Genomic DNA, 256,322 nt, shown 5'->3' on the forward strand with positions numbered 1-256,322 from the left:
AAAGGATTTTAATTCATATCGCACGAATGATATTATGCAAAGGGCTGCTTATAAAATGTATCATTAATTGGAACTTCTGGATATGCCGTCAGCAACAAGCAATAAGTATTTAATACATTTATCCTATGATGAACACATATATGCACGTGAAACTTTCATCACACAAGATGTAGCCTGACAAAGGTAACCTAATAAAGATGACCTTATAAAAACTAAATCATTTGAGCAATATGACACAAGAGATTTGTACAAGATTAACTAATTGATAAATTGTCTTGAAGAGCTTTTGATTTCGGATACTCGGACTTAAAATAAGATCTTTATTAAATCCTGTTAAACCCCTTGATTCAACTTTGATTACTTTCCGATGAGACCCTTTCAATATTTGTCAAAATGAGATAAATTTGAAAGAAGGTCCACAATCTGGTTGGGAATGTAGCAAATGGACATTGTAAAATTGACAATATAAAATGAAGGTTTTCTTCATTTTCTTACTTTTGCATGTCAAAAACTTACAGGTAAGATCAAGCAACGATGTAATTTTTACTTCTTTTATTTAATAAAGTCCAACATATAATTAAAGCATCGTTTTACTGGTTTAGTTTCATTTAGTTCATGTATTTATTTCCAATTTGCTATTTTCACTTGTTTGTGATTTCATTTGGCAACGGTAATCACATTTACCTAAAAAAAAATTGTTCAATAAAAAAAGAAATAATTAAATGTGTAAACTATCTTCTGTTCAAAAAAGGGGAAATGTTCCTTCGAAATTAATGGACACACATTTGAAAACGACAGTGGTTTGAAATTACATGTGTACCAGCTTTGGATATTTTGCACTCTTTCAGATACAGATATGCGAGGTAAGTTAGCACCAAAACAATATTTCAGTTCTAAATAATATTTTAATCTCCCCACTTTTCATAAAATTTTCTTCGATCATATGAAGAACAACTCAAGAAGAACGGGAAGTAAACAATGACAAGAATAAAATTGTTGCCTAAAGTTGTAATGTATAGTAATAGTCCAGTCAATCTAGTGTCAAAAATGCAAATAATGGAAAAAATTTGCACAGAAATGGTTTTTGTGTTTTCATATTCTACAACATGTCTACAACATGTGCCGAGTCTAAAGTGAAAAATCTACCAAAATCTAAGCATGCAAAATATGATTTTTGGGCAAAAAAGCTGGAAACTGTATCTAAAACCGCGATTTTCTGGAATATTGATAATACGCCTATATCTATGTGTAAATTGGAATTTTGAAGCTTAAAAATGTTGAAACTTATCTTGTACATTGTTTTCGATGACTTCTTAACATTGCATGTATAAAAAGATACAGAAATACCTTTGATACAATTGTATAGTGCATTTTAAAGTTCTTTAACTGTGTTGCAAATATTTTTGTTTTTTAATTTGTGGATCAGATTTGGAAGAAAAGTGTTGGACCCCTATTAATTTCTTTAACTTACTGAATAACTATAAATGTCTTTCAAAGTCAAATGCAGGACCGTAGGAAGCATTTTCAGATTGGAGGGATGGGCGAACACATGAAAATCAGCTCAAATTGACTCGCTCTCAAAATATTTGCTGAGATAATTTTCATAATCAGTCAAATCATTGGGGGGACCCCACCCCGACTGTTCCTAAAGCCCTGATATACACATTTAGGCAAGTATGCATGCGGATATGAATGCATACTTTTATTTGATTTCCATGTCTAACTCTGTCTCTCAGCAAAACAGATATTTCTGAATTAGTCTACCGACCTACTCACCAGAGATATTCTACAAATATGTTACCCTTTATTTCTTCAGAAATAATCAAACTGTCAAACTATCAAATATATAGATTATATTTGTTTGTGTCTGTGTAAGATATCATTGCGTGAAAGCAGACACAACCCTAATCAGTGTAGCAAAAATCAAGCACGCGACTCTTTTAATTTTCAAATTTCTCAGTATATTCTGAAGTTTTGAAAAATCAAGCTTTAAATTTTGATCCGAACGTGAAGAACTACCTTAAGCGTCTAAAATAGCCCTTTTTCATATTAAGAACAAATGACAATAAATATGTCAGTATGGAAAAATAAAACTTCTGGACTTACTTCCATTGTAATATTTTGAAAAATCATATATGAGGAATATGTCAGGGAAAACATTTGGACAGGGCCAGTCTAGTTTCCAATGAAACAGATGGAAGTCATCAGACAGGAGGAGAACTAACAGTTAATTTTTATTCCTAAACTTAAGTGTCATTTGTTATTTTCAGTTCATATATAGACATAGACCTACAGACATTACTAACACAATATATGATCTTTATTAAACATCACATTATCATACACCTATAATTTTATGAATGTTCTTTCACAAACTGACGAAATATATATATATAAATGTGACAAAACGGAAGAAAATTAGGACCTATTTATCTGACTGTATCTGACCGATTAACTGAAATATTCCTATAGAACTGATGAACCATTTTGAAATATAAATTGGCATGCCATATTGGTATTAATAGTTTTGTCATTTCTATTTCAGTGGTTTATTAATATATAACGACGGATTATATTGTGACGTTCCACTGTCTTAAACTGTAAAGTTTTTACTGGTTCGAACACTTGAACGCGAAAGATGTGGAAATTATTTCAAATTCTAACACTTTTAAGATGATTTTCTTTTATATAAACTACCGTGTATTGTCTTGTCGATTAAAACACGTTTCGCAAATTGGCCTACTTTTGGCTATTCCACCTAAAAAAGTATCTCTAACGTGTTAGAATGGAAATAGACTTTACTTTTGTAGGCAAGCGAAACACGTTTTTTTTTTCGTTCAGATGCGTCGTTATTAATCACTCAGGCATTCGGCCTTCATGATTAGATTACTACGCATCTGAACTCAAAACCGTGTTTTATTTGCCAACAAAGAACGCAAAACTACAATCTATTTCCCAATTATTTATTACCAGGTTGTACTAAAATTAACCCGTACTAGAACTCACCGTTTTGCGTTTGTGTCTACTGTCATGTTTCTGATAAGGAGAAGTCAATCAACTCTCACATTTTAGGCGATTTTCTCTCTCTCTCAAAAACCGTTTGAAAAAGGGACTTTGTGGTTACTGGTAGTATAAACTTACTAACATAATACTTTTGCAAGATAATCAAATAAATAACCAAAAGTATTGACAGGAAGAAGTAAAACCTTGCTATGTTTTTGAAATAACGGAGGAAATCAAAATTCTTCTTGCCTTTTTACCATTATTTCATTATCCAAAATCAAAAACCAAGAGAAAATGTGCAATATTCTCAATTTTAATTCAATATACTATATATTTGAATAAACATTAATATAGTTAAAATAAAGTATTCAAAAAGCATGTGTAGCTTATTCTTATATATTGGGATATTGTGTCCACTCGAGGTTTAACCGGGTAACCAGCTAAACAATCAATCCGGCCAGGTAACCAGCCAAATTGTAGGGAATAAATCAGCTGACCAAAAGAAGACCAGGCGTGTTCTCTAAGTTCTAACCGGTGACCAGCTGAATTTAATTATTTACAGAAAAACAACTTGTAATGTGGCACAACTTCCATCAATGCTACGGTTCACCATGACGGACAAAATGACAGACGAGTGGTATCTTCCATTACTCTACGGATAACCATAGTAATAATGGAAAATATTAAACGTGTCACTAAACCAGACACAGCACTGCAGTGACTAGCATCAGCAGATATGACTCCTTCATTATCCTACGGATATCCATAGTAACAATGAAAATCTAGCCGGGTAACCAGCTAGAGTCGCAACGCAACGCAACGCAAAATACTGTAATGATTAGCACCAGCCAGGCTATGTATCACTTGAGCAAGGCTATATAGAGCTAGACAAGGTTCTAACGCAACGCTATAAAGATATTACCAGAGTACTAGGGCAATACCTTTTGTACACCACTACTTAATGCCACACAAGTTGACTATAAAACTAAACGAACCAAAAGTAAATTGCAATGCTCTGACCCTAGACCCACGATTCACGCTGGTAACTCGCGTGAGCCGGAACCCAGGTCCAGAGTTAAATACAGTTTGAACATAGTACACACTTGACAGTTAATGAAACTGAAACTAATATAAAATTGCTAAAGTATGCTACGCCCAGTTAACTTCTGATCGGCTGAATTTTCTCCCGCCACAATAAATTTCATTGAAATTTATTAATCCCCGAACATTCTGAAGAGAAACGATTTTAAATACATGTTGCATTCAAGAAAACAGCAAGGACAGACAGCTCTTTAATAATTTGTAAATCTCGTAACTAATTATTAATATGTGTTTCTCATAATAGCGTCTTTAATGAAGTCTAATGAAGTAAAATGCTAAAGTATGCTACGCCCAGTTAACTTCTGATCGGCAAACTTTTCTCCCGCCACAAATTGAAATTTATCCCCGAAAATTCTGAAAAGAAACGATTCTAAATACATGTTGCATTCAAGAAAACAGCAAGGACAGACAATAATTTGTAAATCGTGTAACTAATTATTAATATGTGTTTCTCATAACAGCGTCTTTAATGGAGTCTAAATAGAACTCTATGCCAACTAACTTTAAATGAACTCCGTCGGGACGATAAAAGGCCGTTTCTGAATCAATATCTGTTGTAATTATGTCTGAATTTCCTGACTCTGATACGATTTTGCGACCGATTCTATTCAGACGTTTCCGTTTAGCATCAATAGGAGCATTTCCCCCTCTCAAACCTGACCAGACCTGTCTTGGTAAAATATCTAGCCATATAATTATCGTGTATGGAAAGGCGTCTCTAAGGTAAATTATCTCTTGCCTTATAATATTTCCAATGTCCGGGGTTTTAATTGTAAGTAAGTCGTTACCACCTAAATTGATGATGATAATTCTTGGCGGTGTGCACAGAAGAACATAAGTCTCTAGGTGCTGTCTAAGTCCTCTCCAACCCAAACCTCTCTTACCCCATCATGCAATTGAGAATCCTCCAATGTATAGGTTAGGCTTTCCAGCGGCTATAGCATGTGTCAGCCGCCAAATACGGGATTGAATCGCCAAAAAATCCAAACATCTAAATATAAAAGTAACAGTATTGACATTTTTTCTATACCCGATTGCTTATAAATATACCCTTACGTAAGAAATCAACGTATATATGTTTTATAGCAGTCTGAAGACCAATGGCCCAGTTACGGTCCAGAATTGTAACGTGTTTTAAATATAGCCAATGATAACACGCTAGAAAATTGAGATCTAGTCACAATAGCACCGTTTTTATGGCAAAAAGGAGAGTTTGCTGTTTAGGACGTATTTTCAAAAACTCCGTAAGTTTCAAAACCGGACAAATACCATTATTTTGCCTAGTAATTTAATAACGGCTGGTTTTCCTTTTTGGCTTGTTTTATAATGACGAAGACGAATTACCACATACTGATTATTTTGATAAAAACAAATATCGTTAATGAGTATTGCGTGATTTAGCCTGTTCCCCTATATTCTCGCGGTATTAGTGACAAGGAATGCAGTAAGCAAGCGAATAAAAATATAACAGTTATTTCGTTTAATAAACAATCTAAAATAACTCAGTATGTATCAAAACGTATAAGTTTTGACACAAAATATAATTAAAATACTCCCGACAATCACATGTCAACATGTACACTTTCTACCATTTTGATTTTGTTTGTTGTAGTTGTAGAATTATTGTTAGGTTACATACCACTATATTTGTTTATTTTCGGTACACATAGTAATACTCTGTCTGTTTGTAAAACTAACAGTTTAATTATAACAATATTGGTAAAATTATTTGAAATTTTCCACACCCAGTACTTGACAATTTACTCCATTTTGACAGTGTAAACTTGAAAGAGCTGTCCCTTCCCAGAACCCTGACGTAATTTGGCGGTATGTGACTACTAAATCCAGTCTGTTTCTGGAATTAAAGGGAATCGGGGCATTGTGGGATCGTCGTTCCATCGGGTCTATCTATAACAGACGACATAAACAAAACATTAGCGAAAACGATGTTAACAAGTGAAAATACAGGATTTTGGTTTTATTGGATAGAAATTAAAGTATTTCAACTATTTTGAAAGTATATACACCAAAATTCTATGCATTCTGGATCAATTGATTAAAATTTGAACTGAAAATGAAAGTAGGTTGTTTGTAAACAGTGTCCAGATGGCGCTGCAGTGCTAAACGGAAATAACGCGAAATTACCAATGACGCGAGAATACCGCGGACGACTATAATTGGAAAGAGCGTGTTGCTGTCAACTCATTGATCCGAAAAAGGCCAAAATAAGCTAAAGCAAATAGAGCTGAGAAAAGTAGGGTTTCATACGAATCATAACAAACGGTTGGTAGTTTATTGCAGATTTCTACCAAAATCTTCTTAGTTATCGGCTCCCGTTTATCATAGGTTGACCTACTTCTGTGACAACTTTCTAAAAATTTTCTTAGTAGGAAATTGTCATTTAGACTATAATAACCATTAATTCTATGGAAATAATTTATTCCCATCAAATATGTTGTAATAGACCTTGGTGATAGTCCCTTTTCGAAACAGAAGGATAAAAACAGAATAATATGTACTAATGGAATCGGCCATAAAATGGGGAGGTTGTAATTATTTCATAAATTTCTCAAACATTTTTAATGCGGTATTGTAAGCTAGCGATGAGTCTGTTGCTTAAGACGAATAGACGAGACATTGAAGACGTTCCACAGGAAAGAGGGTTCCATGCTGGGTTCGAGGTCCGCTTCTGGGGCGAGTTCCCTGAATCGTGTCAACTGTGAACGAGATAAGCAGTCACAAATAGTATTCTCATGACCTGGGACATGGACTGCTTTAATCAAAATATTCAGCTTAAGACAACGTAACGTTATCAACCTTATAAAACACATAACCCTATCGGCTTTTGATGATAATTTCTTTAAGATGTGAACGACTGCAATGTTGTCACAGTTAAATTTAATCTTTTTGTTGGCTAGCTGAGGACCCTAGACAAATAATGATACTATTATTGGAAACAATTCGAGAACCGTAATGTCCGAAGTAATACCTAGCCTGTGCCATTCAGTCGGCCATTTTGCATGACACCAGTGACCTTGGAAATAAATTCCAAACCCTAAATTTTCACCGCCTGCACTATTGGTGAACAGTTGTACGTCAGCATTTGAAACCCAATATATGTCGTGAAACAGTGATAAAATCTGAAAAGTAGATCCCTCGGAAGCATCGAGAACAAGGCAAACAGTGAAAATTGCAGACTCGGTTTGATTGAGTCTGTTCATGGGCAGTAATGGAAAATGCAACACTGCCCACGCCCCCTAGCACCGGCTTAAGCAGTATTCAATCTTCAAATCTAAATGAGTTGAAATCAATGATCCCGAAGGACCAGAAAATATAACAACACTGGGATGAAGTCATTAAAATCCTTTAGAAGCCATTAAAATCCTTTAGAAATGTCAGCCACATGTCCAAGTCCAATATAATTCCCTTTTTAAGACGAAGATGGTGAAAGGGTTTTGAAAGACCGCAGATTGAATCTATTAAACGGCGAGAAAATGGACTACCCATCGGTATAGCACGACAGCAAAAGTTAAGAGAGCCTATGAGTAATTGCATCTTTTTAAAGTAGTTTTTTTTTTTTTGAGATAGCATCTCATTGATTTTCTGAATTACCTCTTGAATTTTGGTTAAAGGTATTCTCACAGTCATATTTTTAGAGTCGAGTTCTAAACCTAAAAATATCAAAATTTCCGTAGGGCCCTCCGTTTTCTCTTCCGCTAAAGGGACGCCAAATTAGACATAATTTCACCAAAAAAAATTAAAGCTTGGGTACACGCTTCTGTATTTTTACCAGCACCCAGAAAATCATCCAAAAAGTGTGTTAATCCGCCCGCCTTCAATTTTCTTTTAACACAAAACTCTAAAAATCTAGAAAATCTTTCAAAAAATATATAACTTACAGAAGCACCGAATGACAAGGCTTTGGTAAAAAAGAATGTATCCTCAAAACAAAAACCGAATAGTTCAAAATCTGCTAGTTTTATAGGTATTAATCTATAAGCGTTGCGACTGTCCGAAACTTGTGTATTGAACCGAACATAATGCGGGGTCAATAAAGTTATTCACTGATTCGCCTGGCGGATAGGATAAATGATGAATCATCCTAAATTCAACTGGTGTTTTCTTTGGGACAAGGCCGATTGGTGACAATTAAATTTGGGAACGGACGTTGTGTAAATGGACCAGCTACCCTACTAGCAGTGATTTCTGTACTTATTTTGGATTTTATTGTCAGGATTAAGAACAGTGGATTTTGAAGATTTAGAGTGTCCGAGTGCACATGGCCCTGTGTATTGAATAGGAAATCCGTGCATGAAACCATCAAGTAAAAATTCGGACTCCTGTTTGTCATAAAATTGTCATATTTTTTCAATGGTAAAATCTTAATTGGCGACTTTGCTGAATTGTGTATATCTAAATTTGATTGATTTTCTTGGCTAGGTGTTTCCCTTTTAGTTTCTTCTTGGGATCCTAAAGGTGCCCCGCCTATTGCATGAACGGTCTCCCACAAAAAGTTTACTATATGTAGACTGAGATTGGGTTTGCGTTGAGGCAGGCGCGCCCGATCTTGTGCACTTAAAGTCTGGGTGGGGACCTTGACATTAAGAACATGTATGACTGAATCTGCAATTAGGCCAAGTGCAGTTGCCAGCATTAAAATCGTTGCATGCGTGCCTATGTGAATTTGTTGGGGTTCTCGAAACTGGCCTCAATCGCATACAACGCCACCATTTGACCAGGATGACGGTGAGACAGCTTGACGTAAGCGAAATTGCTCGTCATACTCCCGCCAGCTCAAAGACCCTTGTCTCATCGCGGCTTCCCTAATATTGTACATGTAAAGTAATAATTCGTACACTTTTTCCGCGTGATTTGAAAGTTAAACTTATGAATAAATTAAAAATGCATTCGTCCATTTCCCTATGTCATTAATTTTTTCCTTAGATTCTTTTTGAGAAGTTTGAATCTGCATATCTGAATTTAACCTAAAAAACTGAACCATTACAAAATTCAGACAACTCTACTGCTCCTTTGAGCATTAAAGCTAGATTGACATACGAGCCATTGCAAATTTGTTGTTTTAACGAGGTTGGTAAATGCACTGCAATATCGTCGTCGGCTGTCCGTAATGACGGTAAGCAAACGTTGTCAAAATTATTATTGGAGCTTGCGTTGTTGAAAAGTGGAGTACATTTACGCCACTGTTCGAAACATCCCTAAAATAATTATGCCCTGATGCACTTGCGTTTCTGTCAGACATAGCATAAACTGACATAGGTTGGCAACACCCAAAATCGTCATGATTACTTAAATTATTATCAACAGGTCTATTAGGTAGAACTTGAGTCTCTCTCATGAGGTGTTCAAAATCTATGAAATTACACCTACCGGCATTATCTTGAAGCATTCGGTCCTCTACCTAGCCTTCCAACTCATCTGCCGTTCGCTTCCGGTCCCTGCCACCATTTCTCTGGTCGACGGGTTCACCTCTCGCTTCCGCCTTGTGTCTCACATTTTCGACAGGATCTTGCCTGACTTCCGCGGCGGGTCCCCGTCTGTCATTTCTAGCAGATTGTCTTACGTTGCCTACGGGTTCCTGTCTTGCGTTTCTAGCATGTTGGCGCCTAACATTGCCGGCGGGCTCATGTCTTGCAACTTCTGCAGGCGCGTGTCTGGCTTTCTGGCGAGTTGGCGCCTAACATTGCCGATGGGTTCCTGTCTTCCGGCGGGCTCCTGTCTAGCCCTTCTTCTCCCTCTGCCGCGTGGCATCTTAGTATGATATGCGGCTATCTGATGACACTAAACTAACCGGCGTTGCTTCCAAAATCTAACAAGTGTTGTTTCGTAAGTTGTGTAAGTTTACTGACTGAGAATATTGCACGAGTTTCTGTGTTATATATGTTCGTATTCTGCGTTTGGTTCCCGAACCTATCTGGTTTATTAATATGTAACGCTTGTAATCAACCTTACAGAAAACATACATGATCATACATGTATAGGTATAGAAACACGATGACAAACTGACATAAGTATAGATAGGCGATGACAAATCCACGATTTCGTAAAAAATAAAAGCAGTTATTTCAAAAATAAAACAATTGATAAATATGTCACATTTATTTTAAGATCATCCTATCGGGTTCGATAACACATCAATCCTTTGGCTTTTGCAGAACTTAATACAAAAAACGTGTATTATCCGTGTAAAGAAAAAGAAGAAATATCCATGTTCCATCAGGAAGAACTAACAAGAGATAAACAAACTTACATTTGTGACGTTCTACATGAAAGAATAAAATTACAATTTTACAATTTCATATAATTTCATAATTTCCTTCCTCGGATCTAAGCATGTATTAATAGGAGAAAAATCGTGTATTAACAAGGCAATTGACGTGCTGTTTATCTATTTTGATGCTTTGTCAGGGCCGAATATTCATTCTTGCGCCGCTTATTTCCCAGTTAAAGGCACCGACCTCCAGATTTGGCTAAAAAAATTCTTTCAAATTGAAGTTTGGTCTTGTTATGAACATTAGAATATGAATTTTTGTTTCTAAAATATTTTAAAAATTCCAAATCAAGAAAAAAAGATGACCGCGTCAGAATTGAAACCCAGACCGCCGCGGAAATAAAGAAATTTTCCCTTCGTCGTAACCAATAGCACTATAACTGCAGTAAGGAATAATGACTTCAAAATATAGATATTTATAATCGAGACAGCTTACCTGGAGTAAAAGCGTTACAAACGCTTTTCGATTTTCATCGTAAAAAGTAGTAAAAACAGCAAATTCTCATGTTTCCGTAACATAAAGTTTGTCAGCAATTAAGTTTTAAAGCCTTTTTAAGAAATATAGCATTTATTCAAGATATCAAAAATATATATTATTATTATTTGTTGTCGTCGAACGATCTGGAGGCCAGTCGCTTTAATAACTCTCCTTTGAATTGGGCGGTTAGGACAATGCTCTTCGATAAAATCGGCTGTAGTTTATTCGATTGTTTATTACTAGGAATCATATCGAGGAGTTTGGGAAGTATCAGTCGGCATGTTTTCATTTAATATTTCAAAGAATTCATATAAATCTTAGAAACAAGTCAACACGTTGAAAATAGTTCACAAACAGAATAAATCGTACGTACAGTTATTATTATTGAAATGGTGTTCCCTCAGTTTACCGAAATTTTAAATTATATGAAAAAAGATAAATGTCTACTTTTGGTAGAGTTGTAGATTTATACGCCCCTGTAATGATATTTAAAACTTGTCGACGTTTCCAAGAACAATAGAATGTACCGGAATCGCGATGTCATCATCTATGAAAACAATAAATTTAGTCTTCCTGTCAGGTTCTATGCAAGAATAGAAATAATGCACGTATATTTTGTGTATTAACGTCAGCAGAAGCCCGCTGGAGTGTTGTTGACTTTGACCGAAGTTTCAATATATTTGTATTATAGTAGCTCTTAACCATTGAAATATATAATACAGGCGCTACGTAACAACGTAGCCACCAAGAATATCACGCAATGTGGATCCATGACATGTTTGCATTATGCAATGTGTACAGACGATGGAATGGCTTGCCAGTGCCACCGGGGATATAAAGTAAGTTACTCATTACCATCAAATATTTACTATTACATCAACTGTGTTTGGTACAGGAAGGAGAAAACTGTTTGTTTTACCACGTGGAAATACCAAAGAAGTGTTAAAACATTTTTTTACCCAATTCTAGATGTTAGGTGAAAAACTTAGCATAGTTCAATCTATGACTTTGAGACTTTTTAGACAAAACGTATTTATCAAGTGCTTATTCGAATATTTACTTTTGTGTTGTAAACACTGCTGCAGAATTAAACTTTAATAACCTTTATTCAATGTATTCACATCAACCTAATTTATAGGGAGATAGCTGTCAAGACGATTTAAACGAATGTGACATGGGAGACCCTTGCTACCATCGAGGAAAATGTGAAAATACATTTGGAAAGTGGCGGTAATGTATTTGTTATTAGCCATATATATACTTATTCTTTTATCGTTCTAGAAGATAAGAGCGGAACTGCGCCGGAACATCGGAAATTGTTACTCAGTTATAAGTCGGAATCCAATTAAAATAGTTTTTTTTTTCAATACAGGTTTATCAAATATTCGAGAGTTCAAGGTCAAATTTCTTCTCGTATTTAAAATGTTTCATTTGATCGCTTTATCTATTATGATGCCATTCGTCATAAGTTTTCTAGGTTGTAGTACTAGTAAGTGATATTAATTATCAGCAAGGTAGTTGCAATATTCCATAAATATAACTATTAAAATGTTACGTTTAATGCAGGAAAGCTACTTAAAATTAAATTTGTAAAATCTAACGAAACAAATGTTGAAAGTGGATACAATATGTAAACAAAATAAATCAATAAATAAATAAAATGAAATAAAACAAAATTGAAAAACACAGTTTGACCTTGTACAGTTAGTCGTTAGGCTCTCCTACTTGATGGTGTTACGACTTCTCACGTGGCTCTTTTCTCCTAAATCCTACGCATACGGACGCATGGAGTGGAGACGTTTTGGTGGTTTTCAAAGGCAGTGCCCCTATTTTCAACTTGCTTATTGTCCGTTTGTTTTCATATGTTAGATATGGTGTCTTGTATGCTGGTTGTGTTATTTTTGCCACGGAAAATTGGTTTTAAATTTTCAAAATAGAAAACTTAGTCTGTTAATTTTTGTCAAATAAAGAAACAATACTGTGACTATGAGCTTTTCCTTTGCTTAGATCTTAGCTAGATTACGGTTATATTGTGTATGGCTCGGCAAGAAAATTTTATTTACAGATTTTAGAATACCATCCATAATCAAGGTCTTTTTTCTGGTCTTAGTGCATTTAAGACATCGCAAGTGTGAAGCAAACGAATGCCTAGAGAGAAAAGAAACGCTCTCATTGCAATATGATTTGAGGGTAGCTGCAAATACTTCTAATACTGTTCATAAAATCATTTTTTAAACAAAGTACTTTTATTTTTACAAAAGGAACGGACAATATTTTCATGTTTGCAGCTGATATTGTAACACTAATTATATATGTTTTTACACAAATGCTTTTAGACTTTTTTTAATAATTTCTTGGTGATATATGGCCTTTTTGTCAATTCGATGTAAGATCATACTCACTCACTCCCTCCCTCACTCATTCACTCACTTCTTACTCACTCACTCACCCACTATTTCATGTCCCGTCCACTTGTTACCTACTCTTTCCGCTCCCCCTTTTTAACATATTCTCATTTTTGATATCTTTCATATAATCAAAATGAACTTGTTGATAGGTATCTTAAGCAAACCATCTGCTATATATTTGTGGCTATGTTTACCATGCTCATTGCTTCAAGGGAAACTACTCTTATCCTTCATTTTAACTCCGCTGTTAGATTACACACCGTTCATATTATGAGTGAGAAACTCGTATGTGTTTCTCCTAATCTATCAGTTAAAGCCATAGCTATGTCGATACAATTCGATGTACAGATAATCAAATTGCAGTGTAGGGAAATTTATCAGTTTATTAATATTTCATATCAGGTCAAATCAACTGTTTTGTTGATAACTGGTACCTGTCGGAACTTGGTAACCGTGGATTATAATTTGTCAAATATTGACGGAATTCCGATAGGTCATGTGTTGATCTGAAACGCGATGCTCGATAGTGCGATGACAAAAACACAAAATCACAAAACTACGATAACGAAAACGCGATACTACGACGATAATAACGCGATATTACGATAATGAAAACGCGCTCATACGACAGTACGATGATGATAACACGATATACTATCGTATTTTCACAATAGTACTGTCGTTTTTTCACCATCGTGATATGGCGTTTTTCGTTATTGTAGTATCGTAATTTCGCAATTATATCACCGTACTATCGCGTATTATCATCATTATTATTATTTGTATTATAATTATTATTTACCAGATTTTATAGCGTTCTTTTCAGCTCTAAAATAAACGTTCAAAAGCGCTGTACAAACTACATAATAACAAAATGATATGGACACATAATACAACACAAAAAATACATTTAAAAATCAGCATTAAAATTACCACAGGCAGTTAGCTAGAATAAGGTTTGACTCTACATATTGATATTACTAGATATTTAAAGAACAATAAACAAAAGTAAATAACTCCTTTCGCATAGTCATACAACAGCTTGCTTTCAAGTACAAGGTTTCCGAAGAACTTGAAGTAAAAATGTGTTTTTAATGATCCTTTGAAAATATCCATATTTTTATGTTTTGAGTCTCTAATGGTAGCCGGAAGAGTATTCTATAACTTCGGTGCAGCTGATGAAAAACTACGATCATCATACTTAGTTGTTTTGAGTTGTTCTTGGATCTCAAATGTCTTACTGACTGATAGAATTCTAGCAAGTCTTTAATTTAGATCGTTGATTGGTCATCTTAATGTCCACTCTGTGAGTAACTGCATTCTTTAAGACCGGTGTAATGTGATCGCCATATTCTCGTTATGAATCGAGCTGCAGTTTTCTGAAGATTTTGAGGTCGATTCAATAAGGACTTCGGAACACCATACAAGAGCGCATTGCAATAATCAAGGCTTGAGGTGACGAGAGAATTTACTAGTGATTAAGTAGCATCTGTATTTAGATATTTCCTGATGTGGCCTATTTGACGTAACTGACCTGTCCTGATATATATTGATATGTTTTTTCCATGCACATCATCGTAGTGTCGCGTTATCACCATCGTTCATGTTTGTGTATATGTTTTGTCCAACCTGTATCATTTATTAATACGTTCAGAACTTCGTTTAAAATTTCTTTCCAGGTGCAACTGTTTGCAAGGCTGGAAAAATGGTGGAGGCGAACACTGCGAGATTAAAATTAACCCGAAATGGAAATGCACACAGGGATGGATGGGGGACAAGTGCCAAGACCAATGTCTCAATGAGTAGGTATTCTGTGCTAAGGTATTGGTCGTATTATCGGAATGCAGGACAAAAATATTGTTTTAAGTATTTTATCATGTAATAAGCTTCCATATAAGAACAAATGTAAATGTACAGTACGTAAACTTATTAATATACCCTCGCAATATTTCGAAATAAATTGCACTCCAAGACCACTCATCTCAACATGAGTTGAGACAAGTTCACGATATAGTCAACAAAGGTAAAATTCTCCATATAACGTTTAGTTACTTTTATGGAGCCTAAACTGTGGTATCATTTTGCGTTAATTTTATAACTTAACACCTCAATAATCTGTAGGATAATGCGCATTTTGAACAGAGACAGACATGAATTTCTCGATGTGTTTTGAATGAAAGTAATATGTTATTTCATTAATCACGTCCATATTCATGAAATCAGTTATGAGTGAAATGATATGGACTAATTAATAACTATTGTTTTCATTTATGTAGGTCTATCAACTTACATTCATGCAAAGTTAAATTAACGTTTTATAAAATTTAAGTATGTTTTATCAGTTCCATGTGTGGACAGAACCAGTTATGCAAAAAGCGAGGAAGAGGATTGCGATGTTTATGTAAAAATGGATGGGAGGGGGATAAGTGTACCGCCGACGTAGACGAATGCAAGAAAACCCCATGCAAAAGTTTTGAAACGTGCATAAACACAATTGGCTCTTTCGCATGCACGTGTCCTGCCGGGTGGCAAGGTTCTAGCTGCGCTAATGATGTAAATGAATGTTCACGAAACCCATGTAATAATTCTGGAACATGCACAAATACAGGCGGTTCCTACTTTTGTAACTGCACTGATGGATGGAAGGGTATCAGTTGTGACGAAGATGTGGATGAATGTGCTTATCAGCCTTGCAATGATACCTTGGTTTGTCACAATTCACATGGTTCCTTTTCTTGTGAAGTACCACCTGCTCTCGATAAAGGTAAATGTACTGAATACATATTCCATGAATTTAACCGCTTTCCACATTAGACAGGACCTTATCAATATCATCCGAATTCACAATAAATACTCCAACTGTACATTTTATCTCGGTTTAAAAATAGTTTTCGGTGAGCTTAATTTTCCTCTTTAAGCATAGATAAGTTACACTTCTACAAAATGTAGCATTTTTTCTCAAACTCATAATTATTCAACTGAGGGTTGTCTTTGGAGAGACTGGTTATGATGTAATACGTTACAGATATAATTTACATTTAGTTACACACCCAACGCTATGGAAAGGTATTTTTTCCTGCAATGACTGAGAAAGTTTTGACGGTTTTATCTATTGTTTTTTATACGTGTACACAGTTGACTTGGGAGGACTGAACACTGGTGTTATTCTTGTTGCCAGCCTGGGCGGACTATTGCTTCTGGTGTTCGGTATTTTCATTCTGATTATGGTAAAAAATAAATGGTAAGTATAATGCTACTCATAAGTGGACTTTTGGAAAGATATAGAGAGCAAAGCGATTCAAATCACAAAAGATGATAGGTATGCATAACAGTTTAAATGTATGGTATTCATAAGTTTATGATATATCAAATGGCAAATATTATAATAATAATAACTTTATTTTAAGAAGGTGACATATTAAGAGTACATAGTATACATACAACTTATTTCCAATATCGCCTTCTACAAAGATGTTAAGCACAATGTTATCATATGTCAAACACTTTTTAAAAATGCCTATGTTGAACATAAACTTCTAAACAAACAATTTTTGCAATGTATCAATAGGGGTGAATGAAAAACTGTTCTTAATAATTACTTACCTGTATGCACTTAGAACACTTTGTCTCTGACCCCTCATAATTGCTTTAAAGCAATCTAACGTACGTTATTTTAAGAATGTATTGTCAAGCAGAAAAACCATTATTGACCATTGATTACACCCTCATGTCGTGTAATAAGTCAGATGGTATTCTTCATAAGTATTTAAGTCTGAATTACTCAGGACTAGAGTAGTTTTCACCCATATGTAATTTCTTTTACAGTAAAAAGAATCGTGAAAAACGTATAGGGAAAGCAGTTGTCCTACCAGAAAAGCAAGCATTTCCTGCACGAGGTTTCGCTGCGCCTCAAACTATACGTCAGGGATTTGTGTACCAACAAGACAAGCAGACCGTGAAGCAACAAGGTCTTGAGTTTTGACTGTTGACTGTTGTGGGCTAGATAAAGGTTTTCATTCTACAGAAAAAAGAAGTGCTTTGACTAAAGATATAAAAGGGATTTTATGTTGCTTTTGTGTGTTTTGTGCTTACTGCGTTTTAGTAAGAAGCTACTTTTTCAATATGTTCAAATGAGTGTTTGCTTATGAGACAAATATTGAAGTTGTTAAATAAACCGTGCAAATGTTTGATGAGTTATTAGTCCTTAGCATGGTTGCTATTTTATTTGTTAGTAAAGGGCGAATAGTAATCTCGCATTAAAATAATAAAGAAATAGTACTAGATTTTTACTTTGCCAGTATAAAGTATCTCTGCTTGAGATGCCTGCTAATATATAAGAGAAAAGATATCCATTGACAAAAGCACTTTTATGCAAACACAATGCCTAGAAATTAACGAAAACACCAAAAGTTGTCCCAAATTCTTGTTTCACATGATTCTGCACACGTATTTTCAGTATACTGGCATACTTCAGGTGTATTAATCAAAACTAATTTCATATGGTGTATAAACACAATTCAAGAAAATAAGCATCCCTACCTTAAACTGGCCATGACATGTGTTATTATATTTGTGACATACCAAAATATAATAAAAATGTATGAGATGCATGATAACCTTACCCTATTAATATTTTACATGCATATATCACTGATGATAACAATATGCAAATACATAAATCTAGATGCGAGGCAATCAAAATGTTTAAAGCATGATTAAGAATTCAGACTTTGTTTATCAGTGTGAGAGACTTTCTATCTTTTTATATCATTTATATTATATATCTATATTAACAGTAGTCTTTAGCGACCAAGCGGTGGCCGTAACTTCTCAACATACTTTGTCTCATTTTTGTTATAATTTCTAGTTAGCAATATACGTAATGGTTTTGTTGCAACTATTGAAGTATGATCAGTTTTCCTCATATAACTGTTTGAACATGTGACAGGCGTAAACCTTACCAAAGGACCAGACTTTAACATTGTTGGAAGAGAAACACAAGCAAGCACTACGTGTGAAATACAATGTAATTTAGCTGAAATCTTTGTATTTTCCTGATGAACCTCCATGAAAGACGCTAGCCCGTCTGGTCCACCGAGACTTGGATTGAACAAACTGTTGTTATTGTTATCAGCGAATGGTTTCGACGATGGATAAAAATCTCTTCAAGCTGCAGAAAATGTCTGATTACTCTCGTAAGACTGCCGAGTGTGGTAGGAGTTTTTTGGTGTTATTTCTAGAGAACGCTCGCTAGCTTGCAATCACCCTGTCTTCCGTTATCATTTTCAGGTAAACCTGGGTTTTTGACGTTTCATTCCTGGTCTTTATTGTACCCCCTGAACAACGAGGTTGTAAGTGTGTATACTGGTTTCAGGTTGTCTGTCTGTCCGTCCGTCTGTTTGCCCGTAGACACAATCTTATGCGCACCAGCTCTCCATATCCTCTTGACATAATTTAATGGCTTAATTAACTTCACACAATTGATCACATGATAGCTCTAGTTTTACATATGGTGTTATTTTCTTTAAGACAGAGTTCTGGAGGCTTATGATTGGATTTCAGACTCCTGTGAATATACTACCTATATGCCATCTTTTCTTTGATAAGAAGAATGTTAAAGTGTTCCATATATAATTCTATGTTTTATGCTGATCTCTAAGCGGCCAAATGTTTGAGCATAACAGGGCCTAGTACAGAACCTGCAAAACACCTTCACAAGAAACAACAACAACAAAGAAAAACATACTGGTAAGGGTTCAAATTTTTAGTAGTAGTATTAGCTTGAACGTAATACTGTCAGTAATAGTTAAACAAGTACTGCAATCCCCATTCATCTTTTAGTACATCCTTGTGTGAATAACTAATTGAACGGGCTTGGCTGTGGACTTGTCTAACCTAATATAAATCGGAGCGATTTTAAATCGTTTCTAATCCAGGGCGATGGAATGGTAATGTTTATAATTCTATTCGTAATAAATAAATTCTTTATTAGAAAAAAATATACGAAAAGCTCAACACCAGCACGATATAACAATAATTTTACAGTTCCTTTCACTGACGTTTCGGAACTATCCATTTTCAAGATAAGCAAGTCAAACGGAAGCTAAGTAAGATAGATATCTTTAAGATAGATATCTTTTATTCCCCCAATAATGGAGGGTACAACATAATTATATACAAGTATATGTACAATAATACAAAATGTCAGTAATTAATACAGCACTTACAAATACAGTTACAAACTAGCATAACATTAAATGTAATTACTTAGCTCTAACAAAAACACACATATAGTTGGACTTATATTTAGATAACATATATCTCGAAAGTATCGAAAGGCATAAATCCAGTATTCTATATATACACATGTAAATGTTAAAGCCATACCAGGACAGAAATATAGCAAATACTTTCACATCAAAATATCGACAGCCTAGTCAATGAAACCGAAAATACTAAACAAGTTTTTTCCATAGAAAATATTCAAAAATAGACAATAGGAATTAACAACATTTGGAGTTGAAACCACTTGGTTGCAATGTTTTAACAGTTTGACTGTAACGTTGAAATGTACATTTGATATTTTATTGGGAACTTTATGCAGGAAATTTAAGTCACTAATGACATATCTCCCTTATCCATCGATTTTCGCCTATAAAACTGGGCTCTGATGTAAAACACATGTATCATATACTTCAATGGTGTGTCATATTGACAGTATTTTATCTGTTTATATGAACATCTTTTGAAAATTTCATATGACAATAACAAGGTTTTCGTAATAAAGTATGCAACAGAACAATGGTCTAAAAAGTACATTCAAACCCAAAACATACATCCTTACAGTCTAGGTTAAATGGCGTAATAGTGAGATTAGTTATCCGGCTGGTCAATAAGAATAAACAACAACAACAACTCGACAATTACATGTTTTTGGCTAATGAAAAGTAAAAATATGATACTTATGGCTTGTACAACAAGCGTTAAATAATGTCAAACCAAATACCCGATTTAGTACGCCCCTGAGTTCACGTACATTTAAAATAGTTTTGCTTGCCAATATATTCAGCATTTGTGATAAATATTTTCTCTTTATATTTTCAAATAGATATTTTTTCTGGTTTATCATGTAATATAAATCGTGTTTTCTGTATATTGCATGTAAATTAAGATAAACATTTAGTTGACCTTTTGTTCCTTTATTTAGCTGAAAGTGTCTTGCATAAATCGACGGATCAAAATAGAAACAAAACAATATAAGGCCTTTTCGAAAAGCCATGAAAAATAATTTCCATTGAGAACAGCGAGACTTATATCAAGACAGTCATGTTTTGTCTGAATGCTCTTATCCATATAACAGTTAATTGTGTCATTTTAAAGTAATCTACAAGTGAACATGTTATATGTTTTCTATTATATTCTGCTTTTTCATTCTGTTACTGATGCATGCTGTTTAACGTGATTATTACCATTTCTGAATAATTGATTAGGTGCAAAATAACTACTAAAGTGTCTTTTTAAAAAAAATCATCTTTTCTTTTTGCTTAATTGAGAAATGTTCCGAAATCGAGGCAAGCTTCTTACTCTTTTTACAGCTATCATATACAAACATGGATTATATTAATCATTTGGGTTTTATAGCACAACAAAGTTAAACTTGCGTGCTATCAGCAATAACAATGAGAGATCATTTTCTACTTATACTGGTTTTCTACTGTTTACTCAGTTATAAACAAAATTTAATAAAATCTGAAGCTTTTAATAACTCTCCATTTTCTAGCGAAGACTATTACAAAAGAGGATACATTTAGGAAATCCTGCTGATAAAGATGTCATTGTAACTTGAATTATTGAGAAGAAACGTATAGCAAATGCATGAAATTATCTATCATTTAAAATCCCATAATGCACCTTCCATAAGTGTCAAAGAAGCAGAATGTTAAATTGCCCATGTTGATGCCTATATGAAATATTCAAAACCACTATCAGTTTTGAAATTTTATATTTAATGGACAGCATTTTAATTATCTAAAATGCTATTTTTGATTATCTTATTACCTCTACATATAAATGTATATGAGGTGAGTTTTAAAGACTTTCTCTGTTATTTTCATAAATTCTTTTGATCGATTCCTTACAAAGTTTACAATATGTCGTTTTTGTTTATCATTTTATAATTAGCTATCACAAAGGACTGAATAACAGTGCATGTTTAAGTTTGTGAAACATCTGATAAAAGTTTGTTTGTTTGTTTATAAGTTTATTAATAGTCGGTAACACCTATGGGTGACTCCTCCAGAAGATTGTTAGTAATTTTAGTAGGAGGATAGTGCAAGATACAGAAGACGCTCCAATTCCAGAAGCTTTCCTGGTTCTTCAGCGTGCCAGGTGTAAAGCACCCATACACGGGATTCTTATCCCAGTGTTAGTAATTTTTTGTTGGAGGGGGGGGGGGGGGCGGGGACCCGAACTCACGACCCATGGTTTCGTAGTCAGACAGTGTTACCGCTGGACCACTGCGTCCGCTGTCTGATAAAAGTATGTCGCACTTGTTCTTAAATACAGGCGGTGGTTGTCAACGTAAGCACCACAAATGTCACGCAATGTGGAGACCAGGAATGCCTGCATTATGCACTGTGTACAAATGATGGAAAGGCTTGTCGGTGCCGACATGGCTATCAAGTAAGTGAATTTACAAGTTACTTAAAATTTAACATGAAAACTATGCAGATTAAGAAGAAAAATGTGCTTCTATAATTAGATTCAGAGAGCATTGATCTACAATTTATAATTACAAGACACTAAAAAAATCTTACAGTCACCATTTTTGTGAAACGTGGCATTCAGAGTAAGATGCTTCTGTTCAGTTGGCGAAATATGACAATACATCTACATCCGGTTTTAACGCCTACCTTTGACATGTCACGGGAATTAAATAACGCCTTTTTTCCATAAAGGTAATGACAACAGGCTAGAAGACAGACAAAGATGCTCAGTCACAATTGGTAGAAAACTGTATTTCATGGAGTATTCCACACTATTAAAAAGAAAAGCGCAGCTTCCAGCACACCATAAACGAAATGTGTTTCGAAATTTTCGAGTCGTTATATCTTCTTTCAAATAGCGTTTAGTCTGCTAGTGTCTTGCTTTGTTACGAGGATCTTTCTTTTTATTTTATTAACTAAATAGTACTGGACAGAAAAATGTAGCATCTAACGCTCAAAATGATGCCAGTCTAACTAGCTCTGTATATAAAGGTATATCATGGAGACAAAGCATCATACTGTATAACAGAGACCGGAAGTGTCCGCCGCTCATCCGGAAGACTGCAGAATGAACGCCCCTGAAAAATGCGTAATACATACGTTTTTTTTTTACCAATAAGATCCCGCTTTCGTCACAGTCGAACTAAACGTAAATATTAACTAAAAAGTATACAGTTTAAACTACCATAATAAGAATACGAAAAACGTACAAATCATTACATATATAATATAAACAGTCAGGTAATAACAGAAGGTGCTCAGGCATATCGCGAAAAAATGGGCAAAATGTGGCATTTGTCGGACTAATCTGCCTATATATCGACATCTACGGTTTTCAATATCATCAATGGTTTTTGTAAATCTCTTTTTTTCTGCTTTTTATCTAATTGATAGTACATGGAACTGAAATAGATTTGGTGTTATTTATCTATGTACTCTTTACCGGAAGGGCGATAGGTGTCAAAATGATGTTAACGAATGTGAAATGGGAGCCCCTTGTTACCACAGAGGATATTGTGAGAACACATTTGGAAACTGGAGGTAAGGTGTTTGCATTTTTTAAAAAGCTTTTATCGCAGCCTACTGCTCCATTTTTTATGAAATATTTATTAGTACGTTAAGTGTGTTGAAACATCAGCGAACAACCGTTTTAACTAAGTGAAATATGTATAATTGATAATAATAATACTATTCATGATACACGTGTAAGGTCATCTCGAGCATAAGGGTCGTGTGTGTGTGTGGGGGGGGGGGGGGGGGGGAGAGAGTCTGAAATAGCCTGTGATGACAACGTGAAGACTAGTATTTGTGAGAGATGCCGAGAGGAGAGAAGAAACAAAGAGGTGCTGAAGAAAAGATGAAAAAATGATTGATCTATAATTATATATGTTGTTTATTTCTGTATTTGATATAAGAAGGTCCTTTGGAAGCTTAGAATGCAGCCAAGCAAAGTAATAGCAGACTCGGTTCATTGAAGAGTCGCGCCTTCGGTCAGCAAGAGATGTGAATAAATTTACAATTTGACTGTCGGTTAATTGCCGCCACAGTTAGCGAGGTAATGAGATAGTTTTGTATTCGTTTCAGTTGTGATTGTTTAGAAGGTTGGAAAAATGGTGTTGATGTTCATTGTGAGGTTAAAACTAACCAAGATATACGCTTCCGGAAGTGTGTGCCGGAATGGATGGGAGACATGTGTCAGGACCAATGCCTCAATGAGTAAGTATTTCTGGATCAAGTATAATACATACATATACCTTATCACGATTCTTTTACATGTATTCTCTCTTAATTCTAAAAAAAGCATTTTTCGTAAACAAGATTTCTTTATTAAAGTACGCGAATGTAAAAGGGGTTTAGGAGATGAACGCAATTGTAATGCGAATGCACGCGACTGAATGTTTTGTATCCTATATAATTCTTAGGCAGCTTTCGAACATACCGAGTGTTAAGATAAAAAGACATACCTCACATCAACCCTCACTTCACCGGACATGCACATTAGAATAACCTGAAAAATAATACTCGTACACAAATGATTATTCTTTGCGGATACTGAAACGTACTGTAGCTTAATAACATTAACTGAATATTTTATATAAAGAGGATACCTGTTAAAGATATCCAACGGGTATCTTTAACTAAAACATTTTATATTTAGATATTTACTTCTTACCTCTAGATGTATATCTATGACTGAAGTTGTTCCAGGTCTTCAATAAAATTACATCAGTTCTACACAGTGCAAGTCTGTAAAACTTTCAAAAATGTCTTTTGAAAACATTTAAACTTTAAAACTCTGTAAGTTTCTGTAAGAAATTTGATTTTTATCACAATAATAAAAGGTATGAACAAGAAACGGTTGTTTTGGTGCTTGTTTCGGTCACATGACCAAAAAGTTCAAGGTCAAAATTGAACTTGATTATTTGAGGTCAAAATGTAGGTCACTAGATCAAGTTATGGAAAAATCTCGTTAACGCTCTAGAAGCCACATCAGTCCTCACAGTGCTTTGATTTAATGGTAGTACACATTTATACTGTGTTCAGCCATACATGTATACAGCGTGTACTATTTTTAAGCTAATTATAAACGTGTTATTTTTCTGTTTACATATGTAGTATTTGTTCAGGTTTTCAAATATAATAATAATAACTTGGGTCTTGTATACCTTTCAGCAGAATAAGTATGTCTACTTGTGCATTGTATATTTAATCCCTACCGGTGGAACAACGGAGGGGCCTATAGAAATGCCCTCCTTCCGTCCGTTCCTTCGCAAATCTGGATCTTGCTGTAACTCAAAAAGTATTCAAGCCATGTTAATAAAACTTGGTATGTGTATAGTGCGCGCACATGACTTATGCTTAGTCAAAGGTCAAGGTCACTGCTGACGGTCAAGTGAAAATTGTTTCTGCTCCATAACTTTTATATGTATTGATAAAGTATCTTAGTGTTACACACAAGCGTTCCCCATGATGAGACGATGTGTCAACGCATGATCTATGCTTGTCGGTTAAAGGTCAAGTTCACTGTTCAAGGTCAAGAAAAAATTTGTTTCTGCTATATATTACTAATTGCATTGAAGGATTTTTTGGCACTACACAGAAATGTTCCCCATGATTAGAAAATGTGTCACGCACATGACCTATGTCAAAGGTCAAGGTCACTAAGGTCAAGGCCAAGTAAAATTGTTTTGCACCGGTAGGGTACTTCTGTATTGCCTCTGCAATACTCCTTCGCTTGTTTTATTAGTTCTATGTGTGGACAGAACCAAATATGCAGGAAGCGAGGAAGAGGATTGCGATGTTTATGCAAAAATGGATGGGAGGGGGATAAGTGTACCGTCGACGAAGACGAATGCAAGAAAAGCCCATGCAAAAGTTTTGAAGTTTGTATAAACACTGTGGGTTCTTTCACATGTACGTGTCAAGCTGGACGGCAAGGTTCTAGATGTACCGATGATATAAATGAATGTTTGGGAAATCCGTGCAACAATGCTGGAACATGCACAAATACGGACGGATCCTACTTCTGTTACTGCACAGATGGATGGAACGGTATAAACTGTGACAAAGATGTTGATGAATGTATTAACCAACCTTGCAATGATACCTTGGTTTGTTACAACACGCCTGGTTCCTTTTCTTGTGATGTATCACCTAATCTGGAAAAAGGTAAACGCACTTACTGAATAGATATAACTTAAATTGAACCGTCTTCTACTACAAACAGAGCTTACGTTATACATTGTATATATAAAGTTTAATTAAATTAGAAATAATACATAAAATTGTGAACATATTTGTAAACTCTGTATGCCATATCATGTCTTTCTTAAACGATTTTTGTTTTCAAAAATTGTACCTTTTTGAAATTTCAAAATTAACTTCTGGTATTTGAATCGATCTTTTTTTCTTATAAGAGGTTGTTTCGATTCTGCCGGTAAATAAAAAAAACACTTTAAACCAGTTAAATTTAAGAGTTATGGCGATGAGACATTTTGCTTTTTTGCTATTCCTAATTCTTTATTGACATGAGTGCAGTTGACATTGCAGGATTAAAAAGTACGACTGTAATTGTTGTTGCAAGTCTGGGTGCGCTTCTGCTTTTCATCACTTTCATATTGATCACTGCAAAGAGTAAATGGTATGTATTAGCCTTTGATAATTAAATGATATTACGGACATACAATCAAATTGTCGCTAGATAGGCCCTTTGTTTCCTGACACATGACCAAACATGCTAAATGTATACAGCTTGCCAGATTGGGATTGAAAATGCTGATCATTTCTTTTCAAATTGCAGTTGTTTCCGAGACTAAAGACATAGGTTGTATATAGCCACACGTCCCTTTCATAAATTTAGTTCTTCAATGGTTCATACTGATTTACAAGAAAATCGTTAAGTAAATTTCTAAACAAGTTATATACGATAGTGCTTAACGGAAGTTCAATTATTTAGTGTTTCTTACATTAAGTCATGTTAAGTTGAACATCAGCCTTATTCTCTTGATCATAGTCTCTGCATTTCCAACCTCCTTTCCCCCTGCAATCCACTATTTCCAGTGCTGACAAAATTTCTCTGTTTTAGACGCTCTGTGAGCAGACCTAATATTTCATTGTATCATTTATAAAACAAGGTCAGCTTTGTGTAAAACCTAGTCAAAGGTCCGTTAATTATACCGATGCTCAACATAACTGAAACTGAAATATCTGAGAAGTACCACGACCAGTTAAGCAAAAAAAAGAAACAGCCTTCACTTAGAAAGAACCTCCTTGGGTTTATTTATTGCAACAACTAGTTCTCATCTTGCAAATGCATTTGCGACAGCTCGTTCAGAAAGCAACGTAAAATGCCTGTGTGATTGGAATGTTTTGGACTTTTTCGGTATTTTTAAAGAAAAAAAGCCTGTCGTAATACCGTCCCGTCGATACGGATCGAAACAATATAAGACTACTTTACAACATTCATGTCATAGCATCGAAAAGGTGTACCTGTTCTTTAGACTGACGTGCACATTGTTTGAATACTTTCAGTGCTTTGTAGTACAAATATACTGAATGTCCGTAATAATTATATAGAGGAAGTGGCGATTCGCAAAGAACGAAATGGCATGTTATATATACAGGTGACCCTTATCTCTGGAATCAAATACACGTCATTCGATTTTTTCTTCGAAAATTGGACTCGTTAGAACAGTATTGTCTTTCGTATTAGGTGCATTGATATTTTTTAGGTTATATGCTGTGTAGAATATATAATCCATTGCACGTTTTTTGTTTTTACAAACATGCTTTTTACAGTCGAGGAAATCATGCACAACGCAGAGGAAGAACGGCTGTGCAACCAGAAGATCACACAACTCCCGAACAGAAGTCCAATGTTTCTGTAGCACAACAAAGCAAACCAGATGCAAAAAGAAAAGTTCTTGACTTCTGAAAGTTATATGAGTTTCAAATATTGTTGTAACCTTAAAGACGTTTTCCTTTGGAAGTACAGATTTGAATCATAGCCACATTTACGGTAGTTTGCTAAAAATCTATACAAAACATGTTAGAAAGGTGAACGGTTAGAAAAATATCAATTTTGCCTTTGACGCATAATTTTACTGCCAATTATAGTATTCTGTAGGGAATACATTTTTTTTAACATTTCACAAAGTTGGTTTCAGTATGTGTGTGATACATTAATCTAGATACCCCGAGTAGCGAATGTATCTTCAGAATTTTCTCCTTCAATTTAGTAAACCAATAGTTCTCCAAATTTCAGTGGAGGTAACCAAGAAGGTCTCATGAACCTAAAGTACATTGTATAGCGTGCTATTTTAATTACGTTTAACAAAAGATCAAAGGCGACGGTTGAAACAAAATTGTATGACATGTACAATTTGAAACAATAAAGAGACACTAAATGTTAATATATATAGAGGCTTAATTTTTTTACCTTATTACGTTTCATCCTGACCGTCCTTGACATATTTTTACATGTATTAGTACAAATACTGTAACGCCGTATTATGCCTGATATCTTTTTTATATAAGCCGTGGGACCGAAGAGTAAATGAAAAGAGTGATGTTATTATGAGACATAGCTTCTTTAAAGGTTGTGAAAGAAAGCAGCAGCTAAAGTAACTTTACCGGTTCTCGCTCTCGAGATTGCCATTCTACAGATGCGGTACAGACTTTCTTGACCAATGATCTACAGAGCCGCTCTGCAAATCCGGTACCGACTTTCTAGACCACTGTTCTTCAGAGCCATTCTACAAAGTCTGTACCGACTTTCTAGACCACCGTTCGAGCCGTTCTACAAATATGGTTCCGACTTTCTGGACCACCGTTCTAAACAGTCATTCTACAAATCCTTTACTGACTTTCTAGACCAGCTTCTACAGAGCCGTTCTACAAAATGGGTACCGACTTTCTAGACAGCCGTTCTACAAATCCGGTCCAGCGTTCTACAAATCCGGTAGCGACTTTCTGGACCACCATACTAAAGAGCCATTCTACAAATCCTGTACTGACTTTCTAGCCCAGCGTTCTACAATTTGACGAGGGCTATATTCATTAATTTTGCAATCTTTCCTCATAGAAGGTATAGATTCCTCACCAATAGATTTATGAAAGAGTGTTCCTTTGAACGTGTTTTAAGTATGGTGGGCTTTATGGGAAATGGTACAAACTGACGTGAGGGCATTCATTTCCATAATAATTGTAAGTTTAGGATGTGTATGTAATAAAAAGATTATTAGATTTGCAAAGAGAAATACGCACTCGTTCTTTCGCATAATTACACTGCTATAGACAGCAGGTATTAGAACAGAGCTGACAAACTACAACAACTGCAGAAGGAACTTTATAAAATCTTTATTCAACGTTAAACTGTTTATAAAACTGACTGTATGTATTATCAAGCACAAGTACAAATTGCATCTAATATAACCATCACAAATTATAAGAGTATTAATGTCATAAAACTTGATAAATAATAGACAGTTAATAATATCTCGGTCATCACGTAAATCATGAGCAACTCAATGACTGATAATTTCTTTGTAATCAAGAAAATCATGTACAACTCAATGACAGAAGATAATTCATCGGTAATCAAGTAAATCATGTACAACTCAACGAAGATAAACTGGTCACCAAGTAAATCATGTACAACTCGACGAAGATAAAAAACTGGTCACCAAGTAAATCATGAGCAACTCAAAGACAGAAGATAACATTTTGTAATCACGTAAATCATGTACAACACGGTGACAGTGGGTAATATATCGGTCATCACGTACAATTCAACGAAATAAAATATCGATCACCATGTAAATCATGTACAACTAACCCAGTGAAGACAATATATCGGTCATCACGTAAATCATGTACAACTCATGACAGTTTTATTTTAGGTATAGCGCTGTTTTTAACAATATTTCAGAGTAACGGCAGGCTCAAAGACAGAAGATAATATATTGGTCATCATATAAATCATGTTACTTTAGAACTTCAAAATCTACATGTGGCTATTAACAAATGATATAACAGGGATGCCACTTAGTTGTGACAAGAGCACCGCAATGTGGAGCAATATATGCAGGAAGGTATGACCTTTGACCCCAACGTGTGCAATGCGGAGCACTATACGCACGAAGGTATGACCTTTGACCCCAACGTGTGACCTTGACCTTGAAGCGAGCCATCCGAAACATGCGCTCTGCACGTCGTCTCGATGTGGTGAACATGTGTGCCAAGTTTCTTTAAAACCCTTCAAGCAGTTCAAGAGTTACAGAACGGACACGAAACAGTCATATGACCTTTGACCCCTAAGTGTGTCCTTGACCTTGAAGCAAGGCATCCAAAACATTCGCTCTGCACGTCGTCTCGATGTGGTGAACATTTGTGCCAAGTTTCTTTAAAATTCTTCCAGCAGTTAAAGAGTTACAGAACGGACATGAAACAAAGTCATATGACCTTTGACCCCTGTGTCCTTGACCTTGAAGCGAGCCATCCAAAACATGCGTTCTGCACGTCGTCTCAATGTGGTGAACATTTGTATCAAGTTTCTTTAAAATTCTACAAGGGGTTAAAGAGTTACAGAGCGGACATGAAATTGCTAACGGTCAGGCAGATGGACACTGGCGTCATAACATAATACGTCCCTTCAGGCGTATAAAAGTGAAATTCCCTGACTTTTTCCTGACTTAACCATACTTCCCTCTGACCAATACCACCATATTTTTTCCGCCGCCTACTCCCCTACAGCCGTCCAATCAACCCTTTTATATTTATGCTCTGAAAGCAAGGATTGCAAAGCCTTTCAGTCTTCAAAATTCCAAAGTTAACACAAAAACGAAATTGATTTAAACACGTGTTTATACACATTTACACCAAAATGTGTTTGGAAATACTTATAAATACTCCTTGAGGACTGCCATAGTCAATGAACATTCCAAACGTTGACCCAGAATTTCATTTTTCCCTGACTTTTCTAAAACTTCATTTTTCACTGACTATTATCAAGATTTCCCTGACAATTCACTGACCTTGAAAAAAAATTTTTCCCCCCTGACTTTTCAAGGTAAGTGGCAACCCTGTATAATGTATTCATATTCTCCGAACAATAACTTTAATTATCCTTCAGCTTCAAACACCTGGGGCGGGGTCAATTTTGACCCCGGGGTTCAGGATTTGAACAAATTTTGTAGAGGTCCACTAGGCAATGCTATATGTGAAATATCTAAGCTCTAGGCCTTTTGGTTTATTTTTAGAAAAATTTTGAAGATTTTCCTATGTCAAATCAAGTGACCCCTGGGCCGGGGTAAATTTTGACCCCGGGGTCATGATTTGAACAACTTTAGTTGAGGTCCACTAGGCAATGCTACATGTCAAATATCTTAGCTCTAGGGCTTCTGGATTATTTTTTAAAATTTTTTGAAGATTTTCCTATAGAAATTTATGTAAAATCAAGTGACCTCTGGGGCGGGGTCTATTTTGACCCCGGGGTCATGATCTGAGCAACTTTAGTTGAGGTCCACTAGGCAATGCTACATGTCAAATATCTAAGCTCTAGGGCTTCTGGTTTTTGAGAAGAAGATTTTTTAAATTTTCCTATGTAAAATCAAGTGACCCCTGGGGTCATGATTTGAACAAATTTGGTAGAGGTCCACTAGGCAATGCTTCACACCAAATATCTAAGCTCTAGGCTTCTGGTTTTTGAGAAGAAGATTTTTAAAGTTTTTCGGTTGCCATGGCAACCAGAGTTCTGCATGGAATTCAATTCTTTGAACAATTTTTGTAGAGCTTCACCCAAGAAACATTCCTGTGAAGTTTGGATGAAATTGGCCTAGCGGTTTATGAGGAGATGCCGTTTAAAATAAAAGTTTATGGCCGGACGCCGGACGGTGAACGATCAGAATAGCTCACACTGAGCCTTTGGCTCTGGTGAGCTAACAATCTGCAACAAAATATGGAAAAGTGGATAAAAATGAGTTGCACCAAATTGCATTTAGTGTATTATATAAGACATATTAACAAAATATATATTCTTACATTAACAAGTGCTGTTAAAATATATACAAAATATGTTTTGTTGATAATATATATACTCACTTAAGTAAATACAAGCAACTTTACACATCTAGTGATTACACATGGTGACTGACTTAATTGCATTTAAGGGACATATAAAATACAGAATATATAACAACAAGCATATTTCTAGACAAGCCTTTGCACGTCACCAAATTATTTAACATATAACTTTAACATGATTATGGAATGGTTCAACTATAAAAATTTAATGGTACATTAACTGTAGAATCTATGAAAACCAGAGCTTCTTTTGAAAAAAGCGCATGTCTCCCACAAAAGCCTAATCATCTAGATTGGCACTTCTTCTCCATTATGTGTATCTGAGTCAACCATGCACCAAGACCTGTATCACTGGCATCAGTATTTTCGGTAATGCAAGGGTCATAATTCCGAAGTGCCTAGGCCTAATTGGCTAGTTATCGAACTTGGCAGAGGACTTATTGGCAAACACAAGTTTTGTGAAGATCGGATGAGAACTGTTCGACTTAGAGCACATACAAGATTTGTGACAGACAGACACACGTACACACACACACAGACAGGAGTAAATCAATGTCTCCCACCACAGTGGTGTGGGAGACATAATAAGCTAACAAGTAACCTATCAAACTTCAATTACATTAAGTTATGAAAAATATTTCAAAGTCTTAAGCATTTCCAAAACATACCTCATTACTCCTGTCTTATAGATAGTATTGTCAAAAACTCACTTTGCTATGTCTTTGTATCAAATAGCTTTTTTCTCTCAAGAAATGTCTGAATAGATAAAACATTTCATGAAATTCTTACATTTTGTTACACAACTGAAGTATTTACTGGGTATTTTAAAGTATTTACATCGTTTTTGATAGCCTATGAATGCCCATCAGTTTTTAATGTATTTACATCACAAAATATTATAATCCAGTGTGAATACTGAAACATGTCAAACTGGCCGATTTACAAATGCAGTGTTCAGTATCATTTTAATGCTATTTTTCGATATCATTTTAACATTACACTGTTCAATTTGCTCACATGTGCATGCAAACAGCAAGTTTCAGCACTGAAAGTGGAGGATGAACTAAATGTTGTATTTTAATCAGAGAATAATAAAAACTATGTACAAATTTTGGTCGTGGTCAGTATTCAGTCTTATCAATGAAGACAGACGTACAAATACGCTTGGGTGGCTGTACAGTATGTGCACATTTAAAAAGATATTGCTTCATAACCACTCATAAACAAATGAAACCAAGTCTGATATTATTTTGTTTGGTCACTTTTGTCACTTCTTGTAGATTTAATTTCAATCTTTACACAGCTGTAACTTGAGACATTTAATCATTACCATATTCATACTACAAAACATTATAATAGAATGTTACTATGTACAGCATCATGCTATACTGCCCTATTCTAAGGTACGTCCGACTATCACTTTGATTTTTGCTAATGACCTGTTTCGGCAAATCTATAGTACATTGTATATTCCAGAATCCAAAGTTCTTAACCTGACTTAGGCAATTCAGAAGAGCTGCTGGACGACAGCAATGCTCTGTTTTTCAAAAACCTTTTCAATAAAAAAGTTACAATAATTAAACCATAGACATACACAAGAAGAATGGGTCAAAGAACTTTCCACTCTTAAAATGCTGAAAGAGATAACAGAGTGTGTGTGTCTGTTCGGGCTTAAAGTCTTTTTCAACAATTTTTCAGTCGAAAGAGATAACAGATACCAAGTAGAAAACGGGGGCATAACTTCGTGAAACAGTTACGAGACCTGTACATTGCAAGCAATATCATCTCAATGAACAAGTCTGTGAAGTTTCAATCCATTCCTACCAGTGGTTACCGAAATGCAAGTCTAAAAATGGGCATAACTTTGTAGAAAGACGACTAGATGAGTTGAAAGGGCAATTTACATCAATACCTAATATATTTATTGCTATGGATGGTTTAAAGTAAGACTATCTAGTGCATCATACAACAAATATGCTGCCAATGATGGTTAGTCAGAGGTAACTGTGAATGTAATTTGATTTAAATTTAAAGGTCACTGTTACCTCGAACTTGACCTACTGATCTCAAAAACTTAGGCGGCCATTAACTTATCACACAAAATCACTCTTTGAAGTTTGAAGGTTGTCAATCTTAGCTTTCTTCTTCTTCAGTTTATACTTGATTGAAAACCATTTTCAGTATTGAGACCATGGTGGTCTTGGCCTTTGTTGTACTGGCCCCAACAAATTATCTACTCAAAGCACCATCTTATGAAGTCTGGCTGCTGTAATCGCAAGCATTCTTCGGAAATAGATTTTCAGCCTCAAGGTCACTGTGAATTTGACCAGCAGCTATCAATTCTCAAAACAACAAAGGACAAATTCAACCTACGAAGTTTGGTTGCTGTAGGCAATATTGATCAGAAACGAATTTACCATCTTACAGACTAGACTTGTAACCTACGAATATCCGTGAGCCAATATTCACTACCTTCTTCAAAGTGGGTATAAAAATATCATTTCTATAACAGATGCTGTCAGATGACAAAACAAGTGCCAGGCATTCTCATTAATATGTGCCAAAATGTACACAACACTTTTTCATGTCTTTAATATTTTATATTCTGTTAAATCCATAAATATCTGCTTTCTGTACCTTTCTACCATTTCAAAAACCAAGAATAACCTTATATTAAACAGCTCCATAAGTTGGCACCCTTTCATACAATCCAAGAGTCTTTTCTTGCTGGTGTTTCCTTGCATAACATCCAAACCCGACTGATAATAATATAAATATTGCAAACAAGACAGTCAGAGATGAGAAAGCTGTAGTTGTGATAAAATGTTCCGGGCCTACAACTGGAATTACATTACTGGAGTTCAACATGTACCCAAGTGTCCAGCCAATGTCAGTATTATTTATCTGAAAATTTAAAATATGCATTCATATAGCAAATGATTTATTTAAACTTATTAAAAATACTACACAATTAAATCAAACAAGAGTGCCAAACTGTCACAATATACACCCTTCACAGTAAATTACATTTAAAAATTTTTTCTACTTACCAAGCAGACTAAACTTTAGTTCAAAATTTTCTCAATTTTGACTTATTCAAGGCTTATAACTCCAGAGCAACGACGACTATCTAGCTGATTACTGAACTTGGCCAAGATAATATATTCATTTGGTGAACTCCAGATAAGAACTGCTTAAGTTATTAAGCTGACACTGTTAATTTCAGAATTAAGTAATTCAAAGGCTATACCTCAAGACTGACAGGGAGCATCTGGCTGCTTATGGAATTTATTTCAGATATAATGCCCATAAACACTGTAACTTATTTTGGTGACTTCTGAAGTAAAAGCGCGGGCAATGTCAATTTTGCAATTTTAGTAATTTAAGGGCCATAACTCTGAGTTACTGGAAAATCCAGATTGTTATTAAACTTGGCCAAGATAGTTTGGCTCATAAACATTGTGACCAAGATTGGTGAACAATGGATACGAAGTACTCAAGAAGTATAAAAAGGACACTGACAATTTTAGCAATTTTTATTAATTCAAGAGTCATAACTCCAGAACCACATAGATAAATCAGCTGGTTATTGGAGCTGGATAAGATATTATGACCATAAACACTGCCATAAGTTCTGTTGAACATTTGGAGAACTGTACTTTAAAGAGCAGCAGATGCTGCCTGTTCGCTCACTGTTACAGGTGTTCACATAATATGTCCCTTTTCCTTTTCACATCCATATAATAAAACTACAGTTTCATGATTATTTTATTTAAATGACGTTTTTTTTTCTACTTCTGTACCTTTATTTAAACAATACTGCTCTAAAAATTATTTGAGTTGTTTATCTGGAGTTGGCTTTGATTCAATCAATTTAACAGTTTCAATCAAAATTTTGTCAATATCTATCTATCTATCTATCTACCTAAAGAAGTACATGGAATTTTGACCCAAACTGTACAACAATAAAAATTCCAAATAAGGGCAGAAAATATTTACAGGATATTAAAATGCGTCATTAACTGTCCATAAAATGATAAAATCTTAACATGCAGAGTCTTGTTATGTAGAATTACCCCTAGTATGGCTATGTCGGCCATATTCACTGAAAATCAGTCTATGTAAAGTTTAACAATGAAGAATTAAGAGCCCTTCTGTCTCATTCACCCCTCACAATAAACAGATAAAATATTTTTATACTTTATCCTGGACAGGAAGGTCCAAAATATGTTATGCCATTTTGGCCAAAATAAATTAATTATAAACGTTTTCACTTATATTTATAAATAGAGGATTTTATATGAGTGCCTAGCATTTTATCAATTTTATTCCAGTTTAATAAATTCAATGCGGAAAGTCACAAATGTAATATTCTTTTTATCATATGTTAGCTTTTCCTGTCAAAACATAAAAAATTCAACGTCAAACATGTAAAAAAGCAATATAATTATGTTACAAAATATACAATCGTGCCATGTTGCTGTGAGCTTGCATGTAATAACTTTGTATGATATAAAAATACGTCAATATCAATGAACTGAATTTTTACTGAACTATGTATTCAACAAGTGATTTATTTGGCTGATAACAACTGACAGTCACCAATGACAGAGTGGTTTTCAACTAATACTAGTTTAATTTTCCTCAAAAATTTGAAATAAATAAAAAATATCACTTTACCTTTTTCACAAAATTTATATTCTCCCAGGTAATGTTGTCAAATTTGTATGCATCAACAAGTAATGTTCTTATAAAATGTCCTTCAAAACAGTACCAACCCAACATGCTGCCGTTGTTACCTGCTGGCATATGGGATACCTACAATGGTAAACAGAACATAAAAAGTTACAGTATGCCTACCATTATACAGTTAACTGCAAGATTCTTTGAGAGGAACAGTCAAAATTATTTTTCAGATGTAGCATGGATGACATTATTTCCAGGGTCTCAGACTAATAAACAAAGAGCAACCATTCTAAATTAGGTGGGCTGGTGGTCTAGTGGTAACACGCTTGATTGTCAATCCAGAGGTCCGGGGTTCGAATCTCGGTCCAGGCACTGGAAATTTCTGAGATGCTCTTGACTGTCTCCCACCTAGCTAGAGGCCTGAACTGGTTCTTCCCAGGAAAGACGACTTCGCGTGTATCAGTGCTATACACCGGGCACGTTAAAGAACCAGACTGTCTATTCGCAAAGAGCTAGGCTAAGTTAGCCGGACATGTCTGTATCTAAAAACGTTCTCTCTGTCTGTTCTTGGGGCTTTATCTCACTCTGTCCCTCTTGTCAGATCGCTCTGTGTCTGTACTAGTAGAGGATGAATTTCGCACCCTTTGTGGCTGCGTCTGCTATATGTAAAGCGCCTTTGAACGTGTTTATCATGAAAAGGGCGCTATATAAATCTGGTATAATAATCACGGGGGAGGAAGTGTCACACGAAGGATGGAGTTCTTCTGATAACCTGTCATGTTTTCTTCTGATAACTGTTACGGAGTTCCTGGAAAACGTTACAGAGTTCGTCTGATTTCTGAATGACGTGCCAAGGAATCGTAGGAAAAAATGGTAATTATTTATCTTTAAATATAGAGAATGTGGTGTAAAACTAAAGTTTGATGATCAAGGTTGCCTGATGTCTTGTGCTATGCGTCAGAAAAAACTGTTAAGTCTAATAATCAGCGCCACTACTTTGAAAAGAAGACATTTTGAGTAAAATATCGAAATCGTTTGCTCATTCATACATATTATTCTTCTTATTCACGTTCTTCATCCGCAGCACATGCAATAGAATAATTTTAGTGCAAAGTTGCAAACATATACCACTTTCTAACAATTTTATGCCCGATTTTTCAAATGTTACGGAATTCCGGTGATAACTCTGAAGATGTCACAGAGTTCTTATGATAACTTTTATTACTGCAAGGGTGTTTCTTGAGCTATGTTAAGATACGTTTTAGCTAATTTTATTATTTAAAAAGGGTGTTAACGATGTTCTAACGTAATATATTTATCCAAGGCACAGTATTGTGGTTATATAATGTACGGTATGTGTGTTTTTTGAGTTCCAATGATAAGTTTTTAGTGTTATATTTGTTATTCTGACTAGATGTTACTTTTAAAGGGACTGTGTACGCTCATAATGATGACCTGGCTAACTATGGTTAATTTTCTAAATACAAATTGCACATAAATGATGTACAGTGTTAAACAGTTACAGAAATATACTCTTATTTTCATTTAATTGGCTTGGAAATTACCTTGTGGATTCTACTGTAAGAAAGTGCAGAATCCTCTTACTTTATAATATTTCCAGCTAAACTCTAAAATACCATTCTATTTAGATAGCACTTTAAAATTCACATTATTCACTCATTATGATATTCTATATGACAAATAGTATATGCACGTATGAGGATGACAACCCCCTATTTGGTACGCAGTATTCAGCGCATCGAAAATTATAGGCATTCTGTAAGATGTAATGACAATACTGCAGTATTAACGCCTGTCACATTACGAACATGTCGGTTATCTGCCTCGAATCTGTGGTAAATATGCTATAGCATCATATGACTCATGTCAATTGATTACACATGAAGCGGTAGCTCGCTCTCTGTGTTGTGTAGTGTCGCATTGTGACTGTACTTTTTCAATGTCAGCTATATGAAGGATTAAAAAAATTATGATGGTAAAGTTATAATTATCATGGTAAATCATACTATATAGCATTATTTTTTATCATTATTACATTCTTTATAAAAATTCTTTTGATATGAATACAACTGTATGCGAAGGCGTTCGGATTAAAGTTAAATGCTTTTATGAAAATAGTCATGCGATTAACATTAGCAAAGTCGCAAACACAATTATCCTTGATAAATTTTATGTATATTGTACATTTGGGGCTACAATATTGGTGTGTTTTAAAATAATTTCTTGTCGCCGTTTAAGTATTAATTAGTTATTGTACGATTTTTGTTGATTATGGAGTATAATCTACTGTCGTGTGGCAAATTATGGTCCCTAGTCAACAAATATCATACAATAACGATTTTAATTTAGAGTTATTTCCATATTCTCATAGTATGGTCATGCTCTAGTCAAATCACACATGCTACAGTATTATGTTGATGGTTGAGATTGCATGTGGTACTGAACTTTTACTATAGAGAACCATATTTCGTAGTTTAACCATTAACAATTTGAAAAACATAGCTCAAGAAACACCCTGGCAGTAATAAAAGTTATCATAAGAACTCTGTGACATCATCAGAGTTATCACCGGAATTCCGTAACATTTGAAAAATCGTGCATAAAATTGTTAGAAAGTGGTACATGTCTGCAACTTTGCACTAAAATTATTCTATTGCTTCTGCTGCGGATGAAGAACGTGAATAAGAAGAATAATATCATCGTATGAATGAGCAAACGATTTCGATATTTTACTCAAAACGTCTTCTTTTCAAAGTAGTGGCGCTGATTATTAGACTAAACAGTTTTTCTGACACACAGCACAAGACATCAGGCAACCTTGATCATCAAACTTTAGTTTTACACCACATTCTCTCTATTTAAAGATAAATAATTACCATTTTTTCCTACGATTCCTTGGCACGTCATTCAGAAATCAGACGAACTCTGTAACATTTTCCAGGAACTCCGTAACAGTTATCAGAAGAAAACATGACAGGTTATCAGAAGAACTCCATCCTTCGTGTGACACTTCCTCCCCCGTGATAATAATAATATAAAATAATAATAATGCAACCTCCAATACTGAAGGACACTAGTTTTGGCTGTTGCTAAGATCTTTTATGAAATAACTGTTTTTCTTGCATGCCAGACAGGATTTTCCCATGTTTTTGCCTGTGCTAGAAAAACTCGTCTTAAACCCTGGAGTGTAAGATGACTGACATGCTGTAATTTAATGAATGAATGTGTAAATTCATATGCTATTATAATAAAATACTGCTTAAAATAAAGTATTCATTTTCCTTTATTTTCTCTACCAGTATTTATTGAAGAATACGGGATGCAAGAAAAAGAATCTTCCACTAACTGAAGGTGCAGATGGAAATATCTGGCTCTCAGGGAAACTGTTTTATGGTAACTCTGAAAAGCCTCGTTACCATCTAAACAGTTCCCCTCTAGTCAGATATTTTCATTGGTACCTTCATTAGGTGGAAGATTCCTATAAACTGCCAAATCAATAATTATGAACACAGATTTAGTTCTTAAAGCAACTAATTTGTATACCAACAGTCGATAAAATCAAACAGTGCTTTGAAATAACTGTGCACAAACTTTTAAACACACAATGAGATGCAGGCAATGGGAGAAGTTTTGTGCATCTTTGCTGCTCAAAAACCAATGCTTCCCAAAAAGCAACTAATTTACAGATAAAGCAATATTAGTACTTGTTTTGAGAACAATAACAGCATGGCCATAGTGGCTCCAAGTCACTCACTTTTAATTGACTTTTGACCTTAAAAACATAAAACACACACTAAATCATGAATGGTAACAACTGTATAAAAACAAAACATAGGCCACTAGACCCCCATTTGAACAAACCGGATCATGAATGCTGGACCATCCAGCTGAAAATGACATATTATTATCAAAAGCTTTAAATAAGCATCAACAGACAATTTAAACTGCACTATTTCAGCACAATGACTGTTACTGTTAACCTCTTCTAACCTACATCTGCAACTACAGGGAAATAAGACTTTAATGGTTTCTACATTCTGTGTTACATGTCCTCTGTATACATGTCTTACCTCTTTCCATAAAGAATTACATAGATTGATAAATCTGCAGCAAATGTCCAACCTTTTCCCATGAAGTGTTACATAGCTTCGATAATTCTGTGGTAAATGTCTTATTTTTTCCCACAAAATGTTACATAGGTTTGATAAAGAGGTGGTAAATGACTTACCTCTTCCAATGATGAGTTACATAGCTTTAATAACCTTACCTCTTTCCATAAAGTGTTAAATAGCTTTGATAACTAAACAATAAAGTTCTTAACTCTTCCCATGATGCATTACATAGGTTTGAATATTCTGTCGTAAATGTTTTACCTTTACCCACAAAGTGTTACATAGCCATGATAACTCTGAGGTAAATGTCTTACTTCTTCCCATGAAGCATAACATAGCTTGTACAACTCTGCAGTATATGTCTTACCTCTTCCCATGAAGCATTACACAGCTTGTATAACTCTGCAGTATATGTCTTGCCTCTTCCCATGAAGTGTTACACAGCTTGTGTAACTCTGCAGTATATGTCTTGCCTCTTCCCATGAAGCATTACAGAGCTTGTGTAACTCTGAAGTATATGTCTTGCCTCTTCCCATGAAGCGTTACACAGCTTGTGTAACTCTGCAGTAAATGTCTTACCTCTTCCCATGAAGCGTTACATAGCTTGTGTAACTCTGCAGTATATGTCTTACCTCTTCCCATGAAGCGTTACATAGCTTGTGTAACTCTGCAGTATATGTCTTACCTCTTCCCATGAAGCGTTACATAGCTTGTGTAACTCTGCAGTATATGTCTTACCTCTTCCCATGAAGCGTTACAGAGCTTGTATAACTCTGCAGTAAATGTCTTACCTCTTCCCATGAAGCATTACATAGCTTGTATAACTCTGCAGTATATGTCTTACCTCTTCCCATGAAGCATTACATAGCTTGTGTAACTCTGCAGTAAATGTATTACCTCTACCCATGAAGCATTACATAGCTTGTGTAACTCTGCAGTATATGTCTTACCTCTTCCCATGAAGCATTACATAGCTTGTATAACTCTGCAGTAAATGTATTACCTCTACCCATGAAGCATTACATAGCTTGTGTGTAACTCTGCAGTATATGTCTTACCTCTTCCCATGAAGCATTACATAGCTTGTATAACTCTGCAGTAAATGTATTACCTCTACCCATGAAGCATTACATAGCTTGTATAACTCTGCAGTAAATGTCTTACCTCTTCCCATGAAGTGTTACATAGCTTTGTATAACTCTGCAGTAAATGTCTTACCTCTTCCCATGAAGTGTTACATAGCTTTGATAACTCTGTGGTAAATGTCTTCAATGATGCTTTTTTCCTTGTTAAATTAAGAAAATCCATTTCATAGAAGAAACTTGAGAAAGCCTGAAAAAAAAAGTAAATAAAAGTTTTCAAAACATAAATCTTGAGCAGGATACCCCTTTTAAAGGTATTACATGAAGCATTACATAGCTTGTATAACTATTCATATCCTAATGAAAGCACAGAAATGATGTTATATCCTAATAAAAGCATAAAAATGATGTCATATCCTAGTAAAAGCACAACAAGAGGACCATCATGGTCCTGAATCGCTCACCCCTTCCCACATGATCCAGTTTTGAGTATGACATCGTTTTTTTCTATTATTTGACATAGTGACCTAGTTTTTGAGCTCATGTGACCCAGTTTTGAACTTGACCTAGATATTATCAAGATAAAAATTCTGACCAATTTTCATGAAGATCCATTGAAAAATATGGTCTCTAGAGAGGTCACAAGGTTTTTCTATTATTTAACCTATTGACCTAGTTTTTTAAGGCACGTGACCCAGTTTAAAACTTGACCTAGATATCATCAAGGTGAACATTCTGACCAATTTTCATGAAGATCCGTTCAAGGGTATGGCCTCTAGAGAGGTCACAAGGTTTTTCTTTTTCAAGACCTACTGACCTAGCTTTTGATCGCAGTTGACCCAGTTTCAAACATGACCTAGATATCAAGATAAATATTCAGACCAACTTTCATACAGATCCCATGAAAAATATGGCCTCTAGAGAGGTCACAAAGTTTTTTCATTATTTGACCTACTGACCTACTTTTTGATGGCACGTGACCCACTTTCGAACTTGACCTAGATATCATCAAGATCAGGGATTTTTTTCAGCCGTTTTTATAGCCGTTATTGAGCTATATTCCCAATGCCAAAAAGTATGTTTTTTTCCCAAAATGAGTGCAAAAATTCCCAATCTACATTCTGAAAAAAAAAATCATCAAAACTGCAAAAACATTGACTAAATTATGGACAATTTTGTAATGGCAGTATGTTCAAGAGGTTGTACAATGTGAAACAAGTGTATGAGAAAGTGCTTAAACACATCCTTACTATATCCTATGGGACTAAATATTTCCCAATCTGGAACATTTACGCGTTAAAATTCCCAATTTTGGGGGTATAGGCTATGTTCCCAAAACAGCAAGAAAAAACCCTGAAGATGAACATTCTGACCAATTTTTATGGAGATCCATTCACAAGTATGGCCTCTAGAGAGGTCACAAGGTTTTACTATTTTAAGACCTACTGACCTAGTTTTTGACCGCACATGACCCTGTTTCGAACTTGACCTAGATATCATCATGATGAACATTCAGACCAACTTTCATGAAGATCCATTGAGAAATATGGCCTTTAGAGAGGTCACAAGGTTTTTCTATTATTTGACCTACTGACCTAGTTTTTGATGGCACTTGACCCACTTTCATACTTGATCTAGATATCATCAAGATGAACATTCAGACCAACTTTCATACAGATCCCATGGAAAATATGGCCTCTAGAGGGGTCACAAAGTTTTTCTATTATTTGACCTACTGACCTAGTTTTTGAAGGCACATGACCCACTTTCGAACTCAATTTAGACATCATCAAGGTGAACATTCTGACCAATTTTCATGAAGATTTCATGAAATATATGGCCTCTAGAGAGGTCACAAGGTTTTTCTATTTTTAGACCTACTGACCTAGTTTTTGACCGCACTTGATCCAGTTTCGAACTTGACCTAGATATCATCAAGATGAACATTCAAACCAACTTTCATACAGATCCCATGAAAAATATGGCCTTTAGAGAGGTCACAAGGTTTTTCTATTATTTGACCTACTGACCTAGTTTTTGATGGCACGTGACCCAGTTTCGAACTTGACCTAGATATCATCAAGGTGAACGTTCTGACCAACTTTCATGAAGATCTTATGAAATATATGGCCTCTAGAAAGGTCACAAGGTTTTTCTATTTTTAGACCTACTGACCTAGTTTTTGCCCACACGTGACCCAGTTTCGAACTTGAACTAGATATCATCAAGGTGAAGATTCTGACCAATTTTCATGAAGATCCATTGAAAATTATGGCCTCTAGAGAGGTCACAAGGTTTTTCTATTTTTAGACCTACTGACCTAGTTTTTAAAGGCACGTGACCCAGTTTCAAACTTGACCTAGAATTTACCAATATGAACATTCTGACCCATTTTCATAAAGATCCCATGAAAAATGTGACCTCTACAGATGTCACAAGGAAAAGTTTACGCACAGACGGACGGACGACGGACACTGCGCGATCACAAAAGCTCACCTTGTCGCTTCGTGACAGGTGAGCTAAAAATGATGTCATATCCAAACAAGAGGGCCATGATGGCCCTATATCGTTCACCTGTTATCATTGCACTTGAGGACAAGAAGGTCCTCAGAAAAAATATCTAAGCCCAAAGGACAGGAACAACAAAGGGAAGAAATTTAACCAAAAAGAAAAAAAAAATCTTATCAGGTATAGATATGTTAAAATACGCCTAAAAATTGGAGGTACCATCCATGTTGTACCACAGAAAACTGGTCTCGTGTTTTCCCTATGGCCAATAATAAACAAGAGGACCATGATGGTCCTGAATCGCTCACCTCTTCCCACATGACCCAGTTTTGAGTATGACGTCGTTTTTTCTATTATTTGACATAGTGACCTAGTTTTTGAGCTCATGTGACCCAGTTTTGAACTTGACCTAGATATTATCAAGATAAAAATTCTGACCAATTTTCATGAAGATCCATTGAAAAATATGGTCTCTAGAGAGGTCACAAAGATTTTCTATTATTTGACCTATTGACCTAGTTTTCGCAGGTACGTGACCCTGTTTTGAATTTTGCCTAGATATCATCAAGGTGAACATTCTCACTAATTTTCATGAAGATCTCATGAAAAATATGGCCTCTAGAGAGGTCACAAGGTTTTTCTATTTTTATACCTACTGGCCTAGTTTTTGACCGCACATGATCCAGTTTCGAAACTGATCTAGATATCATCAAGGTGAACATTTAGATCAATTTTCATGAAGATCCATTGAAAAATATGGCCTCTAACAGAGGTCAGAAGATTTTAATAATTTTAAACCTACTGACCTAGTTTTTGACCGCAGTTGATCCAGTTTCAAACTTGATCTAGATATCATCAAGATGAATATTCAGACCAACTTTCATACAGATCCCATGAAAAGTATGGCCTCTAGAGAGGTCACAAGGTTTTTTTATTATTTGACCTACTGACCTAATTTTTTAAGGCATGTGACCCAGTTTCAAACTTCATCTAGATATCATCAAGGTGAACATTCTGGCCAATTTTCATGAAGATCCATTCAAGGGTATGGCCTCTAGAGAGGTCACAAGGTTTTTCTATTTCAAGACCTACTGACCTAGTTTTTGATCGCAGTTGACCCAGTTTCAAACATGACCTATATATCATCAAGATAAACATTCAGACATCTTTCATACAGATCCCATGAAAAATATGGCCTCTAGAGAGGTCAAAACGTTTTTTCATTATTTGACCTACTGACCTACCTTTGATGGCACGTGAACCACTTTCGAACTTGACCTAGATATCATCAAGATGAACATTCTGACCAATTTTATGGAGATCCATTCAAAAGTATGGCCTCTAGCGAGGTCACAAGGTTTTTCTATTTTTAGACCTACTGACCTAGTTTTTGACTGCACATGACCCTGTTTCGAATTTTCATTAGATATCATCAAGATGAACATTCAGACCAACTTTCATACAGATACCTTGAAAAATATGGCCTTTAGAGAGGTCACAAGGTTTTTCTATTATTTTACCTACTGACCTAGTTTTTGAAGGCACGTGACCCACTTTCAAACTTGACCGAGACATCATCAAGGTGAACATTCTGACCAACTTTCATAAAGATCCCATGAAAAATATGGCCTCTAGAGAGGTCACAAGGTTTTTCTATTTTTAGACCTACTGACCTAGTTTTTGGCCGAACGTGACCCAGTTTCGAAATTAACCTAGATATCATCTAGGTGAACATTCTGACCAACTTTCATGAAGATCCATTGAAAATTATGGCCTCTAGAGTGGTCACAGGTTTTTTCTATTTTTAGACCTACTGACCTAGTAATTGGTCGCACGTGACCCAGTTTCGAACTTGACCTAGAAATCATTAAGTGAACATTCTGACCAATTTTCATAAAGATCCCATGAAAACTGTGACCTCTAGAGATGTCACAAGGAAAAGTTTTTCTATTTTTAGACCTACTGACCTAGTTATTGGCCGCAGGTGACCCAGTTTCGAACCTGACCTAGAAATCATCAAGGTGAACATCCTGACCAATTTTCATGAAGGTCCATTGAAAATTATGGCGTCTAGAGTGGTCACATGGTTTTTCTATTTTTAGACCTACTGACCTACTTTTTGGCCACACGTGACCCAGTTTCGAATTTGACCTAGAATTTACCAAGATGAACATTCTGACCCATTTTCATAAAGATCCCATGAAAACTGTGACCTCTACAGATGTCACAAGGAAAAGTTTACGGATGGACGCACCGACGATGCGCGATCACAAAAGCTCACCTTGTCACTTTGTGACAAGTGAGCTAAAAAGTTACTAAAAATAAGCTATTTATAGTAAGGTAAAAGGGAAGTAATTAAAAAACAATATTGTAAGTGGACAAAAGAAGGATCTGCCAAATAAATCTGTTAACATAAATGAAATTTCAGATCAGTATCTTCAGTAGTTATGGAGATATAACAATTTTAATTTGAAATAAAGGGAGGTAATTTGACATAAAATCAGTCCATAGTTATCTACCCTGATTGTCTCAGTCCAACTAATAACAATAATGAAATTTCAAATAAGTCCTGTAAGTACTTACTGATATAAATCCATTTTGATTCCAATCAGAGGAGGTAATCAGATATAAAATAACTCTGGAACCTACAATTGGATCTGATTTGTCATGGAATCCAAGATTTATTGTTGTTGAAGATATTTTGGAAGTTTGTATCAAATAAAACCACAAATGAAGTCTCTATATGACTGCAAAAGCCAAAATAGCCAATTTTGGACCTTTAAGGGGCCATAACTCTGGAACCCATGATGGAATCTGGCCAGTTGAAGAAAGGAAGCAAGATCTTGTGGTGATACAAGTTGTGTGCAAGTTTGGTTAAAATCAAATCATAAATGAAGCTGCTATTGTGCAGACAAGGTCAAAATAGCTAATTTTGGCCCTTTCAGGGGCCATAACACTGGAACCCATTATGGGATCTGGCCGGTTCAATAAAGGAACCGAGATCTTATGGTGACACAAGTTTTGTGCAAGTCTGATTAAATTCAAATCATAAATGAAGCTGCTATTGTGCAGACAAGGTCAAAATAGCTAATTCTGGCCCTTTCAGGGGCCATCACTCTGGTACCCATAATGGAATCTTGCCAGTTCAAGAAAGGAACCGAGATCTTATGGTGATACAAGTTGTGTGCCAGTTTGGTTAAAATAAAATCATAAATGAAGCTGCTATTGTGCAGACAAGGTCAAAATAGCCAATTTTGGCCCTTTCAGGGGCCATAACTCTGGAACCCATTAAGGAATCTGGCCAGTTCAAGAAAGGAACCAAGATCTTATGGTGATACAAGTTGTGTGCCAGTTTGGTAAAAATCAAATCATAAATAAAGCTGCTATTGTGCAGACAAGGTCAAAATAGCTAATTTTGGCCCTTTCAGGGGCCATAACTCTGGAACCCATAATGGGATCTGGCCAGTTCAAGAAAGGAATCGTGATCTTATGGTGATACAAGTTGTGTGCAAGTTTGGTTAAAATAAAATCATAAATGAAACCACTATCGTGCAGACAAGGAATTGTTGACGGACGGACGCACAGACGTTCCTACATATGGATACTTATGTGGCTACTCTTTTGTTCTCTCTATTGTTCTTTTAGCCACGTAAGAGAAAAATAGCCACATAAAAGCCTTAAGGATTGAATGACATCAAAGAAAAAGTACAGTTACCTATTGTTCCTACAGCAACCTAAGTACGCAAATGTGAGCTCGGACGGACGCAGGAACGGACATACGACGGACGAAGGGTGATCACAAAAGCTCACCTTGTCACTATGTGACAGGTGAGCTAATAAAAACACAAATGCCATTTAAACAGCTTCACATTTTCATCAAATTAATGAGGTGTACTGGAGACTTCCTTTTCGTTATATGATTATCAATTTCTTTAAAGTCCTATGTTTCACACATTTTGAAAAAAATGAAATAGAGAGACCAAACTCACCATAAAGTAATTGTGATTATATAGGTAAAGTAAATGTCATTTAATGAATTACACTTAAATGCAGGTGTAATCATATAATTGCTGAAATTTGAAAAGCAAAGTAATTTAGTTGATTACTAGTACATTGTCATATAATACAGACATCCCAACTCTCCCGATCCGATCGGGTTTCTCCCGATTCTGGTTGTAAAACCTGATCACCCCGATCAGAAGTCTCAATCTCCCGATTAAAAAAAAAAACAGCAAAACAACATAAACATACAAAAATTATGAAATAATCCTCTTCTTTGCGCCTATCTGATACTGTATCACTACTGACGAGTCTGTAAACAACAGCTTTCGGATATTTTCGCACCTTATTCTACCCGTGCTGATTATTGTTTATTACACGATTTAACAAAGCCAGGTGTTGATTAATGTGTCACAATTGAAATTAAAATCCAGACATTAGATATCTAATTAAATTCAATCAAATTTAGATTAGAAATTATACTGGCTTTACCTTTTTCTAAGTAGATGGTCGCCGAGTCAACCTGCTAGGTTTTAAAAAACATTTCTCTTGAAATCATTTTGATAAGAGGAAATGTCATGGTAAATTTTTATATCACTTACTATCAAATGCTGTTAAACTGTCTTTGCATCATAACAATTTGTCAAACACATCCTTTTAACTGGAGATTTAGGCAAATCTACGAAAGTGTAACAATACCCGGACATTCAATTTTGGATAACAGGATTTTGATCAATAAAAGTATTTGAGCCAGGGGTTTTAAATACTGGTTGACAGGGATGAGAATCAAACAGTAAATTTTCTATTGCTTGAACTTTTATTCTTTTAGCTATATACATTTTGTTTTTACAGTTCTAACAGCTGTACTGTTTGTCATGTAAAATTCACCTGGGGAGTCTTCTTTCCAACAAAAGAAATAAAAGTGCAGGTTTAATTATCAGTGGTGTTTTGAATTTAGACATAGTGCTTAAAGTGCCATAACTATTTAATTTTGCACAGAAGGCTTCATGTATTATTGTTCCACAACATTAAAAATGCATGAATAATAAGATATAGACAAGTGAATGTTTTTAAGACCAGTGATTTTATAAGGGCAAATAAGTTTATATTATCATTAGATTTGTTAAAAGCTTCGTTATCATGAACATTATTACCATGGTATAAAATCTCCCACTTGAACACCTCAATCTCCCACTTTGGAAAGCAAAAACTCCCACTTGGCATTCAGAAAAAGTTGGGATGTCTGCATATAGGTCTGATATAGCACAACAACAAGATACAATTTTAAATCACTTCTATCAGTTCAAACTTTTAACAAATCTTACATAAAAATTTCCCTGTACAGGTGGCTGATAAGTCCCATTAACTGTGCATGGTTCTTGTGGACATGTAGCATTAAAATTGTACAACATCTTAACTGTAGATTTACACTCCTCCTCATCCCCTGTACCTATAAACGTGTAGTTAGTTGCCTGAAATACAACAAGCACGTAAAACAGTGTATTTACATAATGAATTTAAGCAGTTTTCATTTAGGTATGAAATACACAGGGATGTCTATACCATCATTTATACAGAACATCTGAGACAAAATTCAAGTGCTTTTCCAAGTTTTTATTTATTTAAAAAGATAAAAAAGTGGAAAACCACAGGTCGCCCAACATGACATAAACGAAAATGTTGCAGGCTCGGTTTGATTGAGTCTATTTGTGGACGGTAGTGAAAGTGCAAGCTACCGTCCACGCCCTCTAGCCCCGGGTAGTGCAGAACTCAACATTTACACATGTTAAAAGTACCAGAATGTAATTTAGAGACATTCGCAGATGTATTCATGTGGCGGTGCACATGGAACCTTCAATTATGTACACAGTGCAATTCCATGAAACGTGGCGTTTGGTCCCCAGATGAAATAATGGCTGTGTCAATGGTCATTTTCAAGGAGCTATCAAGTAAGTCATTTTCAAGGAGCTATAAAGTAAGTCATTTTCACGGAGCTATCAAGGACAAGCACCAAATTCAAGGACAAGACAAGTATTTTCATATCCGATATGCAAGAACTGACAAATGAAAATCACTGCCACTGAGGTCTATATAATAAATCAGAACTAGAAATGTGTCCATGAGACACAGATGCCCCCACTACATGACAAAGAACACAGATTTTTTCCTAGGTCAGGGGCCATAACTCCTACAATACTGAATGAATCCAGACGCGAAACCCCAGGTGCACAACCGCAAATGCTGACCAACATTCCTTTAAACTTTGGTGACTCTAGGTCAAATACTTTTGGAGCTACGTGCGACACAACTGCACAGATGTGCAGGCTGATCAAGATCTACACTGGTCACAAAGGCAGAATCAGTCATGTCCAGCATGATAAGGGTTAAGACCTGATGTATTATAGTTGCTATAGCATTGTTAAGTAACAGTGACCAGTATTAAAGTAACCAAGCTGTCCTAAACATAATTAAATTTTTGGAGGAGTTACAACAAAACACAACACTACTAGGTCATTGAACACTGTTCTGTACAATGCAGTGATACATTTTGTTTTTCATACCAATTCGAAAATTATATTTGACAAGCCCATAAGCAAGCCAATTATGTTTTTGGATGGGTGTCAGTCTAAATACAGGATTATATCGAATAATGTTACAGTTTCTTTATGGCTACCAATCACTGAATTTACATGAGAATTCATACTGAAAAACTACAGGCCAATCTAAAATATATCCAATGTATGGTTGCAAACTGCAAATTGGAGGAGAAAAGCAGGTAAAGAATAATAAAGGGTGATTTACTATTCAATGGTTAACACAATATGGGTACTTACGTTAAATGTATCTCTAAGCTGATGTATTTGTAAAAACTGATTGGTGTATCTGTACACACAAGGAGCCTCGAATATATCCCTGGACATTATTTCTGTGATGTATCCTTTCGGCCCACATGGATTTGTTATATTTGTCTCATTATAGCCTTGATTCTGTAATAAAAACAGTGCGAAGAGCATCAGAATAGCATAAAACATACACATTTACTCAATCTAATAAAGAAACATATTGAAAGCATTCTGAGGAATTGTGGTAAAGTATCAAAATTACAAAAGGAACATAACTAAGGAATTAGGATAACTTAAGAAACAAGAGCTGTCGGAGGACAGCAAAGCTTGACTATTCAATAGCCTTGTAATTGAATGAATTATTAAAGTCGAAAAAGGGGCATAATTTTGTAAAATTGCAAATTCATGACAATGGACAATTGTGTAAAGTTTCAATCCAATCCCATTAGTGGGTACTGAGATACCAGCTTACATAAAAAACTTAACCAAATCAGGACGCCGATGCATGGGTGAGTCCAATAGTTCTACCTATTCTTTGAATAGTTGAGCTAAAAACACCTCCTAATAACAAATATTCATACATCTGCAGAACTGACCTGTGAAATATTATAATGGCACAATCAACAAACAGTATGATTTGTATATAATTATGTACATACATACTATGCTGAACATAAATCTATAGGGGGTGGGAGAACAACAAAATGACACTGATGAAACCCTAACAGGCAAAAATAAGATAATTGCCAAAACAAAGACAGAAACAGTCTTACAACTACAGCATTTTATTGGTCAAAACATTTAAGGTCAACTAAATTTAGATTTTTTTTATCTTTTAAAACTGGCTATATTTCATAACTCTTTCCCAAAAACATTTTTTAGATTCATCTGTTTTTTGAAGTTATAAACAACTAAAATATTTAAGTATTGCTTGTACATGCTTGTTGACTACTTCAATATTTGCAGACTGTTGTCAAACCAAATCTTTATCTCTCATTTGCTGCTGATCTTATATCCTGAATGTCTTTCACTGACTCTGCTGCAGATGAGTTGCCAGGGGAGACAGCTTGCTTGGCTATTTCCATGATTGATAGAGAAATAGGGCATATGTGGGGATATTAGATTTTTTGTATGTTTTGGGTTTTGTGCCATTTTTCAATAGTATTTCAGTTAACCGGTGTACCAGTACACACCTGTTCCTCACAAGTAACTGCTTACTTCCCCACATGAATCAGCATTGGAGGACAAAAGTCTTCAGACACAATGTCTTTCATCAAATCATCACAGAGAATATTCGCCTTGCCCAGGGATCAAACTCCGACCCTGCCATCCATAGATCTGCAGCTCACACTACTGAGCTAAGCAGCGGGCCTGAGGATATCAGAAATATCAGCGTATATACTAATACCATCAAAGTGGATGCTGATGTGGGACAAGTCTGAGTCAAATCCATTTCACAATATCAGAGATATGGTGTTTGAGAACATTTATCAGAATTTTTAACAAGAGGATCATGATGACCCTGGATCACTCACCTGAGTAATATGAGTTACATGTTTCAAATGTCAAACTGATGATTTTTAGAAATTTTTTGGAAGATTTATCGGATGTACAATCAAGTAACCCCTGGGGTGGGGCCAATTTTACCCCGGGGGTCATGATTTGAACAAAGTTTGTAGAAGTCTACTAGGCAATGCTACATATCAAATATCTAAGATCTAGGCCTTCTGGTTTATTTTTAGCAAATTTATGAAGATTTCCCTATGTATAATCAAGTAACCCCATGGGGTGGCGTCAATTTGACCCCGGGGGTCATGATTTGAACAAATTTTGTAGAGGTCCACTAGGCAATGCTACATGTGAAATATCTAAGCTCTAGGCTTTCTGGTTTATTTTTAGAAATTTTTGAAGATTTTCCTATGTAAAATCAAGTGACCCCTGGGGCCGGGTCAATTTTGACCCCGGGGGCCATAATTTAAAAAAATTTGGTAGAGGTCCACTAGGCAATGCTTCACACCAAATATCTAAGCTCTAGGGCTTCTGGTTTTAGAGAAGAAGATTTTTAAAGTTTTTCCTTTCGGTTGCCATGGCAACCAGAGTTCTGCATGGAATTCAATTCTTTGAATAATTTTGAAAGGGGGCCACCCAAGGATCATTCCTGTGAAGTTTGGTCAGTGGTTTTCAAGAAGATTTTTTTAGAAATTGTTGACAGACGACTGACGACGCACCACTGACGACGGACATGAAGCGGTCACAATAGCTCACCTTGTCACTTTGTGACAGGTGAGCTAAAAATTAAATGGACATAATTCATTGAGCACTTCCATCAGATAAATGCACTTGGCATCATACTATGCAGAAGAAAATGCTGAACAACTATTCAAAGTTCCAATGAGATATAAGAGTGAGGTAAGTAAACAAGAGGACCATGATGGTCCTGAATTGCTCACCTCTTCCCACATGACCCAGTTTTGAGTATGTCGGCGTTTTTTCTATCATTTGACACAGTGACCTAGTTTTTGAGCTCATGTGACCCAGTTTTGAACTTGACCTAGATATTATCAAGATAAAAATTCTGACCAATTTTCATGAAGATCCATTGAAAAATATGGTCTCTAGAGAGGTCACAAGGTTTTACTATTATTTGACCTATTGACCTAGTTTTCGAAGGTATGTGACCCTGTTTTGAAATTTACCTAGATATCATCAAGGTGAACATTCTCACTAATTTTCATGAAGATCTCATGAAAAATATGGCCTCTAGAGAGGTCACAAGGTTTTTCTATTTTTATAACTACTGGCCTAGTTTTTGACCGCACATGACCCAGTTTCGAAACTGATTTAGACATCATCAAGGTGAACATTCAGATCAATTTTCATACAGATCCCATGAAAAATATGGCCTTTAGAGAGGTCACAAGGTTTTTCTATTATTTGACCTACTGACCTAGTTTTTGAAGGCACGTGACCCACTTTCGAACTTGATCTAGATATCATCAAGATGAACAGTCAGACCAACTTTCATACAGATCCCATGAAAAATATGGCCTCTAGAGAGGTGACAACGTTTTTCTATTATTTGACCTACTGACCTAGTTTTTGATGACACGTGACCCACTTTCGAACTTGACCTAGATATCATCAAGTTGAACATTCTGACCAATTTTCATGAAGATCTCATGACATATATGGCCTTTAGAGAGGTCACAGGGTTTTTCTATTTTTAGACCTACTGACCTGATTTTTGACCGCACGTGACCCAGTATGGAACTTGACCTAGATATCATCAAGATGAACATTCAGACCAACTTTCATACAGATCCCATGAAAAATATGGCCTTTAGAGAGGTCACAAGGTTTTTCTATTATTTGACCTACTGACCTAGTTTTTGAAAGCACGCGACCCAGTTTCAAACCTGACCTAGATATCATCAAGGTGAACGTTCTGACCAATTTTCATGAAGATCTTATGAAATATATGGCCTCTAGAGAGGTCACAAGGTTTTTCTATTTTTAGACCTACTGACCTAGTTTTTGAAGGCACGTGACCCAGTTTTGAACTTGACCTAGATATCATCAAGGTGAACATTCTGACCAATTTTCATGAAGATCCCATGAAATATATGGCCTCTAGGGAGGTCACAAGGTTTTTCTATTTTTAGACCTACTGACCTAGTTTTTGAAGGCACGTGACCCAGTTTCGAACTTGACCTAGATATCATCAAGATGAACATTCTGACCAATTTTCATAAAGATCCCATGAAAAATGTGACCTCTAGAGTGGTCACAAGCAAAAGTTTACGGACGCACGCACGCACGCACGGACGGACGACGGACACCGCGCGATCACAAAAGCTCACCTTGTCACTTTGTGACAGGTGAGCTAAAAAAAATGGATGTGGGAAGGCTGGGTGTGTAATGAATGGGTAGAGTGTAGAAGTGGAGGCAGAGGTTAAAAGTGGAGTTAAGAGGGATACCAGTACTAAGAAACATTGTGAGATATAAGTTTAAAAAGATACAGTGAAACTAAAAAGCATTCCTTACAGCACTCTTTTACAAAACCTGACCCCAATGACTATAATCTTTGAGGTACCTGATATTAATGTAAATGATATAAATATGCCCCTTACTACGATCAATCCTTATGTAAAGTTTGATAATGATAGGAGCAGTAGTTAAGAAGATGTAGTAAAACTGAAAAAGTTTCCCATAATACTAAAACCAGACAGCAACTTGAATGGTGACAATGGTTCTGGGCCGAGTACAAAATCTCTCATTCTTAAAAATCATCTGATAATGTAGCCATGTTACTCAGAAGCAAACAATCAGATACTGCAGTTTTGAGACTGGTACCCAGCTTTGTATACTGGGACCCAGTACTATAAATACCTTAACAAGTTGCGCCTGGTACCGCCTGACAGCTTCATTAATGCCATAACACAAATAACTGTGTGTATAAACAGAGTAGTTTTTCCCATATAGTTCAAGATCCTCCTTATACTGTGGTAATATCTCTTCGTGTTTTCCACTATAGAAAGTGATCTGGGTGGAAGCCCCGCCCATGTCCAGGGCTCCTATGGTAGCCTCAGGTGATGATGGCTCAGCATATACAGAAAGCTTTGGAACCTAAATACAACAAACACCTCAGATTAAGAACATAGAAATAAAGTTTAAAAATCAAAATATACAGCAAAATTAATGTAGACATGTGTATAAAATACAAAGAACATTTTCAAGACTTCTTTTACCAACAAAGCCGATGTTTCTTTTATTTTCCAAGCTCACAGCTAATTTAGGAGAGAAATAGGAGTGGGGGAGATATAGGGATAAAAAAAGTAGCCACTGATTTAGGGATAAAAAAGTAGCCACTGATTGCATAAAACAGGTGGTTGTTTAATGCAGTAATTAAGTGTATGAAACAAAAGGGCCGTGATGGCCCTATATCGCTCACAAGAGTTGATCTAGCCTTATGACCTAATTTTTGAGCCTATATGACCCAGTTTCAAACTTAACCTAGATATCATCAAGACAAACATTCTGACCAAGTTTCATAAAGTTTGGGTCAGAACTGGGCCTCCAGAGTGTTAACAAGTTTTTCCTTTGTTTTGACCGGGTGACCTTGTTTTTGACCCCACAGGACCCAGATTGGAACTTGACCTAGAGGTCATTAAGACAAACATTCTGACCAATTCTCATGAGTTTCAAACTTAAACCATGGACTCTTGAGTGTTAATAAGACCTCCTTTGATCTTGCCTACTGACCTAGTTTTTGACCCCACATGATTCGGTTTCAAACTTGACTTAGAGATCATCAAGAAAAACATTCTGACCAGGTTTCATAAAGGTGTCCTCTAGAGTGTTAACAAGCTTTTCCTTTGATTTGACAAGGTGACCTAGTTTTTGACCCTACATGACCTAGATTTGAACTAGACATAGAGGTCATCAAGACAAACATTCTGACCAACTCTCATGAGTTTCAAACTTAAACTGTGGACTCTTAGAGTGTTAACAAGATTTTCCTTTGATCTAGCCTACTGACCTAGTTTTGACCCCACATTACACAGTTTTAAACTTGTCCTAGAGATCATCAAGACAAACATTCTGACCAAGTTTCATAAAGGTTGGGTCATAAATGTGGCCTCTACAGTGATAACAAGGCAAATGTTGCTGGACGCCGGACAATGACCAATTACAACAGATCACCTTGAGCACTTTGTGCACAAGTAAAAATGTAATCATCCTTATTTAAACTGATATTTTGTGAGAATATTACAAAGTTTAATTCCACCTGTTTAGATAATTTATCATGTGGCTAGCACAGTAGAGCTTTTCCACATATTTTACAGAAACCAGTATAAATAGATAATAGACCTCACAAAATCATTCTGCTTTCACACCTTCTTCACAATTAACAACAGGCTTTCCTTTTACTAAGAAGGGAAGGGGCCCAGACCTGTAATTTTTGTAAGCCAGGTATTTGAGCAAAGAAGGGAAAGAAACAATTTAAAGTTAAGTTTGGGGGAAGACTGCATAATGTGAAAGAAGTTTTCTGCGAGGAAGAGGCCTACAAACAGCCTCTACTATACACAAAAAAAGCACTGACTTACAAATTAAGAAATATCTAAATTACAAAATTTGGCTAATCTCAGTTTGTAGAAAACTGAAAATAAATTGACAGTATAAATTATACAAGAGGACCATGATGGTCCTGAATCGCTCACCTCTTCCCGCACGATCCAGTTTTGAGTAGGACGTCGTTTTTTTCTATTATTTGACATAGTGACCTAGTTTTTGAACTCATGTGACCCAGTTTTGAACTTGACCTAGATATTATCAAGATAAAAATTCTGACCAATTTTCATGAAGATCCATTGAAAAATATGGTCTCTAGAGAGGTCGCAAGGTTTTTCTATTTTTAGATCTACTGACCTAGTTTTTGACGGCACGTGACCCAGTTTCGAACTTGATCTAGATATCATCAAGGTGAATGTTCTGACCAATTTTCATGAAGTTCTTATGTAATATATGGCCTCTAGAGAGGTCACAAGGTTTTTCTATTTTTAGACCTATTGACCTAGTTTTTGATGGCACGTGACCCGTTTCGAACTTGACCTAGATATCATCAAGATGAACATTCTGACCAATTTCCATACAGATCCCATGAAAAATATGGCCTCTAGAGAGGTCACAAGGTTTTTCTATTATTTGACCTACTGACCTAGTTTTTGACGGCATGTGACCCACTTTCAAACCTGACCTTAATATCAGCAAGGTGAACATTCTGACCAATTTTCATAAAGATCCCACAAAAAATGTGACCTCTAGAGTGGTCACAAGCAAAAGTTTACGGACGGACGGACGGACGACGGACGCTGTGTGATCACAAAATCTCACCTTGTCACTATGTGACAGGTGAGCTAAAAACAGTGTAAAAGTAAATTTCGAATTTTAAAATACCATTATTACACAATGAAATCAATATAACTGTTTTGGTCTCTTTATTTTACAGGTTTGCAAATCCAGACACATTTGTTGTAGTGTTTTATGGGTATGTCTCTAAATTCATTGAGTGTTGTATTTGTTGTAATTATTTCTGTCTAGAGAAATAACATGTTTCTCTGTGACATTTACATCATTATATGAGCCATGCCATGGGAAAACCAACATAGTGGGTGTGCGACCAGCATGGATCCAGACCAGCCTGCGCATCCGCGCAGTCTGGTCAGGATCCTTGCTGTTCGCTAACAGTTTCTCCAATTCCAATAGGCTTTAAAAGCGAACAGCATGGAGCCTGACCAGACTGCGCGGATGCGCAGGCTTGTCTGGATCCATGCTGGTTGCACACCCACTATGTTGGTTTTCCCATGGCACGGCTCATATACAGTTATAGACACAGAACCAGTCATCTTCCTATGCAAGTATTCTCTATCTTTTTTCACACCACATTTTATGGAACATTTACCATAAACAATTTCAAAGAACAGACTCACATCAATTGTTGTCTAAAAGTGATATTTTACTTTTTCCTCTCATTTCCCTATTTCTGACTAATATTTTACCTTTTATCATGTTTAATTTTTGTTACTGTGAAATTCAAAATTTTCATGGGGGACTAATTTTCCTGGTTGCATCAATCAGTGAAATATCATCCATATTGTAGTACAGTCAAACTTTGTTTGCTCGAACTCGGATCATACTAGCACCGCCCTTCATCCGAACTCTTCGTCAGGTCCCGGCAAATCCCCTGTATAATGTATGTTGTTTGATCGCTCGAACTACTGATAACTCCAACAAATTTTTCCGGTCCCGTCGAGTTCGAGCGAACAAAGTTTGACTGAACAAATAGTTACTATTCATTTTATCTTCAGAGGCTGAAATCCAACAAAGTTTTTTATCCCATTGAAATAGATATCTTAACTTTGACCTTCAACTTTGAATTAGGGGTTCTGATCTTGCATGTGATATAATGTCTTGTTAAGATGGTCATTTATACCAAGTTATGTTAAAATCTTACAAGCATTACAAACTTCTAGGCCAGACATGATATGCACGAAGCACACTTGACCGGCTGAATCAAGCACATGCACGGACAGGGGTAGCATTATATGCCCCCCTCTCCTATTTTCTATGAAACAGCCTCAGTAGCCTAGTGGTAGAGCGTTCGCGTCATGGGTTCGATCCCTGGCCGCGTCATACCAAAGACGTAAAAAATAGTACTAGCAGCTTCCTCGCTTGGCGCTCAGCATTAAGGGGATAGTGCTAGGACTGGTCAGCCCGGTGTCAGTATAATGTGACTGGGTGGGGTATCATGCCACGTGTCTACGGCGTGATATTCCAGTGAGGCAGTACTATAAAGTTGGGCATTGTGCTCACTGCTACAAGTAGAGACCGTCGTTTATATGACTGAAAAATTGTTGAAAAAGACGTTAAACCCGAACACACACACACACACACACACACACCTATTTTCTATGGCAAGGCCTCAAAAACTCTCATTATATATATATATAACTTTACTATACCGTAGAAGTGGGCAGATATACGTTTGATCATTAGATTCAATCCGTAAAGGACCGTAGAAGTGGGCAGATGTACCCGTAAAAGTGGGCAGACTAACGGTACTGGAATTGAAAAGAATCTGCCCAGATTTACGGGCTTGGTGATTTATATATATATATATATATATATATATATATATATATATATATATATATATATATATATATATATATATATATATATATATATAATAATTATGAATTCTTCCTTTTACATCAGTATAACATGTTTTATACTGGTGTAAAAGAAAGAATTCATAAATTTTTCCTTTTGAAAATTATTGATATGACTTTCAAATGACTTTACCACTCCAAGTTTTCCAGATATATAATTAGCTGTAATCCAACCGAATGTCCCTTCTTCCTTGCCTGAGATGATTCGAGCCTGTGTCGATGGAGTTTTAAAACTAAATGGAAACTTCTTTATTGTGTCCTGGACTTTGTTCAGTATTTCGTTACTTGTTACAGGATCTGTCTCACTGAAATATATAAATACACAAGGAGTGTTCAAAAAATACCAAGAAAAGGGCTGTAATTTCTTCATGTATCATCAAAAATCAATGAAACTGTTCTATAACACAGATTAGGGAATACTTAGCTGATATGTCAAAATCATATTTTCTTTGAACCAATAATAAGTAAATATTAATCCCCATGGCTAAATCATGTGATGTCATCCAGCCCAATTTTGTTCTTATCCACCATATTTTCAAATTTTAGCAAAATAGGACCTGAAATAAAGATATTAGAGCACTTTTCTGGGTATTTTTGAACACCCCTTCTAGAATTATTTACATTACAGATGTAGTCGAGTGTTTATAAGGAGCTTACTTATCTGCCTGTATAAGAGATGGTTTTCCAAACCTGTGGGACAACAGATTATCTGAAAACCAAGCCATAGAATGGTTGCCACAAAGTCCATCATAGGCAGACATTATTTTTTCTGCCCAATTTTATTGCCAATGCACCATTTTGCAGAGATGTCATGATAAAAATAAAACAAGAGGGCCATGATGGCCCTATATCGCTCATCTGTTATCATTGCACTTGAGGACAAGAAGGTCCTCAGAAAAAATATCTAAGTCCACAAAGGACAGGAACAACAAAGAGAAGAAATTTAACCAAAAAGAAAAAAATTCTTACAACGTACAGATATGTCAAAATACACCTAAAAATTGGAGGTACCATCCATGTTGTACCACAGAAAAGTGGTCTCGGTTTTTCCCTACGGCCAATAATAAAAAAAGTTACTAAAAATAAGCTATTTATAGTAACGTAAAAGGGAAGTAATTAAAAAAAAAAATTATTGTAAGTGAACAAAAGAAGGATCTGCCAAATAAATCTGTTGACATAAATGAAATTTCAGATCAGTATCTTCATTAGTTAAGGAGATATACCCATATTAATTTGAAATAAAGGGAGGTAATTTGACATAAAATCAGTCCATAGTTATCTACCCTGATTGGCTCTGTCCAACTAATAACAATAATGAAATTTCAAATAAGTCCTATAAGTACTTACTGATATAAATCCATTTTGATTACAATCAGGGGAGGTAATCAGATATAAAATAACTCTGGAACCTACAATTGGATCTGATTTGTCATGGAATCCAAGATTTATTGTTGTTGAAGATATTTTGGAAGTTTGTATCAAATAAAACCATAAATGAAGTATCTATATGGCTGCAAAAGCCAAAATAGCCAATTTTGGACCTTTAATGGAACATAACTCTAGAACCCATGATGGAATCTGGCCAGTTCAAGAAAGGAACCAAGATCTTGTGGTGATACAAGTTGTGTGCAAGATTGGTTAAAATCAAATCATAAATGAAGCTGCTATTGTGCAGACAAGGTCAAAATAGCCAATTTTGGCCCTTTCAGGGGCCATAACTCTGCAACCCATTAAGGGATCTGGCCGGTTTAAAAAAGGAACCGAGATCTTATGGTGACACAAGTTTTGTGCAAGTTTGATTAAATTCAAATCATAAATGAAGTTGCTATTGTGCAGACAAGGTCAAAATAGCTAATACTGGCCCTTTCAGGGGCCATAACTCTAGAACCCATAATGGAATTTCGCCAGTTCAAGAAAGTAACCAAGATCTTATAGTGATACAAGTTGTGTGCAAGTTTGGTTAAAATAAAATCATAAATGAAGCTGCTATTGTGCAGACAAGGTTAAAATGACTAATTCTGGCCCTTTCAGGGGCCATAACTCTGGAACGTATATTGGAATCTGGCCAGTTCAAGAAAGGAACCGAGATCTTATGATGATACAAGTTGTGTCCCAGTTTGGTAAAAATCATGTTATAAATAAAGCTGCTATTGTGCAGACAAGGTCAAAATAGCTATTTTTGGCCCTTTCAGGTGCCATAACTCTGGAACCCATAACGGGATCTGGCCAGTTCAAGAAAAGAACCGAGATCTTATGGTGATACAAGTTGTGTGCAAGTTTGGTTAAAATAAAATCATAAATGAAACCACTATCGTGCAGACAAGAAATTGTTGACGCACGCAAGAACGGACGGATGCAAGGACGGACTGACGACCGACGACTGACGAAGGGTGATCACAAAAGCTCACCTTGTCACTATGTGACAGGTGAGCTAAAAAGTTCCTAAAAATAAGCTATTTATATTAACATAAAAGGGAAGTAATTAAAAAGAAAATTATTGTAAGTGAACAAAAGAAGGATCTGCCAAATAAATCTGTTGACATAAATGAAATTTCAGATCAGTATCTTCATTAGTTACGGAGATATACCCATTTTAATTTGAAATAAAGGGAGGTAATTTTACATAAAATCGGCCCATAGTTATCTACCCTGACTGTCTCAGTCCAACTAATGACAATAATGAAATTTCAAATAAGTCCTATAAGTACTTACTGATATAAATCCATTTTGACTACAATCAAGGAAGGTAATCAGATATAAAATAACTCTGGAATCTATGATTAGATCTGATTTGTCATGGAATCCAAGGTTTATTGTTGTTGAAGATATTTTGGAAGTTTGTATCAAATAAAACCACAAATGAAGTCTCTATATGGCTGCAAAAGCCAAAATAGCCAATTTTGGACCTTTAAGGGGCCACAACTCCGGAACCCATGATGGAATCTGGCCAGTTCAAGAAAGGAACCAAGATCTTGTGGTGATACAAGTTGTGTGCAAGTTTGGTAAAAATCAAATCATAAATGAAGTTGCTATTGTGCAGACAAGGTCAAAATAGCTAATTTTGGCCCTTTCAGGGGCCATAACTCTGGAACCCATTATGGGATCTGGCCGGTTCAACAAAGGAATTGAGATCTTATGGCAATACAAGTTTTGTGCAAGTTTGATTAAATTCAAATCAAAAATGAAGCTGCTATTGTGCAGACAAGATCAAAATAGCTAATTCTGGCCCTTTCAGGGGCCATAACTCTTAAACCCATAATGGAATCTGGCCAGTTCAAAAAAGGAACCAAGATCTTATAGTGATACAAGTTGTGTGCAAGTTTGGTTAAAATCAAGTCATAAATGAAGCTGCTATTGTGCAGACAAGGTCAAAACAGCTAATTCTGGCCCTTTCAGGAGCCATAACTCTGCAACCCATAACGGGATCTGGCCAGTTCAAGAAAGGAACCAAGATCTTATGGTGATACAAGTTGTGTGCCAGTTTGGTAAAAATCAAATCATAAATAAAGCTGCTATTGTACAGACACAGTCAAAATAGCTGATTTTGGCCCTTTGAGGGGCCATAACTCTGGAACCCATAATGGGATCTGGCCAGTTCAAAAAAGGAACCAAGATCTTATGGTGATACAAGTTGTGTGCAAGTTTGGTTAAAATAAAATCATAAATGAAACCACTATCGTGCAGACAAGAAATTGTTGACGGACGCATGGACTGACAAAGGACGACGGACAAAGGGTGATCACAAAAGCTCACCTTGTCACTATGTGACAGGTGAGCTAACAAGAGCTGTCAGAGGACAGCAACGCTCGACTATGCAACAGCCTTGTCAACTGAATGAATACAAAAGTCGAAAAAGGGGCATAATTTTTAAAAATGCAAAACAGGGTTATGAAACCTGCATAGTGCTTATCAGCTCATGACAGTGGACAAGTGTGTGAAGTTTCAATCCATTCCCATTAGTGGGTACTGAGATACCAACTTACATATAAGAATTTAATCAAAAACTGCTAAGTTGAAAAAGGGGCATAATTTTGTAAAATGCAAAGTAGAGTTATTGAACCTTTGCACTGCATGTCATATCAAGTTTCAATCCATTCCCATTAGTGAGTACTGAGATACCAGCTTACATACAAAACCTTAACCAAAAATTTCTAAGTCGAAAAAGGGGCATATTTTTGTATAAAAGCAAAATAGAGTTATGGAACATGTGCAATGTAAGTCAGTTTATCACAGTGAATAAGTGTGTGAAGTTTCAATCCATTCCTACAAGTGGTTACTGAGATCCCAGCTTACATACAAAACCTTAACCAAATCGGGACGCCAACGCCGACACACGGACGCTATGAATAGTCGAGCTAATGAACCTTTTTCTCAGAATTCTACAGGATGTCAAGATCACAACAATCTACCCAGATCAGGTAACTGAATATCTGTTCAAACTGTTTTAAACAAATAACAATGCCAGCATTATGCAGTAATAAGAAAGTCAAGAAGGCCTTTACTTGCAGACACAAGTAACGTCAGCAACACTAGTAACAAGAGCTGTCCGTAAGACAGCCAAGCTCGACTATTCGAAATATTGTCCCAGAAGCAGGAAAATATTACCCAAAAAGATTAAATATCAAAAGAGTTTTAAGTTCAAAAGGGGGCATAAATGCATATCAGTTATGGGACTTGCTGCTATCAACTAGTTTTATAACCCGAAGGCACATGTGAAGTTTCAGTTCAATATCTGCATTAGTTTTGGAGATAGAAACTCGCATGTAAAACTTAACCAGAATTTTCAAAGTCCAAAAGGGGGCATAATTTGCCCAAAATACATGCCAGAGTTATGGGACTTGACCCAGTGAGGTTGGTAATTGATCTAGAAAAAGAAAAAATAAGTTTCAAATCTATATGCCTTTTAGTAATTGCTGTATGTACTTGCACGCAAAACTATAACCAGGATTTTCTAAGTCCAAAAAGGGGAATAATTTGCTCAAAATACATGTAAGAGTTATGGGACTTGATCCAGTGAGGTTGGTAATTGATCTAGAAAAAGAAAAAAAAAGTTTCAAATCTATATGCCTTTTAATAATTGCTGTATGTACTTGCACGCAAAACTTTAACCAGGATTTTCTAAGTCCAAAAAGAGGAATAATTTGCTCAAAATACATGTCAGAGTTATGGGACTTGACCCAGTGAGGTTGGTAATTGATCTAGAAAAAGAAAAACTAAGTTTAAAATCTATATGCCTTTAAGAAATAGCTGTATGTACTTGCACCCAAAACTTGAACCAGAATTTTCTAAGTCCAAAAGGGGGCATAATTTGGCCAAAATGAAGGTCAGAGTTATGGGACTTGCTGCTATCAACTAGTTTTATAACCCCGAAGACACATGTGAAGTTTCAAATCAATATCTGCATTAGTTTTGGAGATAGTAACTTGCATGTAAAACTTAACCAAAATTTTCTAAGTCTAAAAGGGGGCATAATTTGCTCAAAATACATGTCAGAGTTATGGGACTTGACCTAGTGAGGTTGGTAATTGATCTAGAAAAAGAAAAAATAAGTTTCAAATCTATATGCCTTTTAGAAATAGCTGTATGTACTTGCACGCAAAACTTTAACCAGAATTTTCTAAGTCCAAAAGGGGGCATAATTTGGCCAAAATGAAGGTCAGAGTTATGGGACTTGGTGCTATCAACTAGTTTTATAACCCCGAAGACACATGTGAAGTTTCAAATCAATATCTGCATTAGTTTTGGAGATAGTAACTTGCATGTAAAACTTTAACCAAAATTTTCTAAGTCCAAAAGGGGGCATAATTTGCTCAAAATACATGTCAGAGTTATGGGACTTGACCCAGAGAGGTTGGTAATTGACCTAGAAAAAGAAAAAATAAGTTTCAAAGCTATATGCCTTTAATTGATGGCTGTATGTACTTGCATGCAAAAACTTAACCAAGGTGTGACGCCGACGCCGACGTCAGGGTGAGTAGAATAGCTAGACTATTCTTTGAATAGTCGAGCTAAAAATCAATACTGCCATGTTTAAATAACAGCTAAATCTAGTCATTAAAATAAGGACATAGACATTAACATGCTTTTCAAACTTTCATCAATCTATGTTAAAATAATACATGTGCTTATTTATCATGTGCAATAAAATATGTTTAAACTAAGGACATACTGGGAACCCATGTCATGTCACTAGCTTTTTCACAGATCAGTATAGAAATATCTTATGATCATATAAGTTCTGCTTAGATATGATTGAGTCTGAAGAAGAAATAAAGCTGATGGAGTGTAAACATCATTCTAGCCTCACTGGGGTCGGGTCATGACTATGCCTTCTCATATGACACCAGTAATTGTTATTCTGAGAAACAGACTCATGAGTGAAGTCAGCTTCAAGCTTTCATCATTAACTGAGCTAAAACATAGAAGTAAAAAAACTAAGTAAGACTATTACCCAGCAATAAAAGTCCCTGACCAGAAGAGGCATTTGCAATTTTTGCTGCCACAGGAACTGCATTTTTATATTGAAATTTAAATGAAGAACCTGCATATTTTCTGGACTATCTGTTGCCAAAGCAACCACATTTTTGCCATAGCAACAAATAAAAAGGAAAAGCATATTCTCCATATTGCAATCTATCCATAAATCAGGCTTCATGAAAAAAAAATCTTGTACTTTTCAAGTAATAGCAGAATCCCACTTTGTTTTATGGAGGGAATGACTGACAGACGGATGCCGAGCAAACCATAATTCCCCACCCTCACCTACGTTGAAACAAAAGTACAAGACTAATAAAAGTGGTATGAAAATTACCAAATCCACAATAACTAACAGCAATTGCATGACAGACTAATATACATCATTATAAAAGCAATCAATAAGAGTGCAGTACTCAATAACAGCAAGATAAAACCCATGCTTAACAAACAGAATAAATAATTACTTTTGCAAAAAGTCACACCAGTATAGGAAAATGTCAGGAGATTTCATAAATTGATTGCCTAGCTTTACTTCGGATGTAATTTTATCTATGCATTATTTTGATAAAAGGCAAAACAATACATTAAGTACAAAAATTTAAGATAAATTATTTCCTACTTATTTTTTCTTTTTTCATATTTAAGAGATACATAGAGTGTTGTGTTACCCTATTTTCATAAAGCCAATACAAGCTACATTCACTGTATTGAAGTATATCAATAATAAAGCAGTAGCTTAGCCACTGTAGTGGTGCATATTTAGCAGTTTCACAATATGTCTGGAAAAAAACAATAGCCCTACATATTAAGTAATTAAACAAACTGTCTGGAAAATATTCCCTTAGGGAACTGTGGTAACCAATTTATTTCTCTTCTCTTAAGAGAAAAATCTGAGGCAAAAAAAAACACCAATTAATCTTTTCTAATAATTCTTTAGAAAATGAAACAAAATTGGACCACAAAATCGACATATTCCTGTTATCACAAAAAAATTAAACGGCTGGTCTTGTGATGTTTACCATTTTTTCTGCTGCCCCTGCGTTCTCCCCCGTACCCTCAACCTGGATTTGTATACAGTATAACTTGCCTTTAATCCTGTAGGTTTGATCCTCAACAAGATTAACCCTTAACTTGCTATATTTCTATAATGAACTTGTCCATCTTTCAATTTGGACAGTACCATTAACTGTTTAAAGGGATGTTTACCAAAAAGATGCTGACTGAATGGCAAACGTGCAGATCTTGATCCACCTGCATAGATGTGCTGATCATGATCTACACTGGTCGCAAAGGCAGAATCAATTGTGTCCAGCATGAGAAGGGTTAGTGAGGAATCTCCTCAGCTTTTAGGTCTTTCTCAAGTTTTTTCTTACCAGGTGCCCAACCATGTCTGAAAGTAAGTGGAACTTTGTCTTTCCCTAACAACAAAGTTGGAGATATTGTAATGTATACTTTCAGCATATATAGCATTTTTCCACTATAAAGCTACCTCTGGTAAAAGGAAGCAGTCCCAAAATCAAAGAAATGTTCTTTCCCAATTTTTAACTTTAAATTCCCAAAATTTAATGACTGTTTACTTGTAGCATTTTTTTTTTGCTGTTTTACAATAGTTTTGCTGCTTGACCAATGTATGTTTATTATTAAAATACCATTCCACATTTGTAAATATTACATGATATACATTATGGCAACTTTCAATTTTTCCCAATTTAGACAGTATTTCCAAATTTCTGAGTTGAAATGATGAAACAAGGCCTTGCACCTTCATTCAAAAAGGAAAATTTCAAACATGCCTGGAGTCGAGTCAGTCTGATGGTCTTACATTCAGGAAGATCACAATTAAAATGAAGTCAAAAAAAGAATGTAAAGGATACTAACTTAAGCATCCTCATGCCGGCTGTAGCCCCCAGGAATATTTGCGTGTCCTGTCGATTATCGTACGGTACGTGTTGCTTGGCCTCCTCTAAGCACACACTTAGAGGCCCCGACAAGTTTCCTGGATGGCTGATGTATGAGGTGATACCACTGTCTAAGTAAATAAAAGATGATTAAAAAATACTCATCATCAATTAGAGTTAAAAAAACATGATATGGACCAAAGCACCCTTGCTTTTTAATTTGACCAACAGATAAAACCCCTTTTTTTTCAAATTTATGTTAACTGATTTTTAAATAATTCTGTTTAAAAGCAGATTACTATCAAGTAATATAGCTGTTGTTTTCTATTCAACTTATGGCCATAAATTTGCAATTGTTAAATTTTTGTTACATAGAGTCAAAGAGAGGATTTTGTCCGTTATAGTCAAATTCAGTGGTGGAGGCTGTGATCTGGGAAGGTTTGACTCACATTCACATAAATGGGGAAGGAAAGAAAGTTCTCTCATAATATGTTAAATCTAGTATTTTGTAAAAATGATATTTGAAACAAGAGATCACAGAGTGATCTTGGCGCCCACCAATGTGCCATTTTTGAGTGTTCCAAATTTCAAGACTTACTGACTAGCTCAAGGTCAAATTTCATTTCCGTACACAACAGTGTGCATGTGGTCCAAATTCGAAAGCTGTAGCTTGAGAAATGTGAAAGTAGGTCACTAGATCAATTTCAAGGACGAAATGTGAAAATAGGTCACTAGGTCAAAATCAAGGTCAAATTACACTTCAGAACACAAATTTATGCATGTGGTCCAAATTTAAAGCCTGTACCTTCAAAAATGTGAAAGTAGGTCACTAGGTCAATGTCAAGGTCAAAGTTTGTTTCGGTACACAATCCTATGCATGTGGTCTAAATTTGAAGCCTGTAGCTACAGAAATGTGAAAGTAGGCCACTAGGTCAATCTTAAGGTCAAAGTTCATTTCGGTACACAAAACTATGCAAGTGGTCCAAATTTGAAGGCTGTAGCTTGAGAAATGTGAAAGTAGGTCACTAGGTCAAAATCAAGGTCAAATTTTATTTTGGAACACAGAACTATGCATGTGTTCCAAATTTGAAGCCTGTACCTTCAAAAATGTGAAAGTAGGTCAGTAGGTCAAAATCAAGGTCAAATTCCATTTCAGAACACGAAACTATGCATGTGGTCCAAATTTGAAGCCTGTACCTTCAAAAATGTGAAAGTAGGTCACTAGGTCAATGTCAAGGTCAAAGTTTGTTTCAGTGCACAAAACTATGCATGTGGTCCAAATTTGAAGGCAGTAGCTACAGAAATGTGAAAGTAGGTCACTAGGTCAAAATCAAGGTCAACTCATGTCAAGGTTCATCTTGCCACTCAAAACCATACATATGGTCCAAATTTGAATGTTGTAGGTTATTGACAAGATTTTAAAATCTTTTCCCTATATAAGTCTATATGAACCATGTGACCCCTCAGGGCGGGGCCATATTTGACCCTAGGGGGATAATTTGAACAAACTTGGTAGAGAACCACTAGATGATGCTACATTACAAATGCCAAAGCCCTAGGCTTTGTGGTTTGGACTAGAAGATTTTCAAAGTTTTTCCCTATATAAGTCTATGTAAACCATGTGACCCCTGGGGCGGGGCCATATTTGACCCTTGGGGGCTAATTTGAACAATCTTAGTAGAAGACCACTAGATGATGTCATATACAAAATATCAAAGCCCTAGGCCCTGTGGTTTTGAACAAGAGGTTTTTCAAAGTTTTTCCCTATATAAGTCTATATAAACCATGTGACCCCCGGGGCGGGGCCATATTAGACCCCAAGGAAATAATTTGAATCATCTTGGTAGAAGACCACTAGATGATGCTTCATACCAAATATCAAAGCCCTAGGCTCTGTGGTTTTGGACAAGAAGATTTTCAAAGTTTTCCCTATATAAATCTATGTAAATTATAGAAATAAACAAAGGGCCATAACTCACTAAAAAATTGTTGAACCAGTCTGATTTTCAGGGGGACACAACTAGGGTACCAATACATCATTCTGACAAAGTTTGGTTAAAATCCCCCCGGTAGTTTCTGAGGAGATGCGATAACGAGAAATTGTTAACGGATGGACGGACGGACGGACGGAAGGACGACGGACCACGGACGCAGAGTGATTTGAATAGCCCACCATCTGATGATGGTGGGCTAATAAACAGGTTAAAACAACAATAATTTTATTTTCTTCTTTTTTGGAGGGGTTGGAGGGAGGAGTGCACATGCAATGTATTTGTTTGTTTTGGGTTTAACGCCGTTTTTAAACAGTATTTCAGTTATGTAACGGCGGGGCACATGCAATGTAAAAAACAAGAGCACCGCCTTGCGGGTGCTGACGCTCATCTGATTTTTTTTGTATAATAGAAATATTGTCCTACCCATGATTTTCTAAGTCTAAAAAGGGCCATCATTTTTGCAAAAAGCAGGATAGAGTTATGTTTCTTGATGTACAGTGTCCACTTATGATGGTGAAAAACTGTTCCAAGTTTCAAAGCAATAGCTTTGATAGTTTATGAGAAAAGTTGACAAACATAATACTCAACCAAGAAAATGATTTTCTAAGTCCAAAAGGGGCAATAATTATTGCAAAAAGCAGGATGGAGTTATGTTGCTTGCTGTACAGGGTCAGCTTATGATGGTCAACAAGTGTTGCAAGTTTCAAAGCAATAGCTTTGATAGTTTAAGAGAAAAAGTTGACTTAAACATAAAACTTAACCAAGAAATCTGATATTTTCTAAGTCCAAAAGGGGCCATAAATCTTGCAAAAAGCAGGATGGAGTTATGTTTCTTGCTGTACAGGGTCAGCTTATGATGGTGAACAAGTGTTGCAAGTTTTAAAGCAATAGCTTTGATAGTTTAGGATAAAAGCTGACCTAAACATAAAACTTAACCAAGAAAACTGATTTTCTAAGTCCAAAAGGGGCAATAATTCTTGCAAAAAGCAAGATGGAGTTATGTTTCTTGATGTACAGGGTCTGTTTATGATGGTGAACAAGTATTCCAAGTTTCAAAGCAATAGCTTTGATAGTTTAGGAGAAAAGTTGACCTAAACATTAAACTTAACCAAGAAATCTGATATTTTCTAAGTACAAAAGGGGCCATAAATCTTGCAAAAAGCAAGATGGAGTTATGTTTCTTGCTATACAGGGTCAGCTTATGATGGTGAACAAGTATTCCAAGTTTCAAAGCAATAGCTTTGATAGTTTAGGAGAAAAGCTGACCTAAGCATAAAACTTAACCAGGCAATGCCGACGCCGACACCGACACCGACAACCGCTCAAGTGATGACAATAACTCATCTTTTTTTTTCCAAAAATAAGATGAGCTAAAAACAGCAATTAGAAACAAGTAAATGTCTGATACAGTTTTGAAGCAACCCATCTGCTGTGTTTTTCCGCTACAGTTTCTTTTTGTTGCTGACCTACTTTGTGATGCATGGCTCACTGGCTGTGTTTGAGGTGCTGTGTGTTTCCGGGAAAACTACCCTTACCTTCTATATTTTGCAAAATGATGAACCAGAATCAACATTCCGTATGTCTACAAACACTTCACAAATATTGATTAAATATATGGAAGATATTTAAATCTTTCATCCAATAGTGTGCAAGCACCTTTAACAATCAGGCTTTTCTCAGCAAAATCAATTATCTTACAAATGACAGACAAACTGTTTTTCCTGCAATAATGTCATTTCCCCAAAGTTTAGAAGGATATTATTCAATGATTCATTATTTCTATTAGCAGGTCTGTAGGATATCGGCATGTTTAAAGTGGATGCATCCAGATTTCAGTGATTTCTTTTAGAAATTATAAAGAGGTTTTATTGTATCAGTCTAAGATCAAAACATATTTCACTAAGTGAAGCACAGATGCAGTATCATCAAGACTGTCATAGCAACATGTGATTTCATTTGTTTATTTACAGATTGACATGAGTCCCACAATGCGTGGACAGCATCAGCAATATACATGTATATACACAATTGTATATCTATAACATATAAATACATACGTATACATGCAGACAGAGAACAATTTAATAACAGAAATAAATTGGAAAACGACTACCTTTCAGTATGTGTGAAATGAAGAGAAAAATATTCTACTGGTAATGTGATATTAAAGAGATTCACATGTTCTAAATTAGATATACCAGTATTATATACATTACTTGGATTAACAAAATATGCCATGCAACTTCAGAAAATAAATGTGATTTCTTGTAGAATGATACAACATTTTATAGGCAGAACAGGATATAGAAAATTAAGGCCTTAGACTTTATACAAAAAAGACAAATACTAATTCAATATTCAGCTTCAAAGATTGCAATTAATTATACAATTATCAAATACTTGTACATTATTAATATTTTGTAGGTCAATGAAATATAGTATTAAATCCAAATATACAGGTTGTACCAAGGCACGTACTATACATTTCCAGTATTAGGATTAAAAATATACATAGAAAACTAAACTCTTGTCAGACCTGGAGCATATTTTTAACTGCATGAGCAAGTCTAACCACAAAATTGGAAATTGATTAGACCTGCTACAGGCTATACTAAAACAGTTGCTTGAGACATGGAAAGACAAAGAGAAATAGTGAATTACACAAGCACCGAATATTAGCCACCTTGTTATTTGACAACACAAAAAATGTATTTAGTAAATGACTAATATTGATGATGCGAGTTATCATCTAAAATGATTCGTAATCCTTTAACAAAATATACTTAAGATTTTTCAGTAGTTTAAAATTGCTTGATGTAATTAAGTTAATAAATTTGAACATACTTGGTCTTGTTCTTGTATATCTATCAATATACTGTAAATCACCTTATATTAGCGTGATCTTTATTTCGCGAATTCCGGCACCCTGAATTATTTTGCGGTTTTATGAATTTGCGACGGAAGGGTCAGGAATTTAAATTCGCGAAGGTTCTTATCTTATATTAGCGAAATTTCAATTAATTTAGGAAGTCGTGATTATATTAATGCCCATTTTTCAGAACCCTACCAAATTTATGCATGCCAAAGACTTGTTAAACACATGGTCCATAACCGTTATTTTGTATTAGCAATCGGTTACTTTATTCACACAGACTGAAATAATTGAGCCTTTAAATCCTTTATTCAATTTACTGGCGATTATTCTTATTACACTTAATAGCTGATAAAATGTTCAAAGTTTATTACAGCCATTTCATAAATAATTAACATACAAGTATATAATACAATGGTGTGATATATTGTCCGCTAATCCCTATTATTGTCTAAACAAAATGTGTAAAAATACAAGGTTTGTTGAGAAGATAATGTTGGGATGATATGGGTCTTCCCCTCGGGCAACACGCGCTCTGCTTGTTTGACATATACGAAGTGCATCAAGGAGATGCTCTCCGTTAAAAACTGCCAGCTGCATGTAAATCTAACCTTTAGCAGTATATTCTACATGAATTATTCATAATACATTGAAATGTGAAATGAATTGAAATTCATTCAATAAACATCGATGTACAGGCGGCTAGTACTGATTGCTGAACTTGACAGTATTTATTTTGACATTTTTTCGAATATGTATGTATGCTATGGAAGGATATTTACGCGGATTCATGATTTCGTGATGCACCCGATTCGCGAAAAATAGCGAAAATTATAACACCGCGAATAATACCGGATTTACAGTATCTAATTCTACCATAATTAAATAATGAACAACATAAAATACAATAATATTCGTCTCCTATGTCATTAATTGTTCTCAATCTTCCAGTTTCAGTTGGTAAATGATGGTTTCTAGTAACAAAACTTGAAAGATTTTTGCAAAACTGAGATAGTAATTTGTTTATAAATTCACTGCATAAGAGAACTGTTTTATAGCGTTTGTATAAGTTGCTAGGTGATGAGTTGTCTATTTCTGATTGCCAGTCTTGAATGAGTATGTCCTTAAGTTTCTGATGCGATGATTATAGGGATCTTACATGCCTGCCTGTGTAAGACGGTGTTTTCCCTACCCGAGGGACAGTGTGGAATGGAAAACCAAGCGTTAGCGAGGTTTTTTATCCAAGCTGTCCCGAGGGTTGGGAAAACAGCTGTCTTACACAGGCAGACATGTTAGATAATTTTTCTTGCCTATCACGTTCAAAAAAGATCGTGGAGACAAATAGATTTGGGTATTTCTTGACATTATTTACATAGTTTATGACGTCACAATAGTGCCAGTACTATGTGACGTCACCTTAGTGCACGCTATTTTAGACAAGGTTTTTCCCTAGGGAAAGACGGGAATATCTATACCCGGCGCGAGCTCGGACAAATGTATACTTTCCCCGCTAGGTAGGCAAGAATCTATAATCCACTTACTCCTAGATAGACTTTGGCTGTACCAGATTCCAGAATAACCTAGGTTACACAAATTCTGTTTAACATTATCTTACCATTCAGATTTAATTTTATTTTGTGAATACAATTCGTAAAACAAAAGTGTAAATTTTTTATGAAAGTTTTGTGGTATTGATGCTCTAGATATTTTCAATAAGACGTAACCAGTGAGCTATCAATCTATCTTTTATTGTAACCAGATCTGGAGTAATTCCCAGTTCTCCATATATCATATACGATGGCACTGATTTCTTTAAATTAAATATGTACTGATAAAATTTTAATTGAATTTTTTCTACATGAAAACTGTGGGTCTACTGTCCATGAGTATTATATTGATCTAAGTGTGTAAAATAATCATACATTCCCTTTTTTTTTTCAAAAGTTTTTAACTAAATTCTAACCATTTTGCTGTTCTGTACTAGCATATATTATATCTGATGGTTTTCACATAGTGAAAAATATTTTCAATTGGAAATTAACCGATATCTCACTCTTATTTTAAATATTTCTCTGAAAGCCATGTTATAAAAGACATTTTCATTTGATAGAAATTGTACCTTAAACAAGAGCTGTTACAGGCGACAGCTCGCTCCACTATTTTGATGTGTGATAGTGAAATAGGGCATATCTGAGACAGCTGGGGCTATCACTGGAGTGGTCAATGATTCTGATGCGGATGATGGTATCTGATGATAGTTTAGGTCTGGGTCATATGTATTCCGTAGCATCAGAGATAGAGTGGAGGGGTATCAAAACATTCACCAAGAATAAAAGGAACATAATTCAAGGAATATTTCCACAAGAGTAATGTATTATGTGTCCTATCATGTGCCTTATAATGTGTAACAACTATTTTAAGTTTGAATCAAATCCATTAAGTAATAAATAAGATAAAGCCCATCACAACTTGAACTTGAAATTTTGAGAAAAAAGGGGCAAATTTCATAAAATATTGGTGTTAGAGTTATGGACCTTAAGTCAAATGATGTGGGTAATGATGTGGAACAAATATTTTGAATATGAATCAAATCCATTTAATAACAAGAGTGGTATGGTGAAAAAGCATTACTATTAAAATTAAAGTCTAAGTAAAAAGGGGACAAAAATTATGAAATATTTTACCAATATTATTGACCTTGTGTCATATGATAGTGCTATGATGTGGAAAAACTGTTTCAAGTCTGAATCAAGTCCACTGAGTAACAACAAAGAAATAGTTAATTAACCCGAAATTCTTAGTAAAAATGGGGCATAATTCATGCAATATTGGAGTGGCAGTTATGGCCCTTGGGTCATATGAGTTGATTAATGATGTGAAACAACCATTTTAAGTTTTAATCAAATCTGTTTAGTAATAATAGAGATATTGTGAAAGTGCATCAAATTTAACCTGAAATTCTAAGTAAACAAGAGGACCATGATGGTCCTGAATCGCTCACCTCTTCCCACATGACCCAGTTTTGTGTATGACGTCGTTTTTTCTATTATTTGACATAGTGACCTAGTTTTTGAGCTCATGTGACCCAGTTTTTAACTTGACCTAGATATTATCAAGATAAAAATTCTGACCAATTTTCATGAAGATCCATTGAAAAATATGGTCTCTAGAGAGGTCACAAGGTTTTTCTATTATTTGACCTATTGACCTAGTTTTCGAAGGTACATGACCCTGTTTTGAACTTTACCTAGATATCATCAAGGTGAACATTCTCACTAATTTTCATGAAGATCTCATGAAAAATATGGCCTCTAGAGAGGTCACAAGGTTTTTCTATTTTTAGACCTACTGACCTAGTTTTTGATGGCATGTGACCCAGTTTCGAAAGTGACCTAGATATCATCCAGGTGAACATTCAGATCAATTTTCATGAAGATCCATTGAAAAATATGGCCTCTAGAGAGGTCAAAAGATTTTAATAATTTTAGACCTACTGACCTAGTTTTTGACCGAAGTTGACCCAGTTTCGAACTTGACCTAGATAGCATCAAGATGAACATTCAGATCAACTTTCATACAGATCCCATGAAAAGTATGGCCTCTAAATAGGTCATAAGGTTTTTTTATTATTTGACCTACTGACCTAGTTTTTTAAGGCACGTGACCCAGTTTCAAACTTGCCCTAGATATCATCAAGGTGAACACTCTGACCAATTTTTATGGAGATCCATTCACAAGTATGGCCTCTAGAGAGGTCACATGGTTTTTCTTTTTTTAGGCCTACTGACCTAGTTTTTGACCCCACATGACCCTGTTTCGAATTTGACCTAGATATCATCAAGATGAACGTTCAGACCAATTTTCATACAGATCCCATGAAAAATATGGCCTTTAGAGAGGTCACAAGGTTTTTCTATTATTTGACCTACTGACCTAGTTTTTGAGGGCACGTGACCCACTTTCGAGCTTGACCTAAATATCATCAAGATGAACATTCAGACCAACTTTCATACAGATCCCATGAAAAATATGGCCTCTAGAGAGGTCACAAGGTTTTTCTATTATTTGACCTACTGACCTAGTTTCTGAAGGCACGTGACCCACTTTTGAACTTGACCTAGATATCATCAAGGTGAACATTCTGACCAATTTTCATGAAGATCTCGTGAAATATTTGGCCTCTAGAGAGGTCACAAGGTTTTTCTATTTTTAGACCTACTGACCTAGTTTTTAACTGCACGTGACCCAGTTTCAAACTTGACCTAGATATCATCAAGATGAACATTCAGACCAACTTTCATACAGATCCCATGAAAAATATGGCCTCTAGAGAGGTCACAAGGTTTTTCTATTATTTGACCTACTGACCTAGTTTTTGACTGCACGTGACCCAGTTTCGAACTTGACCTAGATATCATCAAGGTGAACGTTCTGACCAATTTTCATGAAGATCTTGTGAAATATATGGCCTCTAGAGAGGTCACAAGGTTTTTATATTTTTAGACCTACTGACCTAGTTTTTGAAGGCACGTGACCCATTTTCGAACTTGACCTAGATATCATCAAGGTGAACATTCTGACCAATTTTCATGAAGATTTTGTGAAATATATGGCCTCTAGAGAGGTCACAAGGTTTTTCTATTTTTAGACCTACTGACCTAGTTTATGATGGCATGTGACCCAGTTTCGAACTTGACCTAGATATCATCAAGGTGAACATTCTGACCAACTTTCATAAAGATCCCATGAAAAATGTGACCTCTAGAGTGGTCACAAGCAAAAGTTTACGGACGCACGGACGCACGCACGCACGGACGACGGACGCTGCGCGATCACAAAAGCTCACATTGTCACTTTGTGACAGGTGAGCTAAAAAGTGGCATAATTCATGAAATAGGTGTGCCTGATTTATGGATCTTGTGTCATATGATGTAGGTAATGACATTGAACAACACCTTTAAAGTTGAAACATATCTATTTTAGTAACAGAGATAGAAAGAAAGTGCAGCAAAATTCTAACTTAAGTTCTAAGTAAAAAGGGGGGATAATTCATGAAATATTGGTGTGAGTTACAGCCCTTGTTTTATATGAATAGGTTCAAGCTAATCCATCAAGTAATAACTGAGATAAAGCGGAAGTACATCAAAACTTGAACCTACACACACATGGATGTGGACACCAAAGCCAGGGTTGAGTTGGATAGCTCTGCATATACTTCCTTTAAAAAATATTTTTAGTTAATTCAAAGCAACACATTTATTTAACTTAACAAAACACAAATGCAGTTTGTAAACTATGTAGAAATGCTATCTCCAGCCTTAGTATAATGCAGTAATTTTAATGTTAAATGTAAGAAATTCAGAAAAAGCTGAAAATTATCATACTCCTAAAACATATTCTTAAATAATATTTTTTAAACAAAGCCCGGAAACTACTGCAGTGTTATGCCGGAATCATAGCAGCTTTACTCATATCTTATATATTATAATCTGTAAGGGTTAGAACGTGCATTTTGCAAATTTTGATTCCATACCTCATATTTTTATTTCGATGTAAATGAGATGTGAAACCAAAATTTGTAGTCCTGTTTGGCGCCATATAACCTATACTGTGTTGGTGCGCCATAAAACCCAAATAAATAAAATAAATTGAACATGCATTTAGCCTACTTCAGGTTGAGAGTTCTGCACACAAAGTATTTACTTACAGACTTATATGATTATCTGTGGTTCTGATGGACAAAAAAACTCGCTATGATTCATCGACCTCACACTGTGACGTGGTGCAACAACATTTGGGCTATAAACATACCTGGTACTGTACAAGTGTGGACCTGTCTAGCCTCAGCAGTTTCGTGTAACTTCTCACCATCCCATTTATATACAAACAATTTTGTATGAGATGATCCTGCATCAAGAACTACACCATACTGTAAAGAAATATTGTACATCACTATACCATACTGTAATAGAACTAATCTGGAAGATTGTTTCATTTTATTCATAATATCATCATTTTCAATAATATGTATTTGTTATGATGTATATGAGATGTGTAAACCTATACTCCAAATTGCTAAATTCAAAGCCACTAACTTTTATAATGCTATTATGCAGTCTGATTAATAGGTCAATCAACTGACCTGATTGTTTAAAGACTTCCCCTACACTGATCTTCCTTAGTTCTCACATAAACTATTTGTCCAAAAAGTCTTCAGAAAGACAGATTTTCAAAAGCCTCTCCTAGATGAATTGTTCAAAATCCTAACTTGGTTGTCTTCAAGCATACCCTAGACTGGATGCCCCAAGCCCTCTACTAGCTTGCCTTCTAACACTCTTTGGGAGTAATAACATTCTGAAGCCTTCTACTAAACAAACTTTCCAACAGCCATCTTCTAGACCATCTCCTAAACCAATTGTCAGAAATCATCTCCTAGACCAATTGTCCAAAACCATCTCCTAGACAAATTGTCCGAAGACATCTCCTAGACCAACTGTCCAAAACCATCTCCTAGACCAATTGTCCAAAGCCATCTCCTAGACCAATTGTACAAAACCATCTCCTAGAAAAATTGTCCAAAGCCATCTCCTAGACCAATTGTCCAAAACCATCTCCTAGACCAACTGTCCGAAGCCATCTCCTAGATCAATTGTCCAAAACCATCTCCTAGACCAATTGTCCAAAACCATCTCCTAGACCAATTGTCCGAAGCCATCTCCTAGACCAACTGTCCAAAACCATCTCCTAGACCAACTGTCCAAAGCCATCTCCAAGACCAACTGTCTTAAACCATCTCCTAGACCAAGTGTCCAAAACCATCTCCTAGACCAACTGTCCGAAGCCATCTCCTAGACCAACTGTCCAAAGCCATCTCCTAGACCAATTGTCCAAAACCATCTCCTAGACCAATTGTCCAAAACCATCTCCTAGACCAAGTGTCCAAAACCATCTCCTAGACCAATTGTCCAAAACCATCTCCTAGACCAAGTGTCCAAAACCATCTCCTAGACCAACTGTCTAAAATCATCTGCTAGACCAATTGTCCAAATCCATTTCCTAGACCAATTGTCCAAAACCATCTCCTAGACCAACTGTCCAAAGCCATCTCCTAGACCAACAGTCCAAAACCATCTCCTAGAGCAATTGTCCAAAATAATCTGCTAGACCAATTGTCCAAAATCATCTGCTAGACCAATTGTCCAGAACCACCTCCTAGACCAAGTGTCCTAAACCATTGCCTTGACCAACTGTTCAAAACAATCTCCTAGACCAGCTTTCTTCAACATCTTGGAGAAACATAATTTCTCAAACATTTCCAACCAACTTCTAACCATCTCCTAGACCAATTGTCAAAGCATCTCCTAGACCAATTGTACAAAACCATCTCCTAGAAAAATTGTCCAAAGCCATCTCCTAGACCAATTGTCCAAAACCATCTCCTAGACCAACTGTCCGAAGCCATCTCCTAGATCAATTTCCAAAACCATTCCTAGACCAATTGTCCAAAACCATCTCCTAACCAATTGTCGAAGCCATCTCCTAGACCAATGTCCAAACCATCTCCTAGACAAACTGTCCAAGACATCTCCTAGACCAACTGTCCAAAACCATCTCCTAGACCAATTGTCCAAAGCCATCTCCTAGACCAACTGTCAAACCATCTCCTAGAAAATTGTCCAAAGCCATCTCCTAGACCAATTGTCCAAAACCATCTCCTAGATCAATGTCCGAAGCCATCTCCTAGATCAATTGTCCAAAACCATCTCCTAGACCAATTGTCCAAAACCATCTCCTAAATGGACCCTAACTGTCCAAAACCATCTCCTAGACCAACTGTCCAAAGCATCTGCAGACCAATTGTCCAAACCATTCCTAGACCAATTGTCCAAAACCATCTCCTAGACCAACTGTCCAAAGCCATCTCCTAGACCAACGTCCAAAGCCATCTCCTAGAGCAATTGTCCAAATAATCTCTAGACCAATTGTCCAAAATCATCTGCTAGACCAATGTCCAAAACCACTCCTAGACCAAGTGTCCAAAACCATTGCCTAGACCAACTGTTCAAAAATCATCTCTAGACCAACTGTCCAAATCCATTGCAAGACTACAGTCCAAAACCATCTCTAGACCAATGTCCAAACCTCTCCTAGACCAACATCCAAAACCATCTCCTAGATCAATTGTCCAAAATAACTGCAGACAAATGTCCAAAATAATCTGCTAGACCAATTGTCCAAAACCACCTCTAGAAACAATGTCCAAATCCAAAGCCTTGACCAACTGTCAAAGCTAACTCCTAGACCAGCTGTCCAAATCCATCTGCAAGACTAACAGTCCAAAACCATCTTCTAGACCAAGTGTCCAAAACCTCTCCTAGACCAACTATCCAAAACTATCTGCTAGATCAGTTGTCCAAAGTCAACTCCAAGACAAACTGTCCAAAACTAACTCCTAGATCAACTGTCCAAAACCACCTGCTAGAAAAATTGTCCAAAGTCAACTCCTTGACCAACTGTCCAATGTCAACTCCTAGACCAACTGTCCAAAGTCAACTCCTAGACAAACTGTCCAAAACCACCTGCTAGAAAAATGTCCAAAGTCAACTCCTTGACCAACTGTCCAAAGTCAACTCTAGACCAACTGTCCTAAATCAACTCCTAGACAACTGTCCAATAATCCATCTCTTGATCCATGTCCAAAACCATCTCTAGACCAATGTCCAAAGAAATCTAACCAATGTCCAAACACTCCTGACAACTGTCAAATCCTAGACCACTGTCCAAACTCTCTAGACCACATCAAAACATTCCTGCTGCAATGCCAATCACTCAAGAAATCGACCCTGCAACCCTTAAAATGCTAAAATCCTCAGAGCAAGCCATCCTTTCTGATTCAAGTCCAAACTATTCAAGCCCTCACTCTAATTACATCAAATTCTGGTGGATTGTAACTGAAATCGAACAAAAGTAGTGGATTGTAATGAAAATCCTCCTCAACCAGTATCTTATGATTACATACCAACGTACAAAACATAACCTCAATCTACCCATCCTTTCATGAGTTATCACAAGCGCACGGACAGATGAATGGATGGACGGAATTAGGAACTGACCCAGCGACTCCCTATACTTTCCTATACTTCATTTATAGGGATATAAAAAGGGGCATAACTTTTTAAACATGCAAAATAAATTAACGGAACCTACACATTACATGTTAGACCATCACAGTTAACAAGTGTGTGAAGTTTAAATTCATTCCCATTAGTGGATATTAGTGGACACTGAGGTTCTAGCTTACATACAAAACTTAAAACCGATTGGGAAGCTATTGCTGGCTCAGATACACATGCTGATACCAATACACTAGCGGGTGAAACAGCTCTGCCTATTCTTCGAATAGTCTAGCTTAAACTCCTTACCCAGTTATTAAGATATACAGCAAAGTTTTCAATAAGATTTCTCTCCCTTTGTACTGTCTATCATTTTACTAAGCATCAACTGAAGGTTAATATTTTTTTGTGAAATAATGACTTTTATGTGTCCACCACCTCTGATTCATGTGTGGAAGCTGGTAGCTACTTTTATAGAACTTAAGTTTATAGTTGCACACTATATGCAGTATGTAAACTGAATTACTGCAAAGGTCACACAGGCTCAAAAGTTTTTTGAGCCACTTCAAGTAACATTATTAGCACTATACATAAGAAAAAACTTCAAATAGCCTAATTTTAACAGACACAAGAAAGAACTTTGAGCCACTTTCATTAGGTTGTGAATGGCAGAGTAAACGCTGTCCTGATGTTTTGCGACTAAAATAATAAGTGGCACGCACATCAATTTGGTACACCTGCAGGCCATGCAGAATAGCCTAATTTGAAACTATCACAGTGCTTTGGTGTACTATCAGGCAATTGGGATAGCCCGGTGTTGTATAAACTGAGCCAACGTTACTGCTAAAAATAGTGTTAAATTAGAAATATTTTAAACGGTTTTCACCTGATATTGAGTTTCCCCATTTTTGGTGTAGAGTATGGTTATTGCAGTGATTCCAACACCACCAATCAGTAAGCTAATAGCTGCAACAAACCACCAACTGTTCCAGGAACAACCGTTGTGTACTTGAACATCTTCATCTATAATATAGAAGCATATTTATAGCTACAGAAAAGTCTTAGAACAGTTCTAACATAAAACTGCTGTTACTGTTGTTATCAATCGGTGTTTTAACCCTTACCATGCTAAATTTCTATAATGGACTGGTCCATCTTCCAATTTAGGCAGTACCATTTATCATCTGAAGGGGTGTTTACTAAAAATTTAATGACTGAATAGCGAACAGTGCAGACCATGATCAGACTGCACGGATGTGCAGGCTGATCTTGGTCTGCACTGGTCGCAAAGGCAGAATCACTTACTGCCAGCAAGCTAAGAGTTAACAAAAGAATAAACCTGTGTATACAAGATCATGTGCTGTTATAACAGCTTTTCTATATCAGCTTAATCCACAGCTAAATTTAAACATATTATGGTCATATAATGCATAGTAAGAACAATTTTCAGAGAAAACAAATGCTTATCAATGTAATATTCATTTAGTTTAGATTTTAACATGTTTTATGTCACACCAACACAATCTGGGTCATATGGCCACTTTTAACATTTTAAGACTTTTTAAAATTTTGAAGGAAGACCCTAGGTATTATGTGAGGAAGCCATCCAGCTGGCTTATGGAATGTTGGTGGTTCTACCCAGAAGCCAGCAGGTAATGAAATAATGCACGGAGGGGCACCTGGGTTCTTCCTCCATCAAGAAAAGCTGGAATGTCACCATATGACCTATAACTGTGTAGGTGTGATATTAAACCCAACAAAAATAAAACAAACAAATCATAGAACAAACCTTCATTTGTGAGATACAGTACATCATTGTGTTTGACACCACAGTGAAGAAGTGTCTGAGACCATTGTAACACTCTTTCCCGTCTGTCTAGCAGCGCATAACTTGTTTTCATTGGGATACCATTCTCTTTACACACCTTTCTTATAACTCCGGCTACAGTATTCCTCTCCGGTGTGGCCACACTAAATGTCTTGGACTCATGTGTCGGAACTCGACATACAATCTCTACCAGAATGTCATCCATTATCTATAATTAACAGAAAATTTAGATGTTATTTCTCACTATTACTAAGTCGTTGAATGCTAGCTGGTGTATTTATCTATCTGATAATTAGTTAAGCTAGTAGACCCATAATGACAATCTACAATTTCCTTATGATAACGTACTTTCTTTATGCAATTCGGCATTCCTGAGACGTAACTGTAGCTGTAGCTCACATGACTTTCCGTAAAGAAACACTACATTGAAAGGTTTTCATGAAATAGTGGTATGAGAGCTGTGGCCCTTGTGCCATAAGATGTGGTGATGATGAGAAATAACTTTTTTAAGTTTGAAACAAATCCATCAAGTAATTACAGAGGTAAAAAGAAAATGCATCAAAACTTTAACCAAGGTGCGGACGCGGAAGAACACAAACGCTGGGTCGAAAAGGACAGCTCTCCATACTTAGTATAGTCAAGCTAAAAATCATCAGACGTAATTTGAATGTACAGTCGAAATTCATTCACTCAAACTCGGATAATTCGATTGCAACCCTTCGATCAAACTTATTGTCAGGTCCCAGCAAAGTCTCTATATAACATAAAATCTTTGATGGCTAGAACTACCGATAACTTGAACAAATTTTGCCGGTCCCGTCATTACGGGAGAATGAAGTTTGACTGTATATAAATCAGCAATTTTGTTTAACTTGCTCTGCTTGGCAATGGCTCCAACAGTATTCAGTTAAACCAGTTAACCTAACTACTGTTCCTGCAGTCTGTTACAGTACTGCTTTGTTCTTCAATGGTTAGAAACAACAGTCCCCCTGGAATCAGAGGTGGAGGCCATTAGTGACTTGATGAATATTCTTCTGTAAGACAAAAAAAGCCGAGTGAAAGGTCTGATACTAGCCTTACCCATTCTGCTCATTGGGACAGCTTATTTCATCATCTGATACTTCAAAGTTAAAAGTTTCATACAAATATTTTGTACAAAAAAATCCTTTCAATATTTCAGACATAGGAACTGTAGGGTCAGGTATGTACATAATTTTCATGTAAAACTTTGTTAACCACACTTGAGTTTTTTGTCCTAGATATTCCTGAAAATGCTTCTACATGGGCTCTAGACCAAAAAAATTCCTATAGGGTTACATTTACTGATTTACCGGTAGTAAGAAACTACTTCATCAAATACACATACAGGAGGTAGCTTAGTTAAACTTCTCCTTCAACAATCATCACTTTTTACTAAGACCACTTTTGTTGGATATTGCAAGGTAATTTATCAGAGATGCCTTTACAATAACCCTGGGTTTATCTTAGTATCAAACGTATAATCCAAATGATTTTTTGAATGTTTGGTTACATTTAAGGACAATTTTCATCCTTATGGGCAATAATAATAAAACAAAACTAAGTGAAAAATTTCTTAGTAGCCACTCAATATTGTATATAAATGATAAGTAATTAACCAACTTTATACATGTTTTAGTTTTTTTGTCAAGATCGAACTCTCAAATGTAAAATCTTTTCAAACAAGCACATTTAGCAGTTTTTTTCAAAAATTGTGATTTTCTACTGGTTAATGACACTTAAATGAAATAGACCAGCAGCGATATAATAAAGCTGTGATGCCACCAATGACAAGAGAAAATCTTTGACAATAACATAGGTCAGAGAGGCCATTTCTTCTGGTACAGTGAAAAGCACATAGCATTACATATACTGTGTGTTACATACAATCAAATCAGTAACAGAGAAAACTTACTGTTAAGAAATATTTTTCTTTTCGTCATTAAATTGACATGTTAACCATCATGCTTGGAAGACTGCATTGGTCGAGAGGGCTAAGACGCTTTCCTACGGAGGTGAAGGCCCCTGGTTCGAATCCTGGCTACTCCCATTGCGGTGTGTCCTTGGGCAAGACACTTTATCACGATTGCCTCAGTCGACCCAGCTGTAAATGGGTTCCAGCAAATTGCTGGGGGTGAGCTGCCTGGAGTGAGGTATAATTGGTTTTAACTGTTCTTAATATAGGGTCGCAGAAAAGCTCTATAGAGCTTATGTTCATTGTTTCACAAAGCGACGGTTACCTTTACCTTTACCTTTTACTGAAAATTACCTCCATTACGTCAAATTTTGATAGGCACTGCATGTGACTCTGATTTGGAATATCAAATTAAGGGTGTCACTAGAGTCACAGATTTAGCTACCATAACTTAAATGACGTTATTTTTATTTTGTGATGGTCACTTCCATTAATCAGTACGTAACAGCATATGAACATCTCTGCGCTGAAATTTTTTAGCTACCAAACTCGTTGTTAATGTTATACAATGTTTGGCATAATTGTGCTTTCCCTTTGGAAAACATTGTGTACTGGAGCTTCTAATCTGCAACCCTTTATTTCTTCACAGTCATTCTGTAGTTAGCATTCAAAAAGTTCCAAGTAAAGAGCTTTATGTTAGAAACGAAATTGTGAGTACATGTGCAAGAGTTATCTTTCCTGTGGTTAATCTAAAAAGAAAATGTAGTCCTAATAAAGGGGAAATCAAGCTTATCATTTAAAAACCACGGTGTAAAACAACTTGAAAGATTCTTACAACCTCTACGTTAAAACAAAACAAAGATGACACCTTTCATACAGACAAGCAAAAGCTTATAATTATGTTTTTGCTGTCCTGAACTTTGACAGATTCCAGCTTCCGTCAACAATGACTGGTTCTCTAACAGTTCAGACGCTAAATCCGCAAACAATTACGCGTAGTTAAATATTGGGAACCAGATGTTTACAGTTTTAATAAAATGATATTTAACATAATTTTGATGCTTAAAATGTTAAAAATACCATGAAACTCATCTTATGTGTCAAATACCATATTTTGCGCTTATTTTTTCACAATTTAAATGGGTGTATGATCAATTATCGAAGGATTGTAATAATTTATGCTAATGAGGTAGCAAGTGCCCTTTATATGTCGTGACGTCATTAATTAGTGTCTAAATATATCGTATTGTGGAGTGTACATGTATAATCAGAAAATAACAAATATAAAACCTAATAAAAGATGCGATGGAGGAGATTAAGGTGAAGGTAAATATTATCAATTTTATTGACATATTGTTTTACGAGGTTTTAACTATTTATTTTCAATTTTTCACATCTGAAAAAACATTTAAAGTGCGGTTATTTATTGTGCAAATGACCTAGTTTGGAGGCAGCAATTTATCAGATATTTGTTGAGTGAATTATACATGATCGCTTTGCATCGCTTTATTATGCGTTTGTTTTATTAACAAAAAATGTTGAAATTTCAGAAATTTGGACCTTTGTGCGGAAAACATGGTTCAAGCGTGTTTTACAAGGCATTTAAGTATAAAAAGGATGGGAAAAGCAAAATTATATCTTTGGGACAGTTTTTCTTTATGAAAATTTTGGACTCGATCCCCATCTGTATCGGAGAGCTGCAGCTGGTGTGGGAAGACAAGCCGTCGGCGACGGACCTAGCAAGTGTAAGGCTTTATTTTCTGCCAGAATGTACGCCGGATGGGAGACAGTCGAATCATGGAGAGGTACCAGTTTTAATTATTTCATATTAAATTTGAAATTAATTTGTATTTTTTAAAAACGTATTTTTCAGCATTCTAACCCCCTTACAGAACTATTTATTACTTATATTGCTATTTTATTCAGGTCTTTGTTGTTTTTCCCCACGGGAATTTGTTTAAGATTTTTTTTTTAATTAAATGCACGTGATAATTAAACCCCGTGCTTTTCCTGTTGCATATGTGAATTTGTATATTTTAGTTTTAATGCGTTTCAATATGTCAGTGTTTCGATGTATATAATGTTGACATTAATATATCTAATTTTCATTGTTATTGATTGATATCACACATGCTTTGCCGCAGTTGTCCTAAAGTTAATCGATTTTACACAAATAAGATTTTGAGTGTACTATTTGCCATTAAACGTTCAGTGCCCTCAAATTAATGTATAATTGATAAAAATTTCCGCCCCTTTTGTTTAATATTTGAAATATTATTTTTTAATATTGTATAATGTTTTGTAAAGCTATCTACATTAATTTCGTTATTTCCGGATAGGTATTAGCTATATAGATCGATAGAAACTCTCTTCAGATTGCAGTCTGGCATCTCGCGCGCGGGGCTCCCAACGGGGGAAATGTTAGAAAATTGGTGATAAAAAGTAGTAAATTCGAAGCCAAGTGGTGTATTTATAACATATGGCGCACACAATGTGTAGCATACTAGGTGATGAACATATCTCTATCACAAACGTGTCAAGTACTGATTACGCGATATAAAAAATGACACAATGAAATCCATATTTAAACAATTAAACAAGGATTTAAGCAGAAATAAGATAATTGATGACTGCTAAATGTTATTAATAAATAATATTATTAAAATATAATTAAATAGAAATATATAAATTGTTATATTTTTATATATTCCATTGCGTATATTAAAGGAAAGAACGAATCGTTTGCCATTTTTAATTATTCAGGTAAAAATAAACTTCTGTTGAAAAAATTAAATTCAAATAATTATCAAGAATGTGTGCTCAGTTTTTTAGCCACCTGTTTATCAGATAATAAATGACAAGGGGTAACATGGGATATGCATTCAAAATATGTATGTAAATGAAAAGAAATAGCAGATACGCTTATTTGAAAACATCCTGTACAGTATAACAATAATTTCCCATACGGATCTAATAGTGTTTTTTTTTTCGGTGATTATTTGAAAAAAAAATAATGTTTTAAATTATTTGAAGTAAACGCGAGAAAGATGATAATGGCGGTAGTCCCCCGTTGTGAAATTAATGATACATAAATATTGTTAAGCCAGGTAGTAAGCCAGGTAGTATATAAAAGCGAGGGGTTTATAACGACGAGATCAATCGGTGTAATTTTAATACCTTAAATAACTAATGTTGTTTTTTTTATAATACTTCGTTGAATTTATTAAACATGACGTGTGATGTACTTCCTTTTTACATTAACTTAAAACTGTGCATTTCCTTTCATATATAACATACCACTTCAATACAGTCATGTTTTACAATTTTACGAAATCTATTACATCTGGTGTCGTTTTTCCATTACCCCTACGGCGCCCTATATACAATAAACATGTACACTCGGCGAGAAATGAAGAGGTAATTATTTATCATTCATGGGTTTAAAATGTTTCCCCCAGGAGAACCCCCCAGCAGCACAATTTTAATCTTTTTTCTGTGTTTGAATACTAGCCTATGTTTAAATATCATCAAATCCTTTCATGTCACTTAATTTGTGCCACATACAATATTCATTGTTTATTGATTCACAACTGATCTGCGTTACTTTATCGTATTTTTCATTCATATCTATTAAATCTGTAAATGTAACGATCCTTGTATATTACTTTTTGTAGCGGAGCGATTTAGATGAAAACTCAGAATATTTGTATTTTTATATTTGCATAATGATTAAGAGGAGAAATATAGTCTCTATTCATCTATTTTTATTATTTATTTATTTATTTTCTTCCTTGCAGATTCAACCTTTTGTTTACTATTTTATATGATTCTCGTATCCGTTTGTAATAAGAAGTTGGTAGGCGTTATATTTTAAGCCTTAAGACCAGGTGAGATTTTCCGGCTTTAATGATAACAGAATTCGATATTAATCATGTCACGGCCATACCACTTGCACATATCCGGGTAATTTTCTTGCCGACTGTGAATACCGGCATCTGCTGAACCGCAGTTTATTATATTGTTTGCGTTCCCTTGACTTTAAAATATTTACAGTAATATATATACTTTCTGAGGTTAATCATTGTTACCTCTAATATAAGATATTTTTAGTAATATGTATACTCTCTGAAGTTATTTATTTATTTATTTATGCTGGTTCTGGTGAAGGTCTGCTGTGTAACAAATATACATCTTAAAATGAAGTTTAGCAGCAAAACGCCCTCGTTGGTAACTAATATTTTGTTTCACCGCTTCGGCTGAGTTGGGTCACGTTATAATTTAACTCCGTGTTTATGCATAACAAAGAATATCGTGTTCAAAAAATATTACATGACATCGTGTACTAGTACATAATTTATTGTTTTGTAATTATGCATAACTTTTATATAAAATACGCTAATTGTTAAACTTAATTTCATTTCGCGGTCATATATTTTATGTATTTTCTGTTTGGTATTAAAGCTAGCTTATGTTAAAAGTGTAAGCTTAATTGTCTTTTATAAGTAAGTGCTCCGGAACAAACGGTTTAATTCATTAATCAGACTCGCAGCTGGTAAAAAAAATAAAATACAAGATATATATTGATGTATTCACGTGAAAAGTATTCGTACATGATGGTTAGTTATACACGTCTGCCAGAACAAAGCTGTGTGTACGCGAACAAGTATGTTAACTGTTTGTATTGCGCGTATTATTAATTCGTAAGTTGATAACGTATTTTTTAGCTCATCTGATTTTTTGAAAAAAAATGATGAGTTATTGTCATCACTTGAGCGGTTGTCGGCGTCGGCGTCGGCGTCGGCGTCGGCGTCTGCGTCGGCGTTGCCTGGTTAAGTTTTATGTTTAGGTCAGCTTTTCTCCTAAACTATCAAAGCTATTGCTTTGAAACTTGGAAGACTTGTTCACCATCATAAGCTGACCCTGTATAGCAAGAAACATAACTCCATCTTGCTTTTTGCAAGATTTATGGCCCCTTTTGTACTTAGAAAATATCAGATTTCTTGGTTAAGTTTTATGTTTAGGTCAACTTTTCTCCTAAACTATCAAAGCTATTGCTTTGAAACTTGGAATACTTGTTCACCATCATAAGCAGACCCTGTACATCAAGAAACATAACTCCATCTTGCTTTTTGCAAGAATTATTGCCCCTTTTGGACTTAGAAAATCAGTTTTCTTGGTTAAGTTTTATGTTTAGGTCAACTTTTCTCCTAAACTATCAAAGCTATTGCTTTGAAACTTGCAACACTTGTTCACCATCATAAGCTGACCCTGTACAGCAAGAAACATAACTCCATCCTGCTTTTTGCAAGATTTATGGCCCCTTTTGGACTTAGAAAATATCAGATTTCTTGGTTAAGTTTTATGTTTAGGTCAACTTTTTCTCTTAAACTATCAAAGCTATTGCTTTGAAACTTGCAACACTTGTTCACCATCATAAGCTGACCCTGTACAGCAAGCAACATAACTCCATCCTGCTTTTTGCAATAATTATTGCCCCTTTTGGACTTAGAAAATCATTTTCTTGGTTGAGTATTATGTTTAAGGCAACTTTTCTCATAAACTATCAAAGCTATTGCTTTAAAACTTGCAACAGTTTTTCACAATCATAATTGGACACTGTACATCAAGAAACATAACTCTATCCTGCTTTTTGCAAGAATGATGATCCTTTTTAGACTTAGAAAATCATGGGTAGGACAATATTTCTATTATACAAAAAAAATCAGATGAGCGTCAGCACCCGCAAGGCGGTGCTCTTGTTTTAGATTTATGATTAAATATTCACGCGCTTTCGATTTAAATGATCTCAATGTAGTCTCGCAATAAAGTGAGTAAAATAGACACACCATCGGTCTTATTAACTTGTGAATTTCGATTTGACAGACGTTAGTGTTCTACTTTTTTTCTTTTTTTTTAATTTTGTGAATTTTGTGAAGTATATTTGGTACAGTTTTGTTTATTTTGTACTTCACTTCAATCATGGTATATTGCTCTTAGAAAAAAAGATATTACTATTTAGAATAATCTAAATCTACACGAAAGAATCAGTAATTTGAAAATGTTCTTTTCTTATTTACAATATAAATGAATCGAGCAGGAAGACCAACATTGTGGGGGTATCATTCATTTTCTAAAGGTTTTTTTTTTTTCAAATATATTTTTGCAACCGGCTGTTTTTGTGTAATTTAAATAACATATTATTTGGTTAATCTAAAAGCGTTCATAATATTTGTCGACCAAGACCTGATAATTTCTTTCTTTACATATTAGGAGAGAATGCGTGCGTATGATGATATTACAGGGAGAACATCAATTGATTTTCCTCAACGCTTAGTTTCTAAATATGTAAATGTCTATTGATTAAAACGGAAGGTAACTTTTGTCCTTTTTCTTTCGGGAGAAAACGCTAATTACGTATCTGTTCCGACATTACATGATACAAAACTATTAAACTTTACATTTTCCTGAAATTTTAATATAATATGTTTTTTCCGGCCAGTAAAGTATTGCGTGATTGTTGTGGTTTGAAACTAGTTTGCCGTTTCAATACGATTAAACGTAATAGCTTTCAGACACAATGCTCATATTGCCTTAATTGGAATTTATTCGAAATTTTAATGCTGAGAAGAAGTCACGTGTTTAACCATGTTTTCTGTAACACACGCAGCTTTTATCTTTCAAAAAGAAAACAGAAAGGCAGTTTCAGTATTTTAGGTTCACTTTAAATTCTATCAAATGAACTTTACTGTGCGTAATGCATATAAAGAACTTTGACAACAGTAACCTATATTCTAGGAAGCAGACACAAAGTGTTAAGCACTGCTTCAGATTCTGCAGCAGAGTCACGTATAATAGGGAGATGAATCTCTTTTTGTCAGTTTTCCTCCTGTTATTAAATAATTTTATAAAAAAGAAACGTACGAATGACTACGAGACGGAACTTTATTGAGGAAAAAATATATAGTCCAAGACAAAAGGGAGTTGCTGCAAAATAGAAACCCTGTTCAAACCAATAGCGATCAATGGACCAATTTGTTTTGAAATATAAAATGTTTCGCTCTGGACACGGAATGTGAAGAAAACGATATACCAGAACTAGAGTGGGAATAAAATACTTTAAATTGTTTAATTAAATCGAGGCCACTTTATACGCAGACTTATCATTAAACCATTTGCACGTAAATCGGCGCAAATAATTTAGCAATTTCTTGTTGTAAAGTTAAAAAATACGCAGTATCATGAGCAGAGAGATGAAATATACAAGATATGAAATGTTTTTAATGGGGAAGCTTTGATGATGTCGAAAAAAGTTACGACGAAAATACAAGTTACCCGGCATGTACACGCATCGTTAGGATTTTCCGCCTGGCAAATATTGATAAAAGGCGAGGGTATTAATGAGTGATAAAATGAATTACAGTGTTTTCCAGAAACATATTATTTAATTAGTCAAATATCTAAGTGTTGTAATGACGTTTGTCATTTTTTAAACTTTTGACACACATACGAAGCCGTTTGCCGTTTCTGGGTAGGCCTATGTGTAATGTACACACGTTTAACTTGTGGAATTTTCAGTCCTCATTTTTAGCTCGACTATTCAATAGGGGAGCTATCCTACTCGCCCCGGCGTCGGCGTGAGCGTGAGTGTGAGCCGGAGCGTGAGCGTCACACAAATGTTAAAGTTTGCGTACCACCCCAAATATTTTCAAAGTCCATTGAGATATTGCTTTGATATTTTGCATACTTGTTTACCATCATGACCCCAGTCTGTAAAAAAGGAGGAGGCAACTCTATCAAGCATTTTGACTGAATTATGGCCCATTTTCGACTTAGAATATGCTTATTGTAATGTTAAAGTTTGCGTACCACCCCAAATATTTTCAAAGTCCATTGAGATATTGCTTTGATATTTTGCATACTTGTTTACCATCATGACCCCAGTCTGTAAAAAGGAGGAGGCAACTCTATCAAGCATTTTGACTGAATTATGGTCCCTTTTCGACTTAGAATATGCTTATTGTAATGTTAAAGTTTTACTCATAGCTTATATTATACTATCAAGCACTGAGAAAAGTCGAGCGCGCTGTCAACTGACAGCTCTTGTCTAAGATTAAATTACATAAACTTGTATAAAAATGAATTTGGAGGTAAAGTAATAAAGTTTGACCATGTACGACTTGTCGAAACATTTGAATGTTCACAAAGGCCTTAGGGATGTGCCGACTTACATTTATGTTTAACTTACCGTGCATCAATGTACTTTTAAAAAAATAGCTCGTATCGTTAAATGGTTTGTTCTTAATTTGATTATGTATATTGTCTCTTGTAGTTCTAGTTAGAACGGTCATTTACACTTGTTTTATGTTGTATGTAAATTTATATGTTTGTAAATGAATGAGACGTAAATAAACTATAAAATTATCGGCAAAACAACACAAATTTGTGGAAACCGGAGACTTGTGTAAGTTATAACCGGAAACACACATTCTTGCAGACGCTTTGCTTCATCTGACAGGTTATTATACATGTTTCAATACATAATTTAATTGAAAAAAAAGGAACATGAAAATATTCACTTTTGAAAAAAAAGTAGCATTTTAAAATATAAAAAATCGAAATATTAAAGCAAATACATATGTATGGCGATTTATATCAGTTAAGAACGAGTGATATAGCGTTGTAATTCAAATGGTAAACAGGCAAAACACGTGGTATGTTTCCCTGAGCATCGTAGATTATTTAAAACATTTTCATGTTGAAATAAAGAACAAGGAAAGGTCTAAAATACGACTGTGTAAATATGCTTGTAGATTTGCCATCTTAATTAATATATATATAAACATTTGTAAAATGAGAAATAAAACGGGATAAACATTACAAGTATAAAACATATTTGAGAAAGGGGTTGTATTTAAATAGATCTTTTTATCTCCCGCACGAGCCCCAGCATATTAAAGTATAGATGAGATGTTTTTGTATCGAATGACACATTTTGATAAACGGCTGCCGTTTTACTGTCCCGTGTAGATTTTGTAAGAGGTGTTCCGTTATAACTTGAAGTAAATTACCTTTTTGCTGTTTAATACCACTTAATTAATTAATATCCAGCAATACATCTACAATAAATAGGCCAGTTTCATCGTTCAGTTTCAATATAATATTCGCTACGTGATATGAAAATGTCTTTGACAATATTTTCAGTTAAAATATTGTTGTTGTTGTTGTTGTTGTTGTTGTAATCGTTCTTTACTCCACTGGTTACAGAAGTGTTGCTGCTCCTCTTGTGTGCGTGTATGTTTTTTTTTTTTTTTTTTTTTTTTTGTATTATTTTTTTTTTGGTGGGGAGGGAGTGGAAAGGGGATGTTGTGTTTTTTTTTCTGATATTTTTTAACTTAACATAGTTAGGAAAAATCCATATGCTGTTGAAAATTATGTTAATTTTCCTACGGACAAATTAGATCCTATAGCGCGCTCTGTGCATTGATTTTACCATCACATATTGGTTATAGAAGAAGAAAACACATGATCAGTGTGGAGTGATAATGAAGATCTGAAAATTCAAGTCATACGAGTAATACAAGCGGAGCTTCATTTAGATAATATTTCATATCTGTAATAAAACATGTGCGATTTATTCGCGTTCGTGAATATGCGTTGTTGCGTGTTATTAATTAAATGTAAGATGCGTTTGTTCATATCTGACAATGATGATGTTGAGGTCGATGATGATGATGATGATGATAATTATTATCATTATTATTAAAATAATAAATTATTGTTATTATTATTATTATTATTACTACTACTACAACCGCGACGATGGTAACTGTGATAATTTGTTGATGAATGATCACTTTATTTTCCGTACTGTCGAGTTCCGCTTGAAGTAGCCTATTATTTCACTTTGTCAAAAAGGAAAAACGGCGTCAATTACGTATTTATAATCCTTTAACTTTGTGTCCGTATTTGTTAACAAGTATTTTTGTGTACTTTTACACAACCCCGTTTAAGTTACCAGTTTTCATTTCCCTTTGTTGTTTTAAACAGTTGACTACCTACGTAATATATCGTCAGAATTGTCAAAAAAACAACACGTTTTATTCTAGATCTACATAAGTTAAGGATACAGATTCGGTAAAACTGTTCAGCTTTTGCGAAAAAAAAAATGCCCAAAGATTTGGTTTCACGCCAATAAACAAGAGGAGCGATTGCCTTTCTTGCGTATGATATGTTAGAAGACCATATGCGTCTCTTAGAAATCTTGGGTCGGAAACTTTTTCTCCACAAGCACGCATGCACACAGTTTTAGTTCATGACGTGCCGACGTCGTTCAGTTCATGACGTGCCGGCGTCGGTCATCAGCATTTCGAGGGTTGAACGCAATACTGTCGCAAGTCCTTCTTTATCCAATAGGAGTTACTACAGTATTGCGTTCAGCCCTCGAATTACACCTTCATGACCTGAAGTATGTATGAAAACGGCGATACTATATACATTGGTTGAAGTGCATGTTTCATGTGTATTACACTTGTTTCGTTTAAAGTGTCGAGAAACAGCAGTGGGGTCTTGACGGGTTCGGGGGGTAAGAAAACCTCATGACAAAGTGTTAAATGCCTATATTACTTTGTTCTGTGCGTAGTGGTTGTACAGAAAAGAGGCATTTTATTCTATCGGGTATCGCAGGCTATTCCCGCCATTTTATATTAGAGATTGAAGAGTATTTGACGAAGAAATATTTTTTTTATTTTTACAGGATGAGGTGTTGGCTTATTACGAAAAGATCGTGCTAAAACTAAATGATCTTGCTTCCATGGTGGTACACGATGTTTCATGGAGTGATGGACGCCGGGCGTTCACGTGTGCACGTGACAAGAGCGCTCGTGACAGTGAATATGACGAGCTTACGGATGCTTTCAAGATGAACAGTTATGGTTTAGACAACAGGGACATTGAGAAAGAAAAAGATGCTGCAGGTATGACAAATATTTTGGACGCTTCATTTTTTTGTGTGCATGCGCGTTCTGTTAATCACTAATCATTAGTTTGCACGTTATTCGCGTGACAATTATCAGCGTAACTAACGTACCCGTTTTTTAGGGGTTTTAGCAATAACACCGATATCTCGTTCAGTTAGTCGGATTTGTTGTTGCTAGACGCTGTTGCTGTGTAGACGTTGATTCCAATCCTCAGTGGCCCTGGCTCTAAATGACAGAGAATTACATTATAATTCATATGCATTTTTTTCTTCAAATGATCATCGCTGCCCAAGGATACTAAAATAGTTCTCTAAAAACAGTGAAGATATAGAAAATATGTCTCCCTGCAGTGAAAAAAAATAATAAAATGAAAATATGAGTTTTAATTAATCAGTATTTTGCAATATTTCATTGAAAAGTATTTAATAATAACCTATATTTTTAATGGGTTGAGTTAACCAGATTCCTTTTGGCCTTTGGAAATTTTTTGCTTTGACTGTATTAGGAGGTACATTAAGTTCTGTGATAATTGAGATAACTGTAACCAAGTCTATTTGTTGTTCTGTTAAAATGTGCCCCTTTCTTCTAAACGAAATATGTCTGTTGCAAATCATGGCAGATGATTGATAAGGTATCTTTCATTGCAGAGAAGTGTTTTAAAATGTTTTGCACTTTTTTCATTTGAAATTACATTAATTTGTAAACTATTGCATATTTAGCTAGCATGTACTGGCGTGTGTATGGTTTGTAGTACCATTTGTCCACCCCTTCACCTAGCATTTTGCATAAGTGGTCTTGGCATTTGTTCACCCTACTCTATAGCATCTTGGCAGTGATGGTATGGTGTTCTGTTAGGCCATTTTTGTTCCACCCTTCACTCTATAGCATTTTGGCAGTGATAGTATGGTGTTCTGTTAGGGCCATTTTTGTTCCACCCTTCACTCTATAGCATCTTGGCAGTGATGGTATGGTGTTCTGTTAGGGCCATTTTTGTTCCACCCTTCACTCTATAGCATCTTGGCAGTGATGGTATGGTGTTCTGTTAGGGCCATTTTTGTTCCACCCCTTCACTCTATAGCATCTTGGCAGTGATAGTATGGTGTTCTGTTAGGGCCATTGTTGTTTCACCTTTCACTCTGTCGACTGGTAAGGATAGTAGTGAAATAATATGATTCGAAGATAATATGCGATAGCATGATAATGTGAAAACTAGTCCAAATAATAGGACGTTTCGGGACAGCGTGATAACTTTTGACTGTCGTTGTCCCGTTAAAGGGATGACAACTAAAAAATATCAGATCATAAAATAAGTCATCTCGATGGCGAAATGAGTAAGGCTATGTGAAAACATGATAACTTGATGTGAAGAAACGATATTGGCATCATGCTTCAGCGTTGTGTTTGTGCATTGTTTTATCAAATTAATGTTAATTTGAGTGAAATCACAAAAGTACAATATTGTTATTGCACTTTCATCTTGTTTTCACATTGTGTTATCACACTACTGACTTAAGCGCCCCTTAAAATTCAGCCTAAGGGAGAGAAATAACGAAAGGAATAAAGTGTGATGTGACATTTCACAATGCAATACTGTAAAATCATGTAATTTCGTGGGCATGAAATTTTGTGGTTTTGGTCGAAATGGCAATTTCATGGGGATATAAATTCGTGGACTTCCACTTTGGAACATATTATGAATGGGAATATTACTTGTTCGTTGGGAATAAATTTCGTGGATTGACTCGACCACAAAATCCACAAAATTTAGTCCCCCACAAATTAATGATTTTACAGTATGATAATTTAGCCATTGGTTCTAGGGGCAATATTGAAATAATATGATGTGAAAATGCAAATGATATGATCCAAAAGTGAGATATTGATATTTCATCTTTGCATTGGTTTTTTGCCTTGTATTATTAGGCCAGCACATTGTGTATTTGCATCTTCACATCATGCAGGTTGTTGTACATACCAGCTAGCTGTGTGAAGGGATGAATCAAACTTGGCTCTTACAGAATACTGTACATATTTAAAGTATATAATATAATAGATCTGTGAATACCACAGTACATAGATTCTATTGTAACATCAGATAAACAGTCTTTTCTGCATAACCTAAATAAACAAGGCTTTAATTATGTAAATTTTAATTGATATATATATGTTCAGTGTTTAGTTAATATGAAAATCTTACAATAAGTTACATGTCTTATCATTGAATTATTAACCACATATTCTATTAATTCAACTACCATAAATTTTGAGGATGTGTCAATTCACTAAATCAACATACAGTACAATATTGTTAATGTTTTTGTTAATAAAAAATCATCCCTCAAAATCTTTTCTACAAACAGTCAGTTTTTGATAAAATCTGATCATGACCCTATCAGTACATAGGTAGACCAGACTGCTCTAAATATCTATGCAAATTTTGTGGTAGATAAGGTATTTTTGCAGTTAATATTTCAAATACTTGGTTTAAATGGGTAACTTAATCCATTGTGAAGTGCTGAAGTTTTTTTTTTCTCTTTTTTTTTGTACATAAAACCTTCTGAAAATTAGTCAATTACATTACTTTCTTGTTAAATATTTCAAGTTGTTAGTTGCCCATTAATTAGGCAAGATTTTTGTTGAGACACTTAGATTTAGATAATCGTTGTCCATCAGATATACACATAAATTTTAGTTTAAAAAATGATGAAAAGATATTTATTTAAGAATAAAACATAGATTGTTAATTTTAAACAGTATGAAAACATTAGATCTGAATCTGATATGTTTGTATGTTTTAAGGTGATTAAATAATTTGATTTCTCAATGTTATGATGTTTATAATGACTCATACTGAATATAAATGTGTTTTAAATGTAATTAATCATTTGATTGCTATATATATACATGTATGTATATCAGCAATTAGATGAAGGTATACAATATATATATGATGTTTGTTTCAGTAGTAAGGCGTAAAAAAAAAATTGTTTGTTTCCGGTATCTCGACCTACCCTAAATTTTTGGCCCGACCCTAAATGTTTTTATGGCCTTGGAGAATATTTTTTTCAACTTTTTAACAAAAAGATGCAAAACTGCACTTTTTATGCTTTAAACATGGCCTGTGATGTTAGAAATCAACTTACTGATGCTCTAAAGGCATAACCCCCTTATTTGTAACAAATAAATTAATTTTGACAAAAAAATAATTTCCGAAAAGTCTCCCTTAATAAAAAAAAATTTCCAAAAAAAAAAAATTTTCCGACCTACCTACCCTAATTTTTTTGAGCATGTTACCGGAAACAAAGAATTTTTTTTTTAGGCCTAAAAGCTCTGTATTGCAAGATGGAGTATTTTGATTCTACTCAGGTGCAAAGGCTGATATAAAATCATGTATATATACTGCATGACCTACAGAAATAAGAATGAAATTTTTTATTATGTATATTGGTTTTAGATAATATTTGTAAAAACCTTTGTACAGCATCTTATTTTAAATACACCTTTCATAACATAGTTTCTGTACTTTAAATATGTAATATATTTTGCACAAATGTGTATATCATTGACATATTATATAATGTAACGAACAGCCTTTATACAATATCTATATCCGATATGTATGATTTAAATTTAAGGCATTTTGAGAGGACTGGAACAAAAAATATGAATGATTGGCTTTAAGATGGTTTAAAACATATTTATACAATGATTGAATTGTTATTTTTTGGTTTTATATATATGTATATATTCATCAAATAGTTTCAAATAAAAAATATATCAAACATTGATAAGTTATGCAGCGGTATAATAAAATGATTGTCAAATTGTTACCATGGTAAAAAGTAGAAGGTGATTCATAAATTACTAAAGGCCAAACTTTGTAAACCTTGTTTTATTGGGCCAAGCCATATCATTCTCAGTATAATTTATGTTGTTGTGAGAAAAAAATCAATTCATCAATATATAGATAATCAGAGTCCTTTTGAAATCAAATTCTTAAAACACGAAACTTTTATTTGCCCAAGTGATTTAATATCTTAAGTATTCTTTTTTCTAGTTTAATAACTACTTTTCTAACCTTTTGTTATTTTGTGTTATATTGTTTTAGCAATGGCTTGATAATCGATCGTTATTGAACTATGGGTCGTCGATAAGTTGATAAATTAACTCATAAATGTTTAAATGTTAGTGACTTCTCTTTTGAAATTGTATTTCATTTATCCAATTTCATTAATTCTCAACTTTTTGGCAGGTTGCCAGGATATTGGGCGGGATGAAGTTTAAAATCAACATAACACTGTGTAAATACATTATTTCATCTGTTAGAATGTTAGCTACATTTCTATGTCACAATGATAAAATAGTACAAGATTATTTTTTCATTACATGAATTGGTAAAAGAAATGATATATTTTTCACTATAGAAAAAAATGTATATGATGTTCTTTTCTATCTATCCTATAAATTAATTAAATTATTGTATATTGTTAAGTATATGTATTTTGTTGTAGCTGTGCTGTATGCATTTTGTTAATAAATATTGAATTAAATTAATTAGGTAATTTAAATACGGATGCATCATTTTTACATATCATAAATTGCCTTTCAATTGAAAACATTATACAACAATGTTATACAAAGATGCAGTGTGAAAATAGAATGTGTTGCATTTATTGACAATAATTTTATTCATATTTCCTTTGCTAATTTTAATAGATAATATTTTGTAATGGTATTTACATGTATATAATTGTATATAGATGCAAGATGATGATCTGGCACTTAACAGTACTTGTGATAATTTGGCATTTAATGGCTATGGACAAGTTTTAAGGCATGGTAAATTTAAAGCGATAATTTGGCATTTAATGGCAATGGACAAGTTTTAAGGCATGGTAAATTTAAAGCGATATTTTGGCATTTAATGGCAATGGACAAGTTTTAAGGCATGGTAAATTTAAAGCGATAATTTGGCATTTAATGGCAATGGACAAGTTTTAAGGCATGGTAAATTTAAAGCGATAATTTGGCATTTAATGGCAATGGACAAGTTTTAAGGCATGGTAAATTTAAAGCGATATTTTGGCATTTAATGGCAATGGACAAGTTTTAAGGCATGGTAAATTTAAAGCGATATTTTGGCATTTAATGGCAATGGACAAGTTTTAAGGCATGGTAAATTTAAAGCGATATTTTGGCATTTAATGGCAATTGACAAGTTTTAAGGCATGATGAATTTAAAGTGATATTTTGGCATTTAATGGTAGCTGGAAAGTCTTAAGACACAGTGAATTTAAAGTGAGTATTTGACATTTAACTGTGCTGAAAAAGTCTTCAAGACAGGGTAAATTTAAAGTGATTGTTTGACATTTAATTGTATTATGTAGGAAAAGTCATTTAATGGTTCTGGGAAAGGCATGCATTTAGTGGTATTTGGAAAGGCATTTAGTGGTACTTGGAAAGATTTAACATAATCAGTATTTAAATTAATGCCACAGGGAAAGTTTTTAGAAAGGGTAAATTAAAGTTTCAGATTGGCATATAATTCTTGAGAAAGGATAGATCTTAAATGATAATTTGGCATACAACAGTTCTTGAAAAAGTCTGAATGAATAGTAAATCTTAAATTGGTGTTTAACAGTATGGGGAAAGTATAAAGAAAGTTAAAGTGTGATACTTCTGTATTGAAAGGTTCGGGGAAAGTCTGCAGAAAGGATATTGAGTGACTTTTGGTATTTACTGGCACTTTGTGTAGGTCTCAAGAACAAGTAGATCTTAAACTACATTTTGGCATTTATTAGTACCTGGGATTGTCTAAGAAATCTTCAGTGATAATTGAATAATCCTGCATCATTACCTTTCCTGTCTTTTCCTGTATATTTCATTGTTATTTTAACTTATTTTATAATGTATACAAAACGTCAAATTATCATTTTAGATCTATATTATGTGTCTGTATAGAGGTATGCCAGTTACCTCTCATATTTAATTGTTGCAAATAATTCTGATTTTATCTTCAAATATCTATAATGGTGTGATATCTATTATCAATATTTTCATTTAGACAGCAAAAAGAGAGAGAGAGAGAGAGAGAGAGAGAGAGAGAAATATGTACATGAAATTTTGACTTTGTCATGGATTCTTATAGAGGTTAAGATAGTAACAGCTGTTGATGCAGAAATCAAGATAAAATTGATCTTAAACTTCATGAATGCCAGAGATATGCAAATAAAGTAAATTTGCATATGCAAGCAATACATGCAAACAACATATTTTCAAAATTTATCAGTCATGCTACATTTATTCTTTACTGGATGATTTATTATTTTATATTTGGTTTTCACAGACTTGTAAAGAATTCACTGAAAAATGCTGTTACAAAAGATGTTAATCAAACAGTAACATTTAAGCATTGTACTTTCATATATTCTGGTAAGAAGATATGCAATATTGTAACAGGAAACTGCATTATTTCAAGTACTTTTGTTTCCTGTTTATACATATATATTTCAGAAATAGTTACGTTGATTTCAGTCACAAAATGTTCCTGTTTGGTGGGCGGTTTTTTCTTCCTAAAGATTTTTCAGATGAATTAATATTAGTATAACTTTACAATGTTTTTTTTTTCCACCTTCATTTATTGGATGAAATATGTATTTAAAATTTTCAAATTTCATCAGATTTTTTTTGTAACCGTTGCATTATAGATCTAGATTAATTAAAATGGGTTTACCGGTAATACTTTCCTTGTGATTATTTATAAAGCTAAATATTTTCCGTATATGTATGTGATTAAGCGTGATGAAACAATAAAATTTGTATAACCGCCGAAACACTTTTTATTATAACTATTATTATTATTATGCTAGGTTTCTAATAAAATCTCTGTAGATTGTTTTGTAATATTAGATATTTTATTACTGCATTACACAGTCACACCTAATGAAATGTAATATGAACCTTCTGTTTGTTGATAATATGCAAAGTTATTAAATAAACAGTATACACATGTTAAAGAAGATTTGGTAGCGAATTAAGTTCTGTGCCCTCTTTTTATTCATTTCATTCGTATTTCTGCTTGCAAATATGTATGACAAAATTTGGCATATAATTATCATGTAGAATTGCTTAATACATAGTGCCTTGGTATGTTGCTGCTGCTGCTGATGATGATGGTGATGATAATGATTAGGATGATGATGATGAAAACAGAGAATCTTTTCATCTTTTTTCTGGTCATTAATGTATATTTCAAAATTTTAATAAGACTTTGTCGCTAGAGATATTTGTAAAAAATGTGTTTTGTTTATATTCATACATTGTAGAAACATATATCTTTCATTTTTAAGTTGCATAAAAAAACTTTTGAAAGCAAGTAAGTAATGTATCCTGCCATATATGTAAAAATCATGAAATTTAGCCCGATAAATTACATGCAAGGAGTATTAATTTATTCAGCCTATAATTTTCATTTTCTTTTATCGTATTTATTTTTGCTTCATAAAGAGATCTTGTTATTGTCATTCATCAACAAATGAAATACTATCTCTTTATTTGATAAACATGCAGACGACATTCATGACCGAAAATATCTGGCGAATAAATCATCGTACACAATTTAACATATTGTATTTAATTAGTCTTCACTTAAGTGCATTTAATACGTGTCTAACATTTTAATCATAGTATTTGTTGACCAATGTTTAAAATTAATTTTTAACTCACTTTACGTGACATGCAAAGTACATGTATAGTAGTTTTGTCACATGTATAGGAAGTTTAACACACCATAAACGACTGTTAAAGACAGAGATTAATTTCCTCGATTTCAAGGCCATTATTGTTATCATGTCTCAACAAAGAAATGTTATTGACACGGCACGCTAGTATACACGTACTGGTTAATTTGTCGTATTTTCATTTCTGGTTACCTCCAGTCAATTTTTCTTTTGTTTACGAATTAGCTTAAATGTTTATATTAAATACGGAATGACTTAAACGTTAACAGCTGTTAATGTCTTTAAGTAATCGATCAGTCTGTTTGATTTATTGAGTAAATCTTCCTTTTTTTCATAGTTCATTAAGTCAACTTTCATTAGATATGCAGATAAAGAATGTGAAAAGGTTTTATTTGTAGTGCAGTAATTTTTTGTGAAATGTTTAATTTTTTTTTTTTTAGAAAATAGGCCCGCCAAAAAGGCTAAAACCGCAATTTAAATAATGTGACTTTAGGTGGTGGACCCGTAATGCCACTTGACAATTTTTGTGCAATTACATATTTACTTTAACCTATTCGGCATTCTTCGGTTGCAAATGTAGCTGAACATGCACATGACTTTCCGTAAAATCGGGAGAAATTGTCAGTTGTTATTATGTGTTCAGTACCTTAAAATTATGAAGGATGATCAACAGTCGTTACAACATTAACTCCTGAAATTTTATACTTTCATTTCTTTTCGATGAATTAAGAAATTAAATGGGGCTTTCAATCTTTGAATAATGAAGCGTTATTAAGCTTTAGCCTGCTGGCGGCAAGTTATTCTGCCTTTGCGACCAGTGCAGACCAAGATCAGGCTGCACATCCATGCAGGCTGATCATGGTCTGCACTGTTCCCTATTCAGTCAGTAAATTTCCACTGAACACCCCTTCGAATAATAAATGGTATTGCCCAAATTGAATGATAGACCAGTGCATTTTAGAAATTTAGCAGGGTGAAGGTTAAAAAAAATCACACACAACATCAGCATTTAGATAATGAAATCAAATAAAGAAATAAATACATGTGGTGATATTCATATTTACAAATATAAAATATTTTAAGGCGGTATTTTTATCTGAAACTAAAGATCATTTTACTGCTTGTATTAACACTGATAACAGCATAACAAAGTTTATGTGAAATTTGACCCCATCTTTATGTAAATGGATACAAAATACGACTTCATAATGTGACTTTTCAATGAATAAATTTTGACATTATACATTTTCAATGATGCATATTATAATGTTATCAAATTGCCACTTAATTGTACACAATTATAATGTAAAATATTGTATTATACAAGGGCATATCTCCTAAATTCAGGAAATTGATAAAGAATTATATCATTGAAATTTTCAAATTATAATGAGGCAATTATGCATGTATATAAAGGATATAAAGGGAAGCAAATCAAAACCGGTTTTGCTGTTTTGAAATTTAGTGCAAGATGATTTACTTCCCTTTCATATTTATTTCTTTTGGTCTTATCCTGCATTTTTTATCTTTTGATTAGAATGTATTATTTAACAATAATGTAATGTTTATACACCAAATCTAATAAAGGCACTATAATAGATCCAGTGTATATTGTACTCGCACAAATTTGCAGGCTGTGAGGGAGCAGATGTGAGGGTAAGGAGAGGATAGAGGAATCATATTTTGAACTCATTCAAACCAAATCTGCTTTTAGTTTGCTTTGTTGTGTTCTATACTTAAACAAGACTTTCTCAAAGATTTTATTTTCTATCACAACAACAGTTTTTGTGCTATATGGCGACTGTAAAAAGTCTCCCCATACTTGGACTCAGAGAGTCATTGTCGCTATATTTTGTGGTCTCTTGGAATCACAGAAAACTGTCAATTTTATCGTAACAGAGTTCTGCTAAAATTGTTGTTAGAGGGTTTGAGAGGTGTTGCACATTTATTAGCTGTCATGAGCTGACTTCTGTCACGCTGAACCTGCTTTTATTTTGCTTACTTCCAAAGGATCTTCTTACAGATTTCATTGAGTAAAATTTGTCTGCCTTCTCCGCACTCCCATACATTTTACATTTTATATTATTCAGCAGGTCAGACAGTGTGTTAAGTTACAGTTAATTAAAGTCATGAAAACTTGATTCTGCAGTCATAAATATCTAAATATACAAATATAACATGAATATCAAATGATTTATGCTTCTGCAGTGCATGTACTTTGTTTGTTAGCTGGTCAATATTTCTGTCTTCAGAGGCCAAGGAGAAATTTGAAGATAGTTCGCCAGATGTCGTGATAATGACGTATCCAAGATACTGCCGATACCGGTGCATGTTAAAACGTCTGGAAAATTGTGAGGACAAATGGCTACACAAAACACTCGTCTGTGCCCTTGGAGGATTTTCCTCTTTAAAGGAAAACAATAGGGTTTACTTCTGCAAGAACATATTTGAACACGCCGACCTTGATGATTTCGAACTTAGATGTGATCATCTAGGTAAAAGACAATAGTCAATTTTTTATCTCTCAATCAGATATTTACATTGTATGTATGAAACAGAGCTGAATGTAAAATAAGTGAAAACATTATATTCACAGTCATGTAGAGAAGGTTAGATCAGTTGATAGAGTGCAGTGCAAAGAGAAGTTCCCAAGTTTCTGTCCCAGAATCATTTGGGACAGTCAATAGTTACTTTTTAAGAACAAGTCAGTTCTTGAATGGAGTTTAGGCCCTGTTTTCATGAAAATACTTAACTTTGTTAATGGACTTAAGTAGATCTATGTTTCTTTGCTAAAGTTAATAAACAAGTATTTTCGTGAAATCTGGGCTAGAAACACTGGTTAGGTTATCATAACTGAAATACTGTTCAAATACAATGTTAAATTTAACCCGACCGCTTAGCTCAATAGGGAGAGTTCGATCCTCGGAGAGATTGTATGTTCTCCTTGACACTTTGATAAAAGACATTGTGTCTGAAATCATTCATTCACTCACCTCTTATTTATGTGGGGAAGTTGGCAGTTACTTGCGGAGAACAGGTTTGTACTGGTACAGAATCCAGGAACACTGGTTAGGTTAACTGTCCGCCATTACATAACTGAAATACTGTTGAAAAACGGCGATAAATGCAAAACATAATTTAAATCAATTCAAATACATTTCCTTCCAATACCATTTATATATGTTGATTACAAAGTTGTGTTAGAAAAACAAATAATATGGCATCGTAGCCTTTAAGAAATTCATTCTGTAATATGATTTAAGAAACATCTTAAAGTGCTGTGAAAAATTTTGTATAACTGAAACTGAATAACATTATAGTTACTTCTGCAAAATAAGTTTATATATAATGCTTCTTTGTATGTGCTACATACTTTGCTTTTGCAGATGTAGTTATCATTTAATAGTACTGATAATGACAGTTGCTCTTACTATATTGTCATATCATTTTATCAGTATATTTTTACAAATACCAGTATGTGTAATGATTTGTAGCTCCAAACTTGAAAGGGCGGCCACGCAAGCGTAAAGGATCAAAACGTGACCCTAATGACTCATCAGATGATAGCAGCAGTTCATCAAGTTTTTCAGCCCAACCTGAGACAGCAGCCAACAAAGTCAGGGTAAGTTTCTCAGCCCAACTTTAAACAGTTAACAGTGGCCAACAAAGTCAGGGTAAGTTTCTCAGCCCAACGTTAAACAGTGGCAAACAAAGTCAGGGTAAGTTTCTCAGCCCAACGTTAAACAGTGGCCAACAAAATCAGGGTAAGTTTCTCAGCCCAACCTTAAACAGTGGCCAACAGTCAGGGTAAGTTTCTCAGCCCAACGTTAAACAGTGGCCAACAAAGTCAGGGTAAGTTTCTCAGCCCAACGTTAAACAGTGGCCAACAAAGTCAGGGTAAGTTTCTCAGCCCAACGTTAAACAGTGGCCAACAAAGTCAGGGTTCTCATCTCAACCTTAAACAGTGGCCAACAGTCAGGGTAAGTTTCTCAGCCAGACCTGAGACAGCTGCAAACAGTCTGGATAAGTTTTTCAGCCAGACCTGAGACAGCAGCAAACAGTCAGGATAAGTTTCTCAGCAAGACCTGAAACAGTAGCAAACAGTCAGGATAAGTTTCTAAGCCAGACCTGAAACAGCAGCAAACAGTCAAGATAAGTTTCTCAGCCAGAAATGAGACAACAGCAAACAGTCAGGATAAGTTTCTTAGCCAGACCTGAAACAACAGCAAACAGCCAGGATAAGTTTCTCAGCCAGACCTGAGACAACAGCAGACAGTCAGGATAAGTTTCTTAGCCATGCCCCAAACAGCACCAAACAAATTCAGGGTAAGTTTCGCAACCCAACATGAGACGGCGGCCAGCAAAGTCAGTTCAGGTTTCTTAGCCCAAGCCTGAAACAGCAGTCCCAACTCAGTCAGGGTAAGTTTCTCAGCCAACCTGAAATGGCTGCCAACAAAGTACGGTTAAGAATAGAGTTTCTCTTTGGGTTTTTGGTAGCAAAGCTGAAAGTCTTTATAAATAATGCTTGTACGAGTCAAAAACAGAACATGCAGTGGCAAAGCTATTCTAAGACAGAACTTCATATAGAAGGTAGGCCTCGCCTCCCACTTTAAATAAGGTTCTGCAGCAGTGCTTTCTAAGTCTGGCTACATCCCTGACCTTTATAGCCAAGACAGAAATTAAAGATTGGCATATTTTTTGATGGTACAATTTTACATGTATTTCTTTGAATGCACACGTTAGCTGTTTTTACTATTCTAAAATTATCAGTATATTTAAAATTTCAGACTGGATCCAGGGCTACACCATTAAGGAATGGTTTCAGAATTGATAAAATAAATGTTAGCAAAGATGAGCAGGCTTTTCTCATAGAACTCCACAAATATATGAAGAGCAGAAACACACCCATTGGAAGGATTCCAAGTCTAGGATTTAAACAAAGTAAGTTTGAAAATGTTAATGCTAGAGTTCCTTTCAATTTTTGATTGACTATAGATTGTTATAAAATAAAAAAAAATGAGTAAATATTTGCTAAATTTTGTTTTTATGATGTTTTCATGAAAATAAATTATCACGAAAACTAGGATTTTAATTACAGTGTAAGCCTAGAATAAATCTCTTAATTTCTATTACAGTTGACTTGTTCCAGTTTTATTCTCTGGCTGAGGAGATAGGGGGATATGAACAGGTATATAACTTTTATTTTACTTACGAGCATATGGTCTGAAGCAAAGGTTTGTTTATTTGAGGTCTAATGCCATCATTCTAAAATGTTTCAGTTCATTTGTCATTATGTTAGCCAGCCTGCCCACAGAGCTCAATAGGGGGAGCACAGATCTATGGATGGCAGGGTTTTGAGTTTGAACCCCAGCCAAGGCGTATGTTCTCCGTGACGATGTGGTAAAAGACACTGTGCCTGAAATCATTCTTCCTCCATCTCGGATTCATGTGGGGAAGTTGGAATTTACTTGCAGAGAACAGAAATGTATTGGTACAGAATGCAGGAACACTGGTTAGGTTAACTGTCTGCCATTACATAACTGAAATACTGTTGAAAAATGGCATTAATCCCAAAACAAAAACAAAATTATGTTAACATGAAATCTGTACAAGTACAATGTGTAAATTTGTTCTTCTCCAGTAACTGACTACTTTCCACATGACGCAACAGTAGATATTGAATGACCAGACAAGTCTCTTTCATATTATCAGGGAAAATTGTCAGTATTCTGTGTAATTGAACTTGTAACCAATAAATTGGTAGAGCTGTATGGATCAAAGAATAATACGGAATTTTTGTATTTGTAAGGGGACGTTGGGGCAGTTATTTCTTTACTCTATAACAAACATTACCTCGAAGGAAAGCATTGTAAAGATGGCCTACTGCAATTGAACATTTTGTGTTAAAATGCCTGTGGGAGCAGAAGTTGAAAATAGTCCGAACAACCATATACATTGGGAGAAGTGCTGGAACCATACTTTTCAATGTTTTAAGTCTGAAACTTAGGTTTTAGAAAGGCATATATTCAGTTTTCTATAACTTTGTATAGATGAAAATTTGCAGACCTGTCAGTGGTTGCAATAAATCTGTTCATGTAAAGTTTTATCAAAATCTGTTTAAATTTAAAAAGTGACAGAGCAAGAAGAAAATTTAGCAATTTAAGTGTAAGACTCAGTTTCTCAGAGTCCAAACATGGATAGATATGGGCCCTCCTGAAAAAAGTCATTGATTGTGGATAGTATAAATTGTTGGAACTTTATCCACAGTAGATGTTATAGTTAATGTTTAATCTTTACTGTAAAGGGAGACAACTGCATGAGTTTGAGAATGTTACTTTACAGAGGCTTTGCTGTATATTAAAAGAAAACATTATGAACTGTAGTTGGTCTGCAACAAAATTATTTTTAAAATTTCGAGAGAAGATAATTTTTCAGTCTCTTAAGATTATGTGAAGCATTCAACAAGTTTATTTACAGATATCAATGAAACGAATGTGGAAACATTTATATGACAAACTTGGTGGGAACCCAGGATTTACGAGTGCTGCTACATGCACGCGGAGGCATTATGAAAAGTAGGTTTGAAGCGGCACACATACGTTTCTGTATATTTTCTTTTCCTGTTGTTTTTTTCCTCTCTGTTTCTGTTGTACTGCTGTTGTTTTTCAATTTTATTGTGTTGTGGAATTTCTAGATTACTGCTAAACGTTTGTGGAAGAATATTTATGACGCCCTTGGAGGGAACCCTGGAAGTACAAGTGCCGCTACTTACACGAGACGGCATTACGAGAAGTATGTGGCCAGGCTAAGTTTCTCGTGCATGCAGAGCCCACACATATGCATGACTGTGTTTGATTTTATACACAGTGTTTGTGAATGCATTATGGTTATGGAATAGCTCTTTAGATGCATGTTTGTCCCTGCATATATGTTTCTACTTAATATTTTTTATGGTTCAGAAGGATTAAAGAAAAAGAATGTTTTGCTTACGTAAAGAACATCTTTAAGACAAGCAGATTGAAATTTCTAGGCAGGCTGCCTTTGTTCCGTCTTTAAGCATTTTGAGTAGGAACACAAACGTTACAACTAAGACTGGCAAATGTTTTTACATACATTTGCACCTTATTTTTAAGCGAAAGAAGTAGGATTTTAGTCATCAAATGGCAAAAAAGCAATTTTAGAGTCTCTTACTTAATTTTGAATATCTTCTTCCTTTCTTAGTCATTTAAGACTTTTATTTAAAGTTATTTTCAACTTGGAAATTAAATTAAAATGCTGAATTGATAGTTTAGATGTGAGCTTCTGCAATTATCATAGTCTTGTGTTGCACTTTGTTTGAGTAGTTAGGTCATTTTAGAGTTATGCTTATTGTTTGCATGTATTTGAATTAAATTCGTGAGAAGTCTGATGAGCTTGATTAAAAGAAAAGGTGAATTAGGACTGAAACAATAAAGATCCAATATTTGAGACCAAACTCTCGTGACTGTATTTCCCCTCTTAAACAAGCAGCTTTGGGACCGGATGAGAAGTTCAGTTTCAGGTTAAAAGGTGTTTTTTTTTTGTTTTGTTATTTCAATTTTATGAATTTATTTGGACCACAACAGGTTTCAGTTTTGAGGGGTTTCCACATTTCAGGGAGTCAGATTTTTAAGGGCTATCGAAAATAAGGGGTCAGTTTTGAGGGGTTTCCACATGTCAGGGAGTTAGTTTTTAGGGGCTTTCACTTTTCAAGGAATCCATTTTGATGGATTTCCACATTTCAGGGAGTCTGGTTTTAAGGGTTTCCATATTTCAGGGAGTCAGTGTTTAGGGGTTTCCATATATCAGGGGATCAGCTTTGAGGAGTTTTCATATTTCAGGGAGTCAGTGGTTAGGTTTTTCCATATTTCAGGGAATCCATTTTGAGGGGTTTCCACATTTCAGGGAATCAGTTTTGAGGGGTTTCAGTTTTTTAGAGGGTCCATCTTAAAATGATTTTCACATTTCAGGGAGTCAGTTTTTAGGGGTTTCCATACTCAGGGAGTCAGTTTTGAGGGGTTTCCATATTCCAGGGTGTCATTTTTTGAGGGGTTTCCATATTTCAAGGAGTCAGATTTTTAGGGGCTTTCACTTTTGAGGGAGTCAGTTTTGAGGGGGTTTCACATTTCAGAGAGTCCATTTTAGAAGGGTTTTCACATTTCAGGAAGTCAGTTTTGAGGGTTCCATATTTCAGGGAGTTAGTTTTTAAGACATTTTTCATGGGTCATTTTTAGGGGTTTAGTTTTAAGAAGGTTTCAACTTTTTTGGAAGTAAATTTTAGAGTAGTTTCACTGTAATTCCTCATACTTGTGAAATTTCAGTTTTTGTCATCTATATATCATCATTAAGAAGATTTTGCAAAATCTATAGGCTTGTAAAATGTATTATAGTAGGAGTTGGATATGCATGGTGTTAAGGTTTAGCAAAAAATATTAGTGCACAAACTTGTTTGATTATTTCCGTATACATTTGCATATTATATGCTTATAATATAATAGACAAGTGTGTATTTTATACTGTTTCCTGACACATTGTACTGGTAGTGGATGCTTTACAGAAGTGCTATATATAGGAATATACAGCATGTTGGTTGGAAATGCTTTGAATTATAGTCACACCTGTATTAAGCAGGCAGCCAAGTGAGTGTCACCATCTGGCTGCTTGAGACAGGTTGCTGCTTAAGTATCAATTACAACAAAATGCCAGGTTTGGAAGTAAGCTGACATGGCTGCTTAATGCAGGTGGCTGCTAAGGCAAATAAAGCTGTATTCAATCAGTCCACAAATTCCATTATTTTCCAACTTTTTTCTAGAGATTTTCTATATTTTTCAGGACCTCCTAATTTCTTTGTATATGACTTTAATTTGAATAATTTTTGTATATTTGTTTTTGTTTATGAGGTTATCCATTAGATATTTGCAGATATTTTCAACTTCAATATATGTTTAAGGTATAAAGAGATTTGTCATTTGACCAAAGCTTTATGAAAATGGCAGTTAAATGATTAACTTTTATCTTGCCTTTTAACTTGACAAGTGAGATATAAGAGAACTTTGTGATTGATAGTTTAATTTATTCAATTATTACATTTTTATAAACACAAAAACTGACTAATTATTGTTTTCTGCATAAAAAAGCCTGTATTTTTGACAAAATTCTCATATATTTTTGTAAAAGAAATCACAATGTCATATTTTCTCCAATATTTTTGGGGGATGGCAATTGATTGCCTGATAATTTTGTCAAATTCCTCATAATTATGTTTTTATAAAAAAAAATCCCATTTTTTGAAGTTTTTTTGGGGACGGAAATCAATTGCCTGATTATTTTGTCCCTGGCTGGCTCATGGGTCTGTAGACTTCCAGTCAAAGACTGAATCAACATAGAACTTATATATATTACTATACAGTCAGGTATATATACTTCAGTGTCATGAACTTTGTAATGCATAGACATTACATTCACGTTTGTTGAAGAAGCGCATTTACAAACCATTTTTGACTTACAAAAAATTAGTAGAAACAAAAATGAGTAAGAAACTGTGAAATTACCATTTATTTCATCTTTGAAATTTGAAGTCCATGCATTCATCTCCACATGAGATAGATATTTTGGCTAAGACCAGAAAATTTCATGCAAACAAAATTAACTGATTTTACAGTATGTTTTTGTCACTTATATTCTCATGTGAGTGAAATTTATGACTTGCTGTTTAATGTTTAATCCACCTAAATTTGTGAATTGAAGCTTTATTTTGCAAAGATTCATTTATAAACTATACACTTTTCTGAAAGTCTAAGAGGGTGGTATTGAGATCATTTTTAATTTCGAAATATCTTTAGTAGTGTCAATTTTATGGCCAAAAAATGTGTATTTCTGCCTTCATTTCACAGGCTGCTTCTGCCATTTGAGCGTTACAAGAACGGCAAAGAATTCAAGCCAATACAGCATAAAAAGAAGAAGTTCAGATTGGAGAATAACGTATTTTTATCAGAGAAGTTTAAGGTCAATAAACAGCCAGAAATCACTGATGTCAAGGTCAAAAGTGAAACAAAGGTAGGAGAGTATTTTTTAAAGAAAATAATGAGAAATGTAAATGTCATACTTCACATTGATACATTTTATGTTTGACTTAGATGGACAGAACATTAATTAGTATTGCTTGATACAAGAATCGGATCTATAAGAAGGTTCTTTTGAAACATAGAATGCAACAAAGCAAAATATTATTTGAGTCTATTCAGTTAAAGATAAATGTAATATGGGGGCCTCCATGGCCTAGTGGTTTAGGGTGCCGATTTCAAATCACTTGCCCATCATCAATGTTGGTGTGAGCCTCACTCTGGGCATTTAATTCTTCCTGTGAAGAAGATCCTGCTGACATACGGAAGGTCTTTGGTTCTACCCTACTCGTGATGAAGTAATGCACGGATGGGCATCTGGGTTCTTCCTCCACCATCAAAAGCTGGAAAGTCACCATATGACTTTTAATTGTGTCAGTGTGACGTTAAACCCAACAAAAACAATGTATAACACCTCTTATACCTTTAAGCACCAGGTTATGCGTAACTTAATTGTAAAAGAATATAGAATGGAATCCATAATCCCAAAGGACAAGAAATAACAACACTTCAGTTGAAGTATGAGGAAGCTTCCACGTCCACCACATGTCAGAGGTTGCTGTTGTGAAGGTTTATCAAATCTGTAAGAAGTGCTTTGTAAAGATAGAACATAAACAGCAGACCAGGTTTGATTTGAGTCTGTTACATATAGTGAAATGTGCAGCACACCTTTCATCCATTTGCACAGATTAAAGCAGACATGTGTTATAAAAGAAGATTAAATGGACTGTATGTACCCAAAAGACTAGAAATAAAAACTTGAGTCCAGAACCCAAAGGACTAGAAATGAAAACTGAGTACTGAACCCAAAGGACTAGAAATAAAAACTAAGTCTAGAAACCAAAAGACTAGAAACAAAAACTGAGTCCAGAACCCAAAGGACTAGAAATAAAATCTGAGTCCATGTATGGGGAGGCTTTAAATGAATGTCACAGGGCAGTTTTGTTGGTATGGTCAAATGTGTGTTGTTAGCTGAAAAGTCACCAGTACTGTTTTACCAAGGGAACAAATTTAATACTGACTCAATTGTTAAGTCAAACTGAAATCAAGTCCTATATTAACTGAAATAGAGTCTGTTTCTTCATGTGGATTGTTTAAGTACATTTGTATACAAGATTGTAAAATTCAATGCAGTAAGTATCCAACTCTGAAGTCCATCCTGTTAAGTACTGTTTGCCAGAAATTATCTGAAATTATGTCCTGTCAGTCTTGTCAATATATTTGATTAAAATTTTCTGATCCAAATGTTTGCTTGTATAAATAGTTTTCCTAGTTAGAATAGTAATATACCAAGCCACTAAAACAATGCTATTTACATGAAAGTACTTGATTGAAGACATAATTTTTAATATTTTACAGATAAAAACAGAGACAAAAGTGATGTCTGAAATGAAACCACTGGAGAATGGTAAAGCAGAAATGGCAAATAACAAAGAAAAGGTTGATGTCAAAGATAAAGCTCTTATCATTAAACAGGAAATAGAGAAAATGAAAATGAGAAAGGTATTTGTTTCATCACATTATGAAACTGTTCAGTTTTGTGAGCATAAAATTTAGGGACTTCATCCAAATACTGTGAAACAATTAATATTTGTGAGGGACTAATTCTTGTGGATATTGTGGTTGACTCGAAAAGCCAACCCGCTTAGCTCAATAGGAATAGCGCAGATCTACAAATTGTGGGGTCATGAGTTCGATCCCCGGGTGGGGCGTATGTTCTCCATGAGAATTTGATAAAGAGTCATTGTTTCTAGAAGCATTCGTCCTCCCAACTCAAGTTGTCTGTTACTTGCAGAGAACAAGCTAGTACTGGTACAGAATCCAAAAAGGCTGGTTAGGTTAACTGCTGGCCGTTACGTAACTGAAATACTTTTGAAAAACAGCGTTAAACCCAAAACAAAAAAAGTGGTGGACTCCTCCAACATCAAAAGCTTAAAAGTCAACATAAAACTTATAGTTGTGTAAATGTGATGTTAAACTGAACCAAACAAAAACCAAAAAACAAAAACAGATACACTCACTAGACATTATTTTAAGGTGATAGTGATAGAACCTTTCAGCCTACAGAGGTGGTGGGCAAGTAAATTAAAGTCAGTTAACTTAACCACTTGCCCAATGAGACCTTAAATGTTGTATCAGTTTAAAAATATTGTTTCAGTTATTGTAAAAAATTTTAACATTTATGTAAAACATAAATTATTGGTAGTGCAAGAAACTAAAACTATGCAGATGCAATTTAGATAACAGGATTCAAACAAATGGAATGTATGAAAATTTTAACATCTGTTGAAACTTTTTCTAGTGATATATCACTTTTAAATCTTTATAAATGTACTGTCCATGCTTTTAAGGATGCTCGTAAACATGGTACATCTATCATGAATAAAACAAATACAAAACTTACTGGTACACTGGAAAAAAAGAGATCTTCTGACGAGTGTAAGAAACCACGATGGGGAGAAAAGGTGAGCCATGTGGTCATGGTATCCTAGTGAGTGGTGTGCAAATGCTTAAACCATGTTACCTTGATTATTCAAGTGCTTTATCTGTGTAATCAGATTTCTTTTGTAAGTGCTTTTTGTGTGATTCCTAGGTAAAATGGACTTGACCATGGTGCCATGGTTACAATTTCATTATTTAAACGCTCATTACATGGTGACCTGAGCAAGCGCTATGTCCATTTTTCCTGGGTTACCTTGTTGCTTAGAGCAAAGTCTTAATCTTTAATGCCATGGTAATATAGTTATTTCTGCTAATGCATTATTCTTGTTGCCATGGTAATCTAGGCTTATTCGTATTTCCATGGTGATCTTTTTTCTGCAAATGCTTAATCCTTGTTGCCATGATAATCTTATGATTTCTGGAAATGCTTATTCCTTTTTTGCCATGGTAAGTTTGTGATTTCTGCAATTGTGTCATCCCTGTTGCTATGGCAATATAGTTATTTTGGCAAAAGGTGTAATTTTGCAAATGGTTGTTGCCATGTTAATGGAGTATTTTTTTTCGAATTCTTAAATCATTGTTGCCATATGAATCTTGTTATATCTGCAAACGCTTTTTCCTTGTTGCCATGGTAATCAATTGGCTTATGCGTAGTGCTTCATTCATGCCACTGACATTTTTATCCATCGTTTTGTGAACAATCTCATGCTTTTGTCAGCTTCATTTATTCATCAGTTGTTTTAGCTTCTAACGCCACCCTTTCTTTTAAACATTTTTTTCAACTCTGCATAATACTGCTAGGGTCCATATTCAGCATCATATATGAACTTAATAATGAATTCGCATTGGCTGTAATGACCCCTCATTGCAACAACACCACAGTTTACTTTGATACTGAAAACCTCTTCATGAAATGATGATATTGCATAGTTTCTTAGACTTGCTGTCCATATAAAATTCATGTCTTGAATTATATTTCACTTAATTTTAAACAGTTACAGAGTTTTAAGGTGTGTAATGTGATCGGTGCACCAGATTAGATAATAGCAGGTTATAATACTTCAAATTGAAGAGTAAAAATAACTTCTTAAATTATGAAATCTGTGAAAAGATCCTCTGGAAGCATAGAATGCAACCAAGAAACATAATAGCAGACTCAGTTTGACTGAGTATGCAGTATTCTATTACAGTAAAAATGAGTTTTCTTCATGATTCCAAAGGACCAGAAAATACAACAATTCTGAGTTCAAGCTGTTAATGGTACAAAACATACAGATGTATCAGTTGTCCATTTGACTGTTTTCAAATATAAGTATAAGAAGAATGAGTCAGAGAGAATGGATGACTTTTGGTCTGCCTTTATACTGGTTTTTCTTTACAACTCATTTGCTTTCATATATTCTTCAGAACAGATTGTAAGGACATTTTTTTCAGGTTTCTGTTTAACTTTCATTTTCCGTTTGTCGTTTAGAACTGTTTATAAATGTGTTTGTTTAATAGCTACTTGTTAATACACTTTATAAACATATATAAGAATTTTATCTTACTCAACACTGCTGTAAGCAAGTGAAGTTCTGAATAGTTTGGTTTTTGTACTCTTAGATAAACTTTGAAGTACCAGACAAACCAGAATCCTATTATATTTTTGCTAGGAAGTCTACCTGCAATGATTGTTTTATTGAAATTGTCACACGTTTTTGTTAACTCGCATTGTATTTAACATTTTCTTTGAGGTTTCTTCTTGGACATAATGTACATAATTGTCAACACCAAAATGTAATTTTGGTAGTTTTTGGATATAGCAATGTTGTTTAAAAAGTCAAGAGATGTTTACTTTACTTTTAGCTCATATTGGAATTTAGGGCAGAGTTATTCAAACTTTTAATGCATACTTTATTTATATTTACAGGGGCGTAGACCATCTGGTGGTCAGAAAACAGTGAGAGAACTCCTGCATCAGAATGGTCAGGATTCTGGTGAAGCTACTGATGGAAATAATACAGAGAAAGTCACAGATCAGAAACAGAAAAATGTAATCGAAAGAGAAGAGGGAAAAATTGTTGAGAAATCTGACAATAGAGAAACAACTGTACCAAGCATGCCACCAGTGTTGCACACACCTACTCCACAAGTTGACACAAAATCCTTACCCCCACAGCCCATTTTACCAAGCATAAATGCACCGCGACCCATGTTTTATCCACAGTTGATTCCAGTAGGCGGAGCAATCAGAAATATGACTCCAATTGGAATGCCATTTATGATTGGGCCTCAGTTTGGCTTTCAGACTGTATCCAATCAAATGCAAACAATGCAAGCCATAGGTAGCGCTCCCGGTGTTAAAGAGGAGAAACCACTAAATGCATTAAACAAACTTGTATCAGAGCAAAGCGCCGGACCAAGTGTTAACAGGAATGCCATACCATCTCATCCAGGCAAGAATAACCCTCCTCCACATATCACACCTCCATCTGCACACAGTTCTCAAATCACTTCAAATGGACCTTTAATATCCCCACAAAGTGGTCCCCAAGCACATCGACCTATCACCCCGGCTCATTCACACAACAGTAAACGGCAATATCCATATCCTGACACAAATAGAAATCACCCTACATACTCATCCAACTATAGTGCAAGAGATGTGAAAAAAGAACCAGTCAACGATTTAGATCTCAAGAGACAAAAGTTGCATGGATCTCAGGAAAAACCGTACCAGCCTGGTACAAATGAATTTGAAATGCCAGTGCTGGACTTGAGTATGAAAACATTACGAGCACAGGAAGCAAGGCACCAGAGAGGAGAATCTTTATTGTTTAATACTAGTTTTAACAAAGAGAATAGGACTGCTTCAAAGGCAGATTCCTGTGATTCACCCCAGGATTTGTCATTGAAGTCAAAAACTAATTCAAATGGTAACGAAAGACAACCAAATGTTCATAAAAGTGTTCCGTTAAATATCCCATTCCCACGTTTACCTACTGTTCCTACCCATGCCAAGATAGAGGAAGAAGTTAGAAAAGATGTAAGTATTTTTGTAAAAGTTGCGTTTATATCATTGGTTTACTGTCGTTCTCATCAGTACTGCTGTTGTTTTAACAGTCTGTAAAAAAAGTTATCTGCACATATTTGCAATGTCTTCACATAGAATACATGTAGAGGCATTGTATTATTTTGTTTCTAATTATTGTAGATTTAGGAGGCTGCGTTTGGAATGTGTTTTTATCTGTTGGATCTTAATCATTGTTTTCAGTGAATCTTATTCTCAGGGTTAGGACATTGTTTTAAATTCACCCTTGTTAGTCATTTTTAAATGCCATCGTTTGCAAAAGATAATGTTTTCCATGTTTAGGTTGTAATCTGCACATCAGATAATATAAAATTAACAGAGAAATGTTTTGTAACAAATCTCATCTTGTTTATTTTCAGAGAATTGATTTTCAGGCTCCATGTAGTAGTAAACCGATACTTCCGGTTAGTTCGAGCACTATTACAACTATTGGCGGACTTCCGGTAGATTTGAGTAGTTTTGTTCATCCAGCATTCCCGCAACAGATGTTGATGCAGGGCGTTTTCCCGACGCCGTTTCAGCTTCAGCAGATGATTCAAGGACAGGTGGCTGCCGGTATGCCCATGTTAAGGCCAGACTTTATTCCGTCGCCATTAATGTTCCCGCCCAGTATGTCTGTAGTTGCGCCAACAATGTTCACGAATGTGATGCCTTCGGTGGCAAAGACTAGCACAAATACTGCACCCATTGTTAAAAGATAGAACTTGTGGTGTTGTTTATTCCATTTTAATTTATTATTGCATCGAAATTCAAGTTGCCAGATGTCAGAAGTTTGAAAGTTACTTACACATATGGTTAGTGTATTTCTTTTATTTCTTGATTTGGTAAATACAAGTTATTAAGAGGTTTATTACTTCTATGTTACATGTGCTATTTTATCTTTTTTCAAATAGCCTTTGATACGCCTTCATAAAGAATGAAACTGTGTATAAAAACACCATTTTTGATATGATATTTTGTATAAAGACACAAAAATTTGTCAGAGGTTGACATGTCTCACCAGTCCATATAAAATATATGGTTTAAAACCAAGAACATATTGAACTTAACTCAGCTTTTATGTTTTTTTTCTTATACAGAATAGCATACAGATGGTTAAGTTAATTTTGTACCAATATAAATATTGCAAAACTTACCACCCTTTTGATCACTTCAAACGGCCGCATATCCCTACAAACCAAAGTACAATATAATTTTGCAAAACTTACATATCATACGACATATTTGAACTAGCATTTGGTTTTATACAAGACAAAAGTATATTGATACCTATTGCAGTTTGAGCTCGGGCACCGTAGGGAATACAATGACCATTATGATAGGATCTATCAAACTGTTTGCAACTTCTACAGAGCAGTTAGCCAATCCGGTCACTGCTAAGTATGATCGTAAAATATTAGATATTGATAATTAGGCATAGGTGTGTATTTGTTATATGTTATAGCTACTGTTAAAATGTGTAGCAAAATCTGTTTATTTGGCATTGTGAAAAAATGTGTCAAACTTTCAAGTAATTTCCAATGAAATGTATACAACTAAATTGTGACTGATATAGAAAAAAAGATTTATGACTTTCTATAGCTACTGTTAAAACGTTTAGCAAAGTCTGTTTATTTGAAATTAAAAAAAAAATATTTGAAATTATGAAAAAAGGTGTTTAACTTTCATAGTAATTTCCTATAAAAGGTGCACAACTCTGCAGTGACTGAAAAAGAAAATGAAAGATAAAACTTCTAGTTATTAGATTCAGGTAGTAAATCATCCCATTGGTGCTTTTAGAATTTTTCCATCTTAAATCTGAATGATTTGCTCTTGAACGTTTTCATTCAGTATTGTTTGTTAAATAGTGTGTAAACGTTGGCAGAATTTTGCAATACTTCATTTGTGTAAAATTACTGAAACATACCTGTAAGTTTGTTGCAATACATGCATTATATACAAATATGGAGTTTCATTTCATTAAATACATTTTTTCTATGAGAAAAAATACGTCAATCGGCATTTACTGACACTCTTATATCGAATTTGTATGTGCAATTTTTGGTGCGGCTTTACTAATTACACTTTGTAGTAAATTGTTCCCAATGAGCGTTTTGATAAATGTTTAGCATAATAGGGTAAATATTTTTATGTTTCAGTTTTGTGAATACACTTGGTTATTTTTAGAAACTTTAATTTCTATAGCAAGACTGTAAGGATCTTATACGGTTCATAAGAAATTAGTAAAAGTTAAGTAAATCAGAATGCTATTAATTTGCTTTACTAAGCATGTAGGTAATTTGGTGACTTTGTGTGAATACAACATTTATTACATCAACTTGAGCCTGACGATTTTATTTGGTGGTTGGTCAGTGTTCAGTGTGTGTTCTGGTTAACATCTTTTTGGAATACATGATGATACACAATATTTGTTTTACCTGTTTAGCTCACCTGTCACGAAGTGACAAGGTGAGTTATTGTGATTGCTTGATGTCCGTCGTCAGTCGTGCGTCGTGCGTCAATAATTTCTAAAAAAATCTTCTTCTTGAAAACCACTGGGCAGAATTACACCAAACTTCACAGGAATGATCCTTGGGTGGCCCCAATTCAAAATTGTTCAAAGAATTGAATTCCATGGCAACCGAAAGGAAAAAACTTTAAAAATATTCTTGTCCAAAACCACAGGGCCTAGGGCTTTGATATCTGGTGTGTAGCATCATCTAGTGGTCCTCTATCAAAATTTTTCAAATTATCCCCCTAGGGTCAAATATGGCCCCGCCCCGGGGGTCACATGGTTTATAAAGACTTATATAGGGAAAACTTTGAAAATCTTCTTGTACAAAACGTCATGGCCTAGGGCTTTGATATTTGGTATGTAGCATCATCTAGTGGTCCTCTACCAAGATTGTTTAAATTATCCCACTAGGGTCAAATATGGCCCCGCCCCGGGGGTCACATGGTTTATATAGACTTATATAGGGAAAACTTTGAAAATCTTCTTGTACAAAACCACATGGCCTAGGGCTTTGATATTTGGTATGTAGCATCATCTAGTGGTCCTCTACCAAGATTGTTCAAATTATCTCCCTAGGATCAAATATGGCCCCGCCCCGGGGGTCTCAAGTTTTACATAGACTTATATAGGAAAAAAAGTTTAAAAATCTTCTTGTCTGAAACCACAACACTTAGACCTTTGATATTTGGTTTGTAGCATTGTCTTATGGGCCTCAACCAAAATTGTTCAAATTGTACCCTTTGGGTGAAAAGAGGCCCTGTCCTGGGGGTCCCAAGTTTTATATAGACTTATTTAGGAAAAAGCTTTAAAAATCTTCTTGTCTGAAACCATACGACCTAGGCTTTTGATATTTGGTATGATGCATTGTCTAGTAGTCCTCTACCAAAATTGTTCAAATTATGCCCCTGGGTTAAAAGAGGCCCCGCCCTGGGGTCACTTGGTTATTATGTGAGTTATATAGGAAAAATACTTAAAAATCATCTGATCCTATTTCCAAGACTGTTTAATTATAATCACCTGATGCCCCCAAGTAATATGATGTCACTTGACTGTGACCTTGACCTACTGACCTGCCTTCTTGTTCTTTAAGATACAACCTTGAAATTTTGGTGACATACACAGTTTTGCACACAAATCGTAAAACTGAATTTCATTGACCATGAATGTGACCTACCGACTTTCTTAATATTTTATTATCATTTTGACATTTGAATCATGTAGCTCATATTACTCAGGTGAGCGATCCAGGGTCATCATGACCCTCTTGTTTGATGTAGGTGGACAGTTTAATACCTTTTGATAAGGAAAACTTGTACGAAGTACTTTGGTCATTTTGGAAAATCCTGATTCAAACGCACAAAGGCCTGTTCTTGAGATCTGTGTAAATCCATTTGGGTTTTGCAAGGGGATAATAATAGCATTGAAACAAAGGATTGAAGAATTTATTTCGTATTAAACCTTGTTATCAGGGATTCTGGATAAGATCATTTCAAAAGTTAAGAAATACCCTTAAGTTAGTTCTAATGTTGATTAACAACCTTTTAGTTGCTTAGATTTAAAATGTTTCACTCACGAAAAGTGGGTTTTCTATGTGCATTATTTGAATGATATAAACCTGTTGTAGGAATAATGGTACAATGGTTTTTTAAATCTCCTGTTTCTTATGATTTAAAACAGTAATTAAAACAAGATAAAATGTTCATTGGAATATATACTGAAAGTTATTGATTAACAAGAAAACTTTGTTTAGAAAATATTTATCTATAACCTTTATCCTGCTGGCGGCAATTGATTCTGCCACCAAGTGATCATGCATGGTCTGCACTGTTCGCTATTCAGTCTGTAAATTTTCAGTGATAATAAGTGGTATGGCCCAAACTGAATGATTAACCAGACCATTTTAGAAATTTATCAGGCTAAGGGATAATAGTGAACTATACTCTTATGTTTGATCTGAAACAAAACTTTTGATTTCATTTTACCAAGTGGCATTAAAGCGACTAACCCACACATCGTGTGAATTGTAATTTTTAAAATAATTTATCACCGAAAGGCCATTGTTTCATATACTTACATGAAACATAATGGTTGACCAGTTTACAGATTCCAGAAATACGAAAACATTCGAATTTTTGCAGTTTTTCTCATGTACTTTTATAAACCGTTACAACGGTTTATTTTGTAAACATTGATAAATATAGAACGAGACACGACAGTATTTTTAGACGCTATCATCGCGTGGGCAGCAAATCAAAAGTGCGCATGTAGTTTGATGGGTCAATTTATATACTCGTCTACCGATTAGGGAAGTCAGCATGATTTTCTTTGCCTTATTTAGGTAAGAACCACTGAATTGTACCGAATAACACTACCTAAATAACGGACCGTTCCATTCTTACATCGCTCGCCACAAAACCGAACTATAGGTAGCGCACAGTATTATGGCGTTTAGAAGTGAAAACAAAACAATAACATAAAATTAAGTCAAAACACCAAGTTTACGATTTAGTTAGTGATTCCTCGTTGGCCGAGCGGGTACGGTATTTCTATTATACCTTTTTGTCGGGAGTTTGATCCCCATTTTTTTTTCAGTTTGCATTACATACTTTGTGTAAGTTTGTTTTTCTCTGGTTTCTAATTTATTGTTTTGTTTCTTATTTTCGTATAAAATTGGAAGTATCTATAAATCAATCAATCCTAAAATTATGGCCAGGCAATGCTTGTATTAATGTGAAGTGTAAGATTGTTATAAAACTAACCCGTACAGGTTTGAAAATATCACAGGAAAGATTAAAAAACATTAGATCATATTAAAGGTGGAGTGTATTAGACCTTTCTAACGTAAACGTTATTACGAAACGGAATACTGAATCCTTAAAATTTTAGGCTAATTTGTGGTCTATGGGAGACAATTTCATCCAAAAGTAATGCAATAGTATCTCCTTTAGACCATTATTTGCAAATAACATTTACGGATTCAGTAATCCGTTTCCGATTTACGTTTACGTTAGAAAGGTCTAATTAGACATAATTACGTGTCAGTTGTGACATATGATTTTAGTGAACATGTTAGAACTAGATTTACTAACTCGTTTTGTCTTCATTGAATTGTAGTGAAGAAAAAATTAAAGGCAAAATTTAACGGGTCTAGGAATCGAACTCACGACGAACAAGTTTAATACGAATGCCGTAACCGCACTAGGCCAACGAGAAATCACTGACTGCATTGTTAACGTACTAAGTGTACTGACTTTATTTTATGTTTTTTATTTCAAAACGTCACAAAAGTGTGCGATACCTATACGTGTAATCACGTGATGTTTGCTGACGGGAATTCTGTTTTTTTTATAAACCGGGAAACCCTTTTCAGATTATGTAGCATATAGGTGAATAAAGCAAAAGTTTGATTTTTTAAAATCTGACACCACGATGTTTGGGTTAGTCGCTTTAATATGATTTTAATTAGATGTTTATTCAACACAATTATATATTTTTATTATTTCTATTCACTTATCTACAAGCTGGAAAATGACTTTTGTCCTTGCCTTTACCCGGAAGGGCACCTACGTCCTTCCTCCACCAGCTGGAAATGTCGCCATATCACATTGAATGTGTCCGAGTGACTTTAAACTTAAAAAAGGAAATTTGACACTCTAAGACAACTGTATATCATTGGGTGATTTCAATAAATGACATTTCTTCTACATACAAAGTTGAATAAAGTTTATAATGATATTTTATTTCCTTTTTGCGTCACATTTCGTTGATGTATGAAGAGTTTGCAAAAATTTCAAACAAAATGACACCATGCTATTTAGTGTTTACAGTGTAATACCCTGCAGTGAGAGATGACAGCTTGTTAAAAGTACTAACACAGTACTACTATTGTTAAATGTTCAAAAGTGCATATATTTCTAGTCATGCGATAATAGTGTTCATTGTGCATTTTGGCAATTTTTATTGTGGTTTTTTTTTATGTAAACTGGGCTATTTTGTGTGCATTAGAGTAAAAATTTTGGACTGGATTCGTTTCAGTTATTATCACAATGTCTTGGTTTTTAGCTCATCTGAGCACAAAGTGTTCAGGATGAGATATGTTGATAACTCACCGTCCATTGTCCGTCCGTCCACATTTTTCTTCATACGACATCTCCTCTGGAGCCATTTGGTGTAAACTTATGAACCTTGACCGTCATGCAGAATTCTACTTATCATGGCAACCAAAAAGGAAAAAAAGGAAACTCTTCTCCAAAAGTACGAGGGCAAAGAGCAGCATTGTCTAGTAGTCTTCTACCATTTTTTTTTCAAATCATGTCTCTGGAGTCAAACTTGGTCTATCCCCTGGTTCACTTGATTTACGTAGCTTTATTTAAGAAAAACTTTAAAAATCTTCGTGTCAAAAACTTTAAAGCCTAAAGCGTGTAGTTGTCCTCTACCATAATTGTTGAAATCGGGCCTCTGGTGGCAAAATTGGTCCTTCGCATCGGGTTCACTTGCTTTACATAGACTTTTGAAGTACAAATCTTCTTGTCTTAAACTGTAATGCTCTGGGCTTAGATATTTGACATGTAGCATTGTGTAATGATCCCCTACCAAGTTAATTAAAATAATGCCCATGGGATCAAAATTTGCCAAGCGCCTGGTGTTCACTTGTTTTACATAGACTCATATAGAAAAAACTTTAAAAACTCTTCTTATCTTAAAACTCCGGTGAATAGATGTTTGGCAAATAGCATTGTTTAGAGGTACCCAAGTGCCCATTTTAGTCAGGTGAGCAATATAGGGCCATCATAACCCTCTTGATTTTTTGTTTGGTAATTTTGCCGTAGAATTCCACTTTCAATTGTTATCTGTACAGAATATAATTATCTTATTTAGAGAATCGGTGAAAAACGCTTGCATATGTATTTTTAGTTAAAGACCCACCACAGCCTAGTGACCTACTCCCCCAACAAACACTTCCTGAAAATCATTTTAATAATCAGGTGTAATACAGCAATACTACAAGATCGAAAGTTGACAATTTAGATCCTTCTTGATTAATTTGTTTTCACAACATTTTCTGCTAGCTTATTCAGTCAGTCTCTTTCCAGTTAGTTGTAAAACATGTACATAAATAATTATCTTACTCTATATAAATAAAGTGTGGTCTTAACTAAAGTACTGTGCATATTTCTACATTAAAATGTTAAAGCCCGCCTGTTCAGCTATTTTAGGGAGAGCGTAGATCTACGGACCACGGGGTCATGAGTTAAGGTCCTCGGGCGAGGCGTATGTTTTCAGTGACGATTTGATATGAAATATTTCGTCCTCTACCACTGATTAAACATGTAGGGAAGTGGGCAGTTACTTGCGGAGAACAGGTTTGAACTGGTGCAGAGTTAGGTTAACTGCCCGCCGTTACATAACTGAAATACTGTTGAAAAACGGCGTTAAACCTAAAACAAACAATAAAATGTTTAGATATTTTTGGGCTTATATATGCCTTTGTCAGTTTGTAACTACATACTTGTATTTCTCATTTTTTATGCAAATCATGTGTAATTAATTAAATACCATCATGGAAGCACAAAAAGAGTACAGTAATACTGTGGTGGGTCTTTAAAATAATGTTTGGAAAGCAGTCTCGAAACTCTGGCCACATCTGATTGGTTAATTTTGTAGTTAACTTATGGCAAAGCTGCGATTTTGGACTGGTATCCAAGCTTAGTTTTATAGAGATCACATATGTTTTATGTTGTGAAGCTAGATGAACATTTTTATTAACTAATTTGATAAGGAGTGGTGACTCTGCATAACTTGCAATTCTTACGTTTTTGTTTGATAAATATTATTATATTCTATTCATAATATACAATGCACCTATTTAATATTGACATAATAATATAATAAACAGCTGAATATTTATGTACAAGTATTTGTTTATTTATTAGCTCACCTGAACCAGAGGTAATGTATATCCAAACCGTTACATTTACTAAACCTAAATCGTTAACTGTTCTACTATTACTCGTAGCCAAACCGTTACATTTACTAAACCTAAATCGTTAACTGTTCTACTATTACTCGTAGCCAAACCGTTACATTTACTAAACCTAAATCGTTAACTGTTCTACTATTACTCATAGCCAAACCGTTACATTTACTAAACCTAAATCGTTAACTGTTCTACTATTACTCGTAGCCAAACCGTTACATAGTTGATACACGTGGTTGACTTCATATTGTATTTCGTCTCAGAAAAACTAAATTTTCAGTTGAAAGACCAATGACTACATATGCAAAAAAATGCTTCTTCTTTCTTCTAAACAATTTTTACTGATGATACAATTACAAGAATTTTGATAACATCATTTAGAAGTTTCGTTTTCGCTTATTAATGCATAGATCCGACCTGTCAATCAAACCAGTTATATTGGCCAATGAGATATTGCTTTATCCGTCAATCCATTATATACTCAGTTCCAAAAGAAAGTGTGCACTTTTTAAGTTTAAATATTTCAAAAAAATTCCCCGACGTTTTTGTTTCATTTTTTCATACACTAACTCTCAGGTATAACTCAAAATCTGAAATGCACACCAATTTGTTTACGAACTATTTAAATTTTGGTACCAAACACAAACAGTATAAGTTTTCATGAAAATAACCGAGAAAAAATAACAGAAAACAAAGTGCACATTTTCTTTTGGAACTGAGTGTATATAGTATTTGTTGCTAAGGCGCCATTGTGTCTCACAAGCTTACCGTAACTAAGTACCTGTAAATTGTAAAGTTCTAAATAAAACAGAATTTTTTTTTTTGTTCTCTTCATGGCCCTGTGTGAAAAAAGAGATGCTTTACATATAAAATGTAAATCTGACATTGAGAAATCAGAAAAGAAGTGAACGTGCAATAAACAATTGCGAACATCCATGTAGAATGTTCATTTATTAGGGTTATCATTTCAAAAATGTACAGCTATTTTTTTTTATTTAGGTTGTCCGACAGGTGTCATAGGATTTTCATTCCGTTTTGTACATGAGAAAAGGAAATTCTTAAGGCAAACAAAACATATTCATGTAAACGGCGATCTGCAAATTTCGGCCACACTACAGATTTTGTATAAAAATTTTAACTGAATTTTTACTTTTCACCTTAAAGCGGCTGCCTCCAGATCGTTCGACAACAACAAAAAATATTTTTTAGATATCTTGAAATAAATGCTATATTTCTTAAAGGCCTAGATTTTGGCAGTGGGCCAAGGGGTTTTTGTCTTCACCAGCACACACTGCGAAAAAAGGGTCAATATACGGGAGTGTACGGTCCCGTATATTTCGAAAATACGGGAGTATACGGGGTGTATATTATAAATATACGGACCTAGTATACAATCCCGTATTCGGAAGATCTAGTATACGGGAAGTCCGTATATTTGTCATGCATATACGGGATCCCGTATACGCCGAATATACATACATGTATATTTCCCGTATATTTTAAATATACGAGTTTTCAAAAAAAATCAATAAGAAATGGTGTTTATTAGTGTTCTGTTTTAACATAGATTTTATTTCCATGTATTCGAAGGGTCTTTGAAATTTATCCCGTATACTTGTCGTATTTTAGAATATACGGAACACGTATACGAGCCTGTATATTCCGGATATACGTAGTATACGGAGCCCGTATTTTTGACATATACGGACTGCAACTGCATCTAATATACGGGATATATATGGACCTGTATTTTCTAATATACGGGCATCGGATTTTTCCGTATACGCATGATATACTAAGTATACGGATCCTGTACTTTTGACATATACGGGCCATATACGGAACTGTATTTTTTGATATACGGGCTACGGACTTGTCCCGTATATGCAAGGTATACGTAATATACGGATCCCGTATATGTGGCATATACGGAATTTATTTGCATCTGATATAAGGGGATATACGGAACTGTATTTTGTTGATATATGGGCCAGGGTTTTCCCCGTATATGCAAGATATACATAGGATACAGATCCCGTATCTGTGTCACATACAAACTGAATTTGTTTTTTCGTATACGGGAAATACACGGAACAGTATTGTTGAAATATACGTTGGCCAGATTTTTCCCGCATATGCACTATCCCGTATTTTTATTTTATTAGAACTAATCTGGTATATGGGGCACACACTGAAAGATGACATAGAATGAAGGTTAAACAAACCCTTAGCAGAATACGGTATGTTAGGAAAAATCAAGACAAAGACAGGGTATGAGAAAAACATTATCATCAATGGAGACAAGTCAGATTAAATTAACATTATATATAACATAAATACTTCAAAAAAAAAACAGTTGTTTTTTTCTCGTACGATTATGCGTTATTTTTATTTTTTGTCCAAATGAAATAAGCAGAAAATGTAATTCTTGCATACCAGACGGGGATTTCCGGTATTTTTACCGGTGCTGGAAAAATCCATCCGGGGTGTAAGATGACTCTCGTGCTTTAAATGACGTATTACGAACTACATATATGGAGATGATTCATGTAGTTATATTTTCTTTCAAAAACGAAATAAAAATCCAATACCTTGACAGTTCCTCTTGGTTCTTGATAATTTGTTTAATTACGCTGCTATAAGAAATAGTTCTATAAAGAAGCCATTCGATTGATTTTATTATTATTATTATTATTTCTTCATGTCGGTGTGCAAGAAAAATATTCTGTCACTGGTTATAGGCTCAGATGTGAATATCCGGCTCTCGGCTAAATAGTTACCCTCGAAGCCGGAAATTCCCATCTGCACTTACAACCAGTGAAAGAATCTTACAGCAATCAATAACATTATGCATTTTTAGATGTTCGTTTCTAATTGAAAAAAAAAACACCGTTAACGCAACAAATCAGTATAGTAACTAGATATACAGTCATCTTATTTAAAGTGTTTCATTTGCGTTTAATAGTTATATTACGTTAAAATCTATCCCCAACATTATATTTTATATATAATGCATGGTGTTCATAGTGCCGACACACGCAGCCACCTCATTTTGAAGAATTGTCTTTAAACTGACAAAGTCACGACAGAAGTAGGGAAGATGTTTTCAAGACAGATTCTACAAAAGCATATTAAGTGCAGCGATGTGATCTAAATAATACTTTCCCATTCTATTTCTACTAAATTGTAAAAAATATATCCACGATTTAAACGAAAGCTAGCTTAAACACAAACATTCGTAGCCATTTATTGTAGCAAAAAATAGAGTCACATAACCTGTTCGTCGTTATTATGCTATATTAGTGTTCTATAACCTGTCCGCCATTACGCGATTCATTTATTTCAAACATTTCTTAAAAACGTGGTAAATTAGCAAATTCTGTACGATATATTTGCCACTATTTTTTTTTATTAAATGATCTGGAGAGTTTTCAAGAATTTCCAGTCTTGCGCTCAGTGTAATATTCTCACTAAGATTTCTTTATTTTAGACAAGTGAAATAATTCACCAAAAACGTCTTATCTCTTCATGTTAAAATGTTAAAATGTTTTATTCAGCAGCCCTGTATTCAAGTATGAAATAGAAAACAAGTATAATTGTTAGACACATGTATCCAATCTTATAGATTAACCTAAATGAAATATTAAAAGATATCAATCAATATAATTTACATTATTTCGTATAAGTGTTACCGAATACTAGTATTCGATACTATCAGATCATAAAGGCTGTCTTTCAAATTGAAGTTTGGTCATATTACGAACAACAGAATAGGGATTTTTGTTTCTCAACTATTTAAAAATACCATATCAAGAGAAAATAAAAGATGACAGCGTCAGGAATCGAACCCGGACTGCCGCGGCAATAAAGAAGTTTTCCGCTGTCGTTACCATTAACGCTGAGGAGGGTTTGATGTTCAATGCGCATTAAATTTACAAACGCTTTTCAATTTTCATCATAAAAAGTAGTTAAAACAATTAATTCTCATTTTCTGTAACATACAGTTTGTCAGAAATTAAGAAATATAGCATTAATTTCCAGAGATTTAAAAAAATGTCGAACTTTGCCTTTAATGCCTGTATTTGGTATTCTTTTAATTTTCAGTTTTGAAAATTGCGTTATCTTTTTTTTCCCTCCAAGATTGCACACAGTTACAATTACCATAAAATAATCTAACTGTGCCAAATATTTAATCACACTTTAAATTTCATTGTGTATTACAACATTGCCTAGGGATAAGCATTACCCGACTAGTGTTGTTTCAAGGTGGGTCATAAAATATGTTAATACACTTATAGGTATTTTTATGGTTTTTACATTGTATTTATGCATCACCTTATTCTGTCTTTGTATCGTCTTTTTTCACGAAAATTTAGTTTTTATGATTTTTCGGCGACGCCGTCTAAATTCGTTTTCGTTACCTATGCCACGTGACTTCAGTTTGCAAATCAAACTACTTGATAACGCGTATAGATAATTTATCAAAATGGAAGATTTATGCAACACTCTTCCTGATTGGACGAGAGTGTCAATTTCTTTCACTCTGTTGATTGTGCTACGCTGAGAGAAATGTAGACAAAGCATTTATCTTAAACGACGCTGTTCACAGTTTTAAAGCTAACTTTGGCTCAGTATATTTAGCAAGAATATTGATATATCTCAAAATGATAAGTAAGTTTAATAAATATGATAAAAACCTGTTCATATACCAACATATATCAAATTAAAGAAAGAGATGAATACGGTCTGCGTATCACATGAATAAGGGTGTGATAAAAGTCTTTTATGTAGAGAAGTGCTTTTTAAAAGATTATCCTTGTTACAATTGTCGTCTGTATATGAAAAGGTTTCTTGCTTTTGTGACTTATTCAGATTGCATATTAAAATGAGTACTTGTTTGCTTTGATATACTTGTTATAAATTATTTAACTGATTTATTATATATGAATATTTTTCTTTAGTATGGTATGAAAATATTGAACTCAGTTGAAATCAGTTTCATTATATATATGCTATATAATGACTGAATCTCATTACACTGAAATGAAGGTACGCTGCATACAGTCTATCTATGTGATATGACTACGGTCAAACTTTGTTTATGAAACAGAAATATTGAAATAATTACAATTGTATGTTTTGCTTGACCTTCACGTTTTTATAGGTGTGACGTCATTGTCCAAAAATTCATGAATAGCGAATATGCATTTGTTAAAGCGGGATCAGTTGGCCTATTTTAGAAATAAATAATAATAATAAATAAATAAATCCTTTAAATGATTTTTTTCTCATGTATTCTAATCAAACTTGATTTGTAGCATCTTTATTAGGCCTGCAACCAACTTTGTTCAGCTGGGACATTTGACCCCTTTTAGGGGCTACTAGAGCTAAAACTAGAAATGCCTTTATACAGCGTCTCATGAACAGCTTGGTGGATCTGTGTCATACTTGGTCTGGAGCATCATTATAAGGTCCTCTTCCAAATTTTATATAGGAATTTGGGCCCTATTAGGGACCACTATAGCTAAAAGTAGATATGCCTTTCTTTGCATTAACCACTAAAATGTAATGGATTTTTATCAAACTCGATGTGTAACAATATCGTAAGGTCTCCTGCTATTTTGTTACAAATGGGGATAGGGACCAATTGAGCTAAAAATATAAACACGTTTAATGACCTCTTCTCATGAACCGCTTCATGAATCTTCATCAAACTACTGCTGTAATTATTTGTCTAAGGATAAACGAAACAAAATTGCAACCCTACGAGCCTTTGCGAAAAATTAAAAGAGAACCATTTAAATTGTTAAAGTGCGGTGTTTAGTTTTGCAATTTGAAAAATGTTAAATGAAAGATGAATGTTAGATGAAAAATTCATAAACTTCTTTCCTTATTACAATTCGCCGACCATCATTTTTAAAGATATTTCTTGTTACAGTTATTTCACTTGACAAATTTGATATCATTGGAGAGAAAATTTTAACACAAACTAGAAAATAAAAGATTTTTTGCTGTATTTTTGTTGTATATAAAAACGCTGCTTAGAAAACTTTTAAGCACGTCATTTTGCGCTCCGCTAAAAAAAAAAAAAAAAGACGTTTGTGATCATGGCTGCAAAATAGGTAATAACAGAAAACTGAAAATATACCAATCTTTCGGAAATACATATATATGAAGTTATGAAAATTTCGTAATAGTCCGTTGAAAATCGGTAGGTGGTGTACATTTGAAATAAAAGACTTAGCCACGCAATTACTTATATTGTGTACATATATATAATAATATGAGCGGGGCCATGGGAAAACCAACATAGTGCGTTTGCGGCCAGCCTGGATCCAGACCAGCCCGCGCATCCAGGATCTTTGTTGTTAGCCTTCAAACCTTATTGCAATTAGAGAAACTGTTAGCGAACAACATGGATCCTGACCAGCCTGCGCATTCGGATACATGCAGGTCGCAAAGCCGCTATGTTGGTTTTCTCATGGCGCGGCTCATATGTTTAATATCATGTTTCATATATTTACAAGAAAGTAAACTTAAGTGTTAGATGTATAATATCTAACGATTTCTAAATATTTCATGATATGTTTTAAGATCGAAATTACAGACATACTCGATTTTTTTCTAACAAATGACTTTTTTGTTCTCAGAATGATTGAATATGCACGCGCGCAGGTCTATCTGTGCACGTGAACAGGTCTGGTTAGGGTAAAAACACGTTTACATGCACAAATCGACCTTCCGGCGAGATTTTTTAATGTTCTTACAGTTGTTTCAAAATATATAAACCCTAGGCAAACAAAAGATCTAGAGTAGGTGTGTATTTTTTCCATATTGAAAGATAATAAAACTTTCAAAAATTCTTAAATTTTATTATAACCAACCTTTTTTGATATGATGCTATGAAACAGTAATACGCATCACAACCGCTTTCATTTTAGTCTAGAAAAGCATTATTTTGTCAGTTAGATTACCTATTTTCTAAAGATAAAAGATCGTTAATACTAACTTCATGAATGCTTTCATGAGATTCCAGTTTTGATCGAATGAATGAATGTACGTGCCGCCTAATTCGTAAAGAAGTTAGCCGTGGCTACTTTGCTTCTGCGAAATATATTTTTTTCTTTACAACTTTTTTTCTCGTTTAACCACAATGGTATTCATGAAATATTTTTGCACGATATTTTCTTTTATTTCAAACACTTGCAACATTAGCTTTTGGTGACTGGAATTTTTGTCTACTAATGAATGAAAGAATGAATGAAATAATTGTTGAATTAATTGAGCTTGAATGACTGAATGAATGAAAGATTTCACGAATGAATGAAACTACTTAACGGCTATTCTGAATTTCCTTTTTCATATTATAATTATATAATTTATTAATTTAGTAAATAGACAATTTTTACTGACGCTAGCAATTAAAAGAGTATTTCGTTTGAAGTGTATTATTTCATTTACATATTTGTACATTAAATAGTTTTCTTTAAATCGCAGCAACTCGTATTCCCGATTGATTAAAAAAAAACAACAGAGAACAGGAGAATTACAAGGCTAACTCCATTTTCATACAACCTTTCGACTGTTTATTAAGTCTTCATCAGGAAGTCAACAAATATGATTATGAAATAAACAACGTCATGAATTTAAGTATTTCATGATCTGCCTTGTTACAAAAAAAATTCATATTGAGAAAAAAAAACCTGTCTAATTCAGTTAATCAAAAATCAAATCAAATAAATACTTACCCGAGCCTTCGTCTTCCTCTGCAGAATAACGCTAATGACAAGATATTTTTGCAATATACAGATTAGTGCGTGCGGTCACTTCAACCAGATGTTATCGCCTCGGGCTAGATGAATGCGCGCTGATTGGCCGATTCCAATTAAACGGCAGAGGGTTAAATTAGGCCATGCCGATTATCTCATAAAATTAATTAATATGCATACAATTAGTATCAATTAATGTTGCAGTAAAACTGTGTCGCAGAACCTATATGTACGATTTATTTACGAAGAGATCGATGAATGAGTGCAAACTTATATAGCATTTTGATGAAGTCTATGTTAGACGATTGTATTTATTTTCTTAATATGTCCGTAAGTATTGACCTGGCACTCATTAATCTTTGCAAATATTTTCGGGCGTTTTCGTTAATTTACCTAATATTTGTATCCTGAAAGTAACCATATTTTACAGCTAACCAATGTTACGGTGGGTTTGATTTCCAGGCACGTTACCACAGGTATCATTTCTTTAAAATATAATATAATGTTAACGATACCTGTTTTATTTTTACATAAATTTATGTATCATGTTTTTTTTTTTAAAAATAGCGTTTTCTCTTGTAGTATTTATATTCTAGTACGCTTATGACGGGTAACATGCCTTTTTATCTAAAATACTTTAAACAAATTATTCTACTTTGTTACAACGAGTAAATAATTATGATAACTTTAGTAAATAGACCATAAATATCACGATACGTTTGATCAAATAAGTGGTATTGGTAAGTTTGCATATAAAATTTGGGGGAAAAGGTATGGTCAGAGGTAGGATCCGAACCCACGACCCTGATATTGGCAGCAACACCGCTTGTCCACTCAGTTACCTGCACGTGCAACAGTATATCAATTAAGAGTTATGTATGTAATATTTATATTGCTATTTGTGATCGAACACTGAAAATCAATTTACGGAAATATACGAAATATTCATGAGTGCCAGGTCACTACCAACGGAAACTACAACCACGAGAAATAACTTGGAACAGTGTATTCTACGGTAGCATAGAGGGGACATGTTCGCACTTGTTAGCTATCACGTTCGCTTGTGTTAGCCAACACGTTCGCACGTGGTAGCTAACACGTGCGCACGTGATAAATAAAATGTTTCATATGTCCCCGCTATGCAGCTGTAGTATACATAGAAGCATCCGCGGAATTATTTTTAAAATACGAACACATATTTCACTTAATAGTTCATAAATAACAGCTAAAATTAAACAAAAAAGTATAAAATACATTTTATAGCTCTCTGAATTGAACTAAACTGAATGACTACGGTTAATTATGTGCTTTCTTAATAATCAAAATGCCATATTGCATGTTATCTACACGTTGGTTTCAGGGTCCGACCTAGGTGAATGGGGCCTCAGTGGCCGAGTGGTTTAGATCGCTGACTTCAAACAACTTGCCCGTCACCGATATGGGTCTGAGCCTCATTCGAGGTGTTGAATTCTCCATGTGAGGAAGCCATCAAGCTGGCTTACGGAAGGTCGGTGGGGCTACCCAGGTGCCAGCTCGTGATAAAATATTGCACGGAGGAATCAATTTCATAAGTAAAGTATCAACACACGTCTTTGGTGTTATATTCTACGTAAGGTCTTATATTATTACTGAATAAAACAGGGATGGATTAGTTGATTATTTTTTTCTATACTAGTACTTATTTGCATTGTATACATGAGCGTTGGAAATGTGCAGCAGAAAGAGTAATTGATGCATGCATTTAATTTTTACAACGGCGATGATACACGAATGTGTTTATCACTACAAATAAATCAGGATGAATGATTTTTTTTTCTCAATCGGATATTTAGATTGAATGTAATTCGAAAACGCGCAAGAAGAAATGATGGATTTATTCATGTCTTAGATTTTATACCTGTTTTTAGCCCGCGAATGTTTTTATCAGTTCGTGAGATATTAGTGCTATACATCTATTCATTCATTCATTCAAAAACATGCAAAACGTTTGGCCTTTGAAATTGCCGGATAATATAATCACTACATATATTGATTGCATGGCTTATCATTCATAATGATTTTTCATTAGTATCGACGAGGAAAGAAACTGATAGCTTAATCAATCCTAATTGCTTGTATTGAAAAAGAAGAAGAAGAAATACATGCAAGATACAAGAAGAAAGGATGAATTATTTGAAGTCTTTGATTTTATATTTGCGATGGTCCGCGAATGTTTATTTTTCAATTTTGGACGCACAAGAACAAAAATGAATTATTCCATGCCTTGATTTTCCATTTGAATGAGTTTACTACAAGAAATCCATCTTCTTCTATCAATATTAAAGGGCCTTGACACCAGATTTTAGCTAATATGATCTTTCTTTAAAAATGAAAATTGGTCATATTATGAACATTAGAACAAGCTATTCTTTGCACACTTTTTTATTAAAAGAATATTAAACAAAGCAAAAGATATTTATGAGTTGGGAATCGAACCCGGATTGCCTAGGCAATATAAAGCCCCTAAACATCTTCACCAGCACACCACGGAGGAATTTGTACGACCCGTTTAAATAAAGCTTTATAATTAACGCAGTTTACCTTCGGTACCCCGTGACAAACGTTTTCAGTCTAATAAAGATTATGAATGAAAAATTTAGTGAATATCGGGACTGGATTCTTTGTCTGTATACACTGAATGTAGAAATTATGAAAACACGAAGGAATATATATTGTACATTGTAGAAAGTTCGAAACGTGGAAGGAAGGATGAATTAATCAATGTCGTTGATTTTCATACGGCAAAGTACAAGTTCGAAAACATGCAAAACGTTTGACCTTTGAAATGGCCGGAGAATATAATTTTCACTACACATATTGATTGCATATCGTATTTTTTAAATATATAAATTATTTAAATCCCGTATTTCCGGCATATACGGGACATATACGGAGTTGTATACCAAGCATATACGGGACATATACGTCCCGTATTTTCGAAATATACAAATTATTTAAATCCCGTATTCCCGGCATATACAGAAAATATACGGAATTGTATACGAAGAATATACGGGAAATTTAATCCCTGTATTTTCGAAATATACAAACTATACATATCCCGTATATCCAGAATATACGGGAAATATACGGAGTTGAATACAAAGAATATACGGGAAATATAAGTCCCGTATTTTCAAAATATACAAGTTATTTAAATCCCGTATTTCTGGCGTATACGGGAATAATACGGAATTGTATACCAAGCATATACGGGACATATACGTCCCGTATTTTCGAAATATACAAATTATTTAAATCCCGTATTTCCGGCATATACGGGGAATATACGGAGTTGTATACGAAGAATATACGGGAAATTTAATCCCTGTATTTTCGAAATATACAAACTATACATATCCCGTATATCCAGAATATACGGGAAATATACGGGGTTGTATATGAAACATATACGGGAAATATACGTCCCGTATTTTCGTAATATACGGATTTATATATTCCCGTACACCAGACATATAAGGGAATATACGGTGTTGTATACGATCAGAATAACCCTTTTTAGAATTTCCCGTATTTCAATAATATACGGGGTATCGTATACTAAGAATTCCGTATTTCATAATATACGGAAATCCTTATTTTATTAGTATACGGACTTTTAAATATACAAGCCCCGTACACACCCGTATTTTAGTTTTCCCGTATTTCTTCCCGTATACGGGTAATATACGGGATCCCGTACACTCCCGTATATTAACTCTTTTTTCGCAGTGACAGCTGGGGGCTAATGACCATCACCGTATGGCTCCAATAAACAACGGTCAATGTTTATTGGAGAGCCAGTCTACCTTACAAGTGTATCTGTTAGTGAGAAGGGGAAATTATGTAATTTATTTTAAATTAATGAATATTGATAACTTTTAAAGTTATACTAGTTATTTTCGGCATTTCTATGTAAAGAAAAATATTTGTTGATCAAACACAATAATAAAATAATCAGAAACTTATTTTCACAATAATGAAATAATGAGAAACTTACTAAAAGAAATATGCAAGTTTTTATTTTTTCATATTCTGTCTGGAGAATTGTGATATTTTAGAAAAATATGACTTTCACTCATCTAAAGCTTGCAGAATACTGTAAATAACATTTGTCTAGAACTGAAAACAGAATGTGCATTTCAAAGTTACAAAGCAAAGCATGAAAAAGTCACTTTTGGCAACATACTGAAAAAGAAAATTGAGTATAGATGGAACACAATAATTTTGTATTCAAATAATGTTAATTACATGAATACTATAAAATTAATTTCCAATTCGAAAAAAATTGTTTGTCAACACAAAGAACTCATGAAGTTTTCACTAAACTTGTGTTTTATTATCATTATTATTTTCAATATTAATACTGTATCTTTTATCATCCTATATGTAATATAATAATAATAATAATAATAATAATAATAATAATGATAATTAATAATAATGATTATGATTATTTTTATTATTATTATTATAACATTAAAGTAGTAGTTATTATTATCTATATAATATCAAAATAATAATAATAATTATTATTATTATCATTCCACATTCACAGAAGAAAAAATAACTCCTGCAACAACTACGTCGAAAGGTAACATCGAAAAAATCCTCAATTTGCTAAAAGAGGATGCCCGATTCACCGTAAGGCAATTGGCCCGACTGACAAACTTGTCGTTAGCACGAGTTCATGGAATTTTGAAGAAACACCTAAAACTTGGAAAAATAAATGCAAGATGGATACCCAATTTGTTAACAAATGAACAAAAGAGGACCCGTGTAACAATGGCAAACAAGAAATATCTTTAAAAATGATGGTCGGCGAATTGTAATAAGGAAAGAAGTGGTTTATGAATTTTTCATCTAACATTCATATTTCATCTAACATTTTTTCAAATTGCAAAACTAAACACCGCACTTTAACAATTTAAATGGTTCTCTCTTAATTTTTCGCAAAGGTTTCTTAGGGTTGCAATTTTGTTTCATTTATCCTTGGACGAATAATTACAGCAGTAGTTTGATAGTAGTTTGATGAAGATTCATGAAGCGGTTCTTAAGAAGAGGTCATTAACTCATTCTGCCTTAAAGCGTTATCTCCACTTCTACTCTGCTGATATTTATCTTTCAGCCATCTAGGAGGCTGATAAGCCAATCTACCCTGAATACCGAGAGATGTTTTGAGAGATAACATTTATTTTGTAGATTTTTGCTTGGGATATTGTTGTTAATTAGTGACATGTGACATAAAATATGTGCTAATAGGTATGGAATTTGCACTCTTTGTAAGTAAATTGAAGTAGCTACGGAACAAAGTTAATTTCATGCAGCTTTGTAGTACAGTCTATTAATTAAAGACACAAAACAAATGACCGTATTCTCTCATCACCTTTTGTTTTTGCTAAACAACATTTGTAAAATGCAAAATTTTATCATGCACATATTTAAACAACAAATACGAACCATTCTTAAAATAATTTTAAATACATATTATTGTCATTTTCTAACACTGATTTTACTCATTTATACGCATCAAGGCAATCAAAACGCATCAAAATAAAGTTATTTCTCATAAAAAATAGCGTATGTGTTTAGTATGAAGATGTAATAAAATGAATATTTTAGATATTTTAGACAGAAATTATTGTGCTGAAAATGAGATGATTTTGGGCTAATTTTCAGAAAACATGTACATGTACTTTATGAAAATTTGAATTTTGAAACAATTTTGTGGAGTTTCTAAAGTATCACAAACAAGCTGTCGAAATAATTGAGTTATTATTAACACTTTATTCTATAGATCAAGAGACAGTCTAGAAGTTTAACAACAAAATAAATAGATGAATAAATAAAAAAATAAATAGATAAATACCAACAAAGATGTTTTTACTTTTTCATACACACATGAGCATTGTTATATTGCATAGGTAAAAATTAAAGATCTGGTGTGCATGAGTTGAAGATTCTTACATGTAAAAGAAAATATTTTAGTTCTTTTCTTTTCAATGATATAATCCAAAATTCTACCAGTTTTGTTCAGTGTTGTGTGCGTTGTCACGACGTAAAGATGTAACAATGTTAACGCGGTATGAAAGTGTAAAATAATTCTATGAAATTTTTGTTTTGCATTTCGGTATGAAACGAACATGTTCTTTTTGTGCGGTTAGTATGTACGTCTGTCTTTACTGAAGTGCATTTTTTACCCGATTATTTACAATTCATTTTTTTCCGCATTCAAATGTTTAGAACCTACTTATAAAGAATATACTCAACGCCCTTTCTAGCTGCATAGCCGGGTTTTTTTTTCTCTGTTAAATTTTGACATATTTTAATGAAATTCTGGCAAAATGTTTTATTGTATAAAACGTAAGAATGATAATAATTAGAATAAACTCATTTAGCCGTAAAATTGTTTGATCCTGCTGATGGCATTATTTTTCCGCATAGCGACGAGCGAAAAAGTATATACTTTTGGGTGTTGCATTATTTCAACTGTCATTTCCCAATGAATATTTGTTGGTATCTATTTATTTATTCATTTTTTATGTTTCGATCATATATAGAATCATCCGTAATTTTCAGGCTTCGAGAAATCACAAATTATAACTCGAACGACGCTCGCTTTTACAGCTTTCTTCAATGAAGTCATTTAGTTACACATCGAGTTTGATAAAAAATCCATTACATTTTAGTGGTTAATGCGAAGAAAGGCATATCTACTTTTAGCTATAGTGGTTCCTAATAGGGCCCAAGTTTCTATATAAATAAATTTGGAAGAGGACCTTATAATGATGCTCCAGACCAAGTATGACAAAGATCCACCAAGCTGTTCATGAGACGCTGTATAAAGGCATTTCTGGTTTTAGCTCTAGCAGCCCCTAAAAGGGGTTAAATGTCCCAGCTGAACAAAGTTGGCTGCGGGCCTAATAAAGATGCTACAAATCAAGTTTGATTAGAATACATGAGAAAAAATCAATTAAAGGATTTTTTATTTATTATTTATTTCTAAAACAGGCCAACTGATCCCGCTTTAACAAATGCATATTCGCTATTCGTGAGTCTTTGGACAATGACGTCACACCTATAAAAAAGTGAAGGTCAAGCAAAACATATAATTGTAATTATTTCAATATTTCTGTTTCATAAGCAAAGTTTGACCGTAGTCATATCACATAGATAAACTGTATGCAGAGTACCTTCTTTTCAGTGTGATGAGATTCAGTCATTATATAGCATATATATATAATAAAACAGATTTCAACTGAGTTCAATATTTGCATACCATACTAAAGAAAAATATCCATATATAATAAATCAGTTAAATAATTTATAACAAATATATCAAAGCAAACAAGTACTCATTTTAATATGCAATCTGAATAAGTCACAAAAGCAAGAAACCTTTTCATATACAGACGACAATTGTAACAAGGAAAATCTTTTTAAAAGCACTTCTCTACATAAAAGACTCTTATCACACCCTTATTCATGTGATACGCAGACCGTATTCAGCTCTTTCTTTAATTTGATATATGTTGGTATTTGAACAGGTTTTTATCATATTTATTAAACTTACTTATCATTTTGAGATATATCAATATTCTTGCTAAATATACTGAGCCACAGTTAGCTTTAAAACTGCGAACAGCGTCGTTTAGGATAAACGCTTTGTCTACATTTCACTCAGCGTAGGACAATCAACAGAGTGAAAGAAATTGACACTCTCGTCCAATCAGGCAGCGTGTTGCATAAATTTTTCCATTTTGATAAATTATCTATAATGCGTTATCAAGTAGTTTGATTTGCAAACTGAAGTCACGTGGCATAGGTAACGAAAACGAATTTAGACGGCGTCGCCGAAAAAACTTCTGAACATGTACCTAAAATACAGCAAAAAAGGTTTTTGATAATATAGTTACTGGTAATGGAACCTGGGTTTATTATTTTGAACCAAAGCGGAAGTATTCCAACCGAATTTGGGTCACCAAAAATGCGAGACGCCCAAGTATTGCCAAACGAATACGAACGGTGAAGAAGGTTTTGTATGTATTTTTTTTTCAATCATAAGGGTCCAATCATTCAAATTCCGGTACCAAAAGGCGGTACGGTCATAAGAAAATTCTATAAAAAAAGTTGTTCTAAGAAAATTGAAGAACTACTACAAAAGTCGCCGCCCCAAAACAGGATTTAAGTACCTCCGACTTTTGCATGATAATGCGCCCGCTCACAAGGCACGCATTGTGTCCGAGTTTTTGGAGTCAGAGGTTACCGTCATTCCACGACCTCCGTTTTCGCCAGACCTGGCCCCCCTGCGACTATTTTCTGCTTCCCAAACTTAAATATCATCTGTCTGGAAAGAGATACAAATCGAGAAATGCCATTGGATCTGCAGTTTATCAGTATCTGATGGGTGTTCCCATAGAAGAGTATGAACAATGCTTCCAAAAGAGGATTGACCGGCTCAAAAGGTGTATTCAGGCTGACGGAGAGTATTTTGAAGGGCAGAGCAAGTTAAAATGATCAAAACATTTGCAGTATAGGAGAACCGATGCAAGTGACATTACTTTTGGAACACCCCTCGTACATATAAAATTTATAATGCGCAGTTATTATGCAGATGATTCAGCATTTATAATTCAAGGAGCTAAAATCTATAACATTTCAATATATTTGATTAGTATTAATCAGGCTAAGAAGCTAAATAATTATAGGTTTCCGTCCTGACGTAGCCATACACGTGAAAAAAAAGAAATAATGTTTGGAATGCGACAAGAACAAGGCGAATTTTAATTCGGTGGGAAATCGGCTTCTTTTTTGTCTATCTTCGGTACATACTGTGCTTTCTGTTCGGCTCTGCCGCAAGGAAGTGTCTGAAACATCCTTGTATTGATATTTTGATGTAAAGGAAATGTGGCACCACAATTTTAATTCTGTTTGGCGCAATGTAACATGTACTGTGTTAGTGCGCTGTAAATTTCCTGTCCCCCATCCCCACCCCCACATCCACCCCTCAAAAAAGGGAAAAAGAACAAGAAACATTCTTACCATTGCAAACTGTAAAATGTATTCGAGGTGCTGTATACTGCAAGGCTTTTGTTTGTTTTAAGTGAATTCATTTTGTATTTTTACTATTGTAAATAGTTCACCAAGATTTTATCTTTGGTGTCCGTCCGTCGCGGCGTAAATGTCCTTTTTACGAAAGAAAGTGTGCCTGGCTTACAGGTTAATCTTGGCTATTAGTAAATAAATATTTTGTTTGTTTTTCTTCCTCTCACAACTTTATTATATAACCTTTAATGCAATTTAGTTCCCTTAAATGAGACATGCCTACCCCCTCACCATTACATCCTTCGGAATTTTTAGACATTGTTAATTTCCTGGGTGTGGAGATATCAAGGCTTACTGTTTTAGTACCGCCATATCTCAAAACTCGCTAAAAATTTCTTTTTGTGTCTCATTCCAACTCTTATCATTTCACCTAAAAAGTAAAAAAAAAAATTGTTCAAACAAATTAATCACACTTTTTTTTTTTGATATTTTATTTTGCTATAGTCAAACATGTTCGAGTAGTCGTGCACATTGTCCCTCCAACGGTTCATGCTTTTTTTTTCACAAACAAGAACCATACATATAAAAAAGTTTCTACTATATTTTCAGCCTCGAAACAAATATCATGTTCCACAAAGAAGCCAGCATTGTATTCTATCGGGTTAAAGTATTTGAAGCGAAAGCAAACAAAAACGCACAGGAGTGACAGCAATTTAAAATTTATTGAAAACAAATAGAATGAATTAAGCAAATATAATTTTAATTTAAGAAGAGCAAAGCTTGATTAAAATTGACAAGCAGTGGAAGAAATTTTGCTTTAATTTGGTCTCTTTTGGGATTATGGATACTGTTCTAAGTTTATGTATAGCAATAACTGTTTTCGAAGGCGCTTTTATGCAGCAGATAGAACCGCCAGATAAAAGTAAGTCGAGATAGTTTCTTTCTAAATCACAGAATTATTTTAGATTTTTTTCATCCTATGTAGTAAAAAAATGAAACAGCTAAATATACCATAAACATAATTATAGGAGTTATGTCTTTCAAATATTTTACTCAATTTACAAGAATAAGTTCTTCTGATTGTGTCATGTGCATGTCGAAAATAAACCAAGAAATGTACAAATCAAAATTTCTCACACCCCTCGGTATTTTTGGCGATATGTTTCATAATTCTAACTGTACATTCATCTTACTTCTCATACATTTAGATAAATATGTTGTTAAAAACATTTAAACATTTCAACAAAATCAAATTACATTGTATGCTAAAACATCATTTCATTCATTTTACCATCACACCCATTTTTTTAAAAAAAAAGTCACAAAATACACATTAATTAGTGCAGTTACAAAACGAACAAAACTCGTTTATAATGATACCGAGGTATCGAAGTTGATATTTTTACTACAAATTTAGATTTATTAAAAAAATAGGGTAAGACAAAAACAAATTAAAAAAAAATGCATAGAGATATGGACCCACCACATATAAAACATATTTTTTGCATCGTAACACATGTTATAAATTCCGAAAATGACGTTAACCAGATTGATGAAACAGGCTTCTGTGCACATAAAATTTAACTTGCAGTTAAACGTCATTTCAAAAATGAGTCATGCCTTACTCCCAATATCAAAAGGATCGTGCCCCTTGTAATTTACCAGTGTTTCACCATTTATGGATCTTAAATAATAAAATGGTTGTAAAACATTTTAAGAAATGCGTTTCAACGTCTGTTACAAATAAATGAACGTATCACAACGCGACGTCCGATGACTAAAACGTAACAATGATAACAATTAATTCCGTGCAAATTACTTATTCCAGTATCCGTACATGTTTTGTGAGTCTTACCTGACGTATTGACATGCTGGCATAGAGCTGAATCCCCAAAGACATCCGCATTATATTTTGTCAGTGGAACATATTATACACATTAGATTAGTGCGTGTTTGTTATGGGTGGTGCTCCACAGTGTTGTTTTTTCTTACTTTTCTGTTTGTTTATCTGTGTATGTTAGTTGTGGGGGTGTGTGTATGTTTGTACGCGCGTGTCTGCGACGTTGTAGGAATACTGCGTTTAAGAAACGTGGCTTTCCCTGTTGAATATTCATCCTTGCTCCACCTTCCCCCTACAAACGACCCTTTTATCTACCTCTTACCACCCACCCCCATTTTCTGTATTTTGCATATATGTATAATGTACTTATTGTTGGATTTTTGAAGCAACCCGTCTACAATATTTTTCCGTTACAGCTTCTTTTTTTGTGGGCCTACTTTGCGATACGTGGCTCTATGGCTGTGTTTGGGGTGCTCTGTGCTTCCGGGAAATCTACCCTAACATTTTATCTTTTGTATTTGTAAGTTTGTTTATAGTGGCCTTCGGAAACCAATATGGGTGACTCCTCCAAAAGGTTCTTAGTAATTTTAGTTGAGGGATGGTGCAAGATACAGAAGACGCCCTAATTCCCGTTTCTGTAGCGTACTAGTTACAGTGTATTTGGTTTATTTTTATTTCAGTCAAATGCATATGTTACAGTGTATTTGGTTTACTTTTACTTCAGTCAATTGAATATGTTAAAGTGTTTTTGTTTTATTTTTACTTCAGTTAAATTAATATGAACTACAGTGTATTTGTTGTGGTTCAGTCAAATGAATATATCACTGTGTGTTTGTTTTATTTTATTTCAGTCAAATGCATGTTACAGTGTATTTGTTGTGGTTCAGTCAAGTGAATATATCACTGTGTATTTGTTTTATTTTTATTTCAGTCAATTGCATATGTTACAGTGTATTTGTTGTGGTTCAGTCAAGTAAATATATCACTGTGTATTTGTTTTTTTTATTTCAGTCAAATGAATATGTTACAGCGTATTTTTTTTAAGCTTTACTTCAGTCAATTGCATATGTTACAGTGTATTTGTTTTATTTTTACTTCAGTCAAATCCACATGTTACAGTGTATTTGGTTTATTTTTACTTCAGTCAAATCCATATGTTACAGTGTATTTGGTTTATTTTTACTTCAGTCAATTGAATATGTTACAGTGTATTTGTTTTATTTTTACTTCAGTTAAATTAATATGAACTACAGTGTATTTGTTGTGGTTCAGTCAAATGAACATATCACTGTGTATTTGTTTTATTTCTATTTCAGTCAAATGCATATGTTACAGTGTATTTGTTGTGGTTCAATCAAGTGATATATCACTGTGTATTTGTTTTATTTTTATTTCAGTCAAATGCATATGTTACAGTGTATTTGTTGTGGATCCGTCAAATGAATATGTCACTGTGTATTTGTTTTAGTTTTATTTCAGTCAAATGCATATGTTACAGTTTATTTGTTGTGGATCCGTCAAATGAATATGTCACTATGTATTTGTTTTAGTTTTATTTCAGTCAAATGCATATGTTACAGTGTATTTGTTGTGGATCCGTCAAATGAATATGTCACTGTGTATTTGTTTTTGTTTTTTATTTCAGTCAAATGCATATGTTACAGTGTATTTGTTGTGGATCCGTTGTTTTAGTTGTCATTCGGTCAAATTAACACGTTAAAGTCTTGATTTAGTCAAATTCAATTGTTATAATGTACATAATGTATTTATTCTAAGTTTCGTTCAGCCAAATTAACTAATTATACTGCATTTTGCATTTTTTCAACCCTCTGATTTAGTCAATAGCGAATTTCTTAATGACTTATGGCAAACAAATTTCGTATGATATATCGCCAGATTTCAACGGATAACTGTATTGTTACTGGGGGGGGGGGGGGGGGGGCGTCTGTGGATCAAAGATAATATGGATCAAAGATAAAGGTTATAGAGACATCTGAATAAATCTTTATATGACGGTTTCCTGTTGTCAGCAAATGGCAATAGGTCAATGTCTTCGTTACCTTGACATTGAAAATGGTTCCTGGTCGGTACCTGGAGAACGCGTATACCTATTATCATCAGACGTCGAGGAACTATTTCCAGTGACTATAAGATGACCACTTTTGTTATGGAATTACACGTCACGAAACGACCAACGCCCCCTCTAGCCTGTATTACTATATGTATGAAGTTTGTCATATGTTAAGAATTATATGTTTTAAATAACATAATACAATTTCAACGAAAAAGGCTATGCACTCTGTTTTATTTATGTTTCAGCCACAATCCAGCTTTTAAAAGTCATAAAAGCACAGATAAACGTCTACAGTTAATAGTCGAACGAATTCCGTTATAGCGCAGGAAAACCATCGTGATAATAGCAAAATGACTTCATCTGAGATTTTGTCTCTCGTTTAATATCCTTAACCCTTACCCTGCTAAATTTCTATAATGAACTTGTCCATCTTTCAATCTTGACAGTACCATTAACTGTTAAAAGGGGTGTTTACCAAAAAGATACTGACTGAATGGCAAACAGTGCAGACCATGATCAGACTGCATGGATGCTGATCTTGGGCTGCACTGGTCGCAAATACAGAATCACTTGCAGCCAGCAGACTAAGGGTTAAAAATGATATTTCCACATTCTTGTGACTTTATATAAGATTCGGTAGCGATTGTAAAATGAATAAAATGATATCATTTTCTAAATTTCAATATGTTATCTACGACATACTTTCTTTCTACAACTTGTAGTATGAGGGATGCGGGGAGGGGGAGGGGGCCGTTAGAAGTTTTGATTTGTATATTATGTAAATACCACATTAACTTTGACACTGAAAACGGTTTCCGATCATATCAATACATGGAAGACGCTTGAACCTATTTTTACAAAATTTCAAATGTGTGTCTGTATTCAGATGCCGTCTTTTATGGTTAAGATCACAGTCACATATACTCTGTATACAGATTCCTATTAAAGCGGTCACCGAACTCCATAAGATTATTGCTTGTGGCCATCACCTTTGTTTTTTTTTTGTTGTTTTTTTCGGGGTTTTATGCCAAAGGTCAGGGTCACAGTGACGTTTTGGTAAGAGTAAGTGGGTCAAAGGTTAACTGTAAAGTTCGCAGCGGCATTGAGGCTGTCTCCGATCAATACATGGAAAACACGTCACTTATTGGATGATTGCATGCTACTAGTAAATGACACCTATTGTTTTTGTGGCAATTGGTAATTTTTACACTGACCTTAACCCACACAAACATTTGACCGTCAAACCAAATAGGATTATTGCTTATGGTACAATGAACGTAGATGGCCTTTATCATTTTGGGGCAAGTTGGTCAAATATATAAGTAACCAAAAGACTCTTAATAACATCAAATGAACTTGTTATTATATATATTTAGCTTTAATTCAGCAAAAAACACTTTTAGTTTATTTTTACAGGTTTTATTCTATAAATCCCATTTGTTTTAGTGCACTTTGTCAGCTCTGATTCAGCTAAATCAACCTTAAATTTTCTATCTCTACATATGGTAACGGACCCAAAATGACATTCGGCAATTTCCGTGCGATTACGTATCTCCGTATGTGATTTCGGCATCCTTCGGTAATTACCGAAAATCATTTTTTCATAACAACCGGAGAATGCCGAAGTCGCATACGGAAAAAACAATCGGACTTTGCCGAGTGTAATTACAGGTCAAATCAACATCATACAGTGTACATTTTGTTTAATGTTTCTTTTCTTTTTTTTTTTTTTTTTTTGGTTTATTTGTGATTAAGTCAAATATACTTGTTCCAGGTCTGACTCAAACAAATAAAGCCTTCAATTTCATTTACTACACACAGAAGATGACATGGAGCGCAGCCAGAGCAGTGTGTCAAAGTATAGGCGGCGACTTAGCAAAGATTGACTCGGAACAACTTATGGACTCTTTAGAAAGTCTTGCCGAGGATGTATACCAAACAAACATTTTGTTAGTTATTCTTTTCATTTTCCAAGAACTTTTATTCGTCTCCTTTAAACATGGTATGCCCTAGACGTATTGGGTGAATTTTAATTGGGGAGAATAGAAAATAGGGACAAAATCTAAGAATAACCGACAAATTCTGGAAGTTGTGTGGTGGAGAATACACGCTATCTATACTGGTAGGGAGTTAGGTCATCTGAATGCAGTATACCGAAATACTATGAAAACTGAAACTCGATAAAACTGTGAAACTCGACGAAACAGATAAATTAGTCGGAAACATAATTGGTTTGCTTTTGCATTGAAATGATACAGTTCTCTCTGTTTGACTTTAGGAAAATACTTAACCTGCTAGTTTTACCTTTGGGAATATCTACACATTTCAACCTGATTTAATTATTTCCAGTTCTCATCATTACTGGGTTGGCCTAATTCAGCTAACGGATGGTCAACGTTTGTGGGTTACAGACTGCACAAATCTTACGTGGACGGAAAATTACAGTGATAAGGTTGAGACAGGCAAGTCCTGTTTTAAGCACAGATACGGCAACACTCCGGATTTGAGAGACTGCACCACAGAAGAGGGATTCATGTGCCAAGTGTTGTCAAGTAAGACATATAATATTCTTGAAAATTAATGTTTGCATGTACACACGAAGTTTAAGCATTTCAAATACTGTATTTTAATATTTTCAGATCTTTGGGCGTGATTAAGATGCTAGTTTTCAGCAATGAATCAAAAACACATTTCATCCATAAATAATTGTCTACTTAATGACATCTAATTAATTAATCAAATTGCGTACTACGTTTGTTAAAAGTTCAATCTTGTTTTAATGTGTACAGTCAATTCTGTGCGTCGTGTTAGTCTGCGGACCTTATTTGCATATTTTTGTGAATAATACAAATTTTACATTACACAACTGAAAAAAGTTTTAGTACCTCAAGCGCACAATTGAATATACCAGAATGTCTTTAAGGCCTATGCCTCCAGATCAATATAAAATTTTCCAAAACAAATAAATAAATAAATAAAACATACATCATTTGAAAATTGATGTCGAAAATGGTAAACCAATAGTGCTTAAATGGGTCTTTTAATGTGTATGACACAAAATCAACTAAGTTTCTTCTGTTTTATATTAAATTGCAATAGCTTGTTTTCTACATATTGTTTTACTTAAAACGAATGAAAGGATATGAAAAATACGGGATCTTCGCTCCAGAACTATTTCGGCTGGTATATTTTTTTTCCTTTCTTCACACCAAGACTTCCAATAACATAAGAACTAACGGGGTTGTGGTATTGTTTCAAAATGGATGCATAACAGCGTACTGAGACCTTTGATGCTTACAGGTAAATTCATTCTGAAAAGCATCCATTTCAAAAATTGTTTTATATTAATGCTTTAACAGTGGGTTTATCGTATTGTTTCAAAATGGAACAGCGTACCGAGACCTTTGATGCTTACAGTTAAATTCATTCTGAAAAGCATCCATTTCAAAAATTTGTTTTATATTAATGCTTTAACAGTGGGTTTATCGTATTGTTTCAAAATGGATGCATTACAGCGCACTGAGACCTTTGATGCTTACAGTTAAATTCATATTGAAAAACATCCAATATTCTTAACTAGCAAGCTAGTAAAATGAATTATGTCTGAACTAAATTAATGGACATTATTTACCATTAAATTTGCCCGACGGATTTAGCACAAAATGACTGAGTATTAGCAAAATTTAGAACCTCTGTCATTATACAGAATATCCCTGAATACACACGATACGGTTGCACATGTTAGTCAGAACGCCCCGTTCTTGGACCGAGAATTGCCGTATTTTCTGGCCCTTTGTGATCATAGAGTAAATCTAATTTTACTATGATAGAATTCTACTTAAGCCGGTGCTAGGGGGCGTCTTTTATTACATATCATAAACAGACTCAGCCAAACCAAGTCTACTATAAAATTGCGTTCTATGCTTCCAAAGGATCTTCTTACAGATCTTGTTTTCCCAAATCTACTCGCACCATATGAGAAATCTTCTACTGAAATAGGGAGAAAACATTATAAGAGCGCATATATATATTTAAAAACAAGAGCTGTCACTATTAGTGACAAATGCCCCCGAAGCGTGCCCAAGAATGCTACAGTTGTCTGCTGCGCAAAATATGCCAAAATAGTTTAGGTCTTAATCATTTTGTGACCTTGACCTTGACCTGAGAGACCGGGGTCATAAGGTTAAAGGTCAGTAATTCAAATCCTTCTTTGTTTCATATAAAAAACGACAACTTCATATCGTCTTTACGTATCTTTAGAGAACATCACTTTTTCCTACACCTATTTTTCATGAAAGTTCTATCACAAATTAACGAAAAAATGAAAAGAAAATAGGGGGTTATGTAGTTCCTAGTGAAATGCCAGTCAGTTGTGGTCTGTTACCCTAAAAATGGCGCATATTTACTCTCGTCCGCGCAATAAACACCTACTTCCGGTTTCGATCTGCAAAACTTGCCATGTGGGGTGTATGAACATGAAAACCGTCTCATTTCATGCAGAATGTCTTCTAGTAGTGAGAAACGGCGATTAAAGCACTCGTTCTACACGAATTTGCGCAAAAAATGGGAAAATTAGGATCTATTTATTATGGACTTCTTTCGACTACACCACGGAAGCACATTTTCGACCGAATTACTGGCCTTATTCCTATAAGAAATGTTTCTTTTCAGATATCACATAATTTTCATTTCTGTTTTCAAGAAAGATGTAATACCAAACATATTGCCAAGTTTCTTTGTGAAATTTCGAGATTTTAGAGAAATATAGACATTTAATAGAAGCCACCCCCTACCAATTTACTGGGCTAAATTTTGGCCCTATGGCCCTTTTATTGTATATTTTGGTAAAAGTTTCACTCGTTTGCATTATTTTTCACTTGGATTGTGAAATATCATTCATTCCGTCATGAATAAGACCCAAAAGGATGCATTTTGTGCATTTTCTGACATTCTGGAGAGAAAATACTGGCTTTTTAATCCCAGAAATCGCTGCTGAATAGGCGCATCTTTTCAAAATATGGTCAAAATTTAAAATTTTTCAAATTTCACTATTATTTTGCATTGAAAACACCCTTTTACATCATAAACAACCGATCTATGACTATCAAGACTAATTGCGATGTGTTTCGAGAAAGTCTTATTTCAGCTCTTATAGGTTAAAGGTCAGTAATTCAAATCCTTCTTTGTTTCATATAAAAAACGACAACTTCATATCGTCTTTACGTATCTTTAGAGAACATCACTTTTTCCTACACCTATTTTTCATGAAAGTTCTATCACAAATTAACGAAAAAATGAAAAGAAAATAGAGGGTTATGTAGTTCCTAGTGAAATGCCAGTCAGTTGTGGTCTGTTACCCTAAAAATGGCGCATATTTACTCTCGTCCGCGCAATAAACACCTACTTCCGGTTTCGATCTGCAAAACTTGCCATGTGGGGTGTATGAACATGAAAACCGTCTCATTTCATGCAGAATGTCTTCTAGTAGTGAGAAACGGTGATTAAAGCACTCGTTCTACACGAATTTGCGCAAAAATGGGAAAATTAGGATCTATTTATTATGGACTTCTTTCGACTACACCACGGAAGCACATTTTCGACCGAATTACTGGCCTTATTCCATAAGCGCGACACACCTTCACAATATGGTTAACATTTGTGTCAAGTAATTTTAAAATCCCTTGATAAATGGCAGAGTTAATGAACAGACAAGAAACAGACAATGTTAACCTTTGACTTTTAAGTGTGACCTTGACCTTTAAGGTAGGGGTCTGGGCTTGCGCATGGCACGTCATCTTTTTATAGGGAACATTTATGCCAAGCACTTTTAAAATAAAATCCCTTCATCGATGACAGAGTTATGGACCGGACAAGAAATAAGTCATGTTAATCTTTAACCTGTAAGTGTGACCTTGACCTTAGAGCTAGGGCTCTGGATCTTGTGCAAAACACGCCGTCTCATTATGGGGAACATTTACGTCGAGTAATTTCAAAATCCCTTGGTGAATGGCAGAGCTTTGTACTTGACACGAAACAGACCCTGTTAACCTTTGACTTCTAAGTGTGACCTAGACCTTGAAGCTAGGGGTCTGGGTCTTGCTCATGACACATTGTCTCATTATGGTGAACATTTATGCCAAGTTGTTTAAAATCCCTTTATGGATGGCAGAGTTATGGACCGGACAAGAATTTACACGGACGCACGCACGCACACACACACACACGGACGGACAGTGCGATTTTAATATGCCCACCTTCTGGAGCATAAAATAAGATAGGACCTCTTCGTTATTTTTCAGGTAATAAATATAAGATCATGAAGGTTTGATCTGATATATATATTTTATAGATTTAATAGATATTTTTTAAGGAAAATCAAACTACGTCACATCATGTGAAAAATCGTTATCATAATCATATGCCAACAGACATCGCCGTCCTTGGGCGGTCTCGAGTGTATGTGGTCAGTTGATGGCCAATACTGTATTGCGATCAGTTCGGCAGCTAAATTTATAATAGAAATAATTGCAGACTCAGTTTGACCGAGTCTGTTCATGAGTGGGGACGAAATGAGCACCTTCTGGCCTCATGCCCCTATCACCGGCTTAAGCAGAATTCATTTATATAGAGAAGCATTGTGTCGACTCCATGATCCCAAATTACCATTTTACGCCCGCCACACGGCGCATAAAATCTTGTTTTCACTCTTATATACTCAACAACAACCCTAATCATTTTTGGCAAAATGCGTATGGTCAAACTCAGTTCTGTTGCAGATTGAGGTAGTATGTACAGAATAATGTGCTTTCGATTTATCCATATTTCATTATATTTACACTGCAACACCTTTATTCTTCACCAGTGTTAATTATATTTACAAAGAATGGAACTTTCTATAAGATCTCGTTTATGTTCTATTATTGGTTTGATTGAAATGGTAGGTCTATAGTTTTGTTCATTGATTCAGTTATGTTTACATTGTGACACTATAATTTTCTTCACCAGTCCAATTTGTGCAGACAGTGTATGTCTACAGACTTTAAAATTTAATCACAATCCGATCGAAATAGCAGGTCCAGAGGTAAAATTTTGATCTTGATTTATCCAAAATGCCATACTACACTGGCGACGTTATTTATTCACGATTCCTAATTAAGAAATATAAAAATGGCAGGTAGTAAAGAGTTGTACGCCCTTGGTCTATCTTGACAGTACAATTGCTCTTAATGACACGTTCATGGTTTATGCCACAGAGACCAAACTTACATACACTATACGAGGTGTATATGTGCTATCATAGCCACCTCAGTAGCCTATACAACCAGTCGTTACATCTAAGGAAACATTATCTTTAGCATAGCAATGTATCTTATGAGCAATGCTAATAATTTTATTATGTGTACATGCGCAAAAGTATCTAATTCAGAAATGTATATGCACGCACAGGCTAGGTCATTAATCGTGACCTATAGGATGTGCCAATAGCACCATTACAACGTACTTATAATAAAATCTCTAAAGAACGCATATTAATACAATTAAATAAACAATTATTAAAACAGTACAATACAAGTTTACCCCCTTTTCGTATGACATAATATAATAACATTTAAGATAATACATCCTCTGAATTTCTTAGTTTTTCGGATTTACGCCTTTTTGTTTCCTACGAATATATTACCCCATCCAAATCAAAACTTCAAGTTTGTAAACTGATATTTACCTTACTTGAATAAAAAATACTTCCTTTGTTACTACATTGCTTTGTTCCAATACTGCAGTTTATTTACTTACATATTGCAAAGTGTGAGTCGAGTGTCAATGTAAATTTCTATGTTACTTAGTAACAGCATCCAATCAAAAGTGGTTATCATGATTACATTCATCCTAAATTTCAGGCTTTGATGTACTAAACCTATGACATATTTTTTGTTACGGTATTAGTATTCACTCAAAAGCATTTATATCTTCTTATCTATGCGTAAAGATGAAACAGCTGATTGATTGCTTAATGTCACAAATTTTCAAGTCTTCCACTTTTCCTTTTTGTACTATAAATCTTTTTTGTGTGATTTATCATTCCATTTCTAGTCCATATTAGATCCAGAACTTTGAATGTCCATATTAGATCCAGAACTTTGGAATGGTAAGATATGTATGGGAAGGATATTTCAAACCAGTTCCAGGCATTTAGCAAGTTAAAGCATAGCAAAAGTTCCTTCTAGGGTACATCTATATAATGATCATCTTGTAAAATTTTGATTGCAATGTCTGTTTTAAATATTGGTCATCAGTGTGTGGGACCCCGGGATTGGACGCATTCTGCCTTATTGACATATATTTGTTTTATTTTTTTTCTGTTTAACATTTGATGGTCATTGATCAAGTAATCCATGGCTATTATTTAGTAGTATCTGCCCTAAATCTGCCTTTATACTACGTATTGCTAATTGTTGCGCACAATGAGAGGGTCGCAATGGGGTTTGTTTTCACATATTGACCATTCATTCGAAGGTAACAACGTATGTTAATCTTTGTGACAAATAAGATGTTTGGCATGTTTCAACAACGCCACTTTTCTATCCTCGGGTTTAGTAATATGTAATCCGCGGAGCGCGTTCAACCAGAGAGTCGCCTCAATTAGGAAAGAATAATTTTAACGTCAGAGGTTATTTCTAAGAAAACGGAGTTTGACTGGCCAGCTTGTAATGACAAGTTTTCGAGGTCAGTTGCTCAGTCAAGTGTGACTTACCAATTCTAAGTGTTCCTTATCAAGAGAAGGAACAATAAAGTATTTTCTAGTCATTCTAAGCTATGAATCAAGCATAATTTCAGATATATATATTTACCTGTAGGTAGGTTTCATTTCTAATGAGACAATTAATTTTAGATCTTATGAGCAATATTAATAATTATATGAACGTTTTTGATAAATCAGTTGCCATAGCTTTTGAACTTATGGTCCGATATTCTGTGTACAATTGATGGCTGAATACTCGAACAAAATTGGTAAAGACTTGCTAAAACAACAGATTGTATCGAAATACTATTTATCATTAAATGAATGAAATATCTTTAAAAGCAAACGGGTGTCAATTTACTTCTCGTCTCACAAGTGAGGTGTTGGCTGTGGGAACAGAGATCGATAGTTGTCAATCCCTGTGTGAAGGCGACCCGGACTGCTGGGCGACTGTGGAATACGTGCCTGACAATTGTGTAACACTAGCATTACCTGGCCACGGCGTTCAGAACTTAACACTTACAACCAAATTTTGTTATAACAGTAAGTGTATTTGTTTCATAATTTTGATTCTTGTTTATTCAAATTCCGGGCTGCAATAAATACATGTATATGTACAAGAAATTTTTATTTTTTATTTTTTTTTACACAACTATAAGTCGTATGGCGACTTTCAGGCTTAAGGTGGTGAATGAAGATCCTTAGTGCTGCTTCTTGCATTATTCAAGGTTTGGAAGAGCTCTTGGGTAGAATCGACTCTTCGTAAGCCAGCTAGATGACTTCTTCATATGAAAGAATGTTACATCTCAAGCGAGGTTTCGAACCCTAGAGACAATGGGCAAGTTATTCGAAAGCCGGCGGCCTTAAGCACTCTTTCACGGAGGCATCCATTCTACACCGTTGTTATATAGCGGAGCCAGACAAAAGCTCTACTTCGTCTTTCCCAGGGGTCTTCCCAAGTATGATAATCGTGTATGTAATAATGTACACATACGTTATTATGCTCTATGTTTCCAAACAAGAATAGCGGCAAGAATGCATATTACCTAATTAAATCCATTGCCTCTATATCAGTTTTTACGCGGTAATGTCACTAAACATTGTTTCATGTGTCACTAAATTCACGTTACTTTCTGGAAAAAAGGTTTGATCAAGGAACGTAGCATTCCCTTTTGAATATTCATCCTTGTTTTTTCCCCCTTCAACCCCCTCCCCTTTCTCCCCCCTACCCCTTCCTCCCACTTATTTTGCATAAAATTAAAATGTACTTTTTGGATTTTTGAAGCAATCCGTCTATAATATTTTTCCGTTACAGCTTCTTTTTGTTGTAGGCCTACTTTGCAAATGCGTGGCTCTGTGGCTGTGTTTGTGGTGCTCTGTGCTTCCGAGAAATCTACCCTTACCTATTATCTTTTGAAAAAGGAACTGCAGATTGAGCAATACAATATGCGCTTTTTATTCTTTACGTCATCTTGTTTCAATTTATTATGGCCGAATAGGTAGAGAAGGGTCTTAGATATGAACCCCACTCGGAACATGTCTGTGATAAACTAGTCGGAAGCAAAGGAAAAGTTAATTAAATAATTATTCTACATGTTTTTACATATATATCAAACACTGATCAAAATAACAAGGATGAACATCCAAAATCCCTGAACGTGGGTCTTATTCCATACTCGAGAGCATCATGTGTAAGAATGGTCCTAGGCAATACATATGATCTTCTTATCATACGGACAATTATTATTATCATGCAGACATTGACACATGAGAAATTTACGGTATGGTATAAATTAACATCAGGTAATACAACGAAGTAGTATGTTACATTGCAGTATTAACATTAAATATCAAAGAAAAAAGAAATAGGCAAGATGTAAACAAAATGTACATCAAACAGGGATAGAAATATGTAAGCCATAAAATATCAAACAACGACAAAAGCAAGCAAGACTCGGTTTTAACTCGATTCTGTTCTATGCTTAATATTCCAATAAATAATGGCAAACATTAAAACCATCATCGCCTTGAATTTAAGAAAGCAACCATTGTTTGCCCCAAGAATTGGTTAATACAGTTTTATTGCTGCTTTTTATTCACACACAGGCAATAATTGGCAAACTGTAAGATGAACAAAGATATGTAACCACTATTTCCCGCAACTTTGCTTTCTGTTTGACATGCACAGTATCAAGTAAAATTGTCATATCCTCATTTTCATTTTTCCTAGTTACTTTGAATACGACGACAGCTATTACCCCAGATCTAACTAACAACAACGTCGTTCCAAATGCAACATGTGGATCATTTGCTAGTGAGTAGACGCACAGTTTTGTCTTTGCTAAAATGCATTTTTCAAGCCTAGATAAAAAGGTCCAATAGTCATGTATGATAAATCATCATATTTAACTCGTTTGTGATTGCGTGATTATTTGGAAACCATTATTAAGCCAAAAATTAAGTCGTCACTTAAAGAAATGTTTTGCTGACCGACGTTTTACTTAAAATATTTAGGATATAAATAGTTCATTTCCTGGTACATACTAAGTACAATGGAAACTCGATATCTCGAACTTGCAAATCTAAATATTCCGCCTATCTCGAAGACATCTTCAAGTCCCGTCCAGAAAACACTTGCGCAAAATATCATTTTAAGACAAATCCGTTTATCTCGAAGCAAAACGCTCGATCTCATGGAATTCGAGATACCGAGATTCAATTACATTTGAGCCTCGCCATGAGAAAATCAACATAGTGGCAGTCTGGTCAGGATCCATGCTGTTCGCTTTCAAAGCCTATTGCTATTAGAGAAACCGTTAGCGAACAGCATGGATCCTGACCAGACTGCGCGGATGCGCAGGCTGGTCTGGATCCATGCTGGTCGCAAAGCCACTATGTTGATTTTCTCATGGCGCGGCTCATTTACTTGTACATACCAAATGTTTCTATAACGAATATAGTCTTTTTTCTAAACAATTAATCAGATAATAACTACTGACATGATGTAACATGTGTGCTTAATATGTTTCAGTTACGCCCACACCAACCAATTCATCAGTGGTTTCATCTATAGCTTTACCTCCATGCCAACCTGTAAACGTCACACAAAACGTCACACTGACGTCGACCGAAAGTATCACTGTAACGACTACGAACTATTCAACCTTTACGTCCACTTTTACTTCAACAGAACAGATAACCGTTACTTCCACGGTGCTTTCAACATACACTCAAAATGTTACAACCGAACAGGCGGAAGAAATAGCAGCGGAAATAGCTAAAAACTTAACAATTGACTCAAAATCAACATCATCGCATATCCGGCGACTCACAAGCGCCGAAGACAAACGTCGATCAGCGAAATTTGTTGGCTATGTAGGAGTTATTTTCGTTGCTGCACCTTTGGGAATTATGTTGCTTCTTGACATAAAAAAGTTGTTTCTTGATTTTCGGTCACACGATGATATCTATAAGAAGAAGTAGTTTTGAAACACATCGGTGTTTAAAATTATTACCCCTTACCCTTCTAAAGTTCTATAGCGAACTTGTCCATCTTTCAATTTGGAAAGTACCATTAACTGTTAAAAGCGGTGCTTACATAAATGATACTGACTGAATGGTGAACAGTGCAGATCATGATCAGACTGCACAGATGTGCAGGCTGATCATGATATACCTGGTCGCAAAGGCAGAATCAATCGTGTCCAGCATGATAAGGGTTAGCGAGGATATTCCATGTAGCGAGCACCTGTGGATGGAAGGGCTTTTGTTTTTGTCATTATTTTCTGTGAAAATATTACATAACGTATGATTTTACTCCATTGTTGCAGTTAAAACATGATTATATATTCTCTTGTAAAATTGCATTTGTTAAAATCACAGTTTAGCATTTTTACTAGATTATAAATAAGGAAAATACTTATTTGTATTACCCTTAACCACTTTCAGTTCATTGTCCATTTTATGACCTTTAGATAATTAATCGAGCTATTTTATTACACATTACCAGTTTATGACCTTTAATTAATTAATAAATCTATTTATTTTTTTAAATCAATAATCCATTTTTTAATCTTAACTTATATAAACATAAACTAGGCAGTAACCCATGCACTGGTATATCATAGGCACCAAGCCATACAATAGGTAAGTATTTGACCAGTTTATCGCTATAATCCAATTATAATTGGAAACATTTTTAATTTTGTGTTCTGTTGATGATTCGTATCGCCAACTAACCTGTTTTCGGACCATTTACTATCTATGTGTATTTTACTCAATGATTCGTATCTCCAGCTAACCTGTTTTCGGACCATTTACTATCTATGTGTGTTTTACTCAATGATTCGTATCGCCAACTAACCTGTTTTCGAACCATTTACTATCTATGTGTGTTTTACTCAATGATTCGTATCGCCAACTAACCTGTTTTCGGACCATTTACTATCTATGTGTGTTTTACTCGATGATTCGTATCGTCAACTAACCTGTTTTCGGACCATTCACTTTTTTGTGTAATTTACGTAATGATTCGTATCGTCAACTAAATTGTTTTCAGATCTTTCACTTTTTCTGGTTATTCGGACCTTTCACTTTTTCTGTGTATTTCATTAATGACCACGATTGACGTAATCAGTGACACTTGCAGGTATTTGGTATATATATTTTATATATATATAAGTTGTTGCAATTTAAAATGTTTGAAAATCAAGTAGGTTTTAATTCATTGCTGTAGTATGTGCAAAATAGTGTTTTTCACTTACTTTTTGCATCTGTCACATATATCCTTAGTATATGGATATTGTTTTAAACTGAAATTTGATATACTATTAAAAGGAATGATTATCAAAGAGTGACCTTAGTTACTTATAAGATTACAATAGTTATTACATGCATTTTGGTATGTTATTTCTAAACAGTTGATTGTAGCAATGGTAAAGATGCATGTGTAAAATATTATTTATTTCTGAAGCTCTGTTACCTTATTTAGTCATTACTTATATCAAACGTGCAAGTCATCGTTTGACATTATAACAATTCTATTATTGCATGTCCTCTTAACTACATAAATTGTAGTAAGGCCTTTGTACCAGTGATTATATATTTTATATTTTTCAAAAAGTCACTATACCTGATATACCTTTTTCTCTGTGATGAACATATTGTTTCTATTTAAACGCCAGTATGTTTTCACATTATGTCTTTTTTGTTGTGTTTAACGTAACACCAACACAATTATAGGTCATATGGCGACCTTCCATCTTTTGATGGTGGAGGAAGACCCCTAGTTCATCCCCAGGCATTATTTCATCAAGGGCGAGTACCTTGGTAGAACCACCGACCTTCCGTAAGCCAGCTGAATGGCTTCCTAACATGACGACTTCTCGCATCAAGGTTGGAACCCACATTTGTGAGGGGCAAGCGACCTTTACCACTCTGCTTCGGAGAGATATAGAAATTTGCAATGCCAACTACACTTAGCATCAGTTTAAAGGGAACCGCATTATAATATAGAAACATTGAGACTTGATTATATTAACTCCGTGATCCCAAAGAACCAGAAAATGTAACAACACCGAGTTCATCTAAAAACAATGTATTTTTGTTAGTTTGAGCCAGGTTCCTAAAACATTAAAACACAAACAGGAAATGGTACACAGATGTACTGACACAATGCGCAAGCTCAGAACATAGTAATACATATCTGTAAGTTTAGAGCAGTTCTCTGGAAATCTATTAGAGGAGATATCTGGAAATTATATGTATACTTAGCAACACACAATATACTTTAAAAATTCAAAGAGTCATAACTCCCCAAACAAGGCGGAGTATATTCATGTCTTTGCAAAAGCGCAAGTTAATTTCATGGTTAAACAGCGTTGTAAGTTTGGACAAAAGACTTTAAAAATCGTAAAAATGTTATCTAGAGAAAGATTTTTCGACACGGACAAGGCGGCAACTATATACCCCGGAAAAATCTTGTAGGATGACAATTGTTGACTAGGTTTACTTGAGTTCATGGGCGATAATGAAATGTCCTACACACATCATTTTTTGTCCGGCTTTGTCGGATTTTCCTTCGTCTCGTGCTGCTTTCATCTCAACGTCCGAAACAGTACCCGCATCACATTGTTTCCGGTAGTGTAGGTATCCATGATTCATCTCGACTGGATTCTGAGCATTTTATTGTCCTCGGTACGTGGGTCCTCTAATACGTGATTCGATATATTCATCGGACCTTCAACTTGGATATGACCCTCTTGTATACCACATGTGTTCTCTGACTTTATTTTGAAACATTTTCTTGCTTTTACAGTTTTATTTATAGTAGATCGTTGGTAAATATTGACAAGATCCTTGAGCAAATAATTGCTCAATGCTTAGTCCAATAACTCTCACCTAGAATAAATAAAATATATATACCCAATAGTTAGAAATAGTAAAACAAGCAGACACCCCTACTAAGCAAACAAGCCGAATTCACAAAGACAAAGTTACATAGCGAGTGCTGCGGATCGGATACTCTATAAAGATGAATGCATCATACGGAATACATTTCAACTATCAATTTGTAGAGAAGAAAACTACGTGCCAAATTGATATTTTTGCTTATTCATAGATCAAAACCATGCAGAACCTGTTTTGATGGCAGTTAAAGACCCACTGCAGACTAATGATCTACTTAACACACCAAAATCGACCTTTTCTTTCATTTTATATTCAAAAGAAATATGAAGTCCATGCCTTGATCTACTTTTTTTTATTTCCGTTACATTTAACCTCATATGGTTCTATCTAAAGTAAACAATGCAAGGCCCACTTAAGAGACAGTTCATTATCGAATACATTTTAATGACATTACATGCACATTAAACATTGTAACTGAATGCTCGTACCATGCTTCGTGTTTTTTTCTGCTTTGTATATCATTAAGTAGACAGAATAATGCTTTTCAATGTTTACGCCTATGCTTTTACGTCACGTAACATGCAATACAAAAATAGCTACATTACTTTTTCAAAAGGTTATATCAACACAATGATACTTAAGAATTTATAGCAAAAGAGTGTTTTAACGCTATTTATGCACGATGGGCGGTTATACGTCGGGCTCAATAATTTCACGAGGGCACAGCCTGAGTGAAATTATTTGTACGACGTATTACGGCCCGAGTGTATAAATAGTGTTAAAATACGGTTTTGCTATAAATTATTTCGATTCTAATATGCCCTTAATCTAAAACAGTAGATAAAATATAGTAGCGCTCTTTCTTGGTCGCAACAAAAACATTAACGTCACCGCACGTTAACATGACGTCATTCTAGCGTAAGAGTGTTTTAACAGAGAAAAGCATATTAGAACATCAAATAGAGTCCCTGCTGGATATTCACCCCTTGTGTTTTTCCACTTCCCCCAATGCCCCACCCATTTCACTACCTGCTCATTTTATTACCTCTCTTGAACAGATTCAGTCAAACCGAGTCTGCTATTATTCTTCTTGGTTGCATTATTTGCTTCCAAAGGATCTTTTTACAGATTTCATTGTGCATATTATTAAAATGGACTTGTCGTTGGTTCTGCTATATATTTCCACTACAGTTCTTTTTTGCTGCGGGCCTACTTTGCGATGCATAACTCTCTGGCTGTGTTTGGGGTGCTCTATGCTTCCAGGAAATCTACTCTTTTATTTTTTTCAGTTTGAGTTAGTGTTCCGTGGAGATCTGAATAAAGCATACATAGTCCTCGACCTGGAAGTATATCTAGAAAGTGATCGATTTTAAGTGGTGGCCGTAGGCGGACGGGTATATAAATACAATGCACAAAGTTTAAAAACTATATGTATATGGCTATGGATTTAAATACGTGTCCTAATAATTCAAAATATTCTGAAATATTTACATCCACTATATATTTTGTATGGAAAGAAAAAAGCGTTTTTCTTAAAGAACTAAATGCTGCTTTTTGGCGTTTATACGGATATAAACCACATTGGTCCATGAATCGTGCTATCGATTCTTGGGCGATTAGCAAGAAGTTCCAATGTGGTTTATACCCTTATAAACGCACAAAATAGCATTCAATTGTTTTATTTACATTCTTACGGTAGCTTGCTACCAAAGATAAGTGGTTTGCTTTCCATGAGTGTTAAAAAGATCAAAACAAATTTCAGGATATTGATGTTTTTAACAGCTAAACAGAACAGCCAAAATCCCACCCACGTTCAACTGTTATTCGCCTTCCGTCCTGGTTTTGATTTGAAATATCGTTAAATCTAGTGGATAATCATACGGGCGTGTAGATTCAATTTTGATCTTTAACACCAGAAAAATAAGTTGAAGCTATAATTTAATGTTGTTGTTTTTTTTAAGTTTTAGCGTCAAATTTTGAAAGAATTTTTTCAAACGTTGCCATCATGTTAATGTTTTTTGTGAATGAAGTCAGATTGCGCGTGCAATATCGCGGAAAGGTCCGCCTTGCTATCGTTGCGTATTTACAGTCGCTATGCATTCTGTAAGATTTGAGCATGTCATATATAAAACGATTCAACATCACAAAACCACACATTTACAACTGTACGCTACTTTATATCCCATACAGTGATTTGTCATTGAATAAAATCATTATTTGGAGTGCAGATGCGAAGGAATTATACCACGAGGGCGCATCTCGAGTGATAATAATATGCATCTCAGCGACAATGATTTTATTCAAAAGCAAATTACCATTTGAGATATATTATTTCGTCAAGAATTATTATGTACGTCCTTGACGGCATCCATCAATTATTCGCCTGTTTTATGTTGGTTTCATTTTCCAGCGAGCCGCTATGCCGTTTGACGTTATGTAATTGTGTCTGTACTGTAAATAAAATAAGTTATTGTTCATTAAAAGGTCGTAAAATGTTATTGTAGTGAAAAGGGGGTTATTGGTCAAGAAAACGAGTCATTTTTACCTCGCGAATTATGTAAATAAAATACCAGATTTTGATAATTTGAATAGTGTTATTTCTTAACTGAAAATGATCAAATCATATTTTAAATGCATAACAGAAGAGACTGGGAATTATATTTTTACAGGTGATGAATTTATGTCTTCAGAAAAACTCTTAAACTGACCGTTCTATTGTTTTATTTTGTCCACGTTGTCTGACGTTTTACATTTATCTATGTGTCTAAATATTCATCGGGTTATGGTTACTCTAAATATATCTTTTCCTCTTGTTTTTTGGCGAAAACTTCTAGATAATTCTGTAAATAGGACACATATTTGTTTGTGTGTAAAATGTTTTCAATAAAACTTTATGAATTATGTTTGGTTTTTTTTTGTTTTTGTTGGGTTTAACGTCGCACCGACACAATTATAGGTCATATGACGACTTTCCAGCTTTGATGGTGGAGGAAGACCACCGTCACCCCTCTGTGCATTATTTCATCACGGGCGGGAATATGGGTAGAACCACTGACCTTCCGTACGCCAGCTGAATGGCTTCCTCACATGAAGAATTCAACGCCCCGAGTGGGACTCGAACCAACGTTAGTGAGGGGCAAGTGATTCTAAATCAGATATCTTAACCACTTAGCTACGGAGGCCCCTGTATGAATTATGTAGATTTTACTCTACTGATGTATAAAACAAATCTATTTATGTTCAGACATTTAATATTTCATGGAAATTACGACAAACAGAATTCCATTCCTTCAATGGCATAGATAACACTCAGGAATAAGTCAAATTGCACGAAATTTTTGATTTTTACATCATGGCCCACAAGATCGTTCAAAACTAGGCGTTATGGTAAACTTTTTCATTTTAGAAATTTCCTTCAGGTTTAGGAATATATCATTAAAACACAGACATATTTGACAAACAAAAAATATCTTTACCAACAATCTGCCTGTCCATTACATGTTCTACCGTACTGTTCTGTACGACTGATAGTTAAAAAATGAATGCCATTTGTAAAGAAACAAAAATAAAAAATTGCTGAAAACTACGTTCCATTTAGTTATGTGAAATTTAAGCACTGGGTCATTATTGCAAATGCATTAAAACGAAGATATGTTATAGAGCTCTAGTTCTTTGAAAATGGTGATATTTTTAAAGGCGTTGAACTGTCCGAAAGTGTTGCCCCATTATGCAGTCCTTTTCTGGAATTCAATACATATATCAGTAAACTGGCATTTGTTTTGTAGAGTAATATACATGTTTTATATGCTGTTCAATTTTCATATACAATACCCTTTCTTTCTATGATTTTGTGGTTTGAGTATTTTTCTAAAAATATTGGGCTAACCGTTATTAAAGAATGATGGTCTTATACAATATGGAAATTTATGCATTGTATACTATTGCAAATTAGTTCCTATTTTTATAGATGTTTTCATGTGAGCGAAAATCAAGAAACAGTTTTTTGATATCAGCTAATAACAACATCCCCAGCGGAAGAGTAACGCAAAGAATCCCTACATAGCCAAGATACTTCGCTGACCGACGTTTGTCATCGGCGCTTGTAAGTCGCCGAATATGTGATGACGTCGATTTTGAATCAACCGTTAAGTTTTTAGCTATTTCCGCCGCTACTTCTTCCGCCTGCTCGGTTGTAACATTTTGAGTGTATGTAGAGAGCACCGTGGAAGTAACGGTGTCAGTCCAATTTATATAAATGCTCTCCGTGCTAGTCGTTGTATCAGTAAATATAAAAGTTGTACGTGTGACATTCTGTGTCATTATTTCTGTCGAAGTAGCTGTTGTTATTTCTGTCGTAGTTTCTGTAAAGGTAATATTTAACTGTTCTGTTGAAGTAAAAGTGGACGTAAAGGTTGAATAATTCGTAGTCGTTACAGTAATGCTCTCAGTCGACGTTAGTGTGACGTTTTGTGTGACGTTTACAAGTTGGCATGGAGGTAAAGCTATAGATGTAACCACTAATGAATTGGTTGGTGTGGGCGTAACTGAAACATATTAAGCACATATGACTTAATAATGATTTCCCGACTGAAAGTTTGGAACAAAATAGACCATATTAATTGAAGAATATATTGTATGTGTAAGAAAAGTATTTTACGTCCTTACATTTAAGCTCGGGCCTCTCAACACATCTGTGTTTCGTGCAAGTCAACCCTACCTAGCGAATACCCCTTAACTTAGAGTTTCTAAAGAAACTGAAACATTTTGTTTTTATGATATGAGATGAATGACCCCATCATGAAATAAATTTGGTTATATATAAGTTTTAACATCTACAACTATCGTTTTCAAAATGAATCCATGACTGATTTTGTTAATTTCACAGGTATAAAAACAACTCTATCCCTACTCTTCATAGCTTTTTGAGACAGCGACCCTAAAATAGTGTGTTTTAAGGCGATTGATATCCGCCTTTTGTTGTCGTTCATTTCTGTTTTCATTCAGCTATATAGAATTCACATTTTGTGGAGTAATCTTGGACATAATAGTCATGTGATAGATTCGATTATAGACCAAAGCGGACCATTACAGTTGGTGCGTAGTTATGACCCTTTATTTTACTCTAGTATTTTCATTTCTTTACAGTTCCCAATAATATTTGGAACTAGTATGCATGACCTTATAGTATTATAGTCAAATTTGATTGTTAGCTAAATCAGACTTACAGATCAAGGATAAAGGCGCTAGATTTATAAAAGTAATTAAACTTTTCTATTCTAGGGCTTTACTTAGACAAAGATCTCTGTCAAATTTGATTATGGAACAAATCAGAACTTGCGGTCTAGATACAGTTCTGTGCTTTGAATTTATAAAAAGAAAACTTGGTATATTTCACCATTTCAACAAGATGTCAACATCCTTTCTTCACCAGTCATATATAAATACAGGTTCGAATTTGGGCAAGATCAAAGCAATTAGTCTAGAGTTATGTGACTTTGATTTACCTAAATATTTTAATTTCTGGCACTTTCACTTCTATGTCAATACTAATGATATTTGAAAATAATGTTTAGACAAAAATATCCCTTAAAGCCTGACAAGGAGTCGGATTGAACAAGATGGTCTAGAGTTATATGCCCTTGATACAATGCTATAAATAACTTGAATGACCTCAGATACGAGCAGATACATTGCTTAAGCGAATGCTTTAAGGAGAAGTAGAAAATTCAAAATAAAAGCAAAATAAAACAGTAAACAACAAACTATGGCGTTTACTCACTAGACAACATTCCACATGTTGCGTTCGGGATGGCGTTGTTGTTGGTAAGGTCTGGAATAACTGTTGTCGTATTCAAAGTAACTAGGATAAATAAAAATAAGGATCTGTATCTCCTCATTTGAGACGTTGTATGTCAAACAGGAAGCGGAAGTTGATAAATTACATGTACTAAAATAGTGTTATCAGCATACCAGTCCACTCTGAGTTTATGTTGCATGTTCAGCCATTTAAACGGTTTTTGTTCCATAAATAATGCCTCTTTAAGATTCAATTAGACAAACTTTTAACTTACTACTGTACAACGTTGCTAAAGGATTTCTAGTAAGGTGTAACTTCCAGCGACAAGCGATGTTTAATACCCTAAAACAAATCTACATATCTGTAGGTGTAAACTTGTGATTTTATTTCTTATTTCATTTTAGGCACAGTGGCCAAGGTCAGACGGCGACGTTCCAGTTTTGGTAAGGAAAACACATAAAACGCCATTCTGAGCATTATATTATACACGGGCTTGCACGTAGATAGAACCAGCAACCTCACATTGGTGCCCAAGGAGAGCTCGAACCCACTGATGTAAAGTGGAAATAATTCATAGCCGGCGTCCAAAAATGCCAGCCATCCAAAAGTTTCCAACAATAAACAGATACAAAAGTGAAAAAACTCTACTTACTATTATAACAGAATTTGGGTGTAAATGTTAAATTCTGGACACCGTGACCAGGTAATGCCAGTGTTACGCAATTGTCAGGCACGTATTCTACAGTCGCCCAGCAGTCCGGGTCGTCTTCACACAGGGATTGACAACCAGCCATGTCTGTTCCCACAGACAATACCTCACTTTTGAGAAGTGAAGTTAGTTGACAATTGTTTGCTTTAATGTATGGAAAAGTGTCATTTATTGATTTGTTGTTATAACAGTTCCTATATTATATGTATGTTATATACCATATTGATGAAATTTGTATGTTTCAGACGAAGATGAAAATACTAGTACTTATTACAATTGCTCATGATCATCAGACGAATTCCTGAGTCAAAACATAAAGATATAAAAGAAATCTGATGTTCGCATGTGAAAGATTACAAACTTTCCTTTGAATTCATGTCCTTCCAATGATATCATCAAGGGTTCACCTACCTTTCGCTGTATATGCATTAAAACTCTCCATTTTTGTTATTTATATATTGTTTTTCATTTAGCAGAAATCGTTCGCCAGTATGACGTTTTACGATATGACCTAATAACAGTGACATACAGAGGTTTTATTTCATAATGTCGTCACACTTTCAGCATTAAACTATAAAATAATCTATATATATTGTTTAAACAACTAGCTTATTATAGTGTTTCTTAAATAAAACATACAAACGTGTATTGTTGCCAGTTATTGACATATTCATGGGTGGTGCAATTATCCAACCCACTTTGTACAAGTAGTTGTTTATGAACCATCTATATCTTATTGACATGACTTGGTGATTATCCGTTTTTATTATATAGATTATTTTTAAGACAACCTGGTCCTAAATATTACAAAAAAATAAAAACAAAAATTCGTATAGGGCCAACAAATGGTTAATTTTTGACCTTTTTCTAACAACTGAGCCAAACGTTTTAAGAAAATATGGAAATTAGTCCAGAAAAAGTGTTTTTGTTATATGTACCTTAACATACCAAAAGCATTTAGGAACGTCAAATTTATTCAGAAGTTGTAATTACACTTGTGGAATGTATTGAATATGTAAGGAGGTATTTTTACAAATTTTGACGGCCTTCTTGGAGTTTCGCTAGAGAGATTTTTAACATGTCAAAATCATTTTTTATAAATGTTTGTCATGCATACAAAAATGTTTCGTATACCGTTGGCGTACACAAAAACTCTTGTTTTTTTTTTTTTATATTTTGTTCTTTTTCTGAGATATTTGCAGTATAATACTTAAACAAATGGGTCGTGTTAGGATTTTGTATACAACATTTGTCCAATGATATAAAGGGCATATTTTAGCGCGATAGCGGCGTTAATTTTTTTAATCGCAGACAAACTTTCAAAAATTGCATTCAAAAATAGCTACCAGAGAAAATTTGAACCGACCCGACTAATGTGATTTTTCTTTGGATTTCAGGATAAATTATATTAACATTGGAAAGAGAATTGAAATTTAACGCTGATATCTTACGAGATTGAACTTGGCACATAAAACCTTCTTTCGAGGTGCAAAGTCTCCGCTCTCCACTGTGGTCATGTTTATGCCTAAAACATAATTTCTCCGGGTCAAACCCCTGGACAAAGTTTGCCGTGTACGTAAGGTTAGCGCAGTCTGTGATCCAGAAACGTTCATCTTCCGTTAGCTGAACTAATCCAACCCAGTACTCTTCAACGCTGAAAACGAGAAAAGAGAAACATGTAAAAGTGCAGATATTTAATGTGTCCCGTTTGGGCCATCACAGCATATTTATCGAAATAAGTGAAGTCGAAACAACGAAGAAGCAACAAAACTACGATGGTGAAAAGTCGGAAAAAAACACGAGAGAAAGTGATGAAAGGTCGAAATGACGATGATGAAAAGTCGGAAATTATATCGACATTTTACCAGCGTGATTTCATGTTTTCACCATTCTATTTGTTGCGATTTTTTTCACCCTTATTTTTGACTGTCATTTGCCTTAAACTGATGTAAGATGTACAGTGGGTAGGGGTCGGTAATTTCAAATGTCTATTAAACTAGATCAGGTTCGGTTCTGATATTTTTCTGACTGATATACATAATGATAAGCTACAACTAAAATAAATGTTTTCAACATAGCACTTTATACTATCTAAGAAATATAAAATGAAACAAAAAGAACTAAAAATATTAAAATTCATTAGTTTTTAAACGTTTTTTTTTAAAATAAATGTCTTAGATGCAGGGTGACCCAACTTTTTTCTTTTCATTTCGAAGCATTTTTGTGTGCCATTAAAGCCGCAAATATTTTCAAAATTTGAACGGCAGATTTTTTTTGTAGATTTAAATACGTTTTCCCATTGAAAATAAAGTGGGTGGGATAATTATGTCAACATGTAAAAATGAAAGAGATTTGTTAGTGACATTTATGCTTATATTATACTGATATCAACTTGTATTCATAGTGATCTGTAAGACCTGGAATCCCTATAACATTAAGAGAGATAATATATGTTTTATAAAGTACCACTATTTTTGTAATTTTACAAAATTTCAGAAATGCTTAGTGGGCGAAGAAAATGCCCTATAAAATTAAAACGAGTTCGGCGACCTGTGCTTTTTCTTCTCTTGTTTGTCATAAAAACTCATTTTCTTCAAACTCACAGAGTATGAAAAATTTCTTAACGGTATAAAAAAAGCTATCATACATCCTTAATCGTATTAGTTCACTTTCCTGTTGCTCATGCGCACTGACAAAATAAATAAGCAATATAAATTTCCTGTCGTATAGAATAGATTTTAAACAGAAAGACAAAGCTAGATCCATAGAGTTTTATATGCTTTTGTGAGCAATGCATTGCTTGGCAGCTGGACCGTATGCAATTAAGAACCCAAAAGCTTTCTAATGAAGAATTTTTTGCACAACAAGTTAAACAGTTAACCTGTATACGTGCTAGACAGATCTTTCAGTCTCAGTCAAGTTGAACGTAAGCATAAAAAAGGGGCAGCTGACTAGTTTTTAGGTCACAATAGCCTAAATAGTTTCCCCTATATATTCTATATAAAACTGACCTTTTTCAAAGAGCTACCAAACATAGCTAGACCATTTCAGAGAACACATCCTTACTCATTTTAAAGAGTTATGATAAAACTGATATAAAATGAAGAGAAAAGTAGGGTCATGTACTTCAAGAAAGATATTCTTCATTGGTCACATTACTTACTGTAAACTGACATCAAATCACACTGCTGTGACCTGGAATACTACTCATACTAAAATGGAGCTTGACTTCACCAAATACAACCTGATCTCCCATTTTTCCTACCAAAATGTCAACAATACATCCACAATGAAATTTAAACAAAAACTAGCCTCAATTTAGATCTCTGTTGCCATGCCAAGTGAAAAATTAGTGTTCAAATACCTGGCAGCCATTACGCGACTAGACCAGATGGCTCCCACGCTGGTTCCTTTAGTTTAGTTAGGCCTATAAGAAAAACTGTTTTTCTGTAATAGTCTCAATTTCATTTGTATAGTACCAGTAACACATCTGCATGAAAAATACCAAGTTTCAGCTTGATTAAATCAGTTTTCCAGGTTTTATGGCATTTTCAGTAACGCATGTCCCTGCGCCAATTTTCCTTCAAAACTGATGTCGCGACATAATTTTTAACCAGTTCTTGTAGCCAGAGCTGGTTTTTGCCCTATTTCATAAATTTTCACCATAATTTGCAAGCAAATTACACATTAACACTTTGAAATATACCAAATGTCCCCTCTGAAAGGTATAGATGGGCATAATTTAGAGAGCAAATTTGCATTTTAAAAAAAAAAATACCCCCAAGACAGTGAAAATGTGATTTTTTTGGGTTTTTACCAATTTTTGCAGCAAAATTTCAATGAAATGCTCATTTTTTACCAAAATCTGACCAAACTAGTTCATTTATATCAATATCTGGACAAATCTCATTTTTGCCCACATTTTCTTATAGGTCACAATAGCCTAAATAGTTTCCCCTATATATTCTATATAAAACTGACCTTTTTCAAAGAGCTACCAAACATAGCTAGACCCATTTCAGAGAACAAATCCTTACCTCATTTTAAAGAGTTATGATAAAACTGATATAAAATGAAGAGAAAAGTAGGGGTCATATATCTTCTAAGAAAGATTTCTCTGGTCACATTTACTTACTGTAAACTGACATCAAAATCACACTGCTGTGACCTGGAAGTACTTCTCATACTAAAATGGAGCTTGACTTCACCAAATACAACCTGCTGTCCCATTTTTCCTACCAAAATGTCAACAATACATCCACAATGAAATTTAAACAAAAACTAGCCTCAATTTAGATCTCTGTTGCCATGCCAAGTGACAATTAGTGTTCAAATACCTGGCAGCCATTACGCGACTAGACCAGATGGCTCCCACGCTGGTTCCTTTAGTTTAGTTAGGCCTTTACAAACAGCTAGCATTGAATGTATATTTCTGCATGTTTATTCTTCGTTGAAACAATGTGATTGATTCGTCCATATTTTTAATTTCAGCTGTGCATTAGCAACTACTATGGTGAAAGTTTGAAAATAGGATGTTGAAGAGTCGAACTTACAATGTTAAAATGTCGAAACTACCTTGGTGTGAAATCGAACACATACACGCACGTATTCACGCACATACACACACCGCAAAAAAGTGAATCTAAAAATGTACGTTATAAATTACTTACAAAATATCCGTTTTGTATGTATCTTCGGCAAGCCATGCTAAGAAATTCATAAGCTCCCGAGAGTCTATCTTTGCCAAATCTCCGCCTAAACTTCGACACACCGCTCTGGCAGCACTCCATTCTATCTTTTGTGCATAGTAAATGAAATCGATGGCTGTATTTGACTGAACCAAACCTGGAAAAAAAGACAATATGACAAGTGTATTTATGCAATCGATAGCTGTCTTTGACTGAATAAGACATAGAGCTTAGTAAATTATGAAAAGTGTTTAAATGAATGGATCAGACCTGGAAAAGTATAACCAGTTTAGTGTATTTGACAGAATCAAATGTATCGGATTGAATCAAAGCTAATATTGCGCAAGACCACTGTAACAAATATGCTTGACTGAAAATATTAACACACCATTCTTTAAACACTTACAAACCAATAATTATAATTATCAAAAACCTTTTTTTTTTCAAATTTGCTGGGATTTAATTGAGCGGGTTTTTTTAATCTGTTCTTTTTTGTATGTTCTTTGTATCGAAAAGGTTTCAGAAGAAAAAAACTCTAAACCAGGCACATGTTCATCTCATAAATGAGTTAGATGAGTTTTATTCCTGACGTCTTCGTACCACAGGCAACAGTTTTCAACAGGAAGCAAAACAACCATTCTGTTTAACATCCATCGCCTCCAAAAATATAATATCTTAAATAAAAAATACCCAATTTAACCTTTAGCCTGTAAGCTGCAAGTGATTCTGCCTTTGCGACCAGTGCAGACAAAGATCAGCCTGCACATTCGTGCAGTCTGATCATGGTCTGCACTATTCGCTATTCAGTCAGTAAATTTTCAGTGAACATCCCTTTGAATAGTAAGTGGTACTGCCCAAATTGAATGATGGAGCAGTCCATTTTAGAAATTTAGCAAGGTAGAGGCTAAAGTATTCTGGTTTCATCTCTGCTAATCCATTTATGTACTGGAGGTGAAAACATTCAATAACGACGGGCAAAAGCAAAGCCTGTCTTTTTTTCTCAAAGTAATAACTTTAAATATTTATTCAAAAAAATCTTGGTTGGCATTATTGATAAAAAATATGGTCACTGTTTCATCCACCGAAATAGTAACAATGGTTTTCCTGAATTATGATTTATTTTTCAATCTGATCATCTCGGCCTTTATGCTACGCAATAGTGTATTAACCGGAGAATACGGAAATACCCGATTGAATATTTTTGCAAAATCCATAACACAACTGGGAATGGTAGTAGCATTTTCTTTTTAATTTCAAAATATTTTCAGTAGTACCAATGTGTTTACCAAAAGTGTATTTTTATCTTCGAAAAAAAAAATAATTCTGGCTGATGAACTGTTTTGATAAAAGAGTGTTTTGCATTTTTGTTTCAAAATTTATAAAATCTTTAAACAGAAACATTGTTTCCTTCCTAACAAAGATATCCTAAAAGATTAATGATAATCCCTCAACAAATAAAGACAACATCGATTTTTAAGTTGGTGTAATGGCGGAAATGCACGATGGAAAATACCCTATCAATTCACTTTTTATTACGATAAATTCAAACTAATTAGCAAAGTAGGCAAATTTACAACCATTTCAGGTATGATATGAATGGTATTGTCCTTTAAAAGCTTTTACGAATGATTGGTTTTAGGGAAGGTTTACAAGCATTTTCAATATCCATTAACATTGCATGTCATGAGAAAATGTCCCCAACAAACAAGTATATCACATCGACGCATTAAATTAGTTCTTATTAGTTTTCATTTCTAGTACACAATTATTGATAAACAACGATATTTTGAAATCCAAAATCAATGAGCATCCATATACAGGAAACAAAATCACTACAGAGTTCCTAAATAGTCTTTATAAGGAAGCTTTTAACTGAAACCAATTAATTTGTTACAATATTTTATATTTAACAGGAATAAAAGCAACATTAGGAAGTCTTTGATTTTAATGTTGTTTAATTAAATTGTTTTATCACATGTTTGACGTCGAGGGTGTGAAATAAAGCCATTACATAAATTTGATTATCACATACTCATTTAAAAACTCCGTAAAGTTTCAATGGAACCTGAAACGTCAATATTTTTCCATGTTGACGTTCAAATTTCATATCGGGTGCGTGACGTCATTTGTGCGTCAGTTTCATGTATGCAGTCGCGTTTAAAAGTTCTTTATCGACGATTTTTTTCAATTTCACTCAGGCTTAATAACAAATTTGAATTATTTATGTAATAATTTTAAATGTAGATGCGTATGTAACAAAAATATTATTAGGTTTGCATCGAGAAATATGCACTTGTTCTTTCGCGGAATAATATTGCGCTCCTAAAGTCGCGCAATATTTCCGCTGCAGATTTCATGCATATTTGTCGATACAAATCTAATAACCTAAAATAATACACTAGTGTAATAAAGCTTTGACGTCCACGTCGTTTAAAGTATCGGAGACGTTGGACAGAATAATAGTTAAAGAAAGCAGATTGTTTTTATGTTTCGGCAGGAAAAGATAACATGTGATAAAAAGAATATTACATTTGTGACTTTTCACATTGAATTTATTAAATTCGCAGTTTATTCTTTTATTCAACTCGTTTAATAATAAATTCAATATGAAAAGACACTCATATAATATCCTCTATGTACTTCTACATCAAATACTGTGAGCATGAGTGCGTTCAGGTTCTATCGGCTGTTTTGCTTATAGCCACCTTTTAGCTACAAAATTACACGTATTTCATATCTGGCATTTAAATCATTAATAGTCTGCCGGGGTATATACCCTAGAGTACTCATAGCATCTTTAATGACTTATCAATATTAAACTAAGTCAAATAATATGGCCTATGACTACAGCGAAAATTCCTTTACATTATCTTTTATCCATTTGTAATGCCATTCAAATTTTCTCAGTTTCATCAATTGAAATAGCTTTATACTACCTGCCTTGACTTTTCAACTTTATTTCAGCTATAAAAGAATATAATTGGTATTGAAATAAATAGAAAAAAAGTATCTTCCAAGATTATTTTCTACTTTATCCTACATTATTACAAATTTTAAATCACAAGATTAGTCAGAGAGATGGCCATATACCCCTCCCGGCTACTGTATTTTCTAATGAAAGGGGAGATAAATCTATAATTCAGGAAGTTGAGTTTGTTGTTTTTCACTTCCACTCAGTATACCAATGTTATTTATTTGCCCTCAGTAATTGCAAAGTCCTCTGTCCAGAAAAAAATGAAGTTCTTAGGAAGATAATTCGAAAATTGTTAAATTGTACATTGCACATTATCATTGTAGTTTCATTTAATTTCCTAAAGTATATGCTCAGTTATTGTGCTGGCAAATATTTGAAATTCATTCTAAAGGGGAGATAATTTAGAAATGTTCAGTAAAGACCTTTTGCTACGGTTTTTATTTTTTGCGCTCTACACTTGCTCTTATGATATTGTTGGTTATCACGTGATAAATAAGGCGGACGTGTTTTTTCACTTTTGAAAAAAGATGAAATTTTTGGGAAATATACTGTAAAATATTGACCTAAATGTAACTTTTCTAGATAGAAAATACATCTCGCTCTTCTTTCAAGTATCTGATGAAGAAATTATGATCGATATAGGGTTTATAGATTTATGGATGTACTTATTTGTGTTGAACTGTTTTTGCTGAATTCATTCTTTGCATGTATGGGTGTCAAAAAGGGAGCTAAAAAGAGGACAAAGTCTGATTCTTCGCCAAATTATTCGAACGACCAGCCAGGTAAACGCATAACAATGACTGATCAAAACCCATCTTCAGTGACCTCTCTAGGTATGTCAGGGAGTTTTTCGTCTCAGCTTCCATCTGCTCCTGGATCATATTTCCCTATGGCTCCCCCACAGTATATAAATCCACCGCCGCAAGGTATACAAGGTAAACAGCAATTACAAAATAACAGTCCAAACTTCAGTCAAATGATAATGGAAAAATTAGAGATTATGGACAATAAACTCCACAAGCTTGATTCAATCGAAACACAGATAGCCGCTATGTCACAGAAGTTGAACTCTTTGGACGGGCGTGTGTCGTCTTTGGAGAAACAATCTTATGAATCAAACAGACAACTTGCAGAAATTGAAGCAAGTAGGCATTTTGATACCCAAATCTGTGATGAGATAAAATCCAAACAAGCGGAAATTGATAGAAAACTTAGTTCGGAATCTTCGAAAATAAAAAATATTGAAATTGAATATCAAGCTGTTAAGCAAGAAATCATCGTCTTTCTGAAGAGTTATTAGATTTACAATTAAGATCCATGAGAGACAATCTCTTATTCTATCATTTTGATGAAGGTACCAAAGATGAGGAGAGAAAAAGTGAGGACTGTTTGAAAAAAAATCTAGATTTTTGCGAGAAAGATCTGGGAATCACAGAGGCTAAAGATACAATAATAATTAATCGTGCCCATCGCATCGGAATATACGACAGAGCCAAGACTCGCCCGATAGTGGTTAACTTTAGCCACACCCCTGATAAAATTAACGTTAAACAAAAAGTATTTGAACGTGAATCCACAGAAATCAAGGTCTCTGACAAATATCCAAAGGAAATACAAGAGCGGCGAAAGAAATTGATTCCGGAACTCATTAAAGCTAAAAATCAAAACAAAACAGCAGTTCTGGTATACGACAAACTGTACATTGAAGGCCGTAGATTTGTTTCATCTTCAGCCTAGGGAAATGTTGAGAAGCAGCTTAGCTTTTTACTTTGGAATCATCAAGGAATAAAAAATAAAATAGACGACCTGGACTTTTTGAATTTTATAAATTCATACGACATTCTCCTATTAAATGAAACATGGAACTCAAAATCAGCAAATATTGACATTGATGGATATTTGATATTGATATTGATGTATGTATTAATGATTTTTCCAAATCAGTGTATGATATTTCATATCAGGTAAATTGCAGGTGCTACACTGGTCATAGGTGGAGGCGTACTAAGAATAAAAAAGTGCCGTGGTTTAATGAACAGTGTAAACAGGCAAAGGCCGTTTTTCAAACAGATAAGAGAATTTTCCATTCAAATAGAAGTGAATTAAATAAAATAAAATTTCTTACCAGTAGAAGAGAATTTGCAATAGTAAAACGAAATGCAAATCGTTCCTATTATTTTAAAGAGAAAAAATAAACTGTGTAGTATGTGCAAAAAAAGTCCATGGAAATTTTAGAAATATATAAATAAGTTTAAGAAAAAAAATAAAATGAAATCAGCTGATGTAAGCCCACATGATTTTGTTGAACATTTTAGAATCTTTCAAACACAGCTCATAATGAATATTCAGCTGAGGATGTCTATGAGGGACGAAATGGAGAGATACACACTGAAGAATTAGATCGCCCGTTTAATGTTGAGGAGGTTTCAAAAACTGTTAAATCTTTGAATAGATATAAAAGTTGTGATTATGACAAGAATGTAGCTGATTTTTTCATTGATTCAAACTATTTCACATCTCCATATTTGGTTACAATTTTTAACAAAATATATGACTCGGGTATATATCCTGAGGCATGGTGTAAAGGTATCATTGTACCAATTCATAAAAAAAGGTGATGTTACAAACCCCTCAAATTATAGAGGTATAACGCTGGTAAATGTTATTGGTAAAATATTTTCTTTGTTACTCAGAAACAGATTAAACAAATGGTGTGAACAAAATCATGTTTTCAATGAATCACAATTTGGATTTAGAGATAAACATTCCACAGTAGACTGTATATTTATACTTCATTCTTTGATTCAAAAAAGTGTTGTTTAGTAAATCAAAATTGTACTGTGCTTTTATTGATTATGAGAAGGCTTAGTACACGGTTATTAGAGATGCTTTATGGGTAAAGCTTTTAAAAGAACGTGTCAGTTGTAAAATGATTAATATTATCAAATCAATATATGCAAATGTTAAACCTTGTGATCAGATGTCTTCGGATATGAATTTGTCAGTGTTTTATGTGTCTATCGGATTGAAACAAGGGGAACCACTCTCGCCTCTACTTTTTATCCTTTTCAGAAATGACATAAATGAAAATATCGATTTTAGTCAATTAAGTGAAAATGACCTAAATCAGTTGAGTATGTATATGCTTCTTTTTGCTGACGATATAGCTTTATTCACAACTAATCCTGATAGTTTGCAAGCGCAGTTAAACATTGTTCATACTTATTCTACTAAATGGGGTCTAAAAATAAATGTTAACAAAACAAAAATATGTATTTTTGAGAAGAAAAAACAAGTCTGGACAATAAATGGCGAGAGAATAGAGGTAGCTGATAACTTTTCATATCTTGCGTTGATCTTACTTATACAGGAAATATGAAAAAAATCTGTTAAACACTTTCAGATCTAGCTCTTAAAGCATATTATTCCTTATTATCTTTATTTGATAGAATCAACTTAGATATTAAAACTAAGATGGCACTGTTTGATTCAATGGTTGTACCAATCATTTTATACAGCTCTGAGGTATGGGGCATTTATGACTTTAAAGAAGTCGATAAATTGCATGTGAAATTCTGTAAAAATATGTTAGGAGTAAAACAATAAACTCCTAATATTGCAGTATTAGGAGAACTGGGTAGATAATTTAGGTTTTAGTCATATTTTTATAAACTTTAGACAAGATGTTAATTATTTTCCTGTTATAAAACAGCGTATACGGGATCAATATTTGCAGTCATGGCATGAATTAATCATTAATATGTCAAAATTACATTATTATAGAAAATGTAAAACTCTTTTTTGGATATGAAAAATATTTAGATACAATAACAAATGATAAACTAAGAAAATGTTTTGCATGTTTTAGAATGTGTCCTCATAATCTGGAAATCGAATTTGGAAGATTTCATGGAACTCAAAGACATGAACGTATATGAAAAATGTGTAACTCCAACATGGTTGAATCCGAGTATCATTTTGTGTTAAGCTGTCCCGCATATGCTAATTTAAGAAACAAATACCTTGGTCACTGTGCATGGCCTAGTGTGCAGAAATTTGTAAACATTATGTCATCTAAAAGTAAAACTAGGTTATATAAAACTACAAAATATATATATTAGGAGGATAACCCTTGAAACGGAAGCTGCTTCTTAAATGCTATATGTATATGTTTGTGTAAATTTGTAAAATATTCTTCAACATATGTTATTTAATTTTGCTTAAATGTATTTTATACATGTTGTTGTATGTCTTGACCATATCCATCATTGAAAATTGTTAAACTGGCCAAAGGCATGATATATGCCGATTTGCCAAATAAAAACAAACTGATAAACTGATGCTCTCATTGCTACCTATATTTAAATCAAGAACCATCTTAAACCCTTCAGTGGTTTTAATATTATCGTTGGCCAAATGAAAATTAAGTACACAAATGAAACAGTAGTAAGAAAGTATATAACAGAAGTAAGATTTTTGTGCCCTGCATTGCCTTTCATTATAATCTATCACTAAATATTGTATCCAATTTCGTTATATTTCTTTCAGGTGTTTTTAACCAACGTTACCGCTTTGACAAAATAATTTGATATAGGGACGGAATGACAGATGGACGGACAGACTGCATTTCTATTTCAACAAGGCTAGAAAGCAACCCCGTAAAAGATTGTTTTATGGAAAAAAGAATTACCTGAAAATTAAGTAAAATACTAAGTAAATTAACATTTTCTAAGAAAATTACTTCATCATGAGAATAATAAATGTCAAAAATTTATTATTTCTGCAAAAGTGATGAGATAATCAACATATACCATAAAAGTGATAAAATTATTTGAAAAATTAGTGTTTTATACATTCCGTGTAGAGTGAAATTTAATGAACTGATTTTATTTGTATTAGCTGCTCGGACACAGATCCATGCTGGACGACTGCCTCTGTAGATGGATTTTCCATGTCGCTAAATTAACTGATTTGAACGCTACAGCGTCTCTTAACGTTACAAGTTGTGCATGTAAAGTCTAAAATCAATTTATACAATGCACTGACAGTATAAAATGTCGTTTAATGCCGCAAATCAGTAAGGAACACGGAACATTGTTCTTATATGTAAATAGAAAAAAAAACATGTAGAGTCAAACGACGTTGGGTTTTCAATAGGTTGGAAATCAAAGAGTATGGATACATATCTTTTACAATATATTTACAGCTTGGCTCATCCCACGTCGAATATTCGTTTGATTTAAGACTATAAAACAAACAAAATTGACTGTTCTAAATGTTATATTAACGTTCGTTGTAATTTTACTAGAATGTGATATATGCCTTTGTATTGTATCACTGCTGTAGAAATAATTTATGAACAACAACAATATTTATTAGCATAATCGACATAAACACATGCCTTTGGCTAATGTTTCAAAACTGTTTTGCGAAACATGCGTATAAAAAGTGTAAGCAAACTTTCTTCAAATATTTACATATCTTTAATTGGACTTTTTTCTTAACAGATGACACAAACTGTCAAATATTTTTGATAAACCTTTACTTTGTATTTCTGTGATGTTATAGCTGTTCGAAAGTTGTCATGGTGTGCAACTTATTTCGAAATATCACAAAATCAAATAAAATCTCCTTTGAGTACTTTGTGAGTTATCTGAAATTTAAGAGCGGCGAATACCGAAAAGTGAACGCACCAATTTGTGATTGGTATGACTTTATTTCTGTCGCAGTTTATTAATTTTATTTCAAACTAAAGCTAACTCAGTTTACCTGAAACAGGTCACAAAGTTACATAAAGATAACAAAAATATACAATAATTGCAAGTTAAGTTTTTGTGAATTTTTGTATAAACGAAACAAAAAAAAAACGAAATCAAACTGTCTTAACTTACTAGAATATTCTGGAGTCACCTCTGTCCAATAAGCACCTTCGCAAATCGTAACTGCTAGGAATAGTAGTAAAACACTATCCATGGTCCAAAAGTAGACCTGTGCCGCAAACTAAATCGGCATATATACGCAAAAATTTAAAATACAGTTGAAGCAATCATATACAAAGTTGATAAGTGATGGTTATACTGAAACACTTTCCATATCCAAGCAGGCCTTTGTAGCAAACAAGATCTGCATCAAATTACCAACACAGCTGAAACTAATTAATTAATGTCGAATTATGCTTTACTAATATCCGACAGCAGTTGAACAAAACTTTGGATCAAAAGTGTTTTTTGGACAACCATTAGCCCATTTCCATTTTCAATAATCATCCAGTTGAGTTGCTGGCAGTCCAGGCGAGTGGAGTTTAGCAAGAATAGATCAAAGGTTTTATTCTGTGTAACCTTTAACCAATTTCCTCACTTTTTCTCAATAATTGTCTAGTTGTTAGCGGTCCATGTGAGTAGAGTTAAAAAAATGGATCAAGGTTGTGGATCAAGGTTTTATTCTGTGCAACCTAGCCCATTTCCTCACTTTTTTTCAATAATCGTCCAGTTGCTGGCAATTCATGCGAGCGCAGTACTACCTTATAAGGTATTTGAGATGGTTTGTTTGCTTCCTTTCTCGTAAGTAATACAAGTAAAATATATTAGCCAGACGCATTTATATCTCTGTTGAAGAGAACCTGTTGTGCAGATTATTTGCCGAAATAACTAGTGTCGCATATATCTGTACATAAAAGGTAGAATGTAATAACAGAATTAAATTTCAAACTCAAATATTAATCAAATATCAAAGCCCTAAAATATATATGTATATATTTAAAACTCAGTCTGTCTTTGTATAAGATAAGTGTAACTTACTATTTTTATAAGTAAATTCCGAGTTGTAATTTAAAGCGTCGCAATGACTTTGTTTATCTTGTAACTGCAACATATTTTGTTACGAACATGAAATATATCAATTTCATAATTCATGAAATATTGTTGCAAGACTATGTGCCAATGTGGGTGATGACATGGAACCACTAATCATGTTTTAATAAAATCCATTTAGCAATAGCAGAGATAGAGTGAAAGTGCATCAAACGTTTAACCTGAAATTCTAAGTACAAAGGGGGTAAAATTCGTGAAATATTGGTTCCAGAGTTAATGTGCCTTATAATGTGAATGATAATGTAGAACAACTTATGTTTGAAAGAAACAGATTTAGTAGTAATAAAAATAGTGAAAGTGCTTCAAAATTTAAACCTGAAATCAAAGTAAAAAGTAGGACATAATTCATTAACTGTTGTGAGAGTTGTAGCTTTTGGCTTTTGTATCATTATATAGGACAACTATTTGAAGTGTGAAACCAATACGTCAAGTAATAACAGAGAAATGAAAGTGCATCAAACCTTTAACCTTGCTCAACATGTTGACGCCGACGCCTAGGCGAGTAGGATAGCTCTTCAAATACTTCGTTTCGAAGAGCCGAAAATTCGAAAATTCTTTGAGTTCTGCACTTCCTCCTTAACCTTATTTTATGGCAAGTTTTATTGTTAGGTAACTTACGTACAATAAGGGAGATAATCAAAAAAACTATTCAAGAAAGATTTTTGTATAAAACTGATTACATAATTACACATACTTTCAAACTAAAACAAGTATACAACTTTATACAGTCATTAGCTATGGCTCGTATGCTCCGGACTTCCTCTCATTACCGGCTATCATTGTGACAAGTTTCTTTGAATTCCCTTCATTATTGCTGTTACTTAAGTAACTGAAGAGGACGAAATGAACATGGTAATATTAAAAAAAATACTAAGGACAGAGTAATGGATTTTGCGCTCTGCACTTTCTCTCACTGCCACTTATCATTAGTTCTTTAAACTAACTTTTAGTCTGCCAATATCTTGGGAAAATGTGACTTCTGATGGCATTTTTTGTAACGCTCGGATATTAGTATAAAACTGTTCCTTAGGATCGGACGTGAAATTTAAAAGGGGCTGTCGCCTTCTAGGGTTCCTCATTACAGTACAATGGGGTCAAAGGTCAAATAAGTGCATTTAAAAATAAACTCTGCTGCTCTGCACTCGTTTTATTTTCATATACCATCTAAATTGGTTTAAATATTGTGTCTCAACGCCCTTTAGTATTTTATAAATAAAACTGATGATAATATATAAAATATATATATAATATATATAATATTATATAGAATAATATATATCTGGGAAAAGTGGCATACGATGGCAAAGTGTGTTTTACTTGACATGTTTACTAATCTTTATATGTGGATTAACTAGAGAAATATTTTTGAAACTGTCGTATCCAAGGGATATTTCTATGTAATTTCAAGGTCACAGACATGTCAAGGTCAAAACTGATCTTTAAAAATGACTTCTAAGTTATTAAAGGTAGCAAAATGGTGAATATATTAACAATATACTCAACAACTTTTCTAACTCCACACCTGTTTTTTTCACTTTATCGCCAAATTTTGACAGATTTGAATGAATGTTTTACACAATGTTAAATGATTATTTTGTTATCAAATAACACAAAAACGATCATAGCCTGGTGTAAATTCATTTAACTGTAAGGGTAACAGTAAGGTAACCCTTAAATTAAAAGTCACATAATTAGTATTTCCAAATCACAGGAGTACACTTTGATCCTATAAATTCAATCAAACTAAAATTATCATATTCTGAATGTTCAGCTCTGTTATGTTGTAGTAAAATGTAGCTGAAAAAAAATTTGTCCGGTCAAAAAAATGTATGAAGAACGTGCAGCAAGCAAGGAGATATTTCAAAAATTATTTAGAACGAACAGAGTTAAGGTTCTTTCACTCTACATTTCTTTCATTTCCACCTATCATTTTGACAAGACAAATATTCGCGAACTATTCAAGACAGACTTATTGTTCTTTCGCTATGCAATTACTTTCATGGCCACATAATATATTCAGTTTTATTGTATTCTCATCAGCGGGCCGTACATTCAGATGAACAGACGGACGACTGCATTACTATACCCTTCCCGCTTTCACTACGAAATATGATCAAAATGAAAAAAAAAATCTAGATCTTAGGAACTGCATTTTTTTCTAACACTACATTGTGACAAAATGGAAACTGAGGCATGTACTGTACATACCAATAACTGTTTAGGATCTTCCCCGAAAGATACAATTTAATAGACTGATATGTTATTGATATCTGTTTCCAAATGAAACTAGAAAATTTAATTATTCAAGTGATCTGTATGTAATGTTTACTTTCAGTGAAAAGAAACTTTCAATTTTCCCTCTGCCATTGCGGGTATTGACATCTTAATCAGCTAATTTAAAATGAAATAAGAATTCGACATCGAATTCAAATAAGATATTAGCTGATTTTCAATGACAGCTGTCTTCATATGTTTTAAGTACAAGCGCAGGAAATTTCAGCCCACTTATTTCTGTTTGCTTTTCCATTTTCTTATGTCATAAAAGACGTAATTTTATGTACATTATTTTAGTTGTTTCCAAACAAGTATTCGAGCGATTGATTTGATCAGGCAACTCTGAATAGCAATGGGTCCCGCCAATGGGTCCTTTGTCCTCCAAATAAAAGTTGAATGCCACGTGTAAAAAAGAAAGCAAACTTAATTCGTGTTTAAGACTCTTAATCTTTCCTTTTTAGGAAGGCAAATATCGCATGGTCTTTGTAATAGTTAATCAAACAACACAGGCCTGCTTAGGTGAAATGGGATATTGTCAACCGTCAAAAAATAATTACACAATCGGTCGCCTCGACATTTCTCCCTGGCCTGTATTACTGATATAACACTACAACTAAACAAAAGGTCCTGTATATTCTCAAAACTGTTCGCCATCTGTAAACAATCGTGACTGACGGACAAACATATTAACTGGCAAATTATAGATGTACATATCATACATATTGTCTTCAATGTATGTACCAAGTTCAATGAACAAGAGCTGTCCGTAAAAAAGCGCGCTCCACTATTCGGCAATTTGACAGTAAAATGAATTTATGTCTCAATAAGAGACCTCTACTTTAAAAGAAAGATACACCAAGATATAAAAGTATAATCAGAAAGCGAAGATTTCCAAAAAACCTTAAGTATGAAAGGGGCATAATTCTGTCACAATTACAATTAGAGTTATGGGGATTGTAACCAAACAGGCAGATGATGATTATAAAGAAATATTTTTAACTTCAAATCATTATCTTTTAAAGTACCAAAAATATGTCTTTAAACGAAGCTTTCGAAAAAATTTAACATGAAAATAATTCCAAGTATAACAACTTGGTGACCTTGACATTGGGTATAATGGGCCCAGCCTCTGCACATACTTTGTTTGAATGCTGGACAATGTTTATGTGAAGTTACAGTAAGATATAAGCAATAGTAACAAAGACATGACAGAAAAAAAATGGTTGCCGAAAAACTTTAACCTTAAAAATAACCTAAGTATAACACATTGGTGACCTTGACCTTATGTATAATAGGCCCAGCCCATGCACATACTTTGTTTGTATATTGGACAATGTTTATGTGAAGTTACAGTAAGATATAAGCAAAAGTAACAAAGATATGATAGAAAAACAAAGGTTGCCGAAAAACTTCAACCTTAAAAATAACCTAAGTATAACATCTTGGTGACCTTGATCTTGGGTATAATGGGCCCAGCCCCTGCACATACTTTGTTTGCATGCTGAACAATGTTAATGTGAAGTTACAGTAAGAAATAAGCAATAGTAACAAAGCTCATGCTGACGCCGACGCCAGAGTGAGTAGAATAGCACCCATATTCTCCGAATAGTTGAGCTAAAAACAAGCAAATTCAGTGAATAGTATCTCCCGCCGAACGGGATAAAAATATATCATACTTATAAAAGCTACCTATTTACCAGGTTTGGTCTGCCTACCTCATTCCTATCTGAAGTTACCGTGAGAAAACCACCTTTTTCACTATGAGGTCATTGATCTTGACCTTGACCTAAGTAAACCCATAATACATCTAAAACCATAACCTCTATGCAAGTTTCCTAAAAATCAAATTTTGAGGCAATACCTATTCCTTACTGAAGTTATTGAGCAATAACAGTTTTCTATTTTAAGTAACAGCGGCTTTGATCTTGACACCAGTGACCAGAACACATACCATACATCAGTTTCCAAGAAACCTTTATATGTACTAAGCTTGGTCACAGTATCCCATATCTAAAATAGTCCTCAAAATGACACTAAATTTGCAAAGAAATTCCCTAAATAGAAAACATTATATAAGTACTAAGGGACATATCTCGCGTGTTCCTGAAACAATTTCACTGAATCTTGCAGGGCAGCATTACCCAATTACATTTAATATTATTACGATGTTCTATTGAAATCCTTCCTACCATGTCTGAGATGTGACTTCGGACGGACAGAAAAAGGAATAAATACACTATTTATGTAATACATTTTAAGTACAAAGGCCCACAAATCTAGTTTTCTCCAAGCAATCTTTCAGAAACTTGCAGGGCCGTATTACGGGCTACAGTCTTTAACATTTCTACTACGTGTCATTGAAATCCATTTACCCATGTCTGAAATGTGACTTCGGACGGACAGAAAATGGACTATAAGTACAAAGGGCCATAAATCTTGTCTTCCAAAACCTTGCAGGGCCGCATTTCTTGTAGCAGTTGATATTTCTACTAAGTTTTAATGATATCCTAAAAACCAGTTCTAAGATAAGACTCCACACAGACAAAAAAATCGAAATATACATGTACAAATGGCTATAAACTTCCATACACTTTTCAACATTTCTACCATGTTTTATTTAAATACTCTACACCATGTCATAGATATGGTTTCGGACAGACAGACGGGCAGGCACATAGGCCATGACACAATACGCCCGCTTTTCCAAAATTGGCGTATAAAAATACATATACGTAATTTTTTGTGTGTAGCTAAGGAATTGAAAGCAAAACATGGTTCATTCAGTTGTCCGAAAAAAACTTGCCCGTGGGAAAACCCACGAAAAACTATATTATGCCAAACAGATTTGAAAGTAAAGATTAATCAATTGGTTTATAAACCATGTCTCCTTAAAATAACTGATTTCTCCTTAAAATAACTGAGTACAGTTATCCTACATAAGTCTTTTGGACAAATAACGAAACAGTGTATTTTTATCTAAAGTTACAAATCGGCCTATATATTAATAGCATGTCTCTGATAAAGAAATGATCATGCATTGTACGGGTGGGTCAGAATTTAATAAAATACTTTGCGTCTCTGCACAGCCAATGGAGCTCATTCAACACAGGTAAAATGAATATTGTAGGCCGTCCTAGTTATAATCATAGCTGATATCCTTTCCGCACCTGTAACGTAATAAAACGTATTGGTGTCTGATGGCCCTTTCACGCTTCCGTAGAATCCACATTAAATTTTATTATTGAAATTCATTCTGAAAATATTTCTGAAATGTCTAGATGCAGCTCTCAAATACGGAAGTATCTTACATCCGAGGCATATACTGACACTTTCAGACAACATCAAAAAGGACCTGAGAGCGATTTGACAAAGTTCCAAAAATCTCTATGTACCCTTGCTCCGTCACGGAACCCTGTGGGATTTGTGTTTATTCCGAGTTCAAATATGTTTTCGTAGATGAAAAGCTGACATGTCGTGCTAAAGCCCAAGTATTTTCAAATTGTTAGAAAATGCTGAAAATTGACTCCCCATTAGCAAAAATTAAAAAAAAAAAAGAAGTCCACGCGCATACATTTTGACGGAGTGACCCCTGCGCGTGACCCCTGACCATCGACCAATGCAAAGGCGGCTTTCGTTTTCAAGTTTAGCATGTCTACTTTCATTTTCTTTCTTTCCGGAAATAGCTGAGGGTCGAGTTACGTCATTTTCTGTGTTGTCAAAAAATACATATGCCTGGCGAGATTGCATAAAGATATGGCCGGTGTCCTTAGGATATATGCTCTTTGTCCAATACAGTGTGAGGAATACCACTTACTAGCGCAATTATAAGGCCTAGAATAATTGCTTGTTTAGGGTAACGCCCCAAGAATTAGTCGGAATGATATGTAGGCTTTCTATTAATTTTATAGAACATCAGAAAATTCATTTTAACATGTGTCAGAAACTAACATTGTTATTGTTATATATTTTGTACTTTCTAGATAGAAAATATAAATGATTGTATTGTCAACTTAAGTGTCCATTTGCTTTTATTCCCGTTTAAATCTCCCATTTCGTGAACTTACAAAAGATGACAGAAAACCTAAGGTAGGGTTTTTTTTTCGCAAGTTAGCATCAGGTTACCCTAAACAAACAACTTTTGATTTTAGACGTAACAACCCTTTCAATATTCAACTAAAACACTTTAATAGGTTTGCCAGTATTTCACCCTCTACAAAGGTCTTTAAAATGTTATGTCTCGAGTACACAGAAAATTTGCTTGATACATTTATATCTGCCTATGTATGTATTCTTGTAGTTACATTGATGAGTTTTTTCCAACTGATAACAGCTTTATGGACATAATTGAAACCAAGTGCCAGTTCTCTTGTCCATTTCCAGTCGACAGGATTAGCAATGTTTGCTATAAATGCCTGTCTCCAAATACATCTTGCTTGATACAATGCTCTTTGCTACATAAGTGATCTCTTAGGGGATTGCTTTCAATTTGTCTAACAGCTTAAGAAAATATATTCTCTGGATTCATTTTGATATTTCGTTGCATGCCAGAACAACACAACCTATCCTTCCAGTTGTCATGTGCTCTTCTAAAACCTTTAAATGAGGCCTAGCCGTAAGTAAAGATATCCCATGCCTGAAGACGTGTTGAGACAGTATCACAACCAGATAATGCATAAAGAATGATACCTTTAAGTGTTGTATAGACGTCTGCGTTCTTTGATATGTCTTTTCCTGTTTGATTTTTGTCCTTGTTTTCCTGCCAAAAAGACGACTTACTACTGAATAAGTCAGTGTACAAGAATTGTTTGGAACGGCCAAATGAAGCTACAGCTAACAACCAGCAAGCTGTTTTACTATAGAAAACACCAGTGTGTCTCAGTGTCTGTTGCACGTAACGTTTTGTTTTAATGCATCTGCGGCAAACAAATGCTTACCATGTACAGCTTTCTCGTGGGTACATATAAAGTGTTGGATGCATCGTTAGGCATTATATTCTTTCATTTGCAGACATTAGCATGAAGAGAACCTTTATTTTTGGCACTGCTTCATCGAATACCAGTTAGTGCACCACATGTTGTAGCAGACTTTACACTTTTGGAACACTACATTGTCATGTTATAAACAAATGCATCGTCCTGTAAGTCAGTAAATACAAATTCTAGTTCCTCAAGGAAATAGACTGCTCGAAAACATCTAAACTACCTGATGTTCACGTTTCTAATATGTTCACAGAATGATTTATTAATGAGGCCATGTTTGGGGAGAGACATTAAGACATGAAACATACTAAATAGCTGACCTTCTTTATTCTATAATTGACAAATCTCAAATAGCTGCAGCACACAGCAGAATCCATTTTAAATAAATGTCTGTAACTTACATTTTCTTGAAGAAAATTGACAGTGCTGAACAAAAATCAAAAGAAAAGTGGGGGTCAAGTTTTTCAGTCAAACACATACTGCAAAACCAACTAAAAATGATACCCCAAATTGTAGTAGTGGTGTATAACCCAAGTTTCCATGATAGATTCTATCACGCTATCATTTTATTATGAAAATACTTCTTAAATGTCAAGGATATATGTGTTCTGTGATTTCAACAAATAATTGCAAAAAAAAGGAAAGGAAAACAGCTCTCCAGAGCAAAACAGGAGGACTTTTTGAATCCGCCATTTGCGACTACCTTTTTTTTTTCGCGCCAGTTTCCTATTTAGTGTCTTTATATCTTAACTGGCTCTGGATGGACCAGTAATGACACTTGAGTTCCATTGTGTATACTTCACAGAACCGATTAAATGCCAGTGCAATAACACAGTCATATGTAAGGCATATAAATTTGTGAAATAAATGAGCCGCGCCATGGGAAAACCAACATAGTGGGTATGCGACCAGCATGGATCCAGACCAGCCTGCGCATCCGCGCAGTCTGGTCAGGATCCATGCTGTTCGCTTTAAAGCCTATTGGAATTGAAGAAACTATTAGCGGACAGCATGGATCCTGACCAGACTGCGTGGATGCGCAGGCTGGTCTGGATCCATGCTGGTCGCATACCCAATATGTTGGTTTTCCCATGGCACGGCTCAAATGTATTAGAGAAATACATGGAAAACCTATTACAGCCTTTAAATATCTATTGAAAGGGTGCAAATATCAGTTTCTTTTTATCTTATGAGTCTTTGGATGAGTCCTTTGATTTGAAAACATGATTATGTCATACACTGTTATGAAACAGACAAAAGATATGTAACAAACAAAAGATTAAGGACTTAATTTTGATGTTCCCTACAAAAACATACAAAAATGATCCGTTGAGGGGCCTCTCTTTTTAATATAGATGTATTGCCCTAATAGTTACATGTATAACAGTTGATATTTACTTCAAATTAAACCAAATACAGCCGTTATTACTTCTAAATGTATGTTAGAACGAAACTAATACAGAACAGGAATTAACTTGAATATTCAAGAATAGTGAGGCGGACTATTCATTTACATATAGGTACATGTAAGCATGTTATATAAGATACCTCGTGGACCTCAAAATGTGAATATTTTTTATCTTTTGATATCTTATACATGATATACATGAATTCAGTTTATTTATTTATGTTAAGATTTGTAATATGATATTTTAACGATTAAAAAAAATTGCCCTTTAAACGAGATTGTTTTACCAAGTTCCGCTTTAAGGACCTCATATCATTTTTCCTGAGCCATGTATATTGAATGTGTATAAAATGTAATTGAATAAATTTTGTGTCAAGGGTTATTGTCAATTATAGTCATGAATTAACCTTTTGGAAAATGTTTTAGACATATTTGACTGAAATAAATGAAACGCAGTTCCCCCTTTGGGGCCTTTTTTTGGTTTATTCAAGGCAACACATCATATCCTTTTCTTATATAGTATACTTTATCATAGTTAAATACAAACTTTCATGCTTTCTTCATAAGAAACATCTTTCACACTCGGTTTTAAAATTCAGCATACAGTAAATATCTGATTACGTCCCTTTTTAGTATGTTTCTTGAGAAATAGGAGCATTTTGGGGCAAACCTTGTATATTTGTCAATACCAAATGGTTGCCAGTCTATGTCAGTGATACGTTATCCATGTTTAGATCAGATAAAACATTACTACATAGATAAATTTCAATTTAAAGGGAAAACAATTTTTTCAAGGCATTTTTACCTCCCTTTTTCAAATTGATTTAAAAGGAGGTTCCAGGGCAGATAGAGTGTGTCTCCTCCTCTTGTAGGATTTGGGATACCTTAAAGTAACTTCATGCAAAATTTGGTGTTTTTTTCACAAAAGGGATCATCTTTACCATTTTTGTTCCATATCTTATCCGCTATTCTTCGTGCATCGTCTTATAACCGCCCATTTTTCCTTTCAGCACAGTGCTAATGTAGCACTTTGACAACCACCCATTTTTTCAGCACAATGTTTATTTTAAATAGATCCTTATTCTGTGAATCTCACCTGCTTCACGGATCATCATAATAACCGCCCTTTTTATTTTAGCACAATGTTTATTTCAAGTGTACCCTTATCATGCGTGTGATACATCTCACTCACGACCTCCATTTCAACTGTAAACACAATGATTACAGATGTATCTTATCACGCGCGTGATGCATCTCACGACCGTACATTTCAACTGTAAACACAATGTTTATCTCAGATGTATCTTATCATGCATGTGATGCATCTCACGACCTCAATTTCAACTGTAAACACAATGTGTATTTCAGATGTATCTTATCACGCGAGTGATCTATCTCACGACCGTACATTCAAACTGTAAACACAATGTGTATTTCAGATGTTTCTTACCACGCGAGTGATGCATCTCACGACCGTACATTTCAATTGTAAACACAATGTGTATTTCAGATGTATCTTATCACGCGAGTGATCTATCTCACGACCGTACATTCAAACTGTAAACACAATGTGTATTTCAGATGTTTCTTACCACGCGAGTGATGCATCTCACGACCGTACATTTCAACTGTAAACACAATGTGTATTTCACGTGAGTGATCTATCTCACGACTTTACATTCAAACTGTAAACACAGTGTGTATTTCAGATGTATCTTACCACGCGAGTGATGCATCTCAGGATCGTACACTTCAACTGTAAACACAATGATTATTTCAGGTGTATTTTAAAACAGAGTCTTTTCGCCATTGCATGTAAGTGCCTTAAGGCGGACTTAAAACATTTTGCCCTCCGAGGTCGTTCATTTCGAATGAAATGAGTCCTGAATTCATTTCAATGATCTGGTCCCGTTGTGTCTTTGCACAGAAACGAGTGTAATTTACGTTGCCTAAATATTTATGTAATGTTAGCCATAAACTATATCTTTCACGACTTTTTCATAAACAATACATGAGTAGATGTTCAGCAAGACATTCAGTATCTGAATTGCATTCAACACAAATGATTGTATATTTTCTTGAAAATAACATACTTAGTAGAAGTACCACCGTCCTGCAGTAAGGTAAGTGATCTCTGTACAATAGACTGAAGTTCCAGATGTTACAGGGCATCATTATTGTATTATGTATCTGGTAGAATTCATTAAGGCTTGCAGCGCAAGCTGCGCGGACACAAAACCGTGAAACCTAATGCAACGTTTGTGCGAGTTCTGCTTGGAAGGGACTGCATATATTTCAAGCATTGTCTATGTACGCGTTCGAGAGACTGTATCTGTGTTGCTGTTAGGGAAGAACTTAACTCACACCCGTAGTTGCCCTTGAGGGTACAATTGATTGTAGACTAGCCACTAGACTGATAAAGAATTTGTCACGAAATTTCATCTTCTGTAATTTTTCTCTTTTTTTATTGCAAGTCTATTTTAGAGACTGACTGTACTATTATCATATGATATTGGACATAAGATATAGACTGGCTACATTCACAATTTTAAAAAATAAAATTTTAAAAGAATATATCATAGTCGAGGAGCTAGTCTAAATTGATTTGTACAAACGTTTAATTGTGAATGGATGTAATCCTTTATTGTGAATTCCACAGTCTGCGATGCTGATGTAGGTTTTACTTAGTTTATTACATGCTTCAACGGTCTTTTTCAACAACTGTATCTGGATCTAATTTTCATGTCATAGCCGTTTGCTCGTAAATTTTAACTTCATTAAACACACCAACATTTCTTTTAGATGATTTGTATAAGTATCTATCCATTAACGAATTCTGATGGCATAGGTTCATTAAATTGTCAAGACCGCTTTTGTTAAGGAAATTAAAACCATGTCGTCAACCGTAGCTTTTATTATATATCTTAAAACTGTTACGGGAATTCTCTAATTCATTCATTAGGTCACCTATGAACGTAATGTACAAATGTGAACTCATGCACTGGCCCTGCCTGGTTCCTTGTAAATGTGGGGTCCAGTCTGATGTGATTCCGTCACATGCTACATGTAAACACAGCCAATGGCATTCCACAGCTACGGCCGAGTAACCATTATATGCTTTTCCCATGATTTCATTGATGAAAATCAAATTCTCCCAAGAATACAGCGAAAATCGACAAATGAGTACCGCTGTCCATAAACCCAAACGAACATCTGGGGTAGAAAAATATAAACTGTTTCCTTGTAGTTTACAAATATCATGGATTTCATGTTATATTATTAATGTATTGCGATAATTTCATTTTAACGGTACTTGCAATCTGACTTAAGTACTTGATCTTCTAAACGAAGATCTGAGAACGACCCATTCACATACGTCTTCTGTATATTTTGGATTTCCAGTATTGCTATTTTTATTTTAACCAATCAGACGACTTGTTCGAATGTCAAAGAGTAAGGAAAATGTGCAGTCATTCCAGGGCTCGAACCCATGACCCCTCGCTTACAATGCAAGTGGCCTACCGACTGAGCTACCCGGCTATCTGACACATTACGAGATAAGAATTGTAAATATCAAAAGTCAAGGCTACAGGTAGGCTTGCAAAATGTTGTAAGTTAAGCTCTGATTGGCTAGCGAAAGGGTCGTCAGAACGAGGCTATGAATAGGTCGTTCTCAGATCCTATGCGTATCGTAATAGGAGATGTACTTTAGTCAGATTGACGGTACTTGGTAAAATCCAAAAACAGGTATCCGATTAGTGACGTCAATTTGTTTATTGTTTTCTTATCTCTAAATACGAAGCATTATTCCATAACAATTTTGTAGTCTACTGAATAGTGTGTCGGATCGTTATTCTTTTTATGTTTGTATTGTGTAGGTTCAAGTCCTTCCGACTTTTATTAAATTATTTTTACTTATTCTATTTTTGCAGGTCATTTCTATACTGAATAGCAATAGAAACTATCCAGAAGTTTAACTGGGGCATTTCAATAAAAAGCTTAAATTTATAAATTACTTGTTTTCTTTATACCACATTACATTTGAAGAACTTCGCGTGTTAAATTTGAAATATCAGTGAACCGCGATGTCAGTACAGACAGTTTGCACGAAATTCTTGCTACATGTTCTGCGCAACAGTTGCATTGTAACATCCCAATTGCGCGCTCGCACTGAATTTGATTCAGTTGTGCCATGCAACAAACAATATTTCTTAAACTTTATACTGTTTTTCGATTAAGTCGTTTATCAATGTTTTCAATGGCAATACAATTCCACACAGAATATCGTTAATTACACGTGCACGTGAATTTCGTGCAAAACGGCTATTGTTTGACTACTGACTTCAAAGCTGATAGATTTTTCATTGAAAAACGGCGTTAAACCCAAAACAAACAAACAAAATCTGTAACATATGGTAAGCACCATAGCAAAAACAAATAAGGGAATAAAACTGCTCCTTTGGATACACCATACCTCCGTAGGCTCCCATAAATCATACGTGCTACCTATACAAAATATGATTGCTACTAAGTTCATGCGTCACGTGATTACAATACGTCACTTATTACTTCCATTATTTCTCAATTTAATTACTTACAAGTCTAAAGTTAAAGTATGGAAAAGATACGAAAAGATTATTATGAAAAATTGTAGATAAGGAAATGATAAACTGCAGCTATTATTTACAACCACAAATTAACACAGTGCAATGCAAATTAAACGTTATACAATAGCTGGTATGAATGTAATATCAACTACCATACAACAAAACGGACACTGTATAAATATGCTATATACTGGCAAACAATAATTTCAAATGACAAGTACATATCGTGAAAGCCGGTAATATGGCGCAGCCGGTAATATGGCGCAGATGACGTCGCCGTTAAAAATACGTGTAAAATACGAGGGACGTCGTCGTTTTCAACGCACCTGCTGAACAAAAACACGTTCAGCTATGTAAGCAAGGCTAACAGCAAAGGCGAGAAGTCATGAAAAAAATCAACTAACCTTGCACAACGTGTATAACAATTTTGGAAAAGATATTAACTATAAAACAATATTCCTTCGTAAGTATTTGTTGCACTATTGGTCATTTAAACTGCAGAAATCCAGAACCTTTTTCCGATATCGGCCGTTTTTATGCATGTACACAACAAATGACGAAATGTTTACACGGTACTAGACTTGCCAACACACATACATTTATACCTTATAATGCAATGCAGTACCGGCGTTCCATAACTTACAAAGAAAAGATTGATATATACGATTTATGACAAGGATAATTTTCTAATAATCATGTTACCAATTCTCAATTTAAATTGCATAAATTATACCAAAGAAATATTTCAGATTCCTCCTTCGAAATAAATAATTTACAAAAATTTGAAAATTTAATAAATAAGCCTGGCGTACCGAAACTAGTTAATCTCTCGCTCAAAAGTAAACGTTTACAAAATTCTTTAGAATGAACAAAAAATTACTAAATAAAAATCGTAATTCAAAAATTATACAAAAATCGAACAAATAAATTTCTTACCTCGATCGAGCAAAATTTCTACCAAGAAAAATCAAAGTGACATGATTTCGTCTCAAGACTGTCAAAAAATATTGTGCACTAGGCACATCTTGTCCAGTCTATTTGTAGGGTTATGTCCCGCAAAATATTGGATTTCACGGGACTCACTACATAGCCGTGAAAATTGACTATTTCGAATTCCACGGGAATCGAGATATAGCCAGGAAATCCGTTGTTATATTTTCTGGTCCTTTGGGATCATTGAGTCCATTCAACATGTGTAATAGAGTTCCGCTTAAACCGGTGCTAGGGGGCGTGAGAGGTGTTGCACATTTCATAACCTCTCATGAATAGACTCAGTCAAACCGAGTCTGCTATTATTCTTCTTGGTTGCTTTCTTTGCTTCCAAAGGATCTTTTTACAGATTTTATTTACTATCACAACAGCCATCTTTAAGTGCCGTGTGGCGGCTGTAAAAAGTCTCCCCGTACTTGGATTCAGTGTTGTTATATTTTCTGGTCCTTTGGGATCATTGAGTCCATTCAACATGTGTAATAGAGTTCCGCTTAAAGGCACTCGCTACAGTTTTTCCGGACGGGCCGATATTTACCCCAACACCGTGCCAAATCGGTTTCGATGTAGCTCACTGCAGGGTTGGTGCGGTCTTCTGCGCATGCCCGGAAGTGATTATCTAATGTCGCGTACGGCAAAAAATTCGCAAATTATTGTATGTTCGCATGCATTTAATGTACAAAATGTATAATATACTGACTAAAGTATAGGGTAAGTATCACCATGATTACAAAATATATACATTTAAAGTACTTTTAGTTCAAATTGCTTCAATCCGACATATACTGGAGTCTGTTATTTATACCAGCGCTCAAACTCTGCATTGAGTCACAGCTGTTTCTAATCCCGTACCGTACCCGTACCGTACATTCGTAAACTATAGGTTTTGTTTAAAACAAGGGCGGAAACTTCCATCGTTCTATAACATCAAAATGCTTCAGAAACACCTTAAAATCCGCTTATTAAGAAATCTGCCGTTTGATAATTATATATATATATATTTCTAAGTCATTTGCTCAAATACTGAAAGTGTATTTCGTACCAACCTGCGTTGTATAAATGCCCGCCACACCCCACCTCGTTGTAATTTGATTTAAGCGCAATCTAATATGGTGACCTATCAATTTTCTTTTTGTTTTAGATTAGGTAGACATAACCAAAGGTATGTGCAGTGTTTGACTAAATTCTATTATGTGAAACTCGACAAAATAGCAGAAGTATCAACTTAAAACTGACAAAAATAGCCCTTGGGTCTGCTGGACAAGTATTCATTTCTTTACAAAATCACGTTATTTTGATTTCTCTGAGCATGTTTCAAATAGATATGTTGTTTTCCGTTATAAAAATGCTTAGATAATCAAATTTATGCAGATTATTGTACTTTACTGAAATATATTTTAGGATTACAGAAATTTTGAAAAATGTTTAAAATAGCACCATATCTAGGGGCAAATTAAATTGAAACAAAGCTGGTGACCTAGTATTTTTATTTCATTTACAATACATCATAACATGATCTTTTCATACAAAACATTTCATCAAAATCTATTATTGAGAAAAAAATTACGAAACTGTAGCGAGCGCCCTTAAGCCGGTGCTTGGGGCGTGAGAGGTGTTGCACATTTCATAACCTCTCATGAACAGACTCAATCAAACCGAGTCTGCTATTATTCTTCTTGGTTGCATTCTTTGCTTCCAAAGGATCTTTTTACAGATTTTTTTAAAGACCCACCACGACCTAGTGACCTACTTTTTCAGTCACAAAAATTTCATGAAAATCATTCTTGAAATACAGAAAATAAACAGCTATACTACACGTTTTCAGGTGGACAATTTAGGCCATTCCTGAATAAATGTCTTTTGACAACTTCGCCCACGAACTTATTCAGTCAATCTCTTTTTAGCATAGTTTCAAAAACATAGATGAATAACTATCTTACACTGTAGAAACAAAATGTGATTGAAATTTCACTAAATACACTGATTTCTGTACACATTGCTACAGTTATTCAATAAAATGTTAAGACATTACACATATTGTCGTGGCCTAATATATGTCAATGTCATTTTTGTAACTATATACTTGTTATTTCTCATTTTCTTCATGCAAAGCATGTATAATTACCATCATGGAAACACAAAAGAATACAGTTATTTTGTGGTGCCTCTTTAAGGCCCGTTTTAGTGGTTTTTTGGATAAAAAAAATATAAAAAATGAATTAATGAAGTTTAGAAAATATCAACTTTCTTATTACTGAACCAAATTTAATAAAACTTACATCATGGAAATTTAAGATATGAAATACAGAAAAACATGAGAGGTATTTTATGCGTAAAATCAGACATTTACCTCAATAACTCAAAAATTTACAAAAAAAAAGATGATGCAATACCTGCATTTAAACTAATATACATTGAGGCCTGTATGTCAGATTGTGTCATATTTGTCATACAGTGTGTCCACCTGATTCCCTATTTCATTGTTATGGGCTGATTCGGTATTATCAATAAAGACCACAGTTATCGCGTTTGGTTTATAGTACAGAGTAATTTACTTCTTGTTACCCACATGTGTCTGTTATATTGATTATATTGTCTGTGGTACCTGTTATGTAACTTTGACGAAATAAAGAAATACTGTACTGTACTGTACTGAACAGTAATATACTGTACTTGAAAAACTGCCACATGACCGAACATAAACAAATTGAAATCAAAACCAAATACGAGCGGCCATTTCGTTAGATGTTAACCTGTAGCAAAGAGCCAGGATAAAAGTCCAACAAGAAAATTCACATTCTCAGAGTACAGTCGCACATACAGCGAGGAAAATTGTATTCATAAATAAAAATATAGCAGTTAGCCAGGAGAATGCAGAGCCTGAATATAACCTGCAAAGTAGTACTTCAGTGGATTACATCCCATTGTGGACTTGCAGGCAATGAAGAAGCAAAAACTGGCTAACCTAGGAGCTCAGAAAGAACAACCAACAGAACCTGTGAGCTACAAGGAGAAACTCACCATCATCAAGGCACTAACGAGACCAAGGATTGAGGAAGATGCTTTTCATCTCCTTGATCGGTCTGAACAAGTGATGATGGTCAGGCTCCGCTCAGGGCACAACAAGCTCAATGATCACATGTACAAGAAATACAGACTGGCATCATCGCCAGCTTGTCCATGTGGTGAGGAAGATCAGACTGCGGAGCATATACATCAGAGATGTAAAAGGCATGACCAGGAGCGAGCTGCGACTTGGCCGATAGGTACCTCAATCAACCAGAAACTGAATGGAGGCATTGAGGGTCTGCGGCAAACCACAAATTTCATCGAGACTACTGGTCTGACAGTGTAGCCGCAAACGAGAAGAAGAATAGAAATATAGAAACGAATGCAATAATTAGAATAAGGCAAAGTACACGTAAAGAAGGAATAGAGCAAGGCACCACATTTGGGAGTTTACTACCAGACAGTGTAAATAGAACGAGATCCCGATAAGCGACCCTTTACTTACGTTTACATACTGTAAAACACGCATATGTTCTTGTTAAGCTATATAAACCAAAATGGAAGTGTTAAATTGTTTAAAGATTTTACGAGGTCTCTAACATTTCCACAAAGGTAAAGTCAAACTTAACGGAATTTTATTACCTTTTAATTTACTTATTCCAAACTGAGAATCCGGGATATCATTTCAAAACAAATTGTGAAAGTTTCTACAACGACAATACTGCTATAGAAGATGTGTGGCAACAGTAATGTTATGAAAGTATTTGAAAACCAATTTCCTAGGGCTTGGCATGACCAGCCGATTGATCGTATCGGGCCAATACGACCGCCAAAAACGTCAAGACCGAATTAGAGGCCAAAAATATGTGTTGGCACCCACACCCCGAAAAGGGGATGCACACATGTAAACAGGCATGCATCACCTCCCTGGGGTGCTATGGGGCACCACAACATCCAGGAAATTGTACTTCCATTACTCTTACATCTTCCTATTCGTCATATCAAATTGCATCTGTTTTTGTTTTCCTTTTGACAATGCACAATTATCTTCTTTTGGCAAATTAACGTCACACAAAATTAAATGTACTTTCCTTCTCTCGTCACATTTTATTGCGTTCAGAAACTTTCATAATACGTTCACACAAAAGTATTGAACACGTCATGGCAATATGTATTACAATTTGTATTTCCTAGAAGGCGGTGGCTTAGGGTCATTTGGTTTGGTAAAGTAGCAATCCCTTGAATCCCCTTATTGCATGTTTGCAATACAGCTGGTGATATAAATAGGATTGTAAAATACCTGGCCGAGTATATCACTACAGTATACCTAATATGTTTGAGCTGGATATCAGCTCTGCTTACATGTTCCCTTGTTTGACTCCGCGGCGGGTGGGGGCTGCGAGTGACGAATCTAAACAAATTCAACATGGAAAATAACTAGATTCCCACGGGCAACATGTCGAGCCCGCCAGCTGTCAAAAGGACTTGGAGTAGCACATGACACTCCCTGTCTCATTGAGGCAAACATTTATGCCAAATAAAAAAGAGATTGCAAAAAGTTACAATATAAGTTATTTAAAGTAACAACAAAGGGACGTAAATCTTAAAAAAAAAGAAAAAAAAGAAAAAAATTCTGAGTCCACACAAAAATCCTTACCAGTAGAGATAGGTCAAAAATCTCCTGAAAATTGGATGTAACAAGCATGTTGTGTTCTACAGAAAAGTGGTCTTGATTTTTCCCTACGACTAGTAATAAAAAAGTTACGAATATAAGCTATTTATAGTAACAACAAAGGGAAGTTATTCTAGGATCTTGCGCATGACACTCCGTCTCATGATAATGAACTATTGTGCCAAATTACATCAAAATCCCTCTATGCATCAAAAAGAAATGCTCCAGACAAAAGTAATTCTTGTATTTGACTTTTGACCTCTAAGTGTGACCTTGACCTTAGACCTAGGGACCTGGTTCTTGCGCATGACACTCCGTCTCATGGTGGTGAACATTTGTGCCACGTTACATCAAAATCCCTCAAAGCATGAAGAAGAAATGCTCCAGATAAAGTTGTCATTCTAGTATCTTTTGACCTCTAATTGTGACCTTGACCTTAGACCTAGGAACCTGGTTCTTGCGCTTGACACTCCGCCTCATGATGGTGAACAATTGTGCCAAGTTATATCAAAATCCCTCCATGCATGCAGAAGAAATGCTCCGGACAAAGTCATTTTTGGATTTGACTTTTGACCTGTAAGTGTGACCTTGACCTTTGAGATAGAAACCTGGGTTTTGCGCATGACACTCCGTCTCAGTGAGGTTAACATTCATGCCAAATATAAACAAGATTGCTCCATGCATGTCAAGATTATGGTCCGGACAAACAAATCCGGACGGACGGACACGCACACGCACGCACATACACCGAACAGCCATTTGGACAACTATGTCTTCGCATCCGCAAGCGGGCTCGAAAAAAAAATAAAAACAAACAACCGCATACCGAAACAGACTCAGATGGCACGGAAGGTGAGAATCCCTCTCACCAACCATACACATCCAACATGGCATTTCCAAGATTTCTATTAATTCAGTCAACTGATGAAACTTTTAAGATGATAAGTCTTTCTCCATTCGTAATTGAAAAAACACTTCAAGGTGCAGCTGGTGTTCCGAAAGTCCGTTAAAAAGTTGTAAGTGTAAGTGCATTGCACACCGCACTCTGAATTCCTCAAGGGGGGTCATCCGCTGTCCTGATCTTGCTGGAGTTTCAGAGTCGGAAATTGTGCACGGCCTTACTGATCAACATGTCACGGCTACTAGACGAATCAAAATTAAACGATTAGGGAAAGAAAGTAACACAAACACTATTATTCTTACTTTCGGCATACCTTTCCTTCCTTCAGTCATAAAAGTTGGATACCTCATGACAAAAGTTACAACCTATATCCCTAATCCACTTCAATGCTACTGCTGCTTTAAGTTCGGACACAACGAGAGAAACAGAAAAAGTGATCACATTTGCCCAAAGTGCTGTCGAGATGGCCATTCCCATGACGAGGACAAGTGCAATTATACAGTGCGTTGTGTGAATTGCGGCGAGCCACATTCAGCCAGGTCTCGCGATTGCAAGAGCTGGAAACTCGAGAAGGAGGTTCTTCATGTCAAGTTCACACAAGGCATTGGATTTCCAGAAGCCAGGCAAATTGCCAGTGCTAGATTTACATCTCCATCACTCGCACAAACTTTTCATCAATCGCTAACAAAACAACACAGTGTATTGATGCTTTTACGCAAACAGATTCAGTGACCGTTTCTCAAAATCCAGCCCCAACTTTGGAACCCAGTAAACAACAATCAAATGTACAGAAAACTCTTCAATGTAAAGCTCCAGCTCCAATACAAAACATCCCTAATTACAAGCCACAACAACAACTAACAAGCAATGTATCTAACAATTCAACAAGTATTACATCATCGACAAAGGTGAATAAAACACCTGGACAAAGAATTGAACTTAATACTGGTGGAGTTGGGAAGGGATCTAATGATCCAGTTAACCACTACAACCGGTTTGAACATCTAGCAGTAGATGTAGATATGGAAGATGAGGAGGATGGACGTTCGTCTAAGCCTCCTACCATACCTCCTAAACCTTTGACGGAGAAAATGATTACTAAAATCGCTTCTCATGAGAAGACTGAATAGTGTGAATACCATGTTTCCAGATAGAACACATTTATGTCGAATAAAATAATCCAGTGAAACTGTCGTGGACTTAAAGCTAATTATAATGAAATTCTCCTTCTTCTATCAAAATATAATCCCTCATTGATGTTAAGTGAAACCTTTTTGAAGGAAAGTGACAACATATCCTTTAAAAATTATTCAACGTATCACTTATCAATAAAAGTTCAGAAAAGGCTTCTGGTGGCGCATCAATTTTAATAAATAATGCACGTGCTCATAGAGAAATTGTTTTGAATACTACCATTCAGTCAGTTGCATTGCATGTAACTATTGATCGACCTATAACATTTTTGTTCAATATACATACCTCCTAAATTTAAACTTAATCTTGAAGATCTTGACAACCTGATCAATCAACTACCGCAACCGTTTATTCTGATGGGAGATTTCAATGGTCAACACGAGTTTTGGGGCTGTTCTGATAGCAATACTAGAGGTCAAATTATTGAAACCTTTAATGAAAGAAATTCTCTCTGCTTACTGAATGATAAATCAAAAACATACATACTTCCTGCTACAGGACACTACTCTTCTCTTGATTTGTCAATTTGTCAACCAAGCCTTTTTCTTGACTTCGAATGGAGGTTGTTAGATGACTTACATGGAAGTGATCATTTCCCAATTATCTTATCAAGTATTGTTCAGCAAACGTCAGCTTATTCCTCTTATTCTAAATTTAATAAAGCTGACTGGCAGAAATATCAGTCTTTATGCAAAAATGATTTGTCTTTGGAGAATTTCGCCAATTTTTTTTATCCTATTGATCGGTTTTCTGTTATTTTATCAGATATTGCAGACAAGTCCATTCCAAAAACTTCAAGAAATGGTAAATCAAAAAATAACCCATGGTATAATGATGATTGTACGACCGCTATTCGAAAACGTAGAGCGGCCGTTAAAAAAGTTAATATTCGACCGACAAAAGACAGTCTGCAATCAGTTAAGGTTCTTAGAGCAAAAGCTCGCGGAACTATAAAACAAGCAAAGAAAAACTCCTGGCATTCATACGTTTTTAAACTTAATTCTAGGTCATCGGTTAAAAAAGTGTGGGAAATGATTCGTAAAATAAGTGGAAAAGGAAAAACTTCAAATGTTTCTCATCTTAAACAATCTGACCAGACTACTGCATCTACCAAAGAAGACATTGCTAATACTCTTGGTGAAGTTTTTTTCAAAAAAACTCTTCTTCACATAATTATGACCAAAGATTTCAAAACATTAAATTAACTAAAGAAAGCAAATCTCTGAATTTTGATTCAAATAATGAGGAAGATTATAATAAACCTTTTTCGATCACAGACTTACTTGACTCTCTAGACAAATGTCATGATACTGCAGCTGGTCCAGACCAAATACATTATCAACTTTTAAAACACTTACCACAAGAATCATTAGACCTTCTCCTTGAAAATAAAAATATTACATGGAAAACTGGTAATTTTCCAGACTCCTGGAGAGAAGCTATTGTTATTCCCATACAAAAACCCGGAAAAGATAGCACGAACCCAAGTAATTATAGACCGATAGCCCTTACTAGTTGTTTATGTAAAACTCTGGAACGTATGATTAATTCTAGACTAGTTTGGTACCTCGAATTGCAAGGATTAATTACAAACTTTCAAAGCGGCTTTCGCAAACAACGCAGCACAACTGATCATCTTGTTCGACTGGAAAATTTCATTCGTGATGCATTTATTAAAAAAGAGCATCTAGTGTCTGTCTTTTTCGATTTAGAAAAAGCTTATGACACTACATGGAAATATGGTATTATGAATGATCTTAACGACATAGGTTTAAAAGGTCGTCTGGCAACATTTATATCAAAATTTTATTCTGATCGAAGTTTTAAAGTACGTGTTGGTGATACCCTTTCTGACTCTTTCGAGCAAGAACAGGGAGTTTCACAAGGTTCAATTTTAACTTTCACACTTTTTAGCATTAAAATCAATAATATTGTGAAATGCTTGTTACCAGGGACAGACTGTTCATTATATGTTGACGATTTTTTGATATGTTATCGTTCAAAAAATATGCGTACGATTGAACGCCAATTACAACAGTGCTTGAATAAAGTTCAAACTTGGGCCATTGAAAATGCGTTTAAATTTTCCCAATCGAAAACTCAATGTGTCCACTTTTGCCAATTACGGAAACATCATTGTGACCCTGAGCTTTTTCTAAATGGAACAAAAATACCAGTTGTTGACGAAGGAAAATTTATTGGTGTTATCTTTGATAAAAAGCTTTCGTTTTTGCCGCAAATACAATATTTGAAAGCAAATTGTCTGAAGTCCTTGAATCTTTTAAAGGTAATTTCATCCATAATCAAGGTCTTCGTATTGCTCTTGGTGCATTCCGAATATCGCCAGTGGAAAATTTATATGCTGAAGCAAACGAACCCTCTCTTTACACACGCCGAGAAAAACTTTCATTGCAATATGCTTAAGAGTGGCTGCCAACAAATCCAATCCTGCTCATGAAATTATTTTTAATCCAAAGTACTCCGATTCATATGAGGAAAACCAAAACAAATCAAACCGTTTGAATTTCGCATAAAATCTTCTATGAATGAAACTGACTTTGAATTCGATAGTATTAAAGAAAATTCAATTCCAGATACACCACCATGGACCCTTCATACCCCTACAGTTCTTTTCGATTTGAAAACTGCCTTTAGAAAGTCTGAAACAAACCCTGAAATATTCAATCCAAATATCATGAAATAAAATCACCTTACAAGGACTATTTTGCAATTTAAACCGAGGCCAAAGCTATTGATTTAGCTCTAAATTTTATATAAAAAAAATAGTGAAGAAAAATTTATTATCTTTTCCGACTCGCTTTCTGTTTTACAGTCAATTCATAGCCGAAATATGGAAAAACCATTCATTCAAAATATTCTCAGGTTTCACGAACTATCTTTAAAAAAGTTTATTATATTTTGTTGGATTCCTAGTCATGTTGGTATTCCTGGAAACGAGGATGCTGATATTGCAGCAAAGATATCCCTTTTATTATCACAATCTAATTTGAAATTACCACATACCGATATAAGAAATACATTTGATCTAAATGGCAATCGTCATGGAACAGTGCTTCATTCAATAAACTTCATGATATCAAACCTACTCTAGGGGAATTGCACCAAGGGAACAGATCTGTTCGCAGGGAGGTAGTTGTTCTTTCTCGCTGTCGAATACGTCATACCCGTTTGACTCATTCTTATCTTTTGAATAAAGAAGATCAACCCGAATGTGTACCGTGTCAGACACCGCTAACTATTAAACATATTTTAATCGACTGTGTGGACGTTGCTACACAGCGCAGTGCATATTATGACGTTCAATCTTTGAAAGAGTTATTTGAAAACGTTTCAGTCGAAAATATCTTATCGTTTTTAAAGCAGATAGGAATATATAAAAAAATCTAACATTTCATATTTTTGTTTACGTCTTGCAATATTATTATGTTTGCAGCTGATATTTTAACACACACGTATATACATTTTTACATAACTGATTTTAGATATACTTTACATTTTTACATGGATGTTTAATTTAGATATGTTTTACATTATTCATAGTGTTCTTTACATTTTTACATGGATGTTTTTGGGTATGCTTTACATTTTTACATCAATGTTTATGCTTTACAGTTGGCGTTTGCAATATGACTTCTTCTCGGCGATATATGACCATTTTGTGTCGATTCGCCGTAAAACCCAACTCACTCCATTTGAAAACCAAAGATAGTTTCAAAACTACATATCTGAGGAGCAAGTGATTTGAAGTTGGTGGCATTAATCATTTTGCTCACAGTTTCTAAGACTTAAAATATTCCAGTGTATAATTCTTCCGTTTGAAAAAAAAAGACAACATTACAATTATAAGTCTTGTTTCCAAGCAAGTACATGCTCTATACTTTCTTTTACAAACTTTACACCCTCCACTGGCCCATTATACTAAGGTGACCTTTAGTAATCAGATTCTTAATTAATTTCAAAAAAAATACCGGTAGGTAATTTGTTTATGCTAAAGTGCATGTAGATACAAGTCTATACATGAATCTATTAATCTATAAATTCTATTTATAAGGTTGTTTTGAAACTCATATAACATTCTTTATATATGAACTTCGTAAGCAGTCTTAAGAAGTTACGGAAACTAAAAAAAGTACAGATGACCAACAATGAACTGCTTATTGTTGTGACCTACTTGTTATTCTACAATCTATAATGTTTATTCGCAGTCGGTGGCAAATTACGTAAATAGTGTAGGTTATCTTCATTCACGCGCCACTTGCTCTTTCTTAAGAACCCAGTTTTTACAACACTGTATTGATTGGCTTCCAGGTTTTTATTCATGTATACAATGTAAGAGAAAATAATTCAAGAGAAAACGCGCTCTTTTCAGTACAACGAATCCTTGTGACTCCCAGTGTGAAAAAACGACCTTAACAGTACAAGCTGAAGTGCTAATTTATCCCAATATGAAGCGGTGCACTGACGAACCCAATTCTGTACTTTCGGTTGCGTTTTATTTGTGGTTAGACATTAAGCTTCCGGGAACGTTTTGAGTATTGACTGTTGTAATATGTGTATCTAAAGCATTTATTACGGAAAAATTGTGAATGAATTTTAAAATATTTATCTTACACGCAAACGGAAGCAAAGAAAAAAAACGTGTATGTGTCTGCACGACTTAACATGTATACCCGTTTGTCGTCAATAGTTTATGTTTGAGAAATCATAAACACTTCAGTTGTTTAGTTTTTATTTGAATGTCATCAGTATTTACAATCAAGTGTTTACTAAGGTAAAGTACATTTTATAATAAAATGAAAAAAGCATCACATGATCTTTTTAGAAACATGAGAATTACTTTAAATTTGTTTTGTTTCGACTTTGGGTAAGAGGAATGTGTATATCAGAGTTTGAAATCATGGTCGAAAATTTAGATTCTAAATTTAATTAAACAATGACGGAGAGAATGCAATTACGCTTCGTTCGAGGACTTACTTAAACTTTGTGTAAATGAAATGACTGGATGTGTATATAGTTTATCTAGCAGACGCCATCTGGTCAGGATCCTTGCTGTTCGTCAATGGTTTCTCTTATTGCAAAAGGCTTTTGAAAGCGAACAGCATGGATCCTGATCAGACTGCGCGGATGCGCAGGCTGGTCTGGATCCATGCTTGTCGCAAAGCCACTATGTTGGTTTTCTCATGGCTCGGCTCATATAATAAATATACTAAGATTTTGTGGGTTTTTTTTTCGTTGTATTAAGTAGCAATAGAATATTTCAACATTTTGACATAGAAACACATTATCATATCAAGGAATAGTGTTTTGATACTCCGGTCTTGCAAAACTGGCAAAAAAATAGAGACTTTTTTAAAATAAAGAAAATTATAATAGATAGAACCGTTTCTTTTTTGTGTGTAAGTACTGTAAAAGCAGAAATTTTGCAGGGGTTTAATTTTCGCTATATATATATGCGAAGCTCTACATCTTGCGGAAATTAATCCTCGTAAATTTTCACTATGACTATAATTCAAATTCAAGTATGAAACCATTTTCACAATTTCGCGAATACTAAACCTCGCTAACACACTAAAAATGTCAAACTCGCGACGAGTTGACCCAGCGAAAATAAAAGCTTTTACAGTAGCTGAAAACACGATATAGCAGTGCTAATTTCTGCATTTGTTCCTGAATTTTCCAACGGTATACATTGGAAAGATAGTTAGAGGGGCAGTTCTCTACATATAACAAAAGTCACTGCAATAGGCTGTATCTATTTCAGAAGTATTGAAGTATGTCTTTGTGGTCTTATTCCTAAAACGAAGAAATGGTGTCAAAGACATTATGCTCTATGATTTGGACAGAAAATTTGACATATTGTCTTGAATTCTTTTTAACTTTGTTTCTTTCTATCGACCAGGCTTTTTACGCAACCGGTTTAACTTTTCTAAACTCTACCTAAAGTAATTGTTACGCGCATATAGAAAATAGCAGATGCTCTTTTGATTATATCCAAAAGACATCAATTTTGACGATGCACTCAACAAACACCATCCACTGATGACCATAAAGATTACTTATTTCTTCAACAGAAAATTCTGGGCTCCATGTTGTAGCAATATTCCTTCCAACTGTTCCCATTTTTCCTGAAATAAATGAATCGATGTAGCTATTCAGAAAAACGTGATATGCAGTATGGAGTGTCTTATTCGGTGAAAATTAATTATTTACAAAACAAAAACAAATATCAAACAGGGAATGCCACGTACCAAAAACGCAGCCTCCCCCAAACGAAACCCACAGCACGCAGACGTGCACACCAAAACACACACACATACACGCACACACACACAAAGCCAACACATGAGGACAAAACGAACAAACAAAGGAACACAGTGGGGCACCGACTTGGAACGGTCAGTGGCAAAAACACCACTGGGGAGCTTAAACCGGTTTATGGTGCATTTATGTACAAGCGATTACTTATAGGTGAAGCATTCAATCGTTCGCCACCTTTTGACGGTCGAAACATCGACCTAGCTTAGAAGGTGTACGTCAACACGGCGGGATACAAAGTAGGGAAAAAGACATGCTATGAAACTATTGAGCTCCTTACAAACACACCATAATTGCACTAGACCATGTAACCTGAGTGATTAACTGCAAATATCTCTATTTTCATAACAATTTAATAACACTCTCATTTTCTGGTAACTGAAAATATCTGGAATAATTATTTTCATCGAACAAAAAATGTGAAAGACAACGAATGCATTTCCCTTTTATTTGAACATTTTAAATAATATTAATGTTAAACATAAGAACGTGAGTTTCGATTAGTCTTTCCAATAAATGAAACGCGAGACAGTGAAATACTATTTCATTTCTAACAAATGGTTACATGACCAGCACAATTATACCAACAATGATACGCCTACCAAATACCGCCTCGCATAAAAGTTACTATGACCTTTTAATAACAGCGAGGCAGTTGCACGATAAATTACGCGCAAACAGTTTTTGTATAAACAGTCACTATGACCTTAACATTTGGCCAACTGACCTAAAAAGCAGCAAGGGTCTTCCACGAGCAATTTGGTAAGTGTTTCTTAAGATACTGAGCGGAAACTATTTTTGTACATATCAGTTACTACGACCTGAGGTTAACATTCGTGCTAATTATTAAGATTCCTGAATGCATATCAACGTTATATGCCGGACAAGATCCGACATGACCCGTGACCTCCAACTGTAACTATTATATTTAAGATAGGAACCTTAGGTTTACGCAAAACACTCCATCTCACTAAGGTTAACATTCATGCCAAATATAAACAAGATTGCTTTATGCATATCAAAGTTATTGCCCGGACAAACAAATTCGGACGGACTCACGAACTGTTGCACGCATGCACATACACCAAACAACAATTTGGACAACTGTGTCTTCGCTTGCGCGAGTGTGCTCGACATAAACGGAAAAAGATGATACCCTTCTCCTACTGTCACTAGATTTATTACCTAACTTTTTAACTATAGTGAATATCGCAATTTCTGATCTTTCATCAGGGTAATGGTTAGTAATCATATATCAGAGTAAAAGGACCAGTTTTCATCAAAGCTATAAAGATCATTGTTTATCTTGGCGATATACTTCATTGTTATGATTTTTTGTTTGAAGTATGACATAAGCGATGGAGTATTAAGAAGTAGTACACAATTTTCTTTAAATTTTGATTTAAAGATATAATACTAAAGCTCTAAAGAAATCAAACTTCTTTTAGAATTATCGTTAACAAATGAGAAAAGTAATTGTTTTTTGTTGTATGCTCAAATCTATTTCACACTCTTTTCTCATCCATTGTCCTTTGTTGATTTAGTCATTTTTTTAACAGAATACACAAAAATCTGAAAATGCCCTTAATTTTTTTTTTAAAATGTGAGGTCCAGGACCATTGCACTAATGAGAAATTAAGAAAAAAAGAATTACATTTGTATATGCTATTCATGTTAATATTAATTGTTAAATCTGCAAAATCTCTGACAAAACAGAAGCATGGACAAAGATACAATAGGCCCACGCTTGTTAAATTACACACGGCAGGCTTTAAACCACAACCAAACACTTGGAAGTTAATACGCAACATTTACTGCACCTTTGTTACTTCATTTAATATATCTTCCCTAAAGCCTGACGTCAACCAGTTGACTAATACATTTTCGAGAGGGCATTCATATTTGCCTTAGTTATTGTTTTGTATTATATTTCAAGTATGTGGGAGGCCACAGAACTTCCGCAATAAAGGGAGATTATATTTTACATTACCAATAATTCTAACACGATCCGATTCATTTTCCTATTAAACAAAGAAGGCTGAAAACAGTGAATTATTATACAGCAATTCACTGTTCAGACGTCACAATTATTACGTCATAGCGTCAAACGGCATAGCGGCGCGCTGGAAAAGAAGCCGATTGAAATTGGGAAAATATTTAATGGATGTCGTCAAGGATGTACTAGTACTTTAAAGTCCTTGGAAACGAGTTAGATTCGAAACAATATATCTCATTTAGTGATTTGCTCTTGAATAAAATCATTGTCGTTCAGATGCGTATTATTATATCACTCGGGCTGCGCCCTCGTGGTATAATTCCTCCACATCTGAACTCCAAGCAATGATTTATTCTGCGACAAATCACTAAATGAGATATATTTAAGAAATGATAAGTACTCAAACGTGGTTTATCGTAGAATAACCCGAGGTTTGAGTTCTTATGCGTAAGAATATATCACGCAGGCCGTAGGCCTGAGTGATATATTGTTTCGCATAAGAACGAAAAGCTCGAGTCATTCTACGATAAATCACACTTGGGAACTTGTTGTTTCGATTCTATCACGAAACACTAGTATCAACAGTGTTAGAAAAAAATGGTAACGACCTTTTACGACCGTGATACACACCTTGATCAGATGACGCCATTGCACGCGAGTGGTTTATTGCAGAATAACCCGAGATAGAGTTTGCTCTACATGTATGTAGGTTATTCGCTGGTCGTGTTAGAATATTTCTTAATTGATGTCTTGTTGATACTGGTATGTCGTGTTAGAATCGGAGTAACAAGTTCCCAAGTGTGATTTATCGTAGAATAACCCTAGTTTTTCGTTCTTATGCGAAACAACATATCACCCAGGCCTACGGCCTTCGTAATATATATTTATACGCATAAGAACTCATAACACGGGTTATTCCACGATAAACAACTCTTGGGAACTTATTATTTCTTAAATAAAATCGGTTTGACAGAGTGTCAACGGGAGCAGCGAGCGTCGATTCTTTGATTCACATTATGTGATATTTGTATGATCATCTTTTAAATTTATGAAATAAATTTTTACCATAAGCCGATCGAGGTACGAAGATGAACGGCCCTCAGTGCGCTTAGGTGTGCTTGAAAACGCAAATCTTATCATTTCAAACGAGTTGTTTTGTAGTGATGCGTCCTTAATAGCTGCATTCATGTCCTGTACATAAAAGAACAGTTCTGTAAACAAGTATCAGGCATAAATTTTCCCTAATTGGATGGTTTAAACAATATCTAATTCATCACAATTTCAATTGTTACAATATTATATATATTAATATAGAGGATTGAGTAGGAAGCTATTATTATTAGCTTTTTTAGAAACTCTCTTCCTAATTGGTTGTCACATGGTGTGAGAGAAAAGCGTAGATAAATCACGTCTCGATTAAGACCTCATGCTCCTAAACCACAGCCTGGATGGTTTGCCCAATTGTTTTTCAAATTTATGATAGTTTTGCATCAATCACCGTATGTCACCAACTGTTCATGGTAAAATATGTTGGTATTAAAAAATTTGAATCACACGAACTATTAAAGGAATATCAAACTGCATTAGTAAAGAAGAGGATATAAATTTCATTAAACTGTTACATACAGTAACTGTAGAAAATAGTCATCATTTCATGTCGGAAACACTTTCGTTTGGTAAATAACATCAAAAGATAATAGGTAAGGGTAGATTTCTCGGGAGCACGGAGCACTAAAACACAGCCTCAGAGCAACGCATTTGCAAAGTAGGCCGACAACAAAAGAATACTGTCGATTAAATGTGTATAATCTTTATAAGATTAAGCAGAATATCAGAAGCAGGTAGAAGAAAACGTAACTCTAACTTTCATACTCTTTAATTATTTCCCTTTACTGCCTACTTTCTATATGTAGTAAAGTGAATTTATTCAAACTGCAAACAAAGAGAACATTAATGAAAAGTGCAGTAGCTAAGAACCATAACTCTACCTAAGCTCGTTGTTTGAATTACTTCACCTTCCTATTAATCTTTTCGTTATATTTATCATAAAGATTATTCAAGAATAGTGCACATTTGGTTCATAGTTCACACAATGATAATAACAGACATTGAGTGGAGAGGAATAGCATTGTTAGGAACGATAAATCTACATTGCATTTTTGTATAATTCTGTATTACCTTTAATTTGTCACCAGTGTAAAATGTTGAAAATCTTTAACCGTTTATATTTTTGTTATGTTTTGTTGCACAGCTCGACTCCGAAATGATTTTATTTCAATCAATCTGAACTTAATATTTTATGGTTTTTTTATGTATTATTACAATACAATTTTGGTTACCTGGAAAGCATGCAGAAGTACATCAATGGCATGGATTGTTGGGAGCAGGAAGCTGGTCACTTGCTGAAGGACATTAGATGCCTCTGTTAGATTTTCTGCAAAACAGACAAAATGACAATGAATCACGCGTCGTGCATTTTAATATTGTTATAAAATGACAACAAAGAGCTTAGACGAAAATGAATATGATTATCGTTTACCAAATATAAATGTTTGGTAGATTTTCCTGTACACTTGCTAATTGTGAAGAGATACTTTTTTTCTTTTTGTACACAACGAACCTGTTCTGGACTGAACTGGTCCCATTTCAGATTCAAGAGAAAACTTTTGTTTCATCAGCTCTGATTTCTGAGTCTTGAGTTCTTCAGCCTTTACTGTTTTTCTCTCGGCGTCACTGTGTAGCATAGAAGCAGTTTTCTCATATGTATCAGCGCATGGCAAATTAACTGCAGCACTAATACCTGTAGCTGCACCGGCCAGAGCTAAACTTATTCCACCTGAAGACGAAAACAAACGTTTACGTGCTTGCTTGTATTACTTATTAAAATACTGCCTTTGTGACTATAATTCAAGAACTGTATAGTATTACATTATTTTCTTTTAATGCACAAAACTGTCTATAGCAGTCACAAACCAGCTTCTCGTTTACAGAAAAGATTCTATATAATCATAGAACTGTCCCAAACAATTACAGACTGATTATGTTCGTAAGAGGTAACAAAATGTGCGACACCTGTCAGGTTCCCTTCTGTTACTCTGGACTTCCTTAAGGGAAGTTCCATAATACAAATGGAATGGACATAAGAAATAATTTATAGCAAAACAGTGCTTTATTACTATTTATACACTCAGGTGGTTATACGTCGTCCGGAATAATTAATAATTGCTATAAATTATTTCGATTGTAATATGTTCTTTATTGTAAAATTTAGGTAAAATATGATGGCGCCAGTAGTAGGTCCTTCTTTATACACGCCAGGGTCGGCAACGGTAATACGTTTGCGGCAGAGTTCAGTTCGGGCGAAAATTATTGCGATTATTCAGCAGAGCGAATAACTAACTCAGTATGTGTGTAAAATAATCAATACATTTTTGCAATGTGACATTGTGTTAAAAACATGTTATTAAGTAAAATATTTCATGAAATTTGAAAGCGCTATTTCTTGATGCATACATGGAGCTAAATATCACGTTGACGTTACGTCAACATAACATCGTTGTGATGATTAAAGTATTGTTAGTCATATTAGAATTGGTGATCTTTAAATGATTTATGGATATAAAGATTCTTTCACTGGTTGTAGGTGCTGGTGTAAATTTCCGGCTCAATTGTAACTGTTTACTGAGGTAATGAGGCTCGGCCGAGTTACCGCGTAAACAGTTACCCAAGAGCAAGTGAAAGAATCTTTTTCTTGCATACCATATTCAAGAAATAAGAGTAAAATTAAAAACTTATGAATGGCTTTCATTTTAAAATTATTTTCTTATAGCAGCGTATTTAAAGTAAGCGCGGGAAATCAACGTCCGTAAACAGGAAAGACGTCATGCCAAAGACAATTAACAACGTTTCGTACCGGTTTTGTTTAATTCAAGCATTCAAGTATAAAACTGCTGTTATTATCACTTTTCGGGGGTGTTTTAACAGGAGAGAAAACGTGTGTTAACAGAGAGATTCTCGCGCTCACGTGCTGTTATACACCTTTATATGTGCTTGTTCCACGGCAAAGCGAAAAAATATTACGGCCCTATAACGGATAATTCAAAAGGAAATGACGTCAACGTGCAAAAAAAAAACAACGGAAACTTTACCCCACATTTCATGGAAATTTAATGACGTTGAGGGACAATATATTCGTTTACTTGTTTTTACGCGTTTTATGCTAAAATAGCGTTAGCACAAGTTCTTTTCGTGTTATAACATCTTCAGAATCCCTCGAAAATTGTTGGTAATCTCGCCCTATCGGGCTCGGTACCACCAATCCCTCGAGATTTTGCAGATGTTATAACACGAAAAAACATACGTTATCCCGATACTTGAAGCGTAACGTTGTGTATTTTTGATAAAATAACGTTTTTTTGAATCGAGAAATATACTACAACGAAAAAAGAGGAACTATCAAGGTACCGGTATTTGATTTTATTCCGTTTTATGAAATAAAATATAAGTAACTACATAAATATTCTACATGTACATTCTACATGTAGTTCTTAATACGTCATTTACAACAAGGAGTTTTCCAACACCGGTGAAATCACTATAAATCAACGTCTGTACTGGTTTTGATGATAAACCTGGACAGATGATAAAGTCTTGAAAATATTTGATTGCAATCAGTTATTTATAAAATTGAACACACCATCTAATAGTTTCCACTTACAACACCAACTGGTGTAAACAAAAACAAAATTGGTAAATATTCTGTATAAATAAATGTATAAAAAGATATTTATCGGGTCACTTTTCATTACTTGATCAGGAATGACTGTTGCAGTTTTTTGGGAAAGTTTCAATATAATAATACGAAGAAAATTTTGTAAATGACAAAGTGGTCGAATTTATAATATCAGTCAACGTTCATACAGTCCCCATTTTACAAACCCCTTTCGGGGCCTCACTTTGTGTGAGTTTGCTCACTAAATATAAAATTAAGCTTTATTTTGATACCGACCATTGATTAATAGTAATAGTTAATAGAAATTATAAGAGGCAGAATCAGTTAATAGCGTACTCGGTTCAGACGTTACTTTTAAACTGAGGAAATCGATACATGATATCGGATAAAAACGCGATCGAATACTGCATTCTTCCATTACGGCGACTTAGATGATAAGATTCAGAACGAACACGAACTATTTTGAAATTATTAATATTCGTAGGAGAACTACTTTTCGTTGATTTTGTGGTTGTGTCAACACGAAATTAAATTCCGACGAAAACATTTTTCAAGCATTTTATGTTGAAAATTTAAAATCTACGAATTAATATCCCTAGAAACAAAACAACGAAAGTTCGTGTTCATGAAATCAAATGATTTTACAATAACCCTTATTTGACATTTGATCTGACCTTGCCATCAGGAACTTAAACCTAACAGAAAACTGTATTCTGTACGTTGTCGTATTAAGCAAGTTGTTAACTTGTTTGAAAAAAAAATTACAGTCTCGACAGCGGACATGAAATATTCCCTGCTTGTCCTTTGATCTCGCCGTGTGGCATTAACATTAGAACATATACTACAGACGATTTCTTTCTACTTATCGTCTTATTATTACTAATATTTAAAGTAAGCAATTTGACAATCCTCCCAGGGGATTAAAAGATACAGGACCGACTAGAATTCTTGCATAAAACCTTTGTTTTTTGCCAATTTGGGGCATGCACAAACAGGGAAAAAACGTGTACAAACAAGGTGAACGTTTTGAATATGCTGTTGCGGGTCCAACGTAAGCAATTTATGGATCCCGAATCAATTTTGGCCGAAGTCGAAAGGTCCGAGATTTATGAAATCTTTTCATCTTCATTTTGATTAAAAATATCATTTTTCAACCTAACTTTACTTTAACTTATAATAAGTGCTACCTCTCTTGATACGCGACTGCATTGACGTTCCGTATTACAGTATTATTACGCGTATTTGACTCAAAGTAAGTTTACACGCCGCGATTTAATCCCTGAAAATGATAGGCAAACAACATTTACAAAAATACAATTTCGTTTTCTAAATTAATTTGAGTCGAGAAAGTTGACATGCTTACTTTAAATCTTACACTCAGACTTTTAAAAAAATGTTTGTGTCTACTTTACACATCTATACAGTCTACTGATGTAATGATGGTGTGTATTGTAAAGCATAAACAGGACGAAGCGTTAAGTTTGAAGGATTTTTCCATAGTTAATGAACATTTGATGAACAGAAGGTATTCATTATATATTTTTCAATTTATTTGTAGATCTCACCAACCATGTTTGAGTTTATAAAGCCAATCTAAGCTGATTATATCGATGTTTTTGTGTTTATCAAACTTTGATCGCGATGGGGGGGGGGGGGGATGCAAAGCAAAATTGTCTACGTTATAGGCCTAGAGATTTCATTTTTAACGAAGAATATAGGTATCGATACAAATTTCTATTAAACGATAATGTTAACATTTAAAAAGCGTACGGGACAGACTATTAATTTAAACCAAGCAGAATTGTGTTTTGTCGGCACCTCACCTGCAAATTGTGTAAAGACAGAATGCCGTGTATGCCTTTTTCTCATAATTCCGAGCCTCTAAAGCTAAAGTTCCTACCGATATATCGGAAAAAGGGGGAGTCATACTTATTTTACATATACTTAATATTAAAGAAATTACCACATCAAGAATGTCCGTTCGACATGTATAAAATATGCACTGTTTCTGTAGGCCCTGGAAATGCATAAATAAAACATGTGTCCATAACAACCTGAAATGGCCGACTTCGATCGGCTAATGTCAGCTGAATAGTCTTGTATTTTCGATATTTCCAGCACTCTAGTTGTGTTTTATGCAAGAATAGCGATAACACACGTTTGTTTCGTGAAACAACATCTGCAGAATCCCTCGGGCTATGTTAGTGCACTCGCCCTACGGACTCGTGCACCAATCAATCCCTAGCTGCAGATGTTGTTACACAAAAAACGTGCGTTAACCCTACAATAATCCCGATAAGACCTCTAATCTCACTACAAAGTTGGATAAAATGATACAGAGCGGGTACAAGTTATGGCGAACTAAAGTACAGACAGTCAGACGATCGGACAGAAAATGATAAACGTGCAGGTGTTTTTGATGGATTTATCTAAGGAATATCCAATTATTATAAGGACCAAATACCGTAAAATGCAATTTTCTTTCGTATCACATTGTTTCAGATTAAAAGAAAAAGAAAACATAGGGACAAGATACGTATTTTACTTGAAAAGAATAAATATTAGCCGGAACCTGTAAAAGGGGCCAGTACAAGTCCGACAATTCCGCCAATTATACCAGTTGTTTCAACATCTTTTCTCTTCTCTTCAGCAGCTTTCTTCACATCGTGCACCCTTTCGTGAAGTTCCGCTGACTCTAAAGCTAATGATGTCGCTTCATCCTCATGCATTGTTATAATGACCTCAAGACTTTCAATTTCAGCCCACATGTTAGAAAGTTTTGATAGAATAGCGTCCAGTTCTGATTCATAATGACCTTTTCGGCCTCTACAAATTTCAATGCTGTCATGGATGTCTGTTTGTAGGCTGACAACAAGGTCGCTTGTTGCAGTCAACGCTTCTGTTGCAGCATTCAATGCGCGTTGCATATCTGCAATACTGATATCGTTTGATGAGCTTGTAATGAACAATGTTTTCTGTAGTAAAACTGCACTTCCTTCTTCAGAAATCGCTGATTTGAACGACTCCGCAGCCGTTCTGGCTTTTCTTGCTATGTCATTTATCTGTGTCTGTATATCACGATCACGTTTAAGTTTAGCTGACAGAACGTGTAAACGTGACGGAATTGCTAGAAGTTGCTGAAAATATATATTATATGATCACGCCATGTACCCGGATAATCTTAACTCTGTTCAGCGACCCTAACTCAGTGCAACATGGCAGATGTAAAGCCGATACAACTTTGTTTTCTGTGTAATTACGATGTATAAAGGAATTTTCTGTTGTTATATCTATCTCCATTGATCAAGTATATATTTATTTCAAAATGTATCATGTTAAATATATCAGTCCTTGTGTTTTCAGGTGGAAAAACGACGAACAAGGCAACTTTTTCAGTGAAAACTTTTACAAAAAATCTTTAAAAAGACTTCTATGCTTTTGATGCCACGACTATTTTGTTGTTTGAAAGCAAAGATATACTGCTTTATAGGCCCGTTTACACTAAGTTGTTATCCCACTACATGTTGACACAATACATGTTCATATGTACTGACAGCGAGAAAAGGGATAAAAACCTAACTTTGATTTGATAAAAACCGAACTCAGTTTACACGAGGAATGGATAAAAACCTAACTTACACGAAATTGCATGACATATAAACACCTAACTGACTAGTATTCTATAGAAATGAATGAGTTGACATGTACATGGTTTGATTACTGTAAACATTACTTTATAAGCGGTATTGTCTTCAAACTTTGTCATTAATTATACCCCCACCAAACATGTTTGAGGGGGGTATATAGGAGTCAGTTTTGTCGCGTCCCGTCGCGTCGCGTCGCGTCGCGTCCCGAAATCTATTATCTCAGTTATTACCAAATGGATTTGATTCAAACTTAAAATACATGTTCCACCTTATCACCCACATCATGTGACACAAGGTGCATAACTCTTGACATCAAGTTTTCATGAACTGTGTCCCCTTTTACTTAGAATTTAAGGTTAATTTTGTTGTATTTTCACTATATCTCAGTTATAACTAAACGGATTTGATTCAAACTTAAAGTAGATGTTCCACCTCATCACCCACATCATGTGACATAAGGTGCATAACTCTGACACCATTTTTTTATGAATTATGCCCCTTTTTACTTAGAATTTAAGATTGATTTTGATGTATTTTCACTTTATCTCAGTTACTACTGAATGGATTTGATTCAATTTGAAACTTAAAATAGATGTTCCACCTCATCACCCACATCATGTGCCCACATCATGTGACACAAGGTGCATAACTCTGACACCAAGTTTTCATGAATTATGTCCCCTTTTACTTAGAATTTAAGGCTAATTTTGTTGTATTTTCACTATATCTCAGTTATTACTAAATGGATTTGATTCAAACTTAAAATAGTTGTTCCACCTCATCACCCAGATGATGTGACATAAGGTGCTTAACTCTGACATAAATTCTTTATGAATTATGTCCCCTTTTACTTTAAATTTAAGGTTGATTTTGATGTATTTTCACTATATCTCAATTATTACAAAATGGATTTGATTCAAAGTTAAAATAGATGTTCCACCTCATCACCCACATCATGTGACACAAGGTGCATAACTCTGACACCAATTTTTCATGAATTATGCCCCTTTTTACTTAGAATTTAAGGTTAATTTTGATGTATTTTCACTATATCTCAATTACTACGAATGGATTTGATTCAGACTTAAAATAGATGTTCCACCTCATCACCCACATCATGTGACACAAGGTGCATAACTCTGACACTATTTTTCTTGAATTGTGTCCCCTATTACCTAGAATTTAATGTTAATTTTGATGTATTTTCACTATATCTCATACTGATTGGCTTAGAGCCAAAGGGAAGTAACCTTTTTTAACCTTTGTACTGAGTTTCTTCCCCTTAAATTCAAGGAATTAGTCTATTTTTAGAAATCCTATTTTTAGATTTTCAATATTTTAGGTATTTTTCTAACTTTTTTATTATAAGTCCTATGTAAAAAGTAAAAACATTTTTCCGTGGTAACATGGGTCGGTAAGACACTTTTTTGTATTCACTTTTAGTGTATCTCTAATATTAGAGATTTAATATATTTACTAGTATTACTATACTAGTATTATACTAGTATTACTTATATGTGGAAGCCCAGGATGAAGTACTCCAAAGTATTTTTAATATTCCTTATGGTTGCCATTCTTCTGTGACAAGACCGTATGGTGGGGGTATGAGTCACTCCTGTGACAGTTCTAGTTTTACAAGATGTTATATGTATGCCCACTACAGTCAAATATCTTTTCATAATTTTAATATTATGCAAATAGCAATGTTTCGAAAAATCTGGATAAACCCTCAAAAATAACTCAGTATAAAAGTCAAAATTATTATATTTATATAAGAAATTATTTAATACCACCGATGTTCGAAGTTCTGTAGTCCCCAACCCTCTCTCCTTCCATCTCTCTCTCTCTCTCACACACACACACACACACACACGCACGCACACACACACACACACACACACACACACTGTTTCAGAAGAATTGTGTTTGTTTCAAATCTTGTATATCGTATAGTGTAAGAGATTTTTATAGAGGTGCTAATGGAATATTTTTGATATTGTTTAAACTGGATTAGATTTATGATTAATTATTAAATATGATATTTTTCAGACGGTAAATAGGGAAGAAAAGTGTGTGTGTGTGGTGTGGTGGTGGGGGGAGTGATGCATGGACTGACGGGACAGGGGTGTGGGTATCCTTACATTTTTCACTTGTCCACGGACACTTAAAAATCCACTTGTCCATAGTCAAATTTCATTTGCTCTGATATGTAATATTAAACCTTCAAATAGACTGGAGATCGAGTTCTTTATTTAGGACGATAAAATAGAAAAGCATATCACAGTAACTGTGGTAAAAAATAAGCTGTTGAATAAGCTGTTGAAATATTTGCCTTTTAACGTTTATAAAAGTCTGAAATCGCGTAAGCAGTCCGGGATCTTTTGGGGTCATACCCGAAACACTGCCCACGCAATGGTGCAAAGCCAGATGAATTCAGAGAAATGCATGTTGTAAAATGTGACTCTTCTTATTTTTATGTAGTGTCAGCTAATCTTTTTTATATTGCTTTAAATGTGCTAAATTTGGTGTGCTATTTTGTTTTAATGCGCTGTAACATGTATGTGATAATTTGTGATTTGTTTCTTATCTACTTAGAGCCAGATGCTTTATTTGCTTTAGTGTGCTTTAACATATTTGCATTTTATTACAGCTGTTTTACTTATGTTGACCTTATTAACATGTGTTTGTCGGAAAATAGCTTTAAGCTAGTGTTATATGTTTATACTTATCCGACGTTAAATAAATCTTCTTGTACCTAAATCTTCTCTGATATTTTATCATAGTCACCGAGTTACAGTGTGCGTGAGAACCACCGACCTTCTAGTCAAAGAACCCATTATCTTTATCACCTCCATACACTTGAAGCAACACACAATCTAAATGATATTTTATGTTTTCTCATTTTATACCTGAAAAAGTATGCTTGTCCGCGGACACACAGAATGAAAAATGCACTTGTCCGCCGGCAAAAAATCACGAGTCGGATAAGTTGGACATAGGAATCCCACATCCCTGCAGGGGTGTGTAGATCAAAGAACTTCGAGCATCAAGAGTCCATAAAAAAGCACAGACGAACAGCCGTTTTCGTTTGGTTAGGTGTTTATCCATTCTAAGTTTGTATTTATCCAGCACTGTTTCCTATACCAGTTAGGAATTATCCCCAAATTTAAACCTACCTCATAATCAATACAATTTTTAAGCTATAAAAATCAATTTCAAACTTTGATACTGTTAAACATTGTCAAATAGATATTTATGGAACTAATACATTTAATAAGTAAGGTCTTACTGCAATTTCTTGTACTTTAAAACAGTTAGAAACATAAAACATGTTCATTTTGAAGACTTTTTTGTGTACATTTTAATGAATTCCAGCTACATAATGTGACATTTCGATTGAAATATTTAGTACACAAAACATGTTATCAATAAAGGATATTATGACTATCAAACGTTTCACGCTAACATTGCATACTCACATAAAAACATGAAAAAAGAGAAGGAAATTAACTACATACATCGTCTTTCTGTCAGCCATGTTGGCACTGAGTTAGGGTTGCTGAACAGAGTTAAGATTATCCGGGTATATGGCGTGATGATGAAGGTGAAAACTGAAAGGCAACTGCTACGATTTTAGCAGACAGATAATCATTAAAGTAATTATACCTCTAGTAAACATTGAATGTAAAAGTGTCATTGACTAAGCAGGTGTTGATTTAATTTTGATTCTAACACGATCCGATTTGTTTGCCTATTAAACAAAGAAGGCTGAAAACTGTGTGTTATTAGTCAACAATTCATTTTTCTGACGTCATGTGCAATCATTACGTCATGGAATTAGACGGCATAGCTTTGTTTGTTTGTTTGCTTTGGGTTTAACGCCGTTTTTCAACAGTATTTCAGTCATGTAAAGGCGGGCAGTTAATCTAACCAAACTCCAGACAATTATTTTATTCACGCACAAATCACTGTTTGGGATATATCATTTCTTAAATAACACATTTCGAACATCATCAATGAACGATTATTAATTTGAATGTCATCCGGTCGGGTGTTATTCGTTTCTAATTGCTGAACAGATACATGTCTAACAACACCTAGACTGTTATTTGTTTCCTATGCGGGTCACATCTATTTTGTTAGAAATAAGGTACGACGTTCAGAAATGGCGATGTTGAATTAATTTAAACCAAAATATTTTTAAATCGCAAGGGCGGTTGTAGCGCCTAGAAGTAGTATGTGAATAAACATGTATCAGTGAGGGACTATTTTTCGAATAGAGATTATGTTTTTGGTTTAAGCACGTGAAATCGCTTACACGTCGACTGTATACTATCCTCAGTTACATTATATATATTACTACACAAGACATGAATATATGAATGTATACGATAGCTTTAACATCATGCTATTCAACCCGCTTAGCTCAGTAGGTAAGAGCGTTGGATCTCGGGGTCGCGAGTTCGACCCTCGGGCGGGGCGTATGTTCTCCGTGACTATTTGATAAACGACACTGTGTCTGAAATCATTAGTCCTCCACCTCTGATTCATGTGGGGAAGTTGGCAGTTACTTGCGGAGAACAGGTTTGTACTGGTACAGAATCCAGGAATACTGGTTAGGTTAACTGTCCGCCGTTGCATGACTGAAATACTGTTGAAAAACGGCGTTAAGCTCGAAACAAACAAACAAATATTCAATTGCATCATAATGTAATACTGACTATCCTAACTTACCATTTAGTTTCCAGTATCTAAATACATGTACCATAAAATCACACTCGTTGAAATATTCATAATTATATAGAAAGCTTGCAACAAACGGGTAAATTAACTTTTACTGTTTATAGGAACATGTTATTATTATTATTTACCAGATTTTTATAGCGCTCTTTTCATCTATAAAATAAACGTTCAAAAGCGCTGATAAACGTTCAAAAGCGCTGATAAACGTTCAAAAGCGCTGTGTATCTTTTTGATCCGATGATAATTCATAGTAAGCTGCATTGTTGCTTCTTACGTATTTATTTACTTACTTAATATTAACATTATCATAGGTGTTAATTACTTACATGTGTATGTATTTTTTCATTATTACACGTTACATGTAATACATAGGACGTACGTCACATTTTTACTGTTGTCTGTATCCCACTATTTTAGCGTAACATAATACAGTTGGCGAAAGCCCCGAGAAAAAAATCCGTAGGCATTTTTTTGTACAATATGGTATCATACATCAAAATGTTCGATGGGGTATATGGAATTCAGCCAGGGTGGATACCAAGCTCAAATATCCATATTCAAGTTTTCGTGAGGCCCCAAAAGGGGTGCACGTGATAAGAAATAATAATAAAAGTAAAATGTTGTTTAAATTACAGATTACGGTAAATCTGACTTAAATATATAATAGAGTGGAAAGATTCAATTATATGATATAATTTGAGGTATAAATGTAATTTTCAAGTGAACTTAAAGACAAAGAGACACTAAATTGGGGGTTCTCCGTCAGACGGCATTTACATGATGATGTTACGTATCTAATATGTTTAAATTTGCGGTATATTGGTACTAACATAAAATTAAGAAATGAATGTTTATCCCCTATAGTATCCAGTGCATATAAAAAACTAAGACATATTACATTTTGTTTGAAATTTCATATATAATTCAAGAGGCCCCAAAAGGAGTTACACTCAAAATAAACAATTTTAACCGGACATGCTGCATATCATTTTTGCCATCAACGTAACATTCAGTTAAGTGTGTGAATATACTAACGTAGTCTTAAAACATTAACTGTACTAAAATTATTGTGTAAAGTCATTTTTTTTTGTTTTTATTATCGCAGCATCACTTTCTATTGAGGTCTGAGAACACTAAAACCGAGACTTTCGCAAAACACTTTGATACATATAGAATAAGTAACTCTGGGAATTTCAAGAAATTGTAGAGCCAATTTCATTTCCTTATTTTCATTTCATTGTTACTACAATAAGAGTGCGTAAAATATCGGTTTATTGGTACTAACTTTTGCGACATGAACAGTCAAATTGCCCAAATATGGAATACTGAGCTGATATATACACTCAAACAAAGTAAACACGCAATATCACTTTCTGGCAAATCAAATATTTTTTTTTTTTTTTTTTTTTTTTTTTTTTTTTGCAAAACATTGTGTGTAAATATTTGATGTACATTGATATACACATATAAATTGCCAAACTTTTCAAAATTTCAGTGCATTTGAAGAATAGTGAGAGCTATTCTGTTCACTCTGGTGTTGGTGTCGCCTTTGTTGACATCCTCACCTTGGATAAGTTTTGCATGTAAGTTCATATCTTAGTAACTAATATATGTGTTGGATTAAAACTTTACATTAGGCTTTTGTGTCATTTAACGTTTTGAAATTAAAATAATCTTGACTGAGTTTAATACAAAATATGATTCGTTTTCAACCTAAAATATTTTGTAAAAGTTTGGCATGTACCTAAAACACAAGGTGTATTTCAGAAACTATATGCATTTGATTAAAACTTCACATAGTGCTTCCGGTCATCAAACCACGGGAAATAACCAATATATGGTTTTGTAAGTCTTGCCCAGTCATGGTCCTTGTTAAACTTAGAAGTTGTTGAATAGTCGAGCGCAAGGCTTTTGGGCAACTATTGTTATTAAAAACGTTATTAGATTTTAGCCATGACCAGAACAGGCATTTTTCAAACATATTTTGTTGAAGCAGAATGCATGCCATAAGACCAATTGACATTCAGTTGTTATGAAATGGTGGAGTGACCAGATGTAATAATACTACTACAATATAGAAAACCTCGTGTGACATTACACGTAAATGTTTGTAATCACGTCTACATCACACAAAAGTGTTTTGCAAGGTAAAAACTTCAAACTTAACAAACTTAAACTCTTGGTCAATTTATTAATCATTTAACAGTATCAAGACTTTTACGGATATATGGTATGTCATTCCTTACTGATGATAGAACTTCTGTATATCGAAATGTAATAAATATGAGTTTCTAAGGTGGTAGTGAAATGAATTACAACACAGGCGCCATATGCTCATGTAACACAAGTCATGCTTACACTGTACTAAAGAATGAATGTTGCATTTTTACTTTTTGAGAGTATTTTCAAAGCACAAGGCTAGAAAAAAAATCGCAAGGACAAATATTCATTAAGAAAAACTACGTTCGAACAAAGAACCTCCCTCCTCAAACAAAAAACCCATATCAGTGATTGTATGGGTGTGTACATGATTAACTTTACACTTAATATACATGAACAAAGTAAAATATATAGACAACGAGAAAGATACGGACACACAAAGGAATAAAGTTGAGCACAGATTTGGAACTGTCAGTTGCAAAAACACAACTTGGAAATTAAACCAGTAAAAAGTGAAGTAAACCTTTCTCCTAATCCTTCCAACTTTTCAGAGTTAAATAACAGTGTAAATAAAAGACGTAATGGCAATGTATGTACAATACGAAATGTTTCTGTACATTTAAATACAATATAAGCCTAACAACTATTAAGACATGTACTCAGTTCTTTTAACCTGAGCAAAATAGGCCTCTATAGCATAATAAGCCTAGAACTGAAAAAATGACCATTAACAATTTTTTAATGTTGAGCTGAAACTACATGGAGGGCCCTCAGGTTGGAATCTAGCCCTGACCATCACTAAGGTGCCAGGAAAATCGTTTCATGCAGTCATTTGCACATAAAAATGCTTACTCTCAGGAATCCTTACAAGTATAACTATCGTTAATAACGAAAAACAAAATATACATACTTATTCTATTATCAAAATTGTAAACAAACAGATTTCACAGGTCCTGGACATTCTTGTTCCTTTAGCATGAACAGGGGCGAGTATATGAGGACAAAGAAGAGCCGATATCTACAATCTGCAAGGCACAAAATTACACAAAATACTAATGATTACATCATTTTTGAAAATACTAGAATTTTCTAGCTCCTTTGTGGCTACTTCATAAACACCTCCTACCAAAAACGTAGCTGGTTGGGAAAATAGGTGCTACATGTTCACATGAACATCAGTGATCCTTTTCAGGTAATGAAATACTTACAATAATAAAATGTACCTATCAGCTGTGCAGTGACATTGTGATATTTACTGAAGTGAACACGGTGTCATGTGGTACGTGAAATGCTGAACTCAAGATTGAGCAGCGGAAACCTAAATACTTGACAACTGCTCCGCTGATACCAAATTGGTCAAAATGTCTTTGACTTGTCTCTCTGGCTAGCTGAATCAAGTGATCTGATTGTTGTTTGGGGTAAATTTCAATGTTACAAGAGATCAGATGAATAAAGAAACATGTAGTATAGGTGACATTGCCAATGAATATAATTGTAGGCTTGCTACTAGTATATCAAGAGGGCACATATATAAGAATAGTCTGGTCATTGAGCTATATTTATACTATGGCATATTAGTTAAAGTTCCACTTACATCCTATTAAAGAGATGTAAATACCACCATACATATAAAATGGTGAATCATAAATCGTTATATACTAAATATATTTCAGCAATAATTCTGTTAACTAATAACTACTTATTAATCTAAATTATCGTGAAATGTGAGTAATTTAAACCCCTTGGAGCCTCAAAATTGCTTTTTTTTGGGGGGGGGGGGGGGGGGGGGGGGGGGGGGGGGATAACTACCTAAGAACAAATATTAACTTGCTGTGAAGAAAATATTCTGGTAAAATTTATGGTTTACAACATATGAAAGAAGAGGGCAATTTACCTAACTTTTTCAACAAACTTTAAAATTTGCTTATCAATTATTCTACAATAACATGACCCCATAGTGGTACTTTTTTATTATTTTGTGTATTACAATGCCTGTTACACATCTGAACCTTAAATACTCAACCTTACTATCGTAGAGATTTCACAAATAGAGTAAAAACAATATACCTCTAAATTATGCGTTACCTTTCAAAAATTTCATAATATTTTTTTAAAACCCTGTAATGGGCCTCAAATTCTAAAATAATTAGTGTGATGAACGTATTTATTCATATTACAATACATTTAATCTAAAACAGATACACATTTCATCAAATAATGATAAAAATGAAAATTTTCTTTAATTTCCCTTAAAATTGAGAAAAAAACTAATTGTCCCCATTTGGGGCCTAACAAAAAAATAAAAATGGATTTTTGAGCCTGATATCCACCCTGATTGAATAGAAGAAAGAATAACGAACGTTTTAAGGTATAATACCATATTGTACTCAAAAATGCCTACGGATTTGTTGGCTTCTTTTCCCAGTTAGCCAACTGTCTATAACGTATGTTTGACATTATTTCCTTTGTTTTTTTATTATTCCATGAAGAAGGCATGTAGCTGAAACGTTGGAACTATAGTAAATTTTGAAATTGACAGCGTGTTTGGTCTTTATCTAATTCATTTTTCATTGTTTAAAATACAAAGTAAGGTAAAGTTTTGTCTTACCGTTGCCATTCTTAAGCCATATCCAGAGTACAAAATATGAATTGTGCATTATTCTTATTTTCTTCCCGTAAAACACACACTTCCGGTTTCTAAAACAAGACTATCACCGGACATTTTTGCGGACAAAATAAAAAGTCCATACAAGTATTGATTTGATACTCTCAAGTATGGTAAGTGAAAACGTGTTAAAAGAAATAGATCATTTAGGGCAGTTGTCCTTATAAGGTACTAGAAGTGTTTCATTAATCTTCAACTGCTTAAGATCAAAATCAGGAGATAATGAATATTAAATGTCCGTATTTACATATTATGCATGACATTGTGATACAAATGAGTACTATAAAAGGTTTATTACAGTAGGTCGATCTAGGATGCTGTATTCGGTTGGAGTGGATTTCACGAGACGTGCAAGCGCCGGATGTGATCTGACCTTTCAAAATCCACGAGAACCGAATACAAAATCCCAGATCTAGCTACTTTTATAATGACCTTTTTATCATATTCCGCTAACGTTTTAAGGAGGCCGTCCAGCTGGCTAACGGAAAGTCGCTGGTCCTGTCCAGATGCCCGCTCGTAATGAAATAACGCTAGGAGGGGAACCCGGAGTCTTTCTCCCCCATCTAAGCCAGAAAGTCGCCATATGACCTATAATTGTGTTGGTTCGACGCTAAGCCCTACAAAATAAATACTTTCTGTTTGTTGTTTTGTTACTGAATGATGTCTTTAATGTTTATCGATATCAAAATGGAACTAAGTGATTTTTTTGTGCGCTATTTATAGAACTTTGTCAGGTCTATGAAAGTAGTCCGGCAGTATACAATACGGAAGATACATACGAAATTTAACAGGTACAATACGGATGCTTTTCTGCCTGTCCATATTAAATTGTGAAATACAAGCCGATCTTTTTATAGAATTGGTTTGGTGGCTTTCTCATCCGAATTCTAAATTCGACGAATCCAAGTAAGTGACCTTAATTACTCGATCACGAGGGACCCTACAGCCCTGATAGGAGAAACAGAATACACAATGTCAGACACAGAACCAAAGATCTCTAGTATACTATTTCATTTTTGGTGCGTCGGTGTATTACAAAGGGTCTTTATTTTCTTGTATAAAAGTAACCTTATCTAGGACATGATTTTATTAAACACAATTCAAAATGTATATATAGATGTACAAAATGTAGTTTATCGTCACTGAAACTCACATTATGTTATACTTGAAAGAGGGCTGCATTCCGTTTTATTTAAGACAGAAAGAATAGTAGGTAGTAAAATGGTTTTAAATATGTAACTTCCTGCATAATAGCATTTTGTTGCGAATTCCAAGGAACCTGTCAAATCGCGAACTTCCGGAAATAAGCGCCTTCTTCTTAAAATATGATAGAAAAGGCAGCCTCGCATGCATATACGCTTTTTAACTTCTTGTCTGTTCAATTTCTAAAATGGACTGATCCATCATTTAATTTGGGCAATATCATTTATTTTTCGAAGGGATATTTATTCAAATTTGCAGGCTGATCTTGGTCTGTACTGGTCGCAAAGTCAGAATCAGCAGACTAAAGTTTTAACATCAGAAATTCGCTATACCAACATTTACACAGTCGCATTACATATTTCACGTTTAAAACTTCAGAAAAGGCAACACGTATATTTACACGCTCTAAACTTCATACAGATCGCAATACGGATATCTTCAGTTTAAAAAATTCAGAAAAGGTGGTTACATATACATCTATACGTTTAAAACTTCATATTTAAGTTGTAAAAGTACATTATGACCAAGAACGGATAATTTATGCCAAATTCTAATATGCTTGTCTCTGTTAAAACACTCTTACGCTAGAATGACATCACGTTAACGTGCGTTGACGTCATAGTTTTTGTTGCAACGAAGAAAGAACGCTTCTATATTTTATCTACTGTTTTATATTAGAATCGAAATAATTCATGACACAAGCGTGTTATTTTTGGATATGGTGCCTGCTTTTTAATTTTGTCTTTTGACAGTTCCTGTGATATGCAGGCTCCATAACCTCAGATCCCCTTTCTAAATTCCAGTTTGTTTAGTTCTGCCCATTGTTTTCTCGTTTGAGGCAAACCCATTACTTTATCTGGGGACCAAACGCAGCTTTTCATGGAATTACACGCCACAACCCGTGAATCATTGAAGGTTCCATGTTCACCGCCGTTTGAATACATCAGCGGATGTCTCTAAATTGCTTTTTTTACTTTTAGCATGTGTAAATGTTGAGTTCTGCTCAACCCGGGGCTAGAGGGCGTGGACGGTAGCATGCATTTCCACTACCGTCCATGAACAGGCTCAATCAAACCGAGCCTGCAACATTTTCGTTTTTTGTCGTGTTGAGCGACCTGTGAAGTTTCCACTTTTTCTATTTTAACACTATTTATGCACTCGGGTGGTAATACGTCGTTCAAATAATTTCACTCGGGCTGCGCCCTCGTAAAATTATTACGCCCGACGTATAACCATCCATCGTGCATAAATAGTGTTAAAGCACTCTTTTGTTATAAATTATTTCTTACGTAACAGTGTATCGACTGCCGCGTACTGAAATTATATCAGTATGACAATATAAAATACCAGCCTTTACTGTTGTAATTATGTTGATCCTTATATGACTAATTACATCATGAAAGAGATATATCTACATTATATAAATCGGGAAAATATTTATCATTTTAATTAATACTCCCTTTATTCTGAGCTCAAAGAGAAACCAGTGAAGCAGCAGTTTCACTCAAGTCATTATCTCTCCTTGGAAACTATCAACTAGTCCGTATTTTCCTCAGGAAATAATCAACCGGTTGGTGTCCCCTCTACCACCTTAATCAGTATTCTCCCTAAAATTTTGCACTTCAAAAGGGGGGAAAGTTACTAGATGTTTTCCCTTGTAGGAATTTCATGCTTTAAAATCTTAAGTTAGATATAATTTTTAAAATATGCTTTGATCTTATTTATAAAGTGATGAGTATAATGACTCTTCATTCCATGCAAATATATATTATGTATATGTTTTAGCTCGACCTTTCGTAGATTCGTGACTTTGGTACGTGGCATTCCCTGTTTGATATTTGTCTTTGTTTTTTTTAGCGATTTTTTGTTAAGTTTTTGTATGTAGAAACTCAGTACCCACTGATGGGAATGGATTGAAACTTCACAAACTTGATTTACGTGATGGTCGAATATGCAGCGCGTAGGTTGCATAACTCTATTTTGCATTTTTACAAAACTGTGCCCCTTTTTAAACTTTTATATTAATTCAATTGCCGAGGCTGTTGAATAGGCGAGCATTGATGTCCTCCGTCAATGGAATTGGATCACTATAGAGGAATATAAAGGAAGAGAAAGTAGATACATGCTGACTGGATTGAAGATTGATTACTTTCATTTACTAAACTTAAAAGTGAAATTTTAAATGAGCATTTAAGAACTTCATTTGAATGACAGTTGCACAAAACATCTACCTATGTTGCTGACCAATAACTGTTTGTTTTCTCCCCTTTTACAGTCTATTATTCGTCATGTATATAAATACAAGGGTAAAGGAATATAATTAATTCCCATTCGACGCCTATCGTTCAGGTATACGTAGATATATATAAGGTAGACAAACAAGTCATTTTTTCTGTTAGACTATCAGTGATACAAACTAGTCATTTTTTTCTGTGAGACTATCAGTGATACGATGTAAAACTTTTAAATTACAAGATTTTTTATGACAGACAGATATATGGAGGACAATATGTGTGCATAATCTAGCGGTCAGTTGGTCTGTCAACATTTACATGTTGTAATTGACTCATCACGCTGTGACGGTCTCAGACTGTCAGTTTGTCAGCAGTATTAATGCCTGTTCTATTTTGCTTTGTCGGTTAGTGTGTCTATTCACTTTTTCTTAATGTTATTACAATAGCTTTTCATGCTATGTCGGTCAGTAAATCTGTCAACATTTTAGTGCTAAATTGTTTTGTTTCTTCATTTGTTTTTGTTTTATTGGCATTTTCAACATTATTTTAAATATGTATTTCGGGAAGTTAACCTAACTAGTGTTCCTGGGTTTTGTACCAGTACAAACTTGTTCTCTGCAAGTAACTTCCAACTTCCCACATGAATCAGAGGTGTAGGACGAATGATTTCAGACACAATATCTTCTATCAATTCGCCACAAAGAACATACGCCTTGCCAGTGGATCGATCTAATGACCCCCAGGATCCGAAGATTTGCGTTCCTCCTACTGAGCGATGCTAAGAAGTTGCCTTTAGTTCATATTGATCTGATGAGCAAGCTGTCTGTCAGCAGTTTAAGTTCCTTATGCTCTGTTGTCCTGTCTGTTCAGTAATGTTAGTGCTAACATACTGCCAATGGCCCATCATCCCATTACTGTCTGTTGCCTCTCAACAATGTAAGAGTTTGCATATTGAAGAACTCGTGTCTTGAGCAAACGTAATGAAACTTACATGGAATGTTCGTAAGCACAGAATCTGGCACCATTTTAAAGGGTGCTGCTGTTAACACATACAAAACATAATGGCCAATATTGTGCCGAAATTGCAATATTTCACATTGTTATCATACATAATATGCCACAGCTCTTAGGTAGTTATGATTACAAAATAAAAACACTTAATTCTCATAAGACTCTAGATGGGTTTGTTGATAAAGGAGATTGCTTCGTACAAAAACTTGGAAGACAAAAATTACCAGGAGACAAAACTAACCACAGCTAGAAAAAAAACACCTTTGTAGTTGTTTCTTCCTTTCTGTGGACGCGGGTTGATATATCACCGAGAAAATAAAATCTGTAAAAAGATCATTTGGAAGCAAAGAATGCAAACAAGAAGAATAATAGCAGACTCGGCCTGATTGAGTATGTTCATGAGAGGTAATGAAACGTGCAACATCTCTCACGCCCCTAGCAACGGCTTAAGCGGAACTTTATTACACATATGTTGAATGAACTCCATGGTCTAAAAGGACCAGAAAGTATAACAACACTGAATCCAAGTACGGGGATAGTGTTTTCACAGCTGCCACACGGCACTTAAAGATTGCTGTAGTGACAGCTAATAAAATCTGTAAACAAAGATGCTTTGGAAGCAATTGATTGTTGTCTAATTAAACAATTGATTAGTTTGCAAAGACTAGTCTTTTTACTGTAAAAGAACCGTCTATGATTAGAATTGTGTCATTGGACAAAATTATAAAAGGGCATAACTGTGGTAAATATAGTCGCAGAAATAAATCCTTCCTTAATGGTCATTTCCACATCAAGATTTTTCATCTGTGAATGTTTCAAACCAGGCTTATAGTGTGGGAGGAGTTGGACACAAGACCTTTCTCTATATTCGTTTTAGCAAAACTATCAAAAGGGCATAACTACGGTACAAATAGTCACAGAAAACATTCCTTTCTTCATTGTCATTTGCACATTTAGCTTCTCCATCTGTGATACTTTGAAGCAAATCCGGCTGATAGTGTGGGAGGATTTGGATACATAAAATTTCTGGACCTACGTACGGAAGGACGGCCATACGGACAGCAGCAACGCCGCTATATGCACCCCCTATATAAAAATAAAACTGTGGGGGAGGTGGGGGCATAATAACCCTTATATTTGATAACCATTTATACCAGGTCGTTAGTACAGGGTTTACTTATACTTTATTTCCACAGAAATATGAAATGGGAATACAATCATTAAAGAAATAAAACTGAACAGAAAACGACATTTCAATTCATGCGTATAGCTAACATACAATACACACATTCAAATCGTAAACGAATGTTCGTAGGTAAAGGCTTCTGCAATTTCATGGGTTTTTTGGGTTTTTTTTTTTGGTTTTTTTCACAAATAAAATATGTATGATACAAAAATGCGAAGTAAAGTTAGCATGATTTGATTTAATCCCATGTCATTTATACCAGGTGTTCACAATACATTGTGTTATAAAGTAACACAAAATATAGATTTTAGTAATATAGCTATCAATAACATATTTAACTGTGTTCAGTACGCTTTGAATTGCGTTCACACAAATTTATACTTGTATTTTTCTTCATCGGAACATGCATTTCAATATTTATGTATGTCCTGATATAAAAGGCGACTGGACACTTAAAGCAACAATCTCTTAAATCCTGTCATTGCATGTTTGCGATACAGATGTTGACATTATGATGAAATCAGTCATGCACAATTCACCTGTAGTGACTGTGTATAATTTTTAAACGTTACTAAAATGGCGTTTTGTCTTAATAATAAACAAAGAGTGTTATGATAGGATACATATACTAACCCCTTTATGTAACCATAAACTATTAAATTCGAAGCAAAGTATATAGCTTTCATATGAATTGAAATTTTTTTTTTTCAATATTATTCTACGAAGTTTGTAAGGTACTTTTTCTATACATACGAAATTATGACATACACTCCTGGTAACATGTATAAGATTAACCATATAAACTAATTTTAACCAAAATACAAAATAAATGAACAATGATTATATACATATAAGTAAGTCAAATAATATCAAAAACAAGAAATATCTTTAAAAATGATGGTCGGCGAATTGTAATAAGGAAAGAAGTTTATGAATTTTTCATCTAACATTCATCTTTCATCTAACAGTTTTCAAATTGCAAAACTAAACACCGCACTTTAACAATTTAAATGGTTCTCTTTTAATTTTTCGCAAAGGTTTCGTAGGGTTGCAATTTTGTTTCGTTTATCCTTAGACAAATAATTACAGCAGTAGTTTGATGAAGATTCATGAAGCGGTTCATGAGAAGAGGCCATTAAACGTGTTTATATTTTTAGCTAAATTGGTCCCTATCCCCATTTGTAACAAAACAGCAGGAGACCTTACGATATTGTTATACATCGAGTTTGATAAAAATCCATTACATTTTAGTGGTTAATGCGAAGAAAGGCATATCTACTTTTAGCTATAGTGGTCCCTAATAGGGCCCAAGTTCCTATATAAATAAATTTGGAAGAGGACCTTATAATGATGCTCCAGACCTAGTATGACAAAGATCCACCAAGCTGTTCATGAGACGCTGTATAAAGGCATTTCTAGTTTTAGCTCTAGCAGCCCATAAAAGGGGTCAAATGTCCCAGCTGAACAAAGTTGGCTGCGGGCCTAATAAAGATGCTACAAATCAAGTTTGATTAGAATACATGAGAAAAAAATAAATTAAAGGATTTTTTTATTTATTATTTTTATTTATTTCTAAAATAGGCCAACTGATCCCGCTTTAACAAATAGCATATTCGCTACTCATGAATCTTTGGACAATGACGTCACACCTATAAAAAAGTGAAGGTCAAGCAAAACATACAATTGTAATTATTTCAATATTTCTGTTTCATAAGCAAAGTTTGACCTTAGTCATATCACATAGATAAACTGTATGCAGCGTACCTTCATTTCAGTGAAATGAGATTCAGTCATTTTATAGCATATATATAATAAAACAGATTTCAACTGAGTTCAATATTTGCATACCATACTAAAGAAAAATATTCATATATAATAAATCAGTTAAATAATTTATAACAAATATATCAAAGCAAACAAGTACTCATTTTAATATGCAATCTGAATAAGTCACAAAAGCAAGAAACCTTTTCATATACAGACGACAATTGTAACAAGGAAAATCTTTTAAAAAGCACTTCTCTACATAAAAGACTCTTATCACACCCTTATTCATGCGATACGCAGACCGTATTCAGCTCTTTCTTTAATTTGATATATTAGGCATAGGAAATAGAGATCAATATAATTGCACCTTTACTAATCCTACCAGGTGTTCTGTATTACAAAAGTGGATCTATTGTGACATTTTGATACAAGCAAAACTGTATTATCTGCACTATTATTTACCTACTGGTACTTCGTTTTATTATTGGCTTGTTAAAAGTTAATTTTTTACCATATGTAAGTTGACAGAATCATAGGAACCATGTCTTGAGGGGTAAATCAAACATAAATGAATAAATCCTTAATGATTTTGTTGTGCAAAAAAGTATGATATTGTGTCTTAAACAGTTTTCATTTTCCACTCAATTGTGTAATTGCAAGGGAAGTAAACTAATAGATCTCTACTTATAAGTACTAGCCCAAGGCAAGAGTTGTCATTCTTTGTGGATCACAACTTTAAATTAAAAATTAAAACTTCTGTTATTGATATTAACAAAACTATCATAAACTTCACATTTGTGAAATCATTTTTGGTTATTTCAAGGACTTGGAAATTAATTTCTAGACTTTATTTAATGTAATTCTATCATTGAAAATTTTAGGGCCTATCTCTAGATATATGTTGGTATTTGAACAGGTTTTTATCATATTTATTAAACTTACTAATCATTTTGAGATATATCAATATTCTTGCTAAATATACTGAGCCAAAGTTAGCTTTAAAACTGTGAACAGCGTCGTTTAGGAAAAACTCTTTGTCTACATTTCACTCAGCGTAGCACAATCAACAGAGTGAAAGAAATTGACACTCTCGTCCAATCAGACAGAGTGTTGCATAAATCTTCCATTTTGATAAATTATCTATAATGCGTTATCAAGTAGTTTGATTTGCAAACTGAAGTCACGTGGCATAGGTAACGAAAACGAATTTAGACGGCGTCGCCGAATAAGGCATTTAAACGATGAATGTAGCATTCATGAAATCAATTGTTTCTCATTTTAACCGTTAGCCTGCTGAATTTCCAAAATGGACAGGTCCGTCATTCAATTTTGGCAATACCACTTATCTCAAAAAATGCTGACTTAAAAGCGAACAGTGAAGACCACGATCAGCATGCACAGACGCGCAGGCTTATCTTGGTCTGCACTGGCCGCAAAGGCAGAATCACTTGCTGCCAGCAGGCTAAATGGTAACACACTAATTTCCTATGATAGGCGACAAAGGTGTACTATTTACAGCAACATCGTTACACATAGAGTATATTGAATGTTCTATACATCAAAATACAAGATGACTTCTACATCGTACAAAATGTTTGAGTAATTAAAAAGTGCACCGAAATACAGGATATCTTTTTCCACCTTACGCACGAGACCCTTTTGTGTTACATAAGCATAATCCATCTATGTCAGACTGGCCTTGGCCCCGTGTTGCACAAGTATTTTCTCCAGTCGTACCCACTTCTCCTGCAATTCACAAACATGTGAATTATAACAAACCTAAATTTTAAAATTTCCGAACTTTTAAAACAGATAATTACAATTTTTGATAAAAAAAATCAACATCATTATGATCTAATTTGATATTTGTTAACTAGTCCGCTATTAAGGCAGTTAGAATTTTGGGTGACAGGTTAGCAGTTATAGATAGGACCATCATGATCGTGTTGTTTTACATTTGGTCCGGGATCAGTGATTTAATTTTCAGTAAGATAATTTAATTTCATTTCAATACAGTTATACAGGGGGCCTCCGTAGCCGGGTGGTTAAGGTCGCTGACTTCAAATCACTTGCCCCTCATCAATGTGGGTTCGAGCCTCACTCGGGGCGTTGAATTCTTCATGTGAGGAAGCCATCCAGCTGGCTTACGGAAGGTCAGTGGTTCTACCCAGGTACCCGCTCGTAATGAAATAATGCACGGAGGGGCACCTTGGGTCTTCCTCCACCATTAAAGCTGGAAAGTCGCCATATGACCTATCATGTGTCGGTGCGACGTTAAATCCAACCAATACAATTATAAGTCATATGGCGACTTTCCAGCTTTTACGGTGGAGGAAGACCCCATGTGCTACTCCGTGCATTATTTCATTACGAGCGGGCACTTGGGTAGAACCACTGGCCTTCCGCAAGCCAGCTTGATGGCTTTCTCACATGAAGAATCAATGCCCCGAGTGAGGCTCGAACCCACATTGATATGGAGCAAGTGATTTAATGTCAGCGACCTTAACCACTCGGCCATGGATGCCCCAACTTTTTTCAATTAGATGTTCAACTTATCGGAAACGAACAGAAAAGACAAATTGTTACTATTTGTGGAAAGTCAATACGAAATGCCTGGCTATCTTGGAAAAATGTTTCTTTGGTCTAAGCACTGAACATGTTTTTCATATTACCTTAAGTTTATCAAGATAAGGCTGTGACTTGGCTCCTAAACTTTCCGGATGACGAGCAAACGCGTTCTGTATTATCACAAAGGAGTTACTTTGCAGTTCTGCGTCTTTCATCGCTGTATCAATATTCTGATAAAAGAGAGTATCAACTTTTTTTTTCGCTACAACTTGGCAGGCTGGCTATTAACATCAACATTGCGTACTGTTCACATGCAAATACTGTATATAACTATTTATTTGCTGATACAATATAATCTTATATACGCCACCGGATATAAGCCATAAACTTGTTATATAAACAATGGACATTTAACGTACAAATGTATTAGCAATTTACTCTAAGGTCATTAGCGCTGACACGTGATTAGGTGCGAAATTATGCTAAAATGTAGATTGGTAATGTCCTACATTTTGATCAATTTTATTGAATTTTGTAGAATTCAGGCAAAGTAAAACATTTTATGAAGAATAACACTAATGACTAAACAAAGATGCAAGCTGGAACTTTGTAAATATTTAAAACACTGTTGTCTTTTTTTTCGAAATCAGGGATATTCCTTGCACCAAAGTCTCAAAGAAAACACGTGTCCAAATCACTAAAACGATTATTTTCGCAAGGAAAATGTATAAATGTTCCAATCATATCGTCAAGATCAAGGTAAATGTCATTTTAGAATACACCATTAAAATTTTCATACTTTGTACTTTGTGCATATATGTGGATATTATTCGCACTAAAATTATAAAAGTACGAAATTACTATTTGAAATATGATCATTTATGAAAAAAGCCTCTTTCCCTTCTGTTTTCTATTGTGGGAATATGGAGTGATAGTATCAATCTTATAACAAGTACGGAAACATTACGATGCTATTAAATCACAAAATGTTTGACATCATAATTATTATAATAATGAAAGAAAAATGTTTGTGCTCATATGTGGATAAACTATGTGGCATTGAAAACATGGAATGAAGTATTGCCATGTAATACAAAGTCCCCTACTGGAAGGCACCTAATTTTCTCTAGTGCAGTATAACATAAGAACTGATATCTGTCAATGATGTATAAATAATATTGTACTATATATACAATATGTTATAACAACACACTTGGATTAAAATGTGCATATATAAAAACCCACAGTTGTTTTCATATTGAATTTTTTTTTTTTTGCAATTATAAAAAAAGTTATCATATAAGTTATTTATAGTAACAACAAAGGAAAATTAATCCTAGAAAAAAAAAAGAAAAAGAAAAAAAATCATTATAATATAAGTCCACAAGAAACTCTTAACCAGGTAGAGATAAGTCAAAATATACCTAAAAATTGGATGTAACATGCATGTTGCACCACAGAAAAGTGGTCTAGATTTTTCTCTACGGCCAGTAATAAAAAAAAGTTACAATATAATCTATTTATAGTAAGAACAAAGGGACGTAATTCAATGGTGGTGAACATTTTGTCCAAGTAACATCAAAATCCCTCCATGCATGAAGAAGAAATACTCCGGACAAAATCATTCTTTAATCTGAAATTTGACCTCTAAATATGACCTTGACCTTAGATCTAGGGACCTGGTTCTTGCGCATGACAATCCGTCTTATGTTGGTGAATATTTGTGCCAAATTACATCAAAATCCCTCCATGCATGCAGAAGAAATGCTCCAGACAAAGTCATTCTTGTGTCTGAACTTTGGTCTCTAAGTGTGACCTTGAAATTAGACATTGGGCCCGGGTTTTGCGCATGACATGTTGTCTCATCCAGGGGTATATTTGTGCCAACTGATATTTAAGTCCTGTTTTGCATGACAAAGTTATACACCGAAAAGGAAAAAAGATCCCATTGACCTTTGATCTCTAAGTGTGACCTTGACCTTTAAGCTAGGGTTCTGGGTGTTGCGCATGACATGTCGTCTCAATATGGGGAACATTTATGCCAAGTAATATTCTAATCCCTTGATGGATGACAGAGTTCTGGATCGGACAGGGAAAAAAAACCTTTTTGACTTTTGACCTCCAATTGTGACCTTGATCTTTTAGCTACGGGTCCGGGTTTTGCGCATGACACATTGTCTCATCATGGAGAATATTTGTGCCAAGTAATATTAAAATCCCTTCATGGATGGCAGAGTTATGGACCGGACAGGAAGAAAACCATGTTGACATTTGACCCCCAATTGTGACCTTGACCTTTAAGCAAGGGGTCCGGGATTTGTGCATGACACAACGTCTCTTCATGGGGAACACTTGTGCCAAGTGATATTAAAATCCTTTAATAAATGTCAGAGTTATGGACCGGACACGAAACAGACCCTGTTTATGCTATGTTAACATTTGACTGCTAAGTGTGACCTTGACCTTTGAGCTAGGGGTCTGAATGTTGTGCATGACACATCGTCTTATTATGAGGTACATCTGTGCCAAGTAATATTAAAATCCCTTCATGGATGGGAGAGTTATGGACCGGACCTCCTATTGTGACCTTGACCTTGGGTCCTGGTTTTGTGCATGACACGTCATCTCATCATGGGGAACATTTGTGCCAAGTAATATTAAAATCCTTTCATGGATGATGGAATGAATCTTATCATAGAAACCTATTGTTGCCTTTAGTCACATAAACCGGATATGTAAGCACGGACAGACGGACGGAATGACGGAAAAGCGCATTCCTATAGTCCCCGAAACGTATTTTCAAGAAAGACTATTTCATCGATAAGCCAGTGATTTGGCTATGAAAGCTGGCAATGTTTGTACAAAGGGAGTAGTGTTAAAATAATTCAAACCCAGAGATCTGACCTCATGTTCACAAAACATTTTCAGTCTAAACTGAATTTGAAAACTTTTTTGTAATTTATTTCTTAATTGCATAATATTTAAAACTTAATTTTAAGTTAATGACAATTTTCAAGTGCCTGACAGATACTAATGGTCAATCTCAGAATTTCAGTTACAATTTAAGATCGAAGTTTTAGTAAAACTGATATAAAGACCGAAACATGTCTTGTTACACTGCTCTAAAGAAGAAAAAACTATCAAATCGGTATGAAAATTGACTGAACACACTAGCAAAAAGCATGATATTCAGCGATGATTGAGAAATGATGTTCAACAAACCTCAATAGCTCGCAGTAATTCATTGATAACGTCGAGTGATGAGCGAAGGTAACTGCTTACACCATGAAGACCATCAGCCGCCTGTTGTAGTTCATCTTGAATCATTTGAAAATAAGCACTTTAATTATTCTCTACTCAATAAGAATTGATAGAGAGATAAAATGGAGAACGATGTAAGATTCCCCTAAATAGTCAAAGTTACACATTAATAATACATTGTATAACTTTAAAATTAATTTTCAGTAGAAAACAAAGTCGCATAATATTCACAAACAAAAATATTACTCTAGATTAACCTTCGATTTTAACTGAGAATCGTCGTTTAGTGTATTTTAAATTCGGTGGGTGGAAGAATTGAATAAAAACTAAAAGAAAACGTGTAAGGATGAAAATTCCAATTTTACATAATATAATGTGGTTTGTTTTACAAGCAATTACAAGTCAACGAACGTCCAGTACACTACAGAGAACATAAATAAGGGTTATTGGTAAATTGCTAAAAAATGTAAATACCTGAACTTATCTGAAGTGTTTTTATTTGAGATTCTAAGGTCCGTTTCTCTACCACCAGAGTATCTTGTTTTGTTCTAAGGCTTTGTGCTTGCTGCCGCTTCGACGTTGCGTCCTCTCTGAGACGTCGGGCATTTCTATTACAATCATCAGCGTCATTAAGATTGACACCGACATGAATTCCAGCAGCAGCTGTAGCGATTGCTAAACTTGCTCCACCTTGAAATAACAACAATTATTGTTCAAGTTACTTTCTCTACATTAATGTGAATTCTAGGGAGACAAATTATGTTTATTTTCATTGCAACACAGCAATATCGACTTCACTTCGACATGTTTTATGTTGCACCGGAAAATTGTGCTACCATATTTGATCTTCAATTCCATATGAATGATTTTCAAAATCTAGATGATACAACAGAACGTGTCCACACTACTTTCATACATACACCTGAATCGGTTATTATGTGAGCTGACCATTTTACGTCATACTTGTAAATTATTCTGCGGAACCTGTCACTTCTTCGCCGTTTTTGATATTAACAAAATACTATCACACTGACGTCATTCACCATCATCTACATTGTTTTGTAACATTTGGCACCAATATAATACTATGGCTGTATCGTTCTGTAATTAATAAGATTTTGATTTTAACTATTTTCTAAACTTGAAATCATATTCATTTTCTTTAAAGTAGCTAGACTATAGTAAAGGCGAGACTAATTTAAGGGTCAGCAAGTTTAGATAAAGCATGACAAGTTCCACCGTGGTATCTATTCGGCGTGCAGATATCTATCCTTATTATAAGATGTTACTGGATTGCTCTCCTTAAATATACCTTGTCAGAAATATTATATACTAATTCCACTAAGGTGGCATGAGAAATGGTCAGCAGTTGACAAATCATCTTTTACGGTTTTGCTATATAACTCTGGTCTCCTCGACAGACTACAGAGCGCCTCAGCTTTCGAGCAGAGCTGTAAGATGATGGGTGTCTCTCAGTTTTGGCATTTAAGATTCTAAATTATAATTATTTTTATTAAACTTATTTAATTTCAAAGGACTATTTTGGAACTATGGACAAATTAATTTAAGAAAGATAGAATTATTTATTTTAAATGTGCATCTAGAGAGAGAGATTTTATGTATTAATTAATTCAGGTTAATTTCGGGATTTGGAATGAATAAATCATATTTAAAGAACTTTGTACCTCATGTTTTTATGTACAAAATAAAATCCACTATGCGATCGACTAAGGAATTTATATAAAACGGTTGATAGGGGTACACCATCTAGTAATGGTGTTCGTGATTTCACCTAATCCCAATTTCTTACATAAAAGACATACAAGAATCGGATTAATATGTTTTCATATAGCTAAATTTGTTATCGATGCGTAGATTAATTCACTCAGGCAACAACCCTATGATTTTCTTTCCGAAAGAAGACGTATGACATAGATTATTTCTTAAATAAAGTAACACATTTGCATTCGCAAACCGGTATACTGTTGTTTTGTTTTTTTTTTACAGTGGATTGTATATGAACACAAATATATGTCATTGAATAGAACACTAGAAAAATACCTGTTAACGGAGCCAAAGCAACGCCTAAAATTCCTCCAATTACACCACCAAATATCCCATCATCTCTCTTCCGCCTAGCTGCACTTCTAAGATTCTCCGCTTGAATATCTAAATCTCTTGCACTTTGTTCAAGTGTGCCTATGCTTTCATCAAGTGTTTTTGTTTTATCTTCTAAGCTCGATATTTCCTTTGGGATTGTTTCAAGTTTTTGCTTTGTTGCCTGTCTGTTTGTGTCATGTTGTCTCCTTCTACCATTGCAAGTTTCTATGCTAATGTGAATGTCTCTTTCTAGTGTTATTATATCTTTTCGTTCGGATGTCAGAGAAGCTCTCGCTGCTTTTAATGTTTATCTCAATGGGTCTACTTTCACGTCTGCTGAATTACTTGTCTTTACAAGTCGATTTTTCTCCGTGAGTATCTTACTACCATCTGCTTCTAGCATTCGTTTGAACGAATTCGCAACCTGCTGACCATCACGTGAAAGTCTGTTAATTTTAGTCTGAATGTCTTGATCATGATGTAGTTTGGCAGCTAGTGCTGAGAGTTTACTTGGAACTTTCTGCAACTGCTGCAAGGTTAGAACATGTATAAAGGTACAGCCGTGCTAAAATATGAAATCCGGAAGATTTTTGTTACAAATACATATATATTTTAAAAGATATCTTATTGAAAGAAAAGTATATATAGTCGGTAAAATGTATGTATTGTTACCATAGTTATTTAAGTATAATACACGACATGTGCGTGAGCACAAGGTTGAAATCTCCGACAAGCCTTACAGGTTCATTAACCAATCTCGGCAAGTGTGTAGTTTATACACTGATAAAACGTTATATTTTACAACAGCAACATATTGTGTTTCGGACTGTCAAACGAAACATATGAGTCTTTTGTTAAAGATTTCCTCCGGTTTGTGAAAAAGGACATCATGTTAAGATAGTTTCACTCATTCTTTTCCGTCGTTAGAAAACAGTTTCTTTATTTGAAAGGGATTGTAGCATTTCACAAGGTAATTAGAGTCGGTGAAATCTGTTCGGTGCTTCCATGTTTTATTTGGTTTAATATTTTGTTTTAATGTATGAAAAGCTTACTGAAAATCATCATTACATATCATCGAAGGGGTAAAACAATTAATACTGACTTCATGTGCGATCATTATGCACTTATTGTCTCCCAAACATTATGCACTTATTGTCTCCCTTTGGTGAAGTATCTGTTTCATGTATAAAACTAAAGATACACTGACAAAAGTGCAAGGAAATCAGAATTAATTACCAGGGTAGGTATTATACATTCACATTTTTCGTAGTTTATTCATTCAGTCGTTGGTTTCTGGTTACTCCATCATTTTATTACAATGGTGTATTGAGTATTGACTTGGGAGTACTTGAGCACAATGATTTTACACTTGAATTGATCCTAACATATATAATATTCTTAAATGTCAAATGTTTGTTTGTTTGTTTTGGGTTTAACGCCGTTTTTCAAAAGTAATTCAGTCATGTAACGGCGGGCAGTTAACCTAACCAGTGTTCCTGGATTCTGAACCAGTACAAACATGTTCTCCGCAAGTAACTGCCAACTTCCCCACATGAATCATCAGAGGTGGAGGACGAATGATTTCAGACAAATGTCTGTTATAACAATGTCAAATGTAGATTCCGTGAAATAGTATACACACTGAGTAAATTGCATGTGGGGCGGTTTATTAGCAATGCACAATGTACATGTATATGACAAATTAGGTAAAAAATACGCTGTGTAATAAATTTATCTTATATACTACCTTTTATTTCATGTTTATATATAATATAGTAAGTTTTCTGTATTTTAATGTAATTTCTAATGTAGCAAAACTTTTCAAACAATAGTATAAAAATTATATGACTCCCTTTTGCGCAGTGGTTAGCAGGTTGGACTACAACACCAGCGGTCCGGTTTCGATTCCCGGTCGCGGCTGATATCCCGACTAGTGTTTAGAACTGGGCGATTTACTTAAATTGGTACTGTGTCCAGCATTATCGGCCTAGATTGAATGCTAGGGAGGTCAATATGACGCCTTCCGTGGGCTCGGCTGGAAATAAGTTGGTCCATCCATTCCAGGCGGGGACTTTCGTCGACAACCCACGTTAAACAAGAAACTTTATCCCTTTTTTACATTTTCTAACCAGACAAAAATTCGCAATCTGAACCCAGTCATCGCCATTAAACAGCTTGAACGATCGATTTTCTGACTGAATTGTTAATACGGATAACTTGTCGCTTTGCAATCTGCCACGTTAACAGTCCAATCCCTCGAAAGCTTAAAGATATATACTACAAAAGTTCTATGGAAGAAGGTATTTGTATGCCACTTTAATATGCAAGCAGGGTCACACCCTCTAAACACCAAGGTATGTATTAAACTCGACTACTTAACATCCCATTCACTATCTCAGTAAGTCTGAGCACCTCGCGGAAAATAAATTGCTTGGGACCCTGTTCGGTTTTATAAACTCCTGTTGAGGTACAAATGTAATTTAGAGTGAATAGTTCTTCTTTTTTTGCCGAAATATCGAACGGATACTTAAAAAGCGGTCAGAAAAAAACTGAACCCACCTGGTATACATTCACCATATCTTGCACCGTAAAAATCGAAAATGCTAACCCGATTTTGAATGGAAAATAACCGATTCCTTGTAATTCTAAATAGAAAGTTACGCCTTTTAGTGTCTATTCAGTAGCATTATAAACATTTTACTCTCGAGAGACAGACCACAGAAATATATTTGGCATGTACAAATGGAAACTGGCAGCAGTAAAAAAAAAAGTCATAAAATAAATAAAGTGGCACTTACATGTCTGCTTCCATATATTCAAATGTACGTACCTGAGCATAAATTAGTTGTAACCAAACAGTAACAAGGAGAATACAAAAGTAATTTCTCATGTTCGAAGTTGCTTGCCTTCACTGAAAACTAAATAAGCATACACTGAAAAAAAAACGTACACTGAAAACGAAAGTATAAATCACATAGCACGTTTTATGAATAAATTATATATATCAACCAGTTAATGTGTATTATTGATTTTCAACGTAATTGAATTGTTTAAAGAATTAAGGATCTTAAATTGAAAATAGACCATTTTGTCTATGATTTTACTTTAATTCGACTATTCAGGTTTGCCGAACATAATATTATACTTACGTATTACTAAATAAAAAGTAAAATGTGTTAACGCCACATAATGAAATAAACAAAATAAAATTTTGCAACGTGTACTACTTGTTTGGGTTTCTGTAAATTTCGTTATTGGTTTTCCTATAATACGCATTGGATTAAGGCTATAAATAGATTTTAATCATCAGTCTACTGCTCCGTGACTATTCAAATTCTATTGTGTGTATGCAACCCACGATTACAATAGGTAACAGTTAACGGCCACGGGCCACACTTTATTTCATACTTCATAGTCAGGATTTTCATGTTTTTTCATTGACAATTTAAGGTTAAAAGGCAGGACTGGAGCAGGTCTTTAAACCCAACTCCTCCAGAAGACTGTTAGTAATGTCAGAGGGAGAATAGTGTAAGATACAGAAGAGACGCTCCAATTCCAGAAGCTTCCCTGGTTCTTTAGCGTGCCAAGTGTAAAGCACCCATACACGGGACCCTTATCCCAATGTTAGTAATTTTAGCTGGAGGAGCGGGGGCTTGATATCACGGGCCCTAGTTTTGTAGTCAGACAGTGTTAGCACTGGAGCACTGCGTCTTTAGAAATAAAAGAAGCATTTAAACATTTGATCAAACAGTTGGCAATTTTGATTCCATGGCAACAAGAAACACCATGGCGGATTTAAGTTATTCTAGATACAATACTTTTTATTTCTGTAAAATAATGTATCTATATTTTTAGCCAAAATGCCTCAATGATAACCATCTTCATAAATTTCAAACTGCCTTTTGTCCTATTTTAAAAAATCTTTCATCGTTATAAAATGCCTGAAGATACCTTTCAAATATAATTAACCTGTTGTCGGGCATTCCTTTCAATCTCTATTTTAATATGTCTGCAAATTATGCAATTTCTATTGCATAATTTGCAAGCGTATATTCACGCCATGTACCCGGATAATCTTAACTCTGTTCAGCGACCCAAACTCAGTGCCAACATGGCTGACAGAAAGACGATGTATGTAGTTAATTTCCTTGTCTTTTTTCATGTTTTTATGTGAGTATGCAATGTTAGCGTAAAACTTTTGATAGTCAAAATATCCTGTATTGATAACATGTTTTGTGTACTAAATAATTCAATCGAAATGTCACATTATGTGGCTGGAATTCATTAAAATGTACTCAAAAAAGTCTTCAAAATGAACATGTTTTATGTTTCTAACTGTTTTAAAGTACCAGAAATTGCAGTAAGACCTTACTTATTAAATGTATTAGTTCCATAAATATCTCTTTGACAATGTTTAACAGTATCAAAGTTTGAAATTGATTTTTATAGCTTAAAAATTGTTTTGATTAGGAGGTGGTTTTAAATTTGCGGATAATTCCTAACTGGATTAGGAAACAATGCTGGATAAATACGAACCTAGAATGGATAAACACCTAACCAAACGAAAACGGCTGTTCGTCTGTGCTTTTTTATGGACTGTTGATGCTCAAAGTTCTTTGATCTACCCACCCCTGCAGGGATGTGGGATTCCTATGTCCAACTTTCCGACTCGTGATTTTTTTGCCGGTGGACAAGTGTATTTTTCATTCTGTGTGTCCGCGGACAAGCATACTTTTTCAGGTATAAAATGAGAAAACATAAAATATCATTTAGATTGTGTGTTGCTTCAAGTGTATGGAGGTGATACAGATAATGGGTTCTTTGACTAGGTCTCGCACACACTGTAACTCGGTGACTATGATAAAATATCAGAGACGATTTAGATACAAGAAGATTTATTTAACGTCGGATAAGTATAAATATATAACACTAGCTTAAAGCTATTTTCCGGCAAACACATGTAAATAAGCTCAACATAAGTAAATCAGCTGTAATAAAATGCAAATATGTTAAAGCACATTAAAGCAAATAAAGCACCTGGCGCTAAGTAGATAAGAAACAAATCACAAATTATCACATACATGTTACAGCGCATTAAAACAAAATAGCACTTAGGTACTAGCAAATAAAAGGGAAAAGTAATTTACCACATACAGATTTAGCACATTTAAAGCAACATAAAAAAATATTAACTGACACTACACAAAAATAAAAAGAGTCACATTTTACAACATGCATTTAAAAAAAAATAAAAGATGAAATCATATACATGCTAAAGGGAACATAAGAACTACTTAAAGTAGCTGAAGAAAAATATTTGCATCATCAGCATATAGCATTCTGTAACTAAAATTAAAAAAGGAAAACAAGGGGTACACACAGAGAACTAAAAGGACATTTAAAGACATCAGAAACGTAAACAACTTTAAAAAAGTATTATGACAAGTTTGTAAGTAGAATTCCAACAGTTACTGCTGAGACGATAAGTCACTGTCAAAGGAAATATTTGAGCCAGTAGTCAGCCAAATTAAAATCAAAAGCACACAGAGATCGCAAGTATGACTAAAACAAGTCGGAACGTTTTAAGAATCTTTCTCTGAATTCATCTGGCTTTGCACCATTGCGTGGGCAGGCAGTGTTTCGGGCATGACCTCAAAAGATCCCGAACACTACTTACGCGATTTCAGACTTTTATAAACGTTAAAAGGCAAATATTTCAATAGCTTATTTTTTACCACAGTTACTGTGATAGGCTTTTCTTTTCATTGTCCTAAATAAAGAACTCGATCTCCAGTCTATTTGCGCTTTCATGAAGGTTTAATATTACAAACAGAGCAAGTGAAATTTGACTATGAACAAGTGGATTTTTAAGTTCCGTGGACAAGTGAAAAATGTAAGGATACCCACACCCCTGTCCTGTCAGTCCATGCATCACTCCCCCACCCCACCACACCACACCACACACGCTTTTCTTCCCTATTTACCGTCTGAAAAAAAAAATATCATATTTAATAATTAATCATAAATCTAATCCCATTTAAACAATTTCAAAAATATTCCATTAGCACCTCTATAAAAATCTCTTACACTATACGATATACAAGATTTGAAACAAACACAATTCTTCTGTGTGTGGTGGGGGGGGGGGGGGTGAGGGAGAGAGGGTTGGGGACGACAGAACTTCGAACATCGATGGTATTAAATAATTTCTTATATGAATATAATAATTTTGACTTTTATACTGTGTTATATTTTTAGGTTTTATCCAGATTTTTCCAAACATTCCTATTTGCATAATATTAAAATTATGAAAAAATATTTGACTGTAGTGGGCATACATATAACATCTTGTAAAATTAATGACAAAGTTTGAAGACAATACCGCTTATAAAGTAATGTTTACAATAATCACACCATGTACATGTCAACTCATTCATTTCTATAGAATACTAGTCAGTTAGGTGTTTATCCGCCACGCAATTTCGTGTAAGTTAGGTTTTTATCCATTCCTCGTGTAAACTGAGTTCGGTTTTTATCAACTCAAAGTTAGGTTTTTATCCCTTTTCTCGCTGTCAGTACATTTGAACATGTATTGTGTCAACATGTAGTGGGTTAACAACATAGTGTAAACGGGCCTATAAAGCAGCATATCTTTGCTTTCAAACAACAAAATAGTCGAGGCATCAAAAGCATAGAAGTATTTTTAAAGATTTTTTGTAAAAGTTTTCACTGAAAAAGTTGCCTTGTTCGTCGTTTTTCCACCTGAAAACACAAGGGTTGATATATTTAACATGATGCATTTTGAAATAAACATACACTTGATCAATGGAGATAGATATAAAAACAGAAACATTCCTTTATACATCGTAATTACACAGAAAACAAAGTTGTATCGGCTTTACATTCGCCATGTTGGCACTGAGTTAGGGTCGCTGAACAGAGTTAAGATTATCCGGGTACATGGCGTGATATTACCGTGTGGGAGTATGCTCTTGGAAAATGTCAACTTTTAGCTCGACTGTTCGAATAGTAGATAAAGCTATTGGACTCGCAAATTTGTTGGCGTCGGTGTCGGCGACCTGATTTGGTTAAGTTTTTGTATGTAAGCTGGTATCTCAGTAACAATTGAATCTTCACACATGTATTCACTGTGATGAAGTGACTTACACTGTACAGGTATCATAACTCTATTTTGTTTCTTTACTGAATAATGCCCCTTTTTCGACTTAGCATTTTGGGTTTAGTTTTTGTATGTAGGTTTGTATTTAGGTACCAACTGTCTGGAATGGATTGAAACTTCACACACTTGCTCACTGTGATGATCTGACATGCAGTGCACAAATTCCATAAATTTTCTTTGCAAAATTATGCCCCCTTTCAACTTAGTATTTTTTTCAGAAAGCTTGTAGATTTTCCTGTGGCAGTCAGATGTTATCAACTTCCTTAAAGAGCCGTGTAATGGCTGTTAAAGTGTCCCCGTATTTTGAATCAGTGCTGTTATATTTTTTGATCACTTTGGGGTCATGGAGTCCATTATATCTAGTATAATAGAGTCCGAATAAGACAATTAAATCTTATCACCTGTCAAGAACAGACTAAATCAAATCTAGCATGCTATTATTTCATTTGACTGCATTCTATTCTATATCCGAAGGATCATAAAATTTAAGTAGGTGCCTACCATGTAATAAGGTTTTACTACACGTTCACGTACCAGCAGGCTAGCTCCTAGTCTATGATATATCTTTTTACATTTTATAATTGAATATAATAATCTGAGCCAGACTATATCCTATGTCCAAATTTTTTGATGATTTTGATATCAGTCCTTCAAGAAAGTTTCGAGAACAGACTGATTTGTGTCCTAATGAGATAGAAGGGAAAAAATGCAGAAATATCTTGATTATCAGTTCAGGGCTAGTTTAACATGCCAGTTTTAAGATTACAACATATTCATTTTTCCAGAACTCAAAGTTTCAGTCCAGTCCCTACCTTGAACGCCGAAATTTAGCGGAAAATGCCTCTTACTATACATGCTAACTAAGGGTCTTTTGTCCTCGGGCGTCCATATAATCTGTCTACTCGCATCAGAAATATTAATATGATTGAACGGAGAAAAAACTGCATTCTGTATTTTATAAAGGTATTACTTACCTTACTAAACTGAAA

The 256,322-nt window shown here is 34.6% G+C and overlaps 7 protein-coding genes across 14 annotated transcripts; 4 read left to right on the forward strand and 3 right to left on the reverse strand.

Annotated features, from left to right (window-relative positions):
- The first annotated feature begins 419 nt into the window (after positions 1–419).
- On the forward strand, positions 420–17,448 carry LOC123547567 (protein jagged-1-like). The gene is made up of 7 exons (XM_045334762.2): positions 420–518; positions 11,594–11,710; positions 12,010–12,101; positions 14,959–15,081; positions 15,622–16,043; positions 16,415–16,520; positions 17,105–17,448. The coding sequence occupies exons 1-7, from the start codon at positions 471–473 to the stop codon at positions 17,259–17,261; spliced, it is 1,065 nt and encodes a 354-aa protein (XP_045190697.2). The 5' UTR covers positions 420–470; the 3' UTR covers positions 17,262–17,448.
- A 3,759-nt stretch (positions 17,449–21,207) lies between these two features.
- Positions 21,208–27,890, forward strand: LOC123546322 (fibropellin-1-like). Its single transcript, XM_053552080.1, has 7 exons — positions 21,208–21,360; positions 21,845–21,961; positions 22,994–23,085; positions 23,629–23,760; positions 25,292–25,713; positions 26,095–26,185; positions 27,343–27,890. The coding sequence occupies exons 1-7, from the start codon at positions 21,313–21,315 to the stop codon at positions 27,476–27,478; spliced, it is 1,038 nt and encodes a 345-aa protein (XP_053408055.1). The 5' UTR covers positions 21,208–21,312; the 3' UTR covers positions 27,479–27,890.
- Positions 27,891–28,886: 996 nt separating this feature from the next.
- On the reverse strand, positions 28,887–86,699 carry LOC123547562 (ectonucleoside triphosphate diphosphohydrolase 8-like). Of its 4 annotated transcripts, none has more exons than XM_053551831.1 (13): positions 86,593–86,664; positions 84,668–84,825; positions 83,753–83,999; positions 82,850–82,986; positions 78,662–78,779; positions 67,965–68,115; positions 59,743–59,914; positions 55,267–55,503; positions 50,869–51,021; positions 49,360–49,506; positions 41,664–41,777; positions 36,307–36,444; positions 28,887–34,530 (listed from the first exon to the last, which is right to left on the reverse strand). In XM_053551831.1, exons 3-13 carry the CDS (start codon positions 83,994–83,996, stop codon positions 34,300–34,302), a joined length of 1,842 nt encoding a protein of 613 aa, XP_053407806.1. In that variant the 5' UTR covers positions 83,997–83,999; positions 84,668–84,825; positions 86,593–86,664; the 3' UTR covers positions 28,887–34,299. The 4 variants fall into 4 exon arrangements, with proteins under 4 accessions (XP_053407806.1, XP_053407807.1, XP_045190692.2 ...); XM_053551832.1 differs by lacking the exon at positions 86,593–86,664 and adding an exon at positions 85,725–85,741; XM_045334757.2 differs by lacking the exon at positions 84,668–84,825 and having other exon boundaries at positions 86,593–86,699.
- Positions 86,700–86,873: 174 nt separating this feature from the next.
- LOC123547561 (AT-rich interactive domain-containing protein 5B-like) lies at positions 86,874–128,491 on the forward strand. Of its 3 annotated transcripts, none has more exons than XM_045334754.2 (13): positions 86,875–87,050; positions 87,275–87,529; positions 96,478–96,697; positions 106,692–106,934; positions 107,934–108,061; positions 109,227–109,380; positions 109,575–109,627; positions 110,917–111,014; positions 114,351–114,513; positions 115,938–116,081; positions 116,930–117,043; positions 118,930–120,045; positions 120,450–128,491. In XM_045334754.2, the coding sequence occupies exons 1-13, from the start codon at positions 87,030–87,032 to the stop codon at positions 120,789–120,791; spliced, it is 3,051 nt and encodes a 1,016-aa protein (XP_045190689.2). In that variant the 5' UTR covers positions 86,875–87,029; the 3' UTR covers positions 120,792–128,491. The 3 variants fall into 3 exon arrangements, with proteins under 3 accessions (XP_045190691.2, XP_045190689.2, XP_045190690.2); XM_045334755.2 differs by lacking the exon at positions 110,917–111,014 and adding an exon at positions 111,134–111,231; XM_045334756.2 differs by lacking the exon at positions 116,930–117,043 and having other exon boundaries at positions 86,874–87,050.
- Positions 128,492–158,373: 29,882 nt separating this feature from the next.
- LOC123546325 (uncharacterized) lies at positions 158,374–162,839 on the forward strand. Its single transcript, XM_053552081.1, has 3 exons — positions 158,374–158,611; positions 160,299–160,382; positions 161,100–162,839. Exons 1-3 carry the CDS (start codon positions 158,389–158,391, stop codon positions 161,549–161,551), a joined length of 759 nt encoding a protein of 252 aa, XP_053408056.1. The 5' UTR covers positions 158,374–158,388; the 3' UTR covers positions 161,552–162,839.
- A 4,870-nt stretch (positions 162,840–167,709) lies between these two features.
- On the reverse strand, positions 167,710–176,324 carry LOC123548149 (uncharacterized). Its single transcript, XM_045335380.2, has 6 exons — positions 176,306–176,324; positions 175,653–175,827; positions 172,434–172,636; positions 170,926–171,126; positions 170,256–170,336; positions 167,710–169,020 (listed from the first exon to the last, which is right to left on the reverse strand). Exons 1-6 carry the CDS (start codon positions 176,322–176,324, stop codon positions 168,425–168,427), a joined length of 1,275 nt encoding a protein of 424 aa, XP_045191315.2. The 3' UTR covers positions 167,710–168,424.
- A 34,953-nt stretch (positions 176,325–211,277) lies between these two features.
- On the reverse strand, positions 211,278–232,918 carry LOC123547572 (uncharacterized). 3 transcript variants are annotated; one of them, XM_045334768.2, is made up of 6 exons: positions 232,767–232,918; positions 222,226–222,745; positions 217,497–217,712; positions 217,216–217,310; positions 215,942–216,067; positions 211,278–212,690 (listed from the first exon to the last, which is right to left on the reverse strand). In XM_045334768.2, exons 1-6 carry the CDS (start codon positions 232,773–232,775, stop codon positions 212,622–212,624), a joined length of 1,035 nt encoding a protein of 344 aa, XP_045190703.2. In that variant the 5' UTR covers positions 232,776–232,918; the 3' UTR covers positions 211,278–212,621. The 3 variants fall into 3 exon arrangements, with proteins under 3 accessions (XP_045190703.2, XP_045190702.2, XP_053407809.1); XM_045334767.2 differs by having other exon boundaries at positions 222,181–222,745; XM_053551834.1 differs by lacking the exon at positions 232,767–232,918 and adding an exon at positions 231,069–231,184 and having other exon boundaries at positions 222,181–222,745.
- Positions 232,919–256,322: the final 23,404 nt, after the last annotated feature.

The sequence above is a fragment of the Mercenaria mercenaria genome, chromosome 9 (genome assembly GCF_021730395.1).
Source record: "Mercenaria mercenaria strain notata chromosome 9, MADL_Memer_1, whole genome shotgun sequence".
NCBI lineage: Eukaryota > Metazoa > Mollusca > Bivalvia > Venerida > Veneridae > Mercenaria > Mercenaria mercenaria.

Coding starts and splice junctions, on each gene's coding strand:
- LOC123547567 (XM_045334762.2), top strand. CDS start 471: ATGAAGGTTTTCTTCATTTTCTTACTTTTGCATGTCAAAAACTTACAG. Junction 519..11,593: donor TGCATGTCAAAAACTTACAG/GTAAGATCAAGC, acceptor TATATAATACAG/GCGCTACGTAACAACGTAGC. Junction 11,711..12,009: donor AGTGCCACCGGGGATATAAA/GTAAGTTACTCA, acceptor CCTAATTTATAG/GGAGATAGCTGTCAAGACGA.
- LOC123546322 (XM_053552080.1), top strand. CDS start 21,313: ATGCTATTTTTGATTATCTTATTACCTCTACATATAAATGTATATGAG. Junction 23,761..25,291: donor CAGGACCAATGCCTCAATGA/GTAAGTATTTCT, acceptor TTGTTTTATTAG/TTCTATGTGTGGACAGAACC. Junction 26,186..27,342: donor ATCACTGCAAAGAGTAAATG/GTATGTATTAGC, acceptor TGCTTTTTACAG/TCGAGGAAATCATGCACAAC.
- LOC123547562 (XM_045334757.2), bottom strand. CDS start 83,996: ATGGATGACATTCTGGTAGAGATTGTATGTCGAGTTCCGACACATGAG. Junction 82,987..83,752: donor ACTGTATCTCACAAATGAAG/GTTTGTTCTATG, acceptor TCTATATTATAG/ATGAAGATGTTCAAGTACAC. Junction 51,022..55,266: donor ACCAGGCGCAACTTGTTAAG/GTATTTATAGTA, acceptor TTTTTATTACAG/AATCAAGGCTATAATGAGAC.
- LOC123547561 (XM_045334754.2), top strand. CDS start 87,030: ATGGAGGAGATTAAGGTGAAG. Junction 87,051..87,274: donor TGGAGGAGATTAAGGTGAAG/GTAAATATTATC, acceptor TTGAAATTTCAG/AAATTTGGACCTTTGTGCGG. Junction 96,698..106,691: donor GAAAGAAAAAGATGCTGCAG/GTATGACAAATA, acceptor TTCTGTCTTCAG/AGGCCAAGGAGAAATTTGAA.
- LOC123546325 (XM_053552081.1), top strand. CDS start 158,389: ATGAATGAAATATCTTTAAAAGCAAACGGGTGTCAATTTACTTCTCGT. Junction 158,612..160,298: donor AACCAAATTTTGTTATAACA/GTAAGTGTATTT, acceptor CATTTTTCCTAG/TTACTTTGAATACGACGACA. Junction 160,383..161,099: donor AACATGTGGATCATTTGCTA/GTGAGTAGACGC, acceptor AATATGTTTCAG/TTACGCCCACACCAACCAAT.
- LOC123548149 (XM_045335380.2), bottom strand. Junction 172,637..175,652: donor ACATACAAAACGGATATTTT/GTAAGTAATTTA, acceptor TCTCGTTTTCAG/CGTTGAAGAGTACTGGGTTG. Junction 171,127..172,433: donor TATGTGCCAAGTTCAATCTC/GTAAGATATCAG, acceptor CATACATTAAAG/CAAACAATTGTCAACTAACT.
- LOC123547572 (XM_045334767.2), bottom strand. Junction 216,068..217,215: donor TACTTCTGCATGCTTTCCAG/GTAACCAAAATT, acceptor TTTTATGTACAG/GACATGAATGCAGCTATTAA. Junction 212,691..215,941: donor CGTACCTCGATCGGCTTATG/GTAAAAATTTAT, acceptor CATTTATTTCAG/GAAAAATGGGAACAGTTGGA.